Genomic DNA, 279,204 nt, shown 5'->3' on the forward strand with positions numbered 1-279,204 from the left:
ACTCACTGAGAATGGAGACAGGTGATGGTGAAAAATATAGTACACTTTATTTAACTGTTGTTTTTTTAACAAATTAAAATAAATAACTCTTTGATTCAGAGAAAAAATAAATAAATGTTTGTTTTAGAAAATAAAGTGCTTAAAAATATGTGTCCCTCAGTTTGTGTCACTGGCAGGAAGTGGGAATATGAACTTGAAAGGGGGGAGAGAGAGACTCAAGGCTGAGGGGGCTGCCTGGAGGCCGAGCTCCTGCTGCTTTGGCTCTGGCGGCCTTGTCGCGCCCAGCTGCACATGCGGGATGCCACAGAAGGGGGCTGGGCAGGAGGTGGGGCTGGAGCTGGGGATGGGGCTGGGATGGCAGGGGCAGAGGAGGGGGCAGGCTGAGGAGGAGGGGCAGAAGCAGGCAAAGGACTGGGGAAGGCCATGGCCTCCCGGATCACTGCGCAGATGTCCCTGCGCTGCTGGGTAAATTCAAACAGCAACTGCCGGCGCCACTCGGTCTCTGCCGCCAGCCTTCTTTCCATGGAGACCTTCATCTCTTGCAGGACTCCAACGTGCTGGCGCACCAGCTCTAAATAACTGTGCCAGTGCCTACGTCTGGGTGGTCGGGCAGGTGGGGCGCCCCCCTCCTGGTCAGCTGGTCCAGCTGTGGAGGACAAGAGGGAAAAGTCATCAGTCATGCATGCTCACCCTTTCCCTGAGAGGCCATGCCCTCCTTCTTCTCATCAGGCAGTGCCTGTGTTAGGGTCAGAGGCTGCTCATGTGTGTCTCAGTAAGGCATGGTGTGGCCTGGCCCGCAGCCACGGCCTCCCTGGAGCCCAGGCAGTGTACAGGGCACTGTCGTACCCCCCACTCCACGCATCCCCCATGGCTGAGCAGCACGGATGAGTGTCGGGCCACGGTCGGGGTTCCCACAGAGTGCTGAGAGGCCTGCAGCTGTGAGGCAGTCCCAGTGTCTCCAGCCCATGCCTGCATGTGGCATCCCTGCCTGCAGGAACAAGCGGTGCCTAGCAGCCGTGTGGGTGCAAGGGGGTAGCACAGTCCTCCCTGAGGGCAGCCATGGGTGTGCCTCCTCCCTCCCCCCGGGCCTTGCTCAGCATGACATGTCACAGCACTGCACCATCCCCTTTGCTCCCGCCTGCCCTGCCCTGCCCTGTGTGTGTTGGACCCTCACAGCACTCACCTGATGTTTCCTCCCCAGGGTCCGAGGTGGTCTGGGAGGCCTCCTGTGTCTCGGTGCCTGGCTCCCAGGTGCTCTGGGTGCCGTCCTTCTCCTCTTCTTCCTCCTCCTGGAGCTCCTGGTCCCCCAGCAGATGTTCCGGCCGCTGTATAACCGGGGTCTCCAGCCGGACTCCACGAGCCTCTCAGGAGGCAGAGGATCCCTTGCCCCCAGGATCCTGTCTAGGTCCTCGTAGTGCTCGCAGGAATGCGGCCTTTGCCCAGAGCGGGAGCTATACTCACGGTCCCGGACATACCCCTGCCTCAGCTCCTTCACTTTGGCTCTGACCTACTTCAGTGTGTGGGGATGGTGGCCTTGTTTGGCCAGCTCTTCTGCCATTCGGGCAAAGGTCTCTGCATTCCTCCTCTTTGTGGAGTGCATGGCCTGGAGGGAGTCCTCCTCAGCCCAGAGGCCCAGGAGGGCTTTTATCTCTGGCAATGACCAGGAGGGTGCCTGGCACTTGGTGCCCCAAGGTTCCCGGGGGGATGATTCCCTGGAAGGGCCAGAGGGGTCTTGGGGGGCTTGTCCTTCTGACATAGCTCAACCAGAACTGAGCAGTACAGTTCTGATCTGCTCTGGAGCTCGCTTGCTGCCAGAGTGCTGCTCCTGGGTGCCTGTGCCTTTTAAAAATGACTACAGGCAGGAACAATAGAGTTGCAAGCTATGGCAGGAGTGTCCACCAGGGGTTCTCCCTGGAGGCCTTTTATGTCGACATAACTTTTCCCCTGCGTCCACACTGCTGTTTTGTCGACAGAACTACGTCGACAAAGGAGTTATTCCTCGTAGAATGAGGTTTACATACGTCGACAAAACTGCTGAGTTTTGTCAACGTTATGTCGACATAACTCAAAGGCAGTGTGGACGCAGGTATAGTTTTGTCGACAAAAGTCCACTCTTGTCGACAAAACCCTGTAGTCTAGACAAACCCCTAGCATCCAAACCGCTTTTTTCCGTTTAGCCTGCTTTTGCACAAAAGTCTTAGCTAGCTGTCTACACTGGCCCTTTTGCGCAACAGTTTTGTGCAAAAAGGACTTTTGCCCGAACGGGCACGTCAACGCTTTACCGGAAAAAGCACTGATTTTGGACTGTAGATCGTCAGTGCTTTTGTGGAAAATCAAGCAGCCAGTGTAGACAGCTGGCAAGTTTTTGCACAAAAGCAGCTGCTTTTGTGGAAAATGTGGCCAGTCTAGACACAGCCAATGGGTTTTCACAAGTCTCTCTCATTCATCTATTAGTTCCTTTTGAGCAGGCAGTCTAACATGAACTGTTCAGGCAGAAATTCTTGAACACTAGGAGGGAGATGTGCTGTATGTGTCTGAGTAGATAATATATGTGCAGATGAATTTGTGCCCTATCTCATAAGCGTGCATATGCTTCTATGCTCTGCCAGTCAACTAATAACCATTCTGTATGATTTCAATATGAAATTGAAGTCATTAAGGGCACATCTACACAGCAGGGCTAAGGACAAAATAAGCTACGCAACTTGAGCTACGTCAATTGTGTAGTTTAAGTCGAAATACCATATTTTCCGGCGTATAAGACGACTTTTTATACTAAAAAACATCCCCCAAAAATTGGGGGTTGTCTTATACACTGGGTATAAACATACTGTAGCTTCGGCTACATACAGAACGTCCCTGTGCTGATACTGTATGTACCGCGCTGAACCAATCACGGCAAGCAGTGTCATCTATTAATGCATACAAAGCCTGCTCGGATTGGCTGAGTCAGAGAGGCGGGCTATTACAATCTTTGCCAATCCGAGCAGGCTTTGTATGAACATGATGAGGATTTTGAAGGATTTTAGGTACCGGTAAGTCAAAACCATTTTAATTAAAATTATTTAAATCAAATCTGATGTTATTAAATGGTGTTGCCTCGGAAGGGGAGGTAGTCTTATACGGCGAGTATAGGCCAAAACCTATGTTTTAACTGGAAAATTAGGGGGTCGTCTTATACGCCCAGTCGCCTTATACGCCGGAAAATACGGTAGCTTATTTTGGCTTTTGGCGCTGTCTACACAGCAGGAAGTCTGAGAAAGAGCACTTTCCTCCGACTTCCCTTACTCCTCATAAAATGAAGTTTGCAGGAGTTAGAGCAAGAAGTCCTCCAGCTTGACATTATTTTGACATTATGCCAAAGTAACTGCTTGTAGTATAGACACAGACTATGTTATTTCGGAATAATGTCAGTTATTCCAAAATAACACTGCTGTTTAGATGAACCCTAAATTATTTAATGCCAACCTTTTATAAATCAATATTAAAACGCTGCCTACTTATTTGACTGATACACTAACACGCTCCTTGTGATTATTTTACTCTTTTAATTTGTTTAACCATGTAAAATTAAATTCAGATGGGATCATCCGTTGTGTGAATGATTTTGGAATCTTATCAAAATAGTCCATGTGTTCCTCTGGTAATCTCTAATGCGCTTGCCTTGCTTGTTTTGGAATGTGGTTAATAACTATAATAAACCATCTTACTGTTAATACTTTTCTCTTTTGTTGTTGTATTCTGTTAGAAGAATCATTCCTCTTCTTGTGGCAGATGATTACCTCCCCTTTTAGGCATATTTTATTAATGGAACAATGACTCTTACTCCTGCGTTCCAAAATTACTCTCTACTTTCTTTGCCCTTTTCATATATTGCACTAGAGTTGAGAGATTATGCCACACACGCTCAAAGAAACAGAGGAACCATCTAATCAGCAAAACATCCTCCACAAGTTTTGAACACTATTTTCTCTGTAGACCAGACCTGAGGCCTAATTGAATAAAGTAGGTGAGAGTCTGTACAGCATCTCTTAGATCCTCAGCACAAGACTTGCAGCACAGGAAAAAGAGTTGAACCCTTCAATTCTGGGCTGCTCCCTGGGCTATAGTGTGCCCCACCCTAATTTACATTGGCCTGGGAGCCTTGATAGTAGTGAAGCTCAGAATTTCTGCATAGAAGCCTGCTTTGGGGTTTCCCACCCCTGGCACCAGGGCTTGTGAGTGGTTCTGCAGAGGCAGCCTTTCTTGGGCAGCTCCTGTCCCAAGGAAATTCTCTTCCAGCGAGGACTAGGGTTTGTAGGGTACTATTACACCACACTGGTCTGTATCTTAAAGGGGCTAGAGTAGGGGGTAATTGTCTTACCCATGTAAGCTGTGTTTACACAGCTAGAAATTCAGTGTGAAATTTTAAAAATGTGTTATTTAGGTGAAAGCCCCTTTCCAAAAAGGAACTTAAGAACCTAACTCTCATTGCAAGTCCATAGGACTTCAAAAGTAAGTCACTTTTGAAAATGGGATTTAACTGTCTCACTTAGGCTGTGTCCAGACTCAGGGTTTTTTTTTGAAAAAAGTAGCCTTTTTTCTAAAAAACTTCACCTGCGTCTAGACTGCAGCCCCGTTCTTTCAAAATTAAATTGAAAGAACGCAGCTTTTCTTTTGACGGCGGTAAACCTAATTCCACGAGGAAGAACGCCTTTTTTCAAAAGTGCTCTTTCGAAAAAAGGCATTCTTGAAAGCAAACAGGGCTTTTTAGAAAGAGAGCATCCAGACTCACTTGCTGCTTTCTTTCGAAAAAGCAGCTTTCTTTTTCGAAAGTTCCGCGTGCAGTCTAGACGCTCTCTTTCGAAAGAGGCTTTTTCGAAAGTATCTTTCGAAAAAGCCTCTTTCAAAAGAGGCTTGCAGTCTAGACATAGCCTTAGGCTTTGTAACACTGTGCCTCAATGCCCGTGTCACTTTGGAAAACACCACCTTCTGCTAGCATTTACCTTGCCTAGCTAATGTGTTAAAACTGCAACAGCCCTGTGTGCACAAGGATTGTAATGTATTTGCTAACATGTGTTGTCTAGCACATTTTCAAAAGAAATTTTTTTCATAGTGGCCTCACAGAGAAAGTCTTGGTCTCTTCTTGGACATGCTGATGCTTGGACCAAGATAAAAGCAAGCTGTGTAGCTGAGTGAAAGGGGGCATGGACTCCCAATGCTTGGAATATTCCTCAACTGCTATATTGATAGCTCTCACAAATTAAAATAGCCTTTAGGAGTTACACTCAGTTAAAAACATATAATTGAAGCTATTGCTAGTAGAACACTAGAACTCCCATTTCCTGAGCCAAAAGCACAACATCCAGTTGAGACAAATGGCAAGAGATGGCAATGCTGAATCCCCCAAGCCTTCATCTTCCTCAGAACATAATCACCTAAACCAGGGTTGATCAATTTTGGAAGCCCCTAGGGCCACAATGATACAGCACATGCTGAGGGGCTTAAGTGTGGTTGCATATATATGCAAATAGCTTCTTTCATACACACAGGCATGAATACAAAGATTAAACCTTAAGCTGTGGCGCCAGACCCAAACGTGGCCAGTGTGAGCCAGTCAGCACCTCTCAGGCTCTGCCCACAATGCCCCAGTGCTCCTGGCATCTGCCCCCTGGGGCCTAGAAATGCTGACACCCTGTACCTGTCTGTTCTAGCCGGCCCATCCACTTGCATCTTTCAATGCTCTCCCTTCCTGGGAGACACCTTGCCATTGTGGAGCTTGTTCCTAGTGGAGGCCATGTTTAAAGGAACCCACCCGCAGATCGCATGTTGTGCGTAAACCCAAACCCTGCCACGCACCACAAACAAATGGGCTGTGGGTTGCATGTGAGGTCTTTAATCTATGCCAGTTCTTTAATCTTCCCCATTAGCACAGTCTCCATAGCTCTTTATTACTATCTTTGCCATTTAAATTGGAGTTAATTATTTCTCCCAGTTGGTCAGCAAGGGCAAATCAAAGCAAGACTTTGGCATCTGAATATCAGTCCAATGGATTCTGGCTGGATTAGTGACTTAGTAGACCTTGCACTTTCAAAAGCTTCAGAGGGTAGCCGAGTTAGTCTGTAACAAGAAAAACTTAAAAAACAATAGTCTGGTAACATTTTAAAGACTAACAAAATATATAGCTGGTATCATGAGCATTGGGCTGGGCTGCACATATTAATTTGCATGGGAGATCAAGGCCTCACAAGTACAAGAGTCCATCATTATGAAGAAAAGCATGGGGAAGATGACTATTTGGTAGCATTGCCAGGTGTCCAGTTTTGAACCAGACAGTCCAGTATTTGAGCTTTCTGTTCGGGAAACAAATTGAGAAAATATAAATGTCCAGTATTTTCTAAATAAGATGTAATGTAGATTGTGATGTAATGTCAAGTGTGTCCTTCATTTTTGTTGAAACCATCTGGCAACCTACTATTTGGAGGAGAAGACACCTTATAGTTTTGGTGGTTTTTTGGGTTCCATTTAATTCATATGGAACATTCCTCTCAAACCTCCCCTTGCCCTCCTATTTAGAATTATTAGAAAGTCTACAGTAGGGGTGAGGAACCTTTCTTGCGTCAGAGGTGCTAAACCACAGAAAAATCAGTTGGGTGGGGGGCAGCACAGCTTCCCCAGTGTTGGGAGGGAGGAGCCGAGCCCCAGGAGCCAGATCCAAGCAAGCCAGAGACCGCATCTGGCCTTTGGGTCTAAAGTTCCCCACCCCTGGTCTACAGGATCCTTTTATTTCTTAACATGAAAGCATCTCAGTATGACAATTTGTTCTGCTCTGCCTCTCGGTCACATGACCCAAATCTTTGTTAATGGGATGCAAAAGTTGCACAGGGGGATGAGAGGACTCTGTTGCTCCCAGCAATTATGGAACATCCAGTGCCGCACCAAAAAAAGCAAGTGTTTGACAAAGCATCCTTTAGAAATTAGATTTTTCTGAATCATTCGGCAGGATGGAGGAATGAACATCCTGCGTATTTCCCTTCTGAGAAATACTTCTACATAGTTCAGAAATAAAGGTTAAAGGAGGACAAAAATGAGCTACTGCGTCAACAGGGAAACTATTGTGTGGTCCAGACTGGCTTTTCAGAGCGACATCTGGCGGGGGTTTCTAGACAGTGCTATTTGTTTGAAATGTATGTATTTCCCTGCTAAATCATTGACAACAAAGTGCTCTTTATACAGTCAACATTCAAGCGTCAAAGGGCATTGAGGATGGACAAATGAGTTGCCAGCGGGGTTTGTTCTTTGTGAGTCTCGCCAGAGTGTGTTGTTATCAGTGTTTTTATATTGAAACAGCAAAATGAATAACAAGCAAACAAAAATTGCATTTGGAAGTACGGCCTCCTGTGAACTCTGCCAGTTACACAGGCTGCTAGTAAAGTCACATAGGACTGATTTCTCGCTGGCTTGCTGTAACAATAACAGACACGTGGCATTTCCCTTTGGACGCTGCACAAGGTCACCCATCACAATGTGACGCGCTTGAGCCCTCTGATGCAGGGGGCCTGAATGGCGACAGGTTTACCAGCAGTAAAAGTGCTTCATTGATTAAACCCACTGGTAGGCTGGGCAAGGAACTACAATTGGTGATTTAAACACAGCCTGCCCCCGCCCCCGCCCCCTCGCATGCACAGCTGCAACTGGGCGTGGGAAATAGGCCTGCCTGCTTTGGGGTCGCTAACCCGGCAGAGGCGAGGGCTTAGCGCTGGAAACCAAACTCGCCATCGCGTGTTTCATTCAGCGAGCAATGCTCAATGCCACAGGAGAGAAACAGAGTCACGTGGCTGCCTGCAGTTTGCACGTGAGTCTCCGGCTCCCGGGAAATGGGGGAGGACTGGGGGAGCCGGGCGGCACGTGAGCGTTTTCTCAAGCGAGAGGCAGGAGCTGAGCTAGGAGGCGAGGGAAAGGAAAGGCTGGGGCCGAGGCAGAGCTCCGAACGGGGGGGGGAGGAGGGCAGACTACCCCCAGCCGCTGAAGCTCGTCGTTCAATCAGCTGCTTTTTCTAGCCTGCGGTGCAGGCGCCAGAAATGAGGACAGAGGGGGAGGGAAAATCGGGAGCCCTGAATGTGAAGCCTGAGTTAATAAGCAGGGAACAGGGATGCGGCCGTTCCTTCCTCCGCTGTGAGAGACTGTGCAAAGGGAGACAGGCACGCGGGCCTCCCAAGCACAAGAGCTGACTTCTGGTTTTGCCAGTGGTGCACCGCTGTCTCCCCATAGGCGCGGCAGGCAGAGCCTCCCGGCAGGGAAGAGCTGCGGGGGGGGATCCAGGGCCCACAAAAGATTAATTTGGTTTTACCGGTGATGAGCACCCTGTTTTTTTCCAGTGGGTGCCTGAATCCCAGAGCACCCATTGTCCCAGTCCAGATTCCAAGATTAAATGAAAAGTTCTGTGGAACTGCACCCCCTGTTACAGCAGAGATACAGTGCACTGATTTGCAGAAGAGAGGGTTTGTGTTAAAATAGCCACCTCCCGCCCCCTCATAAAAAGCCCATGGTGTATTGAAAAAATGAGGCTAGATGCTAGTGTTTCTGCTATTCCAGGAACAGGCTGTCCATGAGAGCTATTTAGCTGATAATGGAGGAAGGCAAAAAAGAGAGAATCCTTTTCCACACAGGTGGCACTTTGGTATTTTATGCCACATCTGCAAACCTTTGCAATCAACTGCACCCTTACTCTCTCACTGCCCTCTGCCTCCACACTGAACTAATTACTGATCTCTCCTCAACCCACAAAACTGTCTCTTACCCGCCATGCTCACATTCCATTGTGTGTTAAAGTGAATGAGCTAAACAACCGTTTTCTTTTTTTTATAAACAGGGCATCAACATGTCTCTGAAAACTAGGAGTATCCATGGCAACTCAAATAATGAGTCAGGCTCCTCAAAATCATGAGATTGGGAGATGTGATTTTTTTTTTAAAGTCAAAGTGGTTTTTTTTAATAAGAAACTGGTATTTGTCTGCCTTGTGGTATCGCCTTTAGAGCTAATGTTCTCAAGCTTTTCTCTCTGACCTATTAGAGGTTTTGTTTTTTGGGGGGGAGAGGGGAGAGGAATAGGGAGGTAATGAAAGCTGAGAATCTGGGCTTTAAAGAAAGCACCATATATCACAAGTGATTAAAATCATGTGAGTTGGAACCAGTTCATATGGGTTTCACAGAAAATAGCATCTTTGCTTCTGCAGCATTTCCATATGCTACTGAGATCCCTAAAAAGCACAAATAGAAAGGGGTCATTAGTGGAAGAATACACAGGAAGGTTCCCAGGGTCCCACTAAATGGGTAGGGGTTGGTATGTGCAGGGGATGGAATTCAGTAGGCCACAAAAAAGTCCTGAATGAGCATCCTCCCTCTCTGTGTTTGGACTATCTCTAGCACCAACAGAGAAACACAAGAGAAAAGGAAAGTTAGTTTATCTATAAAATCAGGAAAGGGGGTAGGTGGGAATTTTAACATATACAATTACTGAATAAAGGAAAACAAGTCAATATCCTTACATTATTGAGCATCACCATCCAGAGAGGATGGTGCTCACTGGAATAGAGCTGGGCCTCCAAGAAGGATCTAAGGAGGAGGAACTACCCACAAGAATCCCCAGGCAGAGTTGTTCCTGAACTAGTTCCATTGAAGGCAGGGGGACGGTTACGTTTGTCCCACACTGGTCCACCTCCCAGTTTCATAGTCTTCCATGTCTGTGTGGTTCCTGAGGATCCACAGAAGAACAGGGCTCTGTGAAGACTTCTGTTCCTTGTACTGATGCTATGGTCCTGGCATTCCATCTCCCATTTCAACAGAGTGCTTCAAAGGGAGCTGTTGTGTGAAGAAGGTTTCTCTGTCTGCAAGCAGCCTTCAAAGGAAGGATTCCTCTTTCCTCACCATGGCCGTAGGATGTGGAAAAATAATTAAGACTGGGCTAATGACAAAACAATGTGTGCTTTTCCTGGTCCTAACACTGCTTTGCTGATCCAGATCCTGTTTCCTCATCCTAGCCAGATCTCTGCACTCTCAGGCTATATGTACACTACCAAATTATTTCAAAGTAAGTGGTTTTCAAAATAATAACTCCTGAAATAACTATTTCAAAATAAGCTTACTCCTCTTCATGAGCAGGAGTTACTGTTTTGAAATAACAAGCCCATTATTTTGAAATAACAGGCTTGGTAGTGTGAATGCTCTCCTTGTTATTTCAAAATAACTCCCCAATGTAGACATGCCCTCAGAAGTGAAGGGGGGGAGGAGGTGTCTGGAGAAGGAGGCAGAAAAAGATGCTGTAGAAGGATGTGAACCCATTCTTGTAGAAGGAGTAATAAGGTTTATACATGAAGGTGTACCTCTGTAAATGTAAAGCTGGGAGCAGCCAGTCCATCCAATGACTCCACCACCTAAGAAATATCCAGTGTACAAGGTAGGAGATGAGGCTGAGGCCTTTTTAGAGAATTTTGAAAGGGCTTGCCTTGGGTAGAGCATCGCCACAGATCAGTACATGGTAGAGCTAAGACCACAGCTCAGTGGACTCTTAGTGGAAGTGGCAGCTGAAATACCTAAAGAAAACATGATCAATTATGAACTTTTTAAATAAAAGGCCAGAAATAGGATATGGCTCACCTAGAAACATGCCCAATGCCATTTCAAAGCTCAAAGGTGGAAACCAGATATGGCATTCACCCAACATGCCTACCAAATCGCCTTTGCTCCAGATATCTATGCATTCCATTTTTTGGCAAAGATTATGGAATAACTCTCTCCTAATGAGAATGGAACAGTTCCTGGATGATGTTCCGGAAGAGATACAAAGATACATCCTAGATGGGAAGGCCAAAACCATACCAGAGGCAGGGGAAATTGAAGCCAGATGAGTGGGGGTGATAAAGAGGAACAAAACTAATAGTTGGTGGGAATACCAAAACTGGTGCCCAGAAATGCTTTGCCATCACTGGGGGCAGTCCAAGGGCCTATCTGACAGTGAGGCACCTTCACCACAAGGGAAGCCCCAGACACCCTCTTGTCCCACAACCCCATTATCTAGCAACCTACCTCTTCAAAGCAGACTCCTTTTACCTGTCCACAGCCAAGTTGCCTGTTAAGTACAAGAGCTGGCTAGGAATTTGAACTTTTGTAGTCTTTGATTATCCCATTCCAATGCTGGTGGGAGAGGACTTAGCCAACCATGTGAGACAAGCCAAGATGGTGGGAATGGTCACTCACAGCAGGGCTAAACATACCTCCACACCTGTCCCCATTACTGAGGCTTCTACAAGAGCCCAGTCTGTGTCCTCAGATACCCCATGGCCATAGATCCAGATGGAGGCAGCAGAATTAGACCCCAGACAAGCATTCCAGTCCCTGGAATCCAGACAGAACCAGCTCCGAGCCAGCACCAGAGAGCCCCATAGAGCTGGCAGCAGCAACTGAACCTGCTCAAGAGGCTCTGTGACAGCCTGCTACACAACCCAGCACATCAGCAGAAATCTAGTCTCAGTGAACAGACACACTCGTATCACCTGTATCACTTCTAAAGCAGTGTTTCTTAAACTTTTTGAGACCAGGAACACCAAACAATATTTTTTTTATGCGGAACATCTATGAAAATTTTTTAAAAAAATTGTCAAAACAAAAACAAAGAAGAGGTCACAGTACACCTGCAAGTTGTTCATAGAACACCAGTGTTCCACGGAACATAGTTTAAGAAACACTGCTTCAAGAGGGACCAGACCTAAGTCCACAACCCAGTGGGGAGCTGAGGTCTCCAGCATAAAGGGAACAGTTCCAGGCAGAACAGGAAGTAGATAAGAGCCTCGAGAGCTTGGATGGCAGCGTGGAGCAAACCACCGCCTCTCAGTTCTTCTAACATGATGGTCACCAGCCAGTTGATCGTGATTGAGTGGTCGATTGCAGAGGCATGGCCAGTCAATCGCGAGGTGTTCTCAGCCCCCTCCTTACTCCCCTACCTTCAAACCCCCAACAAGGAGCCCATGCTGGTGCTACAACTTCTGCAAAAATGGAGCTAGCTCCAGCTTCCTGTGACATGGGAGGGAGAAGGGGGGGGGGGGAAGCCCTATGGCTGTATGCCAGATCTGACTTCTCAGGAAGTGCGCTCGCTGTTCTGAGGAGGGGAGGAGTGGCAGGCATGCTTCCTGAGAAGCCAGATCTGGTGCACAGTCACAGGACTCCCTCCCCTTCCTGCCCCCGCTGCCCCAGTGCTGCAGGAAGGAAGGCAAGGCAGCATGGGGAAGGAAGGGAAGACAAGAAAGTGCACACTCTCTCCCTACCCACAATAGTGCACATGCTTTCTTGTCTTCCCTTCCTTCTCCTTACTCTGGAGAAGCGGGGGAGGGAGGGATTTAAAATGGTGGTACAGGCTCTGGAGCAGCTGGATTAAGGAGCTGCAAGTGTGCTTCATACAGTGCTACCCACAGATCCTGCCACAGAGATCCTTATCTCTGGAGACCCCCAGGTATTGGCCTAGCTGCCCCTTCACCCTGTCCACTGGCCAGACCCCCACCAGCACCCTGGCTCATCCCCCTGGCCAGACCCCCACGAGCACCCTGCTCCTACCCCCTGGCCAGACCCCCACCAGCACCCTAGCTCCTGCCCCGTGGCCTGACCCCCACCAGGAGCCTGCCCCCTGGCCAGACCCCTACCAGCACCAAGCCCTCTGGTCAGACCCCAACACTATCCTGCTCCCAGCCAGATATCCTCAAGCGCCCTCCACCTTCCCTTTGCCAGGCCCCCACCAGCACCCAGCCCCCTGGCCAGACCCCCACCAGCACCCAGCACCCTGGCCAGACCCCCAACACATCCTGCCCCTTGGCCAGACTTCCACCAGCACCCTGGCCAGACCCCCACAAGCAACCTGCCGCCTGGCCAGCCCCCCACCAGCACTCTGGCCCCTTGCCTGACACCATATAACACCCTGTACCCTCCTATGGCTAGACCCTTCTGAACCTTGGCCCCTGGCCTGACTTCCACCAGCACCCTGCCCACTGTCTTCAGGCCACAGTCCCACCAGTACACTAGCACCTTGCCAGACACTATTCAGCACCCTGTCCCCTCCCATGGCTAGATCCACCTCCAGAACCCTGCCCCCTGGCCAGACCCCCACCAGCACCCTGGCCTCAGGCCTGACCTCCACCAGCACCCTGGCCAGACACCATCCAGCACTCTGCCCCCTCTACCTGGCCAAATCCCCACCAGCACCCTGCTCCTCCCCATTGTATAGATCACCAGCACCCTGGCCCCTGGCCAGAACCCCTCCAGAAACTTGCCCACTGGTCAGATCCCCACCAGCATCCTGGCTCCTGGTCAGACCCACACCAATACCCTGCCCCCTGGCCAGACGCACCCAACACCCTTCCCACTCCCTGTGGCCAGACCCTGTAGCCAGACACAAAACTCCATCTTGTTTTTCCACGAGCCCCATCTTGTTTTCTCCCCCCCCCCCCCCCCCAGAGAGCAAGAGAAAGGCAGTCAGCCTTTGATGCCCTGGGAACGCAGGTGTGGTGCCTGTCCCTTATTCTACCATAAACAGAAACCAGACAGTAAATGGGCTAGCTGACGACTGGGAGGCCTCCCGTCGCCGTGATGGCTAGTATCAGTAATTGACACGCCTGCACTGTCTCGGGAGAGGAATCTTCGCCCATCACATACCAGAGGTGCCCATTGTCTGCATCTTCCCAGGTGTGAATTATGCTTTGCACCCTTCGTGGGAAACTTGGCATTCAAAGCCATTTTTCCTGATTGGCCACTTGAGACCAGGAAGAAGCCCATGTGACCCAAGGGGTATAAAGAGGGTTGAGTTGCCCACCCAATTTGAGCTCCAATCACCTACACCTGCTGGCAGGTATTGATTGTCTCCCGAGGTCCGTGGGACGCCCAACCTCGCCCTACTTCTTCCCGAGGGATTGAGAGAAAGACGCTGGCCACGCCAAGTCTGGAACGCAGGGGTGAGAATTGTACCTGCAATGTGTTTTCTTTATGTGTACACTCTAATTGTCCCTCTGTTGTAAGTTAGTTACTTTATTATAGTTTTCTTAAAGTCAAACTGCTTCATTTCTATTGTAAATCACCGTTGGTAAGGTGATTTAGCTATAAACTTTGGGGACAAGTGGGGTGCCCTCATTCACTTATAAAATATATATATCTATATACACTGAACCAAGTTTCTTTATTTCTTTTCTCTTTCTTTCTCCTATAAATAAGCCAGTGCGTGTCAAGCTTCTGACTTGAACCCGTGCTGCTGTACCCGAACCGAACACAAACAAAAGAACTTCAGCCGGTCATAAAGGGACAGATATAGGGAGAGCTTGGGCGTTTGAATTTGTGTCACACCCAGGTGGCAAAATTCAGTTGGGGCGCTTCTCAGTCTCCCCGAGGCTGCCCGCTGCGAAGGAATTATGAAATTCTAGCAGCTAAAATCTGAAGCGTAATAAGCTCTTCCTGTACACACTGGGGCGTCTGTTAGCCTGTTTGGCTACCCTCTGCGACGGGACCTCGGTCCTAGCAGTAAAGTCACAGACGTTAAACTACTTTTCAGGGTGCCCTCCAGCCTCCTAGGCTGCCCGCTGCAACGAGACTCTGTGTCTCAGCAGTTGAAGACTTGGGTGTAACACACACGCACACACTGCCCTGACCGTCGGCTGACAGACCCCCATCAGCACTCTGGCCCCGGCTAGATCCCCAGCAGCACCCTGGCCCTGGCTCCCAGGCCAGATCCCCACCAGCACTCTGGCCCCTAGCCCCTGGTCAGACACCATCCAGCACCCTGCCCCCTCTTCTTAGCCATACTCCCACCAGTATCCTGGCCTTTGCCCCCTGGCCACACTCCCAGCAGCATTCTGCTCCCTGCCTGTAGCTAGACCCCCTGGTCAGACTAGCACCGGCAAATTGCCCTTGGCAAGACCCTCACTAGCACCCTTGCCAGACCCCCAAGAACAGCCTGCCCAGATATCATTCAGCACCCTGGCCAGACCCCCACCAGCACCTTGCCCCCGGGCCAGACCCTCACTAACACCCTGGCCCCTGGCCTGGCCCCTGGCCAGACCCCATCCAGCAACCTGTCCCCTGGCCAGACCCCCATCAGCACTCTGCCCATAGCCAGAACTCCCCTCCAGTATCTTGCCTCCTCCCCCTGGCCAAATCCCCACTAGCACCCTGCTCCTCCACACTGGACAGATCCTCACCAGCACACCGGACAGATCCTCACCAGCACCCTGGCCCAACCCTCACCAACACCCTGGCCAGACCCCCACCAGCACCCTGCCCCCTGGCAAGACACCATCCATCACTCTGCCCACACCTCCACCAGCTCTTGGCCCCTGTCCAGACTCCCACCAATACCCTGGCCCCTGCCCTCTGGCCAGACCCTCACCAGCACCCTGCCCCTAGCCAGGCCTCCACCAGCACCCTACTCCTGCCCTGGCCAGACTGCCATGAACACCCTGCCCCTGGTCAGATCCCCACTAGCACCCTGGCCCTTTGCTAGACACCATCCAACACCCTGCCATCTGCCCAGACACCTACCAGCACCCTGCCTAGGCACCATCCAGCACCTTTCCCTGTCCCCCTGGCCAGACCCCCACCAGCACCCTGCCCCCTCACCAGATCCCCACTAGCACCCTGCTCCTGCTCCCTCACCAGATTCCCACCAACACCAGGGGGTGGGTTTTTTTGCATCTCACTTATGTGGTCCCTGACTCATGTTTCTGTGGGTCAGTGGCCCCGACCCAAAACTGGTTCCCGACCCCTCGCATAAATAAAGACAATGCTAAAATGTTTTGTGTTGGACAAAATCTTTTTATTTAAAAATGAAGCCTGGCAACAAGCCCCCAGTTGAGGCCAAGCCCCCATCTGGCCGCAGCATCATTACACTCCTGCACCCCTCCACAGACCCGAACTTTGAGTCCATCATACACCGGAACTCCCTGCCCTGAGCCCTTCACATCCCCAAACTCTTGCACCATCCACATCCCCAGTGTTGTACCACAACACTCCTGCACCATCCACAAACTGCAAACCTGTGCCCTGAGCCCATCATACACCTAACCCCCTCCTGCCCTGAGTCCCTCATACACCGCAGCTCAGACTCTTGCACCCTCACATCCACAAGCCTGTGGCTGGCTCAGCAACCCAACCCTCCACCAGACCCCAAAGCTCTTCAGCCTGGAGCCTCATCCCTGAGCCAGAATCCCCTTCTCCACCTCCTCCTGCACCCAAATTCCCTCCCAGAGCTTGCACCTCTCATACCTCCCCACACCCAAATCCCTCATTCCCACCCCAGAGCCCGCACATCCTGTCTCAACCCAGGGAGAATGAGTGAGGGCTGGGGACAGCAAATGATGGAGAGAAGGGGAAAAGAGAGGGTGAGGCCTCAAGGAAGGAGTGGGGTAGATCTTGGCTTGCCCTGACATTTAAAAAGTGATCTTGTGTGTAAAAAGGTTGGAGACCACTGTTCTAACAGGTCCAGGTTTGTTGTAGAAAGACTTCTATACAAAGTAGTATGCAGTAGTGCCTATGTTCTAGTCATGGATTAGGACTCCCATTGTCTTCTCCTCAAATGGGAATAATGTTACCTACTGAACTCTGGAAGGCATTGTGCGGACACTGCATGACAGGGTAAAAGAAATAGGCAAAGCTTCTATATACCTTGATGAATTTCCTTTTCTCACTGTGACCATGTGTGCATTTGATTTCCTTCTGAGTTGCAGCTGTTGAAGTTTTATACAACTGCTCCCTCTGGTGTTTAGTTCATGCATTTTCTTCAACCTAAAAGGGCTTTTTTCTTTTGTTTTCTATTCTGATATATTGAAAACCTGGATGGGCTTTGTGCATTAAGAATATTCAACATTCTACATTATAAATATTAAAAAATGAAGGTCAAAAATACATTTATCCAAACACATGCGGCATAGCTTTAAAACTGCTACATTCCCTGAGGGATGGAGTCAGAGGTGTGAGAAATTCTTACCAACAGCGGGGCTGTGTCTAGACTGCATTCCTTTCCGTAAAACGGATGCAAATTAGACATACCGCAATTGCAAATAAAGTGGGGATTTAAATCTCCCCCACTTCATTAGCATAAAAATGGCTGCCACTTTTTTCCGGCTCGGAGCTTTGCCAGAAAAAAGCGCCAGTCTAGACGCAGATGTTTCGGAAAATAAAGCCTTTTCCGAAAGATCCCTTATCCCTTAAAATGAGCTTTATTTTCCGAAAGATCTGCGTCTAGACTGGCGCTTTTTTCCGGCAAAGCTCCGAGCCAGAAATAAGCGGCAGCCATTTTTATGCTAACGAAGCGGGGGAGATTTAAATCCCCGCTTCATTTGCAATTGCGGTATGTCTAATGTGCATCCCTTTTACGGAAAATGGGTGCAGTCTAGACACAGCCCGTATGTGCTACTGCAGTGGACACCAAGACTTTAAAATATGGCACAGGGAGGAGAGCTAAAATTATGCCAAATGGCTGTTGAGTCTGGTAAATGGATTAGATGCTGACCGAATCAATATTTCAGCCCTTGCCATTGTTGTGTTTGTATTGTTGCTCTTTGGTTAGCTTTTCATTGCCTAAACATGGGATCAGTTAGACTGAAACATGCGTGTAGCTTTTTTTGAAATATGTGATCATAGGGTCAGTTAGAGCCCAGTACAATTACTGGATAGTGTGCTCTGAATCTAAGAAAGTGGGTCTTTTAAAAAAAATGTTCATAGTTTCTGGTAACAATAAAGTCACTTTTAAAGGCATTCTCGCTCCGCTCAATTTTGATAATACCATGAGTTTCCAAGGCCAGTACAGAACTAGTTGACTATCTTTTTGCGTGGGTAGAGTGGCAGCAGTATGAGAGTTAAGAAGATGTGTTCACATTTGAATCTAGGTAGGCATCTGTGCAAGGGATTCTGAGATTTGTAGTACCAGCAGGCAAAACTAATAGTAGGAAGAAGACTGTGCCTGGACAGAGGGAAGGAGGAAGCAAATTTTCAAGAGCCTTGTTGGCTTAGCTGCAGTGCATGATTTAGAACAGTGGTTATTAAACTTTTTGACCCGTGGCCCACCGGGCTCAATGAAAACCTTTCCGTGGACCACCAGTTGCTAATGCAAACTTGCCATTAATTACATAACTACGATAGGGCCATTAAACTAGTGCTGCAGCTAGGGAGAATGGTTTAATTTAAATCAGTAAGAACTCAAAAGGTTTCAGTATTTTCTTTATTTATGGTGGGGGTGGAGAACCTTTTTTGGGCCGGAGGCCATCGACCCTCAAAAAAAATCAGTTGGGACCATACAAGTGAGAAGCAAAAAACCCCTCCCAAAATCCCCAACCCTCACTGATGTGGCCCCCTACTGAGACACCTCATTCCTCTGGTGCTCCAGCCTTATGGGGAGGAGGGACAGGGAGGACTGAGGACTGTTCATATAGGCCAGATTTACTCTTTTGGTGTTCTGGGGTTAGTGGATTTTGTGGATCCCCCAAGCTCTGGGATGGAGACAAAAATGAGGAGTTCAGTGTGCAGGTCAGGCCTGCCAGAGAGTGGAATAGGGATGGGGGTGCAGGATCTGGATGGGAGGTGGGATGTAGGAGGGGGTGAGGGTGGGAGGTAGGGTGCAGGAGCAAGCTTGGGAATAGTGTGTCTGGCTGGGGAGAGTGGGGAAGAGGAAGGGTGGGTGCAGGAGCAGGGAGGGGGTAGGGTGTCTGACTGCGGGCCAGGTGCAGAAGCAGGCTATGGGTGTGAATTCTCAGCAGGGGGATGCATGAGGGGCAGGGTCTGGGCATGAGGGGTTGGGGAAGGACATGCCTTCCTTTGTGCCCTGTGTTGTTCCCAGGCACCATGTCCTAAGCATGGCCTCCTGCTGCTCCCATTTGTCCGAGACAGAACATCAGAAATGACTGCCCGTCGCAGGGAGCCATAGCCTGTAATACCTCTGAGGCTGGTATAGGGGGCTCTGTCTGTGAGGTGGAGTGTTTTCCATATAAGGGCATGTAAATTAATAATCTTCCCCTGCTCGCTCCACCCATTGCAGTAACAGATCAGCCAGTGGGCTGACTGGTGCTCAGGCCTGCTACTCCACCCACTGCAGCAAAAACCAACCTATGGGGTGATAAGTTCACAGGCAATAAAACAGGCAGGCAGCCCCTCTCTCACTGGGGATTCGCATTGAGTGAACGCCTGGCCTGATCACCCAGACGCCTTGCACCCCCCGCTCTTGAGTCTTACTGAGCGTACTCCGAGTTGGTCGACCCGAGTGGAGACAGTTTATGAGCGTGTGACCGGTACTTGTGTTCCTGCTGTCTCCAGAACTGGTATAACACCCTCCCTCCCCCCCCCCATCATCCCTATCCTAATTGATTTTTTAGTTGTCCTTATTGCTTGCCAAGTGACAGTGGCTAAAAAGTTACTAAGTTAGTTTATAAATAGTTGTGGTTTAGGTTTTTTACTGTTTCCTTGTATAAAGTTGTGTAAATAGTCAGCCCTATGGATAATACCAGTGTTAATTCAACTGTTCCTAACCCCTGGGCAGTTATTGGGAATTATTGTGATTTAGAAAAGCCTCAGGGAATTGTTTTGTGTTGTCTGGCAATCTGTTTAATTTTTGTTCTGATGATTGTCTGGCGCCATCAAAATAAAATCAGTTTGTACTTTTTGAAACCCCCAGTTGTGGTCTCATCCTTTCCGGCATCCCTTCGAACCTCGTGTATTACGGGGACTGACACCATTGGCTGGATTCTGGCCAACGGGAGCAGTGGGGAAAGCCTCCAGGCAGCATGTCCCAGCGCTGCTGTTCCCTCAGTTGTGGGAGGGGGAGCAGCAGCACGTGGAGCTGATTGTGACTTCACTTTTTCCTCCATGAGCGAGATCTGGCAGGGAGACTCAGGGCTTTCTCTTCCCGCCCCTCCTCAGGAAGCTAGTGTTGGAGCGCCAACCTAACTCAGGGGCGGGAAGGGAGAGCGCAAGACTAGAGCACCAGTGCAGGCTCCCTGCTGTGGGGCAAGAGAGGGGGAGGGGGACTGAGCTTGAGCAATGAACCACCTGGAAGGTAGCTGGTCCATGAATCACAGTTTGAGAACCACTGGCCCAAGGCAGCAGGATTCATAGGATGGTGTCTCATTGATTAGTTAGGGAAGGAGGCTCCCAAAAGACAGGAGCAGTGAGTGGGGATCCAGGGGGAATGATGCTAGGAAAGAAGATAAAAAAAGCTTTTTCTCCTAAGATTCTTTCCAGGTTAGTACAGTTGCCAGATGCAAATAGGGATCAGGCCTGCTGCTGCAGTTTGGGTCAAAATCCAAGCAGCACAGATTTCTAACTTGGTTGCCATTCCGATCTGTATTTGTCATCTTACTTCTACAGGTTTGCAGTCAGGTGGATAACAAGTTACCAAGAAAGGTGACTGGATACTCTGATGACCACAGCAATGCCTATAAAAACCACAAAACAAACAACCACACCCTGCTCAAAATGTTGAACTCCTCAGTGTGTCATAAAAGTGCAAATGTTTATCTTTCAGTCGTGACAGGACATTTTCCCCCTAGATTCATGAAACCTATATTAAAAGGTTTCCATTCTCCCTTCAGTATGCACATATAGCTCCTTTTACTATTATTGGCATATATATAGGGGCATATCCAGGAGAGTGCAGAGTCTTTTGCTATGGGTGCAAACTCTCTGTAAGTATGTTTAATAGGCTACCATGTTTAAATAAGGTGTGTATGCAGCACATATACTTAAGGGGTCCATCTAATACAATGATAAATCACACTTGAGTTAAACTGCTTCTTTTCTTCTCTTCTAGGTGGCCAGAAAGCCAAAAGGCTTAAGAGCTTGACTACATGGTTTCCATTACATAGATTTTTACAGCACCACAGAGCAAAGAGGAACAATACAGGCACCCATTGGCTTTGAAATGAAAGAAGATTTTCTAGTTTAGGTTATTCCATTTATGAAAGGGAGCTAGAAAGATTCTTATCATCAAATGAAAAAGTGGCGGTAGATCAAAAGAAGCAACTGGCACCATCAAGAAGTAAGACAAGACAACTTGGAAGGGAGCTACTGATGCCTAGAGGTGTCGTATTGTATGGTGGTACTAGATATGCTCAACAGCTATTTCTAAAGCTTTGCAGGAAGCAGGGGCAGCAGAAGCTTCCTAACAATGGGGGGCCACTCGCACCTGAATCATAGCCCCATCCCTGATATCACCTCTTCCCCTAAGCCTTGCCCTCATGTCACCCTTTCTCCAGGGTTCCTGCTCCCACACAGCCTTTTCCACCCAAGCCCTGTCCCGCTCCCCTATCACTCATCCTTAGGGTGATAAAACATGGAAAGGCATAGCCCTCCTTCTCTTAAAAGTGGAGGGCAAGCGCCCTTGTCCTCACCTGATCGAGCATTCCTGACAGGAAGCTTTGATTGCGGGCAAGCAGTCTGCAGATTCCACGCATTCAGGTACCTGAGCATTTAGTGAGGTGGAGCTCGGGGCAGTGTTTCCTCTAATTTGTTTCCATCTATGTGTAAAATAAATGTTCTTATGTGCACCACCAGTAGAAACACATACTGCTAGCTGGGGGCACTCTGTTCATCAAGTGGGCAGCATTTCAGTCTCTACTAGGTGGCCACCCAAGCAGTTAGCCTACAGGGAACATTGCTCAGCCCTGTGGAGAGTCAGCTGATAAGTCAGAGCCAAGAGATGTGTCTGCAGTGAAGGCTGCTTGTATGGGTAGTGGGTGAAGTTGTGCTTGCAGAGGCAAACTCCTCAGCCTATGGTCCTGCCCATGTTCCACTCCTGCTTTGCCCAGGCTCTGCCCCTCCCCACTGCCCCACTTCCTCCTGGCCAACCAGAGCTGCGATCCTCTGATACCTGTGGAGGCGCAAGTAAACACAGCTGCCGCAGTCGCTAGGGACTAACCATGTGGGCTGCCATTTTTTTATTGCCCACCCTTGGCATATATGATGCAATTCTTCTCTATTTTACATTTTCTTCATCAGTATTTCTAAGCTGATTTTATGTTTTAAATATACTCTTAAGCCTTCATAAAGTAACCATTCTAGATTACTGCATATTTAATGCACTGAAACAAAGATCATTACTTTTAAATTACTCAGAGCAGTTTAGTTCTTCCAGTAAGAAAATGGGACTTGGGACTCCATAGTTCTATACATAACTTCTAACACTGTCTTGAGAGTCACAGGTGAAAGCTGGCATGGTATTACAATTAATACTTATAGTAATAGCATACTATAGAAATAGCAACACCATGCAGAGATGAATGACAAGAAATTTCGATACATAGATACATTCAGTTAAAAGTTACGGTATTTTAGTTTCATGAAAGATGACACAAGGATCTATCATTGGCCATTCAATAATACTAATGCAGTACTATTGCAATAATACTAATGCAGGGAGAATTAACAATAGCTGTTGCACAGTGGACCTAGCTTTAAAACTCATGTTCTTCTGTTTTGCTTAGTAGCATGTAGATAATGTATGTGCATTCATCCAGTACAGATGTCAGGAAATCCCTCTTTCACTCATTAATTACTGGACACATGAAACAAACTAATTTGAAATGGGCTGTAATTACTATATAGGCGGAATTTTTGATGTTATTCTTTTATGGGAATGAGAGATGACCTCTAGGAAAATTCCACATGCCAGATTTTTTCTGAGTTAATCACTCCTTTTCTGCTCCAAGGACAACTTTTCTTTAGAAATATGTGGAACATTACACACTCCTGCTTGCTCTTTATGTTTTTATATTATAGAGCGTCCTGTAGTCCAGGGGATGTTGTAGTATTGTCCTTTTTTTCCTGCCAAATATAAACACAAATAATGCAGGCAAAAACAAGCTGTTAACATGCATCTGCCTTAGAACGTAACTTCATGAAAAAAGGTAGGGCAAGATTGTATAAATGAGTGTTTAAAGTTAACCTCCTTAATACTTAAATAAAGATTTTGAATGCTAATTTGAGAGGCACTCATTTGAAATCTAAGCTTAAATCCCATGCAACACCTCCAAGTTATTCTATATTTAATTTTAAAAAATAATGCTTTGAAACAAATATACATATGATGCTTGGATCCTCAGCAAACCCAATAGGGGCCATTGAACATAATTGCTCTAGCCTGACTATACCACTGTAATCACTCAGGAGTTCCTGCCCCTTTTTTTATGTTCTTGAGTGCATAGCTCATAATTCCTTTTTTAAAATTACATTGCAGGCTCATCTTCTTATTTGTATTCTAGTATGAACCCTTTGGGGGCATTGGATCATGTTTTTCTGCTTAGGAGTTAGGAATCAGTTCTGCAGCCTTATAAAGCCCAAAGCAATGTTGCCACTCTCAATTTGATCACAGGTTTTACAGTATTTTAGGTTTTGTTTCTATCTATAATCTTCCTGTAAAAACCTTCTATCTTGTGAAATAGCCACCATTTCCCTACACATCTGTGCATGAAGTGAATCTGCCTCTGAAAAGATGGCCCAGCAGCAAAGCCCTCTCTGTGTGTACACAGGTACACACACAGCTGTGATCAAAACTACATCTACACAGCTTCCCTCTTCTGCAAAAGCCTATGCAAATGAAGTGCAGATTAGCATATTGCTGTGCTTCATTTGCATAATTAATTAGGAACCATTTTGTGAAAAACAGCTCCTGATTAATTATGCAAATGAAGCATAGCAATATGCTAATCCACACTTTATTTGCATAGGCTTTTGCGGAAGAGAGAAGCTGTGTAGACGTAGCCTTGGATCTCAGGCAGTTTGATGGCCACCTGGGATGAATTGTTAGAGCTTGGCCACATCAGCCTTGCTGTGTGTCTGTGTGCATCTCCCACCCCTTCGTAATTCCTTTGTGGCAAGTTTGCCTTGCTTTACTTTGCACCACCTGGCTCTACTTGTTTAAGTCAGAGAAGTCAAACACACAAATATGAGTCTCTCATTAACAAAGTCTGTGAACAACACTAAAAGCCCTTACCTTGGAGACCAGGTTCAGACTACCCAAAACTTAGTTTAGAACAGTAAAAAAATTCTCTGGGTCTCCCTTCCGGGAGCTGGCCAGAGCTCACCATCATTTGTCAGTTTCCACTGCATGCTCAGACCCACTCAGCTTCCTTTTCTAGTTTTAAATGGGGCAGTCCTCAGGTGGGGCAGAGAGCTGCTGTGATTTTAAGTACGGCTGGTTCTTAGTCCAGCTCCTGGGGGAGTCATTAAAAAGTTGACATGATGAGCTATTTGTGTGCCCCAGAAGCTCTGGGAGGGTGCGGGAGGAGTTGCTGAATGCAGGGGCCAATTTTTCCCCAGGAGTGCTCCAGCCTGGGAGCACCAATGGGGATTCTGGACCACAGATGTTGCCAGAGTATGGAACTCTGGATTATAGAGGTCCAACCTTTATAGGGTTTATAGGTTGATTCAGTGGCTTCCCACTAGCCAAATTGTTTCAGCATCTCTGAACTAGTGCGTCCCATTGAGGTAGGAACATGAAAATTATAAGGGTTGATTAAGACATTCTGGGAGCTGTGTGTTTTAAACTGGGATTTTTTTTGGGGGGGGTGGTTTACTGGAAGAAAACTAGGTCAGATAGTGGCATGGGCACTGTTGAATGGCCACAAGAGAAGCCACTGAATCAGGAGTTGATGGGATGAGTGAGTCTGGAAAGTAATATTGAGACCAGAACTTGTATGGGAGGAAGATTCCGGGGTAGGCCATACTATGGTACATCTTCGAGCAAGGGTATTTGTGGCTTTAGAAAGAAGCAATGAGTGGAAAGCATATAAAATACCTTAACAAAAGAAGGGGTCTTATACAGACTAAGTTGTTCTTTTTAGTAAGACACACATAGTACATTAAATTATAGCAATGATAGAAGCTTATTTCTGAAGAATTAGAAGCAGGTTGTGTGAAGCTGGTGTGTCACTTATGGTCTGTTTTGTGTCATGTATAGACCTTGTCCTGGCCCTCTTCTGAGGGGTGAACTCCACCTATAATGTACATGGGCTTTCCAAGCTGTGCACAAATGCAAAGGTGAGTTATACTGTGCCAATCCATGCTGGTGTGTACAAGTCTCAAGTATTGAGAACAAGACAGTTTGGCTCTACGGCTTTAGAAATATTAATGCCAGGCAACCCATTACCCACCAGCTCCTCCCCCCCGCCCCCCCAAAAAAACCCTGCAAAATTCAAGAGGCTAATGGGAGATGAAACATTATTTCCATTTTGTTTCTAAGCTATCATTAGTAGAAACATGAAATTACTATGTAAAAACACTACTTTAAAGCTTATTTCTTATTCTGCACCCATCTGCATGGTATCTAAGGCCTGGTCTACACTAGACCAGGAAGGTTGGTTTAAGGTACGCAATTCCACCATGCAAAATGCATAGCTGGAGTCAGCTTACCTTAAGCCGAGCTTGGTAGAATCCACACAGCGTCCAAATGCTACCATCTACTTCTCATCAACTTTTCACAAAAGGAGGACTATTGGTTACCAGCAGGAGCTACCCTCAGCATTATGGGTCTTTACTGGACCTGCTAAATCAAACACCAGAAGATCTACCACTGGTACATCTATTTTTCTGGTAATTATGGATGTGCTCTAAGCAGCTGATCGTTACTCTGCAAATTCTGGGAAGATGAGCAACAAACAGGTACAACACCTACTGCCTTTCCCAGAAAAGTTTAATAGGTACCCAGTGCTTGGTTTGCACTAAAGGGCAATTTTTTATTTTGTCTGTGTCTTTGCCACCAACCTTGTCCTTCTTTGGCTTGAGTATTTCTCAAAGGCTTAATGCTAAGATAGCAACTTTGTCTCACCAATGTACCTTATTGTGCTTGTTTTCTGTACTGCCATTAAGGAAGTGGCCAAATCCTGCTCCTGCTGAGAGCAAAAAGTCTATTGAATTCAGTAAGAGTAATACCAGGCCCATAGTTTGTGAAGCTCACCCTTCAGAGTGAAGATGTTTACTTGTGGGAGGGACACTCAGCTACTGTAGGTGTCACATTACTACATACAGTAGGTCAAATCTGAAGTAATTTTTAGACCACTTTAATAACTGCAACAAATTAAACAAGCACTGCTGGGTGGGGGAAGGCACCTCACCACAACAGAAAATTTCATGAATATAGTCTCTTGAATATTTATTGTAATCTCAAAATTAATACCCCAAACAAAAATAAACAAAACAAAAGCCACTTGTTATACAGAAGTCACATACAAAAAGAATATCCAAATGGAATACACACAATCTTTACTTCCACATAGAAACTCTGCACATGGATAAAACTTCACATCCTGACAAGTGCTCCTGTGGACATATGCAGAAGTCAAAACATCTGTCACCCAGCAGCATTTTAAACTTACATTGTTAGAACCACAGTCACTATATTGTAGTAGTAGTTAGAGTCAGAGGGAAAGTTGAATCCAAACCACCTCTCAAATATATTCTAAGCAGATACGCCAACATCTCTTCAAGAACAGTTCAGCATGTACAATTAGTATGGGGAGTTAGAACAGTTACATGTTTTCAAAGTAGGCGTTTGGGATTTTTTTTAATGTACTTGTACATGTAGAGGATAGTAAAAATACCAGGTAAGATTACTTGTCATGGTGATAAAAATTTTGTCAGCCCCTTGGGCAGTCAGGTCACTTAAGAGCGGTAAAACATAGGCAATGCATCCTCCATCTGTGTGTTTGCATTTCAGTAGTATCTTAGCCTGGCTGTGTTTTTTGCCTTGGAAATGGGGATGTTTATATTTGTTTCTTTCATTCTGCAGTTTTCAAATTTCCCTCATCACAAGCTTTCAGTTTCATGCAATTGTGCATAATTTGGCAGATGGTTTTGCAACAGAAGTATAAACCACAGGGAAGCATTTGGACAGATGCTTAGGCCTTCGCTAGGATTGTCCTGTACTGTTTAATATAAGCTGACTATTTTGCTTGTTTTCTAGCACTATTAAGTGAGATGGCAAAGGCAAAAGAAAGCAGAGCTATTGGTTTCCTGTGTTGTCGCTTTCTGAGAGCTAGCTTTTCTAAAATACCTGCAACAGAACCTGAAATAGCCTTGTAATATTGTCATAACAAGATATCAGATTTAGGCACAAAATCTACTCGTGCCTTTCACTATGATACCAATGGCGAAAAAATGAATATGATATTAGTAACCCATCAAAATTTTACTCACCTTGGCCCTGATTCATCAGTTCACACTTATTCAGTAACATCCCACTAAAGTGGGGTTCATGTTCCTCTAGACAACCAGCAAATTGTACAAGCAGGAATGCAACATAAGTCAATTAACAGCTTTAATTTCTGCACAGAGGTTTTCAATCACAACAGGGGAACCACTGGCAATACAGTAACCACATGCCTCCTGTTAAGCATGTGGTGAAATATTTTACTGATTAAGGATGAACGTAAGCTGGTGCTGCCTCACTTGAGGCCCTTGAGTGAATGTACGAGTACAACAATGCCAGGCTCAAGTAAAAGGAGAAGAAGATTTGATGTCTCATTCTAATTTCTAGTCAAGATATTATGCCAAATTCTGTTCTCACACTGCTGAGAGGAACGCTATGGGTCCCAAGGGAGTTACTCAAAATTTATAGCAGTCTAAGCATATGTCTACACAACAGCGTTATTTTGGAATATCTGACATTATTCTGAAATAACAAAGAGCACATCTACAATACAAGCCTGCTGGAGGACTTCTTACTCTGACTCCTGTAACCCTCATTTCACAAGGAGTTAGGGAAATCAAAGGAAGAGTGTTCTTCCTTCGACTTCCTGCTGTATAGACAGTGCCAAAAGCTGAAATAAGCTATTTCGACTTAAGCTACGCAATTGACGTAGCTGAAGTTGCATAGCTTATTTCAGCTTTAGCTCTGCTGTGTAGACGTGCCCTAAGAGAGTAGAATTTGGCCTAGAATGTATCTTCTAATCTTCCTTTAGTAACTGATTAAAAGTTAGGGATGGAAGCAGCAGAATTGGGGTCAGTAAGGGTTAGTATTTTGCACTGGATTTGAGATGAGAGCTCCTTCAAAAAAAACCATTGTGAACTCAAGACACCAAGCAAAAGATGCCAAATAAACAATGTTGAAGACTCCTATTTAATATGGTAGACTGAGTGTAATCAAGAACAAATCATAGAATTCTATATATTTTTTAAAAAGCAGCCACATGATATTATGCTGTAGTCACACACAGCATGTAATTGACTAGTCAGAGAAAAAAATGAAGGCTTTTCCTTAGGAGCTGAGTTCCAAGACAATCTCTTTTTCTGTTTCCAGAGAACATGCTTTAAAATATTATGTGGGTTTTTTGCTTTTGTTATTAGAAATGGCTAAGCATATATTTTAACCAAGAAAAGGTCTCCCCCCTACTATTGATATAACACAACCATTTTTTGGAAAGGACACACACAATTCTAAAAAGTAAAATTGACATGCACTTGCAGTAAAGATACAGACTTCTGTTACCATTGTCCCATATGAAAAATAGTTTAAAGAATTAAGAATAGATTATTCTTACACTACACTAATAAAGTATTTACTGTATAAATTTCACTACTAGACACAGCTACTAGACATCGTTTAAATAAGCCACACAGTCATCATCAACACCATATCACACGTACATGACACTTCTCCCTTTCATAACATTTTATATACACTGAGTAAGTCATTAAATATTGCACTTATTGGCCCATGTTCCCTCAGTTCAGAGGTGTTCAAAAATAGAAAACAAATCTATTTTTATAACATTTTTCATGCAACATTTAAGACATTTCAGTTCCACAAACACTAGTAAATAGGTTATACATTCTGACAGTCCAATTGAACCACGACACAGCTGACATTATCAACAATATATTAAACGGGAAATACAGCACAAACAGTTTTCATTTAACACTAATTTGCAGGTACATGTCAGGATTACTCAAGTAAATTCATTACTGGAAGTGGTGAGCAATCCCTAGCTTTTGTTTCCACATGTTATGCAAGAGCATAAAATTGTCAGACGATTAGGACATGGTCTCTCCCCTCCCCCCATAACAGGTGTACAAGTGATGTGCCATCTGCTCCTGCCATCACCATGAACAGTAATTCTATGGCCTGTGGATTTAACCCAAGCACTTTCTAGTGACAATGAGAATTCATGGATAAGTTCCACTGCAATAATAATAATAAAAACCACTGCACTGAAAACAAATAGCTGTGCAAACTGAACCAGAGTTCAGGATATATTTGTGTGTGAGAATTCTACATGTACAGTAAAAATCTTTGCTTGGATGAATATTGAAGAAAAGATAAAGTAAATAAATAAGTAAATAAATAAATGTAACAGACACAATGAAATGAATTTACCTGTCCCATTTAATGACATAAAATCTATTACATACTCAGACTATTCAGATGAGTTGCCTTTAGAATGGAGACTTTACAAGTATTGAACCTTGAAAAATCTAATTTCCAATTGCTATTAAAAACACTCCACACACCAGAACCTCAGCTGGAATACACATAGCATAATTCTATTGGTTTAATCAGAACCATGCTGGTCTATACAAGCTGAGGATTGGGCCCCATAGATTCAAAGCATTAATGGTGCAATTCCACTTGAGTTACGCCCAAGGGGAATCTGGTCCATTTGCAGTGTAAATCAAGTCTGCCTTGCAATGGATCAAGGAAACATTCATAACATTCAAACAATGGAACAGCCATTTAGTTGTTGCCATTGAAAAGTGACAATGACAAACCATGCTACTGAAAAATGAAGCCCGTAATTTTTTTTTAATAGAAAGCATCATTGGCTTCTCTGCTATTGAAGAAACAATGGCAGCAATAAGCATAACATTTAGTATGCCAAGCATGTCCCAGGAAAAGACAATTAAAATTCAGGCAATTCTGAACATTAGGATCAAGCTCCAGCAGAGTTTTTGCACCATGAAATAGCACTTCATTCAGTCCTAAAATAAAAAAATGTGCAGGCAGCACAGCTGGACATACAGAGCTGAGCAGACTGGGAAGAAAACTTAATCTTTCAGACTGATGCTCTGGAAAGGCCACATAGATCTAGTTGCTCAGGTAGTTTCTCTCTGCATTACTTTAAATATAAGCACAAAGGAACAAACAGTTCCAGGTAACAGTCACGTACATTGCAATTCAGAGAAAGAATGAGTGGTTTTATATATCTATATCTATATATATATGTAGAGAGAGAGAGAGAAAGAAATTAAAAGACAGGCTAGCTTATATGCATTTCAGACACCAAACAAATTGGTCTAAACAAACAGGATGAAATACAAACACAGTTACAAAATAACTGATCTATAAGGACAGGCACATTTATCATATCTGAAAATGCACTTTTGTCAGAATTAAGACCATGCAGTTGCAGTTTCAACTCAAAAGGGCTTGCAAGCCATTGTGATCAATCCCATCCATTCATGCACTTGAATGCTGCAGGAGCCTGTCTCTTACATTTATTTGTGCCACTTGTTACTGTTTGGAATGCTGAGCGATAGCCTGCCCATGCACTGAGAAAGACACTTGTGACTCCATGACAAAGATGCATGCAATTACTGTAGCACTAATGTTGTTATTCTGGGTCAGCACTTTGGAAGTGTGGTGTCATGCAGTATTTTGGCTGGCACCATGGGGCTCAGACCCTAAGCAATGTGGCTTTTGTCCACTTCAAGGTCTAATCTCCCATTAAACTGTGATGGAGAAGGAGCCCCCTTCCCCACTTCTGGTAACAGCCATTAACTCAAGGCAATGCAATAGAGTAATAATAATATAGTATTTTCTCCAGATAACACCCCCTTGGAGCCCTCAATGAGAAATAAGACTGCAAAACAAATTTCCCCACCCTCCCTTTTACATGCAGACAGAGTAGTTCCATAGTCTGTGCCAGAGTGAACATAAAGTCAGTAGATGATAACATTTTCTTTAAAATTCAGTGTTGGTGATGGACTGAAAACCCTGGAGGCTGATGTACTCTCTGTATCCATCAAACAGACAGTACTGGCAGAGGCAGAGCAAACTACTTCTGCTTTGCTGTGTCTCACAAATGGCCTTAAAACCTGACCTCAGAGTGTGAAAGGGCCAGTGAGTCACCACGGGCCATTCAGTTCCCTACTTCTTCCTGAAACTAGTATCAAAGCTACAAATTACGGTTGCTTGGTCCTGGATTTTATGATGTGGCCACCAGGAACTGGACCGAGATGAGGAAACTAGTGTTTCAAAATCTGGCCCCAAGTAGCCGGTTTAACAATGCTGCCAATTAAAAGTTTTGAAATATTTTGTGATTATTTTAAGTCTTGACCCTCACGTTGGCTTTGTGTGGCTGGACCTCTGTACTTATGCAACACTCTCCTGACCCTCACAAACGTATGGGTCACACACATGGATCTGATTCCTGCTCTTATCTTCTCCATCACATACATCCAATGACTGTGTGTGGTGGGAAACCATATGTGGTGGGATTTTCCAAGGCATTCATTGTTGCCCTAACTCTGCTCCCATTGAAGTCAATGAGGGCACGTCTACACAGCAACATTATTTTGAAATAACTAGCATTATTTCAAAATAACTTAGTCCGAGTCTACACAGCAGGCAGTTATTTCGAAATAATGTTGAAATGCTATCAAGTTGGAGGACTTCTTACTCGGACTCCTGTAACCCTCATTGTACGAGGAGTAAGGGAAGTGAGAGGAAGAGTGCTCTAGTTCAAAATAAGTGCTGTGTAGACACTCCCAGTTTCAAAATAAGCTACTCAATTGATGTAGCTCTGTTTGTGTAGCTTATTTCAAGTTAAGCCCTGCTATGTTGATGCACTCTTACAGTTTTACCAGTGAAGTCAATGGAAACAGAATTAGCTTGTCACTGTTTCCCAAAATCCCAAGAATTAAATAGGTTGAGACAACTCAAAGGAAAATTAAAAGCCACAATTCTGATGCTTCCCCCTTTTGGAAAAGGATGGTAAGATTTGAAAAGATTACTTTTCTTGTGTGTATCTCTGTAATGGCGTTGATTCCAGCCAAGAATGGAAAGACCAAGTAATGAAGCTACTATGCTAAAAATGGTTTTCATGATGTTTCCCAGCCTGAAATCTTGCAGGACTGCTAGCCCAAGGCCACAGTCACAAGATTTGTGAGTGCAAGGGTCTACCTACTCCCATCTGCTAAAAGGATCATGATGTTTGCAGGACTCCGGCCCTCTGGACTAAGCTAAAGTCTGGCTAAGAATTTAGACTTTTGGAATGTGATTGGAATTGAATCTAAGAATCCTTTAAAGGTCATCCAAAACTAATTCTAAACACTGTTTGGTGAGGGGAATATAATGAAAAGTTTCCATATAGCTACAAATCAAGTGGGAAGTCCTATAAAGGAATAAGGGGTGTTTTTTTTTTGCATCATCTCTGATACTAGTTTTCCTGTATGCATGTGTCTTCCTTAAAAGCATGTCTGACATCATAAGAAGTTTGTTCTTTCAGCCTGCTATCTTCCCTTCGCTTGTAATGTATTAAACAGGGTCGAGGCAGGACAAGCTTTTCTTTTGAGAAGAGGAAGGAGAGGAGAATACCTCCTACAATCCTCTCCCTTTCTATTTAAGTTTTTTTATTAAAATTGATAAAAACATTATCGTTCATCCTACCTGCTTCATACTTCTTAATAAGTTAGCTAGTATTGCCAGCTGTTCTTCCAGTCCCAGCATGACAGAGTGCCTACATTGTCATCGGAGGAACACTGGACTGGAAGTAAAACAGAGTGAGATGACTGTGATGGTTCTTTCTGACCTTAAATTCTATGAGAGCAAATCCAGGCATGCACTGGATGCGTTAGATGGCAAACAGTCTCTTCTCCTCATGTTGCTGCACAAGATGCAGCTCTGCTGCAGCCAGTGTCCCAGAGCAAAAATTGTGGGAGCACTAGGACTTGTGGTTTACAAACATTCCAGAGTGTGTGTCTGAACTAGTGTGAGATGTGGTAACATCCTCTGTCCCAGCTGCCATCTACCAAGAAATACCAGGAGGGGATTGATGGTGGGAGGCCAAGCAAAATGTACTGGAAGAGCTACAGCCCACACTAGAGGCATTACAGCACACATCATCCTGGAGACTGGCAGCAAGCCCTGTTTTACAGCAGTGCTTGGAACTCTTCACAATTACAAGGGACCTGGCTCACTGCAATGGAAGGCATGCTTCCCTAGAGAAACATACGGTACAAAGGGAAACACAGTGGAAGTTAGCGAACAGCATTAAAAGTATAACATGGTCCAAGGGCTAGAAGCTGAAGGTAGACAAATTCAGACAGAAAATAACACAGACATTTTTAACAGAGAGTGTAATTAAGCACCAGGCCATTTTACCAAGGGCCATGGTGGAGTATCCATCAGTGGCAATTTTAAAATTCAAGTTTGGGGTGTTTTTTCTAATAGCTATGCTCTAGAAACTATTTTTGGGAAGTTCTACAGCCTGTATTATAGAGGAGCTCAGACTAAATGAGCACAGTGGTTCTTTCCGGCATTTCAAATCTATGAATTAATGTTTTGTTCTACAGCTGCTATTCTCTACCCTTCTAGCAAGTCATAATTAAATATGCATAGTCTACTGAGCACCATGGTGCCTGCCAGAGGGACCATTGTTGACGGCATCACACCAGGAATCATGGAGAGAAGTTCTCCAGGGCTAGTTGGACTGGTTGCAAATTTTCCTTCAGGAGTATTTTCCATTTAAAAAAAAAGTGAGATGAAGGGGACATTGGTTCAATAACATTTTTTCCCCTGAAAAGCATCTGCTTTCCTTAAAACATTTAATTTTTTTATTGGAAAAATAAAATCTTTGGCCATGAAACTTCTACCTCAGAGGACAGCAACAGCTAGAGGAGTGCAGCTATCAAACTGATGGCCTAAAAGTGGGAGGGAAAGTCAGGGAGAGTAGTAACTAGAATGCCATAGGATTGTCAAGAGCTAGGTAAATGGGCTGAGCTCAATTTCACTTCCTTTTCCTCTTCCCCTTCCTTACTAATCTGCCCATAACAGAGCAGTGAGCAGCCAACCTTTCTCTTTCCTCTGGTTTTTCATGGAATTAAATGATATGGCTCATTTTTCACACAAAAAAAAAAAAAGTGTGGGAGTTAGCTAGCATGTTAAATGATACGTTTAAGATCCAGTGTAGCCATGCCAAGTTATAGTTATGATACAAGTTTACACTTGGGTTTACCTCAGCCAACTGTGTTACTTTTATCTGCACTAGCATTTTAATACAGTAGTTACAATGTTAGGTAAAATGACACCTTTTTTCCTTGTGGTGACATGGCCTTAGTGTGTTTGATGACATTATATAAATTACCTTAGGGAAAAAAAAACAATGTGTTTTATGGGGATTTCCTTGCAGTCAGGTATGGTGTGAGCAGCTGCTCTGACTCATTTTCCTGTTTTCTTCCCTTTTTTCTGTTATGTCTGGCTTGAGAAATGTCATTCTGGTACTAAAGCTGATGTCATAAAGAACAATAAGAAGTGAATGTTGCCTCAATGATGTAATTAATGGAGGAATATTGCTGTAACCCAGATAAGGCAATAGTACAATGTGCTACCAATTAGCAGACCAAGAGCTTATTAACATAATGAGAGCATTTTTTAAAATGCTTTAAAAAAAACAAAACAAAACAAAACAAAAAAAAAACAGACTCCAAACCTGCAGTTATTCAGTTATTTTCACAGCACTTCATAGATTTTCTGACTAATATGGTCTAGTGGAAGAACTCCTTAGAAAACTTTTTATTTCTCTATGAATTTTCAAAAAACATTGCCAATTTCTGACTGTCCTGTTACAAGATATGTCTAGACCAAACTATTTTTCAAATTGAATGGATCCATTCCTGTCCTCACAAATAAGTCTTGCTGTCTTTAATAGGAATAGCACTGCTGAAGAGAGAGATGGGCTTTTATAATCAATAGAGAGAAGATTCTCTCAGACTATAAAATTAATATATAGACATTCTTTTCAAGAATGAAACATGAAATTCCTAAAGGCCAAATTACGCAGCCTCCAGAACAATATGAGTAGATTATTTTTGCTTATGAATAATTGTACACAACAGATTTGGGTCTGGTAGGGTAATATCAAGAGTTGTAGCATATACCTTCTGTAAAGCATGTATCTGTAAGATGGACATTTCACAACTTTTTTCTGTATCAGTATTATAGTGAATTGGCTCGTGGATGGAACTGGAACAGAGCCAGCCCCTATCCTGCCAGCAGGTAGCAGATAAGGATTTCTCCTTATATAAAGGGATAGGAGCCTGGGTTTGGGGTTAGGCAGCTGTTGTCACTCTGAATTTCCTAGTGGCATAGAGATAACTGAATTTCATTGGTGGTCATGGATTGCCATAGCATTGCCCTCAGAGAAGTGTGCATCAGACAAATTATCTGGGAATAGACAGTATATTCAGGTAGTACTTTAAAATTGATTTTTCAGTCAAGGGAAATTTAAATGGCATTAGAAAGCTTATTCCCAAATGCTGTGGTGATTACACCAAGCAGTAAATGGTATAATTTGAAACTGATGAGGTTAAAGTCAGTTATAAACAACCTGTGCCCTGGGGTCACCGAACCAGCTGAAGTAAGTACAATGTACACAGGATAAAAAGAAAAGACAAACAGCCATCCACATGCAAAGGCCAGATGCTGAGAAATGGGCAGTCCTTACAAACTGTTTGCACATATTGTACCAGCCACTGACATAAACATATTGTCTCCAAATAAATTAAAAAGACAGTATAAATAAAGGCTTATAGACCATCTGTAAATACTCTGTTGGCAATAGAACACACTGGAGCTGCCTCTGCTTATAGCTGTATTAACAGCCACAGTTGGGTTGCTGTGGAGGAGGGGTGTCCTTTAGTCTTGTGTTCTGTTTCCCAGCAGTGATAGCAGGATCCGTCTCCAGACTTTCTGACATTTTGTCGCAGATGATATCCACAAGCTGCTCGAATGTCTGCTTGACATTTACGTTGTCCTTGGCACTTGTTTCAAAAAATTCAAAACCTGGTAAAATGAAGAAAACACATGTTGGTTGTTGCACATTCTTAGAGCCCTTGGTAACTATTAACCCCTCTTTAGGAAGGGAAAAAGCAGAGAGAGAGAGAGAATGGTGGGCTAATTTTTGACCACTGTGGTACTGCTATCAATCCAGAGTAACTACACAAAAGTCATTTGATTTACACCAAGGTAGCTGAAATCATCATTTGACCCAATGTCATGGGTGGTTGGTGCAGCTGGGGCTCGGGGAGACAGGCGGGGCAGTGCGTCAACTGCACTCCCCAACCCCAGAGGAGAAGACGGGACAGTGAGCCAAGAATGTCCCAGCCTCCCAGGAGGGGCAGAGAAGCGGGGCAGTGTGCTGAGTGCTCCCCAACCGTCCCAGAGCACCAGGAAGGGGCAGAGAGGTGAGGGGAGTATGCATGCAGGGCAGCTTCCAGAGTACCAGGGGAGGGGAGGTGGTTGCATGGTTCCAGCCTCCCCGGCCAGGAGCACAGGAAGGTCAGGTGCTCGGTGGCAGCAACATTTCGCTCCCAGAACACCTACAGTGAGTATTCTCAGGGTGGAGTATGGGAGGGACCAGGCTGGTGGTTTGGGAAAGCCAAATCTGATCTCTTACATAAATCACAATCAAAGGTGATTTCATCATGGTTGATTTTGTGTTATGCTAAATTGAGAGCAGTATCATAATAATATCCCATATCATAGGCCTACATCTGGCTCTTGTGAAGGGGATAACTCAGTTTCTCTATTGGTCTTTTTGCAGCTCTAATTACTATTTTCCCAAAAGCATTGCTCCATTGGTAATGTGTGTTACCGTTGTGACACTGCTGCCACTGTCAGAAGAGATGTCTGAAATTGGAAGGTATCAAGAAGAAATAAGACAAATCAAGGAGGTCTTATTTTCTAATCTGTTATATAATCTGGGGGATAGAAAACAAGTTTTGATGCAAACATTTTTCTAAATTTAAGTCATTTTCCTTCAAAAAAATCTGGTTTATACCAAGGGTCTCACACTCCCGACCCACAAGCTAGTCCCAACCAGCTTGTGTGCAATCCAGCCTGGGATTCCTGGTGGACCAGTGGGGTGTCCATTACCAGCTCGAACTCCTGCCTCTTCCTATCATCACTTTGCCCTCTCCTCACAGGGGACCCCCTCACCAGTATTCTCGCTAAGCTGCAGGGCAGCACGGCTTCACAGATCATTAATCAGCCCTGCCCAGTCGGAGACTGAGGGCTCCCTGCACAGAGCTGACTGAATGGGCGGGGCTGATTAAGCTGTATGGACACACAGCTTCACGGGGATTACAGGGAACACTGCTGCTCCTGAGGTTGAGGCTTCAGGAATCTTGTGGCGGCTGTGATCACCCCTCACACCGTACTCCCCGCAGCGGCAGGAGCCGGGGGTGGGGCAGTGGAGTGAACTGGCGAGTGCACTTGCTCTGCTGCATTCCACTGCTCTGTGACTCCTGCTCCTGTGGGGTGTGCAGGAAGGGGGGCATGACTGCTGCCGCCACACACCCAAGTCCCCTCCCCTTCTGGGAGCGCGAAGCCATCCCCCCTCTTGCCCTGGGGCCCGGCACTTATGTTGTCCCCCCCGACAACACTAAATACAATGGGAGTGCTCAGCAAATTATTTTTACTAATCATGGCCATGACCTTTCAATGCTTAGATTTGTGAACCACTTCTTTCCTCCCCCCACACCTACCTCAGTGAGAGTGGGGATGCTGCTGGAAGAATCTGAAGGGGCTAGTATCTGTACCATTCTTTAAAGAAGTTCACAATTGAGGGTGCATTTGAATTCACACTTTGATTTGCAGGCAGAGGAGCCAACAGCCATGCTGGACCCCTGCGAAAGTGGGCTTGGGGGAAGACTTGTTCTGCACTCCCAGAAGAGGTGGGGCCTTGGGCAAAAGGGGTGGAGCCAGAGGCAGCCAGAATTTAGCACTGCCCAGAGTGTACCTCAACTGCGCTGCCTGGAACATGCGGCACAGCACCTGGCAATGATTTAATGGGCCTGGAATTCTGGGTGCCGCTGCCACTGCAGTAGTGGTGCCAGAGGTAGGAAGCTCCAGGCTGTTTAGAATCATCAGGCCTCAGGGCAACTACTTTCTTTGGCCTTCCATCAGTGGCCCTGTTTGCAGTTTTTTTCCATCTGGAAAGATGTAGTGACCATTTCCTCTATGCAGACGCTGCCGCTGCTCTCCATGCTCTGCCTGGGGCTAGCTCTGAAAGTCAGTTGGCTGGTAATGTGAATCACAAAGAACATGTTAATTTGCTTCTGGATGCAATTATGGTGCTGGTCTTTGTACAGCTAACAGTCTGGTTTGCTTTGGTGGTGGGTGGATCTGCTACTTGGGGGGGCAAACTCTCCATTCTATGGTTCCACCCATAGTCCACTCCTCACTACCGGGGTCTTGCCACTGTTTCCCTCTTCTCTTCCCTACTCATCCCTTCCAATCAAATCCCTAAAGCCAAATGTAGCAAATGACATTTGAAAAAACCCCACTCTTCTAAAAAACATTTCTAAAGAAAATGGATCATGTTTTTCACTACATGCCAGATTGCGAAGGCTGGACATGCAGAAGGCACCTAATTAAAAGCACTGCATTTGGGAATAAAAAATGTCAGTCACAGGTTTTTTGATATACCCAGAGAGATTTATTTGCAAAAACACTGTAGTATGAGCAAGTCAGCTGTCCTGCTGAATACAACATTAAAGACAACGGAACACACGATGCAGGTCTTCTCTGTTTTACATTTTCTTAATCAGTATTTCTAAGATGATTTTATATTTTAATGTACTCTTAAGTCTTCATAAAGAATCCATACCAGATTACTAAATATTTAATGCACTGAAACAAATACATTTTAAATTAATCAGTCAGAGTGTTTTAGTGCGTTCATAACAAAGTTCATTGATTTTAGAAAAAGGGAACACTAATTTATTTTGTGTGATCTCTATAACAATAGACTCATTTATTAAATTTCACCATATGTTATGTTTCCAAAGATTTTAAACATGACAAAGAATTTTATATCTTATTAATGACTGATTTTAGTGGAGGGTTCTCTTAAAACTAGTTCATTAAACAGTCTGAAGTAGAGAAAGGGAAACTCATTTGTCCAGATAGCTGGAAGAAAAAGGACATTGTCCCTTTAAGGCAGTGTTTCCCAATTTTATCTGGCCAAGGAGCCCTTTTAAACTCGGAAGAATTTTGAGGAACCCCCTACAGCCAGGGTGGAAATTTGTCAAGAAAAAAAAAACACAAAACACCCCACCACCCAGGAGTGCACGCTGGCTCCTTTCTGTCTCTTTAAGGGGAAGGAGTGATCGAGCTCTGCGAGAACCATTTGGAAAACACTGCTTTAAGGGCTCTCTTCAACAGGGGGGTGAATGTAGAGCAGGGATGGATAGAAACAACAGGAAGACATTGGAAGCAAGTTTTTAAAGTATAGTAACTAAAATGTGTATTTTAGATAAGGGTGGAATTTTGAAGAATTTATTTAAAAACTATATGTATGACGATCCAAGCATTGAACGCTAAAGCTGAACACAGATTGTACTTCTAAAATCTATGCAAAGATTTTTTAGAGATGTGATTTTATAATCTTCAGCAACAAGCTAATGAAATATTTAATGTAGATTTTAAACTAAAGTCCTGTAGATATATTACAGTAATTCACAACTAATTTTGTCAGTAAATTGAGAAACAGCATATAACTCTGGGCTGGCACATGCCTGTTAAATGGCTCTTTACCACTTAATGACAGGTTCAATGTTATACAAATAGGTCTGGCAAGCGGGAAGACTTTTCACTTTTAAATTACTAGCTCCACCCCAGAGGAAGACTCAGCAGACTGCAACAGCCTGCAGTGGGAGCTTGCACGAAGGACCAGAATAGAGATAGGAAGAGGGGAAAGGTTGAACAGTAATAGCCAGAAAAGTCACTGTCTCATACTTGCTACTCCTACTGGTTTGGATTCTGGCTATTGAAGAATCTGCCCCTCTCTCCATGGACTACCATATAGCCAAAATCAGATGGCCCATATTTACTGATGGTCCCTAGACCTGAGGCTGAACTCAGGATGTTTCCAGCGGTGGGCCCTTCACTCTATCCTTCACTTTGCCTGCTGGATTATCAGAGCCCAAGCCTGAATATGTCATCCTCAGGTCACAAAGACTGTCCCCGCTGCAATTAGATGCTGGGGGCTTCCTCCCCATCTGTTCTGGGAACACAGGGCTCAGGCTAAAGAGCTGTTTGACTGTGGTGTAGATGTTGAGGCTCAGGCTGGAGCCTGGGCTCTAGATCACTGTGAGGTGTGATGGTCTCAGAGCTCAGGCTGCAGTCCAAGCCCATCTCTAGGCTTTTGCCTGAGGCAAAAGGGGAGTTAACGACAGGGCAATTCAAGAGGTCTGTAATTTAAAGGAGGATGCAAATCTTAAATTACTGATATTGGACAACAAGCTGTCCCATGCCCAGAGACTGGCTTTATAGTCAGATAAAAAAATTAATTAGGAATAAGCAGATTTCAGCCAGTACTTCACTGATATTATTCTTGTTTCTTCTTTTTATAAAAGCAACTTTCCACCATCAGTGTTTTCCTCCCATTTATGGTGAACAGCTTCGTCAGTTCTGGGATCTATTTACAAATATTGGCCAGCTTAACTTCTGCTTTCCTGCTCCTTCTACTAATTTTGGGTTTGTTATTTATCCTGTCTTCCAGACTCAGTGCTGTTCCTTTTAGTCCCTTGTCTGCATGTTGGCCTGCTTTCCATGTTGCAGAATATGCTGTTTTATTTCTTCTGGGTTCTGGCAGCTGAAGCTGGTTCTCTTTGCAACCATGTGAGCAGATCACTTTACAAGACAATTCAGGCTGTTGGAGGAGGCCTATCTGCATCTGAAATTTTTGTTTCACAAATGGCCACTTATGCTGGGCTGCTTAATACAACAGAGATAGGAAACCTTGATGGGGCTGGGATTTTGTTTCAACTAACAGGCATGCTAGAGTTCAGGGTTCATTGGACAATTTTTCAAATATTTAAGATATGTAACAAACTATCAGTGTAGACTTTTTCAGTAAGCCAAGAAACCTGCTCAGGGTCTTATTTGGCTGGAAGCAAACATCCGATGTCTCTTAGACTCTATCAGCCATAAAAAAGTAACTGCAAGTAAATATTTTAGGATACTAATCACAGCTGAAAATATCATGATAATGGTAAAAAAAAACTTGTTTGCAAAATCAGCTATGGATGCTGTGGGGTCATGTTCAAGGAAATAAAGGGTTTGTAGCAAGTTACTTAGCTTCAGTACTATAACTTCATTAGTGCTCTGGCCCATTAATCTAAGACAGTGGTTTTGAAACATGACGGGATCCGTAAAAAGTGACTGAAAATAAAATTTCAGATCCCAGAAAAAGCATTCTGTTCTTCTGGTCAAAGTATGTGATTATCCCCACCTTTTATCCTTCTGTGTCAAATGCCATGCCAAGCACATGCAGCATTTATTACTGAATTCTGTTCAGTCAGTTTTCAGTCTAAAACCTCTATGGTGGGGGTCTATGGACTACAGATTGAATTTCCAAGGGATCCTCACCTCCTTTCAAAATTTTTAGGGATCCACCAATGGAAAAAAATGTTGAAAACCACTGATCTAAGACAGCTAATTCCCAGCAACTTTGAGCCAACAAAGGGGAGACAATAAGCAAGGAAAAGATTTTAATTAAATAACACTGTAGTGAACACCATTTCGTTTGACCTGTCTTTCAAGACTTAACATAAAATATCACCTCAATATGGCAAGTACAGTTGTTGACTCAGCTAATGCATTACATTAGGAGGTTTAGAATGTCTTCAGTACATCCTGCTCTCTGCTTCACTGGCTACATCTATTGGAACAAGTGCTTAACCACAACGACACAATGATTAACACAATATGGCCTCATCTACAAATTGCAAAGTCATGGTCTATATCACATTTAGTTGACAGTACAACTCACACCTTGGATCTAACACAGTATTATTCTGTAGTGACAAATGGTCTCCATTTAATACTCCTGCCATTTCAATCTGTTCTGTGCTCTGCATGAGTTAGAGCACGTTATAGTTAGTCTTGTCTCAAGGTGACAAAGGCACTGCATGGACAACCGAGGCAGGGCCCACTATCAAAAGAAAATGCCATGCTCTTTAGCCAAATGCGGATAAAAAAGCCTGTCACCTGAGCATCCAGAAGTAGACCATGTACTAATATGACAGAATTCTGTAATGAAGACAAGACTTCCCCTCCCTCCACCACTTACCTGATGAGCTGCCTCCGCAAGGCCAGTCTCCTGCTGGGTGCAGGGCAAAGGCAGTAGGGCCAGCACCTGGGAACGCACTGGCCAGCATGGGCAGGGAGCACAGCACTAACCAGGCAGGCACAGCGAGAAGTGCAGCCCTGCATGGGCTGAAAACAGTGAGGCTGGTGTGCAAGAGCACATCTCTGTCCAGACTGGAACAGAAGTAAATGGAGTCCCAGCCTGGCTGGAAGCAGCAAGGCCAGTGTGACCCTGCCAGGAGTGGAGGCAGCAGGGCTGGTGGCGAGGAGCGGAGCCAGAGGGGAGCCTTGACCTCCCCTGATCCAGCACACTGCATGGTTTGGGGTCACTCAGGTCCCAAGGATGTCCCACCTGTACTATAATATTTCACAGATCCATTTTACATGCACCCATCACAGGTGAAAGTAAACGGGTGCGTAGTGGCCACAGGGAGGCAGGGTTGGCTTGCATAGCAGCAAGAGGGGAGGGGGGCTGGCATGCATTGCAGCCGGGGGTGGAGGGGAGTTGGTGCGCATTGAGGCCAGGGGGGACAGGGATTGGCGCGCATAGTGGCCAAGGGGAGGGGGATTTACTCTTGTAGTGAGCAGGGAGCGCAGCCCCCTAGTCTCTTTTTGATTAAATCAACTTGTTTTACTTTTTTATTTGAAACAACACAGTGCACTCATTCAAAGGAAGGATGACTCGAACCCAGATAAGATAACAGGCTTCTGTGTATTGTCTCTTTAAAAGAGCATCACATTCAATAACCTCCTTAAATATTCCAGGAGCAAGCTTAACATCCCAGGGCAAATGGCTTAGGGAAAATTCATGACTGGGAGGTTGTAGGCGTCATCCCACAAAGAGTGGAAGCCAGGATATGACTTGCCTATTTGTATGGTGTCCGGGCTCTGAGTCATAGCAACATAGTATTGCTGTTGGCACCCAGAGTTACAGGGCTGGTGGGGACACAGCCCCTTACTGGTCTGGGCTGAATACCAAACATCACAGTGTATTTCTTCTCTTGCGGGAAGCTTTTAATGTTCTATGGCAATCTCAGGCTGGGAACGACTGTTCAGCTCAGTTGGGTAGAGAGTGGAAAGGAAGAACCTCCCCAGTTTTAGTATTGTGTGCTGGAATGTAGCTGTAAGTTTTGCAGAACAACTCTGAGCCCTCCAGATCAGTGGGCAATGGGAATTACATTAAAATAATTTATTTTTACACACTTATGACTGACTGCCTTGTAGGAAGCTAGAAGAAGGAAGCCATTCCAAAAAGGCTGGTCTGTTTGGAGGCCAGAATCGGATTTCAGCTATACTGGTGTAAAATCAAGAGCCACGCCACTGATTTCAGGGGAGTTTACTCCATGGTTTACATTGGTGTAAAAAAGACTGCAATGGTATAGAATAGCAGCAGACCACTTTTTTTTGGGGGGGGGGGAAGCAACCAAGTGGTTTGTCCCACTCCCAAACAAGCTTTGCCACCTCTCATGATCCCTTGGGTAATGCGGGAGCACTGCTTGTGTTGCTCCAGTCCACCTTTTGCTCTTTTCTCCAGAGGCAAATAGACAAAGCTGACAGCTGAGTTCCAGTCACAGGGCTGCCACATGCTCTGCTTAGCACACAAGCAAAGTGTTCTTTTGCTAGCTGCTCCCTTCCCTGCTATGTCCATGTACCTCAGACAGAAGGAGAGAGGGTGCTGATGAAAGGGAGGAGAGTTGAAGTGTGGTCAAGAAGCAAGATGAGGATGAGAAGAGGAAAGCAGACCAGACCGTGAAGGGCTGGGCAAGGACAGAACCTGGAAGAATGAAGCTTAAAGACATGGACAGTTGAGGCAGAGTGGGGTTCAGAGAAAGGAGGGAGGAAGATTAGGTGGATCAGATATAGGAAAGGAAAATTAGTAATGGAAATGTATAGCAAGCAAAAAAAGAAGTGTATAAGCAGTAGCGTGTAAAGGAAGAGGCAATGACGTGAGTGGACAAAATACCTTAAACAAGAAGAGCAGCAATGGGAGGGGAAAGTGTTCACACAACAGAAAAGGACAAAAGGCAGGGCAGAAAGCATCAGAGCTGGGGATGAGAGAACAGAGTGACTGGACCAAATTACACTCTTTTGCGCTCTGCAATAAGACTGTCAAAGACAAAGTGGCTGCCTTATTTTTACTGATGAGGGTTTTTAAGGCAGACACCATCTTTATATAAAAATGGCCAACTTACATTTGCCTTACATTTGTCCACTTACCTATTTTTGCTAGAAAAGTGCAGGGAGGTACCCTAATAAAAGGTTTCTCTGTGTTAACAAGCAGCAGTGGAAAGACACTAACCAGGGCATCAAAACATATAGGAGCGCAAACAAAAGTGCAAATTCCTCAGTTCCATTTCTTTCATTTTGTTATGAATATTTTGCAGACATCTGTGCCACAGACCTCTCCATCCCTGCTGATCCCTGCTTAAAATATTTTATTAGGTGAGCCCTGAGATACTGCACTTCTGTGCTTCAGATCTATCTAATCTGATGCTTTGGTTGGTATCTTTCCATTGCTGCTTGTTAACACAGAGAAAAAAAAATCTCTATGAGCAGGTGTCTGAGGTGAGACAGCTCCCTTGTGATCATAAGCAGCAGAGGTTCCTGGAACACCGTGTTCCCTCCACCTGTAATGTTTGCACAGCAGATGTGGCGGAGACAATGCAGAGTAGAGACTGACATGGCAAGACCCCAGAGCAAGCAGGGCAGATGAAGCTGAAGGGAACAGAAGCTGATACAGCTGAGGAAACCTGTCATGTCAAAGGGGCTGCCTGGGTGTGACTACTTGAATGATATATCAGGCTGCTCTTTCTCTTGTCCCCATCCACTATTTCTCTTGTCTCCTTTCCCTTTGCTGTCCCTCTGACTCCTCTCCATGACTCTCCCTGTCCCCTTCCAAGGCTACTAAATCTGCAGCTGCAAAAAGGTCCCCCAATCCTGTGGACCCCACCAGGTGCACATGCTAGTGTGATGTTTGTTACTCCTCTCCAGGGCATTGTGTTGTGAAATATGAGCTGCTTAGTATTGAGGGAGCGCTGGCATGGTAATTACTAGAGGTGCTAGTAGGACTGGTCTCTCCTGCCCCTTTATTATATCCTGGGGCAAAAGGGCAATCTTCAGGGTCTCCCCTCTTCTTGTTTAAAAGGAAACCTTCATGAACAATTTGCATACTGTGTTCAACAAATGCATCAACCAGCTCTGCACACAACCCCCCTAGGATGAGGGTTGGAAAAGGAAATAACTTCCCACCTCACAGCTGACATGACACAGCTCTTCTGGAGGGAGGTGGTAGTGGTGAGAAGGAAAAGCCACACACATCGGCCCATAGATCTTGCGGCATTGGGGACCCAAAGTCCAGTTGTACTGGTCCTTTTACCCTTTAGTTTCCCTGGAAATTTAATACAGTCAGGATCTTGTGACTCAATCTCTGCACTGATGGTTCCAATCAGCAACATGCTTATTTTTCATTATATTTAAAACTAGATATGATCAGCTGAATCCTCATAAAAAATATGGGACTCAGGAGCTGCGAGAACATTGTGTGATTATTGGCAAGCGTAGATTCACCACGATTATAAAGCCCTGCAAATGCCGCTCATGAGATTTATAAACAACCAACACTGCTGCCTTCTCTTCCTTATCCCCCTTATATCTTTATTGGTTTTGCCGAAACTCACGGGGACACTCATTAACTTGTTTACCTGTGCTTCCCAAAGAATAAAAAGGAGGGAGGAGGAAATGGAAAGTAAAGAATTTATAGATAGAGGCAGGACAATCTTCAGGGGTTTGTCTTTGTGAGAAAATAAATTCAGCCCTGTGTGGATACAAAATTTGTATCTGTTATGCACAAACATGATCCAAGGATAGAAAGCGAGTATCCGTAGATTTGCAGGGCTCTTAAAATAAGATTGTGTTAGAATATAAATAAGGTTGTGTTAGAATATGACCTAGGGAAGTCACATTGACTATTATAAGGTTGAAATCTGCAGTCACTGTAGACAGGAGCAAGTGGTGTTTAATAGGTCAGCTCATCATGGTTTCAGCAGTGTTTGCCTACAACAAGCTGACATGATGTTAAACACAGCTCAAACCCTGTCTACACTGGCTGCTTGCTGTGTTTTAGTTAAAATGATTACCCATGGTTGTGTTCTAGCTCAAGATAACTTGCTAGTGAAGACAAGGAGTAGCATGGGCTTGGAGAGGCAGGTCTGTGAGAGGCTTGCTTGCTCTCTTATGAAGCAGCGCATGAAAGACAAAGCTTTAGAGCCAGTGGGTCAAAATCATTTGAAAGTGGTGGAGTAATTATTATCACCCCTCACAGAGTCATCAACCCTGCAACTGGATCTGGGAAGCAGATTACAATGGGTTTCTGCTTTATAGTGTACATGGGGCCTACATTAGCTGAACCATGATAAAGCCTTACTCAGGTCCAAAGGTTTAGATAAATTTAGAGACAAAAGTTAAAATTCCATTAGGTCCCCTATGCATGTATATTTACACTGCACTGTTACTGAGTCACAGAACAGCTCTGCTATAAGCAGCACCCCTCACATGCTAATATACCAGCACACACACATTTGGGGTGCATTATCTGAAATAATCTTGTGAAGCTCTTCTTTTCTTCCCTCTCACCCCAGATGCTTTCTATAGATGTTCTGGTTGCCCTGATTTTGGTTGTGACTTTTGACTATATTTGGAAAGTTTAAATACATTAAGAGAGCACCTCAGTATTGTCCTCTGCTTATTAGAGACATGCAGCAAACAAAGCCCCAGGTTCTGCTCTTTATCAAATGGCTTCCATACAACACAGGCCTTGGAATCCCTAAAAGTAATCACAGTCTGGCAAGTCTCTGCCTCAGAAAAGTATCACGTGGACAGGCGCTTCAGAGTTTTTTAGTCATGCTGTCCCGTATGTGTTGTAACTAAATGGTGTGACTAAAGAGGACTTTAGCATGCTCCAGAGCTAGCAATCTGGCTCATTTCACACACATAATATTAACATTTAAAAATCACTAACAGAAGCATGTATGGATATATCTACACAGTAGTATTATTCAGAATAACAGATGTTATTCCAAAATAACACAGTCCACATCTACACTATAAGCAGTTATTTCGACATAATGTCGAAATAATGTCGAGCCAAAGGACTTCTTACTCCAACTCCAGTAACCCTCATTTTATAAGCAGTAAGAAGGAAAAGTGCTTATAAAAAGAGGGTTACTGATATTCCATATACAATAGAGAAAAGAGCAGTTAAACATCATGTAATATGTTTTTGTTGAAAAAGCAGACAATAAATTGATGTTTATTATTTTTCTTGTACTCAAAGTTTTATATTAACTAACTTTTTTGGATTAAATAGCTATTTTTATCACATCAATATTATCACGATATAAATTGGCTCCCTCTACTGGCCAATTTGCCACATTTCTACATATATATATAGTTTCTTCCAAAGGGGGGAAGTATTTGTTGCATACCCAGTTTCTGTTCATTTCAGCATGCTAAAAAAATTTCAATTTCTATTTTGAAATAGCTTATTTTGAAATTTGGTGTGTCTACACTGCACCAAATTTCAAAATGATACACTATTTCGAGACATCCCTTAACTCTCATGGAACAAGGGTTACAGGGATGCCGAAATAGCATGCCCATTATTTCGAAAAATATTTCAAAATAATGGTCGGCTTGTTAAGATGCAGGGTAGTTATTTCGGGATACTGGAGGTATCCCAAAATGGCCACACAGTATAGACCAGTGGTCCCCAACCTTTTCAGGTTGTCGGGCGCCAAGGGGCGTGGCCGTTCGCCCGCCGGGCGCCAGGGGGCGGGGAAACTTGCACGCCCGAGGGCGGCCCCCCCCATGCGCCGCGCGCCCGGGGGCGGCACTCCCTCCCCCCCGCAAGCGCCGCGCGCCATGTGCCCGGGGCCAGGCCAGCCCCGAGCACCTGGCGGGCACATGAAAATGCCCCCGCGGGCACCGTGTTGGGGACCACGGGTATAGACATACATAGAGGAGAAAAAAGTGGTGTTTGGATGGGGAGCATAGTTCCAACAATGTCAAAAACTCCCTTTCTGTATTTTTGTAACAGATTGTTTTGACTTTTCCCTTCAAAACACTGTTTTTCATTTTGAATTTAAAAAAATATAAATTAAAAAAATACAATTAAAATGTCAAAATAGAAATAGAAAGTTAATGTTGTTGAAAAAATGTTTGGGGTAGAGTGAATCTATTTTTTTCGTGGAATTTTCCTTTGTGGTAATTTTGAGGTTTGACATCTTCCACGAAGTGGAACTTTCATTTCCACATAGCTGTACTTCAGATACATGCAGGAGCAGGACTGGCCTCATATAAGCAGTGGGCAAGTTACAAATCTATTAAGTTTTTTTAAAACCAGATATAAAGCTCTGAGTAGAACAGAGGGCACATCTATACTGCAGCTGACAGATGCAATTCCCAGCTTGGAGAGATATACACATGCTAGCACCTAAAAAAAATCAGCGTGATTATCGTGTATATAGATTATAAAGTATAATCCTTAGCAACCCGCTGAATATGTACTTGGGCTCTTAGCCTGAGCCACTACAGGCTCGCTGCTGTTTTTAAGCACCAGCTTGAACAGAGCTATCACATGTACATTTATCCTGGATAGGAACTACCCTCCCAGCTATTGTGGAGACATACCCTTGGCAAGGGAAGTGACTGTGGTCAGCGAGGATGTGGACTGAATCATATAGAAATTGTATTGGATTAAACCCAAGGTCCATCTACTAGTGTAAGTGGTGCGGATGAGATGCTTTCGTGAAAGATGCATATAATCCCTTAGCAGGCAAATATGGGATAATCATGTCAATCCTGTCAACCCTTAGACTTAAAAAAAAATAAACTAGAACATACATTGCATCTTTTTAACACTGTTCATTCATCTTTAAGATTTAGGAAAAATACATGTTCGTTAAATACATCAGTCTTGGGTCTCCTGCTCCCTTCAATACACTTTCATTCATAGGGATGGGGATTATGAGCATGCACAGAGGAAATAATAAAGTCATGCTGATGAGGGTGTGTTTCTATAAGGAAAAATAGCATGCCAAAGTAGGTGCTATGGAAACAGTGTTTATAGAAAATAGAGGCATTAAAAATCAGTTCTAAGCAGTTGGGGGCAATTGCTGGGGCATATATTGTTCTGCCAGATGGCGACACACTTGGATGAACACTCCTTTCTGCCAGCTTTTAAGGCTGGTTTATGATTCTTGCTTTCTTGGCTATTTTGTAGAGGTGTCTTTTGAGTGGCTTGTGGTCCACAGAAGGTGGGTGTGATTGGACGGAATGTCTCAGCAGACAAAGAGTTTGCAGCCAACAGGGTGCTCTCCAAAAGGGAGAGAGGCTATGACAAATATTTAAAGTAAGGTAACATATGCAGAAAAGTGAACAGATTCCCTAGCTTGGAGAATGGCCCAGGCCTATGACCAAAGATATGAAAGACTCTCTCCTCCATCTGTTTCCTACGTAGCTGTTCTTATGATAGCATTTCTCCTGTGCATGGAAAGGATGAAGATGAACCAAAGTTTATCACTTGCTCACCAGGAATCAAAAAGTGCTCTGCCACAGTGAGTTTTAATGAATGGGAAAATATATATCTCTTTGTAGAAGTGACTAGTGAACTCCAAAGGGGCACAGGTTGGGTTTTGGTAGCCCCTTGAACATCTGGATGCTTATCCAAAATGCTGGGATCTGTAGAGTCTGTTAAATTGGATAGGATATCTTAAGAATATCAAGTTCCTGTGAGATTCTGGCATTTCCTGATTCTAGTTGAATCAAAATATCAGAGCTAGCTTTTCTTGTGAAATGAAAGCACTCCCGCAATTTGGCAGAACAAAGAAGGAAAGAGGTGCTCAAAACTTCATAATAATTATCCCGGTGGTTAAGACTGTGCCACCTACAATCAGACTCAGGCTCACAGATCCTGCCTCATTTATACCAGTGTTAATGTAGGATAACATTATTGATTTCCATGGGAGTTGAATGTCTTTCTGGATGTGTGTCTCTACATTGTAAATAATAATCCAAGCTTTCTGAACTAGCAAAGTTTCAGTTCATATTTTAGCTAAAGGGTTGACTTGTTTTTAACTAGTTAAACTATTCTTTTTTGTACTCGTAAACAATGAGTTTTTCACTTTTACTAAACAATATAATGTTGGATTTTGGAAAGTGGGTCAGATGGCTGTATGAAACAAACAATATTAGCAGGGCTCCAATTGGAAGGACAAGGAAACTACCAACTTATACACCCTAAACCCAGACAAATTACTGGTTGCTGGCTTGCAAGTCCCTTATAGTGGTGTTTCGGGCAAGTATAATTAGGTGGTTGGTGGTAGCACATCAATTTCAAAGGAACATACATGTGGTTTCCAATTGCTATGCTGACAATTCAGCAAGGAAGTAAAAGGCAGATGACCTCTGTCCTTACCATAAGCCTGAGTGGGAGCTTTAGAAAATTAGAACACCTCATAGTTAGAGCCCTGCGTGCATTCAAAATTTGTATCTGCACCTATATCTACAAAAATGAGCTGCATATATCTGCATCCACATCCACAGATGTGGATACTCATAGATATAAAGCAGATATTCTCAAATTTGCAAGGTTCTAGGTTCAAAATTTGTATCCACATCCACATCTGTATTTGCAGATATAAAGCGAGTATCTGAGGATTTACATGTCTCTACTACATGTTAATTCAGGCTGGAGAAGCTAAATTTGCAGTGTTACTCTAACTCACTGACCATTTTCTCATAACTAATTCATGTTTCTTAGTTTGAGTTTGTTTGTGTGTGTATAATAAGCTGTTATAGTTTTCTGCATTTAGTAACTTTTACCATACTCTCAGTCTAAAGGATGGAAGAAAGAACTGGTTATGACACTATACCAAACAAGTCTTGAGTCTAAACCAACTTGGGGGCAACTTCAGGACACTGTATGGGTAGCAGTGTCATGTCACATCTCTGAATAAGCTCACCACCAGATGCAACATTAGTTATTCTAATGACATAACAGTTCTAATGATTCCAACACAAGTTGTTCACATTTCAGTCAACGAAAGCAGAAGGAAGATGCTGCATATAATTTGCTATTCATATATTTCTTGTGGATGAATTTTGTTAAAACTGTTGCCTGCATTAATGATAGTACTCAATACAATGTTAGAAGCAATCACAGAACTCTCTTATAATTTCTCTTCTTACCAAGTTGCTCTGCTAAATGTTTGCCTCTCTCAGTGGAGATTACACGCTCGTCCTCCATGTCACATTTATTCCCGACCAAAATAACCTGGGCATTATCCCACGAGTATGTTTTGATTTGAGTTGACCTTAAAGAGAGAGAGAGAGAGTCAAAACAAAGAAAACTGCTCCAAAAATCAAATTCACCAGAATCATAGTAAGATAAATGAAAACAAAACTGACATCTGTACTAAAATGATTCTTTGCTATTCTGTCCTTCAAATAAGCATAGGATTGCACAACGCAAAACATAAGAGCAATATTAGTATAGTCTACAGTCCCCCTGAGTCAGGGGACAGACTCCTTTTAGGATTTCTTCTGCCAGAAGCCTTTCTTCCTTTATTACTGAAAAGTAGCTGCTTGCAAGTCCCGTATAGTGGTGTTTTGGGAAAGTATAAATAGGTGGTTAGTAGTAGCATGTCAATTACAAATGGACACAGATGTCATTTTCTCCCTTCCTCCCAGAACAAAAGGGATGAATTTTCACATTTCAACAAAAGATCTTCTAGCGGAACCAGAGTGGTTTTTACAAAAGACTAAAAGTTTATTCATATCTTATCTTCCACCTTTCAAAATCAGGATCTAAGGATGCACCTACACAGCATCCTAAACTTGAAATAAGATACGCAATTTGCGATTCTATTTTAATTTTATTGCAAAATAGCTTATTTTGAAATTTGGCACATCTACACAGCTCCAAATATCAAAATAACACCCTATTTTGAGACATTCCTTAACCCTCGTGGAACAAGAGTTACAGGGATGCCGAAATAGCACACCCGTTACTTAGAAAAATATTTCAAAATAATGGGTGGCTTGTTAAGACATAAGGTAGCTATTATGGGATACCTCTAGTATCCTGAAATAGTCACGCATTATAGATGTACCCTAAATTTAACCACAAAACTTCAAAGGCATTCTGGCTCTCTCCTGGTATTCCTTTCCAGCATATTCTCTTGGGGTGTGTTTAGACTACAGGGTTTTGTTGACAAAAGTGGACTTTTGTCGACAAAACTATACCTGCGTCTACACTGCCACTGAGTTCTGTTGACATACCGTCGACAGAACTTGGAAGTTTTGTCAATGGCTGTAAACCTCATTCTACGAGGAATATCGCCTTTTGTCAACAGAGTTCTCTCAACAGAAGGCGTTATTGCATCTACACTGTCCTTTGCGTCCACACTGTCATGTTGACAAAGCGGATTGCTTTATCAACAGATCTGAATGTAGTCTAGACGCTCTTTGTCAATAGAAGCCTTGTCGACAGTATCTGTCGACAAAACTTCCGTTGACAAAAGCCTGCAGTCTAGACGTACCCTAGGAGTCTTTTGTTCTATCAGGGCTATGTTATCCCCAAAACCTTCCCTTTGCTTTTAAAATAATATGTGTCAGCACAATATTGTTTTAGATAATTTTGACACAGTATCACAGTCTTGTTCCTGACTTTAGGCAACATCAAGCCAGTCTTACCAGAGTTCTGTTTCTTTTTTTAAAACATTTTTTTCTTTATGATAAATCCACAGAATTAAGTAGCTGCTGCTGCAGAATTTGGTTCCATTATACAGAGGGCATAAGAGAGGCTTAAATGGCAACATAATGCTGTTGCTCAGTTACTTTTGATACTAGCAAGTGAAAGTTGTACACCCAGTAGTGGCAATTTTCCATCACGTATCGCCATAAGTATACACTAACTTTATCCAGGTAGTATGGTAGAGAGACCATGTGGGAAATCCTCTACTCTGGTTGCACCCAGTGCAAGATCACAGAATGGACTTGTGCAAAAATGTCTGCAGGCCACCTTTGCAACCCTTATGGCCAATCTGCCTATGTCCATACACTGGGCACTAATTAGAGCAGCCTGTTGTAGCTTAAAATGCCAACCCCAAGACCTTAAATGTTCATTCCAGTAGCTGGATATGTCTGGACCATGAAGGGACTCTGCCACTCACTGGTCTCAGAATGACGTCACCTGCACTGAGGCCATAGGCTGAATGGTATAGAATTTTTTACTGCAACTCTGCATCACCAAAGGTTTCTCTACTGCGTAGAAATTAGCCAGAGGGCTATTTAGGCTGGCTCACGGTTACTTTGCTCTACCATTGTAAGCAAAAAGCAGATGAAATGGGACTGAAGGTCTAGACCTATATGTTCATCATTTACATAGTTAATGATGATATGTGATCTGAAGCATTTGTTTATACACTGTTCTTCTAGGCTTTTTCTTACATTAATATGTAGCATATCATAAGGTAACTCAATTAAAGCAGTCTACAGAGGTCAGAATTTTAATACTTTTAATACTATTTATTTTATATTATACTTAAAGATACTATGGCTTTGAAAATAGAATGCCATAAATTAATTGTGTAAAAATGTACTTTTGGAACCACACTGAGTTCTTATAGAATGTGTTGTTAATCAGAAGAGGATTAATAGTTGTCACCAGTCCTACACTGTCAAATCTATTACACAACTGAAAGGGGCTGGGCCTTGGGCAGAAGGGCCTCCTCATCACTGCCCCAAGTGTGCTATATGGGCTCCTGTGGCAATGTAAAGGGTCTGGGGCTCCAAGTGCCAGCGACCAGGAGCCTCCTGGCCCTTTTGAATTGCCAGGCCCCGAGACAGTTGCCCTATTTACACCCCCTGCCCCCATCATGAGGCCTGATTTCAGCTGCAAGTTAAGAGATATTGTCCTTGATAATTATCATGACAATACAGGGTCAGAGAAAGAAAATTTGACCTTAAGTTCTCATTAGTTCTACATGGTTTGCTTCTGTTCAGAGATGACTTTGCAGTGCAGAAATGCAAATGACATTCTGTGGTAGTATTCAGAGCAATTTCTTCCCTCACTCCTTTCCATTACACTGTCACATCAAAAGCAGAATGGATTCAAAAGTATTTAATAAGGTTGCCACCATTATGTTTTCCTCTGACATTTATTACAACTAATGGCTTCTATAGATTTTTTTCATCCACAAGTCACCACAAAAGCCAACACAAAGGTCTATTAAAACACATTTTTCCCCCTTAGCTGCATATATGACCTTTCAAATAGCAAAGCCTTTTGACAAACTCAAACTATGTAGTTTTGTCCTCGCAAAGAACTTTAGCCTCAGGAAAACACAAAAAGGCAAAGCTGTAATTTGCAGCAAGCTGAATGCAGCAATTATGGTTCAGTCTAACTGACGTACTGTACAGCAATAGTAAAATTTACCTTGCTTTCATACGCTAGTTGCATTGTAAGCATGCAATCTGAAACACCCTAGTTTCTAAAATATATGGGCACTATAGACACATGCTCATACAGCAGCTCAATGATCAATTCTTTTTCAGTGATCAGCTAAAGCCTTGTATTGCAATTCAGCTACATTGCTTATAGATCAAGAGGGTTGCTGCAATGCTGATTAAAGCAACACTGTTTCCCCTTCTAAGTATAATACAGTATTCTACAGTAATACTGTGATGGGGTGCAGTCAAAGAAGACCCCTTGGGGTGCTTCCCAGGGTGCTGACAAGGCCACTGCCACACACCTCCCTGCTCTCTGGGGCTTCTCACCGCTATGTCCTGCTGGGCCAGCTCCCTGGTCTCCCTTGGCCAAGGATCAGAGCTGAAATCACTCTCCCCTCTCCTCCTCCCCTCCCCGAGAAATGATACAGACACTGAAACTCTTCAGGTCCAAGGAAAATACAGTTTTGGGCCCAGTTTCCCAAGATACTCCTCAAATGGAATCAGAACCCCAAATAAATTATTTAGGTAAGCCCACTTTAAAAATGAAAGGGGGAATGTACACACTGGTTGCTCCCCCAGGTAACAATTATATATACTGGGCTTGATAGTAAGTAAAAGTGATTTTATTAAGTATGAGCAGTAGGGTTTAAGTGGCAATAAGTGAGAACAGGCAGAGCAAAGTAGATTATAAACTTAAAATAACAGAAAACGCTTAGCTAAGTCTAACACTGAAATCTCATTACAAACTCATTACAAACTCACCCTAAAACTTTTCATTTTCCAGCTAAGCTTTCAAAACCAGGGCAGCAGCTCCTCACCCTGGGGTCTTTGGTTCACTCTCTTGGGTGTGTTATACCAGCCAAAGACAAAGATCTGCTAGTCTCCTATTGTTTTTAAAGATTCCACTTTAGATTGGAATTCTGTTTCTACATTCTACCCTTCCACTGCTTGGTCAGCTTCCAGCTGTTGGGGTGGACATGTGACTTCCTCAGGCCAACCATTGCTAAGACTTAGAGGACAAAGGAGATTGTTTACAGTTGGTCATCTTCCAGAAACTGAGGGTTAACACCCTTGATGGCTTTCATTTGCACATTTAAAATCATAAACCATTCCCATACTCCATATACCTAACTTTATACACAAGAATGATACATACACCAAAGTAAGATACACAGACCCAGCAAATTAAGACATTACAATTGATAAGTTACATGAAGCAACTTGTCCAAAGCATCTTTAAGTTATACATATTTGTGTTCATAAGTCCATTTCATAAAGCATGGGGAGGGAGTCCGTCACAAATGCCTCAAAGCACTACAATTCACACAAATGTTACTGTCGTGTTTTGGACTGTTACGTTAGAATACTGTCAAGATTACTGTCTTTTTTTCATTAGCTTTGGTGGTGTCAATCATTTATGTGGAAGCTACTAAAACAGCCTTTAAATTCTCCTTTGTGTACAATAAACTATAAACAATTAGGTAAAGAAATAGGCCAGAAAGGCTCCATGTGCATGTGCATGCACATGCTAATTTTGCTCACAGGCGCAAATCCTTTTAATTCTTATTACCTATCAAAATATGCTTCTGAAAACAAGCAAGCTCTTTAGATTAATGGGTGTGGCATGTTTTTATATATTTCCTTCAAGAATCACTTACAGAACCAGAGAGTAATATCACAATATCGTTGAGATAGCCATATGGATTAGGACCCCAAAGTGCATCACAACCATATTTTAATGGGCTCACCAGGGCTGGTTTAGAGTTGTTGGGCCCAAGGCCAGAGCCGAAGCCTGAGACCCACTGCCCAGGGCTGAAGCCAAAACCCAAAACTTACTGCCTGAGAGCAAAGCCTGAGGACTTCAGCCCTGTGTGGCAGGAATCAGGTTATAGGTTTCCTATAGGGGCTGAATCCCTTTGGCTTGGGCTTCGACCTCTAGGCCCAGGGCAGTAAGGCTTAGGCTTTGTCATTGGCCCCCATACTCAGGGCAGTGGGGCTCGGGCTTTGTCCCTCCCCCGTCCTCCCCCTTGTACCCCCAGAGTGAGAAGCAGATCATGGTGCAATGAAGTTTGAGAATCTCTGACCTAGATAGAGTCATTTTCCTTCACCTCATCTCTTACAAACGTGCAGCTTTCAAAGGGGGAATTAGCATGTTGTTTATGAACATACCATTTCAGAGCTCGAATCAGAACACTATGGGACACTGGCACCCGGCATTCTGAACAAAAACATGGAACAAACAAAATGTACAAAACAAAGTATCTGCCAACAATGACAAACTCCTTCTATAGACAAGTATAATCCATGCCCTGTTTTATGACTCCAAAGTCCCCCAATATCTGGTAGATAATATGCACTGTCAGCAATCAGTCCTACTGACTATGCTCCAGAGAGGGTCATGCACATAGCTTTGTTTTAGCAAGTTCAGGGAAATCGTAATGGGGTCCTGATGAGCTAGTTTTAGATAGACACCTGTAATTAACTTAAAGAAACAGTTAGGGCTGAGGTTGTGTTGACTTGCTAACAAAGCTTTTCCTTGCCCCAGGAATAGTTCTTCAAAAAGCCAGTAGTTTGGCTGTACTGCCAGTGGCTGCAAAGTTAATATATGAATTAAAATGGATTCCCAGCTGCCTTTACTATAACCCTACCAATTATTGAAATCTTGGCATTCTGCATCTGCAAGTTTGGATGTTTATCTGAACCTGTGGAGGCCCTGCTCAACTTCTGTGTCCCCAGATAAACTCCCTCCACTTATTTGCAATAACATTGTCGGGGGGAGAAGGCTAAGTAGGCTCATAACCCCATGTCTTCAAGGAAGGACAGAAGGTCTGGTCCTCTTGCAACATGTTCAGAAGCTATCACTCTCCATTAGAGACTGGGCAGACATGGGGTGCCTCCCCTACTTTCTCTTCAGTGAGAAATGTTTCCTACTCTCTTTTCCTTACAGGGTGGGTCCTAGCATTCTTCTCAGTTCACTCAGTTGGACATGGGGTAGCTTTGGGATTTTTGCCACTTCACTCCATTCTCTAGTGAGTACTCCCAGGTACCCTGACTCCCCCTATGTGTCCTCCTTTCAGACCTTTGCGATTCCCCACATCCTTCTGGGTTTTTCCACATCTCTCTTTGATCCCATGCATCCACCAGGCCTTTATGTCTACCTTTCGGTTTCATCTCTCCCACTCAGCCCCTGGAACGGGATAGAGATGGGGACAGTACAGAAATATTCCAGTCCCATCACTTCAGTGCTCAGGTTAAGTGGTCATTTGGATGCTGCCCAATCTCTGGCTACTCTATGTTTAGCTGGCAGACCATGTAGAAAGCAGAGCAGCTGAGTAAAGAGACAGAAAGCTGAGTAGCTTCAAGCCTTCCACCTGTTTTCCATGGCAACCCATTCTGGCAGGAGGCTATCCATTTAAAATAAATCAGTTAGATGAGCTGCTTGGGACTACAAAAACCTAGGATGAAGGTTAAAAACTTGTCCAGTCTGGTCCAAAATGGCTTTGTTGGCAAGCTCAATCATCATTTGCAGACTCAGACAAACACCCAACATTTGTGGCAATATCAGAGGGGTAGCCGCATTAGTCTGTATCTTCAAAAACAAGGAGTCCTGTGATACCTTAAAGACTGACAACTTTATTTGGGCATAAGTTTTCACAGGCAAAGACTCACTTTGAAATCTGACAGAGCGGATCTTTGTCCACAAAAGCTTAGGCCCAAATAAAGCTGTTAGTCTTTAAGGTGCCACAGGACTCCTTAGTGTTTATTCAACATTTGGATGCTTATGTGAACCCCAAATGTCTGATCTGATCATCAGCATATTCTTATTTAAAATATCAATTCACCAGAATGTACCCAACCCTATGGCTGCTGGGGACTGTAACATAGCTCCAAGAAACACAATTAGTGTGGAGCATTATCCTTGGAAAAATATTTCCAACTACTGACCAACATAGAAAACCTTAGAAGTTTTGAACCACTGAAACCAGTCAGTATGCCTACACCCAAACATTCTATTTCTCCTGCCCTGGGCTGAGCTAATAAAAACCCATGTATCTCTGAAAATAAAGGCTCGTACAAATGCTCCATGGTTTTAATAGTCATCACTACGGGCACATCTACACAACAGGGCTAAAACCGAATTAAGCTATGCAACTTCAGTTATGTCAATTGCGTAGATTAAGTTGAAATAGCTTATTTTGGCTTTTGGCGCTGTCTTCACAGCAGGAAGTCTGAGTTAGAGCACTCTTCCTCCGACTTCTCTTGCTCCTCATAAAATGAGGATTACAGGAGTGAAAGTAAGAAGTCCTCCAGCTCGACGTTATTTTGACATTATGTCGAAATAACTGCTTGTAATGTAGACGTTATTCTATGTTATTTCAGAATAATGACAGTTATTCCAAAATAACACTGCTATGTAGATGCACCCAAAGAGAAAATTAAATGACTTTGAGCATGCCCTGTTCATAAAAAATTCAAAAGGCAGAGAGCATATTAGTATCTCTTAACATATTCTCTACAGGTCTCTTCATTGTTAGCTGCATGGTCACTTCATTGGCTGCTGTATGTAGTGCTGAGATATCCATCTGTTTATAGACAGCAACTGAAGGCCCCCTCAGTGGGACAATGAACCAGCATGGACAGGAGTAGGGGGGTCTGAGGAGTAGCAAGAACCAAAACCATTAAAAAAAAAACCTTTTTCTTCACTATCACCCAGTGAGAGGAAATGGGAGCCAACTGAGAAGTGAAGGCAGTAATGGATATGGGATATACTTAACTTTCTGTTGTTGGTAAACTGATTTTGACCGCAACAGGCCTTGGTTAATAAATATTGACCAGGCTGGTCAAACAGCATCCCACAAACTCAATTGTGTCTGAATTAAAGGACAAATGTAGTTTAAAATGCGCTCTAGTTGTGAAATAAACCTACACTGAAGGAAGCTGAAGAATATCAATGACTCAATACCTCCTACTTACAGACTTTATCTTCCTTGTGCAAGGCCCTGCTGTGTGAATCTCCCAACTACAGGCTACATTTTTAACCTTCCCTGGGAGGAAGATAAATTGAAAATGCAGAAGCTGTGTGACAGGTGTGACACTGACAAAGTTCTGGTTCATTTACTGCCAGCAGGCTAGTTAAAAGAATATGAATATTACACAGAACACCACAGCTTTTCCTTACTGCAGTAGAAAGTGGATACACTGCAAATCAAATTCCTTTATTTTTACCAGTGAATAAGAACATTTATCAGTAAAATCTTTCATATGTCTCTACAGCAGCAGCTTCATTCATAAACACTACGAGCCACATTTCAGTCCTGAGATAACAAGAATAAAAAGGTATGTATAAGCCTCTCAGCTGGTAGCAGTAAGCCAACTTCTCCTGCCCCCTCCCGCCAATCTTAAGCATTTATTTTGTTTTGGTAATAACATGCTCAGAAATGTGACCCTTGCTTCTACCCCCTCAATTCACAGAGTTTAGTTCCTTCAGAAAAAATAAAGTGCTAAACATTAAAGTAAAAAGCTTACACCCTACATGACCTCTCTTTTCACACAAGTTTTAACAGCTCTCTATTAACACAATATGGGAGGTGTACATGCTAGCCCAGTAATGTCAGCTATTGCAAATAATCAGGGTGTGCAATTAACATCCCACACAAGAACAGACATTTCAGTGGTTTGGATATAGAATATAGTTCTGTATAGCACCCAGGGGCGGCCCGTGAGCCTAGACAAGTTAGGCAGCTGCCTAGAGCTCCATTGGCCTGGGTGCCCTATGATGATGTCATGGGGCACCGGGGCTCCCCGTGATGACATCACGGTCATTGATGGCCATTCAGGCAGGGGCAGTGATTGTGCCACCCCGCCTAGGGCACCAGCTGCTGCAGCCGGCCTCGGGCCACTCCTGATGATACCTTGGATCTTGGGGATAGGATCTGCAGGTCTCCACACAGTGTTCCCTATAAGCTGTGCACTTGTGCAGCGGCTCAGGAGAGAGTCAAATATTGTCTAGCTGATTAGCAGAGTGCCCACAGCTAGGTTTTGTTTCTGCTAGTGGTGCACATTCACACATGCCTCGGTGCACATAAAAATATTCCACACATATACAGAAAAAATCCACACATGGATGGAAAAGATTAGAGGGGACATTTGTTCAGTGAGTCCTAAGCACAGAGCTACTTCTTGTGTTTCAGCCTCCTCTTCAATATGACCTTTTCTATTGTTCTTCCCCTTTTCTCTGGCCTCCATATTTCCCTTTCCTGGGCTTCTTTCTTCCCCATCACCTGCTTTCTGGTTTCTCTTTTGATTCTTTGTGTTCTTTTTTAATACATTTTCTCCTCCACCTCTGGCCCTACCCTATGCGTCTTCAAACCCCCTTCTCTCTTCCTCTCAGCTTCCCTTTCCCTTCTTTCATTGCATTATTTTCATGTGCCCAACTTTTGTCTGAAGCAAAAGAAGCAGGACCTCTGTGCCCCACACCTGGACCTAAGGGTTCTGCAGTCTGGGCTTTTTTCTCTCAAACGTCACAAAAACTAAACCTATCTGTGTGAAATCTTCATAGATAGGATCTTATGAATCTACAGGCAGTCCCCGAGTTACGCGGATCCGACTTATGTCGGATCCGCAGTTACGAACGGGGCACTTCCTCTCCCTGGTCTGCTCGAGACCAGGGAGAGGAAGCAAAGCGGCGGCGGACCGCATCTGGGCTGTCAGCTGGCTGCGTGCTCCGCTCTGCTCCCCCCCCCCTGCAGATCAGGGGGAGGGGGAGCAGAGCGGAGCACAGCAGAGCGGCGGAACGCGCGGCCAGCTGACAGCCCAGACGCGTCTGGGCTGTCAGCTGGCCGCGCGTTCTGCCGCTCTGCTCTGCTCTGCTCTGCTCTGCTCCGCTCCGCTCTGCTCTGCTCCCCCTCCCCCTGGTCTGCAGACCAGGGGGAGGGGGAGCAGAGCGGAGCACGCGGCCAGCTGACAGCCCAGACGCTTCTGGGCTGTCAGCTGGCCGCGCGTTCCGCCGCTCTGCTGTGCTCCGCTCTGCTCCCCCTCCCCCTGATCTGCAGGGGGGGGGGGAGCAGAGCGGAGCACGCGGCCAGCTGACAGCCCAGATGCGTCTGGGCTGTCAGCTGGCCGCGGGTTCTGCCGCTCTGCTCTGCTCCGCTCTGCTCCCCCTCCCCCTGGTCTGCAAACCATGGGGGGGGGAGGGAAGCAGAGCGGAGCACGCGGCCAGCTGACAGCCCAGACGCGTCTGGGCTGTCAGCTGGCCGCGCGTTCCGCCGCTCTGCTCTACTCTGCTCCCCCTCCCCCTGGTCTGCAGACCTGGGGGACGGGGAGCAGAGCAGAGCAAAGCCCCGGAGCCTGAGGGCAGCAGGATAGCCACGGCGCGTCTGGGCTGTCCCGCTGCCCGCGTGTTCCGCCACTTTGCTCCCCGTCCCCCTGGTCTGCAGACCTGGGGGACGGGGAGCAGAGCAGAGCAAAGCCGCGGAGCCTGAGGGCAGCAGGATAGCCACGGCGCGTCTGGGCTGTCCCACTGCCCGCGTGTTCCGCCACTTTGCTCCCCGTCCCCCTGGTCTGCAGACCAGGGGGACGGGGAGCAAAGCAGAGCAAAGCCACGGAGCCCGAGGGCAGCAGGATAGCCACGGCGCGTCTGGGCTGTCCCGCTGCCCCCGTGCTCCGCGGCTTTGCTCCGGACGCCTGTGGTACAGCAGCTGGGGCGCTGCCGGTTGGTCCCGTAGCGCCGCTCTGGGTGCCACTGGACCAACCCAGCAGCACCCCAGCTGCTCTGCCCCAGGTGTCCCCTAGTCAGCAGCTGCTGAAAATGACCAGTGGCTGACTACAGGAAGCCCCTGCCCCGAGCTTTCTGGAATCAGCCGCTGATCAGTTTCAGCAGCAGCTGACTTGGGGATGCCTGGGGTTCTTAAGTTGAATCTGTATGTAAGTCAGAACTGGCGTCCAGATTCAGCCACTGTTGAAACTGATCAGTTTCAGCAGCGGCTGAATCTTGACGCCAGTTCCGACTTACATACAGATTCAACTTAAGAACAAACCTACAGTCCCTATCTTGTACGTAACCCGGGGACTGCCTGTAACTAGAAAACTATTTTAACTAATAGGCACATTGATGCATCGTTTTCAATGAGGTTAAACTCAGCCCTTAACAAGCCTTTAACCCATCTCCTAACAATACAGTTTCATAGAATAATAGGACTGGAAGGGACCTCAAGAGGTCATCGAGTCCAGATCTCTCAACTATTTTAACTAATAGGCACATTGATGCATCGTTTTCAATGAGGTTAAACTCAGCCCTTAACAAGCCTTTAACCCATCTCCTAACAATACAGTTTCATAGAATAATAGGACTGCAAGGGACCTCAAGAGGTCATTGAGTCCAGCAAGTCTAGCAAGAGCCACATTTCTTTAAGCAAAGAGCCACGGGTTGGCTACTCCTGCTCTATCCTCTACTTCTGGCTGGGACCCTACTCACAAGAGATTGTTCAAACAAGAAATGGTCTTCCTCCTACACTGGACTCGATGACCTCTTGAGGTCCCTTCCAGTCCTATTATTCTATGAAACTGTATTGTTAGGAGATGGGTTAAAGGCTTGTTAAGGGCTGAGTTTAACCTCATTGAAAACGATGCATCAATGTGCCTATTAGTTAAAATAGTTGACAGATCAGTAAAAGGCCATATCTAAAACAAGGACTTATAGAGCCTAGTGAAGAAGTTTGGATTATGTAGACGGGACATGTTTTTTCTGTTTGTTTTGGGATTTTTGCTGAATAATGTTGTGTGTGAATAGGGGCTGTAGAACTCACAGAAACTGAGAACAGAAAGATAGGTACATGCAAAAAAGCCAAGCAGTAGAATGGTAAGCATAACATGCCCTGGAAAAAGTAAGAAAGTGAGCTTTGACGAAAGAGGCATGGAGCTTTTAGTTAAGAAATGTCTCATTTTGTCCTTGATTCCTGCTGCATACAGAGAAGCAGGACTTTATACATTCCTTGTCAATAAAGAAAATTGCATCAAAAGAAAATACCAGACTCCATCAATTTCTAGTCAGCAGATCTGCAGGTCCTGGAACTTTAACTAGCTGTCTGGGTCAAAAAAGCAGCAAGAGTGTATATATTTCACCATAGCTGTGCAGGACTGAAAAAGGAATGGAAGTGTAACCTCTAAATGTTTGGGTAACATTAACAGGGATTTTCCTTGTGATCAAATGTTTTTAAGCACAATCTTTCCTAGGAATGTCAAGTCCTTAAATTTTAAAAACAACTACACTATGTTAAGACAGTTCCCTCCCAAGTAGCATGTGCAATACGGGTAAAAGTCCACTATGCTGAAAAACGTAATAAATATGTATGTCTTATAGTTGGAATTAGGACTAACTATTCAGCAGCCTGCAGGCATACCTAATTTGCATAAAATAGATCATGCTGCAGGTGCTCTCATCTTCTGTATACTTTGAACACACTTGTGCTTCCTGTCTTCTTCCCTGCTTTCACTTACATGAAAAACCCTTTCCCTTTTCAAGTATAGCACTAACAAGATCCCTGTTGTGCACCACCAATACTAAACTTCCACTCAAAATGCTGTCACCATGCCTTACATTAGAATAGTGCCTATGCTCTGTGATAGGCCTATACTCTGTTCTCTGTGTCCCACTGTGCATTCTGTGTCTGATTTGTGGTATCCATTTGTTTAGACTGGAAGACCAACAAGACAGGGACAGGACTGTGTTCTTCATCTTGCACTGTCAGCACTCTACAGTTGACACTTAAATAAGACTAATACAGAGGCATGTAACTACAGGTCACAGCATACAGCACATCTGTGTGCTCTGAGCTTTCTGTTTGTGGACTCTATAAGTTGCTTCTCTATAACACAAAGGAGGTGCCTATGAACTGTAGAACTCTGTGGTCCCCTCCTGGTTATGTGAGCCTTGAATTCAGATGATAATATAATTCATAATAGTAAATTTTCTGCCAAAATCAACAGCATTTCTTTCCTTTTCTATTTTGTATTATTGTCATCTTTTTTTGTCTTTTAATCTCATTGGTTGGTGGACTTCCACTATTTACATAGGCATTTTTGGGAAAACAGAGTATTTTGTTCAATATCAATGAGTAGGTGACAGATGTCAAATATAGTTCACAGATTCATTTTATATGTGATTAAAATGTATCAATTACAGTTATAAATAGAAACACAAAGCAGAAAGACAAAATTCTGACTTGGAGCAAGGTAATGCAGTGATCAAAGCAGGATTACTTTTGTATAGTCCAACTAATTTAACACATTTTTCACAGTGGGGAATAGTAACAATACATATTAATGGAGTTTTTATGTCAAGCACAAGGCTGTGAACTGCATCGTACTGTGCACAGTGATTTAGAAACTCACTATACAGCCAAAAGACTGTACATTTTAATCTTCACCCAACTGAGAAACTTGCTATTAAATTATGATCCTTCCAAGCTATTACTGTACATGCAGAGCATGCACAATCATCAAAGATTAGGGTTTGGAAGGAGAGGGACAAGAAGGCTATGTCTACAGTGTTATTTTGGAATAACTCACCTTATTCCAAAATAACATAATCCATGTCTACACAGCAAGCAGTTATTTTGACATAACTAAATAATGTCAAGCTGGAAGACTTCTTACTCCAACTCTTGTAACCCTCATTTTATAAGGAGTAAGGAGAAAGAGTGCTTTTACTCAGACTTCCTGCTGTGTAGACATTGCCAATAGCTGAAATAAGCTATTTCGATTTAAGCTATGCAATTTATGTAGCTCAAGTTGCGTAGCTTATTTCGGCTTTAGTCCTGCTGTGTAGACATGCCCAAAGTGGTTATGATTAAAATAATATTTATAAGAAACATTGAGGACTAAAGTACAGTTTATTCTTTCATATCTTTTGAATATTCATGTTGTTTAATTCTCCAGATGCCCCAACATAAAAGAACATGTTAGTAATCAATTTACATTAATTGCAGAAACTGTCTGTGGAAGTCTGAACAAGACAACTGGGGAAAAAAAAGTAGTAAGTAATGTGAGAAGGAGCCCTCATTGTATTTACCTAAACAGATGTATCTGTTTTCAATATTCAACTTTAAATATGAAGTATATACTATGTTCTATAGCAGATAACAAAAATACAAACACATATACTCATTTTGTGCACTCTTGTGAAGACCTTACTTTTGTTCTTTCATGATGTGTTATTCTCTCGACATATATGAAAATAAAACAAAGGTAATTCTGCCTGAAAGTATATGGTACCTCTCTCTATAAGGAAAACATATACTAGAATCAAAGGGTACATCTAAACTGCATGGCTATTTTGGAATACTGGAGGTATCCCGAAATAGCTACCCCGCATCTACACAAGCCGCCCGTTATTTCAAAATATTTTTTGAAATAACGGGTGTGCTATTTTGCCATCTCTGTAAACCTTGTTGCACAGGGGTTAAGGAATGGCCCAAAATAGCGCGTTATTTGAAAATTTGGCACTGTGTAGACATGCCAAATTTCAAAATAAGTTATTTCAAAATAGAATCAAAATAGGACACGCAATTTGTGTAGCATAAATTGTGTATCTTATTTTGAGTTTAGGGTGCTGTGTAGACGCACCCAAAGAGTTTTGAGCATGAAGAGGTTGACTATCACACAGATCTGAGATTCAAGACTGGTTCACAATAGTTAATTATATAAAAGCCATGATTTGGTTATTTAAAGCATATAAGTGTTTTGCATGTATAGTTTAAAAATGGTCAAATCACAGGATGCATTCTTGCAATCAAACTGTCCTTTATTTTGAAATAAAACCTGTTTAAAACCACTGAATGTCTGTACACTACAGACATGTCTACATTAGGAAAATATTTTGAAATAACTAAATTCGAAACAATAACTCCCAAAATAACAAAATTGAAATAGCGTGTCCCCACAACGGGGAAGTTCTGAAATTAGTCCGAGGCAGACTCTGTTATTGTGGATGTGCTACCTCAACTTAGAGTCCCAGGAAGCACTGGATAGTAATTACTTCGAATTATTCTGAGGAGTAGTTATTTCAAAATAGCAGCAGCGGAGTGTCCACACTAATGCTATTGAAAAATAATTATTTTGAAATAAGCGTTATTCCCCAAGGAAAGCAGGAGTACAGATTTCGAAATAACCAGGCCCTTATTTCAAAATAATGGGCTCGGTAGTGTGGAAGCTCCACATTATTTCAAAATAAGGGGGGTTATTTCGAAATAACTCCCTAGTGTAGACCAGGGCTAATTGTTTAAAGACACTGTTCCAGTGTTACTAGATGATCTCTGCATCCCAGGAACACAGGAATTGTCATAGCAGACGTGACCAGTTGTCCATCAAGTCCAAAATCCTGTGTGACCATGGCCTGTTCCAGACACTTCAGAAGAAGGTGCAAGAAACCCCAGAACAGAGAAATATGGGGCAATTTGCCATTATGGGAAATTTCTCACTAACATATTAGTCAGTATTATCACCTGATGCATGAAGGTTTATATAATTTAACATACATTTTATTTAATCCAGTGTTCACATTGTCCATAGTAGATGAAAATTTTCTAACTTGGATGCCTACCATAAAACATCTAAATATGCAGTCTGATTCTGAGTTGCTAAATGCACTGGGATGGGGGTCCATTTTTGTGGTTCTGGTTCAACCGTGGCCGAGATCACATGAAAACAGCTGACCTTGTGAGATGTTTGCCATTTGAGACTGAAATCTCATAAGAATAACATTTACCTTTTGGTGCCATAAAACTGGAACCTTAGCATTAATTTCTAATCTAAATCTGAACAGTGTCACTTTGTCTCTTCTCTGCTTCAAACATGTTTCCAGAGTAAAATTCACTCTGCCCTTCACAAAGCCCAAAGACGTAGGATTTCTGCAGAGAGTTAAGAAGGGGAGCAGAAATCCAGCTATATATGTGTCCCTGGTCATACAAAATTAGATTCAGCAATTTCCTCTCTTTGCCCACTACCAATGGCCCCCACTTCCTTAGTTTTGGCCTATTTTTCCCTAATGAACAGCCCCTCCACTATGTGCAGTGAGCGGTACACAGAGGCTCTACTTCTAGCCCCCGCACAGACATGCAACACTGATTTAAGGGCTTGAAGTGGCTTTAATAGGTCCCTTACAATGAACTTATTTTCACCTATAACAGCCCCCACTCTGTAACTGTGATTTAACCAAGTAATACAGAATTAGTGTATAGTCTTTTTAAATAAAGTCAGTTTGTCCAAATATTTAATTGTTATTTGCTGATCAGCTCTATGTACTTTCTCCTTTGCCAATAATTGTCTGGCAATGGGGTTTTCAAAATGGAATGCAATATTCTAGGAAGCACCTAATCAAAGGACTGCAGATTCTCTAGGATTTATGCTTTTTACTGCCATTTCTCATTACAAAATTCATCTCAAATTTGCCACCTCATTATTCTCATTAGGCCTGTTTTGCCAGGAATGCTTTCCCAAACTCCCCAACTTCTAGTATATCTGTGTTTTGGATTATATTTCCCCACATGTTTTAGCTTTCTTTTTTTCAGGTTTAACCTAATATTGCTATCTTCTTTGCTCTTTCTGATCTTACCAGTTCCTTCTGTATGATTTCCCTATCACTTCTCTTCATCACCCCTCCCAATTTAGGTTCATCTGCAAATTTAACACATTCTCTAACTCCTTTTCCAGTTCATTAACAAAGATGTTATCAAATTATATCTAAGTCAATCTCTGCAGAAGCCTACTAGTACAACTGTTTTAGAGTACAATTTCCCCATCTGGCTGTGCACTTTTTGCTGGAACAAACGAAGGGCCTAAAATTTGAAATTTTGAGCCTAGATGTTTATGGATATTTCTTCTCTGCACAGTCATGCCATTGCTTTGAGAGATCTGTAATTAGATTTGCCAGATGGTGTTTGCCCTGATTGTACTGTTAACTGAAATAGGCAATGGTTGTATAAATTAGTATCAGCCAGCAAAATAAGAGTTCAGCAATAAACGGTAATGTATTTTGTTTGGGGTCTCTCCAGACAAACAGTAAGCTACTACTATAGCAATACTTTGCTGTGTGGGAAATGGTTGGAATTGGCTCCCTTTTGAACACTAGGTATCTGAAGCAGGAAAGAGGGGAGTCAGACCAGCTCTTTTACTGTCATCTTATTGCACGTCACAGGGTGGCAGCATTGTCCTGTTACCTCAGACTGCAGGCAGAAGGTGAAATTCTGCAGGAAGTTGCAAGTTAATTTCTGCTGACGGACTGAGCCAGATGTTATTTATTAAACATCCTGAATATAAACAGTAATGTCAACTCTTGGATGCATTAAGATCTGGCCCTATGAACTTGTGCATGCCCAGCATTCCAAGTAATCCTTAATCTATTATTTCAGCACTGAGGTCTGCTCACCTCATCCCCATACTGTGCTGCTTAGTGCAGCAGTCTGGGAGCTGAACATGTCTGTGAAAACGGAGGAGCTTTTTACACATCATCTGTCACTAGAGTGCCTTCCCTATTCAGTAATGCTCCCACATGTTCTTTGACCTTCTTCATGTTGCTAATATACCTGTAAAAACCCTTCTTGTTATCCTTGCTCACTTCAATTCCAACTGCGCTTTGGCTTCCTGATCACACCCCTGCATGTTTAAGCTCACCAAGGATTTCTCTGTTGAGCAAAGCAGGTCGGCTGTCATATTTGCTATTCTTTCTGTACATTGGGATGGTTTGCTCCTGCGCCCTCAATAAGGCGTCTTTAAAATACAGCCAGTTCTCCTAGATGCCTTTCCCCCTCATATTAGCCTCCCAGTGGATCCTGCCTATTAGTACCCTGAGTCAAAGTTTGGTTTTCTGAAATCCACTGTTCATATTCTGCTGCCCTTCTTTCTTCCTTTTGTCAGAATCCTGAACTCGACCATCTCATGGTCACTGCTGCTCAGGTTGCCACCTACTTCTACTTCCCCTACCAATTCTTTCTCTGTTTGTGAGAAGGAGCATGCCCATCACTGGTTTATTCCCCTCCATGTGAGTTGCCCCACCAAATCTATGTGATTCCTTCATGGTGTCAGGACTTCCAATTCTTTCTATTTGATTCATATATTTTGAGAAATCAAGATTCATGTTTTCAAGCTTTTTTCTTTCTTTCTACAGTCCTGAGGGCTAAAAATGTGTCTGTGTGTTTTGTTTAAGAAAACTGTAAGGGATCAGGAAGTAACATTATAGGAGCTGAGTGGCTAGTTGGACCTTTTGCTCTGTTTTGTAGCTGGCACAATCGCTAGACATCGCTGTTCCCTGGCCCCGATGAGCTCCTCAAAAGCCTGTCCTAATTCTTAGATGGGTGCTTCATATAAAGCAACCAATCTGAACAATTATTTAAAACAGAGGAATTCACACAGCAATGAGAATGCAGAGCAAGGTGAGATGGAAAAATCGAAGAGAGCAAGTCCTTCTGGAGAAGAAGAAAGCAGGAGAGTGGGGTCCCAGTCACTAAAGAAGATTTTGGTGAGCTAATTTCAAATATCAGATCCCTAAAATCCTCCCAAGCTTCCATAGATAATGGAAATTAAGACTGATTTTGTCAAAACAGATGGGAGGTCTGGTCTGGAAACAGGCATGGGGGAGAAACTGGAGGCAATGGCTCTGCTGCAGAATGGAATTTGGATCGGGGGTGGAGAAGAGAGATTGGGCAGAGAATGTGGGAGACCTGGAGAAATGTGAGAGGAGAAGACCTAAGGAGTAGGGGTAAATTTGAAGGAGTGAAGAAAGAAGATCCAGTGTAATTTCTAAACCAAGCAGCAGGTATCATCTTATACACAATAGAAGACAGAGACTGAGGCAGACTGAACTCACAGAGCACTGTGCATTCTCCCCTTGAATTCCAACAGACCCAAGAAACACATTTTTGTGATTTCATTATTTTGTGTGACAAGTAGAGTCCTGAGCGGATACAAAATGTGAATCTGCACCTGCATCCATATCTGCAAAAATGAGATGCGGATATCTGCATCCATATCCACAGAAGTGGATAGCCACAGAAATAAAGCAGATATCCATGGATTTGCAGGATTTAGTGACGAGAGCAAATTTTAGGAGGAGCCAGAGATCTTCTGTCAGTAATACTAGGGCAGTGTTTCTCAAAGTGATCTGCGAAACCTGCTAGCTGGATGCTCCAGTGTGTTTATTTTCCAGTTCTGCCGCTATGGAGCCTTGCAGCCGTCCTTGGCTCCTGTTCTCTGTTTGCAACCAAGGGGAGCTGCAGGAAGTGGCATGAGACAGACCACCACTTCCCGCTGCTCCCCTTTGCTGCAAACGGCAAATCGGAGCCAATGGGAGCCATGAAGCTCAGTAATAGAGATGTAGCCGTGTTAGTCTAGTCCAGCTGAAACAAAAAACAGGACTATGTAGCACTTTAAAGACTAACAAGATCGTTTATTAGGTGATGAGCTTTCGTGGGCCAGACCCACTTCCTCAGATCAAATTGTGGAAGAAAATAGGCATGAGCATATATATACCAAAGGGATACAATCAAAAAAAGTGAACACATATAAAAAGGACAAATCAAATTTCAGAACAGATGGGGGATGAGAGGGAGGGAGGTAAATGTCTGTTAGCTAATGATATTAGAGGTGATAATTGGGGAAGCTATCTTTGTAATGGGTAAGGTAATTAGCATCTTTGTTAAGACCCCGGCGTAAAGTGTCAAATTTAAGCATGAATGACAGTTCAGAGGTTTCTCTTTCAAGTCTGGTGTGAAAATGCTTTTGAAGCAGGATGCAGGTAATCAAGTCATTGAGACAATGCCCTTTCTGGTTGAAATGGCAAGAAACTGTTTTTTCTTTGTGATACTGTCTGATATCCATTTTGTGTGCATTGATTCTTTGGCGAAGCGTCTGAGACGTTTGTCCAATGTACATAGCAGACAGACACTGTCAGCACATGATGACATAAATTATATTTCTGGATGAGCGGGAATATGTGTTCTTGATCTTATAACTGAATTGGTTAAGTCCAATAATGGTGTCAGCAGAGTAAATATGTGGACAAAGCTGGCAACGGGGTTTGTTGCAAGGAAAAGTTCCAGGGTTGGTATTACTGTGGTATGTCCTGTGGTTGTTGGTAAGAATCATCCTGAGGTTAGGTGGTTGTCTGTAGGAGACTATGGGTCTGTCTCCCAGAGCCTCTCGGAGTGTAGTATCCTGTTCTAGTATAGGTTGTAGTTTATTGATAATGTGTGGGACGGGTTTAAGTTGGGGGCTATAGGTGATGACAAGTGGTGTTCTACTGTTAGTTTTCTTGGGTCTGTCTTGAAGTAGATGGTTTCTGGGTATTCGTCTGGCTCTTTCAATTTGTTTTTTTTATTTCTCCAGGTGAGTAATTGAGGTTTATAAATGCTTGGTAGAGATCCTGAAGTTTCTGGTCTCTGTCAGTGGGATTAGAGCAGATGCGGTTGTATCAAAGGGCTTGACTATAGATGATGGATCGTATGGTGTGTTCTGGATGGGAGCTGGAGGCATGAAGGAAGTAACTGTATGAGTCAGTGGGTTTTCTGTAGAGAATGGTGTCTAATTTACCATTGGTAAATTAGAAAACCCACTGACTCATACAGTTACCTGCATGCCTCCAACTCCCATCCAGAACACACCATACATCTTTAGTCAAGCCCTTCGATACAACCACATCTGCTCTAATCCCACTGACAGAGACCAGAAACTCATCCCCTGTCTGTTCTGAAATTTGATTTGTCCTTTTTATATGTGTTCATTTTTTTTGATTGTATCCCTTTGGTATATATGGTCATGCCTATTTTCTTCCACAATTTGATCTGAGGAAGTGGGTCTGGCCCACAAAAGTTCATCACCTAATAAACCATCTTGTTAGTCTTTAAAGTGCTACATAGTCCTGTTTTTTGTTTCACGAAGCTCAGTGGCTGCGGAGCTGGTAAATAAATACAACCAGTTAGCAGGTTTCTCCAAGTGGTTTTGCAAACCACTTTGAGAAACACTGTGCTAGGGAGTAATACAGTATTGATTTCCCAGGACTTGGCAACCACTGCTCTAACAAAAGAAGAGAGCTAGCTGAAGTCATAGCTGCATTAAGGGAAGTTAATATAATACAGATTGGGTTCACTTTTAAGCACTTCTTCACACGAAGGGACAGACATATGTTGTAAGAAGCGGGAAAAGAGAGGGAATAAGGAACTTTGGAAAAATAAAACTAACAAAAGGCAGCCCAGAGAAGACACAGACATTAAATCAACATGCCAAAAAGTGCATTTTACTATTAGTCAAACCCACAATGATATCACCAAAAAATAGGAACAATAAAGTCAAGAAAAGGATTAGTCAGGAGATGGACATCCAAAATTAATCTGAAGAAAAGGTAGGGAAGTAACGAGAGAGTGAGAAACCAAGTAGATTGTCCACTTGGTTTATGAAGAATTCTGAACCACCCTAAAAGGATATTATTGAAACATCAGAATATAATGGGGAATGGAAACAAGGATTACAAATATGTGCTAGCTGTATGCTTTAGGCAGGGGGGAAGGATGGGGAGTGACTTCATGTTAAAATAGGACTTAAAAGGGGAAAGGGCTGATTTAGGGCTCAGGTAGTGTCTCCTTCAAAAAGACAAGCTCCTGCTGCAGTGGATGTCTTGGTATCCCCAGCAAGAGTTCACTGTACCAGAGGACTGGCCAGGTTAATCAAAATCATCTAGGACTTCAGTGAATCTCCACATTTTAAAGGGGAAAGCGGTTTTTTTTCTTGTTTCCTGATTTCTGGAGGCTTAAGGTACTTGGAAGAGGGGAGTAGCGTGAGATGGGAAAGGGATTAGGGAAACTAAGAAGAATGTTCTAATGTTTAACTTGATATTTTTACAAAGCGTGTTTCACATGGCTGTTGAAGAGAGGGAGGAATGGACAGGCTCATTGGTGGTACCTAGTCTTAAAGGAAAAGGTGGATGTGAGAGTAAATTGAAAAAGTTATCAATGGAGAGGAAAGTTTGGCAAAACTTATTACAATACAAATCTTCTGATCCATACAAAGTTTTATATTAGCAAATGAAAATGGATATTTCATGCTTAATAATATTTTTGGCATAAGAGTAGAGAGACCTTCCAGTGTCACACATACACTTTCAGTTAAAAAATATTATTCTAAAAGATCAGATGGATAAAAAAAATCCTATAATTAGAATAAGGGCTTCATAGGATATTTGACTTTACTTTTTCTTTATACAATTTTATCTACCCGCTAACAATTTCTTTTAATAAGGCTAATGCAATTAATTTCTATGTAATAAATGTAACTGGTCTTAACAGTGGTTTAAAAAGAAAAAAAGGTTTCAACCTACCAATGCTGAAGCCGCAGATTAAGAAATGCACATTAAGGAGGAACGTAATAAATACAAGAGGGAACTGATTTCACAACTCTTATATTTCTTCAGTAACAGCAAATAACGGAGGAGTAACAATGATTATTGACTTTTTTTTTTTCTAATTCAAGGATAAATACATAGATAATGAAGGCAGACGTCTACAGCAGTGGTCCCCAACGTGGTGCCCGCGGGTGCCATGGCGCCCGCCAGGGCATTTGTGTGCATCCGCTGACAACCTGGGCTGGCCCCGCCCCCGGCGCGCGGTGCACTGGAGGCACCGGTGCCTGGTTCGCGGCGCTCGGGCGGCCCCAGCCCCGGGGCACATGCGGGCGCGCGGTGCCGGTGCCGGCCCCAGGCGCGCGGCTCGGGCAGCAGCACTGGCCCATGGCACAAGGCGCTCGGGCGGCCCCGGCCCCTGGTGTGCAAAGGCATCCCCACCACTGGTGTGCCCCAGGACGCGTGGCCCCGCCCCCGGGCACCTGGCGCGCGAGTGGCCCCACCCCCAGGTGCTCGGTGCGCGAGTGGCCCCGCCCCTGGGCGCCCAGGAGCCTCTAAAGGTTGGGGACCACTGGTCTACAGGATGGACTGCCCTGGTCTGGCACCCTTGGGACCTGACTGGTTCCGAAAGAGAGAGTTTCCTGGACCAATTCCACCCCGCTGCTGACAGACTCTGGGCTCTCCCGTCTCTCAGCAGACCCAGCAGGGCTCCCTTCCACAATATGGAGCTCCTCTGCCCCCAGGCTGCTGGCTCGCAGCCCTGCTGGCCAGCCCTGGCTGCTGCTACTCGCCTGTCCCAGGGCCACCAGGCATGCCGCAGCTCCACTCTCTAGGGAGCAAAGCTTTGTGGCTCTGTTCCTGGAGGTTGCCAGGGCTGCCAGGGAACCATGGGGGCTCCACTTCCTGGGGTTTCTGGAGCTTCGTGGCTCTAAGCCACCAAGGTTCTGTGGCTCCCGGGCTGCCAGGCCTCTGCTCCTCAGGTCCTCTGAGGATGCCGTGACTGCAATCCTCAGTGTGCCCAGACTTCTGTGGCTCCACCATCCCGAGGCACTGAGACTGCAGAGCTTTGTGGTTCCACAGCACCTGGGCACTGGGGCACCACAGCTTTGGGGCTTTGCTTCTCCCTAGGCTGCCACAGCTCCCCTTCCTCAGGGCTGCCTCAACCAACCCTGTGGCTCCTGGCTCTCTGGTGCTGGACCATGGATGCTGCTGGACCAGTGAGTTCTGGATGAGAGAGGTTTAACCTGTACTAGTTAGAAGCACGAATGGTGACAGAATGCTAACGTTAGGAAGAATTTATCTGTAAACACTTGGAAGGTGGCAAGGTGATAGGGAACAGCTAGCATGGATTTGTAAAGAACAAATCCTGTCAAACCAATCTGATAGCTTTCTTTGATAGGATAACGAGTCTTGTGGATAAGGGAGAAGCGATGAATGTGGTATACCTAGACTGTAGTAAGGTGTTTGATACTATCTCGCATGATATTCTTATTAATAAACTAGGCAAATACAACTTAGATGGGGCTACTATAAGGTGAGTGCATAACTGGCTGGATAAGCATACTCAGAGAGTAGTTATTAACGATTCACAATCCTGCTGGAAAGGTATAATAAGTGGGGTTCCGCAGGGGTCTGTTTTGGGACCGGCTCTCTTCAGTATCTTCATCAACGATTTAGATATTGGCATAGAAAGTACAATTATTAAGTTTGCAGATGAAACCAAGCTGGGAGGGGTTGCGACTAATCTGGAGGACAGGGACACAATTCAAAATGATATGGACAAATTGGAGAAATGGTCTGAAGTAAACAGGATGAAGTTTAATAAAGACAAATGCAAAGTGCTCCACTTAGGAAGGAACAATCAGTTTCACACATACACAATGGGAAGCGACTGTCTAGGAAGAGCGACGAGGATAATAATGTGTCTTAGGGAACCATCTCCTTATTAAATCAAATGCAAAACTTTATGCTGTAGCCATGGCAAATAGCCTGAAAAAATCACCTATATATGCCAAAGAGAAGAAAAAAGGATTGTATTATACAGGCTAATGGATAATGTTCAAAGTTTTAGGCCTCATCTATTTGCAGACTCCACCAATCAGCCTCATCTATCACTAGATGCAGAAAAACCTTTTGACAGAATGAACGGGCAGTTCTTAAAAGATACTCTATATGCCTTCAGTTAGGCCCAAAATTTCAAAATTGGATTTATATTTTATATTCCACTCCATATGCTACTAGGAGAATATATGGATATGTATCAGAAAACCCTGCCCTTTTAGAGGCATATATTAAGGATACCCATTACTGAATCTTCATGGAGGACAGGTTATTCAATGGCTATTAACCAAGATAGTCAGGGATGCAATTCTGCATTCTGTGTATCCCTAAGCCTCTGACTATGAGAAGATGAAAGTTGATGACAGGGAATGGATCACTTGATAATTGTTCTTTTCTACATATTTCCTTTGAAGAATCTGGCATTGGACACTGTCTGAAGACAGGATACTGGGCTCAATGAATCACTGGCTTGAGCGAGTATCACCATTCTAATGTTCTCTTCTTTTTGCCATGGTAATGGAGCCATTTCGCCAATCACAGAGAAATAACCCAAATATAACTGGAATTACAATAGGAAAGAGGGAACGCAAATTAGCCTTATGTACAGATAATAGCAAACGGAGCTCATATATTATTAGAATTGCAAGAGGAAATATTAAATTTGTCAAAAATATCAGCATTTAAAATAAACTATGACAAGAGACTCAGGTATGTAGGGATGGTCTCTGAAGTACAGAAAAATATGAGACAAACATAAATGGGTAACTACTTCAGGCATGTCTAGACTACAGACTTAAGTCAATTTGTATTAGGTCAACATATAGCCACAGTAGTTTTTACGTCTACACTACCTCCTTCTGTTGGTAGCATGCGTCCTCAGCAGCACTTCACCCTCACTGGACACACAGTTACAGACTTGAAAGTTACCATACTTGAGTTAATTCCTTTTTTCAAAAACAGACTGAAGCATGGATCTGCTGAGCTAAATCTCACATTCAAATTTGACACTATCAGAATGGGACTGGCTCACTCATTACAAGAAGTAATTTTGCCCTTAGGTCTTCTCACCTTCTAATCACTGTTAGAAGTGAGCCACATCCACTCTGAGGGTATTGTCTACACTGCCACCCTAGTTTGAACTAGGGTGGCTAATGTAGGCATTTAAACTTGCAAATGAAGACCGGGATTTAAATATCCCGGGCTTCATTTGCATGTTCCTGGGCGCCTCCCTTTTTAAACACCCGATAGTTCGAACTACCTGCCCGCGGCTACACACAGCACGGGCTAGGTAGTTCGAATTAAAGCTCCTAATTCGAACTACCGTTACTCCTCATTGCATTTAAAATGAATATCTTACTCCAAATTAACTTTCTTTTCCAAGCACTTTTGGTTCTAGTCCAAGGAAGTTTCTTAGATCAGTGATGATTCATGATGAACAAATTTATTGGAAAAATAAGAAACTCAGGGTTAAGTAATCTACTTTACAAAGGCCATGGCAAAAGAGAGTGTTGGCTTTAGCAAACATTAAGCACTATTGTTAAACTAGTCAGTTTAGAAACCTATTGTACTCGATAACATGAAACATTATTAAGCTCTGAATAAAGATAGAACAAGCTCATTGTTGTGAAATCAAACTCTACATGATCCCCAGGATAAAGAAACCTACAGGCAAAAAAATCAATAGATAATCACCCTTTTATGAAAGCAAGAATAGACACTTGGGATACTTTATTTAGAATGCTAAACCCATATTCATCTTTTCCAATGCCCATAGAAGAAACAGAACAGAAGGAAAATTTGATTTGTCCTTTTCATATGTGTTCATTTTTTTAAATTGTATCCTTTGTTATATATGGTTGTGATAATTTTCTTTCACTATTTGATCTGAGGAAGTGGGTCTGGCCCACGAAAGCTCATCACCTAATAAACCATCTTGTTAGTCTTTAAAGTGCTACATAGTCCTGTTTTTTATGTCACACAGGCGTGTGAAAAAAACAACTATATCTGAGCAATTCAGTTAAAGTGACTGTGACTCCCATATAGACAGCACTATGTCAGGAGGAAGAGCTTTTCCTGCTGATTCAGCTACTGCCTCTCTTGGAGGTGGCATTAATATGATGAGAGGTTTTTTCCAGCAGCTTAGAGCATTGGCACTAGCCTATTAATTCTGTAATGTAGACCTGCCAACAAGGGCTCCCAGGCTTGCTGGAAGTATGTAAATTGGCCCTATTTTGTTTGTTAGGGTGCGTGTACACTGCATCTGTAGCTTGAAATAAGCTATGCAGTTTGAGCTATGCAAATTGCTTAGCTTATTTTGAATCCATTTTGAAATAGCTTATTTTGTAATTTGACACTGTCTACAGAGCGCCAAAATTTGAAATAACCTGCTATTCTGAAACATCCCTTACTCCTTGTGGAATGAGGTTTACAGGGATGTCAGAGCAGTGAACTCATTATATTTAGAAATAACAGGCTTGCTGTTATGACACGGGATAGCTATTTAATAGTGCTGCAGTGTAGACGTAGCCTAACATAGCAGTGAAACTCATCCAACTTATCTTGCAGTGAAGTATAACATCAGATGATTAAAACCATATGCAGGATGTTTGTTTTAAAATAATTTTCTCTTGTGCTTTGCCCATTTGCTAAGTAAAGCCTATGTAGTTTAAGACGACTATCCATCTATGCCAGTGGTCCCCAACCTTTAGAGGCTCCCGGGCACCCGGGAGGTGGGGCCACTCACGTGCTGGGTGCCTGGGAGGTGGGGGCCACTCATGCGCCGGGCGCTCGGGGGCGGGGCCGCGCGTCCGGGGGCACGCCAGGGGACTGGGATGCCCTTGCACCCGGCGCGTGCCCTAGGGCCGGGGCTGGAGCCGCCCGAGCGCCTTGTGCCGTGGGCCCGGGGCTGGCGCTGCCACCCGAGCTGCGCGCCTGGGGCCGGCACCGGCACTGCTAGAGGACCGCGTGCCCAGGCGCCCGCATGTGCCCCGGGGCTGAGGCCGCCTGAGCGCCACACACCCAGCGCCGGTGCGTGTCGCGTGCCTGGGGCTGGCGCCCATGAATGCCCCGGCGGGCACCGCATTGGGGACCACTGATCTATGCAGAACAATAGTCACGGGCTCCTGAATGGTAATTAGTGATTGGCAGAATGGGTATTGTGCCTATGCTCCCAGTCTAAGAACAGAGAATTGCAAACTTCTACCCCAAGACAGGCTGAAATAATTTTTTATATAGAAATTTTAAGCTAAAATGATTAAGGTTAGAGAGCGAGAAAGAGGTCAGATTCAAAACAAAAGTTTTGAAATTCATTAAACCAAAATGTTTCAGTTAAAAACATTTTGATTTTTTCATTAGCAACTTTTTTTGAGATTTTGATTTTTCATCCCAATTGAAGGTGGGGAGGAAAAATCAAACTCTCAAAAATATTTTCAGGACAGGACCATAGTTTCCTGCCCAACACAGCTTCTAGGCAGGGGAGAAGGGTGCTTCCCAATTCCATAGCATTTAAGCTCAGACCTACAGATTCAGTCTCCCTTCCATGCACATAAGCACAAAAGAGCTTTTGGCCCTTAAGGGTAAAAACTACAGTATCTGTTCAATGCACAAGTGAAAAAAAAATCAGGAAATAAACCATTTATGCAATGTTGTAGCTGTGTCAGTTCCAGGATATTACAGAGACAGCTGGGTGACATAGCATCTTTCATTGGACCAACCTTCTCTCTTACCAGAAAAAGTTATTCCAATGAAAGATATTATGTCACCTACCTTGTCTCTCTCATGTCCTGGGACTGCCTGGCTACACCACCATTGCATACATCATTTCTTTCCTGATTTTTTTCAACAGTGCATCAAACAGATTATCTGGTATAAGACATTAAAAAGCCCAAAACTACTGTCAGGGCAGTGGGCAGGGGAAAGACTGAGGGTGGGAATATAGGAGTAGGAGGAAATGTGGCTGGGGAGACACTAGTAATGAGTTTTCCTAAACCAGTCCAGTCCCTGGTGGTTAAGGAGATAGGGGATAATACTGTGCCAGTTCCTAACCTTCCTGGCAGATAATCTCCTCATGGTGAGGTGTTACATTGTTCTTCACCAGTTTAAAATCGTGAGGTAAATCAGATAAAACACACAGAGCATCAGACTTGAACAGAAGGTGACACAGAAGGTGCCATTAATATATTGTTTATTATGCTGCATATTTATACACAGTATAGGAGAGTGTGTGGGTAGAAAAAACAAACATCTGTAACCTCAATAAAAATGACAAAAAATGGGCAGCATTTTTGATTAATTTATAATGATGCTAAATCGGAAAAGCATTTCTCCCCCTCATCAATGTTAGTATTCTTTAGCCTATGACAGATTCACTAAAATGCCTGAGCAGCACTGAGAAGCCCTCAGTGGATGCTGAACAATGGCTATCTGAACAGAAATCTGACCAGCATTTTCACAAAGAGGGAAATCCAAAGGCAAAAATGTATCTGTCTCCAATATAAATCTCTAATATAATCAGAACTCAGTTTGCTGATTCACTTCTTATTCATTCATTCAATCACAGCAAAAAATACATATATATCTATATAGAAAAAACAAATTAAGAACATCCTTCTAATTAGTGTGAAATGGATTATAGATAACTCACCTGGGCAGAAGAGATATGCGAGAAGGAAGTAGCTGCTATAATACAAACCAAAAAGGAGTTGGGCCTACAGCATATATATGCAATAAGCACAAAGCCATCTTTGGCTGTTTCAGGAGAGAGGCAGGGTGCTGCAGGAAGATACCACAGAATCCTTATATGGAAAGAAGACAGTGTGGAGCAGCATGCAAAGCAGGGTGAATTAAATGTGCAGATTAAATGAACAGCTTGCTTTTTGTACTTCAGTTAAGTTCAAAGCTTTTTGACCAACCACTTTGAACAGACTTGGCAATGAAATAAATGACAGCCTAACTCATAAAACCCTCATGCAGTGAAGCAGCATGCAAAGTAAAATCAATCTCTTTATATACCTCCCTCCTTCAATTTTGTTCAGGGCATGAAAAAAAATTACTGGATGCTCTATTATGTAGAGGCAGATGCTAAAGATGTAAGGACCAGTACTGGTAATTTAGGGAAGCTCAAGGCACCCCACTGGACTAGAAGAGACCACAAATGGGATTTCCTAACAGATCTACACCTGAGATATGTGGAGAAAGTCTTGTTTTTTGTGTCGGTCTCACTGAATTAGTGATGATACACAAAAGGGGGAAAGCAGAGCTTGACTTGCACATCCCAGACTAATATTGCAAAGCAGGGAGACATTTTTATTTACTTATACTTTATGTATATCATTGGGAAACAATAATGGAATCCTAGAGGTTAGTTTTGTGGAGTCACTATGCCCTGCAATAGCCAAAAAGTTAACCCTTTCAAAATGATACACACATGGAAAGGTTGAAACTACCATTTTCAAAGAAAGGGTGCCTGCAGGTAGGACCTCAATCTATAATCAGACTCCTAAATAAGAGGTCTGATTTCAAAGGTTCTGAGTACTCACTGAAGTCACTGGGAATAGGCTGGTGTTCCAGCATAGCCAGTCTCAACGGTTCAAAAATCATGTGTGAGTCCCCCAAATCATAAAATAGGTCCCCAAACCAAGAGATTTCAAAATACACATATCATATTTTTGCTTTGATTTTTGAACTCTCTTGGCCCACCCTCATGACAATTAGTGCTGTTCACATCCCTGCATCAGGAGCTCTCACCCTGATGTTTGCTTTGTCCTGTACTTGTCCCCAAAAATTCATCAGTCATATATTCCCAGCCCCTATCCATTCTCTCCCCTCATCTGCCCTGCCCCAGCCCACTGCCTCTACTCCATCTGAAGCACCAGGGCCTCTTCACACCCCATCTCCAAAACCTGGGAAAGCTGCAGGAGGGTCTCTTCTCCCCTTCTCAGCCTGCATGATGTAGAAAGGTGGAGGAGGGGTTAGCTCTCCAGAGAGAGAGAAGAGCTCAGCTTGCTCCCTGTAATAGTCCTCATTGGCTGCTCTTCCCCAGGCAGCAAGCAAACAGGAAAGGCAGCCAACCTTAGGGTGTTAACACCTTACCTGCCACACAGGACAGACATCTGTAAGGGGGTTGGAGCTTCTCTCCCATTGTAGGACTTTGGCTGAAATCCTATCACTTGTGAAGAAATCGTCAGATTTGGTACATGGTTTCTGTACCTTTGAAAACCAGAGCAGTTAAGTGCATAAAGACTAGCTTCAGTTGTCCAATTCTGAAAATCATGGAGCAGGCAAAGAAATATCAGCAAAGGCAAGGCCAGTCTCTGCTTGTGCCTTGTGGAAGTGAGCAAAAGGTGTTTGTGGAGGAATGCTGATTGAGTGTTTCTCTGCTGTGTGCCCTTTCACAGGCACTAACAACTGCAGGCTGTACACTGCCCTAGTGTCTTTTGCAGCTCTCCTGGGCAAGGTGACTCTGCAACACTCCAGCAATATAGGCATCTTGTTTATTGGAAATTTCTGATGAATCCCTTTTTGTGCAAACAACTACTGCTTCTCTGATGCTGCTCTGCAATCATCTCCCACCTCTGAACTTGCATTGCCTCTCTGTCCAACTCCCCAGTGAGCACTTTTGCATTCTCCCCCATGCTGACCTTCTGAATCGGAAGAACTCCTTGTTAGGGTTGCCAGATATCCGGTTTTTGCCAGACAGTCTGTTATTTCTGGCCCCTGTCCAGTAAAAAAAAAAAAACCAGAAAATACCAGACACATAAAATGTCTGGTATTTTTCTATTTCTCTCGGACAGAAGGCTGGCAGGGACATTCTTCCCCTGCCCCATCTGGCAAGGGCGGAGGGAGCGAGGGGATATTTAAAGTCACAGCCCCGGCCATGTTCTGGATTTTTTCTGAAAGTATCTGGCAACCCTACTCTTTGTAGAAATCAGGAAGGCAACTAGTTTCCTTTAAATATCTACTTTAAAAGCAGCTTTGTAGCGATGCATACACTTAATAATTAAATGACTGGGGTGGCATAAGTACTGCTTATTACTCTAATTGTAAGTGTCTCACAGTTAGCTTGTTCTTGCTTTAGCCACTTGATGTCTTCACTTCTATTCTTAGATTCTAAGCGCTTTGAGGCAGAGACTGTCTTTTTGTTATATACACGTATGGATCCTAGCACAGAGGACTCCTGATCTTTGATTGTGGCCCGTAGGTTCTAGAGCAGTGGTGGGCAACCAGCTGCCCAAGAGCCACATGTGATCCATTGGGGTTCTATGTATGGTGCACAACATATTTTGTTTATCGCTGCCTACATGCAGGGTTGTCCGATTTCACTGCATTTTTGCTCATGTAGATTTTTTTCCCTTCAGTATTACTAAAGTGACATGCATGAAAAGCAAGAACACATGAAGTGAGGTGTGTGCTAATTGCGCACAACACTGACTGTGAGAGCGGTGCACATCTTCTGCAGCCGATCAAAGTGCTGCTACGGTTCAATCAGTACACCCTGCAAATTCTTTGTCATTAAGCGCAATTAGCAAAACCACCCTATCCTGGGAGACCATCTTGGTTACAACAATCTTGCAGCCCACTGAGATGAAGGGCCACTCATGCGGCCCACTCACTAGCCTAGGTTGCCCCTTGCTGGTTTAGACCCAGTATGGAGTAAATACAATTGCAAATGAAGGAGACTCCAACTCATGGCTTAGGGCTCATAGTAAGTCAGAGGTAAGTATGAGGAATAAGGAGTTTCCTTGTCACAGACACAGAGGTTAGGATGTTGGTTTGCAGCCTGTGTGTGTTGGAGGCAAAAAGCCTGGAGGAGGAGATATGAGCAAGACCCATAGAAGAAGTACAGAGACAGAGCTCATTGGGCAAGGAGCTTGCATAAGAACGCATGTGGGGGCTTCTGAGCAGTGAAACTGCTTAATGTTTGTTCCTACTGTGTTCAAGGAACAGGACTTTATGTAAATTCATTGTGACCAAACAAAATTACACTAAGATCATACATGATTTGGAGAATCTAATTGAATCCTAACAAATAGAAACAACTTGCAAGGGCAAGAGAAATAATAATTATTCTGCTTTTGTATGTATCATTTATATGTAAAATTGTTCTTGTTATTTTCAATTATATAGTGCCATATGGATGAAGGACAATTTACTAACATGATTCCCCCTCCACCCTCACCCTCAGACTCATTCCTTAAAGGACTGACAATAAACAGTATTCTGATGTTTTGGCAATAAAATAAAAAACAGAATGCTACATGTCAGACGGAGGCATTACTGTTTACTGTATTTTGAAGGCAGCCTGAATATTCCTACAAGGTCAAAGAAAATACAATTTCCTATTCAAATAATAAAAATAACAAGTATATTCAGTCTAAACTTTGAAATTAAAATATTTGCTGAAGAAGGGTTTTCTGTAATGGCCAAGAACTGGTTTCTTTAACTGCAAATCAAGAAGCTAATATAATTTATTTGGACTATCAAAAAGCCTTTGACAAGTTCTTTGCAAAAGGCTATTAAGGAAATGAAGTAATTATATGGTGAGATTTTAAGTATTGTCATGGATCAGAAACTGGCTTAGAGATTCAAAGCAGAGAGTGGGAACAAACAATTAAATATTTAACAGAGCAAAAATGCAAGACATCCCAGCATTGCATACTAGGACCAGTGTTGCATACTAGGACCATTATAATTGAACTGAAAAATGGTGAATAATGAGGTGACAACATTCGTAGATAACAAATTACTTAGTGATAGAAATGTAGCTGTGTTAGTCTGGTGTAGCTGAAACAAAATACAGGACTATGTAGCACTTTAAAGACTAACAAGATGGTTTATTAGATGATGAGCTTTTGTGGGCCAAGGCTAAAGTTCATGGAGGTACTTAAGTGGGATCTAACATAGGAATGGGGAGTAGAGTGTCTGATGAAATTCAGCATTGATAAATGCAATGTAGACACAGAGTTTTATAATGTTTTATGTAATGTGCTTAACGGGTAGTGTGAGAATAAATGTTAAACAACTATAACTCTGTTATAGTTCTTCTCTGGTTAGCAGGAAGGAACTGTCTTTCAGGCCATTGGCAGAGATGCAGACTGTTTGTGTCTGTATCTGATGTCAAAGCACAAAGAGATCAGAAAGATCCCTGTGATTCAGTATGATCACACTGTTGCTCCTAAGAATAAACAGAATATAGGTTGTGGTGTAAAAGAAATATAATAAATAACTAAAGTTCTGTACCAACAAGAGTTGGTATTAGAATTAGATTGCATACCTTACAAGAGAGAGGGAGGGAGCGTGAAGGAGTGAATGGGCAAGGAATGTGAGTGTTTGAAGAGAAAGATAAAACTTGATTACCTCAATATCCAGATGGCCAATGGAGGAGTTAAAGGCTCAAGAGCACCAAGACACTATCTAATGGGCCCTGGGTAAAAGAGAGACAGGTACAGGACAGATAGCTGGCCTTGGAGTTAAAGGCAAGCACCCTTAACTAAAACAGATAACACAACATGCTGCCAATGAAAAACAACCTCCAGATACACAGATGTTACGTGAACTGATTATGACTGATTAGGAGCTGACAGTGCACAATGCATAGAACTGAATGGAAGAAAAGTCCTCTAAAAGATTAGATGTCTTGCATGAAGCTTTGGCTCTCATCTTGTCAAGCTTGGAGCATCAGTCTGGACTGGCAGAAGTCCTGCTCCCCATTTCCTCACATCAAATCACCTTGCCAGTAACTAGATGTGAGCAACAGACTGGTAACTATAACATTGACAAGGCTCTTTGTGAGTGTGAGTGAGAGAGAGAGTGGTTAAAGTGAACTATATGCATATGCTAGAATACTGTTACATTATCAATAAATGTGGCGCTTTGCCTTATCCCCCTGAAAAAGATCCTGTGTAATTAAAGTATAGCAGCAAGATATTGAAGATTTGAAAGAATAATCTGAACTACTCCTGCATCTTGATAGGCTCTAAATTAACTATAACCACTCAGGATTGTCGCTGAAGATAACTCAATATGAAGTGACAGCCAAATAAGCAAATGTTGGATACACGTAGAAAGGTATTGTAAGTAATATGGAAACCCCTGTTACCTTCTTTTGGCCTAAGTAGTTAGGTAATATTTGGGATTGCAGAATGTTTCTGATAGGAGGAAAAACTGATAGTACTCAAAATAATGAGCAGTCCTGTGGCATCTTAAAGACTACAAAATGTATGAGGGAATAAGCTTTCATGGGTAAAACCCACTTCATCAGATGAGTTGGAGTGGAAATTACAGATTTTCCACACATAATAAAACAAGTTACTTGTCAATTGTAGGACCAGCATTAATAAAGCTAATTAAGTCAGGGTGGGTGTATCTCATTCATAGTATTGATGTGGAGATGCAAATATCAAAGATGGGGAAATCGCCTTTGTAGTGTGTTAAACATTTAAGATCTTTATTTAAGCCTAAATTGATAGTATTGAACTTGAAAATTTAGCTGTCTCTCTCTGTAATTGGGTAATACAATTATTTTGTAGAAGGATGGCTACTTTAAAATCCATTACTGACTGTCCAGGGAGGTTAAAATGTTCCCCTACAGGTTTGTGCGTGTTACTATTCCTGATGTCTGATATGTACCCATTTATCTTTTGTCATCGAGTCTGATTTGGCTAATATACATGGCACAGGAGCATTGCTAGCAGTTGATGCCATATATCACATTAATGGATGTGCAGATGTATGAGCCCCTGATGTTATGGCTTATGTGGTTAGTTCCTGTGATGGTGTTGCTGGTATAAATATGTGGACAGAGTTGACAGTGGGGTTTGTTGCAGGGACAGGTTTGCCCACAAAAGCTCATGTCTTAATAAATTTATTAGTCTCTAAGGTGCCACAGGACTGCTCATTGTTTTCACAGTTACTCTAAATTGATAAACTATCTTATCTTATTGATAAACTAGGCAAATATAACTTAGTTAGGGCCACAATAAGGTGGGTGCATAATTGGCTGGATAACCGTAGTCAGAGAGTTGTTGTTAATGGTTCTAAATCCTGCTGGAAAGGGATAACAAGTGGAGTTCCTCAAGGGTCTGTTTTGGGACCCGTACTGTTCAATATCTTCATCAATGATGTAGATATTGGGATAGAGAGTACGCTTATTAAGTTTGCAGATGATACCAAACTGGGTGGGGTTGCGACTTCTTCGGAGGATAGGGACATAATTCAAAATGACCTTAGCAAGTTAGAGAAATGGTCAGAGGTAAACAGGATGAGGTTTAATAAAGAGAAATGCAAAGTGCTCCACTTAGGAAGGAACAATCAGTTCCATACATTCAAGATGGGAAGCGACTGTCTAGGAAGGAGCATGGCGGAAAGGGATCTAGGGGTCATAGTAGACCACAAGTTGAATATGAGCCAACAGTGTGATGCTGTTGCAAAAAAAGCAAATATGATTCTAGGTTGTATCAACAGGTGTGTTGTAAGCAAAACTCGTGAAGTAATTCTGCCGCTCTACTCTGCACTAGTTAGGCCTCAGCTGGAGTACTGTGTCCAGTTCTGGGCGCCACATTTCAAGAAAGATGTGGAGAAATTGGAAAGGGTACAGAGAAGAGCGACAAGAATGATTAAAGGTTTAGAGAACATGACCTATGAAGCCAGGCTTCATGAACTGGGCTTGTTTAGTTTGGAAAAAAGAAGATTAAGGGGGGACATGATAGCGGTTTTCAAATATCTAAAAGGGTGTCACAAGGAGGAAGGAGAAAATTTGTTCCTCTTGGTTTCTGAGGACAGGACAAGGAGTAATGGGCTTGAAGTGCAGCAGGGGAGGTTTAGATTGGACATTAGGAAAAAATTCCTAACTGTCAGGGTGGTCAAATATTGGAATAAATTGCCAAGGGAGGTGGTGGAATCTCCCTCTCTGGAGATATTTAAGAACAGGTTAGATAGACATCTGTCAGGGATGGTGTAGACGGAGCTTGATCCTGCCTTGAGGGCGGGGGGCTGGACTCGATGACCTCTCGAGGTCCCTTCCAGTCCTATTATTCTATGATTCTATGATTCTAACTCGGCTATCCCTGTGAGACTGACAGTAGTCAAGGATTTCTTTGTCAATAAATAGGACTGCATCAAAGAACACACAAGGTTCTGTTTCCAATTTCACAGTAGGAATCAAACAGCAGGAGGCAGATTCTTTGCTCACAATTCCAAGATTTTTCTAGCCAGTACTCTGCCTTAAAAGCACTATTTGCTTTGTCACAGGATCACATTTCTAGTGCGTCTCTAGATGTCTAGTTGACTTTTTGACTATTTCTGTTTGCCTCTTCTTTGGCTGCTTCTGCCTCCCAACTCCCACTCCTTCACCTAACGATACCCATTGAAACCGCTCACAAATAGTGTAGTTTCTGGCCCGTTTTGCATGTACCAGTGTTGTGGATGGCTGCTCATATTGTTTCACTCTACCAAAATGGAGCTTATCTGCTTCTTACATTTATTGTACATGATGGGTGGTTGCCACACTCACCAGATTCAACAAGATTTCACCCAGCCTCCAGCATGACAATCCTATAATGCTAGTCTACAAAGCACTGGTATATGCTTACTCAGTGTACAGTATTGCGTTCTGGTCACTTTTTTCAAGGAAGGCACAGCAGAAAGAGAGGGGTTCAAAGAAAAGTTACAAAAACTGTATGAGAGAATGAAGGGGCTTCCATATAAGGAGATGTTGAAAACACTGCAGATCTTTATTCTAGAGGAGATGAATAAAATGTGGCATGAGGGTGTATGCAAACCAATATATGGCATAGAGAAGGCAAACTAGGTGCTCCTATTTATTCTTTCAGAAAATGCATATACAAATCTTTTTGTGTTATGTGGCAGAGCACAATCGCCCCACACTCCAAGCGCCCCCATTGCCACGCTCTGTGGGGAGCGTGTAGCCCATCTTGCTGTTTGTGCTGCGTGTTCGCGTGCCGTGGCACAGCTGGGCGGAGCTGCGAACTGGATTGGGACACCTTGGGTGCGTTACGAGTGCGCCAGGAATGATGCGAGAGGGGCGGGGCAGCAGGGGTGCCTACTGGTGATGTCACATGGAGGGGTGGGGCAGGAGAGACAAGGAGGGAGTTATAAAAAGGAAATGGACACAGGGGAAAAGGATAGACAAAGGAGGAGAGAGTTGACAGGTGCCACGAGCGAGTGGGAGGGAGAGTGGCAGGGCTTGGCCAGCTTCGGTGAACCATCTGCTCTAGTCGACGAGATAGCTGGAAGGGGTGCAGACCTCCCCCAGCTGTAGCTGGGGAAGGAAGTAGCCCAGGGCAGGGCTTCCCTGTTAAAGCCCGCAGGCTAATGAGTTACGGCAGGAATCCCGGTCAGCCAGACAGGAACTTGTCTGTGCCTGTCCTTAAGGCCCTGGGCTGGGACCGTTGAGAAAGGGTGGGTCTAGGTCCCCCGACCCCGATTACCAAGTACGGGTGCCAGAGTAAGAGCTATTGGAAGCCGAGACTAACAGACTGCTGCAGAGGCAGTTTGGCCTGTGAAAAACTCTGAGCAGAGGGCCAATTAGGAACGTGAGTGGGACCCCATGAAAGAGGGGTACTAGCCCGCTTGTTCACAGTGTATAAGAGAAACCTCCTCAGTTACATCAGATAGAGTTAGAAGTATATATTTTAAAAAGGGATGTAAGCCTTCAAACTTCAGAGTCAATCAACAGACAGCTCTGAGGACATTTATTCATAGTGTTGACTATGGGGCTCCTTGCACCTTCTGATGCACCTGGAACACTTGCCTGACCTGTAAAGCAATTTGTAATTTTCTCAGCACAAGTTCATTTATTTAAGAAAGATATTATTGTTCTCATTCCTGTCACCAGCTATTTTGGTTTATTATTTTTGTACGGTGTGATCAGAAATATCTTGGCTATAGGACAACCCCATGCTTTTGGGTCACCCTTGCTTCAGAAGAATGCACAAGCATGAGGCTAAGGATGGCCCAAGGAATTAGAGGGGGCCTGGTGCCAGCAGCAGGGAACAGACCTGCCTTTGTGCTTACCAGCAGCATAGGGAATTGAAGCTTGTGGGAAAGCGTGGACTGGAGGGGGGGGGGGGGGGGGGATGGAGCACAACCAGGAAGAGGCAGGCAGGAGCAGGCCTGGGGTGGAGGGAGGAGTTGTTTCAGGCCCCACACTCTCCTAGACATGGCCCTATGTGTGATGTTATGGTTAATTAACATGTCATAATCATACGTTAAATAGAGTAAAACTGAAGGATTATAGACTGAACAGTAACGAATAATCATGTATTAGCTATCTGAGTAAGGAGGGTTAAAAAAGAAGGCTTGCAGGTTGAGGCCTGCAAGATTTTAGCTTGACTATTTTAGGCCTCAGAGATAAGAAATGCTGACATAAATAAGTAATTGAGGAATAACCAAATACCCTAATATTACGGGAAAAGTAGTAACAAGTGGTACTATTCCAAAAAGTAGCTGGAAGATTAATTTTAAATCATAAAAATGTTGTAGAGGCACATCTAACATGTATCTTAAACACAGGATACAAGTTGTACATCAGTACTAATGAGAATAAAGATAATCTACACAAACTATAGAAATGGAGGTTCCTTAAATTTCTATTGAACAGCAGACCAGTAAGAAAAAAAGAGGGCTGACACCTGCATGTACATGTGCAGAATGTAGCTATAGGGACAATCCCATTACAAAAAGGAGGCACCTAGTATGAGATTATTGAGCTTCCTGTGGGAGAACTCTAACAATGTTCAAGAGAACTGACGGGCAATCCATGAGGGATCCCAAGATTCAAACACTATCTAGGAGGATGTGTGTATGTCTCTAATGATAATTTTTGCATTGATATATTTACAGTTTGTATATGCTGTGATATTCATAACTGTGCTAGTAAATTTAATAAACTATAAAAGCTATTGGATCTGGTTCTCGTGGTTGTGTTATTTGCCTTGGCCTTTGTGTGTTCGTGTGATCTCTACATCTACAAAGAGAAAACTCTGCTGAACTTGAGACTATAGCACTAAAGCTAAAGTAATATAAACATCACTAAAATGAACATTACATGAAAATAAAGACTAAGTCCCTAACAAATATAAATAAATATACTTTATCTATGCTTTTGTGAGTTCAGTCCACTTTTCTAAGGTCTGCATAAGATGTATATGTTGCATGAATCACACCAAGAAAGAGTCTCTCAGGAAAAAAAAACCATCATAACTTTCATAGAAGAAGAAATATGAGCACATTTAATTGCTTGTTCCTGAACTCAATACCAGCTGGGAGGGACTATGAAGAACTTCCAGAATAAGTGAAAGACCCTTCAAATACATTTCTGGAAGGACACAGCAAGAAGATCAACCATGTGTGGGCACTGACTGATTATAATAAGAGAACTTTGTGACATTAGAACAGTAATTACAATGTCATCTTGAACTGAACAAATGTTCCACCGCAACCTTGGATGGCAGTTCTAGACATGAAATATAACTAGAGTGGAGGCATAGACACCTGAATACCACTTCGGTTTCACTGGTACATCATTGAACAAACGATTGCACAATCTTATCAATTGATCCACTTACTCCTTTGAACTGTTCAACCACTTTTTAGAAAGTATACAAATCAATTAGGCATTGAAATTATTCAATTTTATAATTAATATTTGTGAGAATTATGATTAACAAATTGTTAGCTTAGAGTTATCTTTCCTTGGACTGTTATGCTGATGATCACAGAGGTATGAATGCCATTGATAAGGTCCTCTATTAAAGTGATGTATAGTTTCAATGCAGTATAAAACTGAACAATGGTCTTCTCAAAGGAGTCACTATTCAGTTCAGCTTTTATTTTCTTGTTTTATATTCTGTCATTTTATTTGTACTGATAGTACCATATAGAAAATTGAAAAAGAGCTTTTAATATAAACATTTTAGTAAAATAGACCAAACGTATAAAGGAAACAATTACTATGAAAGATTGATGAAATATGAAATATTACATTAAAATTATCACTCCCATACTCTTTATTTACCAGTTAAAGAAGAAAGAATCATTTAAGACTTTTCAGTGGTCACCACAGTAAGCCTTGTTTTCTACCTGTCCCATGGAGGACAGGTAGAAAACAAGGAATAGGAACAATCATAAAAGAGAAAAACAATGAGCTTTTAACCATTTCTAGGAAACAATGTACAACTGCATGCAAATGGTCAGCATATACAGGAGAAAGGCTCTAAAATAAAAATATGTCCTGCTTTTATGAGTAATTAGCAGAATGGCAGAACAATCAGCTAATACAAACAGGAAAGATGGCAATCTACTTTGGAACTTACACACTAATCGGTGTTATTGAACACCATTCACCTGGTATCGACAGAGCTTTGTTACTCTTCCTAGAATCCAGTACCCCTTCTATCTACATAAAAACAACAAGAGTATAAAAGAAACTATTGTGAACTGAAGAGCAGATACCCAGGAATCCATCCAATATTAATCTACTTTTCCTGTAAGAACAATTTGTTCAAGTATAGGTTGCCATCATTCACAATAATTCTAAAAACATGCTACCAAGACAGCTGCATTAAGCAGTTTAAATATTAACCATCTTATATTTACTTTTATTGCCTCTTTGTCCTGATACAGGGCAAGCAATGTGTAAGTTCAGAGTTTACAGCAGAAAATGAAAAGAGGCATTCTGCTAAAGTGAAACAGGTGGACGCATGATAGAGATTTCTAAAGAATGGGATTAGTTACCTTGGCAACAGGTTTGAATTGTTTCATCAAACAACAAGATGCTGAATGTTGACCTATTTTCCACCACAGTACATAGATTTTAAGGTGGAACTTTGTGCAAAGTTTATTAAAAAGGTTTCAATGTTTATTTTTTAATCTTTTGTACTACTTAAGCTGCATGCTTCATTACTTGTGGTGCTTTGGTGCTTTAAAATGAAGGGAAAAAAACCAACTTTAAAATATTAAGGTAAAAGTGCAGATATGAGATAAATATGTTCTCTACAGGGATCCACATTCAATATAGCATTTTAAATATTTTTGAACATTCACAGCCCTTTGGCCCACATTTTATTTTCTCAAAAGAAATCATTTAATAAATGTAGTAACCACTGATCTATACAAAGCAACCAATATACCTGAATATATAATCAGAAGCAACCCTCAATCCATATCATAGTCCTTACTAACCTGAAATTAAATTCTAGCTGAGATCTAACCTACACCTGCCCTCCCTCTGCCTCATATCACAAACATGTGAAAAACAGATCACAGCTGGGATCCTTCCTTTCTTTTTTTCCTCTGTATGTGTGCGTGCACACATATTGCCTGATTGCAGCCCTTTGCTGCTATTGCAATAAAAATATTTAATAGACTAATAATAAGTAAAATAATAATAATGTGATAACTGCATTTGAGTATAGTAATCTATGTTGTTTTTAAGCCCATTCCATTAGACATTGGCACATAGAAAAAAATATAGGAAGAATAATTGATATAGCAGATACACATGCACACACATACATACACTCACACAGAATCCAGGAAGACTTAGATAAACTAGTAAAATGGGAAAATGTAAGGGAAAGTCCCCCTTAAGTGGGTTTCAATTGGACATGCCTAATGAAGAAAATGACTGAACAGTGATAGGGAGCACTACTATAAAAGTAAGTTTGCACTGCATGTCTATAATAACACTGGTCCCAACACTAAAGCAACAATTATTTTTATAGGGATTCATAAGGTAAAATATGTAGATTATTCTCTGCAGTATGGCGAGCAGCTACATTAAATTGATACGAGCAGCTTTTGGGTGGTAATCATATAGGTTTTAGAGGCTGTTTAGATGAAGTGTTAGAGATGACTTGGAAATTGATTCTCTTCCCTCTTAATAAATAAGGCACCAGTACTCCAGTTTAGAGATAGAAGGCACGGTGTGCTGTTAGAGGTGTCTCCTTTCAGAAAAGATTTTAAAACCCATGTCCTGCCCACCTGTCAGCAATAAAAAGGTACGTTGGCCTCTTCCCAGCACTGTACATTCATGTAAGTGGCAGGAACAGCCTGCTGCTTACACTGTAAGCTCCATGGGACAAAGACAGGGCATTTTTTATTATTCTTAAAATTCCAAGCACATATCTGGAAGCATATATTAAAATTATCTTCTGGGATTTTGTTTTTATTTTCTTTTTCAGTGTACATAGGCACCTATCAGACAATTATAAGGTGTATCTACTCTGAAAATAAAGGATATGTTCTTAACTCAGGTTAAACTTGTAGCAAAGAAATGGCATCTCAACGTTTAACTCAGGTTAGCAGTTCCAATTCAAGGTCTCCTCTAGGCTTTAACTCAAGATACTAACAAAAATAAAAAACTCGGTTACCATGTTTTCATTTCTAGTTAGCTAATTTGGGTAAAAAATAGCAAGCATACTTTTTTTTCTATGCAGATGTATTTACAACAGCAATTCTAAAACACATTGCCTATATCATTTATACGAATACAATGTCAATGAGGCCAGGAGCTGCAAAATAGATTATAATACGGTACCCAAAAATACAATTTTCCTCTTTTCTTGTTATACCATCTATTGACATCTGGGAGCAGTAATACATTTTACAGTCCTAATGTTCATGCTCTTTCATTAGTCTAATTAGTTATTTCTATCAAGCTAAATATTGTTTTTAACATATCCTTGGATGAATGATTTGTTAACTGTGCAAGATGCAAATTTCCTCAAGCAGAAATTTTTAACATTCACTGAAATGGCTCCTTTCCCCTTTTGGTTATAGATCAGTACAGAACAGCAGCATAAAAATCAGATTCAAATATATATAGTAAGATTAATACTGAATAGTCTGTGGCAGAGGTGCTTATTTTTTCAATATATTAGCTGAACCCCAGGATTTCTTGTTATCTTCAGTCTGGAAAATTGTATCATACTGGTAGCTTCACTATGAGCTCTGTTAACAGCCCCATCCTTTTGAAAAGATGGAAAATAACTCAATGTAGCATTTATGTGAGGTACAGTTGGAATAGTTATATATCAGCACCTTTGATTTATAAATGACATGCTTTGAGTCATATTTTGCTCCTCTAAGAAAAGCCATGTTCAGTTAGTCCTCATCACAAGTGACAGGGAGGCTGAAGACTTTAGAGATTACTTAGCACCAAACATTGTTGCCTTGTTTAATGTGCCATAGAACCTCTATCTTCAGATATTTCCTCTTTTATGCAACAGTAATTTTGTACGGCTGATCTGAATTGTATTTGACATGTAGCCACCTAGTTAATTAAATACTATCAAGCATTTTCAAAACATTACATTAAAATAAACAAGATGGTATGAGTTAACTGCTGAAATTAACTTAGCCACTCAACAAACCAAGATCTGTCTGAAGAAAGAAAAAAGCTCTATTTTATCCACTTTTGTTTTCATTTTTACCTGCCCACTGTTACCATAGAATTCCTAAATGAATATGGATATTAGAAAATTCAAATGCACCATAACATAATCTGTTTAAAAACTGCCTGTAAAGCCATGGTTAATTTCCTGTGCTCTGTCTCTTTAAGGAATTGAGCTTTTCTGAAGTCAAAGAGGACACAGCTGTGGGTGGAGAGTGGCATGTGGTCCACACAGAGTTTGGTGGTGTGCTCCCATAAGAATCTCCAGCAATGTGGGGTGCAGCAATGTGGGGTGCCAAGTTTGTGGGTTTGTGAGTTCTAAATACAATAAAATGCTCCTGTTTTATGGAGTACTTGGTTTATGTCATGGGGCAACTATCCCACACTGGATGGAAGGGATTAAAGCAAGCAAGAGGTAGACTGTGCAGAGCTCTGGCCAATTAGTCCTTAAATGCTCCTCTCTAATCAGGATGTAGATTGCTGGGGCAGCTCTGTATAAAAGGAGCTGCTCGGCAGAGAGTAGACAGTTAAGCCCTAACCAGGGAAGGTGCATCACCTGGTTCCCAGAAAAGCATCTATGGTAGAACAGTGCTGGTCAGGCTAATGGGAGGAAGGGGGGCTAGAGAGGAAGGCTTCAGCCTGATCCCTGCTAGGCTGCTGGCCTGGCTACAAAGACCAGGAGGGTGAAAAGTATCATAGGGGAAGTGGCCCAGGGAACAAGAGGCAGTGGAGGGAGAGTGCAAGAGGGCAGGATAAGGATGCTGTCAGAGGGTCCCTGGGTTGGGATCCAGAGTAGTGGGTAGGCTTGGGTCCTCCTTTGCCCCTCCTTGCACCACATCTAGCCACCACTGATGTGTGGCCTGGAAGGACTGTGGCTTTCATTTGGCCACAGTGGCAGATGCTAGGCCAAGGGCTGCCAATACAACCTTTGGAAGGTGGATGAGAGACCATTTTAGTGGGCAATGCCAGAGGGTAGGGTTCCTAGATGGTTTAACCAAAAATACCGAACAACCCCTACCCTCCCCCCCTCCCCCCCCCCCCAAAAAAAAAGACACTGGGTAAAAAATTCTGTTGAGGGGGAAAAAAAGGGGAAGACCAAAGTTGTTGAGAAAAAAAAAACCCAACAGCAGTTATTAAGCAAAATAAATAATAATAATAATAATAATAAATTAAAAAATCAGCATGGCTCCTTTAAGAAGAGGCTTTTTTGCCAGTGGCCATTTTGTTTTTCTGTTCCAGCCACAAGACAAGCCCCTGCGAAATCAGGTAAGCAGGGGGGGTAAGGAGACATCCGGCGGGGAGGGGGAGAACCAGGCCCTGGCAGATGGTCTGGGGGCTAGGCCCGGTTGCTGAGTGTGTCATAGGGTTGCCTACGACATATTTTCACCTCCTGGCAGGGGAAAAAAAAAATCAGAAAATACCGGACATTTTAGGTGTCCAGTATTTTCTGAATTTTTTTTACCAGGCAGGAGGTGAAAATACCAGACTGTCCAGGTCAATACTGGACTCCTGGCAACCCTACAAAGGCAGTGTCCCGAAGAGGACATTGTGGTCCGGGAGCAACACAGGTCCAGAGTCCAAGTGTGGACAGCCTGCAGTGGCGGGTGAGACACCAACCAGAGAAAGGTACCCAGCTGACAACAGAGCTAATTCGTGATTGGTACCAGCAGGATATGTCACAGTGCTAAGTTGATCCGTGACAGTCTGATAGTATTTCTCTAACATTGCTTGGGATTCACTCCATATTACTGGTGTCTGTACTTGCTCAGAGTATGCATTCCCAAAGACTGAGATAATGGAGGGAGTGGGTATGCACAAAGCAAGGTTAGCAGTGCCATTTCTTTCTTCCCCACTTTTCCTTTAACAAAATGAAATCCAAGACATGTAAGCAGAAATTGTTTATATTTACTCCTATCTTTCTTAACAAGTGCACATCATTTTCAACTTTAAAAACTCTAAGCAGGGAAATAATGGATTTTTAATCATTTAGTAGGCAGATTCTGACACCTGTTTTCTCTAATAGTAAAAAAGACCCAAAACTGGCTCTTGGCCACTACCACCGCTACTACAGGAGATCTGGGTCCTTTAAATTGCTTCCGGAGGACTTACTTTCTCTTCAGAGACTAAGAGTTCATCAGAACATGAGGCCATACTGAGTTAAACCAATGACCCGTCTAGCCCAGTATCTTGTCTTCTGACTGGTCAATACCAGGTGCCCCAGAGGGAATGAACAAAACAGGTACTGTAACTATCAAGCGATCCATCCTCTTTGACCCAGCTTCTGACATTGCCCACTGTTATAGGTACCACACAAGACTAGTTATGCAAGCCTGTGTTATTTTTAAGATAAAGGGAATACAGTGTGAACATCTAACAACAATTAAAAAATGTACATACATAATAAGCTTACCAGAGATCAACCCAGTCCTAATATGGACTCTGTCAGGAGCAGTCCTGCAAAACCACAACAAAAAGGAGGTCTTTTGTGGGCACAAGTACATCATAGCTTCAACTCAGAACTAGCAACCTCATAACATGTTTAGTCCACCCTTCATACAGTTCAGGAGTCTTTGATCTGCAGTTGTCCAGGAGCTCATAATTAGCAGACAATTGATATCTGTCTTCAGGTCATAGCTTTAAAAGGATGGATTCAAAGTGGGTCATCTGCATTCTGCACATCCCCAGGTATTTCCTAGGAAATCCACTTTCTATGAATTGTTCCAAAAAGTCCTTTGAAGCTCCTTTTATCTCCCTGAGATTGCATTAATCCTGCCTTCCTGATAAAGTAATTCCATACAATTGCACTGTAGTACACACATTTGCATTTTTAATATGACAGACCCAAAATGTATTAAACTTAATTCAATAAGGTTTAACTTAATTCGATAAAGTTTATCTTAATACTATAAGATTTGTCAAACCTCCTTCCAAATACAGTACTGCCTTTCCTTTCCCCTCAGTTTCCTAGTTTATTTTTATAACAATGTAAATCCAAAGACTGGGGAGAAAATCAGGAATGCCTAATCAAAATAATTGCCATAAAATGCTAGTTAATTATGGAATGTTAAATAGGCTACATTTCAAACATTCACATGTCTCAGATGCTTAATTAGACCAGTCACTGAAGCCATCCTTGCTGAATTTGGCGTACTTAACCATATTGGAAAAGAGGAAGCAAAAGCCATCTAGGGCTCTATTTTCAGAGGGTCTGAGCATCTCAACCCTCTTTGACTTTGACAGGCTCTTAACATCAATAAGCTACAAAAAGGAAGAATTCTGATTGATGGGAGCAGGGAATCAATTCACCAATGCAATGAATCCATAGTTTTCAATTGAATATACCCACAAAGATGAGAACAAAAGTGATAGGATTTAAAAAGTCACAATAAAAATATGCTAAGGAAATCTACTGGTGAAATAATGCTTACAAGTGAATCAAAATGCTGTGCTTAAAAGAATATTTTATTTGCCTAGGTTTCATATATAGAATATTGGTCTTACTATTGTATTCAAGCCTCATCATATGAGAAAGGAGTGCTCAACTTCCTGAGGTTTTTAATTAATGCTCTTATCAATGATCTCTAATAAAAACAGCTTTTAACAAACATATTCAAATATCTTACTAAATTATTTTTTAACAATGTTTTCTTCCACCTGATTTTCATTCTCCCATTATTAATTCATTTTTCATTGTAATCTTGATTTCCAGTCAATCAAAACTCAAAGACTGGGAGAGACAGACTGATATCTGCTCTTAAATAGCAAAATGAAATGTAGAAGTGAATTGACATCATGATTTGCATCCTAATATACTATATGGTTCAGCTATACTACTAAATACAGTGCAACTTCCCATAAATTCTCCCAAAACTGTACAGGGTGTAAAGCATTCATTTGCTCTAACATCTGAATTTGAAAAAAAGTCAAGAAACAAGTGTCAGTATACCTGATGGTTTGTCATGATGGTTTCATTTCGTATATATATTGTTATTTGGAATATATAGAACAACAGAAGTACATGACAGTGAATGAAAACAAACAGAGAGGGTGTAATATTGGCCCCACTGAAGCTAATTGGGATTTTGCCATTGACTTCAATGAATTTAAAATATGTTTTAAATGAAAACATCAGGATAGGCACAATATAGGGATACAATAAACCAGAGAGAGAACAGGCCCCCACATGATAACATCTGATGCTTAAGCAAGATCTCTGTGCAAAAATGGGAAAGAAATGAGGCCCATATGCAGAAATATCGGGGGGGGGGGGGGGGGAGAGCTTTTTTAAATAAATGTAGACCACAATTTTTTAAAAAATAAACAAGTTCAAAATAGTCATGAAGTGAGGGTGCATAAGAGAGGTTAATGAAAAATTGTAAACAGTGATTGGTAAAATGATTTTATTATAACACACTAAAAATGTTTACAGTAATAAAGGTTTTATAGAAATTACTTTCTTGGATCTTGCTGTAATATCATAAGTGAAAAACAATATTCCAAAATATTCCAGCCTTTGTCTTCAGTTTTTCAGTTAAAACTATAGCTAGGCTAGTTAGTGAAATCAGCCTCTGTTTGGTTGGGACGCAGCTATGGCAGCCTGTCCTGAGCTGTGGGAGGGGCTGGTGGATGCCCTACTCCTGTCATGGTGGCCCAGCACTGGCCTCATTCCTGGGGGGAGGGAGGATGGAATCAGCCTCAGCCTTCCCCCATCTGGCTGCAGCATGGGGGAGAGAGGCTCGGGCAGCATGCTGCTTACTCAGGGGATTCTGTGGGGGTGTGTTTGCCCCTTTTGCACCCTTCACACACACCCTGCGTACAGGCCTGGAAATATTGACAAGTGTCACTACAGACTATGATACTCAAAATGAGGTCACAGAACCATTAGGGAAAGCAAAACAGTGGTACTATGTCCATGCAGGAAGCATTACAATGGGACATCCAGTTTAAATGAACAAACACCACTACTGAATTAATGAAACAGTGGGTTGGGACTCAGTTGCCTGTGATACTATACCAGTGAAAGACGGGATGTGATAAAAGTATTTTAATGTCACATGTCCTCTTAAGTAATAGCTGCATTATGGACCAATCCTGCAATACTTTCCTCTCCTTTGAGTAGCCCCACTCAAGTCAATATACCTACTCTTGTACAAAAGGCCAGAAAAAGGCCTATGCATTACTTAAGGTGCCTGCAAAAAAGGACTTCAGGCTTCCATGAAGAGTGACTTGCTCACGGGGGGAAATTTCACCCCACGTAAATATTCATTTCCGCCTAGTAACTTAGATTAAACTTTACCCTCAAAATCTCTCTGAAATCCACTGCATGAACTCCGGGCATGGGGAAAGTTTGTTTACATGACACTGAGTGCTGCTGCCTGTACAATTTCCTCCTTCAAAAGAGCTAAGGGTGGGACTGTGCCTCTACAACCCATCCCAATACCTTGCTAAGACAGTGAGGCTCAGTGTCATCCTTTAAAAAGGCATGATCTAGCCTGTAGGCATCAGGAAATGATTCTCTGCAGATATGGTTGTCATTGTCAGCTTCAGCTGTGTGCTCTGAATGTTGAAGGTCAATATTAAAACAGCCTTGTTTGGATTTTCCATACTGAATTCTCAAGATGACTCCTTTGAAACAAAGGTTATCTTCAGCAGTCTTTATATAAACTCAAATTGAAAGAGAAGAAATGTTGCAGTGAGGTTTACTTTCTGTCAACGGTTATCAACTAATAGGCTGTTACTGCACTTAAGTGAGCATGAAACCTTTGCAAACTATGCTCAAATACACTCAAAATATGATTCCTACATAATTCCAAAACATAATTCCTAGTGTCCCTGGTCTGCTACCCCTCAGCACAGAAGTAAGGGCCTACTCTTCCCTCTTCCATACACGCTCCTTATTATGCTGCCTTACCTCAGTGTTAACATCACTTAATGGGGTAACAAGGACAATCTCATCTTTCAGAGAGAGAGAGAGAGAGAGAGAGAGAGAGAGGAAAACATAGGGGAAAGGATGGAATCCACTTCTTCAAACAGACAGGCGACCAGATAGAGAACACCATTGAAGACAAAGGTGTTAGTAAATGTGAAAGATAGCTAAGGTGCGACACAATGCAGTGGAAAGTGATTTCTTTTGAAGGAGATGAGGCAGTGATTAGAGAGAGGAAACTCAACCACACACAGATCAATAATAGAAGTTCTAGGTAAAGACAAAGTAAATAACTTTTCAGTTGATGCTGGAGATAACCTAGGGCACTTTTTTGGGAAATCCAGAGACCATTTGGACTTCCTCCACTACAAGTTCTTCCTCCACTACAAGTTCTTTACATTCCGCATAGCCATCGTTCTTGCCAAAAAACGTTGCTTCTCCTTGGCTAACTCTCACTCCTACAACTTTCATCCGGGGCCAGTTTTTCAGGCAGAGAAGCAGGGCAATCATACTGGGTGCCTTCTTCCAAAGGGCACAGTACTGATGTTCCACTCAGATTATTTTTTTCCTTCACTGATTGCCCAGCTGTTTCTCTTTCATCCTTGTGCATGTGGGTGTAAAGTGTTTTCGACCGTGGCTGGCAAGATGACGAGGCTGCTTCTGCCTTCACTGTTTCTTTCTTTCAACTCCCTACTTGAAACCCTTCCTTAGGCTAACCTCTTTAAAAGCAAATGTGTCCCTCAGTCATATTCTAGATTGTTCAGCACTCGCTAAGGGAGGCCATATTTTGTTTCTCTGTGTAAGCCCTGTTACACTTTCTCTATAACCTCCTTCAAACACCTTTTTCTACACCAGCAAGATGAGCCTGGTGGTAAGAACAAATTCAATACTCTTTCTTCTCAGTGTGGCTCCAGTAGGTAAGGGAAGAGTTTAGGACAAGATTTAATAAAGTGACTAGTAATTTTAGGTGCCAACTTGACACCATTAAAGAGGCCGGAAGGTTGCTTGGCAGTTTCCAAAAAACAGCACAGCAAAATATTTCAAGTTGGGCTCCCAAAAATGGAGATTCCAAACCCATCATCATATCACTCCCAGCAGCTATTTTGTAGCTTTCCCTAAGATTTTATAACGAAGAAAAGAAATTGCTGCTGATTTTATTATATTTTTGCATTCTTTTTTTAAAAGACTACAAAAGCACTTGTGAAGATTACATAGAATCAGTGGCCATCCCCATGTAACTACTGAAAGTTTAGGCTTCAAACTACATTTTAATTGTGCTAATACACATAATAGATAAGCCTGAAGAGAGAGTCCTAGAGTCTTAACTAAATTTAAATTTATGTGCATAAAGAAACACATTTCAAGCATTTAAAATGCTTATTTCTCCTCAACATTTTTCTACAGATGAAATACATACCATTTCATATTTTTTCCATTAACTGGAGAAACTGGAACCCTGATTATCTTTTCTGTCATTCCACCTGCTCGGGGGCACTGCCTGATATTAAAGACTGCATCAGAAGTTTTCTTCGCCAGCCATTTTTATCTAGTATATGTTTTATTCTTTCCTTTCTCTCCCAGTCTGCCTCAGACCTCTATCTGGGTTGTTAAAATGGAGCCTCAATACTAATATCTGAGTGCCTTCTAACTTGCAACCAAAACTGCATAATTCAGTGTTCTTTCCTTCATCCTGTCATGAGGGAGTCAACTTCATTCTCAAGCTATGTCTAGACTATAAAGAAAAATCGGAAAAAGAAACAATTTGCCATACACAAATTGCATGTCTTTTTCCGATTTACTTCCAAAAGAGGCTTTTCCAAAATTTGGCTCATCTACCATGGGGCCAAATTTCAGAAAAAAAACATCTCTTTCAGAATATCCCTTCTTCCTCGTAAAATGAGGCTTACAGGGATGCTGACAAAACATGTCCACTTCTCTGACATTTTTTTCAGAAAAGCGGACACATTCTGGAGGTATCCCGGAAAAGCTCTGCAGTATAGACGTACCCTCACTCTCCTTCACTCCTTTATTCCTTCTTGTCTATGCTAATACAAACACAGACCAAAGCACATATTTAATTAAATAAAGTGCTCATATAATTTTATCCTGCAGGAAAGAAGGGAGTAAAAAAAGTGCTCATGTGACAGCTTTTAGTCAACTGCTTAGTGTAATTCTGGAAGGCATGGATTAGAAAAAGAGAGAAAAGATTGAAGACTGCCATCTAGATCTCAACCTCTTTCAAATATGGACCTGTCAGAGATGTCATGCTTGGCCTGAAATCAATTTTGTCAGCACTGTAGCACTCCATACCAATTTTCCTAATTGACATAACAGTCTTTTTTCCTTGCTGTGCACAGAGTACCATAAACAGAGATTTATTGTAAGTGTAGCAGTAGATATTTCATTTGATTTTGCTCCCCCACTTTGAAAGTTTCTCTCCTATGTAATGCTAACTATGGGCAAAGATGAGATGAGTGCAAGGGAGGGAGAACTTTCTATTCAGTAAAACAAAAAAAGCAGTCACGTAGCACTTTAAAGATTAACAAGATAGTTTATTAGGTGATGAGCTTTCATGGGGCAGACCAACTTCTACAGAACAACAGGTCTGCCCCATGAAAGCTCATCACCTAATAAACTATCTTGTTAGTCTTTAAAGTGCTACATGACTGCTTTTTTGTTTTACCAAGATCAGACTAACACAGCTACCTCTCTGTTACTCCTATTCAGTGTTCAGCCACATTTCCAGCCTTGTCCTCCAGGCTCTGAATCAAACACCAGCTCCACTTTTGCGAAACCCAAAGGACACCGCAAGAGATGAGGGTGGTGTTTACACCCCCCTCTACTACACCAGTGGGAAGAAATGGCATGGAGCAGTGTCTGCTTCAGGATGCATTCCTAGACAATGTTTCTGGAACAGCTATCAGGCCTTTTAACTCCACTCCCCATTCCTTACTCATCCTCCCACCCAACCACATGAGCAAACTTTAAATTTACAAGAGAAGCGAATATACTTGCATGACAGGCTTCGACTATACCACAGTAAGGTAGCACAGTTGAAACCCCTCATACTCATGAAATTACAAAGGAAATCACTGAACCCTTGGGGCTATATGTATGATTCACTGTGTAGCATGATGTAACCAGCCATAAGGCTGGTTCAAATTCTTCTCTAGGTATACCAGACTCTCTCGGGAGGGTCACTAAGGGCACATTTATACAGCATGGCTAAACTCGAAATAAGCTATGCAACTTGAGCTACGCTAATTTCATAGTTTATGTCGAAATAGCTTATTTCAACTTTTGGTGCTGTCTACACAGCAGTTATTTTAAAATAGAGCACTCTTCCCCCGACTTCCTTTACTCCTCACTCAATGAGAGTTACAGGAGTCGGAGTAAGAAGCCCATTATTTCAAATTTATTTCAAAATAATAGGCGTGCTGTGTAGATGCACACTACTTTATTTTGGAATAATGGATGTTATCCCAAAATAACGATGCTTTGTAGACATGGTCTAATAGAGAGAGGACAGGCTATGGTTCCAGGATCACCTTGATCCCTTTTAGGAGACTTATTCTTGGAGTGGGTAGAAGCAGCAGGGTCAGGTACTAGGGCCAAGGCCCACAACCCTATTTTCACTGTCAGGTCTGTAGGGATATGGAAAAAAAGGCTTAGAGGGATTAAGTTACTAACCAGCAGGTGCGGTTGAGGCACAGTTCACTACAGGGCCAGCTAACATGCATACAAAACACAAAACCGAAGAGGAAAGGGGTAGTTAATGATTGTGGGGGGAAGCTCAGGCAAAAGCAGAGAAGAGGCTGTCCTGCCATGTTTATGTTCCAAAGAGGAGAGCTAAGCTCTTTTTTTTATATCCCCCAAGGAGGAAAGATCAGCTTTGGTTTCTGTTTCAGTTTTTTGCCCTATGCATTATTCTCTCTGTTGTTACACTTACTCTAACGCAGGAGTGGGTAATAAGCAGCCTGCAGGCCAGACACTGTTAGCCAAGATTAACCTCTGGCTGGCTGACAGCACTTTACCTGTGCATACACAGGTACAGCCACTTGCAGCTCCTGTTGGCTGGGGATCGCCACTCCTGGCCAAAGGGAGTTGCATGTAGTTGTACTTGTGGATGTACAGGTAAAGTGCCGGTGGCCCACCCTGGGGAACTGCAGCCAGCTTATTGCCCACCCATGATCTAATGGCTTGTCTACCTGGGGCAATACCCCAGAAAAAATACTGCGGAAAAGATCTTCTGTGAAAAATCTGATTCTGCATTAAATGTGACTTTATGCCATTTAGCTCAATCCCCACAGGATTGCCATCTCTGACTAGCTATTCCGGTGGATTTTTTTCCAACATGATGTAATATCATTTTTTAAAAATACTCTATTAAAATCTGTAGGGTTGCTTTCAGTAGTCACTGGGAGACTGATGACAATTCTGGGAGACTTCAGGCCAATCCTGGAGCATTGGCAACCCTAAATCTACTCTTACTACAGAATGTGTCCACATGGAAAATTATTGCACTTGACATACTCCCTAGCTTATTCTGCCCTAACTCTACCATATACACAAGTCCTAACAGTTATTACAGAGCTCTCGAACTTTTGGATGAGTCTAGAAATGGAATATTTTGCTCTGTCTACAGTGGAGACAACGTGGATATAGATTTAAAGCTAAACCCCTCTAATGTCTTGAAGAAGTCTGAAACTGGGTTTCACTCAGGGACTTCCTATAATCCATACAGACATGAATATACCCTAGGTTATGATATCTGGGACTATTTCACAAACTTCCTAAATTAGAGGCATTTGTTTGCATCTTGCATTTCTACAAGAAACATAGATTTCTTAATTGAAATTATTTCTTTGAGACTAACTTTTTGTGACAATTAGAGCAAATACAGTGCTGTTTAGACAGTCTTCTAGTTTTGTACAAAACATAACTTGTCCAGAAAATATGCATGCCCTCAGATACCCTGAGCAACTGCAGCATTTGCAAGCATCTTGTAATCTGCTGTCTGTCAAGAAATATGTCACCATATCAAGGCTACTGTCACCGCTCATGAGTCCCTTAGGAGAAATAAATTCTGAAAGCCACATTTAGCTGTCAGTGCCAGGAAGTTCTTTGTGTGGATTTAGCAGGGGGGAAGAAAGGCATGGTATTGACAACATGAAACTCTTTTTTGTTGGCTGGAGCATCTTTGATTTTTACATTTTAAGTGTCCTTTACGAAGTGTCCAATATGAATTTACCATTTTAATTACGAGAGTCTTTTGGTGTAGCAGTAAGAGGCACTCCCCACATCACTGTACTAGTGTGTCCATCATAAAGTCAAGTTGTTCTTTAGAAATAAATAATGTGACTATACAGTATTAGATCGTATTGCTAAATTACTCTATAGTACATGTATAATAAGACTCCTTTGTCCACTCTTGTTTCTGGAGCAGAAGGCTATGAGTTTGACTAAATTCCTGGTCAATGTTCCCTCCAATTCTTTCCATTCATGTGTGGAATACATTTTGCTATGTGCACCAAGGCATGTGCAGCTATGCACCACCAATACAAACACATGCTGCAGGCTGTGGATTCTCTGCTAATCAGCAGGGTGGCATCTGAATCTCTTCTGGGTAGCTGTCCAAATGCACAGTTCAAATGGGACACTGGTCCTGGTGCCATATTTAATGCTGATGCTACACATCCCATTCTGTACAAGGCTATTACAGTTCTGAGACTGTGGTGGGAATGCCTTTTTTGCCAGTCCTCAGTACTTGGGCTTGATACAGGGGCTGTAATTTTCCTCTAAGCTTAAGAAATTCCAAGTTACAGTGTGAAAATAACTAAACCTTCTAAAGTTTTCATATTTCAATTGGCAGAATTTGTTTAGTAATACAGATCAGCCAACAGTTGAGATTTCATTTGGGAATGCTGAGTGACAATGTAATTTTGTCAGCACACACACTCATGAGCTGATAAGAAAGTGCATTTCTTATTGCTTGGCCAATAAAAGCTATCATTCTCACAAGACTTTTTTTCAGGTATTTTACTAACAAGAATAAATATTGAGGCTAGACAATAACATTTAGATTTTTTGCCATTGGCTGTGATCCGCAGCAGAATAAAACAGTGGATTAGATGGGCATATTAGAATCAATATTTCATATTCTTTGACTAGCAGATGTTGTTATGTTCAGTGCTAACATATTATGATTAAATGTATCTGTTCTAGTACAATCAGTCTATTATTAGTACCTACCAGTCATTTTGCCACTTCAACTTGTAGAAAAATAAAGGCCTAGATAGAAATCAAGAAAGAAATCCAATCACTCATATAAATCACAGTTTAATTTGGTTAATGAAGATCAATTTAACACAGCTGTATTTGGAAGTTAATTCAAACTACAGTCAGATTTTGATCTCATTTATACCACACATCTCAGGGAGAGCAGCACTGGACACAGGGTCTATAAATATCCCTATTTAACAAGAGGTATAAAGATATTGTCTCAGCAATGTTGTAACGAAAACCCAGTATTAAACTTTGGGGGTAATGGATCAGTGCTCTCACCGCGCCACTCATCAGTACCTGACAGAAGTCAGGGAAGCTAATGATCCAACCAGCGAGCTAAATTCCACGAGCACCAGCTCAATGAATCCTGGTACTGTCATCACTGACAATCCTAATGTGCAGCCATGTGACTTCTGTCATTGGACTAGTTCTATGCATGATACAACTTAATGTGGAGGGTTTGTCAGCTGACAAGCATGATTTCCTCAGAATTCTTGCTCATCAACATACTAGCTGAGCATACAGAGCATGAGCGCCCTATGATGAACCTGCCAGTTTGCTAAGAAGATAGCATCACAAGAAGCACCATGGTAGGTCTAATTTATCAAGATATGCTGGGCTAGTATTGTCATCACACTCTTCTCCAGCATTCCCCTCTATTTTTCCTGGTCAGTCTTTTGGAGGTTCCACTGCTGCTTTTTGAAACTTTTGAGAACTTGGAGCTATAGCCCAATATGGATCAGAAATGGTCTGTTCGCTGTTGGGAATTTATCCAAACCTACTCCCCAGCCATCAAGGAGTCAAAGAGCACATCTGGTCCACAGCAAAACCACCTGATTGAATACGGCATCTTTTTTGCCCAGTTTGATTTGTGGTCGCTTACCACCTAGGTACCAGAAATGGAAAGGCTGTTGCTCTGTCCTGAAAAGAATAGCATCATGAGCCTACCAGGAGAACTCCCTCCACAGTCTTCAAGGCATCCAACGTTGTGTATGGGACAGTAAAGAACAACATGATGTCTTCCAGGCTTTCCTTGCTACCCACGGATCTCTTTGCCACTCAGATCTGTGAGTCCCCTTGGGTGACACCGGTACCCAACTTGCAGCTGAGTTCAGGTTACAAGATGACATTCACTGTTACAAAGACTGTATGTCCTACAGGGATAGCCTCAGCCTCAAGTCCTCAAGCTCTGCCATGATCTCTCACTTGCTGGCCACTATTCAGCTATTTCGGGAGTTGGAATGTCATCACTGTTCCTGAAATAGAAGCTGCTCAATCTTCTCCAGCTCCTGCCCCATCTACCTCCTCTATAATCCACTGCGTTCAGGGATCTGTCATGTTCGGAAAGACTTGCAGTGATTTTAGTGGGGGTGGATCCGTTTACCAAAATGCCACATTTTGTCCCTGATCCTACCCACCATTACTGCGCCAGACACTCCCTGTCTTTTGCTGAAGAACTGTTTCAGTACTACATACTATCAACTGACATTGTGTCAGACCAAGATTCTCAGTTCAGTTCACATTTTTGGGCACAGAATCAGAGAACTGAAAGGAATCACAAGAGCTCATCAAATCCAGTCCCCTGCATTCATGGCATGACCAAGCACCATATATACCATCCCTGACAGGTGTTTGTCTCACCTGGTCTTAAATCTCCAATGATGGAGATGCCACAACCTTCCTAGGCAATTTATTCCAGTGCTTTATCTACTCTGACAGGAAGTTTTTCCTAATGTCCAACATTAACTTGCAGCAATTTTGTCCTATCATCTGAGGTTATGGGGAATAATTTTTCTCCCTTCTCCTTGTAATAGTCTTTTAGGTACTTGAAAGCTACAACCATGTGTCCTCTCAGTCTTCTCTTTTCCAGACTAAACAAATCCAATTCTTTCACTCTTCCCTTATAGGTCATGTTTTCTAGACCATACATTATTTTTTGTTGCTTTTCTCCAGACCTTCTCCAATTTGTCCCTATCTTTCCTGAAATGTGGTGCCCAGAACTGGACTCAGTACTTCAGCATAGAGTAGAGCAGAATAATTACTTTTCATGTCTTGCTTATAACACTCCTCTAATACAAAAAAAAGCAAACATTATTCTGGGATGTAACAGTGTCACACTGACTCATGTTTAGCTTGTGGTCTACTATGACCCCTAGATCTCTTTCTGCAGTGCTCCTTCTTATAATGTTATTTCCCATTTTGTATGTGTGTAAATGATTGCTCCTGCTTAAATGGAGCATTTTGCTTTTGTCCTTATTGAATTTCATCCTATTTACCTCTGATCATTTCTCCAGTTTGTTCAGATCATTCTGACTATAACCCTATCCTCAAACACTTAGAATACTCCCATCTCATCTGCTTGTCTCCCATGCACTCATGGGTAAAGTGGGTTAACCACCTCTTTCAGCAGTATCTTTGATGTTTCATGAACTACCACCAAAATGACTGGGTTCCTTGCTTCCCCATGTGGAATTGGCATATAATGACGACACCAATGCCTCTTCCTTTCAAAGTCCTTTTTTTTTCCAACTATGTGTTTCAATTAGACATTTCCATAGGGTCTCTGGGAGTCACTGTCAAGATTTAATTGCTCACCTCTCTCAAGTACATCTAGAACTAGAAGAACACAGTGTCCACCAAGGAGGCAAACAAGCATCACACTGATCAGGGCCATTGGGAACCAGGTCTGGGTGTCCACCTGGAATTGTCTGTGGTAGAACACAAATATCTGGTCCTACTTAGATTCTGGAATGGATCAGGTTAGCGGGGCTCAAGTTGCAGTTTCCTTATCCTATGTTCCATGTCTCCCTCCCAAAGCTGTTTACCAAAAGTCCATTCCCATCCTGCTCCACTCCACTGCTCAGGCCTATCACCCTTTGGGGACAAGAATTCTTGCTTTGATGATCCTAGACTCAGGATGTATTAGGGGGCAACTCCAGTACTTACTGAACTGGGAAGTTATAGCCTTGATGAAAAAGTCTTGAAAACCAGTGGAAAATAGCCACATCTCAGATCTGCTACAAAATGTTCATCAAAACTAACCTTGGAAATCAGGCCTTAGGGTACCTAAAAATGCCACCAAAAGGGTGAAGGGTATTGTCAGAATGAGTGCCTGCAGCCTAGACAGTCAATGAGATCAGTGGAACCACTGCAGTCAGGTGGCTTGTCCCTTAAGCCCAGCAGCTGCAGAAAATCATTGGCTTCTCAACACACACATCCATGGATTCTTTGCCTCCCAATGCTTGCCTCACACTAAGACCTGCCTCTGCCTTGGAACCAGTCCTGTTCCTACCTTCCCTGACTCCAGGCCATCTGGTTCTGATCCTTTGCTCTGGCATTCAGACTCCAATAAATAGGCCTGACTCCTGCTCCCACCACATGGCCTGTCTACCTATTATATGGTCTCCTGAGAGGGTGGAGTAAAGAAGAAGGTGGCATTGGGGGGAGAGGAAGAAGGTGGAGAGAAGGAGCGAGGAACATGGAAGAAGAGTCATTTTAAAAAAATTGTTCAGATATTTGGAGCTGGAGAAAAGATTAAGAAAAGAAAGGAGAAGACACCTTGATGAGATAGTAAAAAGTACAATCAAATGTTGAGATTGTCAACGTAGAACAGTGAAAATGGCAAATATAAACAAAGGAATGGCAGTATTGGAGAGAAAGAGAACACATTTATATTGGAGGCAGTTCAAGTATGACCAGCATTTTCTTCAGATGTGTCCTGGTGCTGGGAGAACATGAGTGGAAGGAGTGAGCTAAAGCTGAGGAAAAGTGGAATAGTTAAGAGAGGATCAAGAAAGTCAAAGTTGAAGGAGATTGTGGAATGGAGAAACCTGGGCCCGGTTTCCCTAAAAAAGATGGGGAATCAGAGCTGCAGAGAAGCCAGATATATCAGTAGACTACCAGTCATGAAAGGATCATTTTACATGCCAAGTTTTGGAAGGACTGGGGAGGGTGACAGGAGGCAGAGATGAATGGTTACAAGAATAAGTATAGTAGACTTTCGATAATCCGGAACCTTTGGGACCTAGGTGGTGCCTGATTATCGGATATGCTGGACTATCAGGAGGTACTATAAACTGGTTTTATATATATATATATATTACTGTATACAGTATATACTGTATATAGTGTTTTTAGCCCTTTTTATTGTGTACAGTATACTGTAATGTTTTAGCTTTTTTAACCCTTTTCGCTTGGTTCAGCTGCTGCCACTGCTTTGTGACTTGTTTTCGATGGAAGCTCACTCACTAGGCTCTTGCCATTTTGATGCCAGACTATCAGGAGTGCGGTGCAATTGGATGCTGGACTGTTGGAGTTTTACTGTATATAGATTCTTATCCCTCCCCAAACTCTGTGATTCTATGGTCTGAGAATTAAGTGTCACAGAAATAAGTAGTTCAAATTATAATGTACTATACATAAGCTTCTCATTGTTTGTATATCTAAATGGATGCAATGCCTCTGGACTAAGACTGATTTTGGACAATTTTAGTCCTACAAGTAACTTTTTCCCATAATTTATGTGCATAAAAACAGGAGATAATGAAAACTGTCTTGCAAAATTTAATAGCAATCACTACTAATAGACTGGTACAAAGCTTGAATAAGTTATATTGAGTGTAAATTATCTGAAAACATTTTTCTATGAAGTTCAAAACTTTTTATCAAAGCTTTATTATGTCCAAGACAAAAACAGTCAAATAAGGATTTGCATACATTTCCATTTGTAATATGCATATTTAAATTCAGGATTAACAAAAAGAAAAAGATAAGAAAATATATTCATCATAACAGTGCTGTTCAAGTTACTGTGTTGCTGAAGCTAAATATCAGATACAGCAACAAACAGAGGCCCTAGAAAGTTAACAGGCTTTTTCTTAACTCTGCGTTTCTCAAACTGTGGGTGTCCCCCCCCCCCCCCCCCCCGCGGGAGGTCACGAGCAATTTAGAGGGGGGTCATAGTATCACAAAGTTTGAGAAACCCTGCTTAAGAGTTACAGCAAAGCTACAAAATTTCAAAGTTGTGGCAGTGTATTATTTCACCTGGATGATCTTCCTGGCATAGCCGAGATTTTAAATTACATTGATTTAATTTTTCTGTGGTTACTAGTAACTGTTCTGTGTTAAAAATTATGAAAACCATCAATTAAATATGGAAATCAGTTTTCCTTGGCAACATTTACCTGTATTAACTGGACGTTAATGCTGGGAGGCAGTAACCCCACACATCTCTTTTAATATACCTCTACCTCACCCTTGTCTGGTAACATCCAGTTGTACCAGGCTCCATGGCGATTCTCTGAAACTGACAAACATGCCTGTTGTAGGGACTTGTAACCAACTCACCACTTCTGAAATAAGCAAAGCCAGGTCTATTGAGGGAAAGACTAATACATGAGCCCAGTGCATTGCATTTATTAATAAGCAATTCAACAGATTTGTTCCATCAAGTTATTAATTTCTGAAAAGCTTCCTTGTAATATTTTGTTTAGTTTGGATGAGAGAAAGTACACTTTTCAAAAAGTGGCGAGGAGTCCTGTGGCACTTTATAGACTAACTGAAGTGTAGGGTGCCACAGGACTCCTCGCCGCTTTTGCAAATTCAGACTAACATGGCTACCCCTCTGATACTTTTCAAAAAGTGCCACTCATTTACCAAGGAACTTTACTCTTCATTGCGTTCAGCAGAATGCTGTGCTCCAGTCTGGTTTCATTCATCTCATATCAAGTCAGTGGACACACAATTAAACTTAATCACGCACATTATAACTGGGACAATTTCACCAACACTAGCACCATAGCTCCCTATGTTAAGCAGCATCATTCATTCAGACATCCATTGTGAGGATGCTACAGCCAGAATGGTTGAGAAGATCATGGCAAAACTGAGCCTACCATGGTATGCAAAACTCTTTGAACATGTAAAAAGCAGGCTTGTCCCTGCGGCACCTATTGTGGGCTGACTTCTCTGCTTTGTCAGTATAGCATGAAGAATGGTCTGCATCTTACGTCAGAAACCAGTTTCTTATAACTAACCCGACCAGGATAGAGATGTTAAATATTGGTTAATTGAATAGTTGATTAACTTCATGAATTCTTATCTATAGTCTCGGAGTGGCTCTGGCAGCCAGTGCTCTCTGCACCCACTCCTGAGGAGCCCCCTGCCACTCCACACTGCTGCCTCTGTATCAGAGACAGCAGCATGGGGCAGCAGCAGCCCCTGTCCAGGGCAGGGGGGCCTGAGCTCCCAGACCCGGCACAAGCCGGAAATGATCCAGGCAGCCTGCCCACCAGGCTTTTAATACACTTTAAATGCAAAGCCTCAGCAGGGGTAGGTCCTGGACCCAGTATACGGTGGGACTGAGCCAGGCTACTGACCAGCCTGCTAAAAAAATTACTGTCGGGGGAAGGGGGGATGAGTGTAGTCTTTAGCATTAACTAATAAGCTTTTGCTTATTGGTTAATCAACTACACTATTAAATCCCTAGAGCAGGCACGTAGCCAGGTTTGATTTGATACTCTGCCCATAGGCCATTCTGGACTGATTTTGAAGGGGCCAGGTTCCCTGTCCAGCCAGCCTTCATACCTGGAGCCAACAAGACCCTGTATGCCACTGTGGCCCAAACCAGAAAGCATTACACATTAATGATGGACACTCTCTGACCAGATATGCTGGTGGACTGAGGCTCTGCACTTTTCTGATAAGGCTACAGGGCAAATTGGTTTGGCAAGCTTCAAATCCAATTACAAGGTGGTAGTAAGAAAAGTCCAATGGAACAAATGTTTTCACAGGTTTGTGAAGCAGCAGTGGCATCTTTAGGTTTGTGATAAAAAGCCACTTTAAAATAGTACAAATGCCTATGCAACATCTTCTGTACAAATGACACAGCCTGCAAAAATAGATACAGAATTGAAAAGCCTTTGAAAACTTAGCCCTAAATGTTTCTTTTTCCTTTTACAGTATATTAGCTGTTCAGTGAACCTCTGTCATTTTTTTATTTTAAAATAAAAAATAAATTTCAAACACACAGCTTACTGTGCCTGTTTGTCCTCAAATGGAACCATGCAGAGAAACTGAGGTGCCTATTTAAATCTGGTCTTCTGTATCAAGACCGGCACAGGTAGACAGCTATTGGACAGGCATGCTCCACAAAAGAAAGAATCTTCTCCCAGACTGCTGTACAGCTTCTGTTGCTCCCTCAAGCTTCAGTAGCCTTTGTGACAACTGCCCTATGCCTCATGGATGGGGTGGATATGTGCACTCAAATTGTCCATAGCTGAACTGAGCTCCAGCTCTCCTCCAGAACAACTCCTGGAGCTGCCCTGGATACAGCCCTACAGAGCACAGCTCCAAGTCACACTGGTACAACTAGAGCTCTTCTCTCTGCATTCACATCCCTTATGCTCAGCTAGAGCACACACCCAGCATGTCCAGATAGCAGATGCAGACTCTGAGCCTAACCCAGCTCTCACTAAAGTCGTGGAAGTCTTTCTATTAACATCACTTGGCATTCAATCAGGTCTACAGCTAAATTAAATTAGTTCACTCTGGTGTCTGCCTGTCAGTTGATGGAGTACAAGGATGTGTGACATCTAGGATACATCTACTCTGCAATTAAACAGCCAGGGCTTGCTTGTATCAGCTGACATGGGGCTTGGGCTACAGGCTGTTTAATTGCACTGCAGATGTTCAGGATTGGGCTGAAGACCAAGCTCCGGAACCCCATGAGAGGGAAGGATCTTTTTCAGCTTTTTTCTTTCAACTTTTTCAAACTTCTTTGCCAGTGGATTTGTAAAGGCAGAAACTATGAACAGGGTTTTAAAAGAAACTAGATATGTTCCTGGAAGGTAGGTCTAACAATGGCTATTAGCCAGGATTGGCAGGGATGAAGGGACAACTCGTGAGGAGGGACACTAGCTACATGACTATCCCCCACGTGACACCCTCCCCGTGCCACTCCTAGCTGGGAGAGAGTTGGGACAACCCCTCCCTCTGCCCCTGGCCATGCCCCTCCCCACGTCTTCCCCCAAGCTTCCTTCCCTGAGTGATGTGGCCTGGGAGACTAGAGAAAGCCTGCACCAGCAGCAAGGGTCGCCCCCACCCGCACTCATTAGTGGCAGCAGAAGGAAGTGGAGCGATGCAGCTTAGTCCACTCTGCTCCCCTGGCTCCCAGGTGCATTGCTTCCCACTGCCAGTGAGGGTGGGAAGGCAGTCCCGCCTCTCCCCCAAGCAATGCGGATGAGAACTGGGGGAGCAGAGCCAGATCACTATGCTCCACCCTGCAGTAGGGTTGCCAGATGGTCTCCCAAAAAATACCAAACACGCAGGCTAAAAATTGTCGACAAAACAAACAAACAAAAACACTGCCACGAACACATATGCTATGTTTAATACTTACCTTTATTATAAACAGTCTTCATCTGACACCATCTCTATATAAAGAAGCTTAGAAGTAATTGTGCAAATGTGCATGCTATTTTCTGACGCGCCTTGGCTTCTGATACGCCCAGAGTGGTAATCGCAGCCCCGTCTCCCAGCTGGGATTCCCAGGAGCTGGGAGCCTGTGATCGTGCAGAAGCCTGGAAACCCTACCCTGCAGATGCCAGTGAGTGCAGTGAGGCCTAACCTATTCTGTGGGCACCTGGCCCCCCTGCTAGTCTTCTGGGCTTCTGATAGGGTTGCCAGGTGTCCAGTATTGACCCAGACAGTCCAATATTTTCGCCTCCTGCCCGGTAAAAATATTCAGAAAATACCGGACACCTAAAATGTCCGGTATTTTCTGTTTTCTTTTCCCTGCGAGGACACGAAAATACGGGACACCTGGCAACCCTACAACACACTCAGCCACCCCTCACGCCCCTGCTTCCCCAGGGGCTTGTCTTGTGGCTAGAACAGAAAAACAAAATGGCCACCAGCAAAAAAGCCTCTGCTTAAAGGGGCCGTGCTGATTTTTTTCCCCTGTTTTTTTTGGGGGGGGAGGGTCAGTATTTTTGGTTAAGCCATCTGGCAACCCTAGCTTCTGGTCCCTTGTCCCTGCTGCCCACAGCATTTGGGGAGGTCACATGCCTCCTCCCATTTCCCCATGCTTTGCCCTGACAGGAATGCCACACCATGCTCCGAGTGTACCTAGCCTCTGTTTGCCAGAAGCTGGGAGTAGATGGCCACTGTTGGAAGAAAGGATACTGGGCTAGATGGACCACTGGTCTGACTATTCTTTTATTCTTATAATAAATGTAGGCTAAGAATATATATTGGTTGAGCTTTTACCAGATTCCCAGTGACCAAAGTTGGTAAACACTGGTTGAGGTCTGTTTTTAAGAAGCTTATTAATTATCTGCTTCAGACAGCAAGATAGCTTGTCAAGTAAAAAAACAACCTAATCATATCAAGTTTTATATTTTATCTTTTCCACCAATAATGGGCAAAAGATGTACTCTTACTCCTTTTAGCTCAGAGCCCTGTGGATGTTCCAGTTCAATGTAGAAACCAATGGAGTCTTATTTATTTACAACAAATGAAGTGACAGGCAATAGGGATAAGGGTAACTTAACCTAATGCTCAGAGCAGACATCAGGTCTAGTGCTTGGATCAGGCATCAGGGATCAAGTGTTGGAACCAGCAGTGAGGGTGAAGCAGAAATCAGTAGTCAGAAGCCAACACCACAAGTCAATGTGGAGGGCAGGAATTTGTGTGCGCAACGTAACAGGCAAGGAGGGGTTCATGGCAGGGGTGGGACTGAAGCAAGACTGGGTGCAAGGCAAGGGCAGCAGGAACAAAGTGTCACACAGGGGGTGTGTCTAGACTACATGCCTCCTTCGACGGAGGCATGTAGATTAGCCAGATCGGAAGAGGGAAATGAAGCCGCGATTAAAATAATCGCGGCTTCATTTAAATTTAAATGGCTGCCCCGATCTGCCGATCAGCTGTTTGTCGGCAGATCGGGGGAGTCTGGACGCGATGCCCCGACAAAGAAGCCTTTCTTCATCGACACAGGTAAGCCTCGTGAAACCAGGCTTACCTGTGTCGATGAAGAAAGGCTTCTTTGTCGGGGCATCGCGTCCAGACTCCCCCGATCTGCCGACAAACAGCTGATCGGCAGATCGGGGCAGCCATTTAAATTTAAATGAAGCCGCGATTATTTTAATCGCGGCTTCATTTCCCTCTTCCGATCTGGCTAATCTACATGCCTCCGTCAAAGGAGGCATGTAGTCTAGACACACCCAGGGAGACATGAGCATTAGGTAGTCAGCAAGCAGTTACTGCTGATGACTTAAGAGTTGGCCTGTTGGTTCCTGTAACCTGCAGTAGGTGTGGTCAATCAGGCAGCCTGCTGCAGGCCAGCTATATGATGAGATTTACAGAACCATAGCAATTTAGGACTAGAAGTGACCTCAAGAAGTCAGTGAGTCCCATCCCCTGGACTGAGACAAGACGAACTATTAAGACCATTCTTGATAGGTGTTTGTCTAATCTGTTCTTAAAAACCTCCAATGATGGAGATTCCACAACCACTCTAAATAATTTATTCCAGTGCTTACACTACCTTTACCTTACAGTTAGAAGTTTTTCCTAATGTCCAACCTAAATCTCTGTTGCTTCAATCTAAGCCCATTATTTCTTGTCCTATCATCAATGGCAAAAGAGAACAATTTATCACTGTCTTCTTTATAACAACCTTTTATGTATTTGAAGACTTATGTCCCCACTCAGTCTTCTTTTCTTCAGACTAAACAAACCCGATTTCTTCAATCTTTCCTTGTAGGTCCTGTTTTCTAGACCTTTAAACATGTTGTTGCTCTCCTATTGACTGTCTCGTCAAGAGCAGTGCCAAGAACTGGACAGTACTCCAGCTGAGGCCTTATTAGTGCAGAGTAGTGTGGAAGAAAGCTGCCTAGTGACTAGTCGTGCTGCAGACCCTGATTCCTGACACGTACAAAGTCCTGTGTCTCTGAATGCAGAAGAAGAGGACTCATTTCTTAGCTGCCTTCCCTGCCTCTTTAGCCAATAGTAGACCCAGAGGGTCTCATTAGCTTTTTTCCAGGGCCACATTGTGCTTCTGCCTACCTTTTTTACCCCTCTGTTTTTGTCTATTCTAAATTTGTGTGACCAGTCTTCCCACCTCATTCCCCCAGCCCACCCAAAACTGCACTTAGCCAAAATCTCTTGGGCAGGTTCTCACACATCTTTTGTTTTAAGAGGTGGCTTATGTTTACAGTTATATTAATTGATGAGTGAGTTCATACCTATCCATCTCAATGGGGGGCGGGCAACTCAATTCAAATTTTATCCAGGCAATAGCAGCACCGTAGCATCAGATAGACGCAACTGCGGGAGATGAGAACACATTGTTTTATAATCCAAAAATCCTTTAATCCAGCCTGAATTCTCTCACAGAAGTACCTGTTTCCCTCAAGATGGCTATAGGAAGAGCCACATCAACAATACTTACATTAATTATCCATTCCCACCAGCTTCTTTGAAACGCACACCTACAACCCAGCTAGTTGGAGAGGGGATGTAGAAAGATGTGGTAAGATACTTAGATTACATCTACACTGAAAAACAAACAAACAAAAACCCCTATGACAGCGAGTCTCAAAGCCCAGGGCAACTAACTCAAGCCCACAAGGCTTGTGCTGTAGGGCTAAAAATCGCATGGTAGGCATTTCTGCTCAGGCTCTGAAACCTGGCAGGATGGAGGGCCTGGCTCAGTTCTAGTCCCAGCAGGACCATCTACCCTGCTATTTTTAACCCTGCAGAGTGAGTCCCAGGAGCCTGAGTCAGTTGACCTAGGCTCTGAGATCCACAGCTGCACCTCTTTTATTTTTTGCAACGTAGACATACCCAGGGAGTCTAGGTACTTTTTAAACTTTTCATTAAAGAAGATAAAGAAAGGAGGAAAGAAATGTTAAATCCTGGTGAGACAAAAGTGTCTCACTCTAGAAATCCCTTTATATGGAACCCCCTCACAGTGAGCCCTACATACATTCAGAAAGTATCCATTTACAATGAAGTTTGTTTCATGCAGGAATGGGGAACCTAAGGCCTGGGGACTGGATGCAGCCCCCAGCTTGCCTGGATCTGGCCCCTGAGGCTCAGGTCACCCTCCCAGCATTGGGGAGCCCTCACTGGAACTCCAGTCTTCACTTCCTCCCCCTCCCCCGGGGTTACAGCACACAAAATCTACTAGCCTGGACCCCTCCGGGCTCTGGTATGTGAGGGGAATGTGGAGAGTGTCTTTCTCCTTGTCAGTCAGGAGCCACGTCAGTGAGGGTTTGGTTGGTTGGTTTCATGCTTCTCACTTGTGTGGCCCCTGACTGATTTTTGTGTGGGTCAGCAGCCCTCACCCCGAAAAAGGTCCCCCACCCCTGGTTTAGTGGTTTAACTTTAATATCTTTGCATGCACAGCAGTGATATATACACAGCCTGGCCTGATAAGACAACTGGAGTCTTATTTCTGTTGCCTTTGTCCAGCTCCTATTCTTAGTAACCATCTCCTGTGTTTCATGTACACAGATAAAAGGACACAGCAATTAGATATAGGCTGCCTTGACTTTGATTTGGCCTTAGCTGAGACTTCATCTGTGGGTAAGACTCCTTTGCTGTGTAGCATATTAGGCCTAAATTCTGCAGCAAGACTCATGGAAACATGCAATAAGAGAGTAAGACTCAGAATGGATCAGCAGCAACCTACTGTCACAAGCTTCCCACCTCTTCATAAACCAACCTAGGACATCTCTTAAGCCCCTCCCCAACCACTGCTTGCTGTTTTCTGCCTTTCCCGGGGTCAAGGGATAGCAGGTGGGAAGGTTTATTTGAGGGAGAGGGAGTCTCCTAAGAATCAGAACAGGAAGTGAGAGGCTTGAGAAGGTGGCTGAAGATTGAAAGCTGTTAAAACAGAGTGGGAAGAGGAGCTGGATCAAGAAGTGCTGTGTTTGCGAGAATTTCGGAACTGTTGTCTTTAGGGGCAATGCAGCAAGGGAGCGGCAGTGTAGAAGTATTCCATGCAATTATTAAACACACACAATGTTTCCATATAGTCAGATTTTAGTAGGAAGCTGTACGCTTAAAGAACACGAAGGGACAAAGCTTCACTGGTAAAGATACTACTAGTCCCCTTGCCAACTTGCACTCTCTTGTTCCACCTCTTCTGGAAACCAGGATAACTTCAGGAAACATGTCCCAGTCCCATAAACTTTAGTAGGCGCACAAGAGCAGGAAACTTCTTCTGAAGTAGGAGATTCAAAAAAACAGAGGCAAGGAATGCCCATTTGCTAAATAACCCCCAACATCCCAAGCTTCCTTAACCCTTTACGTCTCTAGATGCAGGGATCCCCCGTTTTGTGCCCTTCCGTCAGGATTTAAGAGCATCAGAACTCTCCTCCACAGGAGGGCATGAGGGTATTTTGATTACCCACAGACCAAGAGAGCATTCCCAGCTGCAATATGTAAACTGAAGTTAAGGTCACAAGTAGGTCTCAAAAGACAAGACTATGGAGCACTTTAAAGACTAACAAGATGGTTTATTAGGTGATGAGCTTCCGTGGGCCAGACTTTTGTTTCAGCTAGACCAGACTAGTATGGCTACATCTCTATTAGTAAGAACGTCTCAGTAACTTAAAGATAAAAATCCTTATATGTGTAATCTACATTACACAGTGTAGCTGTCTATTCTTGTCTAGTAGCTGGACCACAAAATGGTTTATAAATCATGCAAGAATTTTTTATGTCATGCAGATGCGCAGGCTTTTAGATGCTAGGCTTGACCCAACCAGGGCCACTGAATTAAATAAGAATAGTGTAGTAATGAACCATCACTCCCAATTACATCCATCCTCTAGCACCATCAGAAAAACCAATATCTTTGAAATGATATTAAGGATGATCTTGATTTGTCTGGCAGTGCTATAGGTCTCTACTAATACAGACCCCTTAATATTTCTTGAAGAGGATATCAACTATCCAGAAAATGGAATTTGTATGCTGTGGACATTTTCCAGGTTTTAGAAGAAGTTTTTTTCCAATTCAAGTCACAAATTTTAAAATATCATTTTTTCCCCAGAAATTCAAAAACATTCTATGCTGGAAAAATTGAAACAAAAATTTTCAGATTGCTGTTTGCCCTCAGGGGAGACCCATCAATTTCATTTTCATTGTGGATTTTTTTAAAAGGCATTATCCATAGAAAATTATTCCAGTGGAAAATTCCTGATCCAACTCTAGTGTTAACATGGTTTGGCAGAAATGTACAAACTGTGAAATGGGAGTTAAAATTAGATGACCAATATTTCCCTATGCTGAATATGGGACACCTGGTAAAATTACTTGTATTCAAGTAAGTGCAACAGCAATAAATCAGAACTATGCAGTACAAACATTCAAATTAATATCAGGTTGACTGAACCCCTGTTAAAAACAAATACTGCTTAGTTAGATTATTTTTATTTACCTTCTTATCTTTATGACATTAGGGTTTATACAGGGAGGGATGGCACACAAGCACAAAACACCACCACACACACGGAAAAGCATGCGTGTGCTCTCGCTCTCTCATGTGCACACACACACCCTGTATACTTCTTTCACAGGCTACGTTTCCACTGCAGGCTTCTCGTGCAAGAGCACATCCACACTACCATGTGCTTATGCACAAGAGATGTGCTTTTGAGCAATAGCATCCATGGCAGTATGGACGCTCTCTTGTGCAAGAAAGCTCTGACGGCCATTTTAGCCATTTTGTGCCAGAAACCCCTGTTGCCTGTCCAGACGTACCTTTTTTGCACAAGAGCTCTTGTGCAAAAAAGCTTATTCCTCATAGAAAGAGGAATAACTCTTGTGCAAAAAGCCTTGTGTTCTTACGATTTACTGTACTTTTTCTTGCTCAAGAATGTGCGTGTAGTGTGGACTCTCTGCAAGTTTTTGCGCCAAAAGGCTGCAGTGTAGACGTATCCTATGGGGGTGACTGAGGGTACGTCTACACAGCAGAGCTAAAGTCAACTTAAGCTACGCCACTTGAGCTACATCAATTGTGTAGCTCATCTCAAAATAGCTTAACTCGGCAGGACTCTCAGGCTATGTCTACACAGCAGGACATTGAAGGAAGAACACTCTTCCTTTCACTTCACTTACTCCTTGTGAAACGAGAGTTACCAAGAGTCCAAGTAAGAAGTCCTCCAGCTCAACATTATTTCAAAATAATGGCTTGTTGTGTAGACGCGCGCTTTGTTATTTCAGAACAATGTCAGTTATTCTGAAATAATGCTGCTATTTCAGAATAACTGAATATGTAGGCTGCTATGTAGACGTAGCCTGAGAGTCCTGTTTATCCCTGGCCCATACCCTCCATGCTTTGTTGGGCCCTCAGCAAGGACCTACCTCTCCTGGGAGCACTGGACCTGCTCTGTCAGTGGTGATATGGAGGAGTAGCAGGGCTAGAAGGATAAATGAGCAAAGCAAGGAGAGGACAGTGAAATGAGGATGATGTAAAGTGCCAGTTTGTGGGCAACAGAGGCTACATGTAATCAGCTGCTGCTTGGCACCTGCCTGCACTCACCAGTCACTGCAGCTCACAGCATACAGCCAGAAATGGGACAGAAGGTGGGGTCCTGCTCTAATGTATCAGCAGGGGAAGCAACTTTTCCCCCACCTCCAGCCTCGCATGTCTACCCGCACTATCTGCCACTGGAGTTCCCAACTCACTGCTGGGGAGCAGATGGCTGGCAAGCAGGGATTTGGCCAGCAGAAGGACCCGCCAGTACAGAAAATTTGGGACAATTTTCCCATTTTTAAGACAGTGGCAGGAGACCTACACGAGGACTTAAATACGAGACCTTCCCTTTAAAAATAAGACTTCTGGACACCTTAGTTAAAAGGCATGATTTGCCAATGTTATCTATGGAAGAAATTACTTCACATTGCTGCAAGCTGGTACAAAATAGCATGCAAATGTACATAATGTCTGATAACATAAAAGAGAGAATGAGTGCAACCACTTATATCTATTGTTCTACAATAGAACAACTTTTGGCAAAACTTGAAAGAGCACCTTGCTGAGAGACATAAATTTCATGGGCATAAGTGCTAGTGTGCACAACGCTGTGTTGGTGAGACACGCTCCCCCCTCTGCCCAACAAAGCTGATGTCACTCGTTGAGATGGTTTTATGTCACTGGGAGAGCTCAACATAATGCTGCTACATGTTCACTCTTAGAGTAGGTCTACACCGCATCTTCTGGGCACCGCATTTCAAGAAGGATGTGGAGAAATTGGGGAGGGTCCAGAGAAGAGCAACAAGAATGATTAAAGGTCTAGAGAACATGCCCTATGAAGGAAGGCTGAAAGAATTGGGTTTGTTTAGTTTATAAAAGAGAAGACTGAGGGGGGACATGATAGCCATTTTCAGATATCTAAAAGGGTGTCATAAGGAGGAGGAAGAAAACTTGTTCATCTTGGCCTCTGAGGATAGAACAAGAAGTAATGGGCTTAAACTGCAGCAAGGGAGGTTTAGGTTGGACATTAGGAAAAAGTTTCTAACTGTCAGGGTAGTCAAACACTGGAATAAATTGCCCAGGAAGGTTGTGGAATCCCCATCTCTGGAGATATTTAAGAGTATTTGGTCCTGCCATGAAGGCAGGGGACTGGACTCTATAACCTCTCGAGGTCCCTTCCAGTCCTAGTAGTCTATGATACACTGCAGCACTATTTTGAAATAACTAGCATTATTCTGAAATAACTTAGTCCACATCTACACAGCAGGCAGTTATTTTGAAATAGTGTCAAAATGCTGTCAAGCTGGAGGTCTTCTTATTCTGACTTCTGTAACCCTCATTGTACAGGAATAAGGGGAGTCAGAGGAAAAGTACTCCATTTCAAAATAAGTGCTGTGTAGACGCTCCCTATTTCAAAATTAGCTATTGCGAAATAAGATATGCAATTGATATAGCTCAATTTGCATAGCTTACTTCTGTCACATAAAAAGTCATATGTGGGTCCCGCAGCTTAGTAAGTTAGTATGGAAGTTTCCATCCTAGCTGTACACAGCCTGGTAAAATCTTGTACCCTGCAGTCGCAAACAGCAGCTGGGCTTTATCAGCTTTAATCCATGCCTTGAACTGGGATACTAAGCAGTAAAAAAGTTTGACCTCAGTTCCCAGCCCTATAGAAACATTGAGAGTAATGTTGGACCACCTCACAGACAGTCGGTAAATAACTGTAGTATAACTAGAGTAGGGAGTCCCGTGCACGGTGAGTCTCGTCAGGGACCGAAAACTCGGAGGGTGCCCTGGTTTCCTCCAGCTGGAGCCATGTCCACTGTGGACTGGTGCGAGGTAACAGGAATGGATTCCCCATAGACTGATGTGGCATAAGCATTTCTAAGTGCTTGTTGCTCTCTTTTATATTGCTCTACCTGTGCTTATTGATGTGTCACTTTGCAGTAGCTGTATAACCATCTGGCAGTATTAACCGTGTAATAACAGTGACGTAGTGAGATTATTAAAAGCAACTATCCCTAATCGACTCTGTTGTGAAGCAAATCCATAATCCTGTTTGGCCATGCCCCTGTGAGTTGACAATTTCGAGTAAAGCCCTGCTGTGTAGATGCACCCTAACAGTGGCTTAGCTGTGTCAGTAAACGTAGGCTGCTGTATGCTTGTAAGTGTAGCCGTGGCCTAAGATATTGAGACAACGTGCACGATGCTAATTAGGAGCATGATGCTAATTAGGTTGCCAGGTATGGTTTGTGACCAGAAAACCCAGTCAAAAACGGACCCTGGTTATTAAAAGTCCAGTGATAGATGCAGCCTGAGGTAAGTGCCATGAGAAGAACATACCCTGAACCCTCTCCAAACCCTCTATCCCGGTACAGAACCCTCTCATATATCCTGAACCCCTCATTTCTAATCCCCATCCCAGAGCCTGCATTTCTAGCCAGAGACTTATCACCTCCTGCATCCCCACCCTTTGTAAATTAGCAAGTGAGTGAGGGTGGGGGAGAGTAAGTGACAGACGAAAGGGGGATGGAGTGAGTGGGGTGGTGGTCTTGGGTAGGGTTCCCAGATGGTTTAACCAAAAATACCGAACGTCCCCCTCCGCCCCTCCACCCAAAAAAAACACTGGAAAAAAAATTCTTTTGAGAAGATAAAAGGGGGGGGGGGAGCCAAAGTTGTTGAGAAAAAAAAAGGACCCTGACAGCAGTTATTAAGAAAAAAAAATAGAAAAATAAAACATCAGCATGGCCCCTTTAAGAGGAGACTTTTTTGCCGGCGGCCATCTTGTTTTTGTGTTCTAGCCACAAGACAAGCCTCTGTGGAACCAGGTAAGCAGGCGGTGAGGGGGCGTCTGGGTGGGGAGGGCGCCTTCCAGTCCCAGCAAGGGGGGCCGGGGAGGGGGCCTGGGGTGGGGTCCGGTTGCTGAGTGTGTCCATAGGGTTGCCAGGTGTCTGGTATTTTCACTTCCTGGCAGGGAATAAAAAAACAGAAAATACTGGACATTTTACGTGTCTGGTATTTTCTGAATTTTTTTTACCGGACAAGAGGCGAAGAAAATGCCGGACTGCCCGGGTCAATTCCGGACACCTGGCAACCATAGAGCCTCGACAAGGGGAGGACAAAGGTGTTTGGTTTTGTGCAATTAGAAAGTTGGCAACACTAATTTTGCTCTCTACATTCACTTACATTTTGTTCTAATTTAGTAAAGTTAAAGAAAATTAAATTCCACTAAGTCAATTACTTCAATCACATGGACCCTGTCGAAAGAGTTCAGCTAAACAGTTTTTCATTTTAGATTGTAGCCCTGACACGGGCAAATTAAAATGACTTACAAGCTTTTTTTCCATTCACAGGAAATAGCCATGCTAATTGCACACCCTTTACAGAGAGGAGCATTTCCAGCTGGCCTGGCCCTGTTCCCTTTCCAGCAGGCTGGCTACTTCAGAAGAAAGGGAATCTACTTTCTGCAATTAGGAGCAGAAGTCAGGGAATCCATGTGCATTACTTTTGATGTGTAAGAGGGAAGTCAAATCCCCCGGAGCCATTGATTCCCCTATGAGGGGCACGTACAATATACATACATTGCTAATGCTTAGATATATTTGCTATTTGTATAGGAGTAAGACATGACAAAGGTCAAGGCCTGTCACAGGTAATAACTTATAATAAGGAGACGAGGGGAAGTGAAACCAGTCTTCTGTTAAGTAGAGATATGGATAGATTCCACATCCTTTAAACTTGTGACCGGCTCAAGCAGGAAAGGAAAAAGGGAAGTATGGCTTGCCCATTGTTCAGCAAAAGTGAATGAATGTAACACAGCTGTAACTGCAAAGTCAGCAAGTAGGCACTGTATTTAACCTCATTTGGAAAATTAACCTGACCTATAGGAATGCTAAATGTCAAAGATGAAGTAACCTATCATGTTAAGGCACCTAAACCAGGAAGGATGTGAACCCTATAAAAACCCCTGCCTATGAGATGTTGGGGGTCGGCTCTGCTTTGAACATTGAGTTCCTTAGCCGTACCTTGGTTGCAACCAATAAACTTGAGTTGGACCCAGCCTGAAAGTGTGACTCTCTTCTTGGGGTAAATCAGACTAGCCTCCAAGGGGATGAAACTAGCAATTTATGCAACAAATTGGCACCCCAGATGGGACCTCCCTTGGACTACTCCGGAGTCGGACGACAAGATTCGCCGTAGGTGACCGTGAAGTGCGCACCGGACTGTTTGAGTCCGTCACGGCACCGAAAGCGTGAGTCGGGACATCCGGAAAGTTAAAGGAGTCTCTATTGAATGAGTCAACTAGGCTGTGAGGTCCGAAGAGAAGGCGCCGGGGCAGAGACAGAGTGAGTATACCGATAATTCCCTGTGTTTTGGGTAGTGTTGGTAATTCGAGAACTGTCCTTCGAGGACAGTGGGAACTTCGAATAAACACGGTGTATCCGGTAGGAAAACACGTATAGGGTAGGCGGGTCGCACCCGAATGGTAAAAGCCTCTGTAAGCCCCAGAAGGAACACCATGAACCCGTGGGTTGCGTGGGGAAGTTATGAGGAGTTAGGAAAACTCCAGTGGATTGCTTTTGTTTTTAGTAGGAGTACTCTTGTTCTTTGTTTTAATGATTTGTTGGAAACCTAAATTGTGAAACCACAGGTTTGTGTGTAAGCATGACTGTCGCTGACCAGGTCTGAGACTTAAGCTGACTCCAGCCGCCCCAAGAATCCTGCAAGGGGAAACCCGATGACCAGGATTTCTTGATTGCAAGGGGGGTCAGCCGAACCTCGTGACCCAGCGAGTCTCCAAGCCCCCTGTTTGTCTATATTTGTTGCTGTCTAATAGACCTGTCTTAAGTGTCACGGTTCCACAAGGGCACACCGGTGTCTCTAGTGAGACAGCCAAGCGCTGGACCCTCTGGGTTCGGACGCTAAAAGCTGGTGTGGTGTCATTCCATCGACACACGGAGCCGTGGTGAAAGCTTGTTGCCTGCATGTGTGTGTGTATAATAAATATATAGACATGGGTTCGGGAAGTTCCCAGATAGAAAACTCCGCAACCCCATTGGGATGCATGTTACAGAATTTTAGTAATTTTAAAAGTGACTATAGAGTAAAAATGGCAAAAGATGAGTTAATTAAATTTTGTCAACTTGAGTGGCCTACTTTTGGTGTCGGATGGCCAGATACGGGCTCCTTTGATGTAAACCTGGTATCCCTAACACATAGCGTTGTGACGCGGGACGGACAGTGGGATCACTTCCCATATATTGATTGTTGGTTATTCCACGTCCAGGATCGACCAAAATGGATATTAAAATGTAGTATGGGTGTGTGTAAGGTCATGGCTGCAAAGGCAAAGACCTTGAGAGGTAAAAGCCCTGGAATACTGGCTCCCTCTAGTGATGAGGAATTTGAGCCCTATGGAAAGAAGAGGAAACCCCCTTCTTCTTCAGGAGGGTCTAGCCCTATTAGAGAGAATGAGAATTGTTCCTCTCCTGCCACTTCAGGAGGAAACAGTAACTCTGAAATCATAAGTGAACTTACATCTGAAAAGTTACCCCCCCTTATCAGACTCCTGCTGGTCCTGGATTCACATCAGCCCCCCCTGCAGAGGCTGAAGTGAGGGGGGCTGAGCCAACAGGGTGGACTACTCCATTCGGGCAAAAAAAAAAAAAGTACTTCTTGTGAAAAGGCCCATCAGATCCGGGATCATCATACCATCAGTACCCCCTTAGAGAAGTAATAGAGGAGGGAAGATAAGAGAGCGCAGAAGCAGATGGCAGTGCTGGCTGCAGCACTCTCCAGCAATCAGAGGCCGGACCATAAGGGGCCCCCTCAGAAAGGAAAGGGACGGGTAGCAGTTGATGAATGTGTGCACTGATGGGGAAAAAGGACATTGGAAGAGAGACTGCCCAAAAATTGAAGGCAAAGGGGAAGAAAAGACAACCGGAGAACTGCCAGATGCGGGCAGAATCCTCCGGAGAAGAATCTAGTTGAAGGGGACGGGAATCTAAGGCCACCACCCTACGAGCTAAAGCTCGAAAGGATCCCATGGTAAAAATAAGGGTGGGTGGCAGGGACTATGAGGCTCTGGTGGATATTGGAGCCACGTTTTCTATGATCCCCATAAAACCCCCTTCAGCTAAAGAAAGTGGAAAGCATGTGACGATAGAAGGAATTGAGGGAAAGAGAAGCAGGCTACCCGTATGTAGACCCCTCCTCACGAAGATTAGAAAAAAATTATGCTAGAGCATGCCTTTGTTGTTTCATCTGCATGCCCAGTTGCCCTGCTAGGGCGAGATATGCTAATTAAGCTGCAAGCTAAAATTTTCTTCCGTAGTGATCAGAATGTAGTGCAGCTGCCGGTGAAACAGGGCTCAAATTACCAGATGGCCCTCTGTGCAGCTGAGGTGCTGTTAGAGACAAAAGGGACTGAGGTCTTAGAAGGAGTCAATCCATGTGTTTGGGCAGATGAGACCCCTGCCCGAGCAAAGTTTGTGACTCCAGTAAGAATTCCTTTCATTGAAGGAGAAGGCTCTGTGGGTGTAAAGCCATATCCCCTGAGAGAGAAAAAAGAGCCACCTGGATAGGCTTAAAGCCATTAATCGAACAATTCAAAAGATATGGCTAGGTAGTAGAAAGTTCCTCTCCCTTCAACACCCCTATTTTAGGGATGCCAAAACCGGATAGCGTCTCATAGACTCGTGCAAGACTTACGGGCAATAAATAAGAAAGTTCTTGTAGACCATCCTATGGTCCCCAACCCACACACTATCTTAACACAAATTCCAGCAGACACAACAGTGTTTATGGTATTAGACTTGAAAGATGCTTTCTTTTCTATACCTTTACACAAAGATAGTTGGAAATTATTTGCTTTTGAATGGGAAGACCCGGACACCCATCACAAAACCCAGCTGTTGTGGACTGTGTTGCCCCAGGGTTTTGTGTCATCCCCCGATATTTTTGGGACGACATTGCAAAAAGACTTAGAAGACTGGAGGGGGCAGCACCCTGAGGTAGCTCTCCTCCAGTATATTGATGATTTGTTGATTACCAGTCCTGATATGCAAAAGGGAAAAAGGGCAACGGAGCCCCTGTTGAATGCCCTAGGGAAGAAGGGATATAAAGTTTCACAAGAGAAGGCCCAAATATGCACCTTCCTAAGCTATGAGATTGAAAAGGGAATGCGGGCTTTGAGCAAGGATCGAATCCAAGCAACTTCAGGAAATTCTCAAGCCCTTCTTAGCAAATAGATAATGACAGCCTCTACGGCTAGAAACGCAGGCAACCCAAAGATGTTTCACAACATATGAGTGGGGGCCATCCAGAGGAAAAAACATAACAAACAGTTAAAACCTTTCCCTCACACGCCGTTATAATTGGCTTGAGGGCGTGGGGGAAGGTAACTTAAAAGCCACCCAGATGTCAACCAGTAGAAATTGAATGTGAAGATGTAATCACTAAAAACTAAATCTGCCTTAACAAGGAGACACATTCTGCAACATAAATCTCCTTACAGAACATGAGCAAGTGATTCACCCCAGAGCCAGCAGCATAACTCAACTGCTGCAGCCTGGATGTTATGAAAATCATATACTGAAAAGAATTAGGAAGTGTGGGGGCTAATTAGAAAGCCCACTCTCCTTACCAAATTAATGCTAGACAAATCTGTGTAATTAAGAAAAGTAATTTAGCAGGATCAAGACAGATCATAAGAGAAAAAAAAAAAAAAAAGAGCCCGGTCTGCAATACGAGAGGGAAACTGAACCATGCCACTGTTGGGGAGGGCTAGCAACTCTAAGGTAATTCAAGGGAGTGGAAGGTCACGAGTACCGATGAAGCGCTCTTGTTCTCAGAAAATTGCAGCTCACTTGCACATGAAAATGGTAAGGAACTAGCTGTAACCCGGTCCCCTAACAGATCTTAGGCAGTATTTTAAGTTATAATAGGCCACCCCGATGGGGGGGGGAGAAATGTTTTCTTGTCTTTCAGATCATCAGAAAGCGCTGGTGCCAGTTGAAGAAAAACAACAACAAAATGCCATGGTTCTGTGTCATGACATGTGTTTGTGTTCTGTCCAAGTTTGTCTTGTGTGTCTTAATTGTAATACGTATTGCAAATGTTGTGAATAGAAAATTGTTTAGGCTAGGAGAATGTTAACAATGTCTCCACAGGTGAACAAAAAGAACTGGAAGGAAGCAAGGAGTACATCACGTGAACAGAAGGATGGGAGACAGGACTAGCTCCTTCCCACCAGACTAGTTTTGCTTTAATGGCCATTGCTAACTTGCCCTCATTTGGATATCATCAACCAGGACTTTAAGGACAAAATGGAGCCTCCCAGTTGTGCACCATGCCCTGAACAGGCCCCTGTTCCAGAACAAGGACAACTGTCACTGATCCTTACCTTGATGATGTTCCACACTGGTACAGACCAGCTGTGTGCTAGACTGGTTAATCAAATTGGCAAATGCCTGATTAGGCAATGACAAGGCTTAGCAGATACCATCGCAGATTGGTTTGAGCCTGGTAACCCTATCAGCAACACTTATGTCATAGCCCAGAAATTGTATGAGAATCCAGACTTGTAAATGCAGTAATATCCAGTGCCCGTAAAGGCCTACACACCAGCCAAGCTAATCAATTGATCCTAAATAGTTTGAAGGATCTGTCCAGCTCTGTAGACCTAACCTGATGTTTGGACCAGAAGCTAATTGGATTGGAAGTAAAATAAAGAAATTAGAAGGCCAGTATTGAAGAATAAGGTAAGCTTTAGCCACTACCACTTAGTTCTTATGGTGGTGAGTCCCCAATCTCCCCTGTGCCTACCCATGGGAGTAGGGAAAGAGAGAATCCATGAGGACCCAAAGGCCCACCTGGACAGGGCATAGTACAACCATTTGTTTTTGGTCCCTCTGAGGATTCCTCACTCAGATCAGATCAGAATGGTAACCTCCCTGCTTGTACCAAAGCAAGGGCATATAGATAGAATAGAAGGCATTGCTTATTCTGAAGGTGTGGGAGCCTCCCTATACCCAGGGATTGTTGCACCCACTTTGATAAGGAAATTTTATGTACCTGCCCATTTAACATCATGACGAATCTGCCTAGGCTTGATGTGGTTGTCATAGAAAAACAAATGAACATCGAGCTGGTCCAAATGAACGGTACCTACTGGTGTTTGACTACCCAGACAGATCACTCCATCCTGCCCCTCTGTATATCCGTCTGTGTGCATAACGGTCCCTCATCAAGCGGCCTAACCGTCAATAGAATGTGGACATATCACACTTTGGTAGTGGAGATAACTACACATGAGATGCTGAGTGGCATGGCGGAAGTAAGTACCAAGAGGAGGGTTTACTGGCCCTGCAGGCAAAGATCAAGAAGTTGGTGGCCAATGCCCAAAGATATATTGGGGCTGGCCGTCTGAGGTACACACAGATAGGGAAACACCGTGGACCATGCCAAACACCTATCTCTGCAGCACTCAACCAGGCAGTAGAGGTCAAACCTATAATCATGGGCAGTGCCAGTAAGGCGACGAAATATCTTGGGGATGGATTTGAATAGTGTTTGCCAAATTATGTAGAGAATTTTGATTTTAACATTTATAATAATGATAGTGCTGTACCAGCACTTCCAGAGTAAATTAAAATCCCTTAAATTGTTGTATTTAACCTAGTAGATTAAGAAGAACCCCAAAGTCAAGAGAAAAGAACTATAGGAGTAAACTGAGGCAGTCCATGGTATCTTGCTAAGGACTGACAAACTCAAATCATTAAGTCAGCCTGAGAAGCGTATGCTACAGCAGTAACTGCGACCCTGGTTCCCCTGGCAACCACATGCCAAAAAGGCCTCACTTTGATAAGGCCGGTATCAAGCAACCGCGTGGAATTGTTTTTATGGTTTGCTTTATTCCTAGGAAATAACCTTGGTTCCAAAAGAGCTAGCTGGCTTTTGGCTCAGAGAATAAAGACTCTTATGTCCATCAGCGCTGTGAAGTGCCAAGAACTGACTGTTAGCCAATGCTTCCCATTGCAAAATGATTCTACCCCGACTGCTGATAAGCCTCTCTCTTCTGGTCCTGCTTTCCCACCTGTTGGACACCAGAAGAATCGAAATATTACAGGGTGATGTGCTAGTAACCTCTCCCCTGCATGATGCTGAACCACGACTGTTTCAAAGAAAAAGAGGAAAACTCTTGTTGTGCTATGTTGGTACACATTCCTGTTTAGTTTTGTTTTGTTGTGATTATATTATGCTTAATGCCCTGTTTTATACCTTGTATAATTGCCTCTATATGTCGCACTGTATTGACTACTGTCAACCATGAAATGCTTGTACATTACCAAAGATTAGCCAAAGAAGAAACTGATGAGGTATAAGAAAGAGAAAGCCTCTTGAGGGGGGAATTGATGTGTAAGAGGGAAGTCAAATCCCCCGGAGCCATTGATTCCCCTATGAGGGGCACGTACAATATACATACATTGCTAATGCTTAGATATATTTGCTATTTGTATAGGAGTAAGACATGACAAAGGTCAAGGCCTGTCACAGGTAATAACTTATAATAAGGAGACGAGGGGAAGTGAAACCAGTCTTCTGTTAAGTAGAGATATGGATAGATTCCACATCCTTTAAACTTGTGACCAGCTCAAGCAGGAAAGGAAAAAGGGAAGTATGGCTTGCCCATTGTTCAGCAAAAGTGAATGAATGTAACACAGCTGTAACTGCAAAGTCAGCAAGTAGGCACTGTATTTAACCTCATTTGGAAAATTAACCTGACCTATAGGAATGCTAAATGTCAAAGATGAAGTAACCTATCATGTTAAGGCACCTAAACCAGGAAGGATGTGAACCCTATAAAAACCCCTGCCTATGAGATGTTGGGGGTCGGCTCTGCTTTGAACATTGAGTTCCTTAGCCGTACCTTGGTTGCAACCAATAAACTTGAGTTGGACCCAGCCTGAAAGTGTGACTCTCTTCTTGGGGTAAATCAGACTAGCCTCCAAGGGGACGAAACTAGCAATTTATGCAACACTTTTACCTGTGCAAAATGAGTGTTCCTTATTCTGTTCCAAGGACTGATATTCCAGACTGAGAAAGAAAAGTAGTAACCCCGTTTTGCTAAGGACCATGATAAATTTGGAATTTTACAGGTTATATGTTGATTTTTTCCCCTTTATGGAAAGTGTGAAAATATTGAATGCTTTTATCCAGAGCTGTCCTGACCATAGGCTGGTTTGGGGTGGTCAGGCCAGGCCCCACATTTTGGGGGCTCTGGGGTGGCTTCCTCGGCCGTCCTATGGATGGGACCTGTGGGGTGCAACCAAGGTGGCCTGGGGAATTACCTGGGGGACCTGACACAGGGCAGCAGCAGGGGTTGACAGTGGAACGCATCAGGCTGGGAGATGGGTGGCAGGGAGGAGGAGTCTGCTGGATAGATCTGGCTCTTGCTACTAGAGTGAGTGCGGGAGAAAGGAGATGGGAGCTGACTCCTGCTGCTGCTGCCTTGCACCAGGCCCCCCAGTAGAGTCTCAGGGAGGGAGCAAAGCAGAGTGGAGCGTGGTTGCTTTTACAAAATAAATGAATAAATAGCTACATCCTGCTTTCTATTACTGAAAGCCCCAAATATTTGAGAGTGTGAACAATAAAATCAACATTTTTACCTTCTCTTTCTTATTTTTATAAGCACTATATCCAGTCCCAAAAAGAACTGAAACAATATATTTTAAAAACAAGTCTACTAAGAGACTGGATATTGGAAGCATATGTAGTGGAGACAGTGTGCTAATTTCTTTGTGCGACACTTAGTTAGAGATTACAAATTATCCTTAAAAACCAATATATATAAATAAATACCACAGCACATATTACACGGAATAACAACTTGCTATGTGATTGAGCTAAAAAAGGAATTGGAAGTGGGGAATCATCAATGACAGTATTTCTTATGGAGTCCTGCATGGCCCAATGCTATTCAGTATCTTTATGCATGTTCTGGAAGAAATAAAATCACTGCAGATGATACAAAAACTGGAGGAGTGGTAAATAATGAAAAGGACAGATCAATTATATAGGCCAGTCTGTAACACTTGATAAAATGGGCTCAAGTGAACCATGTGTGTTTCCACTATAGCAAAAAGAAAAGCCATTCATGTAGAAACAAAGAATGGAAGTCACATATGCAGATAATGGAAAGCAATGACTCTGAGAAGGATTTAGGAGTTACTGTGAACAAACATCGGACCATGTATTCTCACTCAGGGTGATGCTTAGAAAGCTAATAAGATTACTGCTCTGCCAAAACAGAGGAATATTGGTAAGAGTAGGAAAATAGGATTACCTCTGTAAACTGTGCTTTAGTGAGACAATTACTGGAGTAATCTGTTCAGAAAAGCCTCAAAAATACGAACTAATTGGACAGGGTTCAGCTAAAAGCTGCAAATATTCAAGATCTGGAAGACCTAGAGTAGAGAGATTGAGCTGCTTTAGCCTATTAAGTTTACCAAAGAGTTGGGCCATAACAAGGGTGGGGCAAGCGGGGCACTCGTACCAGGTGCAACATAATCAGGGACACAAAGATGTAATAAGTAAAAATAATAAGCTGCAAAAGTAAAGAGTGGGACTAACCTAAGGAGAGGGAGGGCATAATTAATATTTTGCCCCGGCACAAAAATGCCTAGTTACAGCGCTGCCCAAGAGAAGATTAAGAAGTGAATTGATCATAGTCTATCACAAGTACCTGTCTGAAGAGGTTTCTGACAGAGCAGACAGAGGTACAACAAGAACCCATGGCTGGCAGCTGGAGCTCAATAAATGGAGTTTAGAAATGTTAGCAGTGTGGGTAATTAGCCATTGGAACAACTGACACAGGGATGTGGTAAGTTTTCCTATATTTGAAATCTTTAAATCAAGACTGCATTGAAAAACTTCTCTAGCAATTACTAAAGGAATTACTGGGTGACATTCTAAGGCCTGTGTTAGGCAGGAAGCTAGACTAGATAAACACAAGAGTTCCCCCCATCATTTTAAAAATAAAAGTATGAATATCAAAAAAGTCAAAACAAACACTTTTAATGGAAGATTTCTATTTGGTGGCTGTTACTTGTATGCAACAAGAATAATTTGACCATAGAGTTAGCCAATAGCTAAAATGCTAAAAATGGGAGGCAAACACAGAACAGCGAAGACATTCCAAGACCACGCAATGCGCATAGTATTATTACTAGTAGTAGACATTGTTATATACCACTATTAGTAGTAGTACATATATTCATGGATCAGGACCCATTGTGTTAGGTGCTGTACAAACACAGAACAAAAAGATGGTCCCTGCAACAAAGAACTTTCAATCTAAGTATAAAATAAGAAACAAATAATAGGTGTAAATGCCACCAGAGCTAAAAGAGGGATGGCTAATAAGTTGATTTCCATTTTTTTATGCAATTTGAAAGGATGTTCAGTTGTTTGGTTTCTGACTAGATGAACTAAAAATACTTTGACATACCGTATAATAGCTGAATCGAATTTATACCTAGGATACACTGGCTATCATTCAAACATTGACATTTACCAACAGCTTCAGTACCACATGATATATGAAATAAAGGTAGTAGCTTTTATATTATGGTTTTGTAGCTGTTCTCATTTGTTGAATTTTTAATGTCATCCATTGTATTTGTGCATCTCCAGATCCTCTTACATATCCTCCCATGTCTCTTTAAAAAAATAAAGTACTAACTACATAATTAAAAACAAAAAAAAAATTGTCAAAGCTTTTCTTAAGAATTAGAAGTGTGCGGAACTCTTTGAATAAAACAAGAATTGACCTAACCATCCTCTCAAACGTCTACCAAACTTTCTGGCTGTCTGAACAGATTCTAGTTATGTAAAACTTCTGATATTCTCAGTTTCCATGCACCTCTGTCAGATTTCAGTTTAGGAAAGAAGGGTACATAGGAATGGGCATACTGGGTCAGACCAAAGGTCCATCTAGACTAATATCCTGTCTTTTGACTGTCGCCAATACTAGAGAGAATGAACAGAACAAGTAATCAAGTGATCCGTCCCTGTTGCTCAGTCCCAATTACTGCAAAAAGAAACTAGGGAGTCCATCCCTACCCATCTTGGCTAATAGTCATTGATGCACCTATCCTCCATGAACTTATCAGTTCTTTTTTGAATCAAAGGGCAAATACATTTATTATTGGTGTGCTTGTGATCCAGTCGAATTTTACATTTCTTATGCGATTTCTAGCTAAATTCATAGTCCAAATATATTCCGTGTGTCGTAAGGTATTAGATTACAAGTTTTGTGCACATAAAATTTTAGATAAGTCTTGAAGAGGATTCCATCTATAAAAAAATACAAATCTCTGTCTTAGGGATTGTGTCTTTTGGGGTATGGCTGTTGATCTGTTGTTATAAGGGGAAAAAATCAAATAGATTTTTCAGGCACGAGAAAAAATATCATTTTATGGGACTACATCAGCCTTTGAACAGAGTGCTCATAAAAGAGCATCATCTAGGTCCAAATTTTACATTGAACTCCTTGATCAAATGCTGAAGAACTCAGACATATACACGGTCCTCAGTATATTGACTTTTCTAATTAAAATCAGTGAAGTCCATGGCATTGGTGTTTGAGCAAGGACCGTGAAGGGGCTGTAGTACTTGTACAGAGACGAAGTGGCAGTACCACCTCTGACGCCCATCCGTCTGACTGGAAAGCAATTTATAGGCTCAAAAAGCCTTTCAAACTTCTTTGTTTAGCTTTCTGCACTTAGTTACTACAGCATTGACTATCCTGACTTATAGGAGCAGGCTGTAGTTTTGTCGGTACAGGCTGGACCTCCCTGGTCCAGCACCCTCAGGACCTGAGCAGTCCTGGATAAAGGAATTTACCGGACCAGGAAAGGTCCCCTGCCACCAGTCCCCTCAGCATGAAGCCCCTCCCCATGAAGTCCCAGATGCTGTGCTGCTGCAGACTGCCTTACTGCCCGCCAGCCCGAGTGCCATGATTCTATTCCCACTGTTGGGACGGCTTGCAGCCCCAATCAGGCTGTTGTGGCCCCAGCTCCACTGCGGGGCTGGCATGCACAGACTGCTCCAGCCCCAGCCCCAGCTGGGTAGCTGGGCTGCCCCTACCCCATTTACCACAGCCCCACTATTGCTGCTGAGCTGCTGAGGCCCTGACCCCACTACCACCAGCCTTGTCCTGTGTGGGGATCTCAGCTGCTGGCCCTCCTGCCCCAGGACTCTCTCATTCAGCAACATCCAGGGTCTTGGTGACCACAGATGCTGCCAGACAAAAGAGTCCTGGTTTTGGGAGGTGCAACCTGCACTACCAGTGCGGGACCTTGGCTAATCAGCAATAATTATCAGCTGTGAAATGGAAGCAATCAAGCTGAGATCAGGGGCAGCAACCATGCTCATAAAAGACAAAAAAAAAAATTAAAAAAAGACAAATAAGCCCATTCCACCCCCTGACAAGGGAGAAGCTTTGGCAGTCTGCCATCCCAGTCATAGATCAGCCCCTCCAAGCTCCGAGTCATGCTCATCCCACATGCCCACTGTCTATGGTAGCTACCAACAGTCTGGAGAGAGACTGGCTAGGAAACAATGAAAAACACTGTATTCCACAAACACCTTAAACTCTGCATCTTTTTTTCATTCTGTGGTTCTTTATATTCCCTTTCAATTGAATGCTTGGATATTGCTAACTTAGAAGTGGCAGTGTGCCAAACACCAGAGGGTGGGAAAACATTCAGGCAGGGAAACGTATAAATAATTAACTCTGTGCATTTACTCTGTGTATAAATAGCTTTCTATTTGGGGAACTCAGATAAGTATTCTCTGCTAGCTTCTTTGAGTTGGAGAGGTACCCCTTCTGTCTGGGGACCTCAAAGTACTTTACACATATTAATGATTTAAGCTTCAAATCACCCCAAGAGAAAAGCAGACACCATATAGTCATGTAACATGTGATAAAACCAAACCACAGAAAAATAAGAGATCATATAATTAGCTGAGTAGACAGGTACAAGTCTTATTGTACCTGAACTTGTACCTTTCTGCAGGTATAAGTCTGCTTGTTATAAATGTGACCATTCCAGTTATTAACTGCAATTTTTCTGTAGGCACAAAAACAGACATAAATTTTATGTCTGCAAAATTACAGCTTCAGAAAGGGAGTTGGACCTTCAACTACCTGCACATATACTACAAAGTAACTAGTTCAAGGTCAACAGGAAGTGGTTGCAGACCTAGGAATAGGACCCAAATCCCCTGACTTTCAGTCTTAACCATAAGGCCAGGCTTCCCATCTTGACATGCAAGGCCATATGGAAACAGAAGGAGGCAGAGCTATGAGAAAGCATGAGGGATGTGGTCTAAAGGTAAAACAAGGTCTGAGTAATTGATAATATTACATTCTGTTACTTTCACAACATCATACTTGTGCATAGCACTTCACAGACAATTTAAAATGATAGATTCCTTAAGAGTCTGTAGAATAACATTTACAGAAAGTCGCAGAGTGTAAAATGATTCACCGTTTGCAGATAACACCCAGCACTACCTATCCCTCACCAAATACAATTATACCACTACCATCAAGATGGCTCAGTGCTTGGCTGAGAATCAGCTCATGGATGAAGGACAGATGGTTAAGGCTGAATCTGAGCAAAAGAGAAGTTATGTCGATTAGTAGAGGAAGGGGTGCGAAGGACTTTACAGTCACAGTGAGCTTCCTTTGGCTGAAAATACATACTCACAATTGGTCAATTCAATCCACAGTTTAGAAGCAATCCTAGATTTCTTGCTGAGGCTACGCTCTCACCTACCAGCATCTGTGTCTGAATATTTCTACCATTTCTGATTGGCTAAGAGACTCCATTCCATCTTGATTAACTGAGGCCAGGCCATTGTCCAACATTCCTCTCTCACTTCCCATCTGAACTACAGTAGTGCAGTACACATAGAGCCAAAACCCTCAGCCTTTAAGAACACTTAAGCACAGAACACTGTGGAGTGTCTGTTGCATGGATGTTGATCTCAAAGGCCTAAAGAGTTACAGGTGTTTAATGCTAAACAGTGAAAGAGTTTATAATGAGAGCTAGGTGCCAGATTCTCTTCAACAGAGGCCTTGGAAACATCCAAAAGCATTCATTCAAATGAAAAGTTCATGGTTTAAAAAAGAAAGAACAAGAAATCAAAACAGGCATTTATACTGAAACATACAAAACAAACCTAGTCATAATCTTTAAAGCCTTTCTCCCTTAGGAGGTAAAATATTAATCTAATTTTTCAGAATAACCTTTCTTTGATGAAAAGGAAAAGGTTAATTTTTTTTTTATGTATAGAGGCCACTTACTTAGCCTTTTCTTAAATGGACAGGCAAATAAGAAGTGGAGGAGAGAGAAAGGATAGAACAAATGGGTGAAATACGTCTTTTTGTTGATGTTTTTGGAACATTGGAATGCTAATTAGTTATAAGTGGTTGCTTTAGGCTAGCAAGTTCACCATGACACCTACTGTTTGGATCCTGGTTTACAGTCTGGTCAGGGATGTCATCTAATTGGATCTTTTCTTCTTATCGGTGATGTAGCCCTTCTGGTGAAGACACATTCATTGACGGAAAAGCGCTCTGCTGTCAACATAATTACTGTACCTCAAGGAGAGGCAGAAGCTGTGTTGGTGGGAGAGTGGCTCCTGACATCAGATCATAGAGTAGACCAGTGGTTTTCAAACTCTAGGTCACGACGTGTAAGGACAAGACACCAGTTGGCCTTGAGATGCTTTGTTTACCTGCGCCTCCTCAGGTATAGGCAATTGCAGCTCCTGTTGGCCACAAATCACCATTTCCAGCCAATGGGAGCTACCGGAAGTGGTGTCCCAGTCCATACCACTTGCCACAGCTTCCACTGGCCAGGAACGGCAATCCACCGCCAACAGGAATTACGATCACCCTTACTTGTGGAGGTGGAGGTAAACAAAGCGTCTCTCAGCCAGCTAGCCGCTTGCCCTTAAAAGCTGCGACCCAGAGTTTGAAAACCCCTGGTGCAGACACTGCTTTAAGTTAATGTAACTTGTCACTCAAAGAGAAGGTGGTTTCCACACTGCTGAACAAGATAACTTACATTCACTTAAGCGACAGTGTGGGTAAGCCCTTAGACAAAGCAGGAGTGGATGACTAAAGCATAGTTAACTTCAGGATTTGATCAAAATCAAGAGAGTGAGAGATAGGATGGAAGGAAAGAAAGTTGGAGGTGGGAAGGATATAACACAAGAAGGGAAGAGAAGACAATGAAGATTGTATGTGCCCTTCCAGTGCTGGCAGTTGAATAACCCCACTCAAGGGTTGAGGACTGGTTATTATAATAATGTGATGACTCTTTCATGAGTCTCAGGTAAACACAAAGTTCTCTGAACAAGATTAAGGGCTGCTGACCTTCCTCTCAAGTAGAAAGGTCTTTAGATGAGTTGAGGCAAGCCACAGTGCAGGCAATAGGGGGGACACAATGGGATGAGACATTAGAAAGAGAGCTGATCTGAATTAATCTGAACAGAATTGATTATATTCTTTTTCAAAGTAACTTTTTAAAGGAACTCCAAGTGGGGAAAAATAGACATACTACTTTACTTTGCTCATTATTTTGTTGCCAGTTAAGCCTAATATGCTTCAGACCAGTTCTGCTCTATTGACTTCAGGTTCCACACCTTCTGTTTTTACCAGCCATAATTTCAACAGTTTTTGGATTATATCGAAGTGGCATTTCTGGTTTAGAATAATCCAACTTTTTCTGTCTGTTCTCTTTGCATTTGTTTATGATATTCAATGTTGTAACAACATGATCCATTTTCCATAGTTATTGTAATAGATCACTGGCCTACCCCAAGCACCTCTAAAAATACAGACGAAAGCTCTGGGATAAAGACTGTGGCTGACAACTCCACTTTTCAGGCACTTTAGAACTTTCTGACAAAGGTAGCTTGGGGGAGTGGATGCCACATTCTGAGACCAGACTCTCACAAATCATACACTGCTTTCTGCTGCAAGTTCTAGACTTTCTTTGACCTTGACTTCTCTAATATAAACACATAGCAAGCAGACACATTAAACAATAACCTCTCACTCTATTGCATACATAATTGTCTTCCATGGCAGAAGATTAAGAGGGAGAGAATAAACCGTGGGTGACAGATACTAGTTGTGTAACTTAGTGCAATATTGGAAGCAGCCATATATTTGCATAAGAACCACAATAGATTCCCTTCTGGATCAGATTTATCTAAGAAATTCCTTAATTTGGATTCTTAGCTGCTTGCTGGGCAACAGAGATCTCACATAGTCCTTGCAACCTCTAGCATGAAAAAGATAATCTTTTATTAAAAATATGTACTGTTTGTACCCACTTCCTACATTAAAACCACAAAAGTGTTTGCTTAGTATTTGCACCCAGGAAACCAGAAATTTATGGACTACTGTTGGAGATCAAAGTCCCAAACAGACACCATCATCCAGGATGGAGAGCAGGTCTAGTTTTACACATTTGGCAGTGATCTACTATAAGATACAGGTAGAAACCTTATGTTGATAGAGCGAGGTGAAATTCACCTCTCAATGCAGTACACAGGTGAGCTGGGGGAGTGGCACTAGCCCTTGAGGCCAGGTGTGCAGGTTACTGAGGCCCTGTGTAAATGCAGAAGTGTAGCCCCTCCTGCCTGTACACGACCTTCTGAGCCAGCCCATACAAAGCTAGTGTTGAGAATTTTCACAAATAAAATCAGTGGTGCAGATGAAATAGAAGCGCTTTCCAACCTATTTGGAATGTCCCAGTGCTGCTCTTACCAACAAGCGTACTGACTAACAGGATTTAACTTAATTCTATAAATAAAACTATGGAAAGCAAAAGTGCAAGTCTTAAAATATTAATCAAACCCACAAAAAACATAGTGATTGTGATGAATTATATATAGGGCTCAATGTCTGTCATGGAGGTCACAGACCCCCATGACTTCTGAAGAGGCCAGTGTGGCTGACCCCTGCAAACAGCTGCTGGGACAGCCCAGGGGCAGCTACACGGGCACTGTTGGATCAGCCCTGCAGCTAGCCATACTGACCGCTGTTCAGGCAGCACTGGGCGGCTGTCCCTGGCACCCCCATTAGCAGTGTCCAAAGTGGCTGGTTATGGATACCGTTTGTACAGCAGTCCTGTGGGCACAAGGAGCAGTCACAGCTCAGAGTCCCCTGTCAGTGGTCCCAGGGGTGGCTGTTAGCAGCCACTGGTTGGCAGCTAGTTCCTCTCCCCACCCCCCCGCCTTAGCAGTTGTGCTGGAACAGTTTTTGGAGTGGGGATGCTGAGCTGCACCCCTCTCATCACCATCCATGTCCCTCACCACGCCCTCTACCTTTAATCACCCTGACATCTGTTGGGAGACCAATACAGCAGTACACAGACAACCCAGGAAGTTTTTGGAGAATGTTGGGGATAACTTCTTGGTACAAGTGCTGAAGGAACCGATCAGGCACCATGCGCAGCTTGACCTGCTGCTCACAAACAGGGAGGAGGAACTAGTAAGGGAAGTAGAGGTGGGTGACAACCTGGGAAGCAGTGATCATGAGACGGTAGATTTCAGGATCCTGACCAAAGGAAGAAAGGAGAATAGCAAAATACACACCCTGGACTTCAGAAGAGCAGACTTTGACTCCCTCAGAGAACTGATGGGCAGGATTCCCTGGGATACTTACATGAAGGGGAAAGGAGTCCAGGAGAGCTGGCAGTATTTTAAAGAAGCCTTATTGAAGGCACAGGAAGAAACCATCCCGATGCACAGCAAGAAAAGCAAATACGTTAGGTGACCAGATTGGCTTACCGGGGACATCCTTGGTGAGCTTAAACACAAAAAGGAAGCTTACAAGAAGTGGAAACTTGGACAGATGGCTAGGGAGGAGTATAAATATATTGCTCGAGAATGCAGGGGAGTTATCAGGAAGGTGAAAGCTCATCTGGAATTGCAGGTAGCAAGGGATGTGAAGGATAACAAGAAAGGTTTCTACAGGCATGTTAGCAATAAGAGGGTGATTAGAGATGGTGTGGGGCCATTATTGGATGAGGGAAGTAACCTAGTGACAGATGATGTGGGAAAAGTTCTCTTTGCCTCTGTTTTCACGGCCAAGGCCAGCTCCCAGACAAATGCACTAGGCAATACAGCATGGGAAGGAGGTGGACAGCCCTTGGTGGGGAAAGAACAAGTTAGTAACTATTTAGAAAAGCTAGACATACACAAATCTATGGGCCTGGATTTAATGCATCCGAGGGTACTGAGGGAGTTGGCAAGTGTCATAGCGGAGCCTTTGGCTATTATCTTTGAAAACTCATGGAGATCGGGAGAGATCCCGGATGATTGGAAAAAGGCAAATGTAGTGCCCATCTTTAAGAAAGGGAAGAAGAACAATCCAGGGAAATACAGACTGATCAGCCTTACCTCAGTCCCCGGAAAAATCATGGAGGGGATCCTCAAGGAATCCATTTTGAAGCACTTGGAAGAGGGGAAAGTGATCAGGAATAGTCAACATGGATTCACAAAGGGCAAGTTGTGCCTGACCAATCTGATTAGCTTCTATGATGAGGTAACTGACTCTGTGGATATGGAAAAGTCAGTGGATGTGATATACCTTGACTTTAGCAAAGCTTTTGATTCGGTCTCCTACAATATTCTTGCCAGCAAGTTAAGGGATTATGGATTGGATAAATGGACTATAAAATGGATAGAAAGCTAGCTAGACTGTTGGGCCCAATGGGTAGCGATCAATGGCTAGATGTCAGGTTGGCAGTCGGTTTCTAGCGGAGTACCCCAAGGATCTGTTCTTGGACCGGTTTTGTTCAACATCTTTATTAATGACCTGAATGAGGGGATGGATTGCACCCTCAGCATGTTCGCAGATGACCCTAAGCTAGGGGGAAAGGTAGATACCCTGGAGGGCAGGGATAGGGTCCAGAGTGACCTGGATAAATTAGAGGATTGGGCCAAAAGAAATCTGATGAGGTTCGACAAGGACAAGTGTAGAGTCCTGCACTTGGGACGGAAGAATCCCAAGTATTGTTACAGGCTGGGGACCAAATGGCTAAGTAGCAGTTCTGCAGAAAAGGACCTGGGGATTACAGTGGATGAGAAGTAGGATATGAGTCAACAGTGTGCCCTTGTAGCCAAGAAGGCTAATGGCATATTGGGGTGCATTAGGAGGAGCATTGCCAGCAGATCCAGAGAAGTGATTATTCCCCTTTATTCAGCTCTGGTGAGGCCACATCTAGAATATTGTGTCCAGTTCTGGGCCCCCCACTATAGAAAGGATGTGGAAGTATTGGAGAGGGTCCAGTGGAGAGTGACCAAAATGAATAGGGGGCTGGAGCACATGACCTATGAGGAGAGACTGAAGGATTTGGGTTTGCTTAGTCTGCAGAAGAGAAGAATGAGGGGGGATTTGATAACAACCTTCAACTTCCTGAAGGGAGGTTCCAAAGAGGATGGAGAGAGGCTGTTCTCAGTAGTGACGGATGGCAGAACAAAGAGCAATGGTCTCAAGTTACAGTGGGAAAGGTCTAGGTTGAACATTAGGGAAAACTATTTCACTCGGAGGGTAGTGAAGCACTTGAATGGGTTATCTAGGGAGGTGGTGGAATCTCCATCCCTAGAGGTATTTAAGGCTCAGCTTGACAAAGCCCTGGCTGGGTTGATTTAGTTAGGATTGGTCCTGCCTTGGCCAGGGGGCTGGACTTGATGACCTCCTGAGGTCTCTTCCAGCTCTATGATTCTGTAACCTCTTGCTGGGAGAGGGCTATAGCTCTAGGAAAGGGGGCTGTAGATAGGGGTAAGGTGGCAGAGGCTGGGGAGCCATGGGCATGAGGTTGGCAGCTTGGAGCCGCTACTCCACAAGAGACTGGCAGCTGGTGGTCGGGCAGATTCCTAGGGCCAGTGGTACAGCCTCAAGGTGCAGGGATGATGGCCGAGCAGGAACTCAAGCCAGAAGTGGGACCCTGGGGCCAGCAGCTGGGCAAGACCGTAGGGTCAACAACATGGACCTTGACAATGGGGTCAGCAACTAAGATGCTGGGTGGGAAATGGGGAGTGCTGCAGGACCCTCTACTCCTCCACACACACACCACTACTTCCCACATACTCACCATACACCCCATCCCCAGCTGTGGCTTCAAAGGAAGCTCCCAGATCAGTGGCCCCCCCACAGCTAAGTTTTAATCAGTAAATTCATTGTACAAGTCATAGACATGTCACAGGCCATGAATTTTTATTTATTGCCCATTGCCTGTCTATGTCTGTAGCTAAAATTATCCCTAAGTAAACCGTATTCTTAAATTATAAGCAGCAGATCCTAAAAGTTGTATTTATGTTCTCAAAACACAAAACTAAGAGACATGTTTTAGGCAAAGGACAATGACAAGTAATAACAGAACTTAAATAATAATGACACAACTTCTTCTCTCCCACCTCTCAAATTATTCATGGTCAGTTTCTGCAATGTGACTTGAAAAACCCTCAAAATCAAATTGACAAGATGTAAATCAGTATTTGACCTGTCTAGGCTTGGAGAATTGTTTCCTATAATGGCTCACATTATAACCTCAAGGAGAAGAAGGTAAGTGGTGATCAAGTAGTCTGTATCTCACCTCAGTTCTAGTGCCAAGTTTTACTTACCAATCTTGCACAGCATTGAAGGATTCTTCATTCGTGATGTCATACATTAAAATGAAGCCCATTGCGCCCCGGTAATATGCTGTGGTAATTGTCCTATATCTCTCCTGACCTGCCGTGTCCTAAAACAACAACAAAAATTCTTTTATATAAAAGTTTCCTTGTTAAGTGATTTCTATCTTTCTGAAACTCAGAAGTGAACTTGGTAAAACTCATCTTCACACTTTTGAAAATCCACTCGTGTCACTGGGCAGCTATTTGTTCTCTTTTTAAAAAAGTGATGAAGGACTGTCCTGTGGTTAAGCACTAGACTGAAACTTAGCAGATTTTGCTTTTTCTAGCTCTCCCACTCAATTCAAATCTGTCTCTCATTATCCCCATTTTACAAGTGGGAGAATAATTCTTCCATTCAGACATAGCCTTTGTCTGTTTACATTGTAAGCACTTTGGGACAGGAACTGCCACTTATATTAATATGGAATGCCCATATTCCATGGTTGAGGATTTATGGGTCTTCTTTTACAAAAATTCTAATAATAAAAATTAAAATATATTATAAGAAATAATATAATTATTCACTCTTCCAAAATAAAACTTTTGTATTTTTAAGACCCCAATCTCTTAAATTTTGCAGAAATAGAATATTTCAGTGAAATGCCATCAAACAATGTGCGGTATGAATTTTATACAGCTAGTGCATCATTGACTGAAGAAGATTATGGTTTGTTTTTTAAACAAATGCTAGAAGGTAATTATATCATCTCAAAATATTAATAGTTCAAAAAATCATTTGTGCTAAAATATGGACAGGACACCTTCAGCTGTCTCCCTAGTAAAAAAAATAAAACAATGACAAATATTGTGTTAATTAAGAATATTTTCTAAAATAGTTCCTGTGGTGCAAATGTCACCTCATTAGAGAAAATATATTAAATGCGTGCACTTTTCTACATGTACATCAATGATCCTACAAATAAAGAAGAAATTAGATTTCCCCCCATTTCATAAAGCAATTATTAGAAGATCATTTTAAAAAATGTGACAGAAGCAATTGCTTAGGCAGAACAGTAGGATATTCAGGTCAGATTAAAATTAAACCTAGGCTAGTGTTCATAATGGTCTTGCATTGAAAACAAGCATACAAAGAGAGAGCTTGAAACATCCTTTATTTATCCTAAACGTACTCCCAGGCTACGTCTGCATTGGCATGATCTTGCGCAACGAGTTCTTGCGTTAAAGTATTTGCGCAAGAGAGCGTCTACACTGGCATGTGCCTTTGCGCAAGAGCATCTGTGCCAGTGTAGATGCTCTCTTGTGCAAGAAAGCTCCGATGGCCATTTTAGCCATCGGGCTTTCTTGAGCAAGAAATTCATGTTGCCTGTCTACACTGGCCTCTTGCTCAAGAACAGTTGCGCAAGAGGGCTTATTCCTGAGCAGGAGCATCATAGTTCTTGCGCAAGAAGCACTGATTTCACACATTAGAACGTCAGTGTTCTTGCGCAAGAACTCCCCGCCAGTGTAGACAGGCAACATGTTTTTGCACAAAAGTGGCCGCTTTGGCGCAAGATCGCGCCAATGTAGGCACAGCCCCAGAGTAACCACAACTTCAGTAGAGTTACTCCTCATTTACACCAGCATGAGAGGAAATCAGGACTTCAATGTAGAAATACAATTTCCCATGAGACTTCATTGTTCAAGATATACCAGCTAGCTTCATGCATTAGAACCTATCTATAATAGGCTAGCATTGCCCATAGAGCACAGTCTTCAATAGCTTCCACAGGATGTGTCTACACAGCAAAGTTATTTTGGAATAATGGCAGTTATTCTGAAATAACTATGCGAACATCTACACAGCAATTCCGTTATTTCAAAATAATGGATGGCTTATTCCGACGTCTGTAAACCTCATTCTATGAAAAATAACGCCTATTCTGAAATAGCTATTTCAAAATAAGTCATGTGTAGACGCTCTACTTCTGCTATTTCAAAATAGCACTTCACCAGGGCCATTCTAAGTTATTCCTCCTGGGGCTATAAATCAAGACAGCACATCTACATTAGGGAAGCCTGCCTCAGACTAATTTTGAGACTTCCCTGCAGTATAGATGTTCTATTTCAAAATAAGCTATTTTGGAATAACAATTCTGGAATATCTTATTCTGAAATAACTCGGCAGTATACACATTCCCATGGTGTAGTTTACAAAAGGGAAAGTACCCAACTGAGAAGCACACCAGCATGGAGCATCTCTGGCAAGGTCTAAATGTGAAAATTGCAATGCCTCTAGTTTGGGGTTAGTTCTAAAAGTTTAGAGATGAACTCATGGGATTGGGACCTCATGAGAACTGAATTTAATAAAAGATTTAACGAAACAAAAGCCACAGAGTTTCATAGAGTTCTATTTTATAGTTCTACTGATATTTGTGTTCATGTGTCAGTCACATAGTGAAACACAATGCTGTGCCATCCCCAAATGGGCCCAATGAAACTATTAAGGTTTACTAAAGTGTTGTAAGACGACAGAAATGAGAATACTATTGAGAGTTTCACATTATAGGCATCTGAAAACTAGAAAAATCAGGCTTATTTATGGATACCCATCTATATCATATGTTGAAAACTCATTTTAGAAAGACTGCTTTTCTAAACACTTCCATGTAAAACCAGAAATGGGTTCATGCCAAAGACTAAGATCTGACAACCCCCAAACATTGACCCAGTGCTGATCTTCATGAACTTTGTCCATAAATGACTGAACAAAAAATCTATGTCCAAGACAGCATCCTCTACCTTAAACCTGGGAAAGCTTCTAAATCCAGATCAGCAACTGAGGCCCATCTTTATATAAAATTAATTATCTGAAACCTTTAGTCCCTTTGTTTCCAGCTTTTTCTTTTATGCATATTTCAAGTTTGACAAAGCTGAGAAAGCTTAGGCCTATATACAGAAGGTCCCTAAAATACTGTCTATGAAGTTATCAAAATCTTTGATATAGAGCTTACTGTCTTGATGTCTTATTAGAATTTTTTACCGTATGTTTGTATACAGGTATTTGTGTGATTTGTCTTCAACAAAATAATATTTACTTCTGTTTGTCAAACTAAAATATTTCCCACACACAAATTTCAGATTTACAGACAGGTAGTCAGTCACTGTCAAAGTAACTGGATTCCATACCTATTCTGGACAGTAATAGTGTAAAACTTATGCAGGATAGACTTTTACTGTAATAGTAATAAAGAGAATTAAGCCAATAAAACTATGGCAAAATTAAAGCTTTTCTTTTGAAAGAAATATAAGGAAACTTTTTAAACACGAAGGAAATAAGGTGATAGTCCTTTCTCTAATATTGAGGGATACCTTGGCTTTCTTGTCTGGGTGAGGAGATAAATAAGAAATATGAAGGCATAACTGTAACAGAAACATATTGAGAAATGCACCTGGCTTATGAGATCTTTAGAAAATACAAGAGCCCAGCACAATTGACTCCCACTCCAAAGGGGATTTTCAAATCGATAGTAGATGATAACTGGTACTGTTAAGTACCTCATGTTACAGCATTCTTCCACCTGATTATTCTGCAATCAAGATAATTTAAACAAATAACTCATTTAAAACTAGAAGAACGTCATTGCTCATTTCCAAATCAGCAATGTACAGTATTTGTACATACACTATTTACACTGGAGAATTTTTTGAATATGCTATTAACTTTAGCCATTATGTAAATCCTGCAAAACAGGAAGATTTATATTTGACCTTTATACACTTTTAAAACTACTGAAAATCTGCTTCATACTTAATTTGTTTCATATAGTTCCTTGAAATATAAAAATCAAGCCAATTATTACTGCCATAATTTTACTGCATGTTAAGTTGAAAATTAATTTCCAGTTTACATAATGGTACATTATATGCTTTCTTACATGCCAAATAATTTATGATCTTAGAAAGAGGTCACATTTTAAAGGACTACATGTGAGGAGGCAGAATTAAGGTTCAGTCAGGACTCTTAATTCTGTATTAGCTTACTTTTAAGAGTTTGTCTAAATCTTGACATTTAATTAAGAGTGGAATATACATTAAAGTTAATTAAATAACCCCTTTATTAAGAGTACACTAAAGTTGTAAAGTCAAGCACTCAAAAGTTAGAAAACGCCAGAATTAAGGTTGTCAATGCAACCTTTATACATATGGGGGATGCATATGCATTATGAGCTGTGCTATTAATTCCATAATCACTTTCTATTGTTTTCCACAGGATCCATTCAGTGCTCATGATGGACATCGCTCAGGGAATGAATCAGGGGTGACTAGTGAATGAGACTGTTGTCTGCAGGGCCCATCCCAAGCAGAACTGACAGCATAACAGCGTGACAATTTCCTTCTTCTCTGTTCTGGTGTCGCAGTGGCCTACATTGCCAAGAGGAGCAAATGCTCTTGTTCAGCCCAGAAAGCAAAATGTTCATTCTCTGTGTGGGATGATGCATGTGCATTCCAGCCAATACAAAATGCTGCAAGATGGAGCAAGCTCATTGCAGACAGAATCTTCAGAAAATGATGCTGCCAGCCTCTAACGAAACTCTGGTGAGCAGGTGCAAACTGCAATTCTCAGAGGGTCATAATCTGAGTGGAATTTCCCAAGGACAGAAGAGGTATCCCTCAAATCATGGTGACCCTACCCCCCACCCACCACCTCCACTTCCAAAGTGTCAAGCCTCTGTTTGAAAATGCTATGACACTACAGTGTCACAATGCAATGGACATACTTTTTTTTTTTTTTAAACTTGGACAAAATACTGAATGTTTCCTTAACCTCATTCTAGGAAATGGCTGAACTGTTTTTGGTGAAGTTTTCAAAAATATTCAGCTTAAGATAGACATCAGGCATGGAAAACGGAATTTTAGCCCACATGGTTTAAGTCTAGCAAGGTTAAGCACAAGTGAAAATAGGGTCTTATAACAGAAAGCGGTAGGCAACCTTAGCAATAGGCCAGCCCCATCACTAATACAATCAACAAATATATCAATATGAAAACCAGTCAGATATGTTACCAAAAAAAATGGTCATATGGAATGGTTATGACATTTACAGAGATAGAGAGAGGTTACAAAGAATTTGTCATTCAAATAGAATAGTTAAACATACCACAATTTGTGTTACTGTGGGTCCAACACATTCAGAAATTACTCATTTGTACTCTGCCTAAAATTTAGGCTCTTTATGAGTATATAGAAGAAAGGTACAGTTGTGTGCTTGTTAAAATACTCAATATAATCAACGACAAATGGGATATTTGAAGCATGAAATACAGTATTTTAATGTAAAATGTTATACTTTAGTACAGTTTGCTATGATTTAATTTATTTGGAACAGTTAATCCAGCAACACAATAAGCCTTTCCAGCCCTTGTTTTTATTATGCTTTGCATTTAATACTGAGTAAAGGGTATTTATTTCCATATTTCATCACATCCATATCTAAAAAAAAAAAACAAAAAACAGTCCCATTTTTTATCCTAAGGTACTAATGTGCATCTGTACCAGAAGACAATCCTTCAATTCAAACATGGCTACTCACTGCTGTTACTTTGTCTTTTTCCTTCATGCACTGCATTGTTCAGATGTTCATCTTTTTCTCTTTTTTTTTTAAACTCTGAAATGCAGAAGTCTGCATTTTCTACTGGTGTCGATGTCTAAGCAAAAATCTAATAAAATAAGCCAGAGGGGAAAAAATTATAAAACTTGACCTATTATTCCATGCCAGTGTTACCATGGCAATTCATCTTCCTGGGAGAGCAGAGAAACTAGATGTATAGATCTTCTATGGGGCCATTACAGTTCTCTTGTGATAGGCTATAAAAGTAATGTCTGTTGTATCTTACCACATCTGACAATGAAGTTCATTAAAGAACAACAGCAGGGAATGAATGACTGAGTGAGCGCTAAGTCAAAAGTTCAATATAGTGAAAACTAATAAAAAGGGCACTTCAAAAATATTTAAACAAAAGATCGTAACTGCGAACTGACCAAAGATGTTGTCAATGCAAAACTCACATTTCCAAATTCTACTCTCACACTTATGTAACCACCCCATTGGCTTTAGTCTGACTGGCTTACTGGTCCAACCATACTTAATCTGTTGTACTGGGAATATATTTAAGCCATTTTAAATCTGCAAACTCTGAGCCTACGAAAGCAGGGAGTCAAGTAATCACCCAGCTCCTGTGCATTGCACCTTAACTGGCAGAACCTCTGCTGACAGACCAAATCAAGATCAATGGGATTTTTGACACAAAGGAGGGCAAATGTGTTAATTCTTTTAGATTACCCTCCACCCCAAAAAGTGAATCCCCTCTCAAATATGGACCAAAACATATGCAATCAGTAATCCAAACAGGCTTGATGCTGTTGTATATGTTTGCATATTTTAGAGGTTCTTTTAGCCAAGTACCAGGTAGACAGTGTATCCACCCTTCCCATTAAGAGCTCATGATTTGTGTATGTACATATGTTGATGCATGTGGGCTGAGAAGAGGGGCAGTGGAAACACACAAGTATAACAAATCACCTGTTCCCATGTCTAGGCAAAAGGAAGTATTTTAGTTCCCATTTTTTAGGTTAGTTGACCTTCCTCATCTACCCATCTACTTTGGGTTAGCAATTTCCCCTCAACTCACTCAACCTTTTCAGCTATCCTCTTGTGAAAACCTGGCCAAATAGAGTAGTCTTGCATTGAGACTTGAGCTCCAACAAAGGCTCTTTTTAACCAAAGAGGAGACAAAATTCCAGTGCTGAGGGTACCTCACTGAAAAGACCGTGAAATAACCATTGACATTTTCTTCAAGTTGGCTATAACAATAATCTCCCTTCAAAATACTTCCCTCTAAAATACCACATTTCAGCATGCAACATAATTTTCAATAAGCTACAAACCTATGAAAATTAAATTTTATAGTGAAAATCCTCACAGATGTTTAACAAATACAATGCAATCAAGAATCATATTGCAATATTACTGCTTTTGAAAACAACAAAGACTAGCATAGGTAATGAAAATATATTAAAACTAAAAAAGATATTAAAAACCCTGTAACACAGCAAAAAATCTCCAATATGAGATTTTGATTTTTTACAGATTATGAGTACCCACCCTCTGCAAATAACTTGCTTTTAGATTCAGACCAGATGCATGAGAAATAAAAGCTAAAACATTTCATTACTCACCCCATGTAAGGAAAAAGGGGGAGGATGATATGGATGGTTAAATGCAAAGGAAGAAAAAGGAGGTCGAAGAGGAAAAAATACAGAAGTGCTCTTGGAAGGCATTTGGAAACCCAGGAACATCAAGCAGGGTAGAAAAAATTCTACACAGCATTGTCAGCCTCAAGGCCCAAATAACTGAAGCTTGAGCCTGGAGCCCTTTAAATCTCCACCTGAGTGCTACCATGGCTCTCTGCACAGCTTTTAGAGCTGCCTGGGGAGGCAGGGTGCCCGGTGGTGCGCTCCAGGCAACATGGGCAGGGGGACAGATGGCATTCAGATGCAGTCCAGATGACACTGAGGACTGGCTGCCTCTGGCCATGTGCCTTCAACTCAGTCCTACCCATTCTGGGAGTGTGGAGCCGCCCTCCGCACACCTTGCCCAAGGGCTCAGTATGGCTGTCGACTCCCCTGAGCAAACATGCAGGGACAAAAATCAGACAGGCAAAAATACAAAATGAGTTACATCTAGGCAGGGGCACCACAGGCATGAAGGGTAAGTTATTTACATACATTAGAAGCATGAGAAAGAGGAAGGAAGGTGCAGATTTTTTACTTAGTGGAGAAGGAGAACTAATAATTGATAACATCAAGAAGGCTGAGGTTTTAATGCCTTATTTTGCTTCAGTCTTCATTAAAGTGGTGGTGACTTTACACAATATTAGCAACAAGGGGGAAGGAATACAGGCCAACATAGGAAAGGAACAGGCTAAGGAATATTCAGATAACTTAGATGTATTCAGTTCGGTACAGCCAGATGAAATTTGTCCTAGAGTACTTAATGAACTAGCTGAAGCAATTTCAGAATCATTAGCAATTACCTTTGAGAACTTAGGGAGGATGAGCGATGTCTGAGAGGACTGGAAAAGAGAAAGCACTTGCCATTAAAAAGGGAAACAGAGTACCCAGGGAATAGTACACCAGTCAGTCTAATATAGGTACCTGGAAAGATACTGGAGAGAGCAATTAAACAATCATTTATAAACAGCTAAAGAATAACAGAGTTATAAATAATCATCATCATGGATTTACCAAGAACTATTCATGCCAAACCAATCTAATTTTCCTCTGTGACTGGTTACTGGCCTAGGGCAATGGTTCCCACCAGTCAGCAGACCGGTGCCGGGCTGCAAACAACTGGCTGCTGGGTTGCTGCACACTGTCTGAGCGTAGGGGCGGCTGTTGCGCTCGGACCAAGCAGCAGTAGACAGGGACTCTGAGAGGGAGTTTAAGTGCAGTGGTATAGCGCTAGAACCCACCGTCAACTGCAGGCAAGGAGAAAGCCATCACTGAACTCGGCCCCGCAGCAGGGAGCAGGGACTCTGGGGCTTAGTCTACACTGTAGGGTTTTTGCATAAGAAGCCTTTTGCAGAAGAGTTCTTGTGCAAAAGTGCGTCCAGACCTCAAAGTACATCACAAAAGCGATGTGCTTTTGCACAAGAGTGTGTCCACACTGCATGGATGCTCTTGCACAAGAAAGCCCTGATGGCCATTCGTAGAATGGCCATCAGGGCACCTGTGTTTTTTCCCATAGGGGTTTTTTGTGCAAAAAACCCTCTGGAGCATTCACACTTGCCTTTTGGCGCAAGAGCTGTAGTGCAAAAAGGAGTTATTCCTCGTGGGGAGAGGAATAACTCTACCGGCAAAAGACTTCTGTTCTGTCGATTTTCTTGCGCAAAAATGTGCTTGAGGTGTGGACGCTCCGCCGGTTTTTGCTCAAAAACCTTGTAGTGTAGACGTAACCTGGGGCAGGTTCTGGGTTTAATCCCTGAGCCCTGGCAGAGGGATGAGGGTGCTGCTGGGCCCCCCCAAAGCCCAGGCTGCAGCCAGAAGGGGGAATCTCTATCAGGGAATCTCTATCAGGTCTGGGAATCTCTATCTGGGAATCTCTGAGCTGGTCCCACTGCTCCCCAGGAGCCACTCCAAGGCAGCACACTCAGACTGGCCAGCCTCTGCCCGACCCAGCCCAGAGTGGGGGGCAGGTAGGAGAGACTCTCCCGCTCGTCCCTGGGAATGGTGCCCCAGGGCTGAAGGGGGAGGGGTTTGGCCCTGGACTGCTCCCGGTGGAGCTGGCTGTGATCTCTGCCCAGGCCCAGGCAAGCTGCTGCCAGCTCCCAGCATGTGCAGAGTGAAGGGAGCCAGCCCTGAGGGTGGGGGGCATGTCAGGACAGTTCTGAAAAGGGGTGAGGGCAGATAAGAGGGGTGGGGAGGAACAGGGATGTGTGAGGCAGCAGCAGGAGGAGGATGTGGGAGGCTCTGAAGGGAGGTTGGGGAGATTCAGGGGAGACTTATGGGGCAGAGGGGTGCAATGGAGGGAAACTCTGAGGGGGGGTCACAGGGAAGGAAAGGGGGGATGCAGGAAGAGGAGGCTGGCAAGAGACTCTGGGAGCAAGAGCAGCCTGGCTGACAAAGGGAGAGACACAGGGCGGGGGTTGTACAGAAAAAGACGGGGAGATACAATGGCAGCTCCCCCACCCAATGGGGCAAGAGGAGAGAGGGCAGAGGTGACTGGTGGTAGCACCCTGGGGCAACAGCTTCTATGCCCCTGACAACATTTCTAAAGTTGCTAAATAGGATGCCCCACATGCCCCCTGCCCCTGTGGGTGCCCCTCCCTTCACCGCTTCCTCTGCAAGCACCAGTCAGCCCTGGGGGAGGAGCTGTTCCACCCAGCAGCCAGAGGGGAATTCTGTGATTTTTTTTATTTGATTTTTTTTAGTGTTGTAGATAACTGCAAACTCTGATCCATTACAGACAGGTAACATTTTATTTGAAGAGTCATTATTTGCATAATACATATGCAAATAAAATGTTGCCAGTCCATCAAAAGTTTGTGAATTGGTTTGCCAGTCTGTGGTATAAAAAAGGTTGAGAACCACTAGCCTGGGGATATGGGGAAAGCAGCTGACCGGACATATCTTGATGCTAGTAAGGCTTTTGACAAAGTCCCATATAACCGTCTCATAAGCAAATAGGGAAATGTGGTCCAGATTAAATTACCATCAAGGTGGTGCACAACTGCTTGCAAGACCGTACTCAAAATAGTAATGATCAATTCTTTGTTGTCAAACTGAGAGGGTGTATCTAGCAGGGCCCTGTTAGAGTCAATCGTGCATGCAGTATGGACAGTTCTTTAATGACCCTGATAATGGAGTGAAGAGAATACTTATAAAATAAACAAATTATAGCAAGCTTGGAAGGGTTGCTAGTACTTTAGAGAACAGTTTTGGAAGTCAAAATGACCTTGACAAATTAGATAATTAGTCTGAAATCAATAAGATGAAATTTCATAAAAACAAGTGAAAAGAACTTTACATACAAATAAAAAAAAATCTAATGCACACTTACAAAATGGGCAATTACTGGCTAGGTGAAAGTACTGCTTAAATGGACCAGGGAGATATAATGGATTACAAACTGAATACGAGCCAACAACACGATCCAACTGCAATAAAAAGGCTAATATTCTAGGATACGTTATAGTATGTAATAGTATGAGAGGCAATTGTCCCATTCTGCTCAGCACTAGTGAGGACTCACAGCTGGAGTACTGTGTCTATTTCTGGGTGCCACACTTTAGGAAAGATATGGATAAATTGGAGAGAACCAGAGGAGAACAACAACAATTAAACAGATTTAGAAACCCTGACTCATGAGGAAAGGCTAAAAAAAATCAGCCTCATTTAGTCCCAATAAAAGATGACTGAGGGGGAAACCTGATAATAGTCTTTGAGTGTGTTAAAGGGTGATATAAAGAGGACAGTGATCAATTTTTCTGTTTTCACAGATGGTAGATCAAGTAGTAATGAGTTTTATCTGCAGCAAGAGAGATTTAGATTAGATCTCTGGAATTTTTCTAACTATGGCTAGGCTTATAGTACTGTATATGTCAGCAAAATTTATCTTGCTGAGGGGTGTGACTTTTCCGCTTCTCTGAGCAACCGAAGCACCACTGTGCGTAGCACTACATTGGCAAGAAAAGCTTCTCCCTTCAACAGTATTCATGGAGATGGGTTTTTGGTGGGGTTTGTATATGTGTGTGCGTGTTTGTTTGTTTGGGTGGGGTGTTTCTTTTTGCTGACATGGGAGCTCTCTCCTGTCAGCATAGTGTGTCTTCACCAGATGCATGACAGGTGCAGCTGTACAAGTACAGCTGAGCTGCTCCAGCTCTGTACATGTAGACATGACCTACAAGAGTAGTTAAGCTCAGGAACAGGCTTCCAAGGGAGACTATGGAATTCCCATTACTGCAGATTTTTAATAATAGATTAGATAAACTCCTGTCAGAGATAGTCTAAGTTTTCTTGGGCCTGCCTCAACACAGGGGGATGGACTTGATGACCTTAGATTCTTTTCAGACCTACATTTCTATGATCCTATTAGAAAAATGAGAGGCAGAATGATTCCTGTTAGTCTAGTTAGTGGAACCAGACTTTAAACTATGCAGTTTCTTGCACTTGGCTCTGATGACCTCTAAGAGTATTTGCAATCTAATGGAATTTCAAAGACTGGCTGTTCTGTCCACAGAGCAATTTATAACCTAAAAATAGATGTGTTCTTGCTCTATGTCAGACCTTTATTTGCTTTACAGTTGTGCTAAACCTTTCACTTCTTTGACTGACTTCTCACCTTCCCCTCAAAGGCTTCTGCCTTTCATTTGACAGATTTGGCTGCTTATGCCATGAAAAATACGAACACAAGGATGGAGGTCTGCTGACAGGCCAGTTAATTAGATGAGAACTTGAAGCTGCTTCCTGTTTGTAAGATAACAGAAACACATTGGTCTAAAGTATCAAACCAGACTGAAAGTCAAGGTCATAATACCAAATAAAATGACAGAACAACCTCATGGTATTATAAAGGTTGAAATATCCTGTCCTCTCACTTGTGATTAGCTATAAATCTTTAACTATTTTTCTCCAGTACTCCTTATTTATATCCTCGTAATATAGGACTAAGTTTTCTGAATCTTTCCTTACTTTGACATCCAACTTTACCTCATTCTTTTCAATGCCTCTTCCTCTCCTGCTTCTTGACATCAGATTCCCCCACTAATATTAATTTCTTTTTCGATTAACATGTCATATTTCGGAGGCTGATAATATGATGAGAAATTAAGACTCCCATGCTAATGAAGAGTTGTATGGTAGTAGTCTACTAGACTGAATGGCTTTGCATTATATTACATGGATTAATGAAAAATTACTATGCAGTCATTAGGCAAATCAGAAGTTGCAGCCAGTTACACAATCCCTTCATTTTGAAAAACAATAAACGTACAGTTATAGACTTGTTTGGGATACTAGGACTGAGTGGTTAAGATAATTCCATTTAAGTCTAACTTTATTTGTAATACACCCTTCCCCTTTCCTGTAACAAAAGTGAAGAGGGCATGACACCTGGATTCTATTTCTGGCTCTGCTTCTGACTGGGTGTGTATGATTTTAAGCAGATAATTTCACCTGTATTAAAAGTGACAATTAAAAAATGAAGAAGGTGGCCTATGAAGGAGAGTAAGGGGGCATGAGGACCATTCCCAGAAACCATTACAGAAATAACATCTACAGATGGTTTCAGGTGTGACCATGAGCTCATTTGCAAGTAGATCATGTCTCAAAAGCCTAATTCAAAAAATGATCCAACCCCCATTCAAGGCAGTGGAACTAGTTCCAATGTTTCCATTGACTTCAGTGGGATCAGGCTCTCAAAGAGTCTTTAATGTAATCAGACCTATGCTGAAAAGTACAACAGTTGCTCTAAAAAATAATGGTCAATCTGCCATTTTTCAGAAGTCAGCTGCAAGAAGGCCAGAAGAGCGTAGTTATGTCCAGCTGCTAAAAATCAGTGAGCAAATAGACTCCTGAATTATGAACCAGCTGTAAGTATCAGGAAAGTCTGGATAGAAGCCTTCAGTGAAAAGGAAGCCTTCAAGACAGATGCACTAATAATCACATACTAATGAAACTTTAGATAGCGTGTATTAGATGGGTTATTGCTAACCTACTGTTATTTTTAATAAATGACTAGGCTAGGAGACACAAATTGCACATTTTTATTACCACTTACAGATTATATTAGCCGATATTCTCCTTTCAGTTCTTTAAACTTCATAAAAAATATATAAATCCTTAGGAATCTGCTAGGCCATTATTTTAAGGGTTATACTAGGCTTTAGAAATTTTTTAAATTGCTCTATTTCATGTACTGATGGCTTATGGGAAACACATACTATACTTATAATTTCATATTCAGATTTTATCTGTATTTTAACAAACTGGCTTAAGCACAAAAAAAAAAAGTCTTTTCTCAACAGCTAAGATCTCATCAGCCACAGGCACAAAACTGTAACATAACTCATCTCAAGTGATAAAAGAAAGTGAGATTTGGTTAAGAACAAAGAAGATTTGATAAAGATGCTAAGTTTAAGAAAAAAGTGTAAACTGGTACATGTACCGCTTTGCTTGGTTTATGACTTAAAACAGATAACAAGTCATTCCCACCTCTGTACAAAAACCTCTATTTTTAAACCCCAACTAAGTTTCTCCCATGTGGAACAAAGTCTAGGAATCAAGTATCAGAGGGGTAGCCGTGTTAGTCTGAATCTGCAAAAGAGGCAAGGAGTCCTGTGGTACCTTATAGACTAACTGAAGTGTTGGAGCATAAGCTTTCGTGGGCAAAGACCCACTTCGTCAGATGCTCATGCATGTGACGAAGTGGGTCTTTGCCCACGAAAGATTATGCTCCAACACTTCGGCTAGTCTATAAGGTGCCACAGGACTCCTTGCCGCTTTTGCAAAGTCTAGGAATGTTCATATCAAATACCAATTATTGTTACAAACACTTGAAGAATTAACAAAATAATTAAGTGTTCTTCACCAGAACACTGGCCTTAGAAAATATTTTTGAAAGTTCAAATATCTAGTCAACTCCCTGCTTTCAATTTAAAGATGAAAACTTGTTTCTGTTGCCAGTTATTTAAATAGCCATGTGGCCTGAAGTCTTAAAGAGAAGGAAGCTCTCTCTCTCCTTTCCTTAGCTCTGTCTAGGCTCCCTTACACGACTGTACTTGACAACAGTCTCAGTCAGGGTGACTTCAAGCACATTCATTGTCTTGTCCTTGTATTTTCCAACAATGCCATTGCTTTACATTGTCCGTAACTGCTGCAAACAGCAGCTGACTGTCTTCCAGTTGTTTTGGAGTCCTTTGATGTGAAAGTTAATAAATACTTACATAGTTACACTTTGCTGAAGAAGGGAAAGACTTCTGCCAGTTTGTTGATGCTGAGTATTTTAAATAGCTAGAGCAAGGCAGCACACAATTCCTTTCTCTTTGACCATCACGAGAGAGAATGTTGTTGATTTTTGATGCTCATGAGGCATATTTTTCTCTCAAGACACATACCCAACACTGTTCAAGAAAGTCTTCAATGACCCTTGCACAAAACTGTGGTTTGCCATGTTGAGTAGCCCGATGTAGTGGATTAGAGTGGCCACCCACTGACCCCGAGGGGGACACCCCAACAGGCTATATTTGGTGAAGAATGTGGGCATAAGACCCCAACTCCTGATGAAAGGGGCCTTGTGATTGTCCTTTGGAGAAAAAAAAAAAACAGAAAGACAGAGAAGCCATGGATCTGGAAAAAAAATTTCAGTATCTAGCTGAGAACCAGCAGAAACAGCATGAGCAATAGGTCCGGCAGATGAGCATCCAGCACGAGCAGCAACAGGAGCTGCTGCAGCAAATAGCCACTTAACACCGGGAGCTACAAATGCAGAGATTTCAGCAGTTGACTTCCCTCTGGGGCCGGACAGACGGGCAACCCTCAGGAGCCACTGGGGGTCCCGCAGACCCTACTGCCCCAGTTCACCTTGCCAAAATGGGAGCTGACGAGGACCCTGAGGTGTTTTTAGAGATCTTTGAGCATGTGGCGATGGTGACGGGCTCGCCCAGGGAACAATGGGTGATGCTTTTAGCCCCCTACCTATCCAGACCAGCTCAGATGGCCTACCGTGGGCTCCCTATTGAGGAAGCTAAAGATTACAGGCCAGTAAAAGCTACAATTCTAGATGCCCTGGACATTACGCCAGAGACCTTTCGGCGCTGGCTTCGAATTGTGAGTTCCCCCCCCAGGGCTTGGCCCCGAACAGTGGCGCATGAAATTAAGAATCTGTGCTGGTGATGGTTGTGTCCAGAGCAGAGTTCCCTGGATGAAATTGTGGAACAGATAGCCGTGAAACAATTTGTCCAGGTTCTGCCCCCTCGAGGTCACACCTCGGTCCTCCCACATCGCCCAGGGACTCTCAATGCTGTAATCACTCTCATGGAGGATTTTTTGGCAGCTGAGTCCCCGGGCACTCCCAGTGCCCGGACCCCGGTTGTGATGTCTAGACCGGTGAACTCTGGACCGCCACCGATGGACACCTTGACTAGTCCGGCAAGCTCCAGACAACTGCCGAGGGCCACCATTAAGCCAGGTCTGTCACCACAGAGTTCGGGCCTGAAAGCTCCATTCCAAGGGGCTTATTGTCCCCCATGCAGTCATGAGCGGGGGAGAACTGATAGCCCCAAGCCAGAAGGCATTGGAGGACAACGGACCCAGACATCGGAGGAACCAGGTCAGCTTGCCCAACTTGAATTGGGGCCTTGTTTCGTATATGGCCACATGGGACATCTGCAGAGAGATTGTCCCATTATAGACTGCAGTTTTGGCCAGGTGTGTACAGCCGAACTACGTGCCCGCTGCCCAGGCTCACCCAGGCTCACACCCAGCCCCCAGGAAGAGATTGCATTCTTAGATTCAGGGTGTGGACAGACTCTGGTCCGCAAGGACCTCATTATTCCCCTGATGAAGATGGAGGGGGAATTGCGCCTCCAATGTGTCCATGGAGATGTAAAAGGGTACCCATGTGCCCGAGTACTCCTTACCATAAATGGGAGAACTGAGGAAATGGTGGTGGGGGTGGCCAACACTTTGGCATACCTGATTATTCTTGGGCGAGATTGGCCCGGGTTTACAGACTTTCTCCGGGGGGCTAGTTTTCAGACACCTCCGGCCCCAGCGGTATGTGAAGTGGATCCGGTTAGCATGGACCCCCCAAGAATGTACTATGGGGAACCCGCGGATGGCCAGGGAGGAGAGCTGGGCAGAAGGAGCAACTCTGAAGAGCTAACCCAGGCCGAGGAACCTGCTGAACTGGATCTAGGAAACCCTCACGTGGCAGACTTCCCTCGAGATCAGCAAGAAGACGTGACCTTCAAATTTGCCTTCGAGTGGCCCATGTTGACGGAGTGGTGATGGACCCCCAGCAAGCAGATCAGTGGCCACACTTTGAGTTAAGGGCAGATCACCTTTATCGTGTAGAGTGGGACCCCCCAGACTCAAGAGATACAGTCCCAGTTGGTGGTACCACGCTGCCATCAGAGGGCAATGCTCCAGTTGAGCATGACATCCTGGCTGCCGGCCACCTGGGCCAAGACAAAACTCTAACACGAATGCTCTCTCACTTTTTCTGGCTAGGGGTATACGAGGTGGTCAAGGACTACTGCTGCTCTTGCCCCAGGTGTCAGCTGGCTGCCGACCCTAGAGTCCTGAAGGCCCCGCTGATACCCAGGCCCATCATCGGGACCCCCTTTGAATGGGTGGCTCTTGATCTAGTCGGACCACTCTAGTCAGAGCAAAACGGGGTTCCGGTATATTTCAGTTTTGGTGAAATACGCCACCCACTTTCCCAAAGCAATCCACTTGCGAAATACCAGTGCCCGGACTATTGCTTCTGAGCTAGTGAAAGTCTTTGCGAGAGTGGGGCTCCCTTGAGAACTACTCATGGACCAAGGAACGAATTTTGTCTCCCGGTTGCTTCGGAGGTCTGCGCTCTCCTGGAGATCCGCAAGTTCCAGACTTCAGTGTATCACTTACAGATGGATGGCCTCATCAAATGGTTTAATAGAACGCTGAAGGGGATGCTGAAGAAGTTCCCCTCGTCAGACCTGCAGGGGTGGGACTAGCCGCCCTTGTTGCTAGCCGTCGGAGAAGTTCCCCAGCTTCTCTCTCTTTGAACTCCTCTATGGGCGAAAACTGAGGGGAATGCTGGACCTAATGAGAGAAACCTAGGAGAGCTCCCCCTCTACATCTCAAGGGCTCCTCCAATATGTTATGCAATTGCAAGAGAGGCTCACCAAGGTGGGGGTCCTAGCACAAGAGAATCTCCAAACAGCTCAGAGGGCCCAGAAGCAGGGGTACAATCAGGGGACGAGAGAGAGAGAGTGTTTCAACCTGGGGATCAGGTGCTCTTACTCCTGCCCTCAGAGCAGTCCAAACTACTGTCCCGTTGGCAGGGCCCGAATGAGGTGATCTGTTGGGTAGGTCCAGTAACCTATGAAATATACCAGCCTAACCAGAGGGCCAAGAAATAAGTCTACCATAAGTCTTGAAGCCCTGGTGAGATCATGAGGGTCTAATGATAACACCATACCCCCGGGAACCAGCTCTCGGACCCCAGGTATCCAACTTAGGGACAAAGGAGAGCCCTCTGCTAGAAGACTCCTTGACAGGGGCCCAGTGAAAGCAGGCCCAATGTCTTCTAGAAGCATTTCAGAAAAATTTCACCGTGATCCCGGGGCGGATGACCATGGTGTCACATGTGATATTCACAACACCAGACCAGGTGATCTGTGAAGGGAACCGACCCCTCCCCTGGAAAATGAGACACACAGTAGAAAAAGAAGTCTGCATGATGTTAGAGCTTAGGGTTGTTGAAAGATCAAAAAGTGAGTGGCGAAGCCCTGTTGTGCTCGTACCAAACCCAATGGGACTGTGCAATTCTGCATAGACTTTAGGAAGGTGAATGCCATCTCAAAATTTGACACCTATCCACTACACCAAACCAAAGAACTTCTGGATCACCTAGGAACGGCTAATTATATTACAACCCTGGACTTAACCAAGGAGTATTGGCAAATCCCCCTGGATCCAGAATCCCGCAAGATGACAGCCTTTACCACCATGTGAGGACTCTTCCATTTCGTCTGAAAGCCCTTTGGCCTCCATGAAGCTCCAGCCACGTTTCAGTGGATGATGGACCACCTCCTAAGTCCTCACACGAGCTATGCCACGGCTTACTTTTGATGACGTGGTTATATATAGCCAACGGTGGGAAGACCACCTTCTCCAGGTGGCAGCCGTGCTTTGCATGCTGCGGGACACAGGTCTCACAGTCAACCCCAAAAATGCCATATTGGGTGGCAAGAGACAACATACTTGGGATATTGGTTGGGGCAGGGCCCGGTGTGCCCACCTATAGAAAAAGTTCAAGCCATCCACGAAAACCCCGCACCCACGACCAAGTGAAAGGTCTGCCAATTACTGGGGTTGATTGGACATTATCGCCACTTCATCCCACATTTTGCAACAATGGCTGCACCACTCACTGGCCTTTTAACTAAGGATGGCCCACAAAGAGTATGGTGGTCCACAGAATGCGAAGAGGTGTTCCAAGCCCTTAAAGATTGCCTGTGTCGAGAGCCGGTGCTATTTAGCCCGGATTTTGACCGTCCATTTATAATTCAAGCCGATGCCTCAGGCAGTGGCTTAGGGGCCGGCCTCTCCCAAAATGTAGATGGGGAGGAACACCCGGTTGGATATATTAGCAGGAAATTTTTTCCCTAGGAGCAGCACTATGCAATCATTGAAAAGGAGGCCCTGACTCTCAAATGGGCCATTGCCGCTTTGAGGTATTACCTTCTGGGCAATACGTTTGTAGTCATAACAGACCATGAACCACTTAAATGGTTGCACAAGATGAAGGACACAAACACCAGAATAATGAGGTGGTCCCTTATCCTACAACCATATTCATTTACAATCCAACACCACCCGGGGAAGGAAAATGCTAATGCGGACGGTTTGTCTCATGAGGCGAGGATCAAGAATCCAGCTCAGAGGAACGGGTGTTGTACCAAATAAAAGCAAGCAGGATCTTATGAGGGGGATAAGGCAAAAAGCCACATTTATTGTAAAGATGATAATAAAAAATAAAGAAAAGATAGAAGCAAACAACATTGTTTAACTACTTATTCCTATCACTACTTTACCCTTATACACTTATATATATATATATATATATATATATATATATATATATATATATATATATATATATATATATAACCATTCATTCATACATCCATTCATTCAAGTTCTGTGTATAGTTACCAGCCTGGAAGTTGCTTGTGACAGAATACTGGCCAGGTACTCTGTACACAAGTGATGGTAGTGGGGAGCGAAGTCCTGATCAGATGCGCATCTGAAGCTCCTGGTAGGCTGGCAGCAGAACCTTGGACTCTGATTCCATAGTTTTTTAGTCCAGTTCTTATAGGAATTTCTTCCTATGCCAGTCTATGGAAATTGCTGTATCATGCTGATGTCTCCAGGGTGGCTGCTAGGTGCTCATCAGTGATCTCATCGGGTGGACCTCCAGTTTCTCCACTTGACACCTTTTGGTTGCACTGGCACCTGACGCCTTCTTCAGCCCTTTGTTGCTGTATTCTCAGGCTGGCACCTCTCAGAGCCATTCATTCATCATCCAAGCACTCTCTCATACATTCATACAGTATTTTGTATAATAATAAAAGTTGTAGTTACAGAAAGTTTCTGGGTGGTATTGCTTAAAACATTCTCTGACTGCTAAGTAAAGTTAACAATGCCCTTAGACAATTACAGGGCTTGGCTCCCATAGCAGAGTTAGTGGTTTGACAATGCATTGTTACAATGTATCTCTGCAATGTCAATTTCAAGCAGCCCCTTGCACAAGCTTGCGCATGCCCTGGAGCACGGGGGGGGGGGGGGGGGGGGGGGGCTGTTTCTGGCTACATAGGATTATATTCTTAACAGTTAGGATTATATTTTTAACAGTTCTAAGTTACATGACCTAATATATTATATTCTAAAGGGGCAATAATAATCATAAATCTAAACATTTAACAATCTTAACAAATAATAATAATAAGAAGAAGAATCCTAATAAATCTAAGTTGTGGGGAACAAATTATGGGGAGTTGCTTCCATTTGGGGGAATCACATTTTTAATACATTAATGTTATCCCTACACGGGGGCTGGAGTTAAGGGGGGGGCATGGATTTAGTGGGTTGCAGTGGCCACCTACTGACCCCGAGGGGAACACCCCACATTCCTCGGGTAGCAGTCCAACAGGCTACACTCTGATATAAGCCATTCATCATCTTCTTCTTACTATATATTTTAGATATGTGCATCTATCTGTTTATCCCTGAATCTGTTTGTTCAAGAACTCCTCCTATATGGTAAGAACTAAGACTGTCAAATTTGGTATGCAGCTCTCTTATCATAACAAAGCAAGATCAGGGTTTGGTTGTGCCAGGACAATAGGATATGCCTGGAATTAGATTGTTTCTCATTAAATGGAAAGGGTGGGGTCTTACCTTGCTTTAAGTTTGACAAGAGGAAGTTGCATACCAAATTTGGTGGCCCTAGCTCTTACCATTTAGGAGGAGTTATTGAACAGACTTAAGAAAGCAGGTCCTTTACTTCAAAATTTCTGTAAAGAACTGGAGCATTGTGAGGACCTAAGATCTTTATCAAAGGAAAAATGATCATCTTTCAAGAGGGCACATGCCTTCTCTAGATTATTTATACAGCAGTTGTCTAGTGAAACATGTCAGACTGCTATCTAGTAGTGAATGAAACAGGGATGTAATAGTATAGTCAATTAACCGATTAACTGATTAGTAAAAGCTTATAGATTAATGCTATAGACTACACACATTTCCCCCCTCCCCTGCCAGTAAAATTTTCATCAGGATGGCCAGCAGCCCAGCTCAGTCCCAGCTTGCACTGGGTTCAGGACCTACTCCCGCTGCAGCTCTCATGTGTCACTGCACCTCACTCCCATTCAGTCCCTACCCCAGTCTGTCCCCCCATTAGCCTTCTGAAACTCAGCCTATGATCCCCAGCAGTCCCCATAGCCACTTCTTTGTGACCTGGCCCCGTGGGCAGGACATTGTGAGGAAGGCAGCCTCTCTCACTTCCCTATTTGCAACTGGGATCTCTTCTACCCAGGAATGACTGCTCTGTTCGGACATCATAGCAGCCCCCGGTGGGAAAAAGGCAAAACTGCAGCACCTTTTCAGCAAAAAGTATTTTCTGTGGGGTGGGGCCAAATCTGTGCAGTCCATGAATTCTGTGCATATAGTGTGGTGCAAAATTCCCCCAGGAGAAGTATCTAACTGGTTTATGTTAAAGTGGCAAAAAACATCCATTGTAGAAGCATGTGTAGAGACACTGACAAAAATCATGGTGTATGGTCATGATCATGCCAAGTGGTCAGCCTGGTGACTTAAATGTGTTTAATTTAAAGCACTGACTTCTGCTGCAATTTTTTTGCTGGATCACAGCCAAAGTGCTCAGCATCTCGGAGGATTGAGCTCTCAATGAACAAAAACCTTTCTATACCTGTAGGAAAACTACTCATGTAGACTTTAGATCGGGTTCCTCAAATGTCATTGCACCGTGACCCCCTTCACAACAAAAATGATTACTTAGCCCCATGAAGGGGGACTGAATCCTGAGCCTGCATGAGCCCCTTTGCCCTGGGCAGGACGATACAAAAAGCCAAAGCCCACAAGGTTCAGCACCAGGCAGGGAGCATGTAACCTGAGCCATACTGCACAGGGCTTCAGCTTTGTACCCAGGTAGTGGGGAGCTGGCTTTGGCCCTGGGTCTCAGCAAGTCTAATGCCTGCCCTGGCAACCCCATTAAAATGGGGGTGCAACCCACTTTAGGGTCCCAATGCACATTTTGAGAACCTTTAATTTAGATGACAAAGCACTTTGAGCTAGAAGAGCACAAGATGAGCATGTAAAACTGCAAAAAACCTAACATGTATAAATGCCACCATTTTAAAAGGCATGTTTTCTGACTGACCAACAGTTTTCTGACTACTCATTATTATGATTTCAGGAATTGTATCAAAATAAACTCATTGCTTTTTATCCACTAACATATTCATAGATTTTGTTTTTCCTTTTTACTACTGAATCAGCTCTAGATGCAAGAAAAAAAAAACATGTGCCAGTATGGATTAGAAAATTAGAAACCTGGAATTTAGCAAAGGGGATTGTATATGCAGTGCTAACCCTGTGCCACTCCAACATAACATCAGGATTGAATATTCTCCACTTGTGAGAATGGCTGTACTTTCTGTCCTCTTACTATCCATGTTGCTCTATGGGTTTTATGCAACAAGTGTCATTTTCACCTTACCATTGCTAGTTCCCTTTAGTTCCCTAAAGATTCAAGATCTTTCTATTCAGCTCTGCTGAACTATAGGGCACAGCACTCTTTCCTGCTGATTTAGCACTAAAAAGATGTTATTGTACTCCGTTTTGAAGATTTTCACCCTTTATCCAACTACAAAAGACCCTTTTTGAGAAACCAAACAGGAACATCTCAGTCCCTGTTTCCTCTTATCAAAGACCTTAATTTTACAGTACAGGCAGTCCCCGGGTTACATGGATCCGACTTACATCAGATCCCTACTTACAAACGGGGTGAGGCAACCACACACTAGCTACTTCCCCCGAGCAGACTAGGGAGATGCGAAGCTAGCGCCACCCCCCCCCCCCCCCCCAGCAGACCAGGGAGATGCGGAGCGGCTTTTCTCAGCAGACTCCTCAGCTTGAGAATAAAGGACTGAGGGAAGTCAGGTGTGGGAGAATAAAACTGAGCTCTGGAGAAATGTTTGGCTAGAGTTTCCCCTACAATATGTACCAGTTCCGACTTACATACAAATTCAACTTAAGAACAAACCTACAGTCCCTATCTTGTACGTAACCCGGGGACTGCCTGTATAGCTGTGTTTCTTAGACTAAATCAGCAGGTAGACCAGTAGTTTATGGGTAGGATGACCATATTTCCCTATGTCAAACATGGGATACCTGGTAAAATTGCTGTGATTTCAGTGAGTTCAACAGTACGAGGAGGAGAGAGAGAGAGACGGAGCGAGAGACCAGAGGCTCAGGAGAGAAGACTTATGGAGGAGAGACCTGAAAATCCCGTCTTATGACGGGCTAATTGGCTAGTAACTAATAATGGGCAAAAAACTGAAAGTTTATATTTACAATTAAATGGTTACTGCTGTTTAGAAGTGCTGCCTTGTCCTCATCTTGCGGTCCTCCACAGTGTGACGCTTGTGGACTATCTTTCAAGTAAATCAATTTTTTGAAGGATCCACTTGGTTTTTTAGCAAATTGACATAACACAGCACAGTGACAGTCAAGGGCAATATTCACTCATACAAAGTAGCTTTCATGGTAGAGACACTGAGATGTGAATTTTTAGGTAACCAAACTGCATTCATTACTGTAACGACACGATCAACAGAGCTGTGGTGCCTGACAAACACAAAATGCTTTCAACTGCCTTTGCCAGGTCCATGTGTTCCACTGCCTTATTGTCTATCTCTTGAAAAACGTTCCACCCTGAGATGGATAGGAGGAGTCCTGCCTGGATTTAAAGACTCATATCCCCTCAGTTTCTAGTTTAAAAAACTCAAAGAAAAAATGGCAGCAGGTATAGATTTACTATTTAAAATTTCAGCACTGTATCCCATTGGTTCTTCTGGACCCCTGCCATCACCTTTAGCTGCCTGAGTTTAACCCTTTAGTCATCTAGTGGTGGCCAGCACTCCTATCCCTCACACACACCCTTTCAGAAATGGGAGTTTTCTGAGTGTTCCGGCCACTATGCATTTGTCAAAAATCGTTTCTCATCTATTTCCATCTGGAATGGGAATTTTTGTATGGCAAAGGCAAAACTGCTTTGTACATTATCCCACATAAGCATTCTTGTCAACAAGAACCATTCAAGTTGTCTGGGCACTCAAAGTCAGGTTTCCAGTGTACAAAGCACTTCAGAAATGTTGAATAAAAAAAAAAAATCTTGACCGCCTTGCAAAATTCCTTAATTTCCCCACCCTCAACCAAGGACTGCATCAGGGTCTTTGCGTTTGATGTGATAAACCTTTCTTGGAGCCTCATGCTAAATTATATTGAAGGGTTGGGATACGCAGTACAACTTATATCACCGATGAATCGTTTTTCTCAGATTGCCTCTACCTGCTTTGGAGGCTGTCTGCTCGCTTCCCAGACAAAGTAAACTACAGTTTTATGCAACAGTCACTGAAGGCTTTCTTGAACAGTGTTGGGTAGGTGTCTTGAGAGAAAAATATGCCTTGTGCATCAAAAATCAACAACATTCTCTCTCGCAATGGTCAAAGAGAAAGGAATTGTGCGCTACCTTGCTCCAGCAATTTAAAATACTCAACATCAACAAACTGGCAGAAGTCTTTCACTTCTTCAGCAAAGTGTAACTATGAAAGTATTTATCAACTTTCATAGCAAAGGACACCAAAACAACTGGAAGACAGACAGCTGCTGTTTGCAGCAACTATAGACCATGTGCGCACCACAGCCAAAACCAAAGATCTCTTCCCGGAGTTTGACATACAGTTCATCACACATTGTTTTCCCCAGCACTTTTAGCACCATCAGTATTTCCATTGGTACTGTCTGCCCACAGCCCAACAAGCTTTCCCTAAGGCTACATCTATACTACAATCATCTTCCGCAAGAGGAAATACATATGGAGTGCTCATTTGCATATGTCGTGCTCTCATTTGCATTGTGAAATGTAGGTGATCAGGGCATCTGCTCAGTTGGAGGTACATGCTGAGAATCAGGGCTTCAGCCTGTGTAGTACTGGAAATTCAGGAGTGCACCTGAAGGTGCTGGGGATTCAGTGTGGGAAGAGACACTGGGGATCAAGATTTCCACTCTGCAGCAGGTGCTGGGGACCATGGTTTCTCTCTGAAAGGGCAGACAGACACACACACCCCTTTGGGAAACCCTGCTTTAGGGGGCACATGGGGAGGGGTGACACACCCCTCACTCGTCCCCACAGCTTTGCTCACCTATTGCAAACAGGCTGCCTCTCCTCCTACTAGCTGTCTGTCTTTCTGCCTCTGAACCCTGCTTGAGCACCACCTGCTGGCCACCACCTGCCACCTTCCCCCTCTAGTCACAGACAAGAGGCTGCCATAGCTGGACTGACTGACTGACCAGCAGTGGGAGTGCCAGAACTGAAAATACAGGACAATTCGTCCTCTTTTTTAAAAAAAGTCAGGACAGCTTCAAGAGAGCTTAAATACAGGACTGTCCTGTTAAAAATGGGACAGATGGTCACCCTAATTATGGGACACAAATCACAAGGAAACTTGAAGCAGAAGACAATTAGAGAAAAAGGATTTCACAGCTCTGTAGCTCTGATAATTGTGTTATATCGAGGCCTGTTTTCCTATTATCCCAAAATGTATTTTAGCAAACAACTGAGTCCCAGGATTTATAATTAAAAAAAAAAAATAAGTCAAACTTTTACTAAGATCCAAAAGCACAAATATTAATCATATTAATATTTAGACTCCCTACTGTCCTTTATCATGACATATTAATAGAAAAAAATTACATTGATTCTGTAACAAAGAAATGCTATGACAAGATTTTTGACAAATCGGACAGTCCGATTTATAGCCCTTTTTGGAGCCAAGATAACACTCATATTTTATACATTATTCAAAGATTACAGGAATTCCTTAATTTTAAACAAAGGAGAGAAATTTCAAATGATATTTATTGGTTGCAGTTTGATTTATAAACAATTTTTGAAGATAGGTTTTAGATGTATGATGTGTCTGTCATAATTTCTGTTGTCCAATAGCTGTGATTTTGAAACTACAGGTATTTTCCAGTAATCAGACTTTCCCATTACTTTATGATGTGACAAACTGTAATCTAATGGAAAGAGAAAAATGACCAACTGTGAGCTCCAACAGAAGCAAGACTGTAATCAGCGTTTTTAAGTGGCGCAGTTTCTGGCTGAGATCAAAATCTCAGCTTTCGATGGTTTTTATTTTAAAATCTGTTTCCAGCCCTCATGTATCAAAGAAAAGCTTGAAAACATTAACTGAATGTAAGTAATAGCTGTCTGAGGGCTTGTTACTCTACACATGAGCTATGTCTACCCTACCAGGTTATTTAAAAAATAACTTATTTTGAAATAACTCCTGAAATAACTATTTCAAAATATGCTTATTCCTCTTCATAAACAGGAGTTATTTTGAAACAACAAGCCTATTACTTTGAAATAACAAGTGAAACATCCATACTACCAAGCCTGCTATTTTGAAATAAGAGGAGTTATTCTGAAATAACTCTCCATTGTAGACATGCTCATAGAGTTGCACTGGTTTAACCAACTTTAAACAGAGTTAATTGACATAAAAGGCTGTGTACCTCTCTTTTACAGGTTAAACCATTATTTCATTTTATGATAAATTGATTAAGAACATATTTAAACTGAAGTGGAATATGTTACCCTTATTTCAATTTAAGAGTATCTACACAGAGGGTTTTATGGTTTAAGTAAACTAGTTTAATTAATCCAACCTAACTTTATAGAGACAAGGCTTTAGCTTTCAGGCACCATTAAACAACAGCTCTAAGAGATATAAACTGCCCAGTAGCCTGAACTTTGAAATATGAGGCCATCTAGGGTTGCCAACTTTCCAACTGCACAACCCAAACATCCTTACCCCGTTCCCACCCCTGGGACCTCCCCCCTGTCCTGCCCTGAGGTCCTGCCCGCCACCCAGTCTCCCCCTTCTCCCTCCATCACTTGCTCTCCTCCACTCTCTCTTACTGTCACTGGGCTGAAGCAGGTGACTGGAATGTGTGAAGGCTGAAGTTGTTGGCTCTAGAGTGGGACCACAATGAGAGGTTCAGGATGTGGAAGGGGGCTCATGGCTGGAACAGAGGGTTGGAGTGCAGGGTACAGTCTCCAGCTGTTAGGGTTTTCCCAGCCTAGGGCTGGGGATTCGGGTGCAGCAGGGGGGTTTGGATGCAGGATCCAGGGCGGTGACACTTAACCTCAGGCACCTCCTGGTTTGCAGTGCAGGTAACTGCCTGAGGTAAGTGCCTCCCCGCCTGCCCTAGCTCCACGTGGCTCCTGGAAGCAGTCCACATGTCTAGCCCCTAGGCAGAGGAGCTAGAGAGCCCTGCAGACACTACCCCTACTGCTCCCATTCACCATGATTCTCAGCCAATGGGAACTCTGGACTTGGTGCTCAGGGCAGGGACAACATGCAGAGTCCCTATGGCCACCCTTGCACCTTGTAGCCAGACATGACAGCCACTTCCAGGAGTTGTGTGGAGCCAGGAGGTGGCAGAGAGACTGCCTCAGGCCTACTGCACTGCCGATCCAACTTTTAGTAACCCTCTCAGGGGTGGATGGGTATTCCAGTCGAAAACCTGGTAAACCTAACACCACCCCATCATGAGTCAAGACAGCAGACAGACAGGTGCATGACAGAAGGTGGATGTATATGGGTGCTATGCGTAGGGCACTAAAATACTTTAATCAGACCCTAATTGTAATAGACGTTTTAATACTTTGGCTAATTTTTAATACTTGATATAGGAAGTTTAAACAAGTATCAAAATCATTGCCGTATAAGTATCCAAAACAAAGTGATAACCAGATAACTGTGAGTTGTTTGTTTTAGAGAAACATACTTAGTTTTATATTGCTTTAAAGTTTCTTTCTAACCTGGAAATGTAGTTTCACTAAAACTAAATACAGTATACACTCTTGCAAGCCTCCATGTTCCATTGCTAATACTGCCTGTGGGAACTCCTCTCCTTGACCCCAGCTTTATATATATGAGAGAGAGAGAGAGAGAGAGAGAGAGAGAGAGAGAGATTAGTCCTGAGTAAAATAAATTACTCTCAGATATGTGATTTTATATAAAGATCACTTCCCTCATATTGCTAGTGTTCTGCTTACAGGAATAGTTCATGTTATATTCCTTTTATCTTGAAAGCATTTTCTTCTGAGAATGTTTCTCTATCTACCTCATTAGATCAAAGAAAGAGATAGTATCATTTACAAGATCTGTGCACATAATCTCAGAGCACTGACTGATCTCTTCACAGAATTTGAGGAGCAAAGTATATACCAGTTCATACACATTTCCATTTTAACATTTTATAAATAAACAGGACAAATAGCTCCATTAAACTTGCGAATATGTATCACAAATTTAAGGGGGAAATTATAAGGATATCCTAAATATCAGCAAACCAAGCATTATAAATCCAGGACATTGAGCACTAAAGAAAAATCCAACCATGTTAAGGCACAAGGCAGCATGCACCATTAATGCTTCCAGAGCAGATTAAACTAAAGTTGAAGAGCACAGGGGTGAATCTGAAAGCAGGGGGAGAGGGGCACTGATATGGGCTGTGGGAGAACTAAAAAGAGCAGTTAAGGTTGTTTGCTCTAGATTTCCATTGCTTCACTTTAACATGGGACAAAGGTGTTATTGTAGAAGTGTGTGTATGTCATGTCTCTTGCATGACTTTAGTTTCAAGACACTGAATAGGATCCCACCTTGGTTTTTTTTTCCATTGGGTATAACAGACATCAGCATATTAACAAGGAATTGCATTATCTGACACACAGCCATGTGTTCTTTGATCGTAGATAAAAATTAAGGACCATTTCAACCATGATCTGATTAAAGGGTGGGACAGTTCTTTTGTTTGGTAAACGTAACTACATCACTATCCTCTTGCCCACAAACTGTGGCTGTCTAAGAAAGACCAATATCCAAAGAGAAATCTTGAACAGAACATCATAATCAGGATTTAGCTTGACAGGAAGCTCTATATAACGTGCTTTCTGGAAATAGTGAATTTTAATCACTACACATAACCCCCACTAACTGCTCTAGAGAAAAGAAAGTAGGAGAATGTGTCAAATTTATGGACAGCTCCACAGAGTTCAGTGATGCTTCACACAGCAGTGTTAAGTACAGATCACATATTTCTAAATCCTCCTTTCTTTAATCAAACAATCCCTTTTTTCAGAGACCTGACATCACAAACATGAAGGTAATGCAGGGTCTGAGGATGCATACATTTTGGAGGATGCCAGAATACTAGCAATTCAAAAGTTAAGCCTGGAGACGTTTAATCTAATTCTATCCTAATTTTCAGACTTTTAATATTGACCTAAGAGGACAGATTAACTTTAAATGTGGGCCATTTGATTAACAAGCCAATTTCTTTCTTTGTTCTAGACCACTTTAGACCAAATTCTAGGCTAATGAAAAATAGTGTGTAATGTATAATTATAGGCAACATTTCCTGAAGTGATGCTAATGGGTTGCTTTGTTAGTACCAAATAAGTATTGGTGTAAGTACACGAAGCTCTCATTAACTTCAGAAGAAGCTATAGGTTCTCAAATTTTAGGGAAAAAAAATCAGCCCCTTTCTATTTAGGTGCATATACATAAATTTAGAAGCGCAATCTTAGGTACCCAGATTTGAAAATTTTGCATGTAGACGATAAACTCTTCAGAACAGGGTCTGAATTTATGTCTGCACATCATCTGGTGCTGAATATAGTGTTGGTACTAAGCAAATTATGATTAGTGAAACATTACAGATAAAGTGCATAGGGCTAAATCATGACTCTGCACTTTATCTGTAATGTTGCACTAGGGCTAAATCACATCTGTAACAGCAGAAGTATAGCTAAAAACTGAACATTTTGTCTCAAGAAATCTACACTTATGCCAGCAATGAGATCCAAGCACTAACCTACCAAAAGAAAGTGCTCAATGTTTTATCGCTGATAGTATCAGTCTCACCATAATACTTGCATTCATAAGAAAACAGCCATTTTGTTTGTCAAATCACAACATATGCCTATTTCTGTGTTTCTCATCTTAGCTTTATTACATTTTACAAAAAGAAAAAAAATCAATACCAGGTTTTAAACAGCCTGAAGTCATAACAATTTAAAGGATTTACAAAAAGATTACACAAACAAAATTACTGTTAACACAACAGTAGATACTGTCACTGCATTAGAGATTTAAGTGAATTGAATTTGGGAGCCTTAAAATCCTCACAGAATTCAACATAATTACTAATGTAATTAAAATATGCCATACATACACTACATTCAATTCACAGTCTTTCCAAACATCCACACACTAGCACCCATTTCTCTGAAGAGTTTAATTTAACTTTGACCAAAATCACTAACTTCAGAATGATTGTGGATTCTATTGCTTCTTTCATTAAGACTTTACATATGCTTATCTAAAATGGAACAACTGGAAATTCATGGTTACCCACTATTTTCATACAGTACTGTAATTGAACAAATATTTTGCTGGGAACATGAGATGTCCATTTCAATAATAAACTAGAGATAATAGTTCTTCTGAAGAAGAATTGCTTCTGCAGATAGTATTAGGAGATGACAGTATTATTTGAATAGGCTCAAGCACAAAAACTGGCACCCCAGTTTTAATATCTGAACATTAAAACAAAACCAAGCCCCCCAAAAAAGGGTGGTGAGGTGGTTCTGCAGCTCTAATAGATATAATACAGTATATAATCCTTGTCCTGACTGATTGTGCAAAATGCCTTCACAATAGTGGTCTATGCAAATATTTCAATGTACAATTCATAAGATTTGGAATTTTAAAATATATTTAAGAAAATGTCAAAGAAGATAAAATGTAAAAGAATATTGCAGGAGCAACCCAAATAGGCACAGAGTGAAATTCACCGCAGTATAGAATATCACTTAAATCCTTAAAAGAAACATGACTTATTAGCTCCATGATGTTGTTTTAGCCTTAGGCTACATATACTACATTTCTTTTCTTCATTCTCACAAATTGGAATTTTTTTGGATGCATAGAAATGCAGGCCTTACTCTTTGATAAAAGGTACCAATACAAAGTCTTATTCTTTGCTTCTCAGAAATGAATAATAAAATAATTAACATCAATTCAATACTTTCCAGTATAAGTTTGATACAAAGCCCAGGAGAATCAATGAGAATTTCTTACTCCTCCCTCTCTAATTCTTCAACCACTATCATTAATGAACCAAACCCTGTTAAGTAGCCAGCTGCTGTGATTCCCATCTCACAGATGTGACAACTAAGAGAAATTAAGTGATGTGCTCACATATAGTGAGACAGAAGGAAATTAGATTCTGATTTCCTGAATTCTAGGCCTATATTTTAACAAGACCACCCTTCTCTTTTGTTTCAAACTCAGTCAACATCTCATTTACATAGCATGTTGGGATTATACAGGAGGTTCATAAAATCAAACAGAATTCACAATTTATACATAGTAGGATCCCCCAAATCACCACAGTATTTTTTCTGGATGAGGATAGGAATTAGTCTTGTCACATATTTGAATTCCATCATCTGATAGCTGAAAGACACAATCTACTAAAAGTCTTGAAAATATAAGGACATCCCATTTAGTAAAACTATCAGGTTTCAGGTGGCATGCTTGTAACACACTAGTGACAATATGCTGCAAGTCCCTTCCATGCACATCTACAGAAGAGGTGAATTTGCTAGACTCCTAGCTAGAGAGCTTTTGCTCAAGTTGTAAAAGCTCATGCTTTTAGCTCAGAAGTCCTCAGTTCCATCCCCAGTGCACCAGCCAAGATGGCTGCAAGCCTATCCTCATTAACATATAAATAAATTCTTAAGATCATCTGACACTTTGACAGTCAGAATCTTCCCAACATTATTAGCACAACACTGCAACTATGAGCCACCCAGCCCATCAGATGGGACTGCACTGGGAAGACAGGTGCTTCTGTGCACCAAGGGATACTGACACAAGAAGCAGACTGGGGTCAGCAGCAACCAAGGACATATCAGGGTGAGAATTTGTGTTGCCTCCCATCACCTTTCCTCCACCAAAGCTACCCATCTCACTCCCACAATCAGCTCTATGCAGTCCTCTAATACATGAGAGCACCTGCAAGGCCATGCCCTCTTCACAAGTCTATATGAGCAATCTACTTCTGCCACATTGCCTATAGTGAATCTTACTGATTTATATATACTTTGCATGGATTGTTATTCCCATTCCCTCGCCACTGATCACAGACTGCATGTTTCTGAGAACAGGTATTGTTTAAATGTTTGAAAAGCACCAAAAACAAAGTAGTGCGGCAAGGTCCTTGCTCAGGCCCCTCACCCTGGGGCACCTTCTTTGTCCACAAATCAGCCCTAGACCCTTTTTGGTGCAGTCACCCATGCCTTTTATTGTCCATTTCCCACTAGCTTCTATTTACAGAGTTTTGGATTACAGCAAACTCAGCCAGCCCCTCCTTCTGCCTAGGGAGCACACTTAGCTCCTGCTCTACTGCAGGGGAAGCACACAACCACACCCTTACTCTTCCCCCTTTCTTTTCCCCCTCTGACTGCCTTATATAGTCCTCTAGCTAATAAGACCCACAGCTGCTTCCATTAGCCCATCAGGTCTGGGCTTGCTCAGCTGTCTGCAATTGGCTTTTTCAGCCAGGCTGTAGTGGCAGAGATCTGGCTTAGCCAGCAGTCTGCCATAGTGGGCACTACTTCAAATAAAGAACACCACTATTACTGTGATTTTGTCTGTTTACAGAAATTAACATGAGTAGCATAAGGCAGTGCTCCGGTAACAAATATAACTGCAGAACTATATAACAACATTCCTGACCTCTTCAGAGCTCTCTCAGGAGCCAATCTGTAAATTACATTAACATAGAAAGGCCATTTGAACCAGTGGCAGTTTGACTGAATATAGAAAACAAGACCTCATATGATGCAGGGAACTCAGTTTAGACTCAATTTTCTCTTCCACATATTTAATATGACCAGGCTCCTTAGATCATAAATGTTTGGCTGACTTCTTTTTCTTCTGATAAATAATAAAACAATTACTTATTAATACTTAGTTCTAATATAGTATTTGGTACAGTATCTTCAAAGCACTGTATAAATACATAATGTGGGACAGAGTTTTTTCTACTTCAAAAGAGGTGTCTGATAGCTAGTCTCCTGGGCAAAGTGTTAGTATTCACATTAAGCATTCAGTCCGACAAGATACTGAACACTCTACTCCAATATAACAAAATACTTAAGCATACACTTAAAGCTAAGCACCTGAATAGTCCTAATGAAGCCAATAGAACTAAAGCTAAGCACTCCATTCCATGCAGAGTAGAACCAAGCGCCTTAATTATTTCTGCCACCCACAAATCATGAATTTAGGGTTACAGAGGTGAAAGTCATTCAATCCAAAAGAAATTTTCACTATTGGTAACTATATACTTGTCAGATGATGCCTGAGCATTGAAACAATACAGAATCTATTGCTATATTAATATTTCTCATTTATAAATTTGGCATTTGTAATACTTATCTTGGACTGTGGGATTGAACCAACACCCACTAAGGACAGTGAGATGTTTCTGTTCACTTCACTGTGGTTTGGATCAGATGTTTTATTGTTGTTATAATATAATTCATACTGACTATTAAAATCCACCCAGCAGAATCTGGAATGTGAGCAAAAGCACCATAAATCAGATATCAGCTCTTCTGCAGTAACATAACGAGAGTACCATAATTAACCAAATGACAGTATCAGATGATCCTGTTTAAAAAAATATTTGAATGCGGCAGTTTTTATGTCTGCTATAAGATCATGCTATGAAATAACAAGCTCACTGTTTTATACACAAATGAGCAATAGAATTTTTGTTTGTTTGTTTTGTTAAGGGGAGACATTGCATTTCACAAAAGTGTCACATTCCAGTCTCTCGGCACAAAAAAATGTGTCTGAACCAAAACCTATATCAAACCCTTGAAATTCGAATGAATTCAGATCCACATTCAGGTCCAAATTTACTAGCTACACACAGGCCATCTCAGAGGAGGACAGAGCTCTGGGCCACTTTGAGTTTAGAGGTCCCAACCCACTCCCAGGCCCCAGGCATATCTAGCATCTCATCCACAGGGTCATACTAAAACCAAAAGAATATGTAAAAATGAACACTTGAGACATTTATTTAGTAACAAATAAGTCATTATATCAATAGCCTGTATATTTAAAATACAGTAGACTTCCGATAATCCGGCACCTTTGGGACCTAAGTGGTGCCGGATTATCGGATATGCCGGACTATCAGGAGGTCCTCTGGCGGGGGGCTGTGACGAGTCTGCCGGGACCCGCACTGCATCCGGGGGGGTGGGTGGGGAATGGTGCGGTGAGGGGTGAACCCTCCACCGTTTTGCAGGAAGGCGGGGGAAGCCCCGCACCACCAAGCGTTTCTGGGAGGAGAGCGGGCTCCCCACCTCCCAGACTGCAGTAGTTATCACCGAGCAGGGGGGTGAGGGGTGGTACTGCGGGACCAACCCGACAGCACCCCAGCTGCTCTGCTCCACCGCTTGTCCGCCGCTCATCAGTTTCAGCAGCAGCAGCGGCGGACTCAGGGAAGCTGCAGAGTACAGCAGCTGGAGTGCTGCCAGGTTGGTCCCGCAGCGCCGCCCCTCACTCCCCTGCTCGGCACCTGGCAGCACCCCAGCTGCTCTGCTCCGCCCCGCCACTTCCCCAAGTCCGTCACTAGTCAGTTTCAGCAGCGGCAGACTTGGGGAAGCGGCGGGGCGGAGCAGAGCAGCTGGTGTGCACCCCGAGTCCACCACTGCCGCTTCTGAAACTGACGAGCGGCAGACAAGCGGCGGAGCAGAGCAGTTGGGGTGCTGCCGGGTTGGTCCCGCAGCGCTGCCCCTCACCCCCCTGCTCGGCGATAACTACTGCAATCTGGGGGGTGGGGAGCCCGCTCCCCTCCTGGAAACTCTTCTGCAAAACGGTGGAGGGTTCGCCTCTCGCCACACCGTTCCTGCCAGCAGCTCCAATCGTCCAGCTGGGCAGAGCACTTCCGGGTTCCAGTTGGTGCTGGACTATCGGGAGTGCCGGACCACTGGATGCTGGACAATTGGAGTTTTATTTTATAACTTTAATTGTGAGTTTCCACTGCAAGCAAAACTCTTCATTTCAGGAATGCTTTTCTGGTTTTGCTGTGCGCAAGCTTGTTTATAATTGAAGAAAATCTAATTTACGTGCAACATCACTGTTAAATATTAAGCATCGTGAACCCATTCAAATACTCTTGTCCCACTGTAGAATGACAGCAGTTCTTTACTTGTTTTAATACGTTGACTGTGCATTCACCTGAAGGCACTGATGCAGGGAGAGTGACAAAAATATATAATTACAATTGTGATGTTAGGAAATACAGCTGACAGACTGAGATCAAATATTTCTTGAAGCAGTTCTTTTGGCTTACAGTCCAATTTAAAGTTGGTGGAATGTATATGTTTCAGGAAGAAGATCTCGTCACAGAGATCTCTTGAAATGTCATTGTTGTACCTTCGTTGAAACTGTTCAGTCGCTGAATATAGGTCTGCATCACTTAGTTCTCTGAACTCCCAAAGGAATCCAAAAAGGGTACAAATTTGTCGCAGTCACTCAAACTGACGTGTGAGACCAGATTTGATGGAGTCAATGGTAACAAAAAAAACCATGACTTGATAGTGCCTTTCTTCATCAGAGATGTTAGGCTGTGAATAGTGGAAAACTCACATGAAACGTCAATACCCCGTGCTTCTGATTTTGACTCAGAAAGGATCGTGTCCCTTTGATCACAAATCTTTTGAATAACTTTAAGAAGTCGTTCAATGTTATCCTTCTCAATATCCAATGTAGCATTGAATGCTTCAATTACAAGATTAATTTCCTGGATCATTTTTAGCAACTTCATCCACATGGATGACATTAAAATGCATTCAAATTTGGATGACTACTTCTGAATTGACATAAGCTCAGTGCGAGCCTGTGCTGTGACAATAAGAGATTCAAGCTCACTTAAAGCCTCTCTCACGAATTCCAAACGCTGTGCAACTGGTTTAATGCCATCAATTTGTGCTGACCATCTCGTCAACATTCCGTGAAAGGAAACAGGCAGATACTGCTTCAGAATTTCTCTCTTTTGAGGACTGCTACTGAAGAGATTGTACAATTGCTAGATTGTTCCAAAGTATGTGATTGCTTCCTTGCATGATTCAGCACAATCAATGCTGCCAAGATTTAGTGTGTGGTTACCACAACGGGAGAAAATACAGTTTGGATTTTGCTCCAGATGGATTGCTTCTACTCCGTTGTACTTCCCAGCCATATTAGATCCATTGTCAAAGGCTTGGCCAATGCCGACTTGAAAATTTAATTTGAAGCCTCCTAGAATTTTTAGTGCACGAATGGCGATTTCTTTTCCATTTTTTTCATGAAATTATCGAACAAAATGAATCACTCTTCAATTGAAACCTTTGAACTTCCTGCAATGTCAACATATCAAACAACCAAGGTCATCTGTTCTTTATGAGAATAGTCTGGAGTTGCATCAATAATAGTTGAAAAGTACTCTGCATGTTGTATCTCCTCAAGAATTGTTGTTTGCACAAATGTCCCAAACAACTCAATAAACTCACTTTGTATTCTGGTAGACAGACTTGCATACATTTTCTGCTCTCTTACGATTTACGAATATGCTTAACATGGCCTGATAAAAGTGGGTCATACTTGCTAAGAAGTTCAAGTATACCAAGAAAGTTTCTGTTTGTAGGGTCACCGATACGTTGACTGCAACCAAAGCCAATCCCTGTTCAGAAACAAAAAGAATGATATTCAATATGCACTCAAGGAGCTTTTTTCCAGTTATCAGTTTCTGTGTTTATTTCACTCAGGAGTAAGTTTTCAATTGAACTGTGAGCTGGTGCTGCTCTACTAGCTGATTTCCATGTAACATAGTTATCTTTATGCGATACTGAAGTTTCATGTGCAGATATTCAGTCTTTCAACTTCCTCCATCTCCTACTGATGCTCCAACCGGATGGATCAGACTGTACTGTTGCATTTGAAGTATTTCTGTTAAAAATGAAACAGGGTGCACAATACAGAGCCTGCTTTTCCATGCTCCAGCAGTGTCAGTCTCTTGTGTATCTCTCTCCATTTGGAAGAGTTTTTGTCAGCAGACAGTTAGGAAAAGCATGATTTTCAGCATATGATTTTCGGTATATTACTTGGAATCTGAAAACAACTAACTTTGAGAAATGACTGCATTTGAATATTATTCTTATCAAGAAGAATATCAGGTTCTGATACCACTGTTACACTGTGTCCTGTGATAGTCATAAGTCCTTGATCTTGATGTGAACCATCTCTCAGGTCTTCATTTTCTGCTTGCACAGTCTCTAAATTGAGCATAGATTCTGCATCTGTCGCTAGTGTTGGCATTTCTGTGTCTTGATTAATACCTTCTCCTTTTGAGGCAGTGGCATTGAAATGTCATTTGTGGGTACAAAGGTTTCATCATCAGAACTGGAAGTGTCACTATCAGTATGGTCACCATCTAATGACATTCAATGTGCCTCTGGGAGAGGCATAAGGATCTTGAGCAAAAAGGGGGCTTTGCGCAAAACTGAAAAGTCCACACTGCATGTTTTGGCACAAAAACCTCTTGCACAAAAACAAATGGGAAGAGACTATGCAGATGAAAATGCTAATCAGTGCTTCATTTGCATTGCCCTTCCGCAAAAAAAACCCTAGTGTAGACATAGCCTTAGAGACTAAAAAAATATATACAATCATGAGCTTTCATGGGTAAAACCCACTTCATCAGATGAAGTGGAGTGAATACTTAAACTGTAAGCAGCAAATATCTCTTTCTCCACAGATACCATTTGTTGCTGTGTATTTGTTTTTTGAACTTACCATGGATGGGATATGATCAAGTCCTTGACTTAAATCTGTGGATAGAAAAAAAAATCTAGATCCTGAAATCGTTACTCAGGCAAAACTGCCATTTAAATCAATTGCTGACTTTTTCTCTGAATAAAGATTATGGAAAGGACTTTACCTGACCCCTGTAGGGGCATGGTGTAGGGAAGGGTGGAACAGAACAAAGACCATGGCAAGAGCCGCTAGGAAGAGCTACCAGCAGTGTGGTAGAGCACTGCTGCTGAATGGTTCTGTCCCCAGACCTGAGTAACTCAGCAGGAGCATTCCTACCACTGCAGCAGGTCATTCTTCCTCCTCTGTGCAACCAAAGATCTCTGCTTTGCCATGCCAGCCCTGCAGCCTTCCCCACACCTGCAAGGATTGTGCATCACTGGCCCAATGACAGCTCCATGGCTTGGCTATCATGTATTTAATTCATAATGAAAGAGGTGCCAGGGCTCAAGTAATTTTTTAATTTCTAAGACTGATTCAGCAAGCCCAGAGGTGCCGGGGCCAGGAATTTCCAAGCCTAGAAGTGCCAGGCCTCAACCCTGGCAGAAAATTAAGCATTGCTGCTGTCAGAAATGGGGCAGGGACAACAAGACTTCAGAGGATTCCCTGTGCTGCCACAGGGCTGGTAATACCTGAACCCTGCAAGCATACAGTGGGCAGGCACCACTCCCACCAACTGTTTCTCTCCTGTGGTACTCACTTGTTCTCTCATCTCCAGGTTTGGCTGAATTCAGTCGTAAATCAATAGATGCAGGTTACAGCACACTTGCGGCCTCAACTTTGACAAAGCTCATACTTTGGCTTCCTTAAAAGTAACATCAGCTAAAAACACCATTTAAGGAAAGGCTATTTGTGAGTGGCAAATATATACTATGAAACATAAAATACAGAGGAAAAGAAAGAAAAGGTACTACAACAGCCACACTCTGAATAAAAATATATAGCAATGGCTACACAATATACGTACAATTAATGCCTGAGTTGTGCAGAATTTATATTTTATATCCAATATAATACAATATTCTTTTTCAAATGCCTTTGGCAAGTTTGCCTATCATGTTTGTATCCCAGTGTCAGGCATTCCTGACTCTCAGGGTCACTAGTTCACAAATCATTAATTTATAGTAATAGATCTATATAATTGGACAACATAAATATAAGGATGGGCAGGCCTGCCAACAGGGTGCGGAGAGGCAAAGAGGGCAGTTGAACCCGGGCCCCAGAGATTCCAAGGGGCCTGGGGCTCCCAGCTGTTGCTGCCACTACTGCAGTGGTGACTGGAGCTCTGTGTCCTTTACATTGCTGCCAGAGGGTATGTCTACACTACCACCCTAGTTCGAACTAGGGTGATTAATGTAGTCATACGAACTTGCAAATGAAGCCCGGGATTTGAATTTCCCGGGCTTCATTTGCATGTTGCTGGGCGCCACCATTTTTAAATGTCCGCTAGTTCGGACTCCGTGCCTGCAGCTACACACGGCACGAACTAGGTAGTTCGGATTAGGCTTCCTATTCCGAACTACCTGTACTCCTCGTGGAACTCCAGGTGGCTCTGAGGGCTGAGTGAAGCATGTTGTGGCCCAGGCAGCTAGACAAGTAGTAATGGATTTAATCTGCAGGAAAGAAGATTCGGATTTGATATTAGGAAATACTTTCTAACTATCAGGTTAATTATGTAGCAGAAAAGGTTAGCAAGAAATGTCGTGGAATCCTCACCAGCTGAGGATTTTAAGAACACAAACACAACTGCGATGGTCTAGGTATATTTGGCCCTACCTCAGCATAGGAAGAGGACCCAGATGATCCCCTGAAATCCTTTTCAGACTATATTTCTATGATTCTATAAAAAAGAAACACTTGATACACTGTTTTATTTATAGTGCATTTGTTTCCTGGGGGTTGGGGGAGAGGAGAGGAAGGCTAAAGGAAAAATTATGCATCAGACTCACAAAAATCAGTAAATATTAGGGAATTAATACAGAATACACACTGGGCCATTTCCAGGCTGTTTTTCTATATTTTAAATGAAACAGGTGTCATTATCCATCATTCATGTATGAATGTATTTTATTCTTCCTTTGCGTAGATTTGAAAGTGGAACCAACATATACTTTTAATTCTCAAATGATAAGGCTGCAATTCAGCTGAGATGATATTCTATTGACACTGTGAGCTCCTAAAGCAATGAACTCAGAATGCCATATAACATTGCTTAAAAAAATCATCTAAATGTTCTCTCCAGGAAACTGTTCTCTCCTCTAGTGAAGTGGTAAAAATTTCTCTAGAGTTAAACTGAGCAGGACTGATGCACATTTGATAGATACACATTTAACTTTAGAGGTTCTGATAATATTTATAGCATAGTCAATCAGGGTGCATCTACGCTGAGGCACTAGCTTGAAATAAGTTATGCAATTTGAGCTATGCAAATTGCGTACCTTATTTTGAGCTTATTTCAAGATAGTCTATTTTGAAATTTGGCACTGTCTGTACACGATCCCCGCTTCATTTGCGCTTTTGATCAGGCTCATTTACATCCCTCTTCCTAAAGAGGGATGTAGTCTAGACGAGCCCGCAATGTACAGCTCTCTTGATATTAAGCTGTTTAGAGATTGATAGCCTTTTGTAGGACAGTAAAGGACTGATTTCTTGGCATTACAACATACCTAGCTACAGCTTGTTACTGCCAGAGGTGGGAAAGTCTAAGGTTGCCAGACATCCATTTTTTACCATAATGCCCAGTTGAAAAGGAACCCTGGTGGATCCAGTTGGCACTGCCAGGATTCAGGACTAAAAGTTAATTCAGTGGCCAGCAGGGGGGCCTGGGCTAGGACAGCCTCCCTACCTGTGTTAGTTCTGCATGGCTTCCAGAAGAAGCTGCCAGGTCCCTATGCTAAGTATGCTGCCTTCTCACCTACAGATACCATCCCTGCAGCTCCCAATGGTTGCAGTTCTCAGCTAATGAGAGCTGTGGAGCTGCCATTCAGGGACAGGAGCAGCACATGGAATGTCCACTCCATAGCTCTCGTTGGCCAGGAACCATCACTTGAGACACAGTAAGTGTCTCCAGAATCCTAAAACCCCAAATACCTCCTGCACGCCAACCTCTTGCACCAGCCCAGAGTCCCCTCCCCCACCCAAACTCCCTCCTGGAGCCCACATCCTGTACTCCTCCCAATACCCCAACCCTCTTCCCCAGCCCTCTTCCATACCTTAAAAACTACTCATTCCCTCTCCCACCTCAGAGTCTCCCCCCCTCTTTCCCACATCCTGATCCCTGCCATAGCCCTGTGAAAATAAGGGCGGGATGGAGCAAGTGGAGGGTGGGGACTTGAGAAGGGGAAGGGCAATGGTGCACTGGCAACCGTAAAAATGGGAAGTGTCCTAGATTGCCTCCATTGAATGTTAACTGATTTATTCCAAATTAGTACCGCCACAAAAATGCATAATTAAAAACCTAGGAGGCATTTCCATTTCCTAGAAAAATCATCTATATATTTTCAGCTTAAAAGTCATGTTTATTGCATTAAAAATTAGGATGCTGGGCTGATGGTGATTTCCAATCTGCATATGACTCATGAGAGAGTAGATCAGAAGTAGATAATTTATTTTGGAGAGACACCGCAGGTAAGAATGCTCCTGAAAAAATGCTCCTGAAGCAAGTTTGTGCAAATCCTGTTGCGTCTAAAACATGAGATTTTCATGGAAAAAAAACCCTAGACAACTCTAAAGGCTCCCTACAATTCACACAGAAAAGGCTTAAAGAGGGCGTGTGAATAATTCATAACTGCATAAATTGAAATGAGGGTTTCTGCAACAGATTTGCTCTGCTTTCTTCTTGCTCTGTTTTTACTTGTTTTAACTTCTTTTGACTTCTAATTCAATCACTTAGTGCCTGCTGGAGTTGGGAATGGGCTTTCCTAACACTAACAAGCAACAACAAAAAAAGTATTAGCATCTGTAGATGGGAAATCCTGAACTGTAATGGGGAGAAGCATATTTTGCCACCTGCAAAGAATCTGGATTTGATCTTGAGAGAGGTTCTTTTTTTATTATAGGCACAAAAATAACCACATTTTGAAAGAGAACACATCACTTCCCATTATTAACTGATAATTATGCAGTCGTCCTACAGGGCCATTTGGAATGCCACATATTGTTGTCCTAAAAACTTCTAAGATGATTACTCTTTAAAAATAAAGTCAAACAGTAGTGCCCATTCATAGGTCTCAAGTTTAAAGGAAAAGATGCAACATGCTCCCTTGTGCACTTATGCAGGAAGAAACTAAATTTTTTTCTGGGGTGAAATTCTGTTCAGAGTAAAATCAATGTCACATTTCTCATCAGCTTGAACAGGAACAGCATTTCCCTCCTATTACTTGTATTCACCAAGAACACATAAGTGTGTGGGCAAGTGAGAATAGTCAAGTATGAACAAATATATTTATGCCAGCATATTTACTATTACAGCATATTTTCTTTTACAAAGAAATTTCAAAAACCAGCTGGAGAGAGAAGCTGCAGAACTTGCCTTCATTTGCAAATTTGACATTTTTAATCAAGGTTTAAACAAAGACATGAACTGGATGAGTCGCCACATTCAACACCCTACTGACATCAAAAGCTAACTTTCCGGCTATGTCTAGACTACAGGCTTCTAGCACAAGAAGTTTTTTCAGAAGAGATCTTCTGAAAAAACTTCTTGCACAAGAGAGCATCCACACTGCAAAAGCACATCGAAAAAGCAATGCGCTTTTTCAAAAGATAGCATCCCGACTCCCTGGACACTCTCTTGCATGTAAGCAGTGATTGCTATGGACAGAATGGCCACCAGGGCACCTGTACTTTTTCCTCTTCCCTCTTCTTCCGAAAAAACTCCCTCTTCCCCATCCACACACACCTTTTTGCAAAAGAGCTCTTTTGCAAAAAGGCTTCTTCCTCATAGAATGAGGATTACCAATTGCACAAAAAGCCCTCTGTTCTTTTGATTTACTGTTGAAAGAACGCACTTGCAGTGTGGATGTAACTCAAGTTTTGTCGGAAAAGCGGCCATTTTTCTGACAAAACTCTGTAGTCTAGACATAGCCCCTATTAGCCTCATTTAACATGTCAATTAGATTGTCCAAGATATTTTTTCCTTCTCCTTGCCTCCCCATCCCTTCCTTTTCTGATATTTATTTGTACCTCTGGGCCCCTTGCTCCATTCATCTGAAGAAGTGGGATGTGCCCATGAAAGCTCATGATACTATTTTCTGTTAGTCTCTAAGATGCTGTAGGACCATCCTTTATTTTATTTTATTTTTTAATTTCAGACTAACATGGCTACCCCTCTGAGATTTTTATTCCAGAAATGTTTGCTGAGCCTCATATAAACTAACTGGTCTGTCCTAGAAAAATGACCTATTATCAACACGTGTCAATAAAATGTGTAGCTGAACCACTGTGGACCACAGACAAAGGCAAACCATGTTGAACAATGTTTCGCAAACATAGATTAAAAACTCCTTATAGTGCTTCACTGAAAAAAGGGGAATGTGTGCCCTCCCCACTCGAGCACCCCGGTGACGCTGCTGGAAAGGAAACAAACTGGGAGAGGCAGCCGTGGAAGTGATTTTCCCCCCTCACCCAAACCCACCCCCCCAACCTGGAACTGCCCTGGGTCTCACCGGAGCTGCCGCACCATGTCATGTGCTTTTCCTGCCAGTGCTGGGGGAGGGGGGGGGGGGCGTGCACAGAGCAGCTGTTAACATCCAGGTGCGCGGCTCTGAACGTTACATTTGATAGGCACGTGCTGCCGCCGCTCCCTCCCCAATCCCGTTTGCAGAGCAAAATCCTAGACATTTTTTGCCAAATTTCACTTGTGTTGACGTACCCCCCAGACTTTTCTCACATACCCCTAAGGGTACGTGTACCACTCAACAGTGGTTGAGAAACACTATTCTAGACCAGTCCTCAGAACTCAAGGCAGGACAATCGGTACAGGCTGCCAAAAAGAAGAAGTCTCCTGTCACTGGCCCCCAACTCTCCAATGGATCAGCGCTGCCAGGTCACTACCATCCAAACTGGCACCCTGCCTCTGGTCCCCCTTACTGCTAGCCCAGCCAGGCTGTCACTGCGGATCCCTGATCCCATGCTGCTGCAGGCTACCACCAACCCTGCTGCTGCGGCCTTCCTGACATTAGGCTCCTAGGCTCTCTGGTCCGGCAACATCCGGATGTTCCCAGACCAGAGAGTGCCGGTTTTTGGAGGTGCAACCTGTATTACCTAGAGCAATAGTCTTAAACTTTTTTATGCCCTAGATCACTTTTTAAAATGTCAGAGCAACCCAGGATCTATCCTACCCATTCCCTAAGGCCCCAACACTTTCCTAGGACCCCACTCCTTCCATTCCCCCCTAGCTTCATCACTCACTCTCCCCCACCCTCACTCACTTTCACTGGTCTGGGGCAGGAGGGTGTGGACTCTAGGCCAGGAGCAAGGAATTTGGGAGCAGGAAGGGGTGAGAGGTGCAAGCTTTATGGGGTGCTCTGAATGGCGGCAGAGTGTTGAGGTGCAGGTGAGATGCTTAACAAGCTTCCAGACGAAGAAGATCTTTGCCTTTCCCCATTCAGTGCCTCCTAGCATTTAGGATAGCCCCCAGGCTGGAGGCCCATGGGTAAAGCCTATGTGGGTGGGCACACTATCGGGATTGGTGGAGTTTGCTTAATCACAAACCCTGTAATGGGGTGGTCTTCGCTGTTGCCTAACTCCAGCTGCGTTCCTAGCCTTCTCCTCAATGCTCACAGGCGCCAGCTCCAACTCTCCTTGGCAGCTGGTTAGCCAATTTCTTATCATTCTCCCCCTCCCCCACCCATATGCTTCAGAACTCCCTGCTGAATGCATAGGGGCAATCCATGCAAGCAACTTCACCTCTCCTCCTGAGGCTGTGAGGGTCATAGTCAATGCCTTTTTGATGGCTAGATCCATCTTACCACCCTCAACTAGGGTCCTTTCTCAAGGCACCCTGCCAGTTACACACAGCACTTCAGCTGCCAACCCAGCCAGCAGGAAGTCTCACCAGCAAAATCCCTTGGATACCCAGGCTGCTGGCCATCTCTCATGATCATGAAAGTGCCCTTCCAGCTTCCTTGTAAACCCACTGATTATTTTGTAGGAACAGTTTTCCCATTGTGTTTCTAGGAACAGTTAACCCACTATAATATGGGTTATTCACCCATATTATAGTAGCACCATCTAGGCAGAGGTGGGCAATAAAAGACCTGCAGGGTGGACCCTGTTTGCCAGGGTTAGCCTCTAATGAGTTGCGACACACTTTCTTTACCTGTGCACCTGGCCATTAGGAGCTTCAGGAAGTGGTGTCCCAGTCCACATTGCTTCCCATAGCCTCTCTGGCGGAGAATGGCAAACCGGGGCTACCGCGGGCTGCTTATTGCCCATCCCAATTGAGTATGCATTTCCCTATTTTGTTGATGAGACAGTTATGCAAGACAGTATCAAAAGTCTGAAGTCAAGATATAACACCTTTACTGCTTCGCCCTTATCCACAAGGCTTGTTACCCTGCCAAAGAAAGCTATTAGGTTGGTTTGACACAATTTGTTCTTGAGAAATCCATGCTGTTCCTTATCTGATCTTCTATGCACTTGCTAACCGATAGGTTGATTATTTGCTCCATTATCTTTCTAGATACTCAAGTTAAACTGACTAATCTGCAATACCCCAGACTGTCCTTACTCCCTTTTTATAGATGGGCACTATTCATGCCATTTTCCAGTCCTCTGGAATCTCTCCTACCATGACTTTTTCAAGATAATTATTAATGGCTCAGATATAGCCTCAATCAGCTATCCTTGAGTATTCTAGGATGCATTTCATCAGAACCTGGCAACTAGAAGGCATCTTAACTTGTCTACGTAATTTTGATCCTGTTCTTTTCCTATTTTAGCCTCAGATCTACCTTATTTCACTGCCATTATGTTAAATGCTCAATTGCTATTAAACTTTTTGGTGAAAACTGGAACAAAAGGTTATTTAGTACTTCTTCCATTTCCACATTTTCCTCTATTTTTGTTTGTTAAGTTGCATAAAAATGAAAACCAGTCTCACATGTATACCAGATCTCCCAAAAAAACCCAGACACAAAATGAATGCATACTAGAACAAAGGCAAGAGAAAACACATTTCTACATTACTTTCTAACTGATTAAAGTGTTCAAGTAACATCAATATAGAACAGTTTTTTTCCTCCAAGAATGAAAATGCCCTTGCTTCAGGGACACTCACGTAATCAAAGATTTTGAATATAATTTTGTCTGATTGCATTTGTCTGCCTGCCCTAAACATAATGGCTCACTACAGTCCTATCCTATTGTGATTTTCCTTGCAAACATTTTAAATCGGTGGATAGATTTATTCTACAGATGAAAAATAAATTAAGATTGATTAATAATATCACTCTGTCGCACATGTTGTTTCACAAAGAAAGTATAAAATAAAAAGCACACCACAAAGGAGCATTATGAAATATTTGTGTTTGTGTAACATGTTTGGAGGGGAATGTCAGTTACATCAAACGTAAAAGAAACCTAATTGAAAAACCATCCACAAAGCCAAACCTAGTGAAAATGACAAGTTTTCTATTTCAAACTTCGAACAAGAATCCAATTGTACTCTAAGCAACAACTCTCGCTCTTTTATTCTGGGTGAAAAGCATTATTCTATTAATTTAATATCAATATTTCACCCTTCTTTGATCATAAGATTAATTACAACCTTCCTGTATTTGCCATTTTTAGGGAGATTGAAACTTCAGTTAACATAATAAAAGAGTCGATCTCCACACTGAAAGAGATCCCACTAGCATGAGCCTACCTGGAGAAGTCAGTGGGACTTCCTGTGGAGTTAAGATATCCTGTTAGCATATTATAATCAAAGTCTTAATTAACTGGAGAATGGTACATCATCCACAGATCTTAAAGTGCTTTCCAATAACATATGTATATTTAAGTAGTATACAGAAACAGAGGCTGGGGAGAAGGAACTTCCCCAGGAAGATAAGTGGTATAGCTGGAAACAGACCTCATAGGCTTTGTCTGTACTGCAGGGTTTTTGTGAAAAAAGCTTTTTGCAGAAGAGATCTTCCATAAAACTTCTTGTACAAAAGCGTGTTCATACCTCGAAAGTACATCGTAACATTGGGCTCACATGTTACTACCTCAGAAGCTAGCAGGGGAATCAAAACTCACCCTCTATTCTGGCTTCCAACTAGTGTTCCCTGTAAGCTGGGCACTTGTGAGACTGCTCAGGAGGGATCAAAACGCTGCCCAGTTGATTAGCAGAACGGCCACAGCTAGGTTTTGCTTCTACTGATGGGCTGTGTCTAGACTGGCAAGTTTTTCCGCAAAAGCAGCTGCTTTTGCGGAAAAACTTGCCAGCTGTCTACACTGGCCGTTTGAATTTCCGCAAGAACACTGATGATCTCATGTAAGATTGTCAGTGTTCTTGCGGAAATGCTATGCTGTTCCCATTTGGGCAAAAGCCCTCTTTCGCAAATGCTTTTGCGCAAAAGGGCCAGTGTAGACAACGTGGTATTGTTTTGTGCAAAAAAGCCCCGATCTCGAAAATGGCGATCGGGGCTTTCCTGCGCAAAACCGCGTCTAGATTGGTACGGACACTTTTCCGCAAAAGTGCTTTTGCAGAAAAGCGTCTGTCCCAATCTAGACGCTCTTTTCCGCAAATGCTTTTAATGGAAAAACTTTTCCGTTAAAAGCATTTGCGGAAAATCATGCCAGTCTAGACGTAGCCATGGTGTTGCTTGGATGTACATAAAAAAATATTCTGCACGTGGATGGAAAAAAATCCACCCACGGATGGAAAATTAGAGGGAACATTGGTTCCAACCTAAGCACCCTGTATTAAGCAGCTAGATCTGCTCTGCTGTTCCCCAGGGCCTCTTCCTAAGCTTCCTCTTCCAAGCTCCCTTGTGCAGCCACCTTTTGGTTATCAGACCTTTGGCTTCTCCTTTGGCTTCCATCGCCCCTGGGTTTTATGATCCTTAGCTCCATATCCTCTAGCCAGGAGGCATGGGTGGACAGTGCAAATGGGGTTGGGGGTGGCAGGTCCCCAGACCATCCCAGTCTGGACTGAATTCACGTTAGATCTTGTTTGGCATCATATTTATCCCATACAACTACCAGTGTCCCCCAACTGGAATCTCAGAATGAAGCAGGAGTGAAGGAGCGAGGAAACAGTGAGAGGAAATAGACAGTAATCTCATTTGCCTCAGGCTGCAGCATCAGACCCGTCCTGTGTCCTGGATTCCACAGTGCTCAGAGTGTGTGATATGAAAACAGGATCACTAGGAGTGGAGATAAAGGACTCAGGAGAGTGAAACTACCAGAGCTGGGAGGGAGGAGACAGTGGTGCTAGATACATCCAAAGATTGGGGAAAGGGGGAGAAAGAGAGAAGAAATCCTAAAACAAGAAAGAGACTTTGAGGAGGGAGAAAGGACTGCAGCAGACACGGAGAGAGATGGGATGGGAATCCCAAAAAATGAGCGGAAGTGTCTTTAGAACAGAACAGAATACATACTCACTCCTTTCAACAAGCTCACTCGAAGAGCCGCAGAAATTCAAATCTCATCTGGCTGACCATTTTGCAAACAAACAAACAAACAAACAAACAAACAAACACCCCATGGCTGCAACAGTACATACTTGACCATTTGTTGCCTACTTTGATTTAACCTCTGAGAAGCAGACTTTTTGGCAGTTGCTACCACCCTCTGCTCCAAATGCAATCATGCCCTCTGGACACCCTTTCTGAAATGAGAACCAGCCTCAGGTATCCTCAGCACTGCACTTCTCCTCTGGTTTCACCCTCTTTTCACAGTCCACTGTTTGCATGGTAGAGGTCAATTAGTCCCATCGCCACTAGTCTGACTGGCAGCTCAGCTCATTGTTCTATTCAACCTGCCCTCTTGCTTCCACTCATGAAGCAGCTAGGTTGTCTTTGCCCTTATTCCCACCAGCTAGCTTCCCCCAACCCCGAAGTGGCAGAACAGTAGTGCTGTGCCCACTATCACTCATCCTTTCCCCACTTACCCCATTGTCCTAGTCTAGCATGCAGGAAACCTGATACAAGCAGTCCCCGGGTTACGTACAAGATAGGGACTGTAGGTTTGTTCTTAAGTTGAATCTGTATGTAAGTCGGAACTGGCGTCAGCAGCTGCTGAAACTGATCAGTTTCAACCGCGGCTGAATCTGGACGCCAGTTCTGACTTACATACAGATTCAACTTAAGAAACCCAGGCGTCCCCAAGTCAGCTGCTGCTGAAACTGATCAGCGGCTGATTCCAGGAAGCCTGGGGCAGAGCAACTCTGCCTCGGGCTTCCTGTAGTCAGCTTCTGGTCAGTTTCAGCAGTGGCTGACTTGGGGACGCCTGGGGCAGGGCAGAGCAGCTGGGGTGCTGCTGGGTTGCTCCAGTAGCGCGGCTCCTGCGGGACCAACCCGGCAGCCCCCAGCTGCTCTACCCCAGGGGTAGGCAAGAAAAGCCTGGTATGCTGGGGGGGAGGGGGGTACTAGCTGCACCCCCCCCCCCCAGCAGACCAGGGAGACGGGGGTGGCGGGACCGCCCAAGTCCTCCACGGCTTTGCTCCGTCTCCCTGGTCTGCTGACCTGGGAGATGGGGAGCAAAGCCTCGGAGCACGCCAGCAGTGGGACAGCCGCGGCGCGCCTGGACTGTCCTGCTGCCCGCGTGCTCTGCGGCTTTGCTCCCCATCTCCCTGGTCTGCTGGTCGGGAGACAGAGAGCAAAGCCCCAGAGCACGCCCGCAGGGGGACAGCTCAAGCTTGCCCGGGCTGTCCCGCTGCGGGCGTGCTCCAAGGCTTTGCTCCCCGTCTCCCTGCAGACCAGGGAGACGGGGAGCAGCTTTTCTCGCCCCGGAGGACGGGGGCGGCGGACCGCGGTGCATCTGGGCGTCCCGCTGCTCCCGTCCTCCGGGGCGAGAAAAGCCCCGTTCGTAACTGCGGATCTGACATAAGTCGGATCCACGTAACTCGGGGACTGCCTGTACTTTTATTTGCTCAAATAGCACTTCTATTTGCTCCAGACTTCTGGGCCTGATGGTCCCAGCAGGGATTTTAGGCTCCCATGGGTGTAGAGCTCTAGGGAACCCTCTGAATGCAACATTATTAATATTATTATGTTAGGTGCCATACGAACATACAACAAAACAGAGTCCTGTCCCCAAACAACTTGCAATAAACACGAATCAAAAGAGCTCAGTACCTCACAGGATTATACCAAGATGATTACTAACCTCACTCATGTAAACTAATTCCCACAATTATAATTCATTTAGAACACACATAGTAATGAAGACTAGGAAACAACATAAAATGTACATTTTCCCATAAACTTCATATAGAATGCCTTGTTTTTAGTCAATAACTCTATGTCTTTTCCAGTTTCCCTATAAGCAATATTTTATCAATGTTTTTAAATAAATTAAGGTATGATCTGCCTACTTTTATCTCTCATCACCTGAGAAGCCAAGCCCTTTCCAATAAATCTTAATTACTTTCTCATACTGCTGACAGTGATTAAATAGGAAATGTTCTTCTTCTTCCAATATACTTATATTTAAGTGGACACTTTTATGCACAGTTATGCTGAAAAAGCCAAATTTATTATTGTTAAGAGGCAAGATTTTGCAACAAAGCAGTATTGATCCATCACCCTATATATGTACATTATAGAAAAAAATCTGAAAAAATACTCAAATGGAGCCACTAACTGTGTTTAAGAAAGATCCAAAGTGCATCTGTAGCATGTGCTGGACAGGCTCTGGCTTCATGTTATGCATATATCTTATTCTTACTATATATTTTAGAAATGTATCTGTCTGTCCTTCCATCTATGAATCTGTTTGTTCAAGAATTCCTAAACAGTAAGAGCTAGGACCACCAAATATGGTACACAGCTTCCTCTTATAACTTAAAGCATGGCCAGGGGTTGATTGTGCCAGGGCAATAGGATGTGCGTAGAACACAACTGTTTTGTATCAAATGGAAAAGGAAGAGGTGTGAGAATAGGGGCAATTATACCCAAGAATGACCATAGGTGGGCAGCAAGCACCCCAGTGAGCAATCGCTGGTGAACAGCACGGCCCCCATCATGGGAAGCAGCTGCCGGCCACTATGTGGTGCCCCAGGGAGAAGCTGGTGGCAGCCTTTACGGCCCCCCACCACCCATAGGAACAAACTGGAAGGCAAGATGCCCTGCTCCTGCCCTGGGCCAGACTCAGGCAACACCAGTCTTCCAATTATACAAACAATATGTGCACTCTTTAAAGGTGAGACTTTTCATTGAGACTTCTATACCAATACAATTAAATTATTTTAGTTTTTGCTAGAACAGTACATTTAGCATTCCACCTAGCCAAAGTTTCATAAACGATCAGTTTCACTCCTCCTTTCCTTTCCTTCTGCCCCAGCTCCCTAGGATTGCCAATTTTCCCAACCAGATTGTCCAGTCAGGAAAGCTGGCTAACCTACTCCCTCTCCCACTATACAGCATTCCCTTGCATGACTTCTGGATCTTCATCTCTTATCATAAAGCTAACAGATCTGCCAAATTTCAGCCTTTTGGATTTGAGGATTTCTCAGCTCTAAGACCATCCTCCAAGAAGGGTTTGAACTGCTGCAGCTGTGAAAGTGAAGACATTAAGAACACTAGCTGAAAGAGAAACCAAGAAAAATGTTAACAGCAAATCAGGAAGGACTAGTGTCATCAAGCTACGAGTTGTTGTCCTCAATTATAGGGTTGCAACTGTTACAGACATCAGTGGAAGCTTCATCTATGTATCAATGGGCAAAAGTGGACTCTGAATGTTTCCTTGCCTGGCTTCTATTTCCTACACAAAATTGTGGCTCTGAATGAATCACTAATATACTGAAAAAAGACAGCTTCTAAGAGGAAAGGCAGCTGTGGTTCATTTGCTACTTTCAAATAGGAATAGATTTTAATGAGTCAGAGTGTATGAACAGTGTCAGGAAACAGGCAAATTAATAATGTTCAGGGTTTCCAAAGTTAGCCTGCTCCTGTGACTGCACTTACAGCGTAGCAGCAAAGCAACTGATTGTCCATGGCAGCACATGCCAGATCATCCAATTAGTGTGATTCATCCTAAAGTGTCTCTTGGCATAGTGCTGTAGCATACTAAAACATACTGAATCAAGCATGAAGAATGATGGCCACAAACTATGTTGCTAATATATACAATATGGCTACGTCTACATTGGCATGATCTTGCGCAAATACTCTTTAACACAAGAGTTCTTGCGTTAAAGTATTTTGCGCAAGAGAGCATCTACGCTGGCATGTGCCTTTGCACAAGAGATGTGCTTTTGCGCAAGAGCATCCGTGCCAGTGTAGACGCTCTCTTGCGCAAGAAAGCTCTGATGGCCATTTTAACCATAGGGCTTTCTTGCACAGGAAATTCATGTTGCCTGTCTATACTGGCTTCTTGCGCAATAACAGTTGTGCAAGAAGGCTTATTCCTGAGTGGGAGCTTCATCGTTCGTGTGCAAGAAGCACTGATTTCACACATTAGAACGTCAGTATTCTTGCGCAAGAACTCGTGGCCAGTGTAGACAGGCAGCAAGTTTTGGCGCAAAAGTGGCTGCTTTTGCGCAAGATCGCACCAATATAAACACAGCCTATATGTCATCCCATCTTACTATATCAGGTAAGGCCTTTGACTTGGAACAGATGTGCTCAAATTACATAGTTGATCCCTTTTAGGAAATTCAGACTTGGGATTTGAAGGCTGCAGGCACGTGTACTGATATTATGAAGTTAGTCACCTGCACTTGACCTTATGAATGAAGGCATTAATAGATGGTGATCTCCTTCAGGATGGACAATGTGAAAGGATGTGCATGAAGGGATATTGTTCAATAAGTCATAACGAGGTACATTTATTACATTTTTGGACTGCTGTTTTAGCAAATAAGTTATTTGAAGTGTTAGGCAATTGTTTTCATTCCATACCCAATTACTCCCTTTTCTCATGTTCATTTACTGTTTCCAAAATTGAGTCAGACCTTGGGAAATTCCATTTGGCTACATGATAAAACTATACCTGTTAAATGGCTATTGTATCAACCTTCTGAGGAAAGCTGTTGTACCAGATAAAAGTGACAACTTTTATGTTCATTCTTATGTTCATTCTTATGGGGCTTCTCTAGGATGAGCAGAGATATGTTCCAAACTTGTTAGCTAGTTTACTAACAGGTACCAGGCTGGATCCCCTACTAGTGTCAATAGAGTAACCTCGCTGCTGCCAATGGAGCACCACAGATTTATACCAGCTGAAACCCTAGGTCACTGTTCAACAAGCATGTGCTGAACTGACTCAGCTGTGAATAGCAAAGTACCACAAATCTGCTTTATAGAGTAGATGACACTGTACTCTGCTACTTGATAGAGAAACTTGCTAACATAAAGAGAAAATTGGCATAGTTACGCAATGACAAAATGCCTCTCCTAAAGAGATCTATTGTGGCTTGGCAAAGTTATGCTTTGGAGCTTTTACAGAAATTACTCCCAAACTGTTTTCATCACAGTTTACAGCTCTGAACTGAAACAGAATCCAAGCATATACAATGATCTGTTTTGACAGAAATGCATCAATACCCTATTCTGTTGCAAAGAACTTGTAAATTTAAACTTATTCTGTCAAAGGAAATTTACATCACTGATTATACTGCACCAAGGGACCAACTAAAACTTAATTGGCAACATTTCAAGGACCCTTGATATTTTTATTATTCCCGCTACAGCTCTAGGGAATAATCTAGCTGATTTGGTGATGTAGTTGCATTTCTTCTCACATGCCAGTGGATTCCATTCTGAGTCTTATAACTTAGTTAAGCATCTCTGTACTGCTGCTTGGTAAGGGGCTACATTAAACATGAGATTTCCATGTGCAGCTTGCTGCTAACCCTTTCCTTTCCTATAGTAATCCCTTCTACAGTTATTTCCTATAGTCAGTTCAGCAGACAGATCCTTTTGAGCTTCCCAGTTCAAACCCAGCTATTAACATATAGCCTTTGTCTACACTTAACAGTTTAAAGTGCAGCCACGGCAGCGCTTTAAAAGGAAGGTGTGGCCATGGCACGAGTGCTGGGAGAGATCTCTCAGCGCTCTATGTAAACCACCTCCATGAGGGGAGTAGTGCTGTAGCCTGGTTCAAACTTTACAGTGCTGTAACTTGCTACACTCAGGGAGTGGAGGAGAGGGTGTTTTTTCATACCCTATGCCAGAAAGTTTCAGTGTTGTAAAGTGCTAGTGTAGACTTGGCCTTAGAGGCAAGTATCCTTGACCAGGTCCCAAGTCCCCAGGAAAACATCCCAGAGCAAGGTACTTAAGAATGCATGTAAGTACTCTGCTGAAAGTTCCTTCTGTTAATTATATTTTCTGGCTGATATCATGCACCTTCCCTAAACACAGGTTTTTTAAATTATTATTATTATTTTAAAAGAGGGATTGTGACCAGTATTATGTTCTGTAAGTCTTTAAAAATGCATGCAGATCTTTGTCTATAAAAGTGCCTCAGACTGGGGCCAGGGAAGATAGTAGTAGCCAGTACAGTACTTGGACAAAACAAAGACACTGATAATCTTGGTTAGTTCTTGCTTTCATTGTAAACATCTTTCTGTCCAGTTTCTTTTTGTATTACAAATCTTGTCTCTGTTTTGTTGATGATATATTTAGACTGCCATCAATCATTCCAATAAACTTATTTATTTCAATTCTAACCTGACTTTAAGGGCTATATTCAGGTCTGAGGTAAGAGGATAGCATTCCCCTTAAGACAGTGGAGTTATACCTGACTACAACAGTGCTGCATCTACCCCTACATGTCAATTCACTTAATTTTCTCCCATGTTAATTGCTCTGCTTGTTATCTCCACATTGCAGAGTCTACAATATGAAGTATATAGAATACTTTAGCACCACGGGTCATTGCTGTCATTGTTTTCTCTGCCTAAATTGCAAAGTGCCAACCCTTGCATTAAGAAACAAGAATGCTGAAGGTTCAAAATAAAACCAGTGGTATGTCCGTTCCAATGATATATGGCTATGGCCTTTAGTGATCCTGGCATTTTAAAATTTTAATTAAAAAAAATTAGAAGTTATCCTGATACTAAACTAGAAATACTTCATTCTACTTTCCCACCAGAGTAAGAAGGATTTCTTTGGAGTTTTGGTTGCATTTGGACTGGACTCCTGGGTACTCTCAAATCCCTGTAATTGAGCCCTCTCAGAGCTGAGCTGTTTTAGTGCCTATGTTGCTCTGTCATGGGGCTGTTACCCCAAATCTGTGCCTTTGCTGAGGGAGACCAGAACTTCTGATTCAGCACGACAGGATGGTGGGGCACTCCAATGGACTGGTAGGGAGGCTCAGGGGTATGATCAGAGGTATGATCAGCCCGTCAGGTGATAGTTTCAAGGGGATCTCTGTGACCCAACCCATCACAGCACCTCTACAATAACAATTTTCAATTCAGGCTGGAAAGTTTTCACATTGCAAAAGTTATTAGGCTGCAGTATTTTATGAAATGCTTGCAGCTAAATGAAAGCCCTGCCTAAAGTAAATCGAAATCACACGGAACTGTAATTTTGTCCTGTAATTTTTAATAAGCTCATTAGCAATCACACAGGAAAGCCATATGGTGATTACTTCACAGATTCATAGTGCTACGTTGTCGCCTTTCATTGCCATTAATTTCACAGCATGAGAAGAAGAGGGTAGGCTGAAAAGTGACTGAGTTTCTTTGTAATCTTAGGCCAACCATTCAGTCTTTTTGTACCCCAATCTGCTCATATGTATAGTGAGGAAGATTCATTGATTTCAAGGTCACTGTGATCAATGGGTCTGACCTCTTCTCTAAGGGTATGGCTACACTACAGCATTATTTCAAAATGGTTAATTTGAAATAGCTTATTTTGAAATAACGCATCTACACACAAAATGCATTTTGAAATAGCATTTTGCTATTTCGAAATAGCGCGTCCACACTGAGTGGACACTGAATCGCATTTAAGGCCAGCCGGAACCAGGTCTGGCAGGGCATCAGGTCAGGATTTACTTTGTGTGGCTGATGCCTGAGGCTATCTGAGGCCAGTACTTAAAGGGACCCCATGGACAGCCGGTTCTCAGGTTTCCCTGCTTGCTTGTCTACCTCGATGAGGGACAGCAAAGCATTTTGTCTCTGCGTGCTCTGCTTGCCCTCACTCGGGACACCACAGCACTCTGCAACATGGAGCTGGAGCTGCCCCTAGGCACTCTGGTGCTGCTCTTGGACCCGTTGCTGCGAGCCTGGCTGCACTTTCTGCAGGCAGCCATCTGGGAGGTCCATTGCAGGGCTGTTTGTATCCAGGAGGCCTTGCGGGAGAGCTTCCACCCTGAGGAGCACTGAGAGCCTCCCTGGTCTGCCCCACTGGGGGCTTGTGCCCCATTCCTCCTTTACATCCTTCCACTTACCCCCCCCCCAGCTCCCCTTCCTGATGTAAAATAAAATATACATTTTTTCATAAACACAAACTGTCTTTATTTAACAAAACTGGGTGCGGGGGGGGGGGGAATGAAACTCTAGTGAGACTGGGGAAAGGAGGTGGGAGAGGGGAGGAAAGAGTGGGAGAGGGGAGGGGGAAACCTGGGAGGAGGGAGCTGGAAGGGGGAAGCAAAGGGAAGAAGGGGGAGGGGAAGCTTAGGGCTCAGGGGCGAGGGTCTCACTGTACCAACTTGATTTTCATGCAAACCTGCTCCTGGGTTCTCATGTAGCCTTTGGTGGCTGGACTGGCAGCTATCCTGCCATAGACAGCCGCGTTCTTCCATCTAGTGCGGAGTTCATGGACATTGGGGGCACCCTCCCCAAACCTGAGTAAGGTCCAAGATCTCCACCCTGGACCAGGAAGGTGCCTGCCTTCTCCAGGCCCTGGCAGGCTCCTGGGAGCTGGCAGACTGCTCCTGGGGAGTGGTAGAGGGCTGGCTGCCAGTGGCTTGCTGGCTTATGTTTTGGGGCCACTGGGTCAGGGGCAGTGACTACTGTGTCTTGGCTAAAAGGCTTGGAGCTGGCACAAGCACTGTGGCCAGAGTCTACCCCTTTAAGGGTTCTGGGGAGGGGAAAAGGGAGAAGAGTGTTCTTGTTCGAGGCTGGAGTGGCCACCAGGGCACCCTGGGAAGGCTGGAGGCCCCCTATTTCAAAATAAATGTCTATACAGCACTTATTTTGAAATAGCTATTTCGAATTTGGCATTATTCCTCGTAGAATGAGGTTTACCAAATTCGAAATAAGTGCTCCGCTATTTCGAATTTATTTCAAAATAGAGGTTTGGCTGTGTAGATACTAGGAAAGTTATTTCGAAATAAGGGCTGTTATTTTGAAATAACTTTGCTGTGTAGACATACCCTCTCACAGGCTAAGAACAATTCCTTTTGAACTAGTGCATATCTCAAAAACCATCCAACCTAGATTTAAAACCTGTCAGTGATGGAAAATCCACTACAACCCTTGGTAAGTTGTCAGAATAGTTAATTACCTTCACTATTAATACTTTGTCTTATTCCCACTCTGAATTTGTCTACCTTCAACTTCCAGCCATTGGATTATGTTAGATCTTTGTGTGCTAGACTGAAAAGCCCATTATCAAGTACTGCAGGATTTACCCAGCATTGCTCGGTATTTGTGCATGCTCAGAGTAGAAGGGGGTGCAGGAGTCAGGGCTGGAAGACTAGGGGGGCCAACACCATGGGCCCACATGGCTGCCTGGGTGGTGCTGATGTGGTGGTAGCAGACTCCCTTGGTCATCCAGGGCCATACTGCCTGGCTGGCAGCTCTTTCCTGGAGGAGCCTGTGCTATGCTGCCCGGCCTGGGTCTGTAGCAACTCGGGGGGGGAGGGGGCAGGGCAGGGGGCCCACCTACCTCCTGGACCCATGGCCAGCAATATGATGAGCCCTAGCCCCAGCCAGCCACTCTCTTCCTTGTTTGGCCACCCCCTTGTGGTCACTCTGCAGTATAACTGTCCTCTGCGCTTGCTCCCCCCGGTGGTCTTTGTAGAGCATGAATGCGTCTGCTCTCAGACTCCTCCCTTTCCTTGTTATGAACAACAATCCCATTCCAGGCACATAGGCTACGTCTACACTGGCCCCTTTTCCGGAAGGGGCATGTAAATTTCAGCAGTCGTCGTAGGGAAATCCGCGGGGGATTTAAATATCCCCGCGGCATTTAAATAAAAATGTCCGCCGCTTTTTTCCGGCTTTTAAAAAAGCCGGAAAAGAGCGTCTAGACTGGCCCCGATCCTCCGGAAAAAGTGCCCTTTTCCGGAGGCTCTTATTCCTACTTCAAAGTAGCCATGTAGGGATGTAGACGTAGCCCATGGGTTTTCCTGGCACAGCCAAACCCTTACCTTGCTATAAGTTAGTATAGGAGAAAACTGCATAACAAATTTGGTAGCCCTAGCTCTTATTGTTTAGGAGGAGTTCTTGAACAAATGGATTTACAGATGTACAGACTCAGACACGGACACACAAGTTCTCTAAAATATACAGAGAGATGTTCCCTGGGTAGATACCTTCAGACTATAGTAAGTCAGCCCTTATCCTTCTGTTGTTAAGTCTGATGTTTTGAGGATCGCCTAGAGCAGTAAGAGATTCTCTCACCACATGCTCTGAAACCTTGAAAGCCTTTATGCTATGCAGCTGTGGCTCAGAGCTCTGACTCCAGTAGCCAGCCCAAGAGCAAATAGATCCCATCTAGCTTCCATCAGCCTACTTTCTTGTTCCAGTGTGACCCCAGTGTCATGGCTCCTTCCCAGACTGATGAGCTGCAGCCTGTTGGTGCTCTTGGGACAGTCTGCCTTTACATGCCCCGTTTTATTACATTTAAAGCATCGCATAACGGGCGTATCACTGTGGGGGGACTCCCAGCAGAAGGATGCAGGGACGAGGAAAGATCTGGGGTCTCCCTGGAGGTGTATAGGGCCCATCTCTGTGAGGTGGGGATCGGGAGGATCCCCAGTTGTTGATGGTCCCCCTCATACTGTTCTCCGGGTTGCTTTGGCCCCTCAGTTCCATCCATCTGGCCCCAAGCACTCCTGCCTCTCTTAGGTTTTTTGGTTTTCCATCCAGGATGTACCCTCTAAACTCTCCCAGAACACCCTCAAGGAACTGTTCTATCTGCATCAGGAGAGAGATTTTTTCCCGGGTGTGGGCCTTCTCTCCAGAGAGCCATGTTTCCCAGCTTTTGAGTATACGACTAGCATGTTCGGGGAATGGTGTGGTTGGGATCCACTTGGAGGCCCTAAAGCGACACCGAGCCTGTTCAGGAGTGAGTCCCATCCTGAGTCTGGCCTCTTGCTTAAACAGTTCATAATCATTTACCCTGTCCCCTGACAGGTCAGCTGCTACCCCCAGTAAGGGACCAGTGATTTGTGATCTTAAGCCCATCATGTACTGACCAGGAGGAATATTGTACCCCTGGCAGGCCCTCTCAGAATTGAGGAAAAAGTCCTCGACATTATCCCCTACTTGGTACATGGGGAGCCTCCTGGGGTTGAATGGTGATGGAGATGGGGTTGTTGGGTGAGGTTCCTGAAATGGCCGGCTGTTTAGCTTTCTCCAGTACAACTTGGGCCTCTAGTTCTGCTCACCTCGTCTCTGCCGCTATCTCTGTCAGCTTCACCTCCCATTGTATATGCCTGTCCTCGGCTTTGTCCTTGGCTTCTCGTTGTGCACACTTGTCCTCCATCCATAGGAGAAACTCCAACTCCTTTTCAGTTAGGGGCTTGCCTGCCCTTACGGTATAATCCCACATAGAAGGTGCTGGTGAGGGGAAAGTAGGGCAGCTGCCAGCTGCTCCTGCCCCCTCAAGGTTACTTCTCCCTAGACTCACAGGGGCAGGCTTCTGTTTCCCCTCTCCAGGGGTTGAATCTTCCCCAGAGCTGGACATCTTGCCTTGCTCTGAGGCTGTTTCTGCCTCAGGATGGTGCTTAGGAAGGGTTGGTTTATCTAGGGCTACTTTGCCCGATCCCAAAAGCACGTACTGGGCTCCTTCCCTGCCCTATTCTAGCCTAGCTATTCAGTTGTCCTGAAAGCTGTTTAAAAAAAAAAAAAAAAAAAATTCACACAATTTGGGTAGGATAACAAGAGGAAAAAAACTGCAAAGCTTGCAACTCAAAAGAAAAACCTGTGTCCTTTTAAAAATCCTGGGTTCTCAAAATAATCCCACCTCTATGCCACCATGCCATGGCTCCTTCCCCACTCTTGCACGATAAATACAGAAGTGCGGGCCAGCAAATTACCCCAAAACCTTATCTACCAGGCTTTGGCATAAAACTTCCCCCCCAAAATCTTAACAACCTAGATTTTGGGAATAAAATCTCCACTGCCACCACCCAAGTATTGATACAAAAATCAGAGGAAAGATCACTTGGGAAATCTTACCCCTAAAGGACAAACCAGGACACAACCATTAACCAATACCAGATTAATAAAAGGGAAAGAGAAAGAACTTTTATTATCACCACAATATTCCTGTTGCAAGCATAATGACTAGATGGAAAAGTAACAAAATAATATACTCATGGAGGAGAAATATACCATGGGCCAGGAACTTAGTTACAAAGGAGAGCAAACCCATTTTTAAATGCATAGACATCAGATCCCATTTCCCAAACCATAAAACAATAAAACCTAATGGATTTATCCAAACTTTATCCTACTTACAGACTGTGAAGAGTATTTTCTTATAGGGAGACATCCTGTCCCCTTCAATAGCTGGAGAGAAATCTACCCAGGACAAAGAAGGGAAAAACCCAAAAATTCCTTTGTCCCAATTTGAAATTCCTACCTACATTTCTATTGGCTGCCTGCCACCTGGTTTAGGTAAGGGACATATTTAACCCCTTTGTCCCCAGGATGCTGGGTAACCCTCATGATCATGACACCAACAATCTTTCCGGTCTTGATTCTCCCCAAATCAGTCTACTCCAAGTTCTTAACTACCAACACATGGATGTTCCCCCTTTGGACTGACACCACTGAAGGTGTGAAACTAACCCCACCCCCCTCCAATCTGCTTTCTTTGGCACATACACTGCTCACACTTTGCATGCCAGAGAACTGCTATATAAAATATGCCTTTTTAAACTCTTGGCTGCTGTTTCTTCCAGCCCCTGTATCCCTCTTCCTGTCTGACACAGTCCTTCCTTATTCTGCCTCACATCATTGCTCAGATGACATCCTAACAACCTAACCTGTCATTCCTCTTTACCTCAGTCAACCTGAGGTAACTCAGAGAATCATTAACCAATTTTATAAAACAACATCATTTCGGCTATAAATTAAGGGTGTGTGTGAAAAACCATTATCTATAGAACTCCAAATAAGTTGGTCTGCATAGGGCCCAAATGGGCTGGAACCAGCTTTGCTTGTATGAGAGGAGAGATGGTCTTGTAGTTGAGTCCATGGGCCAAATTCTTCATTGGCAGAAGTGGACTAGCTCTATTGACTTAATTTAATCTCATGAGTAGAAGTCAATAGTAGCACAAATTAAAAGTTTCCATTCCATATGAAAATCTAATATTTTCACATTTGTCTAGGTACCACCAAATCAGACTGCAAAGTCAAAACACTGATTTTTGTGTGTGAAAAATTCAGAAAATTATAGATTAAAAAATGTTGAAGTGCTTCATTTTGTCATTCCCTAATCAAAACACTTCATTTCACAGTAGAAAAATGGTAATCTCTGGAAATGCTGGAGCCAGCTTAGTATCTCATGGAAGTCATAGTTCCAAGTTTGAGGTACCCCCATTCTCTGTGACTGGACTACATTTCCCATGATACACATCTATGTCTCCTTAGGGCTTAGCTACCACAGTGTATTGGTCTGCTTTTGAAAAATGAAAACAAGTTTAGAAAATTCCAAGAATCTATCCCCTCTCTCTGCTCCCAATTTTTCAAACCAGGTATATAGCTAGAAGGAAACATGTGATGATAATAAAATTGAGGAAAAGATAAGAACAAAGATACTGAGAATTATCTTTTTTCCAAACCGGCCGTACTCACAAACTCTTTTCAGTTTCAAAACCCTTAGTCTTCTGTCATATTTTCTGTACATAGCCAGACATTCCAGGTTTATAGTGCTAATGATTTAAAAAACAAATGCATATTATATAAAAAGAGAGGACCGTAGGAATGAAGTTCAAGAGAACAATCATATTTCACACAAAGCATAATAATATCACACATTTTTTTTAGAGAAGATCACCGTAAGTAATGCATGTAAGCAAGTAAAATAGACATTTAGGTTTGTTTCTGCAGAAAGGGAAAAACCTATATAGTGCAGAAAAAACGGGATTCCAATATAAAAGAGGAAAAGTCCTGCTTATGAGATTCCTTGTGTTCTCTGGTTCTTTATATTAATGAAAACTGGCTCTTTGTCAAAAACAATGAGGAGTCCTGTGGCACCTTAGGGTATGTCTACACTACAAAGTTAATTCGAACTAACAGATGTTAGTTCGAATTAACTTTGATAGGTGCTACACATGCAAACTGCTAGTTCGAACTTAATTTGAACTAGTGGAGTGCTTAATTCAAACTAAGTAAACCTCATTCCACGAGGACTAACGCCTAGTTCGAATTAAGGGCTGTGTAGCAAGTAAGCAAGTAAAATAGACATTTAGGTTTGTTTAAGGGCTGTGTAGCCACTTAATTCGAACTAGTGGGAGGCTAGCCCTCCCCAGCTTTCCCTGGTGGCTACTCTGGGCACCACCAGGGAAACTCTTCTGCCCCCCTCCCGGCCCCGGAGCCCTTAAAGGCACGAACCAGCCACCCGCAAAATGCTAATTCGAACTAGTTTTTAGGTCTAGATGCACTAGTTTGAATTAGCTTAGTTCGAATTAACTAATTCGAATTAAGTTAGTTCAAATTAGTGCTGTAGTGTAGAAATACCCTTAGAGACTAACAGATTTATTAGGGCATAAGCTTTTGTGGTTAAAACCCATTTCATCAGATGAATTGGTATGGAAAGTACAGAAGCAGGAGTATATATAAGGAAGAAGTTGCTTCTGTACCTTCCACCGCAATCCAGCTGATGAAGTGGGTTTTACCCACAAAAGCTTATGCCCTAAGAAATCTGTTAGTCTTTAAGCTGCCACAGGACTTCTCATTGTTTTTGCAGATACAGGCTAACACGGCTATTCCTCTGAGTCTTTGTCAAGAGTTCATCTGCTCCCGCTGATTATTCCCCACATGAAATCAGTCCTGTAAGTAACATCAGAGCACATGCAAACTAAACATTGTAATTGATCATAGGCAGCACTCTATGAAACTAGAGAAGGATTCTGTGCTACCGTTACTGGTAATAACATTGCCAAGTCCCGTGTTATAATTAATTGCATGTATTATAGTCACACGTGTACATACTGTTATTTGAGAAAGGCAGCTGCCATAGGTAATTAATTGTTGAAGAGGTAGTAATGCAGTTAGCTCTAATGAGATACATCGATGGCAAAATCTGGATTTGTAATACTAATTTGCAGCTGACTGACTATAGATGCCATGCTGATAGATTCAAGGCCAGCAGGGACCACATGATCATCTGGTCTGACCTCTCATATAACATATTGAACTTCCCCACAATAATTCTAAATGTGTGTATATTGAGCCATCTATCCTCTAACCCATACTCATGTAACTGTCATGGAAACAGTCTGGGGGCACGTCTAGATTACATGGCTCCGTCGATGGAGACATGTAGATTAGGGTTGTAGGCAAAGGGAAATGAAGCGGCAATTTAAATAATCGCCGCTTCATTTAAATTTAAATGGCTGCTGCGCTGTGCCGATCAGCTGTTTGGCGGCACAGCGCTGTAGTCTGGACGCTCTGCGGTCGACAAAGGTCGTGGGATGAGGTTTACCAGGGAGGTCGACAAATGCCTTTGTCGACCGCGGAGCGTCCAGACTACAGCGCTGTGCCGACAAACAACTGATCAGCACAGCGTGGCAGCCATTTTAATTTAAATGAAGCGGCGATTATTTAAATCGCCGCTTTATTTCCCTTTGCCGAGTAAACAAATCTACATGTAGTCTAGATGTGCCCTAGTCTAGTGTCTACAATGTGATGATTCACATGACTGAGGATAACACGTGTAAAGGTCACAGAATTGTGACCCAGGTACATAAATTAGGACTTTCACTTGCCACGGATTTTTACTGGTAGAAACATCTAATGCAAAAACTGAAGATCTAGCTGTAAATATTATCATAACACAGAAAACTCGAAGCCGTTTAATATAGCTCCTAACATCTGTCCCCACGGATGTCAGGGTTATGACTGTTAGTTTTTCAGTGGTAAAAGCTTGTTGGGAGTCAGGACAAAAGCCTTCTTTGTGAGGAAAAATAAAATATGTTATTTCAAATTTCAAATAGCCTTTTTAAGCATTTAGGAAAATGACAACAAAAAAGGCTAACCAAGATTTGTTAAACAATGAAAAGGAGAAACATTAAATAATTAGTATCATATGCAGATCATCTAATGAAGTCTTAAATTATGTGGGATATCAAGTTGTCATACGATCCTGGCTAGCTCTCAAGAAAAATGCCTGGCTTTTAGGGGAAAAAAATACTGTTTAAGATTTATGAATGTAAAAAATAAAACAGACAATTGAATTACAGGTCATGTAATTAACAGAGAAAAGAACAGCAGCAGGCATTATACAGTGTTCTCTGAGAAAAATAAACAAATGAGACAGAAAACAGATTGGTGAGCAGAATTCACCACTGAGTGCGTTAATTACATATCTTTTTCCTAAGCCATGGTTATAAAATAGACTCCTATTTACTTCCAGAGAAAACAAGGAAACTCTTGCCAGTTCGTTGCACAGTTTCCTCTTCCAGTTATTGCATGGAGAGACTTTAGGCAGATGTGATAAGTGATTTTCATACCTCACTTAAAAATTCCAAATTCCATTTGGTCCTTTATCAACCATAATCTAAACACATTTCCAAAAGGCCGAGGTGGCAGGAGACATCCCTTCATCAAAACCTTGTAAATGTTTTACACCATTTAAAAACAAGCAAAAAAAACCTATGAAAAAAAGCTTAAATTTAATCCCAATTGCCAGTATCTTAACAAATATTAGGTTCTTGAGGTACCAAAAGCAGACTCTGATTCTACTTCTGGGGAAAAAAAACTTGATAATCTAGCAAGTTTATAGAGAATACAAGAAGGAGCCAATTCTTCCCATTAATATTTTTGACACACAAATATTGGGAAGCAAACTACTTACATAACATCTTTGGGCATGATTAATAACCTAAATGTCATCTTAAAATGTATCAGCTCACAATAGAAAATTAATAATAATGACATGACCATAATGGAGAATGTACTCTCCACTCAAAACCAATCTTTGCCAGGCCCATTCAGATTTCTCTTTCAGAATGTATGTATATATATGTATGTATATAAACTTTCTGGGAAAGTGCCAGTAATAATTCATTTATAGGGTTCACTAGACTAAAATTATGAAGGCTCCCTTAAGAATTCTGTTCAACAAACCCTGCCATAAAAGGACTACTCATATTTTTATTTGTATACAGCAACACTGAATTTACAATCTGATTCCTGTGAATGGCTCCTTGTACCTGTGTAGACACAAAGATTCCTGTGGGTCTCAATATGGGTATACCACAGCAGGGCATTCTTTTTAAGCAAAGGGTGTCCAAGCACCTACAGGAAACTATCCACATCAGGGTCTGTATCTAGATAAGGTTCTATTAAGCTCCCTCTCCCCACTTCATCCCAATAGGAGCATCTTGAAACAATCTATATTTACAATGTTGGTTTGAGGCTGTTTTAGTTAGCACGATCATGATATTTAGGGAGGGATCTGACCCATCACTGAACTGCTTTGACAGAGACCTTTTCCTTGAGAGGATGGAAATCAGAGTTAGAACACAGGAGCCTGGCTCTAATTTAAAAAAATCACCATAATGTTATTAGCGATTGACGTCATCTCAATAGTGGCACCAAGCAATACAAGGCTTCTGCACAGATGATACTGTTCCGTCATGGGGCACCTGCCATTTAATATCATTTGTGCTACTTCAGCCTTGGTCCAAGTGCTCTGATGGCCATTAATTCTAGAGTCTATAGATTTTTCAGACAAGTGATGAAAGAAAATAGAAAACATTCAGCCCTTGTTAAAAGCAACAGCTGTCTCTGGTCTTCTCACCCCTGTGTATATCAGTCACGTGGACTTCTTATTTGCTCTGAGGCAGGGGGAGAAGTGTCCCCTCCCCAACCTTGGTCTTCTCCCATTCCCAGATTTTTCATACATCTCTATGCTCTATTATGTTTTCCACTCTTTCTTCCCCTGCTTCTCAGATTTTGATACAGTCAATAGGGAAGCAAACTTTGCGCTCCCATGCTGCCAGTTATTTTAAAATGGCAACCTCGGTCTATTTGCTCCCCACTCACTTAATTTATGGTCCGCCTCAATTATACTCTCCCCCCTCTTTCCCAATTGAGAGATCCAGATCTATAGCTGGTGTAAATAAGAATAGTCCCCCTGGCAATGAATGACACAGATTTTCACCAGCTGAGGCTCTGGCCCTGAATATTAGTTATTTACCATTTTACTAATGCAGAAATTAATATAATGATTATATATTTTTCTGATGTCCCTTTCATGAATGATTAATGACTAAAAATCACAGGTCTAGATGTTCAGTTTGAATGAGGAATCATAATCCCTTGCATTTAGAAAACCAGGCTCAAAATCTGGTTAGGACATGATCAGAATATATCCCTTTGTTTAATCATATAGGAGAGAAGGAAATGTCTCCTACTGTAGTACTCCAAGCTTGTTTTCCTATTAGCGTGGCTGCTGACTAGAAATGATGCCTGATAAAATGGAAGGCTTTTCACATTATGCAGTGTTGTCCAACTCATGTTACACTGGGAGTTAAATCTAACATTTCTCCTAAGTTTACACACTTCTTACTTATTTTTACAATTTCTGGTGTTATTTCTGTGCAAGACATGAGCATGACAAAGTGATTGAATTTCCTGTGCATCCAGACAAATAAGATCACTGCCAATCCAATTCACCTTAAGCTAAGCTGTTCTGGAAGTGAATGATGTTCAAAGTGAAATACAGAAAAGAAAACTGCATATGCAAACTCAAACCCACTCTTCCAGGAAAAAAAAAAAAAAGGCTCCAACATGCCAAAAGTCTGGACCCTCTGGAAATAGTATTATATTATTTGAGTTATCAGGAAGAGGAGTCACTGAGAGTCAGAATCTGTTCTTTTATCCTTTTAGGTTGTTTCTAATGGTTCAGGTACAAAGAAGAATTAAATGTTAATGAAAACAAGGAGTCAGTTACTGTCAGTAGCTGTTTAGGCACCACTGATCAAACCTATAATATGGGCATGAAGTGTCAGACTGCCCATAAAAATCCCAGATTAGCCAAGTTTTATAGAACTAGCACCACTGTTATCTTTAACGATAAAAAAGAAGCGGAAGATCTTGTTCCTGAAGAACTTTTCAAAATTGCTATATGTGATTGGTTTTTAATTGCTGTATGTAGCAAGATAAAAGTAATGTCCGACATTTTAAAAGGTAAGCAACATATGCTGTACGGTCCACATTCACCAATATGTTAAACCAGATTTCCTTGTTCTTCTGAAGACTACTAGCAAATTTGGCCCATATTATATATTCCATACAAGGAAACTCCATTAAAAGAACATTGCTAAGGCTGAAATGCTTAGCAAAGCTCTCAAAAGTAGAAAGTGCCACAATTACAGTTTTTTAATTCAACGTCCTTATGTGCAAGCATAGACTAACTGCCTCTTGTGAGATCAGGAAGATACAGCTAAGTGTAAAACGTCTGTGCAGTCACCCTAAGTTCTTCCACCCACATCTCCTTGCACAGTAGAACTGCACTATTTCACAGCCTGAAAGCCCTCCTTGTTCAAAAGGAGTTAAAAGCAGAGTTTGGTTAGAAATGTTTGAGTATTAACAATGAATGAAAATATTTATTTTTACTCACCTCTCTCTGAATCAGGCATACCTGGTGTGGTATGGACTTAATGCAAGACAGGGAAATAAATGGGGGAGGGAGGAGAATTAAAACACTTGACACTAAAAAATGAATCTCTGAAAAGAAAAAGAGAAACAAGGTTTCTCTCTGCTGTGCTGTAACTGTCATGTCACGCTCATGTGTCTTTGCCTTGAGTTTGTACCTACATTCATGGTGGTTCACTTTGTGCTACAACCTCCGTTTTGCACAGGAACTTTGTTGCTTGGGGTGAAGGCCAGAAGAGTATTTGATAACCTTACAAAATGATAGTCTCTAGATAGTTCTAAACATCATCCTTTACCACAGGCAACAGACTCTCCAACATCTTCTCAGTATGTCCAAAATAGAACACACTTCCCTACCCAAAACCAACCCAAACAGATGTTCTCCAAGATTATCTGCCACCATTTATTCATCACAAAGTTAGACCACACCCAGATATGTAATTCCTCATTTTTAATTAGTCATTCATCTTTGATATTAAAAAGGTCTCTGTGTTATTTAGTACTTATGTAGAGCAAGTGGAAAAACATTTCCGCTGTGATTTGTAAATGGCTAAACGAGGTGATAGGCAAGTGGAGAATCAAATCCCGAGGGCTCTAGTCTCTTGACTGCTGACATGCCTTTTCGGAACACTATATTCAGAAAGAAAGAAAAAACAAAGCAGCCTTTGTGGAGAAGGGTCTTTGCTGAGGAGAGCAGCCATCAGATTGGGACCATGTTTCCTTCAGGCCTGACTCTGCCATCACCTCGAGTTAGCTTTCAAAAAGATGTGGTTGTGAGGAGTCATGCAGTTAATATGGTCTTATTTCCTGTGATCCTACTGTTTTTTGCTACTAAAGATTATGGCTCATTTCCAGCTTCCTATGGGCCTGACTGAACTACTGTGATCTCATTTCCTCAGTCCTACTGTAGACACTGAATAGAACGCATAGCTCCAAAAGGAGGAAGGAACTTTTTCCCAGAAGGCGGCAATGACATCTATTTGACTAGTGAAAAAATAATTCAGGTATTAGCAGGAAGTCAATTAAAAGACAGCATTACAGATATCAAGTACCAAATCTGTTTCTGACAAAGTGTCTTTTTTTCTGCATTTCCACACTAGGTCAGCACTTGGTTTGACCAGGTCCTGGGGCATCATGTTTTGTCATTATGCAATAATGCACTTCCTAAATCCTGTATGATTTTTCCCATGGCACAAAATAAAGTAAAACTCCAAGTATCTAATTCAAGAGCACCTAAGACAAGCAAAGAGCTATAGGTGAGAACTCAGCTGCTATACATTAACACTGACTGCAACAGACCTGTCTGGCACTCTCTCTATTATTTTCCTCCCCTCAATTTTCTTTACCATAAAAAAAAAAATCTAAATTCACAGATACGTCATGGAAATGTTGTCCCTATACTCTCCTGTGCTGATTAAACAAAAGCAACTCAGTTTAACAACTATATGTAGATGTCAGCAACAAGTCATGGCAGAGGATGAGTTGTACTGTATTCATTCTTGCTCAGTGTATTGCTAAAGAATAAAATACAGCAGTGTAGACTTTTCCTCTAATCTTTATTAGAATCTCTGATGTGCTCCAAGTTACTGCCCATTTAATTTTCAAATAAAAGTCTGGCTGACTGAGACCTTTCTTCCCCATCCACTATATAGATCTTCCCTTAACCTGATGGTGTCTGATTGACTTGTATGCTACCTAACACTCTCCCATTTGCTGCATGGTTAGGAAGTAAATGGATGGACCTTACTCTCAGCCTCTCCTTGAGGCTGGCAAGTTGACCCCACTCTGCCTCCTTTCAATAATATCTTGGAGGCAGTGATAGCTTGCCAACCCCAGTCCCTAAGGACTGGGACGGAGTCCCAGCTCCAGTTGGTGGGGGTTCCAACCCGTAACTCACCAACCCCCCAGGTTGCATACCTTGCCCTGGGTCGCTTCCTACCTCCCTTGCTCTCTCGCTGTGCTTCAGGGTCGCCCCTCCGCTCTCTTCCTGGCGACCTCTTATCCTGGCGTTGGCGCCTCTTTTAAGCATCCCACCGCCGGTGCGTCCGACATGAAGGGAAGGGGGGGCCACACCGGTGTCCTTGGCCACTCCCCCTCTCTCGTCCCTTGCAGGCTCTTGCCCAAGCCGGAATTGCTGGCCATCTCGAGCATGCGCAGTTCCGGGACGCCCCTGCCACTTCTTCCCCACACCCTGGGGCTGGCAGGACTCTGGCGTGGGGCGCCAGGCCACCAACGCCAGCACCCCCGGCTGCGGCAGAGCAGGCGCGGAGAGGCCGCTTCTCCCCAGCACGCCAGGGACAGCGTGGCAGCAGTGCGGGGATATGGAATGGCCCTGTCACACATTGCTATAGTAGTGACAGCGCCTGGAGCTCTGGGCCTTTAAATCACCACCGGAGCATCGCACAGCATGCTTCAGGTAGCTCAGAGGGTCAGGGGTTACCCCTGATTCCCAGAAATCCAAGTGACTGAGTTACATTACAGCATGGACCCATTTAGCCCTACAGTTAGAGGCACTGACTTTCCACTCCCCCTGGGGATGCTCAACCCCCACACCACCCAGACCTCACCCCCACTCCACCTCTTCCCCAAAGGCCCCACAGTGCCCTGCCTCTTCCCCCTTGTCTTTTTGTCAATGATGAAGGGCTCTATCATGGAACCTAAAAAATACAGCCATGATACATAACATGATGTGATCACAAGAGAGATGAAACAATGCCTACTCTGCTCTTAGAAGGGCAATTTTTTTTTTGCTCAACAACCTTTTCCCCTCGTTCTTTGCACTATATCCACCACTATTTTGGCTCTTTATCTGTAACGGGTTGGCCACCCCTGATTTAATACTTGTTAAAGCTGCTGGATTAATGTTTACCTACAGAATGGGTGGCAACAGTAGTTTCCTCATACTTCTACTTCTGCTAACTGTTCTTAGGCGACAATCCTACAAATGCTTATGCACATGCTTAACTTTAAGCACATGGCTAACACTAACAAAACCAGTGGCCTGCTTACATGATTAAAGCTAAGCGTGTGCATAAGTATTTGCAAGATCAGGGCTTTAGTTCCAGTTGTAGAAGCCGGTGTTTGCAGTGTGAGCACATGATGACTGGATTGAGGCTACACTAATTTCATGGTGGTAAAAAAAAAAAAAAAAAAAAAAAAAATCTATCAGGTGGACACCGCTATTAATTGCTACTAGCCTGGGCTGATTTTAACCGATACCTTAAAACTGAGTCGGTCTGTACTTATTAACAATCCCTGAAACCACACAACTCCTGCGCAACACAAATTCAGCTGAAGAACCAGATGGCCCAGCAGGGAAACTATTGACAGTTTCAGCATGTATCTATCAAAGTAAGAATATTCTGAAGGTAAAGTTGGAGGAATGGAAAGTTCTAAAAAGAAACAAACAAAGCACCCAGAGTCATGCTTCTTATAGCTACATAAAGCAGAAATATAAACATTCTGAAGCTTGTCTCTCAATACACTTTAGACAACCAAGTAGCTTTACATATCTTGACATTTTGTGCATCATACTGGCTCTCTCTCAGGAGAGTCAATGTGTCTCAATCTCAGTAAAAGTTGACAGTAAGATAGAAGAAATGCCATGAAATGTAAATATAGCCAGAATCATTCTTAAATTCAGATCGATAATTTGTGTATCCTGTGTAGGTGCAGACTTTGAAAGATTCTAAGGCTCCACTACTAGGGCCATGAATTCTCTCTTCCCACTAAAGTCCTCACCAGTTGAGAGTGTCCTGCACCTCACCCAGGATTGCTCATCACCTAGCAGGATCAGACCCTGGATCTATAAATGTAAAACACTAGCCTTGTGTTCTTGGATACAACATATGGTCTGTGGATAGTGGATTTGTGTATACTTTACCACCAGGGTAAAGGGCCCAATCTGGTATTTCTTGCACTGGCAAACTGTACAGACTTCTGTTTTTTCTCTACCAGAATTGCAGGGGCACTCTCATAATCCCTTCTGCAGTGAGATTTGCACAGAGTCAGTAATGAATAATACAGATTACTTGTTGCCAAAAGAAAAATGTAGTTTATGCATGCCCCTATATTTGCATAGCTAATAGGGTCAGCTCTCATCCCGGCTTGTCCTTTTCCCCCCTCAAACCACTATGTTCTGTCTCCCATGCCATCCCCGTGCCTGAGCAAAACCCTATCCTCCATTTTCTTTTAAATACACATTTACACCTACCTCTGCTGGAATGCCTGTCAATCACTACCACATGATGTTGAATCATTAGCTACAGTTTCTATGTTACTGATAAACTCTTCATTTGTTACCTCATCTTCTCACTCTCTCCCAGGTGACTGTCTCTTTCCCACAGATTGCTCCCCTTTCCAGAGGTGAAAGTAACTTAAATTTCTTACAGAAACTGTTATATTGCACCCCTTTTGACGGGGGAGAGTCAAGGCAGAGGAATGAGGGGGAGTTGTGGTATGACAGTACCTGTAAGAAATTTAAGTGTGGGATGGACTGTGATGGGCCCAGGGTAGGGGGTGAGGATGTGGGAGCTGCAGGAGTTAGGGCAGGAGTTTGAGGATGAGAGGGCTCAGGGCAGAGGGCTGGGGGTGTGAGGAGGGGTTCAAGGCAGAGGATTGGGGTATGTGTGGAGAGGGGAAGTGCAGGGGGGCAATAATGCTATGGGGGGGGCTGAAGTCCCTCCTCTCAAAGAGTCATACCAGGAGGCTGCTTGCTGTTCCCCTTAATCACTCTCAGGGAGTGACAGGAAAGCACAAAGCATGGGTCACTCACAGGAATGTCAACGTGTAGATGACTACACGATTAACCAATAAGCCTAGGCTTACCAGTTAATCCTGTTGACCACACGCATCTCACCCCATTTGCTGCAGCTGTATCAGAGGCAGCCGGTTGGGGTGGAGGGCAGGAGCCGGAGCCCATGAAGAGCCGGCTTTTAAGTTGGCTTCTCACGTTCACTGGATCCCATGGAATCTGCTGGCTCCTTTCTCCACCCCGACCATGCTATTGCCTCAGAGAAGCAGCAGCAAGGGGTGGGAGAGCAGGCAGGAGCCAGTACATGTGGAAAGCTCTCCACATGGGTCAGCTCTGCGGACCCCTCTGGCCCACCCTTGCTGCCTCCTACAGAAGCAGGGGTGGGGGAGCAGGTGAGGGGCAGGAGTTGGTGATCGGGGGAGCCGGTTTAAAAGTCGGCTCTCCCTGAGCACCAGTTCCACAGAACTGCCTGCCCTCCTCCATCATAGAATCATAGAGCTGGAAGAGACCTTAGAAGGTCATCAAGTCCATCCCCCTGCCCCAGGCAGAACCAATCCCAACTAAATCAACCCAGCCAGGGCTTTGTCAAGCTGAGACTTAAAAATCTCTAGGGATGGAGACTCCACTACTTCCCTAGGTAACCCATTCCAGTGCTTCACCACTTTCCTAGTGAAATAGTTTTTCCTAATATCCAACCTGGACCTCTCCCGCTACAACTTGAGACCATTGCTCCTTGTTCTGCCATCCATCACTATCAGAGGCAGCAACACGGGGAGAAAGGAGGCTACCACAAAGCAGCTCTGTCCACTGCAGGCCCATGCTCAACGTAGGGGGGCAGCAGCCTCTGTCCATGGGGAGCTTGGACCCACCATGGACTGGGGCTCCTGCCATAGGGCAACCTCTGTCTGCAGGGAGCTTGGACACCCTGAGGACAGGGACTACTGCCGCCCCGCACTGCTGCTTCTGTATCAGAGACAGCAGTGTGGGGCAGCAAATACGAGCCAGTTTGCGTGGGGAGCTGTTTTTTAAACTGGCTCCCCTCACGGACTGGTTCCCAGCCGCCACCCAGTGGGATGGCAGGGGGCTCCCCAGGAGTGGGGCTAGGAGCACGCTGTCTGCCAGTCCCGCCCCCGGGGACTGTTGAATAGTCGTGAATCCACTAACATTTTATGCAGTTAATGTGTAATTGAATAGTCATGTATCTAATATCCCTAGTCACTCAATCCTCTGACTCCTCCCCTCACCAGCCAGGAGGCAGAGGCATGCATGCATGCTGTGTGCTTTCCTCTCACCCCCTCATGGCAAGGGAAACAGCAAGCAGTGTCCCAGTTCAAATCTTGGGGGGTGGGTGGGAGCCCTTTAACCTACCAGCCTGCTTGTCTGCTGCTTAGCACAGCAGCCTAGAGGAAGCTCCAGAAGCCCAGCCGGTAGTGCACCACACTTACTCTTGCAGCTGAGTGCCCAAGCCTGCTGGCTCCTTCTTGTTGGAGCAGTACCCTGGGGTGCACCCGTTTACTTTCACCTCTGCTCCTCTCTGGCATGTCGATGGTGAGTGCCCTAGGAGAAGGGCTAAGTTCTTTGCTCTTTCTCTGAACAGACTCTAGCACAGTGGGATCATGAGTTTGATTGGTGTTTTAGGTGCTACTGTATTAGAAATAAAATAACAGAATAGGGACAGGGGATAGAGTCTGCAACAGGCAGGTGGAGGAAAAAGAAAATGCAAGTATTTGTCTTAATTAAATGAAGCAGACAGTTTCTGGAAGTTACTCAAGTCCCTTGAGATTATAATGGCAATTCTCTGTGTAACATAACAGCATAATATTTATCTGTTTAGGGATATCTTATTAGCATGCTATGTGCAAGCTAATGGACTTTCCTTCTCTGTGTGAATCCTTAACATCTGTTGTTTGAAACCCCCAAACATCTCAAACATGCTCCATGAAAACAGCTTGAAAAAATAATGATTCATGAACACAAATATTGCTGAGAAATATAGTATGCCAAAATGAAAGACTTTATGTGACTTGCACTTAGATAGAAGAACACAGGACAATGGCCTAGAGCAGGGGTGGCCAACCCATTCTGGACAAAGAGCCAAGATAGCAGTAGATCCAGTGCAAAGAGCCGGGACAAAGTTGTTGAGAAAAAAAAAGTACTGCCCCTTTTGCCCCTTTAAAAGGAGCCCTTGGTCGCATTTGGGGTTGAGGGGGAAAAAAGGGCTCTGCCCCTTTAAGAAAATGCATTTAAAGGCTTTTGGGCCACATTAGGCTCCTCCTGGCCGATGCCATCTTTAATTCTCCATCTTTCATGGCCGTGCCAGATGGCTCCCCTGTCCAGGTCAGCACAGGGAGCCGGGAGGAGAGGGCCATTTTGGGGGGAGCGGGGGCGGCTTACGAGCCATGGGAGGAAGGGGGGGGGGCTTCGCGAGCTGCATCCGGGGAGGAGGGGGAGGGAGAGCCGCATGCAGCTTGCGAGCCTCGGGTTGGCCACAGCTGGCCTAGAGAGTGCTACATGGAATGGAATGCCATATACACTACTGCTAGCAAAGTATTTCAGTTTCCATCGCATTGTTCAGAATGGATAGTTTTAATTTTAATGCTTTTAATTGCTAATTTGGTTTGGATGGTCATAACAAGCAAGATTTGCCAGCATACTTTGATTTCATATATGTTAAAGTCACAGTCTTTTGCCATTGATTTCCAAGGGAGCATTAGTAGACAAATACATGTATCTATCTACAAAGAACATCTGATCATATTTGCTCTGATTCACCCAGTCAATGCAATATTACTAACATGCAGTTTGAAAACTGAACTGAATGGCACAGGAATACCATTCATTTCAAAAAGACATTGTGTAGTCAAATAAAAGTAACGAAGTACTTACTATACAGTATGATTCCACAGATCTAGATACTACATACCAAGAACAGTATATAAGCTGTCAGTATAGTTTATGAGACGAGGTAAAAATAATCAATTTATTTAAAATTTTGCTCACTGGAATAGCTTCCTAGTAGATATAGGCAGATAGCTAGATCTAGCTCTAGATCTTATTCAGGAGGGTTTTGGGGGTTCAGCAGCCATACAGTTTTACTCTAGCATACCTTAGGGAAATACAGATGACAATAATGCAAAACACTAATACTAAAACAGCAAACAGTCCCTGTATCAGTTCAATTTTCAGTGACAAAGTTTTCTAAGATATGACATTAAAGTTTTGTACAATTAAAGGATGAGAGGCAGCATCGTCTAACAAAATAAATCTGAGAGAAGGCATCAAAAAGATCTAAATTCTATGATTCTGCCACTGCTAATGGATGACCCTGAGCAGACCATTTCCCTCGGTTTCCTCTCCCACCCTTTGTGTGGCTTGTTCATTTAGATTATAACCTTTTGGGACATGGGCTGTCCACATACTGTGTATTCACAGATTGCTTAGCACAAAGGAGATCTCATTTCAGTACAGTGCAAACCACCACAACAATGGAGGTGCCTGTTTGGATAGAACAGAAGGCTTATTCTAGGTGGCTAGAGTGCAACTCCAAAAGCCAGCTTCTGTCACTTTGTAACTCATTTAGATTAATACACTCCTTCAAGCCAATTACAAGTATGATGAGAAATATGATGTCAAACTATATACATTACTATAATGCTGTAAATGAATGTTGCTGCTTTTGTTAGGAGACACATGACCAATTAATTCAATTGTAGAGGCCACTTCGTGATTTGAAATAAATGAAGGAGAACTGTATAAAGATTATAATGGAAATGCAATTTTACTGCTCCATTATCAGGAGATAATGAGTTGGTGTCAACATGAATTACCATATCATCACCATAGTTTCCAAAGGTGCTGCCGTGAGCTTTGCCATATCATTGCTGAGAAAGACCATGCTCTGGAAGCAATTAACTAATGTCAGCATTGTATGTATTAATCATGTTATGGATATGACCTAAACGGATAAAAGAAAAGTAGAGAAATTAAGGAGACAAAGATGATGCGGTCCTGCCTCAGGGGAACCACAGAACAATGGGTGACTTCATTTACTCTGGGAAATTCATCATGTTAAAAAAATTAACACTTTTTCTATAGTTATGTAAAAAACATGTTAGCTGGTCAGGTCAAAGCTAATCCTAGGGCACTGCAGAGATAACAATGATCAGCTCACATGATTTCAGACATTACTTGTCCATACTAAGGGTGAATCAAGTTTAATACCATGTGTTGTTACACAAGGCACTTCTCTTGTATACACCAGGCCTCAATGCTCTTCTTAATAAGGGACTGACTTGCTAGGGAGAAGACCTGAGACACAGTTTTAAACCTCTCAGATCCCCAGGAACTACATGGAAAGGAAGCATTAATGCTAAGTGGGTGTCTAGTCTTTTCCCTCCCATCTTGGCAATGTGGATTCTGTAGGATCTCTGCTAACATTAACTCCTGTGTTTGGGCAATGCCAATCTCTGCAAAGAGGTTGGAGCAGGACTTAATGTTACTTCTACATACATATCCACGGGAATATCCTTGGGGGTCTGTGGGAATCTTGCCACAGAGAACAGATGTCCCTGGCATCAGACTTTTCTATTTCTGACATGTTCCCATTCCTTCCATTCCTGAGCTGCACAGTCCCATCGATAAGTGGTTTCTGCAAGCTCCCAAACAGCAGAACTCTCAAATATTCCCTTCTGTTTTTCCACGTTTGCTCCTTTCTGGCATGTAAGTGAAAGGAAAAGTCTTTCCATAGACCCTCTACTGTAGCTCCTAAATTCAAAATTTTCATTTTGAGAGACAGAGAAAGACCTTTACTGGTATTTCAGGATAGTCCTCAGTATTTACTGAACATCTAATATGTGAACGTGGCCCAAAATATGAAACCTAAGCCATGAATGTCTCCTGTTGTATTTCTCAGAGAATCTACTACAGAATGTGAATTCTTCTGCATTTGAGCAAAAAATACTGTACACCTTTTAATATATTAGACAATTGGATAGTGCAGAAGAGAGCTCTAGGGCCAGATTAGTAAAGGAATCTAGGTTTAAATTATAGTAGAGTTATTCTTTATAAATCTGGCTCTGAGTGCTTTTCAGTACTGTGCTATGTGTATTAATATTACTATACAGAGTACTAGACATACTCTACATCAGAGACCATGGAAAGAAGCATCCTCTCAGGCAGAACAATACCTATGTACTGTGTCAGGACAACACCCAACATTCAGACAACATAAGTGTTTTTCAGCTTACCCAAATCTGTAACTTAATCCTTTTTTCATTTTTGAAAACTGTTTTGACTTTGAAATCAATCCCGACCGTGCTTACGAATGCAGATGTAAAGGAATCATCAGCATAGCGGAACAAAAAGGAGGTTTTCCCGACACTGCTGTTACCAATGATGAGCAATTTGAACATGTAATCAAAGTTCTGATCAGACGTGTCTTTCTGGCCATATCTGGAATCTTGAGCAGATGCCATCTGTAAATCAAAATAAAAAGGAATTTTTAGGGTCTGTTTTACTTAATAAATCAGAGACATTTATATTTTATTGGACTCCTCGGCAATAGATATCAATAAATTCAAGGACAAGATCACAGAGACCCTAAGTCTCTTACGATACTTGTATCCATGGTAATGATTCCCACTGCAAAAGAAAATGGCAAAACACTTACAGTATTAAGGCTAACTATCACTGTTAATCAGTATAAACAACAACAAACACATCAAAAGACCAGATCAATTTCTGAATATAGTATAAAAAAAAAATCTTTCTTCACAAAATGTAACAGCATACTCACATAAAAGTACTATATGATACTACTGAAAGATTTACCCAGCATTGCTCGGATCCTTAACTAATTTAAATGAAGAAAAACAAAATTAATTCCTTGCTCTGCAGTTGGGCTGAGGCTGAGGGGTTCAGTAGGTAGGCTGCCCCAGGGAAAGAGGACAACTCCAGCCCTCTCCCATCACAGTAGCTTGAGGCCTCTCCATGGGTATGTCTACACAGCAAAGTTATTTCGAAATAACAGCCCTTATTTCAAAATAACTTTCCTAGTGTCTTCACAGCCAAACCTCTATTTTGAAATTAATTCGAAATAGCAGAGTGCTTATTTCGAATTTGGTAAACCTCATTCTACGAGGAATAACACCAAATTTGAAATAGCTATTTCGAAATAAGTGCTGTGTCGACACTTATTTTGAAACAGGGGGCCTCCAGCCTTCCCAGGGTGCCCTTGTGGCTACTCCAGCCTCAACCAAGAACACTTCTCTCACTCCCCCCTTCCCCGGAGTCCTTAAAGGGGTAGACTCTGGCCAGTGCCTGTGCCAGCTCCAAGCCTGCCAGCCCAAAGCCAACAGTCACTGCCCCTAACCCAGTGTCCCCAAAACATGAGCCAGCAAGCCACTGGCAGCCAGCCCTCCACCGCTCCCCAAGAGCAGTCTGCCAGTTACCAGGAGCCTGCCAGGGCCCAGAGAAGGCAGACGTCTTCCTGGTCCAGGGTGGAGATCAACGACCTTATTCAGGTTTGGGGGGGATGCCCCCAATGTCCATGATCTCTGCACTAGACGGAGGAACGCAGCTGTCTATGGCAGGATAGCAGCCAGCCTGGCCACCAAAGGCTACATGCGAACCCAGGAGCCAATTAAGTTGGTCCGGCAAGATCCCCCGCCCCTGAGCTTCCCCTCCCCCTTCTTCCCCTTGATTCCCCCTCCCAGGTTTCCCCCTCCCCACTCCCTTCCCACCTTCTTTCCCCAGTCTCACTAGAGTTTCATTCCCCCCTTCCCCCCTGAGTTTTGTTAAATAGAGAAAGTTTGTGTTTATGAAAAAACATGTATTTTATTTTACATCAGGAAGGGAGGCTGGGGGAGGTAAGTGGAAGGATGTGAGGGAGGAATGAGGCACAAGCCCCCAGTGGGGCAGACCAGGGAGGCTCTCAGTGCTCCTCAGGGTGGAAGCTCTCCCGCAGGGCCTCCTGGATACAAACAGCCCCCCAATGGACCTCCCAGATGGCTGCCTGCAGAAAGTGCAGCCAGGCTCGCAGCAACGGGTCCAAGAGAAGCACCAGAGTGCCCAGAGGCAGCTCTGGCTCCATGTTGCAGAGTGCTGCTGTATCCCAAGTGAGGGCAAGCAGAGCACGCAGGGACAAAATGCTTTGCTGTCCCTCATCGAGGTAGACAAGCAAGCAGGGAAACCTGAGAACTGGCTGTCCATGGGGGTCCCTTTAAGCACTGGCCTCAGATAGCCTCAGGCATCAGCCACACAAAGTAACTCCTGACCTGAGGCCCTGCCAGACCTGGTTCTGGCTGGCCTTAAATGCGATTCAGCGTCCACTATTTCGAAATAGCAAACTGTTATTTCAAAACAAGACGTGTTATTTTGAAATAAGCTATTTCGAATTAACTATTTCAAAATAGCTTATTTCGAAATGACGCTGTAGTGTAGACATACCCTATGACAGTTGCAGCTCCGGTGTGTGCAGCTGGGGGGGAGGTGCACGTCCCCCAGCTGGAGCAGGTCCAGGTTTGTGTGCCCACTGCGCTCCCCAGCCATAGTGAGGAATGCAGCAAACCGTGCATTTTCCCCTTGCTCTGTGATGAAGGAGAATAGCCAGCAATGTGAATGGAGGGCGGGGAGGCAGAGCTGCAGCCTTCCCCACCAGCTCTCAAGGAGATGTGGGGGGTTGGGAGGCTCGGGGCTGAGGCAGTGCCTAGGTTGGCCAGCCAGGCCCTTTTATCTGCCTGATGATTCTGCCTGGTTTTATGCTTCTGAGTATGCAAAGCTTCCCCTTACCCCCACACAACCGAACCCTGACCTTGCTTTAAGTTTTGATAAGAGGACGCTGTGTACCAAATTTGGTGATCCTGGCTCTGTTTAGGAGGAGTTCTTCAACAAATGGAGAGACAGACTCGGTCAAAACAAACTCTCCCAAATATAAGTTAGACTAGAAGACTTACTTGGCATTGCTCCAGTCCTTTAGGGCATGTATGGAGGGGTGCAGGAGTCAGGGCAGGGGGATTGGGTGTGGGGCAGCTTAGGAGAGTGGGTCTGGGTGCATGAGTCAGAGGGATGGAAGGGGTGGGAATTTCAAAGCAGGGGGCTGGAAGGTCTGGGGGGCTCACAGTGGCAAGGATGGTGCTACAGCTGTTGCTCCCGCCCCCAGCTCCTCTTAGAGGGGGCCAGTCCTGTGGTGGCTAGCTCCAGTTGCTGGCAGGACTATTCCATGAAGGAGGGCCAGGGTTGGTGCTTTGTGGGGGAGAGGGCTGTGTGGCCCAGCCCTGGCCCCAGCTCCCAGTGGTGCTCCTGGAGGGTGGGGGCTGCACCGCCAGTGGTGTTCATGGGAGCAGCAGGGCTGCACAGCTCAGCCCTCGCTCCCAGTGGTGCTCCTGGAAAGGAGGGACCAGGGCTGCATGGCCCAGCCCCAGCATGGCTGCTGGCTGGTGGGTACTGCAGGCGAGGGCTGGGGGAGGGGTTTAGGGCAGGAAGCCACTTACCTGGACCAGTGGCCAGCAACATGGAAAACCCTGACCCCAGCTGGCCATTCTCCACCTGGTATGGCCGCCCCGCTGTGGTCACTCCACAGTATACCTGTCCCTCATGCTTGCGGCCTCCTGCGGTCACTCTGCAATATAATCAGCCCTCTCCTTTTCTGTGTTATGGGAAACAATCTTATTCCAGGCACATCCCATTTTCCTAGTGTAACCCACACACTGAATGTGCTTCACTGTCCCACGTAGTGACACTTAGAGCACAGAGAAAGATACGAACAAGGGAGCTCTACAACCTAAGCTGAGAAACAGCTGGCTTTATAGGTCATGCTTTAGAGGCTACTACAGGAAGATCCAGAAGTCCTAGGTTCAAATCCATCTGGTGGCAGTTACACTAGCACAAATAAACCCTCATCTTGCTTTAAGTTAGGATAAGAGGAAGCTGTGTACCAAATTTAGGTTTTACCGTTTAGGAGGAGTTTTTGAAAAAACTGACTCACAGACAGACACACAGATTCTCTAAAATACATATAAAGATGATATATTAGATGGTAAAATAAGGAGGCAATGTGAGGTGTAACTGTGCAGTGTAGACACAGGGGTATATTCACTCAACTTTGCAATCCTTGCCTTTGTCAACTTGTGCCACAATCTTTATCTATTTTAGATCCAATGAAACTGCAGGACCCATTTGATGTGGCAAGGTCACAGTTTTCATAATAGCTAGAGCCTCACCCAAAGCATTTTGCCACTACTCTTTTCATTATCACATACCCTCTTGGTAAAGTCATTTTGCCAAAAATATCTTCCTTTTGTTCTCTTTCAGTCTCTTCTTCTATGTGCAGCAGTAGAATTTTGAACACAATGTTCAAATGCAATACAGTTAATGCATGAATACAGTGTTCATGCAGTACAATATTACAGATGATAGGGGCCTATATTTTTAAAGAGCCCTATGTTTTAAATTAGGCTAATAAATCTACATTTAGACAACTAAATAAATGGGAGTTCCAGATGATCAGCCCTGAAAATTTCGGCCTACATTACCATTCGGACACTCAAAATCATAAATATTTAGTTAAGAATGTGAATGATTCATTTATACAAGCAAAAACACCTACATAGTCCATTGCATCGTCAGCAAAAAGTCTAAACTGTGTATTTTCAGCCCCTTTTATAAAAAATATTACAGCATTCACATTAATAGTTCAGTACTCTACAGTTAGGCTACAGTAGAACTCTGGAAATGTTCTGTAAAATTAATGAAGCAAATAGTATTTCTTTCAACAGAGCATTCAAAAGATATTTCAGATATTATTGTCCTGACCTTCTAAGGGTTACTGTCAGGCTTCTTGACTTCCAAACTACTTGCTTGAAACGTTGTTTTAAATCTACTGGTTTGAATATGACAGGACTGCTAATTGCTGCAGAACAGACTTTCAATCATCATTACTGTGATGTCTTGCATCATCCTCCCACTGACACCCCTCTGCCTATATTCTAGGACACAAGTAACATACATAGTCACATGTTCACATGTGCGCTATGTAAGACATCCGAATTATTATTATTTCTGTTCTTAACGTATCACTGAAGCAACTAACTGGAAAAAGGAAAAACCCTCCTCTTGCGTAATGTATCAGCCTAAATGTGTGTTTACACCAGTACCCTCTACTGGACAGAAGCAGAACTCAAAAGCTTGTACCTGTATTTGCACTCCTTTGGTTTTTGGCCCAAAGAGAGGATATATAAAACCTAACATGGCTCATGGTGATCCTCCTTTCTCTCAATCTTAAGGGGAGGTCTGGGAAATGCTCTGAGAATTTAAGTCAATGATTTAGAGAATCTGATGAGTTTAAAGCCAATCACATTATTCTTGGCCTGACATGATCTTTGAATGTTTGGATTTGGCAATACAAATTACAGTGCACATACATTCCAGTTTCAGACAGGGACAGAGAGAAAACCTTGATATTGACTGTATATAGCAAAAATTGCAAACAGGTGTGCCTATAGTTAGGCAAATGAATCCACATATAGATACTTCCACAGGGTAGCTGGATCCATGACCTTGCCTATAGAGTCAGGGCTCTCTGCTGACCACCCTGTTAGCAGGAGCCGATGCCTACAAAAAGATCCTGAGAAAATTCTGTTACCTTGCTTTGAATATATGCCTTGTCAACTTCACCAGGGTATTAAAGATGCAACTCATGTAGATATGTTAGGGCTTCCTGTAGGATCTCGTACTAACCAGGCTTTGGGAGTAAACGGAACATGAAGCTCAGCCTACATTATCACTAAAGATAAACTCCAGCAAAGGGACCTTATGTAGCATGTGCCAATCTGCAGCATGCTGGGAATGCCTCAGGCTCATCAGAAGTACCTAACTGCCTCATCTTCAGAACAGCTTAGCACAGTCACAGACAGCTTCAATTTACCAAGGTTCTTGACTAAATGTAAATGTCAGCACCTAACTTTAGGCATGGAAGTTTGAAAACACTGGCTTTAATACTTATAAAACTTATTTTGCATGTGTGTGCAAAATGTGAGTGTCATTGTGTGTCATGATGAGATTTAATTAGGTAATATTTAATGAAGTTAAGATGAAAATCAGTAATCATGACTAACTGAACATGTCAATAATCTTTCATCTTTCTGATTTCTTTAATAAATACAAACAAAACCGTTCTACTTTCATGCCTCCAACTCAGTCTTGAATGACTAGATTTCTTAGTAAACATATACCAAAAAAAGAAAATAAAATGTTAATTATAGCTTTATGCTCATTTATAGCTTTTAGCTGTACATTGTTTACAAAAACACCAAGCCATCATCACTGAAAAAAAAAAATCTGGCAAAGCATAATATGACAAAGCACCTGTGTGATGTCAACACACCATAGATACACCCTGTTCTGTTCCACTCTACATCTGGTTCCATCTATTGCTGGAATATATCTGAACCCAGTGGTCACTAATTCTAGATCCACAGCTACAGCAAGAGGCCAGGAGAAGACACCTTTTTTCTTGACTGTCACCTGAGAGTTGTCATCCTCATGCCCACACACACATTTATAGGTATACAAAATCAAGGGGTGCTGGGCTGCACAGTAACAGGGTCAAAGACCAGAGACCAATCTGAGACAAGGTCAAGTCAAAACTGCAAAGTCAGAGTCAATTACCAAATTAAGAGCATAGGTGAGAACAGGGACCAAGCTGGGCCAATGGTGTTTCACTGGGATCAGCAATGGTCTTCAGCCAGAGTCAGTAAATATGGATCTGGAGCACGAAGCTGAGATTGAGAGTCATGAGTCTGGGATCAAGGCAAGTTGCAACAAGGAGCAGCAAGCAGGGTGTAAGGCAGAGGCGCACCACCAGTGGTCTGCATTGCTGAGACAACTCCCATAAATGGCTTGCTGTTTTATAGAGGATGTGTCAGCCAGTCAGGGAATCATGGAAGGCTGGTGCTCATGCCCCTTCCATGGGACTTCCTGAAAAGCTGTGTCACCAAGAGGAATTGAGAGACTTACACCTGGGCCCTGATGGAAACAAGGAAGCAGAGCCCCCATCAAACCCGACAGACTCCAGCTCTCAGCCCATGGGTTCTTGCAGAAACTGAGTCATAAAAATCCTGGAAGAGTGACATTCTACTAGAAAATCAGAAGACTGGAGTACAGGTACGGTACAACAGACAGATGTGGCAGGGTGTTGCCCTGCCCTGGACCTTTCAGGGGCCAAGGAGCTGGAGGGAGGAGAGCCCAGCTGTGGGCAATTAGGAGGGCCCAGCTGAGGGCTATAAGAACAGCTCCTGGGAGCAGAGTCAAGGACTGGCCTGCTGCTCTGGAAGAGAGAGCAGTTAAGACCTGATGGCCAGGGAAGAAGATGGCTCCCTGGAGAGGGAAGGACTGGGATGGCTCAGGCAGGCGGAACCCAGGCTACACGGCCTGAGGCCCAGTGCTGCATAGGAGGCCAGGGTGAGCAATGGAGGCAGCCCTAAAGGGGCTGGGCCACATAGGAGGTGGTCACAGCTAGCAAGGAGGTAGCTGTGGTAGTCAGGGGGAGACTGAGCCAGGGAAGTCCCAGCCCATAAGTCCAGGAGGCAACCATGCAGGCAAAGGTGTGCCTGTTACCAGGGAGCAGAGGCCTGGAGATCCTGCAGCCTGCCTAGAGGAGCTGTTAAGGGGCCTGAGGTCACGATGGCGTGAGGGGAGTTAGGAGTCCCCAAGGAGAAGAACGGGGGGTCCCCGAGCCTCAGGAGGACCCTGGAGGCAAAGTGAACCATAACAACGTGGACTCTCCCCCAGAAGAGGGGTGTGGAGAAACCGAGGAGTGGTCACTGCCCGAGGGCAGTGCCCTGAAGCCACCACCACACCCAAATGGGGCATCTGAGCAGCCAGCTACTTGCCCCAACTGGCCACTCTGGAGGGAAGAGCCAGGCCAAAAAAAAAAAAAGTGAGTGAACCCGCTACACAGAGTATTGGGAAAGTTGGATATATCCATACTAGAATTTTATTTTGGGAGACTAAGGGTGCATCTACACTGCACTGTAGCTTGAAATAAGATCTGAAATTTAAATAGCTCAAATTGTGTATATTATTTCAAAATAACCCACTATTCCAAAGCATCCCTTCCTCCTCATGGAATGAGGTTTACAGGGACATCAGAGTAGCGAGCCCAAAATAATGGGCTTGCTGTTAAGATGTGGGATAGCTATTTTGGGATAAGACTGTACCCCAAAATAATGTAGTGTAGCTGCAGCTTAATAGTATACACACTTATAGCTATGGAAGTGGAAGGCAAAAGATTTAAATAAGTTCATACTTCTGAACTGGGCAAATGTGTGCGAAGCATAGGAGGATTACTGAGAATTTTACACAGTGTTCCCCTTTATTAATTGCAAACTACTGGGAATGTATGCTCTCAAAAAGCTCTGGAGGACAATATATCTCTTTCTAGAAGTACAACTACACCCCAGGATATATACTTTATCATTCCTAGCAGTGGTTCCCTCACTGTAAGGGCTGAGGAACATTAGCAGAGGAGTATGAGGCGCTGCTGCCTGCGTTGCTCATGGGGACACTGTTCTGTGGATAATCAAAGAACTTCTATTTCTCAGAATGTTTATTCAGTAGTAAATATACCAATAGAAGGAAAAAAAGACAGTCGACAGTGGCTGTAACAAATGTGTCAAATTCAACATTCCAAACAGGCTAGTGTCATTATGTTCCTGCTCTAGAACAGTGCAAACCCTGCCATTACTTTGCCATTTTACTATTATATAGGCTGAATTTTACTTTCAGCAAAACACAAAGAACTTTCTCAGAATCACAAGTCGGCACTTGTCTATTCACAATAACTGAGTATAAAATAGGGTATTTATTATAGGGTCCCATTCACATCTGGCAGGGCAACACTAACAAACTTGTTCTTTCACTGAACATTCAGCAGGTACTCTTAAATCCACCAAAGAAAGAAGCATGTGGCTTGGCTACAAATGGTGAACTGCAGCCAATGGGAGCTGTGAGGCTGCTATGCCGCGGTGCCGGTAAGTAAACAAAGCATCACAGACAGTTAGCAGATTTCTCAAAGTGGTTTCATGAACCACTTTGAGAAACATTGCTCTAGGAGAAAGCTGATGAATGCAGGCCTTTGGGCCTGGCAAGGGGAGGCTGCCACCCCAGAGATGGGGTGGCAGGTGAGATCCAGGCCCACCCCTACCACCTGGCTCCAAACAAGGGCCTTAACTGTGGCAGTGGTTTGCCACTGCATTGGTGGGGATTTAGCTGCAATACACCGATGATTCCTAGGTAGAGCTACTGCCTAACTAAGGTCAGCTCTTTCCTTCCCTTTGGCATGTCCCTGGAACCATGGGGCATCTTCATCTCCTCCCCTCAGGTAGGTGGCCAGCAGCAGGCATGGGGGGTAGATACTGGTTCTCTGGTGGGCAGGGCATCACTGGGCTCAGTAGCTGAGTGTGAGCAGGATCTGTCTGCCTCCCTTGGAGCCTTAGCCCCAATTTGAGCTGGAGGCTCTCCCCTTTATGCTTCTGGTTCCTGTTACTTGCTTCTGGTGGAAGAGGGGAGGCAGATCTGGCTCTGCCCACATGGGCGAGAGGGTAGTTTTTTACTCTCTGGCCACACCACGTCACTCCACAGGGCACAAACAAGCATAAACAGTAGGCATGATCCTTTGTATTGCATGAAAATAAGTCTCAGGTCATATGGGCATCTCTTTTCTTATTTCCACAATACAAAGTAAAAACGTGTGATGGCAAAGGATGAGAACAGAGTCATATTCCAAGGCTAGAAGGGACCATTGTGATCATTCAGTCCCAGGATAGGCAATAAGTGGCCCACAAGCCAAACACTGTTCACCAGCGTTAGCCCCTATCAGGCCAACAGATGCATTGTTTACCTGAACATCCAGTGGTACAGCTGCTCACAACTCCCATTGGCCACAGTTCACCATTGCTGGCCAGTGAGAATTGCAGGAAGTGGCTCATGCACAGCCACCACTTCCCACAGTGAGCTGTAGTGGCTCATTTTTGCACTGGGACTGAGGTAGCAGCAGGAGCAGGAGGAGCAAGAGGCACCACCCTCTCTCCTCCCGTGGGCCCCCCCCCCCCCCCCATAAGATGGTACCTCAGATGGGGCACCATACTCTCCCCTCACCGATGTAAACCGGGACTGAATTATGGCTTATCAGCCAGCTAAAAGAGCTGCCCTGGGAGCTCATTCCAGTTGCTTAGCTCTGCAAGATAATTAACTGTTGATATGTAAATACAGCTCATGCCAGAAGGGTGAAGGAATCTGAGGTGTGGCTACGTAAATCCAATTCAGCCAGGGCTGATGGAGGATCAGTGTTGGAATGGAGTCATCCTTGATGGACTGGTGAGCCTGAGGGGCAAAAGACATTGCTCAATCCTTTTGAGCTGGGACAGTTACTTGTGGGGGAGGGGGCTATGAACTCTGTTTGTGGTATTTTCCTAAGATAATGCCATGTGATTTCTCTTTCATAAAATGTTTCTTTTCGACACTCAGACTCTGTGCTTGCGAGTGGGGAAGCATTGCCTCTCAGAAGCGCCCGGGGTGTGTGAATTTCCCAAGCTACTGGGTGGTGGCTTGAGCCAGTTCTGTGAAAGATGGACCCTAGATATTGAACCCGGCCCTGGTTGCTGCCGGGCCTACCCAGTGGAAGGGTTACACCCACATGGCCAATTTTGCTGGTGGCAGCACTAGGCCTGATGCAGTGGGAGAAGGAGGCAAAGCAGGGGACACCCTCCTCCCACCTCAGTATTGGCAGCCTGGCAGGGGCTCTGGGCCACCCCCGCCCTCCTTGACTTGCAGGGCTGATTTTTGCTAGCAGCGGCGCTGGCACTGAAGAAGCAGCAGCAGGCGGCAGAGCAGGAGGCGATTCCCTCCCTTCTCAGTAATGGTGACCCAGCTGGGGCTCCACACTCACCCCCCCCCATGGGGGCACAAGACACTTAGGGAGGGAGGGGACACACCACCAATAGCTGCTCCCCCTGCCCATGTGACCATAACTGTCATGCTCACTAGAGTATCAGCCTCACTCTGGGGAGTCTGGGGGCAAAGGTGTGTTGAGTGAGGGAGTGGTGGGATCATGGGGCAAAGGGTGCTGGCATGGGCTACAGGGTTCAGAAGTTAAAGGGTCAAATGGCACAGGATGCGAGGGTGGCAGTTAAAGAGTGTTAGACACTGTGGAGCAAGGGGCTGGGTTGAGGCTAGGTGGACAGCTATCATTTTATTTGTATATTTTCATATTTATTTGCATAATGAATATCTAAATATGTGAATAAAATATTATTGGTCCACCAAAAGTTTGTGAATAGGTTTGCCAATCCACAGTATAAAACAGGCTGCAAACCACTGCACTAGACAATATTCCAGTAGGCAATTGCACCAGTGCCACATTAGGTGAAATAACCTCTCTGTTCCAATCAAGATTCTGTTTAGGCATCCAAAGATTGCATTAACTCTTTTAGCCACATCGTTGCACTGGGAGCTCATGTTTAGCAGATTATCTTCCAGGACCCACAAATCTTTTAGTCACTGCCTCCCAGAATAGTCCCTGATTCTGCTAGCATAGCTTACGTTGTTTGTTCCTTGATTTCCACATTTACATTTTGTCTCCATTAAAAGTTCAGTTTGCTTGTATCAACTCACCAAGCAATCCAGATCACCCCGTACAAATGACCGCGGCCCTTCATACTTACAACTTCCCAAATTTTTGTCACTTGCAAACTTTACCATTGACAATTTTATGTTCTTTTGCAGGTCACTGATAAAAATCTTAAATTATGTAGGGCAAGAACTGATCCCTGAATGAGGATGTCTGAAGAGTTATGAGTTTATGTGCAACACACACCATGCTAAATGAGGCATTTAGTCATGTTCCTTCGTATGGCCTTACAGGACCTACTCCTAGACAGAATTGATGTCTGTGCAACAATATTCTTTATCAAGGCAGGATTGAGTTCCCTGAACTCTGTGATGCCTATCAAGTCATCTTGCCTTTATATGCACAGAACATGCTGCACTTGTGCCATACAAAATGAAGCCCCTGCACTGATACAAAATAGGATGAAAAGGGAAATGCTCCTGTTTGGCCAAGACATGCCCAGGCTTATTCCTTTGTTTTACAATATTCTGTGTTAAGATATTTTTATAATTATGTAAGGGAAAAAAACAAGTAAAGTCTACTGTTGTGAGTGGGAAGAATTCTGTTTCTCCCCCTCACAAGGACAGTCAGTGGTTGATTTCTCCAGTGATAATGATTTATAGGGATGTTTCAAAGAACAGCATTGCCTTTCTATTTATGACGATGCCCTCTAAGTCACAATTATTACTACTATTTACTACAAAGAAATAGACTCCCACTCACTCCAGTGATATAATTCCTCACACCTGAAGGCATGCTGTGTTACCTTTACTTTGTCTATGAATAATCAAACATATGTATTTAGAACAATATAGAAATACAGTAATGGGCCAAATTCAAAATTGACTGATAGTGCAGATGATCCTGTGGACTCCAATGGGACTGTACTGAATGCAAATCACTACTCAATTTGGCCTTGATGTTCAAGTTCAATCTCTTTTCTAAAATGGTTAAAATGTGACAAGGAGCCTCATACACAAGATCCCTTCATGTCCTCCGTGGTTGGCTGGCATAAGCATGAAGAGAAAGTCAGTCTTGTGTTTAAAGCACAGCCCTGGATATCAGGATTTTGTGTTCTATACCTCACTCTTCTACAGCCTGCCTTTGTGATCGTACCCTCCTTGTGGCTTGGCTTCCTGAAGGGTCAAATGAAGATAACAATACTTAGCAATATCAGAGGATGCCCACCTGCCTCTGAGATGTTTTGAGGTTTCAGTCATTAATGTAGTCACAGCACCATAATCACAACAGATGAAAGGTGCTATTAGAACAGCAAAGTACTGTTGGAATGGTGATCTTAATACATGTTTTCCCCAGCACAGCAGCAAAGTTTGCAAGTATCTGCCTCCCTTTGCTCCACTTGTCACCAAGTTATGGGAGCAGTTTAACAATGTTTGTAAGAGACGTCACTAATGTTGTTTAAGACAGACACATTCTGAGGAGCAGTCTAGTTCACAGCATATAAATATATGCATACTACTTCAGCAAGAAACCCACCTTACAACCAAATATTCTGTGTACAATATGTGACTATAACCCTAGCCAGTCAGAGAATCAAGACTCTACAACATCATTTAAAAAGTGTGGAATTTTTTATGCACATCCTCCAGGAACAGCAATGTACTATGTTGGTAACAGAAAGTTAAACAAATTGGGAAGGAGCAGATAGTTTTATTGAATGCTAAGAGACATGTGGTTATGTTAACTGATGTTCTTGTATAGCTTTTATTTGGCTTTATTCATCAGTTTGATATTAGCATCAAAAGAGCTTGGAAATAGCATTTCCTTTTCCCTTCTGCTGTTGTCAGTCTCCATTTTGTTTTGACATATTTTCTAATACATTAGAAACCAGCATAGCTTTGTTTTGTTTACTGTTGTACAAGCACAACCATCACTGGTGACAGCAGAATGTGAAAAGTTCTGAGGAAAATATGCTTATTTCCTTCCTTGGTAGAGAGAAAGTCACACATTGCTTTTTCTGACTCCTTATACCCTCTTCACTCTCCAGATCAGCCAGATTCAATAGGTCCATGGTTCTAATCTGATGCCCTGCCAAGTTCATGGTAGGGACTCAGCAGATCTGGATTTCCCTGCTAAGCCAACTGCCATCTCGTGTGCTCTGAAGCCTCCTGAGATTGTGTGCCCCAGAATGCATTGCATGCCTATAATTCCACCAGAGTGTAGCAGACAGCCCCAGGGAGAAAAAAAAATCCCTGAAAGACCGTCCAGTTGAATTTGCAGAATATCAGGCAAAATTATTGGGTGATACAAAGAAAATATGTCTACCAATTCAAAAAAAAGTCTTTACAAAAAGGTTCCAGATGAGTCTATTGTGATATTTAAAAAAGGTCAGTACTTCTATTTGTTCCAAATCAGTTTACTCGATGTTAATATAACATCCCTGACCATCAAAGTCCCATATCTCAGCCAAAATTATTGCAACACTCCTTTCCAAGCAAGCTTTATTGCCACTCCTCACTCAACTGTAAAAGCCAGGATTGAATAATTCACCTCCTACAACCCATGGCTGCATACACACAGCTACCTCACATGCCAGTCACATTGCTTTTATGTGGCACAGTGAACAGAATTCAGCACTGTTACTTCCAAAACCACAATCTTCCTGTTAGTAATATTAAGATATCAATCGGTCTTATTTTTCAACTTGTGACCAGACTGGCAGTAGAAAATTTCACAGTCCTGAAAAGAATTAAAAAACAACAAATGGTCCTGTAGCATCTTTGAGACTAACAAAACATGTAGATAGTGTGATCTCTAAGGTGCTGCAAGACCATTTGTTGGTTTTAAAGTTTTTTTTCCAGTTACAGACTAACATGGCTACCCCTCACACTTTTAAACATAATCCTGAGCACATCTGATTCCATCCAGCAGAGGGCAGTGATATACATGCACATGGGTATATTATTGCATATAGTTGCACCCTCCCTTGATAGACTTTCCTCCTCAGGTATCTTGGACCTCATTGGCCCAAACATAAATAGATTGTTTGGGTATAAACAAGGATCTTGTGGATGCAAAAAAGATCAGTGCCATTGAGATTTCCCATAATTTCTTCTAATATTTTCTGAGATTATGTATTTAACTATTAGTTGACTTGTAAAGGAAACACTAGTTCTGGTTTTCTTCTTGATCAAAAGAATTAATGATTCTTCCTCTTTCTTTGCAATTCAGAAAGATTTTAGCAACAGAGAATACACATTTTCTCTATAACAGGCTATTCAATAAAACCATGGAACTTAAGAAAAAATATACATCATGTGCTTTATACAGGAAACCAGGTAACCAAAAGTCTTCCTTTACAGATAAAATAAGTAAATTGGACAATTAGTTCAGTCAATCAAAACCCCCATTTGGACAAAGACTGTGAACTGTACTTAGAGATAGAAAAAGAAATGTATCCTTAGAAGAACAACCCACAGCAGAATAGTGATTTGCCAGAAGATTTAATAAGAATAGTTTTTAGACATGCTGGGTGGTGGAAGGAAGTATTTGAACTGCAGCCTCTAAATGAAAATGACAACTAATTTGAATTAATCTGCCTGATTGCATTTTCATATCTTGGAGAAACCCAGATGCTGTGCAATCATAGTTTTGGATGAGACGTGCTGAAACATACATTATTTGTCCTTTCACCAACCTTTTTGGAAAAAAATGCACTCCTGTTTATAGCCCCCCCCCCCTTTTTTTTTTTACTTTTATACTAAGGAACTGTTTTCTGCTGTTTTTTTATAACAATGAACAATGTTACTACACATATAAATATCATATTTGATATGATTTTAACATGACAACTAGTTTTACAAATCTTGGATTTTTCTGTTTATGATTCTCTCTAGTTTTGTGCAATCATCTTGTTTCTATGGCTATTTAACAAGATTTTGCTCAATAAACTTAATACATGTGATACACAACTAAACCTACCGTACACTTTCCTCCACACACAAGCAAAATCTTCTATTTTCTTTGTAATTATACAAACCTATTTTTCTGCAGAACAAACTCCAAAGCCATTTACTTCAAAATATTATCCTAATATTTAAATAAAATTAAGTGTAAAACACAGAAAATGCTTTCTAAATATTCACACTACATGTATTAACCATACAGAACAGTATATTTTTAACAGCATCTAAACTAACTCTACTGTCTAGGCAGAAAACTGATAGAAATGCTTGGCTTATTTCTAATATTCCTCTTTGGCTGAAAGATGTCAGCATGTGTCAAATAAACAATTGATCTGATAAAGGATGTATGGGTTTATCATTCACTTTTCAAAGTCAAATAGATCCAGCTTCAACTGTGGTAATCAGAGCAATGTTACCCAAGATTTTAAGCTGTCTTTTTGTACAGTTATATTAAAAGGGATGCATATTTCACCCTTTCATGTTGAAGTTCTATTACTAGTACAGTAGCTACACCAGATAATAGCAACAATACTGTAAATACGGAAAGAGAAAACATGGCTGTTCTTCAAAACTTAAACTCACAGCATAACTGTAAAAAGGTTAGTTAAATTATATAACCTCCATATGATCGATTGCTACTAACATAAACATGATTGATTTTCCATTCAAAATCCTGTGTTCAAATGCACACTGTGGATGGAGCTTTGGTCCATGACTTGAGCTCCTATGAGCTATGGAAGTACAAATTAATGAATAATACAAATCACTAAAATAAATTAAGTCATGTATTGTAAATGGTTTTGAAACAACAGCTAGCTTGAGGCTATCAAAACAATAGCGCAGGACAATGAATAATATCGAAATATCCATCTCTTTCGCCAGTGTAAAGAGTTAGATTCTTCCCTACACAAAAACAATTAAGAAAGAGCTACCCTGTTCTTATCTCAAATTCTATCCTTTGATGCAAATGGACAACTGTCCAGTTAATTAACAGCCTTTTCTACTTAACTTTGAGATAAGAACTCACTGCATATAACACCCCCTCCCCCCCAAAAAAACTTTGAATTAATTCACTTACTGAGGAGCTTAGATTCATTCACAATGGAGCTTAATATGGGAAGAGATTGAAGCACTTCCTAATGCAGCACACATAACGGACCATACCCCTTAAAAGGCAACCCAGCCAGAAGGACATGTGGATGGAAAACGAAGCCCTGGCAGCCGCTCAGTAGCGAGGGCTTTCCCGTGTGCGTGGCACAAAAGGACAACATTGCCCACGGGGCTAGAACGCGCACAGCTGCCCGCTGCTCTGCTCCGCCAGCAGCGAGCGCCGTCTGGGCCCGGGAACGGCTCTGGCAGCAAGACGGCGTGTGCCCTGGGGTTGTGGTGCATCTCCGGGAATGGGAATTAGCCCGGCAGCTGGCCCAAGCCTGGCAAGCGGGCAGGCGGGGATCGCCCTTAGGCGAGCGTGCCCCGGTGCAAGGCGGCGGCCAAGCACGGGGCAGGTAGGACAGGGGAGAGCCTCGGGAGAAGGCGAGTCGGGCTGCGCCTCCTGCCCGCCGCAGAAGCGACACTCGCTTGCTCCCAGCCCCGGGCTCGGTGCCTGCTGTGCGCAGCAGCGCAAGGTCTGCCAACGCCACCGCACTTCCTCGGCTGCGGCCGGCCCCAGCGACCCCCCCGCCCCGAGCGCCGCCGGGGAAGCAGCTGCTCATTAGCCACTCGCGTCCCTTCGGCGAGCTACCTGCATGGGAGCCTCGTGGCGCATCCTCGGCCGCGCGTCCTGCCGCTGGCTCCCGGCGCCGGGTGGGTCCAGCCGAGCAGCGAGTGCGGCCACAGCCCGCCCCGCGCGCTCCGCCGGCGTTGGCTAACAAACCGGCGGCGGGATCAGCACCGGAGCTGTCCCCCCGGCCGCTCCCACGGATGGCCGGGCGCCCCGGTGGCCGCCCATGGGAACTGTAGTCCTCCCTGCTCCCTCCGCGGCTGCGAGCCCGGGCAAGCCGGGAAGGGTACGAACTACAGCTCCCAAGAAGCTCCTCGCGGCCCTTGCCTCCCTCCCCGTGTCCCCGGCTCCGCCTACCTCCTCCTCCCCCTGCCCCGCGTGCAGAAGCGCTGGGGAAGGCAGAGCAGGAGCAGCCTGGTGCAGCAGGAGGCCGTGCCCAGCCAAGGGGAGCGCTGCAAACTCCTCTCCCAGCTGGACGCTGGAAGTGACAGAGTGGGATGAGAAACCCAGTAGCAGGGCAGCAAGGGGTCCAGCCGTGCTAGGGAGCCAGCGCTACACGTGACACTTTAGTCTCCCCCCACCATAATCCTCTCCCTACAAGGCACCGTGGTTACCACTCTCAGCCTGGAGAGTTTATACGTTGCTTCCCAAGGTGATCGGATTTCAGCCGGCCAAGGGGATTCGGGTCTGCCCCCTCTCGCCCCAGCTTCTTAAACAAAACTCAGTTATTTGGCTGGATACTTTGGCAAGACAACAGAGGGCCCCACTGGTTAAGGAGACGCTGAATTGTTTGGGAAGGGCTGCCCCTCTGCCTTACCTTTCCGTACAGCTCCATTGGTAATGCTAGGAGATGGTGGCTCCGAAGTACAGCCCGAAAGGGATAACCCGCAGAACGGGCGAGGAGTGGGACAGGCGAGCCTCGGTGGAGAAAACGTGCTGCCGGGGGCGGGGCTGAGGCCAGGGCGTAGAAGGATGGATAACTTTGCACCCATGCAGGCAGCAGCGATCAATTAAAAGAAGTGGTGGCAGCAGCAGCAGCAGCAGGAGCAGGCATCTCAATAGAAAAATTAGCATTAGCCCAGACCCCCAGGTCCACTGTCCAGACACCTCTTCCATTCATTAGCTCAGAGCCACCAACCAGCAAGGCAAAGGAAAGGCCACAGGGTTATTTACACAACACAAGTTATATAAAATGCAGGCATTAATCAGCATAAGAAAATACAGCCAGAGGATGGCAGAAGTAATTATATCTGATCCTCACGCTCTGGCTCTGCAAATATTCTCCAGTTCAATTACCAGCTGGTATATGGATGCCTCAGGTGTTGGGGTTGGTGGGTGGAATTTGAAAAGGGAATATGAAAATGTTTCCTTGGTTCCCCCCAGCTTAGCACAAAGTGTATCCAATTTGTTTAATTAATAAGGTACTGACTTTATATAGCAACTGTTGCACTTAAAACTCCACTACTTTTGTAATGTCTAACTTTTGGAATCATGCCTCCCAATTTTGCCATTTGCATTTGGTATATTTTCTATAAGCAAGTACCTATGTGTTTGTAAGTCAGAAGAGAAATAGATGAACAATTCAAGTGGTGTTTTTTTCCCTTTTCTGCTTTGTTTTCAAGTGCTTTATATATTGAGCTCCACCATATTTCTCTATTGTTATTCTCTTGTGGAAGATAGATATTTCTCAACCACCAACTCTTGAACAATAAGATACTCTTGTGGCTTCTGACAATCATTGTTACTGTTTGTAAATAAGTCTCACAGTCCTGTAAGTTGTGTGTGCATAGGGCCTTGTAGGCCTGTTGTCAGTAAGGCATACAACTTTAAACATACTGAAAACCATAGTGACTTCAGTGGGACTACTCTCTTTCTGCATTATGGCCTTAGTCTGGAAAATGTATATAAATACTTTAAATGTCCTGGCATCACTGTCTGAATACTCTAGCCTAGAGCAAGATCATTTCTAGAAGCCTATCGGATCTTGAGTGGAATTTAACATTAAAGGTCTGATAATATGCATTTACAGTGAATAAGATTCTATATACCCACCTCTGTTACTGACCTGCTGGAGCAGTTCTTCTGTGTCTTCCACTCCAATCCTTTTTCTGTTGTCTGTTTTAAGCTACTTGGGATAGGGCCTATTTCTTACCATCTATTAGTACAATGGGCTGATCCCAGTTGGACCTTGTGGCACTACTGTAGACAAATAATAAAAATGCAGTCTTCCCTAAATTTTCCAGCAGATAGCTTTCTTTACTCTTCTCCTTTTATTTAGAGTCCATTGCTTTAACCTCTTTATCCATTTTTTTCCCCATTGTAAAATGCCGACATTCAAGCAGAGTGAACGAGAGAGACAAGACAGTGGGCTATAAAGGTCTTTACAGTATGTGTTTGGAATTACTCATGAGTGGTGAAACTCATAGTCACAAATGATTTATGTGGGTTATCCCACATGAAGAACAATACATGATGTATGTTACACAAACCATCATGTGTTTTGCATATGCCATGTGTTATAGGGAAAAAAATCTTAAAAGAGAATTTAAAACATTTTATAGGCATTGTTTTTCATACTCCTCTACCGCTTAAGCCCATAACCCTTAATTATCTTGGGTCTGAAAATATACTTAATTTTAGAAATTTCAGCTTCTCTATACATAATATCAGGAAATTATATCAGGAAATAATATCTGGAAAAGGCAACAGCATGAAGGTGCTCAAAAGTCTGGAAAGCTAGATGTCCCACAGAGATGGAGACGCTGTATGAATATACCACTTTATCACAAAGATATCACCATCTACAAATAAGGTATATTATATACACTACAGATATAGGCAAATAGCTTAAAACAGAATGGGTGACCAACATATCTGGGCCTAAGAGATTTTGTTTTAACACTGTGCAGATCCTTTAAAAGTCATCCCTGACTGACCAAAGCAGCTTCTCTATGTTGGTATATAAATAGGGTGAAGTGTTCTTTTCAAGGGCACAACTGAGCTGTGTATTTATGCATTTGATTATCTGTTTCTTCATGAACCACTTCACATTTGTCTTTCCGTCACTGGAGGCACGAGGAGAACAAATGCAATCTGTCATAGTGCAATATTGGCTCCATTCAGTACTTACATTTATAAGTGTGTGTGTGTTTACATAAAAATCTAAGTTTGTGATTTAAATTCTGTACTGATTTAAAATTAACTACCTAACAGGAAACCAGAGAAGAGCAAGCAACTTCTCTGTCAAAGCAAGCTATATTATATTTGTTCTCAACTGCAACTGGAGAAAACAGATTGAACATAGATTATTTAAGATTCTTTTACATGTGTCTTTGGAAAAGAACATAAAAACAGCCATACGGGGTCAGACCAAAGGTCCATCAGCCCAGTATCCTGTCTTCTGTCAGTGCCCCATGCCAAGTGCCCCAGAGTGAATGAATAGAACAGGTAATCATTAAGCAGTCCCTCTCCTATCGCCCATTCCCAGCCTTGGGCAAACAGAAGCTAGAGATGCTATCGGGGCCCATCCTGGCTAATAGCCATTGATGGACCTATCATCATGAATTTCTCTCTTTTTAACCCTGTTACCATCTTGGCCTTCACAATATCCTCTGGCAAAGAGTTCCACAGGTTTACTGTGCACTGTGTGAAGACATCATGAGGATCTTAAATTGATTGCACTTTTGAAAAAAAAATATTGCTCATTTCAGCCTGGTTATACTTTTAAGTGGGGTGGTCAATTAATCACAGCTAACTTATAATTCATTCAAACTAATCACTATTTTAAAAATTAATCATGATTACTTAGTTTTAATTGCAGTGTTTAATAGAGTAGCAATTGAAATTTATTATATTTTTGGGTGGTTTTCTACATCTTGAAATGTATTGATTTCAATTACAACACAATACAAAATATACAGTGCTCACTTTATATTTAACTACAATAAAAATATTTGCACCATAAAATGATAAACAAAAGAAATAGTGTTTTTCAATACACCTTATACAAGTACCATTGTGCATTCTTTATTGTGAAAGTGCAACTTACAAATGTAGAAATTTGGTACATAACTGCACTTAAAAACAACACAATGTCCCCAAGTCCACTCCGTCCTAATTCTTGTTCAGCCAATCACTAAGAGAAGCAAGTTAATTTACGCTTATGGGAGATAATTCTGCATACTTCATATTTACAATGTTATCTGAATATAAGAACAGGTGTTTGCATGTCACTTTTGTAGCCAGCATTCCAAGGTATGTATGTACAAGATACTCTACACATTCACACCCCTTCATGCTTTAGACACCATTCCAAAGGATATGCTTTCATGCTGATGATGCTTCCTTGAAAAAATAATGCATTAATTAAATTGGTGACTGAATTCATTGAGAGAATTGTATGTCTCCTGCTATGTTTTACCCATATTTTGCCATACATTTCAGATGATGACCCAGAACATTTCACTGCAGTTTTGACAAAATGCAAAGAAGGGACCAATGTGAAATGTCTAAAGAGATCTACAGCTCTCGACCCAAGGGTTAAGAATCTGAAGTGCCTTTCAAAGACTGAGAGGCATGAGGTGTGGGGTATACCTTCAGAAGTCTTAAAAGAGCAACACTCTGGTATGGAAACTAAAGACTCTAAACCACCAAAACAGAAAATCAGCCTTCTGCTGGTGGCATCTGACTCAGATGATGAAAATGAGCATGTGTCAATCCACACTGCTTTGAATTGTTATCGAGCAGAGCCCATCATTAGCATGAACAAATTTGAGCCACATGTTTGCACTAGTTAGCACGTTCTTAGAAATTCAAACATGTTTGTGAACAGATAAAAATAGACTAAATTTGGCAAATAAAATAGTAATGACAAATTGCATAAGCACAGGTCTTTTCATCTGGAAATGAGTATCTGTCGTTTTAGTGACAAAGGCTACAGCCTGCATTGCTGTGGAACAGCTGTTTGAAAGCAATCCAGAAGCAGAAATGGTCAGCCACAGGGTTAATTACTGATCTCACCGATAACTATTGTCATACAAGAAACAGTAAAAAGAGCTCAGCTTTCAGAGTCTACCAAAATCTGGAGAAGGAAGTAATCTGTGGGTTGGGAAGAGAGGCAGAGATATGATAATTGCCACAGATAGATCTCTCAGCTAAAGAGGGAGGCGGCTGGAAGTGGAAAGCATATTACAAGCATATTTTGGGCTACACTGTACAACCCTTGCTCACTTGATTAAGAACAAAGAAACTGACTTTTGGCTTTGGGGCTACTCCTGTATGCCACTATCAAGTCCAGATCTCAATGACTATATCACCACCAAAGCTAAACCAATGTATGCATTTTATCCTTCAGACAGAATTGTAAGTTCTGATCCTCTGAATGTATAGCAGTTAGATCTTAGGAAAATAAATTTTCACCCTCTATAACACAGTTTATTTGCATACATGAGTTGTCCAAGGTGACACAGAATCAGCAGCAAGGGTGGGAATAGAACCCCAGCTTCTTGACTATTTTCTGATTTATCCATTGGGCATATTTTCCAAGACTACTTTTTGAACACATCACAGAATTAGGAGGGGGGACTTTTAACAGTGAATAGTTCTGCAGCACCTTAGAGACTAACAAAACATATAGATGGTATCATGTGCTTTCATGGCACAGCAAACTTCTTAATATGAAGTGGGTTGTGCCCACAAAAGCTCATGATACCATCTACATTTTTGGTTAGTCTCTAAGGTGCTCCAGGACTATTCACAGTTTATGTTTTTTCAGTTACAAAGTAACATGGCTACCCCTCTGAATCTCACAAAATTAGAGAGCGCCTCTCTCCTGATTTATTGATTGCTGCTGGTAATAAATCATAATAAATATATACGAATCTGATGATGTTTTATTCCATGGGCTAAATGGAAGCACTCAAGAACCAATAAGAAAACATTAACATAAAGATCACCCTCTAAAAGCAACAAATAAGGGAGGACCACAAAGTCGAGGAAAGCAAAAGTCAAATGCAGATGGAAGACAAATACATTTAAATAAAGATCATTATTCCCTCCCTCTCTCCCTCAGAATATAGTTTGAGCAACATATGCATCCTTTCCACTTTGCAGTTTTAGGAAAAAGTAAACAGTCTCCTGTTGCGTAGACAATAACAGTAGCTATTTTGAAATACGTGTGTAATGTTTTCTCCAGTGCAATCTTCCTTATTGTTATTTTGTGACCTTTTAGAACACAGTATTTTCTCTTTTCTCTCTCATTTTGTTTGCCATTTGACTCATTCTGGAATTGGGCTTTGGATAGAAAATAATAAGATATAAAGGTCTTTCACCTAGATATGATATTTATCTTTTTGTTTTACCTGTATATCTCTGTTTATTTATTAAGTCATGCTTCATTTGACTTTATTTTTAAAAATATTTTTGTTTAATTATGGTAGGTAACACAAACACTTAGGAAACAAAGTTCCAGCAAACTGTGACATTATTGCTGGTCTAATAAAATAGCAGAAAAATATGTCAAGGATGGTTTCTTTCTAGTGACCAGTCTTTTGGTATATAATCACTAGACCCATCAAGAAAAAACCTCCAGTTGACAGACATAGCTCTGAAATACAGTCGTTGCCTCTTCTAACAATGGACCTGGAATGGAAACTGAAGAAAACTTAGGTTGTCTCAAGGATGTTTCCCAGCATGCCAGACACACACCCACTGAGAAGGACCCTGAGACTATACAGAGAACTACCCAAACTAGAGAACCCAGAAGCCAACAGAGGCAAACTGAACAAAATCCTGGCCCTGATATTAGCCAATTGATGCATTCTTATCAATGGTCTATCTATGCAGGAGCTGGATCATCTTGTGGGAGTTGTAAAGAACCTTGACCACATTCAGGACCTATTGAGCTCAATAACTAACCATCCAGCATCTGATTTCTCCGTGAGGAATGCTATCCTCAAGCAAGAGGTGGAAACCTTCCAGCAAAATCTGGGAAAGCCAGTGAACATATGGAGCACATTAAAGAACAGGCTTAGCCCTGCTGTGTTATAATAAAGAGGTGGGGAAGATAGTGCAGGGAGGTAGAAGATGGAAATTGCTTTGTTATGTATAACATGTTAAAATGCTTCATAGCCTGCCTGGAAATGGATTAAATGACACTACAATAGAGGCCAATTGAAGGAGCCATGCCAGTGTATAGATCTTTCTTGAATAAAAGATACACCGGGCCTTTAATTTTTGTGCCTGTTTAACTGAGGAGCCAATAGAGCAGTACTGCAGCACAATGCTCTGGATTCCATGGGCAGGGAGGGACAGTGTAAATTATTGGAGTCCTGCTTCTGACTGAAACAAGCATTGGAGTAATCTATCATAACACTGTAGTTGCCATGGCTACTGGGTCACAGCACTTAGTGATGCAGCTACATTTCCTGGCTGCTCCAGTGTGTGAGGAAAAAGGAACAGCTGGACATTGATTTTTACTATTTGGGTATGTGCACCCAAGCCCAGGCGTGCTATAATAATTTGTGTAGTGGGTGTGCTGAGAGCTATTAAACCGAGCTGTAAACCCTGTATATGTCGGAAGTCTCTTCAAGCTGGGGGTTGCAGTAGCACCCCGCTCAGCACCTATGTCTGAGCTATGCAGCAATGGCTGTGCCTTATGTCATGGAGCTGGATGGAGACGTTCACAGGTGCATTGACATTTTCACTGTCATGCACTGGGATTGTTGAGGCCTGTTATTAGTTACCAGTTTCACCCACAGCAATTCTTGAGTACTCCCACCATCTTGTATTTCAGATCTTCTTTGTCTGAAAATGGATGTGGAGAATGGGGTGCACTTGGCTTCCTCCTTCACGTCAAGGGTCTTTCATCATCCTGGCTCATGGGTACTTTGCAAATCTAATCTAGTATAAATGGCAGATTCTCTGTCACTTCAAGTCTTTAAGGTATGATGTGAGGACTTCAGCAACTCAGCCAGAGGTTATGGGTCTATTACAGTCCTGGGTGTGTGAGAGTTTGTGACCTGCAACATGCAGGAGGTCAGACTAGATTATCATGATCCCATCTGACCTTAAAGTCTGAAACTATTCTGAGGAAGGATATGATCCCCAATTCAACAATGTAGTTACACTCAGAACCAATGGGACTGCTCCCATGCTTAATGTTAGGCAAATACTTAATCCTGCAAGTAGCTTAAAAGGGATTTATGACATTTTATTAGAGTTACAAAATGACCTTGGTGAATAGGCAGTTTGGTAATTAAATTTCCATACATTTTGGGACTGGGACCTAGGTAGTGTCAGCAGCAGCACCTTCAACCAGGGCAAGGTGGTTTTCCTCAAAAATGGATGTTCCCTCTTTGACAAGTCTTTACCAGTTACATGTATCCTGGGCTGCCGGCTCCCAGTGTGTGGTGTCAATGCCACATCTCTTGATGTTTATCTTGACAGTGTCTTTAAAGTGTTTCTTTTGGCTTCCCCATTTCTTTTCTCCTTTTGGAAAATGGCCATACAGTAGTTGTTTTGGTAAGTGTATATCAGCCATGTGCATAAAGCATCCGCTCCACCTCTGCTGGTCCTGGATAATCAGGGCCTCAGCACTGAAGATGCTGGTTTCCCTGATGACACTGACATCAGTGTAATGATCCTCCCACTTTATGTTGAGGCTCTTCCAAAGCAAGTGCAGGTGTTCTAGGTTTTTTGAGTATTTTCTATAGGTCACCCAAGTTTCCCAGCAGTAGAGGAGAGTTGAGATGACCATGGCTTTGTAAACCAAAAGTCTAGTGTGTGTTCTGATGTTGCAATCATTGAACACCCAGTGTGACAGTCTGCCAAAGGCAAGGCTGACATAGTAAGTTGTATGGTGAATCTTGACAACTATGTTTGTCCTGCATGAGAGAGAGCTGCCAAGATAGGCAAAATATTCTACATTTTCCAGTTCTTGTCAATGCACATCTTCCTTGCTGGGTCTAATGATCGACCGAGGACTGGCTGGAGGAGAACTTTCATTTTACTGATGTTCAAAGATTGCCAGAGGCTTTTGTAAGCTTCAAAGAAGCAATTAAATAATGTTTGTAAATCCTCCTTTGAGAGTGCAACTACAGCACAATCATCTACATACTGGAGTTTGGTTATTGCTGCTGATATTACTTTAGCTCTGGCACAAAGATGAGCAAATTGAAGAGGTTGCTGTCAGTCCAATATTGGATACCAATGCCCCATGGCAGACAGTCTTAGATTGATGTTTTAATAGCTGCTAAGAAAATGCAGAAAAAGGCAGGTGCCAGTACACAGCTTTGTGTTACACCAGTTTGGATGATAAAAGGTTCAGAGGCAGAGCCACTGGACAGGATAGAGGCAGTCATCTCATCGTGGAGGAGTCTTACAATGGTGATAAATTTGCTTGGGCATCCAAACTTTTACATGATTTTCCTCGCAGTGGACTGGATCGAAGCCAGATCGATAAAGGCCTTATGCAGCTCCTGGTGGCATTCTTGACTTTCTTCCGGGATCTGCTTGGCTACAAATCATGCTGGTGGTGCCTTGTGATGGTCTGAAGCCACAAAGACTTTGAAAATACTTCCTCTGCAAGAGGGAACCAGTGATTCAGTAAGATTCTAGCAAGGATCTTCCCAGCAATGAAAAGGAGGGAAATGCCTCCATAGTTGCCTCATTTGACCCTGCCTCCCTTTGTAAAAATGATGATTATGTTAGCATTATTGTTCTTCATTTGTTTAATTGCTTTGCACGCCTCCTCAAGTGTCAGAGGGTTGGCAAGAATTTCCCAGATTGGGTGCTCAGGTATGGAATCAATGGTGTTGTCAATCAGTCATTTCTCAATATAGCAGCTTATAAGAATTTCCTTCCAGTGCTCTTTGATGGATCCATTATCTTTAAGAAGGATACTACCATTTTTGTATTTCAGAGGTGTGAGGCCACATGAGGTTGGCCCGTACAAGATCTTTCTCTCACAAAAAATCTCTGCATATCATATGTATCAACAAATATTTGCATTTCTTTTGCTTTGTTCTCCCACCATTTGTTTTTGGTTTCTCTGATCCTCTTTTGAATTTCAGCTTTGAGTTTATGGAAAGAGCTCTGCTTCCGTACAGTGGTTGGTTTTGCCAGTTGCAGAAAGCTTTTCTCTTCTGATCCAAAAGGGCTGTAATCTCAATGTTGTTGTTAAACCAGTTCTGATGGTGGCAAGATAGTAAGGCCAATGGATTCCTTGTAAGTCTCATGGATGGTGCATTTCAGGGCTTTTCAGTCTTCTTCAACACTTGTGTTACCATTTTCAGGTATTGCTGTACTTCACTTAACAATAAACCTGGCCTGGCACCTTCAATCCTTATCTTATTTGCAGTCTTTGGGGGCTCTCCTGTGGAGACTAAGTACACAAGTCGACTTGGCACACATCATTGAGCACACACTCAAGCAGCCTTCTTGTTATCATCAACAGAGCAGGAACCCATTGGGACGACCCCACCTGACTAACTGCAAGTAGTTTCCCCACTACGAGTTCAATTTCCAGCTCCAGAAGCGATACTGAGGTAAAGAAGGAAAAAGAGTTAGAAAAATAAAACAAAGTAAAAAATATAAAATAAAATGGTGGTTTTAAACAAAAATGCACTTGATCAGACAGCAGATTTCAGTTAAAAAATGAATGACAAGGAAAGAGGCGTTCAGTGCTAATATAATTTAATTCTGTTTGCTGTGTTTCATTTAATACTCACTTTTAAGACTGAAATATTGTTACTCTAGCGGAGTGATGTTACCAAGCACATCCAGATGAATGCTGTGCAACTGTTAGAAGAGGCTGTTGTGGCAGGAAGCAACCTAATAGCTATTTTAGGGACCCTCACCTATGGAGGACTCAGGAAGGGAAAAAAAGGCAAGCATCACTCCTTGGTTTCCTATTCTGTCTAGATATTTACAAACAAATCATCATGGCTTCTTAGAGGTTAGTCCTTTTCCATTAAAGACATCAAGAGTAGGCTTTTTGGTGCTCAAATTTAAGGGTTCAATTCTGTGAAATGCTGAGCCCCTTAAATTTCATTAACTTTTGCCTGGAATCTTAGGTTGAAATTCAGACTCAAGCAGAGGACTCAAACCTGGACTTATGTATCATGTAAGACCAATGGTAATGAGATATTGTCTTTTAAAAGCCCACCCTATTTTTCACAATAGTAGAGATGGTATACATACTTTAAATGCTTGCTCAAATCTCAATTTGATTAATTACCTGTGGTCAACTTTAAGTTTGCTCCATAATTTCAACTATAACACACACATAAAGACACAAACACACACTGTCATGAGGAGCTGGTAATGGCCCCTAATGTCAGGTTGTCCACATTTCTTCTATTACAAAAAGAGAGCCTTTTACAAAATCTAGAACTCCTCCAATCTTTGCAACAAGTCTTTGAAATTTGGCAGGGAAAAAACAGCGGAGACATAAAAATGCGTTTTTGTGTCCCAAGAAATTCCATTCAGATTTGACTGAGCTATGAATCAGAAAGTCCCCTTTTCCCTTCTGTTGCTTTTGGTGACAACAACATTTTGGTAAAGTGTCAAAATAAACTCTTCTAAGGATGGGTCCACACCACACTCAAGAGAGTGGACAGGGAAGAGGTGGGATGGGGGTCAGAAAGGGAGGGGTGGGAGTAGGCAGAGGCAGGATGGAGCAGCAGTGGGAAGAAGCAGGGTGGGAGTGGGACTGGGGCCTAGCTCCCCCCAGCAGATTAGAAATTTAGGTTCAGGTGCTGACTCTGTAGGTGCTCCAGGGCTAGAGCACCCAAGGAGAAAAATTAGTGGGTGCTCAGCACTCACCAGCAGCCAAACTTCCTGCTCTCTCCAGTGTCTCTCACCCACTAGCAGCCCCACTCATCTCCTCCCTCTCCCTCCCAGCACTTCCCACTCCCCTATAAATAGCTGTTTTGTGGCATTCATGAGGCTCTGGAAGGAAGGGAGTAAGGTGGGGACAGGGCGCCCTCTGTAAAGGGAGTGGGAAGAGTTAGGGCAGGGACAAGGACTTGGGGGAAAGGGTCAAATGGGGGTATGGTGGGTGCATAATGGAAGCAGAGGCTTGTGGAGAGGGGTAGAGAGGGCAGCACCTAGCATGGAGCAAGCATCCCCTCACCAGTTATAGGGGAAGTCAGTGCCTATACATCTGCCTGGTTTACAGAAATACTGAGCACTCACAGTGGTAACTGAAGCATCAAGCGGTGTGTTTTGGAAGAATGAGCATGGGATTTGGAAGTTAGATTGAGTAACACTCTGGCTGTGCTAGTGATAGCCTCCAGGAAGTCTGCGTCTCAGCTTCCCCTGTTGTAAATGAGGGATCATAAAATTATCTCACAGGAGAGAACTGATGGATGTCATTGAGGCACTCCTATTACAGTGAAGAGTTTTCTAGAAACAGACCATGAGGAAATTAATAATTCGACATTCATTGAAGAGGCAGTGAGTGGTGTGCACTAAATGAGACTAAGGGGAACTGATCAAGTGATAAGGATAAAATATTGAACAGTTACCTCCTTTTCTGTATCCAGTGTGCACTTCATGAAGCAGAAATAGTGGAAAATATAGCATTTGATCATGTATTAAAGACTGCATGATAATGCATAGGAATAAGGGGACAGAATTAAGGTTGCATGGAAAAGGGTGCATACTTTCTAATGTATGACTTTGCAAACTAATTAATATTCTAATATTCTGTAGATAATGTACAAATCATGGTGTTAGTTTAAATTACTAATTGCTTCAAAGCATATTTGCTCATGGAAATTCAAGAAAACATTTTTATGTTACATTATTTTCTTTAATACATATTAAGGCATTGCTATTAATCTTTCATAACAAAGGCAAAGCAAAGCCATCCATGATACACTCAGATATGACATTGACTAGAATATTCTGTTCTTTTCCTTGAATCACAAGTGTGTTGATTTATATTAAAACCTTTTTTCCAGATTACAATTTATTTGTTATGTCCACATGAGACAGAACTTGCTTTAAGCAATATCAGTTTCCTCAAATTTTAGTATACAGTATTGCTATTCATATCTGGTTGTAAATGCAAAGTAAGAGGATACAGATCTAATTTCAAAAACAGGAAATATAGTTTTGTGATAGTTAATTTCATTTGTCAGTAAGATTTCCTTCACAATTATTCACCAGTCAGACATGAACATTTAAAAAATATGTTTTGAACTTAATATGCTCTAAGTCAGGGGCTCACCCAAATTCTACCTTGCTTGGTATGTGGGGGGTAGTATTGTCAGTTCTAAATGAAGGACAAGCGGGTGGGGATAGTTGTTCCGAGCTGGTGGTGTGGACTTTGTTTAAAGAAACTAAATTCCATTTGACCCTCTTCGTGCCCTGTGTTCCCTGATGCACCCTGCATTCTGGACTCCACTGACCTTGAGCAACCAGCAATGAAAGGGGGGCAGCAGAGGGAAAGTTTAGTTATATGTTAGAGACACTCATCCATCAGACTTCCACACTGCTGGGGGAAAGTAAGACAAAGGACTACTGCCCAAGATAGTGCAAAGTGGGTGTTTACTTTTGAATACTTGTTCAGTATTTTCCCTGCTTAATGCTGGGTTCCCGCCTCTTTTAATCAGTTTTTCCTGTTACGCACAGAGATTATGGGTCTGTTTCGGAAATGGGTGGACAAGATTCTTTGGCCAGTCTGTGCCACTTCCTGCAGGCTCCCCTGGCTGAGAACAGCAAACTACAGCCACTGGGAGCTGTGATCAGCCTTACCCCAGAAGTGCAGGTAACCAAAAGTCTAGTGGCTCACCAGGGGCTAAACCTGATGAACTGTGTCTGGCCTGTGGGCTGCTTATTGCCCCTCCTGATTTAGGGTATGTCCTCACAGCCAACAAAAACTGATAGCTGGCCTCAGGCTTGTAGAATTCAGACTGCAGGGCTGTTTCATTACCATGTAGATTTCCAGGCATGGGTTGAAGCCCAAAATGTGGAATCCTCACATCTTCTAGGATCCTAATGCCTCCTCTCCAGTCTGAGCCTGGAAACGTATACAGCACTTAAACAGCCCTGCACCCCCCCTTCTTCCTTGTGAGCATGAGTTGTATGGCATAGGCCTGCTGTGCAGGCCCAGCCTTAGGGCAAGACAAGCAAGGTGGTTGCCTTGGGCCCCATGTCTTCAGGGCCCCGCACTGCCCGGCACCTGCCCACCTGGCTGCTCGCTCGCTGCCCTGACTGGGAGCCACTTGGCCACATGGTGCAGCCAACCATAACATGCCACCTTGGGCCCCGCAAACTCTTTGGCCAGGCCAGCAGCTGTGGGCTTTTCTTTGTTGTGTAGACAAGTCCTAGAAGGACCCAGTGCTTGTGAATGGGGAAGTATGGCCTCTTGGAGTCATCCAGGTGGGGGGTCTGTAGTGGGGCTTGAGTGGCTCCTATTCTGCACATTAACAGGAAACACTAGGTTTTGAACCCAGCCTTTGTTGCTGCCTAGCAGGAGGGTTGTGTTTTGGATACTCTAGAATGTAGCCCTTATTTTCATTATTTGCTCGTTGTCAGCCCTTTTCCTGGAATCTTTGTAAGGGCTGATGTCACACTGGGGCTGACTAATGTAATGATGCATCTCTTCAATGTCATCTTAATGTAATTTGAGATACTTCCCCCAGCATTGCTTTCAGAAAACACTGCAATCAGATGAGTTAAAGTTGAGTTTGCTTACTTTGCAGTGGGGATTGGAAAAGCCAGGAAGCATAATCTTTCAATGCTTTTCCTGGAAATGAAGTGACGCAGTAGCGGTGCACAGTTTGTCATGCACCTAGGAAAGGGGCAGTGTGCCTCAGCTGTACAGCTGCACCCTAAAAGGCTTTCTGTCAGCCGGAAGTGAAAAGCAGCAGCTTTTTATTGTGGTGCCTGAGCATTGTGAGACTTGCACTGCACTAAACTTCACCAAGCTAAGGGGCCAGAATGTTGTCATCTCTCTCCCAACAGGTATTCTGAGAACACATCTTATGGGTCACTTTTCTCAGTGTATGTTTTGAAACAGAGCTCTTTGTATGGAGCATGTCCTCAGTTCAGCCTCTTTTAGGTGGCCTTGTGGTGGTAATTTGAGGGTAATTAATTGGCTCATGCAACAGGAAAATAAGAGCAGCTGAGGGGCTTAATTGTTGGTGGATGTAAATTGAATCAGCTCCACTGAAGTCAGCTGAATTTGGCCTGCTACATATTCTTGCTAGAATTTGCCTTTATAAATGTAAGCAAGTTCCATCTTACCACTAGTTAATGGCTGTCTCCCCTCTGTTGGCTAAGATGATGAGTTGCCTCTTAAGCTGCTGTACATGGCTTACCTCCAGTGCTGATTTGGGCACTTTATTCCTCTGAGTAAAGGCAATCTGCCTGGACTGCTTAAAAACTAACCCATTCTTCATTTTCAGTGTATTTTCTTTTTTTCAAGTTAGTATGTTGCACTAGCTGTCATCAGCAATCTGGACCTTTCTTCTTTTAAGACCTTGTATCCTATCTTGTACTTCCAGAAGATCAACATCTTTGTGTTTTATGGCATAAGCCAAACGGACCAAGTCTTTTTAAAAATGCCTTCCCCAAACTCACACTAAGTGAAGGCTTCTCTGGGCAAGCAGGATAGAAATTGGTCTGAATCAGATAGATTATGATCTTTAACTTAGTTGAAAATCGTCTGAGAGGTTGTGTGTCTTTTTTGCCTTGATAATGTGCTTTTGGATATCATGAGCTTTAACTGCCTTTGACATTCTTCTTCGAGCTCATAAAGGTCATTCCCACCATATGGTGAATTAAACAGTACATGGAATTTTGAAAATCATTTTACTAATGCTTGCAACAATGAGAAAGGTACTTCTGTTGGGCAACAATGTGCAACAAAACCTCTATGGTCTCAGGGTGAAATCCTGGGTCACTAAAGTCAATAGGAGATTTATCATTGACTTCAACTGTCTCAGGGTTTCACCCCCAACTGTAGAGAGCCTCCACATACACCTGTGACTTGTTTCTCTCTCACTTCTGAGCAACATGGTGAAAAAGATTTTAGTGTTAGTCTTTACCCTTACATTGTTTGTCCTTCCAAACTAGAGAGAACTGTTTATAAGGGATTTGTTCTACATGTTTAACTCTTACAATGGTTCAGTGGGAGTTAACTACTCCATATAAATCCCTGTATACATAGAAGGGAGAATAAGCATTCCCCATAGTCTGACTATATTTGGCTCATAGTCTCATTACCTAACTTGTTTACATTGCACTGAATCGATCATTTATTAAACCAGAAGCCTAATCTCGCCAAAACAATTGTAATGTATTTGCTCTGTATATTCCTAACTAATTAGCAAATGTATTTTTTGACAGTATAGCATCTTCAAAGTTATTCTGTTTCAAAGTAAGTTAAACAGATCAATTTTTATACCTTTCTACTTGTTTTCTGCATTTTTACACCCAGATATGTTCCTTTTTTGATGGCCATAATTTTAATGCTAATTCTGAATAATTTGTACTTATCTCCTGCAGACTATTTCAGAACAACATCAGTGTGTTGCCCAACAAACAGTTTGAACTCTGAATATTCTGGACCAAATGTGTTCATTTTTTTAAATTGTATCCTTTGGTATATATGGCTGTGACTATTTTCTTCCACTATTTGATCTGAGGAAGTGGGTCTGGCCCACGAAAGCTCATCATCTAATAAACCATCTTGTTAGTCTTTAAAGTGCTACATAGTCCTGTATTTTGTTTCAGCTAGAGAAGAAAGACACTCCAACATTAGTAAGGTGCTGACATACAAGTAAGGACAAAGAGAAATATCGCTACTGAATGTGCATTGAGCACAATGGTGTTGGCATATCACAGCTCTGGGGCAGTTGGAGGAGACACCAAGTTCTTGGGAAATGCCAGAGTGATGGCTGGGAAGATGATGACTAACCCTTGAGAGAGTGCTATAAGGAATGGTGAGAGTATATGGATGTGCAGACATCCATTCTGTAGTATTTCTAGCTACCTTACTGAGTTGAGGTTTGGGACTAAGCAAAATATATGGACAAACTTTTGTAAATATAGAAGAGTTCTTATAGTGTGCATTAGTGCAACTGTGCACATCTGAGTTCCCAACTAGGGGCATCAGAACAGTAGGGGAGCCAGGAGGCCATGTCTCTGCACTTTTTACTAGCCATAAAGAGTGAGTGATTGGGGAAGGAGCCAGAGAGGAACAAGAGGGGTAGGACCTTTGGGGTCTTGAGGGTAGGGGCAGGGCCATGTGTCATGATTATGAGGGTTAGCCAGCAGCCTGGGGATTAAGGGGTTAACTACACCTAGCCAGGTGGAGTGACCAATAGGAATGTAGGTGGGACTTTTCAAACTGGGACAAAGGAATTTGGGTTTTTTCTTTTCTCCCTTTTGTCTCTCTGAGAGTTCTCTGCAGCTACAGAGAGGGACAAGCATGTCTCTCTCTCCAAGACACCATTCTTCATTTTCTGTAAGTAGGGTAAAGTTTGGGTAGTTTCGTTAGGTTTTATTGTTTTATGGATTGGGTATGGGATCTGAGATCTGGCACTGTTTAAAAGATGTTTTGGCTTTTCTTTGTAACTAAGTTCTAGGCCCATGGAGTTTCTCCATGAGTATATTTTGTTACCTCCCTATCTAGTCATTATGTTTGCAACAGGAATATTGTTGTAATAATAAAAGTTCTTTCTTTTCTTTTTATTAACCTGGCAGTGGTTAATTGTGTGCCTTGATTTTTATTTTAGGGGTAAGATTTCCCAAATGATCTTTCCCCTGATTTCTTTATCAACATTTGGGTGGTGGCAGCGGAATTTTTATTCCCAAGATCTAGGTTTTTAAGATTTTGGGGGGAGTTTGATACCAAAGCCTGGTAGATAAGGCTTTGGGGTACACTTGCTGGCCCCCACTTCTGCATTTATCATGCCAGAGTGGGGAAGGAGCTATGACACCATGGTTCAAGTACTTGTGTCCCTGCCACTTTTAAGGCAGTTCCATGATTTCTGTTTCCAACTATATAATAATTTGAATAATACTAGACCTTGCCTTGGGACAAGAACCTGTCAACACTAAGTATTAATTCGGAATTCTTAAGCAATCAGCATAATTAATTATGAACCAGGCTATAGCATATACAATCATTTTCTTCCATTCCCCTTGACTGTTTTAACTTACTCAGGTTAAAGTGTGTTTTACTTTTCTCTTTTAGCTTCCATTTTTATATTAATCCTAAATACAAAAAGATGGTGATTACAAATTTCCAGAATCTTCTACCTTTGTAAGGTATATTCAGCCATATAATTTTGTGGGATCATGTGTTATCTAGCTTTTTTTGCACCCTCAGCAATTGGTGCACATCTTCAATTTAAAGGAAACCCTCTACTCAATTGACAAGCATAGTTCTGACCTATTTTGTTTACATGATTATTTCGTGGCCTAGTTCCTTCTGATCATGTGGCCAATACATCGTTTTGACTATGAAATTTCACCATAAAGTATGACTGATCCTTGTCAAGGCCTAGTAAATTTCTGATAAATCACTTTTTGTATAGTGTAAAGAATCCAATTTCAGTAACCGGATATTCTATTGATAGAAGACATTACTATTTACAGGGTCAAATCTGACTATAGTATTTCAAATCGTTTCAGGGTACACTGAAAGCTCTTCTCTTTATGGGGGTTTTAGGGAAGAGAGATGGTGTAGAGGGGCACTACTTAGGGAGGGTAGGTGTATCATTTACACTCACTGATTATGGTCTGTAAGGTTTAATTGGTTACTCCCATTTGTCTTTGTTTTATTTTATTTTTAATTAACTACAAAGGGAGTCTACAGTTGTAAGAGGTACTTTATTTATCCATCTGTTCTTAGAACACCAAATAAGTAATGATCATTTCTAGCTGAATTTTAGTGGTCATTAATCACGCTTTACTTTCATTGATCTTGTTTAAACAAAAGTTTGCTGCTTTTTTGGTATTTATCTAATTTATTTGAATAGCCTTGTCTGCCCCTTCCCCCAAGGAATAATAGAAATTAGAGAGATCTAGTATGACCATTTTTCTTCCTGTGGAGGGTTTCTCCCTACCTTGAATTCACTAACAACAATTCTTCCACTACCTCCTTTGGCCCTAGTAGTTCTCTTACTATCGAAGCCCTCACCATTAGGAAATATTTCTGAATATTCTTAAAAGTGCCTAAGTGAGGTTGAAGCCAATAGGACCCGTGTGCCTTAATCATATAGGAAATGGGATCAAGGCACCTAACTCATGTAAGTGTATTTAAATATCCTTCCCCGAGACTTCTTTTTTTCAATCTCTTCTGATTACTTCATTTTTGATGACCTTACTGCAACCTAAAAATATCCCCCTTTCTCCCCCCTGCTTTGTTTTCAAAATTTTGCTTTTTTTTTTTTTAAGTGTTTCTAGCCCTTAGTACGGAGGGGGCGGGCACTCCAAGATTTTGGAAAGTAGTCAAGAGCCACACTTTTCTGGGTGGAGATGTGGGGTCTAGGGTGGAAGTTGGGTGCAAAAGAGCGCATGGGGTAAGGGATTAGAGCATAGGAGATGGTGTGAGGTCTGAGTGGGAGCTTGGGTGAAGGAGGGGGTTGTGACCTGGGCAGGAGATTGGAGTGTAGAGTAAGGGAGGGAGTATGGGTGCAGGAAAGGATTCTGGCCTGGGGAAGGGACTCTAGGGGGAGTTGCAAAGTTTGGGAGGGAATTGTGACCTGGGACAAGAGGAAAAGTGGGGGCAGATTGTAGAGGGTTTGGGTGGAGATCACACAGGGGAATGGAGTGCAGGATCTGGAAGGGTGTTTAGGTACAGGAGAGAATTCTGGCTTGGGGGAGGGGCATGAGGGGTATAGGATCTACAAGGGAGTTGTGACCTGGGACAAGGGAGTGCAGAGGGTTTAGATGGTGACCGGGGGAGGGAGGTGAGGTGCAGGAGAGGCTGGGGTGCCAGAGTCGGGTTGTGGCTGGAAGGCGCTTACCTAAGTGTCTCCTGGCCAGCAGCCCTGCAGCACCCCCAAAGCAGGCAGGACTCCCTGTCTGCTACAGCCCCAGATCACTTAGGGTATGTCTAGACTACATGGCTTTGTTGACAGAGCCATGTAAAGTAGCTTACCTGACATAGTCAATGAAGTGGGGATTTAAATAATCCCCGCTTCATTAAAATAAAAATGGCCGCTGTGCTGTGCCCACAATCAGCTGATCCGGCACAGCGTGCGAGTCTAGACACAGATCAGTCGACAAAGGAAGCCTTTGTCGACCGCTCCTGTAAACCTTGTTTCACAAGGCATAAGGGAGCGGTCGACAAAGGCTTCCCTTGTTGACTGATCCGCATCTAGACTCCCGCGCTGTGCCGGATCAGCTGATTGTTGGCACAGTGCGGCGGCCATTTTTATTTTAATGAAGCGGGGATTATTTAAATCACCGCTTCATTGACTCTGTCGGGTAAGCTAGTTTACATGGCTCTGTCGACAGAGCCATGTAGTCTAAACATACCCTTAGAGCTGCCGTCTATCCCCTCCAGGTGGCGCTCAGCTTCAGGAAGAGGGAGAGGCTTATATTGCCACCATCCCCCAGGCCAATCTTTCAGCTCCTATTGGCTGGTTGTTTCCAGCCAATAGGAGCTGAGGATTGGGCTGGGAATGGGGAGATCACACAAAGCCTCCTCTTCCCTGCAGACTAGAGAGCGCATGGACTGCGTTTTAAACTGCGGCAGCTGTGTGCCTGAGGGTCCTGGCAGGTTGGTCCACAGACCAGATCTGGTGGCTTGGTGGGCTGGAACCGGCCCCTAGGCCGTATTTTGCCCATCCCTGGCTTAGTGCCTTACAAAAGACACAAACAACCTCCCTGCCCCCATCAATAATCCCTTTCCCAACCCCCTACAATGTGACCTAATGCACAACTGTCTGAGCTTGTATTAGACTGATGCAATGATTCTGATAGCATAAAATGCTATCAAATCAAAGGTTGTGGGGTTTACACAGTCATATCCCACTGGAGCTGCCAAGATCTCAGGCAGATGTGAGGTGCCTCAAATCACTTTATTAAATTATGAAACTTAATCTCTTTATTTTAGTGAGGCCCATTTTCTTGCATGCCCCAACTAAAATGCTTTGACTCTATAGTTTGTAGTAGTGGTGTAGTTGTGTCAGTCCTCACGATATTAGAGAGACAAGATGGCTGAAGGAATAGCTTGTAAAAAGTTAAAAAACAATGAATAGTCTAGTTACTAGCACCTTAAAGACTAACAAAACATGTAGATGGAATCATGAGCTTTCATGGGCACAACCCACTTCTTCAGATGAACGGAGTATTAAAAGTCCAGTTCCAAAATAAATAGAGGATGGGAAAGGGAGAGAAAGGAGAAAAAATAGTGAATTCAAGTGTTTATGTGACAAGAAGCTGATAGAGAAGGTGCTAGATGATAGAGAATATCTTGTATTAGACCAACTTCTCTTGGTAAGACACAAGCTTTCAAACTGAATTGAAAGTACTCTTTCACAGCTAAGTACAGATTACTTAGCATCAGTAGTTAACACATTTCAAGGGATCAATCAAGGTGAAGTGGCCTGTTAACAGGCCTCCAGGCACAAGGGTAAAGGAAGAGGACAGGGGAAGCCAACTGGATGGCAGGTTATAGATGGTTGTGATAAGCCATAAATCCAGTATCTTCTCTTCAGTCCATGATTTTTAGTGTCTAACAGACTAAGGGTACGTCTAAACTACATGCCTCCGTCGACGGAGGCATGTAGATTAGCCAGATCGGCAGAGGGAAATGAAGCCGCGATTAAAATAATCGTGGCTTCATTTAAATTTAAATGGCTGCCCCGCTCTGCCAATCAGCTGTTTGTCGGCAGATCGGGGCAGTCTGGACGCGACGCGCCGACAAAGAAGCCTTTCTTGATCGGCACAGGTAAACCTGGTTTCACGAGGCATACCTGTGCCGATCAAGAAAGGCTTCTTTGTCGGTGCGTCGCGTCCAGACTGCCCCGATCTGCCGACAAACAGCTGATCGGCAGAGCGGGGCAGCCATTTAAATTTAAATGAAGCCGCGATTATTTTAATCGCGGCTTCATTTCCTTCTGTCGATCTGGCTAATCTACATGCCTCTGTCGACGGAGGCATGTAGTTTAGACACACCCTTATACATTTAAGTTCCAGGGTCATTTTGTAAATGTTGATTTGTCTGGCCCAGTTTTGGGTGACTCAGAGGATAAGCCTTCTACTTCCCCCTTTGGGAAACACCTCAGATTCTAAGAATATACTGGTCTCGATAGTGCCTTATTGTTTTGTTCATAACTGATCAACATCTGGACCAAAGCCTCCTTAGATCATCAGTGCTTTCCCCCTGTGCCTGTAACATATGACTTCATTCTCACCATCCAAAAGATTTCTTCATTCCATGTAACTGAATTTGCTCAGAGTGGAAAAAGAAGTGGAACATAGACCAGGCCCTAATACCCAGTTCTCAGAAGATTCAGATATTCCATCCAAGTCAGAAATCCCCCCTTTTTCTCCCATCTGTTTCCTGGCAACAGCAAACACCACTTCATTTACTTAACAGGTACTGTTGATCATTAGGGACTTAGTCCTCAAGTGCTCTTTCACTGTTCATTAAATATAACTCTTAAAAGGACCATTCAATTCAAATGGGTACAGATTAATCAGGGCATTATTATTATGAGTGCAAGAATACGGCATTTGTCAAAGCTCTGTTCTAATTAGAATAGCTTTATACAGAGGTGGAGGAAAAGATAAACAAAAAGCCACAAATTAGTGGCAAAAAGATGCTTTAAAAAAACTGGTAGAGAAGAGACCTTTACAAGCAAGTTTTGAGGTTGGAAGGTTGAAATAAAACCTTTCCCTTCATGAACAACCAAGGATTTCACAAATGGCATCCCGGATAAAAGGTCTTCCAATTATTCAGAAAGCATATTGCAGCTCATGATAAAAAGTAAAATAAACCTTTTAAGATCAGACTCTAGATATTTCAATATATTGATATTAAAAAAAAAGAGTGTCTAAAATCCTTCATTCACTTTTTTGGAAAGTTCTGGTAACTTATTGAAGTTGGACAACATTTTCTAGGGCAAGACCCTGTTATTGGTGGCTTATAACTTCGCTGAATTTTAACCATTTGAGCTGAAGTTTTCCATATCAGACATCTGCCTCAGGCTGAAATTTGTTTTAAATCCAAAACTTTTCATCTGTTTGAAAACAGGGTTAGAATAAAATATAATTTTGTCCTTAGTTAAAAATTCTGGTGACCTTTTCTTTGGAGATGCTCTAGCACCCCATTCTTTGGGGGCAGCAACTGAAATTTAATAGAAGAGAAGCCTTTATTTCAGGGATGTGTCTTTTGCCATCCTGATGATAGTTTGGCCAAATAATTTTTTAAAAAAAATCCCAGTCTGCACATGCTCAGTAGACACTTGCTAGATCATCACAGCTAAATTTCTCAAAGCTTCTATCTTCCGGGGGCATGGTCCAGCATGACACTGATCAGGACTTTCCCTGCAATTGTAGCTGTAGGCTGTACCAGTTCCACGTATTAGAACTGAAAGCAAGGACCCAGTCTATATGCTCCCACAGCAGAACAGAGGAGGAAGGTGCCCAATTCAAATGCAGAGGGGATGGGAGTCTAGGCCAGTGGTGGGGAGAGGGAAACAGGGACTGGTATATGGGATGGGCAAGGAGATTGTGGGATTGAGACTGACTGGTTGGACAAAAAGAATGGGACTGGGAGACAGGTGAGAGGAAGACTAGGACACAATAGGTGTGAGGATAAATTGGGACTGGGCTAAGAAGCTTGAGGACTGGAGCCTGTGACTGGCCAGGTGAGGAGTATGGAACAAGGACAAGGGAAAGAAGCAGAATTGAAATAGGGACATGTTGGTGGGGACAGTGTAGAGGGGTCAAGGTTTGGGGAAATAGGCAAAAGGTTGGTGACCATTGGAGTACACTGTGCTCTAGAGCCTGGAAGGGAACTGAAAAATCCTGATTTTCTCAATTTCTGTGCTGTCAGCAAATACCTATGAAGCTGGCAACAGAAATATCCCCCATAGTATTAATCTACATTGAAAACAACCTGCAACTATCAGCTACTCTGAAGAGGTCTATGTAGTGGATTTAATAATGATGACCCACATGAATGTCAATAGCTTCAGGGGGTAGCTGAGTTAGTCTGTACAGGATAATCTTAAAACACAAAAACTGGTCTGGTAGCACTTTATAGACTAACAAAACATATGGGGCACAGAAAGCTCATGATACCATCTATATATTTTGTTAGCTAATAAAGTGCTACCAGACCAGGGTTGTTGTTGGTTTTTTTTGTTTGTTTTTTTTTTTTTTAAAGTTTATGAATGTAAATTTGATTCTACATGCTGGAATTTGTTTTCCTTGCTTAAAAAAAATAAAAACATTTATTTTTTGCTTATTTTTTATTTTAAAATATTAAATATAAAAACAAATCACAGACAATATTAAAAGACAATTAAGTCTGCAAAGTCAAACACTCACAAGTTGGAAAGTACTAGAATTAAGGTTGCCCGTAAAAAAAAAAAAATCTTTAATTTTTCCCTCTTAGGCATTTGGTGCAGCCATATCATTAAAGACAATCATAATGCAAACACAATGGCACTAAATTATGATTGCATAATCAAGCTTAATTATGGCATTTCCTAATTTGAGTGTTTGACTTTAACCTCAATACTATTCTTTTAACTCAACTGTGCACTTAGCTTACATGTGATTATCGATTATTATAGAAAAATCCAAAACAGCAGCACGATAACCCAGAATATCACTAGAATAGCATAATGCACTGTTTCTGTTATGAGGGTTAACAATGCACAACCTTAAACACAAAAGCAGCACAAAATTCATACATACTAGATACACAGCCGAATTACTGGCTGAGATTCTCTGCTGTGCTGAGCTTATGCTCATCATAGCATGGGTTAGACATTTCTGGAAATGGACTTTGCCTTCTCGATTCTCAGGTTGTATCTCCACCATTTTGGGCCCCAGCATAAGTGAGAAATGTGGATTGATGGTCCCCTGGATGCATCTACACAGCACCCTTATCTCAAAATAAGCTACGCAATTTGCACCATGCAAATTGCGTAGCTTATTTTGAGCTTATTTCAAAATTTGGCGCGGTGTACTTTGAAATAAAGTGCTATTCCAACAAGTCCCTGAACCCTCATGGAACAAGAGTTACAGGGATGCCGAAATAGCATGCCCATTATTTTGAAACATATTTTGAAATAACGGGCACGTTTAAAGACGTGGAATTTCTATTTCAGGATACTTCTGGTATCCTGAAATGGCCCCACTGTCTAGACATAGGAACTACATGCCTGATGGGCAGAGCCAGAGCATAACCACAACCGACCCATGCACTTTGCTTTCCCAGGGCTGAGATGGGGATGCAGGGAGTAGCTTTGCCACCTCTGAGTAGTGGCAGATTCCCCATACTGGCAGATCTAGCTGTTTTCTGTCCTATCCAGAGCAATGATTTAAATGAAGAATGTACATTTTCATTTTATTTTCCAAAGAAAAACAAAATTTACTTGTAAATCTTCTAGTAGCAAATATTTGCAGTATTTAGATTGGTTTTCGTTACAAAATTGTCTTGGAGAGTTACAAAGTATGAAAATGCTAGAGCTTCCGAACTGTGTGTTGGTGAACAGAAGTGAATGCTGGGCACTATTGTAGTCTCCATAGGAAAGTATTCTTGACCAAATATTGTTTGAGGTACCTGTTAAAGAAAAGAAACTGCCCCCCCAGTAAAAATGTTTGGCCAGGCCGCTCTTGTTCTGCAGTACTCCTTGAGAGAAACCGGCCGCACCCTTCCTGCATACCATTGCCTTTAGAAAAAGGAAAGGTGTGAAAAGGGGAAAATAGCCACAGACTCTCCCACCCGTCACCTTGGCGTGAGAACTGCAGGGCTTACCTGGTTGCATGAAACCTGTACAGTTTCGGCCCAACCCCTGGGACACCGACCCCCTCACTTGGTGACCATTGGGCCATATATGGTAATATGCAAGCGCGGGAAAGCGATGTGCAGATTTGGGGATAAATACCCATCGCACAGTTCGCTCTAGGAGGTCTTCGCAACACACGTACCACCGTGCGTGTGCCTTCTCGTATACTTCAAAGCGCTGCCGGCCAGATCAATCAACCAGCCACCTCCCCTGACTCTCAGGCATAACCAAGGCCTTCCCAACCGAACCGATACCTGTGAAATGTTCCGTGTGCTGTGTAAGTTGGTATGTATGATTTGATTTTTCTTGTTGTATAAGCTTAGTGTTGTAGTTGTTTTGGGTAGTACATAGAGTTTGTAGTTATCACTGTTATTTTATTACTATAGCTGGATATTTTAAGATTAGAGACTATTCCCCTTGCCATTCCCATCCCTATATCTCTGACACGTTTTACTAGAAACCATAGAATATAATAAATACTGTAAATTCATTATTAACACGGTCTATTAAAAATCTTAGAATAATACTATAAATTCACCACTGTCATAAATAAATATTTTTTATTTGATAAAACTGTCCACCTGGTTCTGTCCTTCCCCCCTTGGCTATTCATTATCGGACCTGTGATTCTCGCGACAGTACCTGTAGACTTTCCTAGGAGCACGCCTTCTCAAAGACAGGCCATGTAATTTTTCCTGGACTTCTCATTAGCTACTTCCTCCTCTTTGATTATGATTGTCAAGATACCCAAGGCACTTCTGAGTAAGAAGAGAAGTATGAAGTATGAAGAGAAATTAGGCTAAGGTGGAAGGGCATAGTCTATGCTCCCCCACACAGCAATACTGGTGTTTAAGGAAGAAAAAAAGAGGGGGAACCCCCCATAAATGATCTTGAAACAACCATTCATTCATCTCCTTGAATATGGCAAGCTTCTTCAGGGAAACTGTGTACAGATAGTTGGAAAATGCTGCTGGACAGTGAAAAAAAATCTCAGGTAAATTCTCTCCCCTAAAAGAGGTGAGCATTTTGTTTTTACGGTAAGATAGTTAATGCACTTTAATTAGGTCACTGTAAAATGCTAGTAGAGATAAGACAGGTAGTAAACCACAAAGTAGGCAAGCAGGATCAGTACTGTATATCCAATTTGCATCACAGCAAGGCCAAGGGCACTTTACACTCAGGCTGCGTCTACACTGGCATGATTTTGCGCAAAAGCGGCCGCCTGTCTACACTGGCCACAAGTATTTGCGCAAGAACACTGACTTTGTAATGTACAAAATCAGTGGTTCTTGCACAAATACTCTGATGCTCCCACTCAGGGATAAGCCCTCTTGCGCAAGTATTCTTGCGCAAAATGGCCAGTGTAGACAGCAGCGTTAACTTCTTGTGCAAGAAAGCCCGATTGCTAAAATGGCCATCGGAGCTTTCTTGCGCAAGAGAGCGTCTACACTGGCACGGATGCTTTTGCGCAAAGGCACATGCCAGTATAGACGCTCTCTTGCGCAAATACTTTTAATGGAAAAACTTTTCAGTTAAAAGTATTTGCGCAAAATCATGCCAGTGTAGATGCAGCCCCCGGTATAGAACTCATTTGGAGGGAGTTAAAATAAGACCTGTGCCATTCCACACAGTGACATTTTTAGTGCCCATACTTCCCTGTATAACATCAACCAACCATGCTGTATCTAAAGATTGAGGACTCATGGTGACAGCATGAACTTCTATCCATCAGTCTGGTATCCTCTGAGGAAGCCACAATCATTGTCTGCTTTTATAAGCGGATAAATGTCTCTGGGCAAATCATGGTCTTCCCAGCTTTCTCTTACTCCTTCAGGGTAAAGATTATTTCATCTTCCACGCCATTCTGCCAGCACATATACACCATGTTAATGCTCAAATTCACTTTTCATTAAAACACATTGATTACCTAAAAAAGAGCATACATATAACAGAGAAAAAGCTTTTAATTTAATGTTTCCTTCACAGGAGACACAAAGCTGAGCTAGTATGAGCTAGTGACACACAGGTTATCATTAAAGGTTATCATTCAAATACTGCCTCACTGTTGTGCTGTCTCTTCAGAAGCATTCATAACTTGGCACAAATTTCCTAGGGTGCAAGTGAGCAATGTATTTCTTGCCCCCGCCCCAAACTTTAGTGTCTTGACTTTAAACAAACACTGTTTTCCTTTTTCTAAGCCAAGGAAGATGTCAGCATTTTTCATTAGCATGTGGAGACAGTCTTTCATCCTTGAGGTGTTATGACGTTTCTGTGAATGCACAACCATTCTATTTCTTTCTAGCTCGCATGGCTACATCAAGGCCTCTTCTCTCACAGCTTTCATGGGCATTTCAGAGTTCATCTGAGCCATTACAAGGGGTTAAGCACAAGCCATTTGGAAGAATACCTCTCTCCCACAATGCCTGAGAAAGATCAATTAATTTCCATTTTGGAACCAACCTTAGGCTCCTGACACAATTTATTACAATGTTGGCTCATATAGTAGAAACAATTGTCACAGTATGTCTGGAAAGACATCATTGGTGGGGGGGGGGGGGGGGGAGAGCTAGCCACTTTCCTTTCTTGGAAAAGCATAGACAAGGACAAGTTGTCTATGAAACACAAACATTTTGGGGTTCCATTGCCTTCATGAACAGCCAGCCCAGCCTTTCTGAATCCCTAACCAGATTTGCAACATGCTCATTTTTTTAAATAGTTAGGGATCACTTTTCTTCTGGAAGCACAGCTAGCTCATTGGATTCTCCCCCGCCCCCATAGCTTTGCACCTCAACCTTACCTCTATAGGGTTAATGCTAGAGTGAGATACTTAGTGCTGCTTGACCAGCATCAATCTGTGGCTGTATCCAGTGTCCTTACAGCACCCAGCACAAATAGGCCCCAATTCTGTCAGAGCCTCTTGGAAATACTAATATGGAAGAACAATAATCATTTGATGAGACATTTCCGCATCTTTCCCATGGGAACATTCTAAAGTGGCTGCTTCCTAACTCCATCCCACTCAGGCTAATCAAGGGGTTTACTCTCCTGCTTAAAGAAAGAGACTGATGGTGGTAAGTGTTTGCCAGTTTGTAGCAAACTCTCCAGCCCTATTTCCCAGATTTGCTTTGTATGTTTTCACAGTAGCTGCTGCCAGCTTGGAAGCATGCAGTACAGATGCTTCTCTCCTCCAGTCCTTTGAAGCATAGAAGGGATCAAGAGAAACATCAAGACCTAAGTGACTGTGCATTGATGCATAAAAAGCCCACAGAGCAAAAGCAGTATAATTGGCTAGCAGCTTCCATATTGTAATGCTACAGCAAGAAAAGGTGGATCAAAATTGGGGGAAGGGAGAAAAATAAATGCAGCAGATAGGAAGTTTGGTTTTGAATAAACTATGATAATTTAAGAAAGCAAACCCTATATGCAGCCCATCAGAAGTGTTTGGCATGTGCATTTTGAATATTGCTTTTGTGTCTTAAAAATCACTTAATTTAAATGATTTATCATCATTTCCTTATTGAGTGCACTGAATCAAACTACCAGGACATTCGGTCTCCTAGACTTGAAGGGCCTCTAGTGGCTGATAGACTAGCTGTCCTGTCAATGTTTCACATTCAGAATAGGTGGCATTCAAAACTGTTAACTTCCCTACAGTCATACAACACCAAGAGGAAATCAGCATGATGCATAGTGCTGGCCTTATACTGCATTTGATCCTATGAGATGGTGCTTTGCCGGAAGAAATTACTGATCTGATAATTGCATTCTTTTACCACCAATGGATTCCAAGCATGCAGCTTCCCTGAGGCATCATCACCACCAGCCCATGCTGGAGTAAGGCTCCCCTAACATTCTTCAATTTTCTAAATCTTTGTCATAGCCTAACCCTAAATGGATTTATTCTTAGCTTATCAGAGAGACAGTTAAAAGCACAGGGCTGACAGCCTTCATGGGCCTCTGGATAAGATGTGGGGGGGGTCAGCTCTGCACTCCCAGAAGGAGCAGAGCTTCAGGTGAAAGGAGCAGCCAGCCTTCAACGCTGCCCACAGCACAGTCCTGAGCCCCCTCCCGACCCTTCAGAGCTGTGCAGCTCATGCTGCACGGTGCTCTTGCAGCAATTTAGTGGGAACCCCAGGAACCTATGAATTGCTGGGCCCCAGGGCAGTTGTTCCTTTGCTTCCCTGTTGGCTAAATATATGCACAGGATATAAATGTCTGATGCATACGGGCTCTTCAGTCTAGCAGACAAAGGCCTAACAGGCTCTAGTAACTCCAAGTTGAAGTCAATCAAGTCAAAACTGAAATAAGACAGAAACTATAACAGTGAGGAGAAATAAGCACTGGAAGAGATTAAGGGGACCTGGGGACCTCTCCATTACTTGAAGGAGTCTTTAAAACACCATTGGATTTCTTTCTAAAAGGAATTATACACACTCTATTCAGCCACAAGATGCTGATTTAAATGAAGGAATCTCTAGGTTAAATTCTGTGGCTATGTTATGTAGGTGGTGAGACAAGAGCATACTGGTCCTCGTCTGCCCTAAAAAGCCCTCTGAATATTTAATCTTGTATCCCACATGATAAAGAGCAAGAATATTGGGGGAGGGAGGCGGAGGAATGGACTACTGTAAAACACATAAACGGCAAACAAAATATACCGGCCAGATTGGTATGATACTTCCTTACTCTATTTAAGAAGATGACACCAGTATGAAGGGATAGGTATTCTGTCATCATCAGATTACTAAGTATGCTAAGTGCATACTAGATATCAAATGGAGGGGCAACAGAGGTCACAGGGAGGAACAGAGGGAGAAGGGGAGGACTGGGAAGAGCTACATATCAAATTGAAAATAACTCCCTTTGGTATTCAATACATCTTGCTGATTTGAACACCGACATTCTAAAGCTTTTTCAGGTTAAAAAATAAAATTTAGATAACAATGGTCATCAAGTATTAAAGGTTAAGATAAATTTCTAACTATGACTCAGTTTAGAGTAGCAAAGTACATAGCATCTTTCAGATAAATAATGGAAAGCTATTAGCAAATGTTGACTTTGAAGTGGCAAGCAACCAACCTGAAGGAACAACAGGTAATCAAAACCATACAGAAAAAACTAATAATTTCTCAACTCCCAAGCTCCTTCAGACTTTCCTTTTATTGGTATTAATAGAAGCTAGGAGAAAGTTTCCATGTGTATGTAACTCAGACTCTACCATAGCAAAGGTGAAGCTATAAAAGTGATCATGAGAACATGTCATGGCATTAGTAGAAAAGCTACATTTCACTGATGCTAGAAAGAAAGTTCCTAAACATTGCTCCTGTAAGTTGCTATAGCCTCAGGATACCTGCAGGAATATTTTTGAAGCTCCCAGAGTTTTCCGTGTGTGTTTGAGGAATGCCACCACGTATGCACGCAGAAAGCATGGTATTTCTGCCCCCTTAGGAATTAGGTTAAGTGGTTCTGGACTGACATTAGTATTTTCTTTTGCTCTTTATATAGACATTATTTGCAGGAGCCACATGGAGGTCCAAGCATCAAATTATTTACTGACACAGGTCCTTGCTACACACTTTTGCTTGGCTTGGGTTCTGGCAGCTTCTAACACAAAATAAAAAAAAAACCAGTGAGCCCCACAAAGTATTTAATGGGATACTTTCCTATTCCTATACATTATGCATAGGAATCTCAGATTCTATTGACAAAATATAGACATTCTTCCAGTCTGTCTTGTTGATGAGATTCATCCATATTTTTCTGCTGGATTAGATAATGCTCAGGACTGTTTGAAATAACTATTTCTTCCAGACTTACCTCTGAGCAAAGAGAAAAGTCAGTTCTGTCCTTGCTAAAGGGTGAATCTGGGAGTCCTGCCTTCAGTGTCCAAAATATGAAGCCATACTGTGGAGCAGTAACAGAGTTTTAGGGTTCACAGCAAAATCTTTTTAAAGAGGATTATGTTGAACGATTGCCAGTTACCATTACTCGTGATACTGTATCCATGTTTGTTTAGCGGCATGAAAGGGCTAGAATCCCGGTGACAATGGCTCCAAGGGACAATCCCTAGTGCAATGCAAGAGCTGGCAGTATGTGCCCATATAATCCCCTTGTGATTCTAGTGTAAGGCTCGTGCTAGAAGCATGTTAGGGATGGGAGATGTAAGAAAGCCTTACTGCTATGCTCTCTGTTGAGAAATTATGTATAGGGTAGTGGCTAAGAAAATAGAAAACTCAGGTAGTGCTTGAGACGAGAGAAGACATGTGGAAGAAGAAATGAAGCGGGAATGCCACGCTGCTACGTCTCAACTCCTTATGATTGAACACTACGCAGGAGAGAGTGTGGCTGAAGAGCACCACACCCTGGTAACCCTCTGCCAGCATAACATGCACACAAGTAGCCATTGCAGCTGAGTGCAAATTAGAGACTCTTACTTGAGGGCTGGTAGGGTCCTGGCTGCGGCTAGAATGTGGGAGTGTAACTCTCAGCAAGAATGGAGAATCTGGTCCAATATGGCCACCACTTCCCTACCAATGTGCTTCAGCTCTGAGCAGGAACACTCACTGTGAGAGGTAAAAAGGACAATCTTGCTAAGACGGCTAACTGTACCAGTTTTCACAATGCAGAATTCTCTGTGCTGGGAGCTTGCACAATGCTGATGTGTGTGTGTGACTGATGTTGCACTGCTGGGTGAAAATTAAGGGGGGAGAAGCAGAGGTTTTTTATAGTTGTTTTTAGCACCTTATCTTATAGCACCAGTCTCATGTCAGACCAACCTTTATTTTGCCAGGCCAGCTCGCTCCCTGGGGTATCCCCCAGTCGTGCTGCTCAAGGAATCCATTGATGCAACTTTTAGATGGGGTTAGGCTGACTGGCAGCAATTCCAGCCCCCAGGCTGAACAGTCAATGGGACTTCATGCACACACAAGCCACACCCATATGGACGCGGTCTGCCTGACATGTGGGATGGTGCTATGCCTATGCTGGCTGATGCCCAGTGAGTTTGTGGCTGCACTACTGGGCTAGCCCTTCTGGAATGACTGGGGCTTCCACATCCCTACCTGGCAGGGTTGCCAACCATCTAATCATGCAGACTCTTGCCCTGTCCCTCCCCCAACAATCTTTTCCCTGAGGCCACACCCATATTCTGCCCCTTCTCTGAGGCTCTGCCCTCCAGTCACTCCATCCACCTTCCCTCCATTGCTTGCTCTCCCCAACTCTTATGCCCTCTTACCAGGATGAGGCAGAGAGGCAGAGTCTGGGCACAGGCTCTGAGGGTGGGCTCCAGGCAAGGGCCAATGGAAGCTACAGGGTTAGCACCTGAGGCAGGTGCAGTGTGCAGAGAACCAAGGGCCGCAGGGACATGCCACCGTCTTTCAGGATCATGTGGAGCAAAGGCGGGCAGGAAGCCTGCATTAGCCCTGTTGTGCTGCCAGTGGCAGCAGCTGTGGGCCATTTTAAATTGTCTGGACCCCTGAGATACTGGCCCTTTTGTCCCCCGTCAGCAGGCCTGGTTGGGTAGTTTTTTTAATTGAAACTTCTTCACCACAATCCCACCCATCAGATTTCTACATCAATCAGTGCATGTCCCAGAATATGATCTGAAGAAGTGGATCTGCCCCACAAAAGCTCATCACCTAATAAACCATCTTGTTAGTCTTTAAAATGATACATGACTGCTTTTTTTGTTTTACTTCTCACATCAGTACTTCCCATAGCAAGATTTTCCTGGCTCTTGTCATAGGGTATGTCTACACTACCACCTTAGTTCGAACTAGGGTGGTAATGTAGGCAACCGGAGTTGCAAATGAAGCCCAGGATTTGAATTTCCCAGGCTTCATTTGCATCTCGCCAGGTGCCGCCATTTTTAAATGTCCGCTAGCGCGGACTCCGTGCCGCGTGGCTACACGCGGCACGGACTAGGTACTTCGGACTAGGCTTCCTATTCCTACGAGGAGTAATGGTAGTTCGGAATAGGAAGCCTAGTCCGAACTACCTAGTCCGTGCCGCGTGTAGCCGCGTGGCGTGGACATTTAAAAATGGCGGTGCCCGGCGAGATGCAAATGAAGCCTAGGAAATTCAAATCCCGGGCTTCATTTGCAACTCCGGTTGCCTACATTACCACCCTAGTTCGAACGAAGGTGGTAGTGTAGACATACCCATAGGGACTTAGCCTCCCAAAGTTCCCCAACAGGGCCAGATTAAGGGGGGGGGGCTAGCCAGGCAGCTGCCTGGGGCGCCAACCTATGGCGGGGGGGCTCCTGATGGCAGCTGTAATAGGCTCCACGCACCCGGCCACGCGGCACCCCTTAGTGCTGCCATCAGGCACCGCGCACCCGGGGCTGGAGGCCGTGCAGCACCTCTTTGAGTTGCAATCAGGCGCCACGCACCCAATTGCAGCTGTAAGGTGCATAGTGTGCCGGGGGGCGTGGCTACACATGCGCCATGTGCGGAGCCGCACATGTGTCGCACCCCACTGCCCGGGGCGCAGGAATGGCTCTAGCTGGCCCTCCTTCCCAAATAGTTCCTTTCTTGATCATTTGGTTTTCTGAAGTAGTTTCTTTTAGCAGTAACCATCCAAGCACTTCTACTTCCTAAAGGATTTCACAGTTCTATAGAAGAAGGCAGCAGGCATGAATAGGAGAGCAGTCAGCTAATTAAGGTGCAGAGAATGGGCTAATCAAGTGACTAGGTCAGCTCCATATCTCTGAGCCCAGAGGATTGTTATCCCTTATTCCCTCACAGAACAATCAGCTAATTTTCCCCATTATTCCCCCTCCCTCACCAATCACTTTAAGCTTCAGCACATAGCACTATAATCCCTAGATGAAATCCCTTACTACTGTTTGATTCTGGAGCCCAGTGGCTTGGATAACTCTACTTATTTAACAGAGTTTTTAATCACTGTCTAAGTCTTTGGAGCTTGATGAAACTCAATTCATCTTTCCCTCACCAAAAAGTAACAGACTCTGGGCTTTTAGACCAGAACAGCAATGGAAACTAAAACAAGTGCCCCAAAATGAGCACAAACACATAATATCAGCAAGACAGTTTATCACAGTTACAATTTAGAGAGCTAGTATGTCCTTTAACTGCCCCAGCCCAGCCAATATGGAAGTGTGAAAGTATGCAAATACGTTTTCTGTTCAGTCACCATTTGCACATTTCTATAAAAGATAAACACTCATTTATGTCCTTCAGCTGAATACTGAAAAAAGTACCATCTATATAGGCAAATATACAGAAACTTGGGGAATGTGTAAATTTCAATATGGGTGAATTATACGGGAGTTTGTTGTAATATTATTGTCTGTCTATAGACTGAATAATAAAGGACAACTTAATGGCACTGATCTTGCTTAGTGCTAATAAACCTCTTCCATAAAGTATCAAAAGGCATAGGGCATGGGGCTTATACCACACAGCAGCAATTTTACTCCAGGGTAAAAGGAGCAAAACTAAATCTGGTGAGGAATCTGGGTCATTACTGGGCTTAGTATGAAATCCCAAAGGAAATATCAGAAATAAATGTTTAATATTCTCCTCTGAGCTTATTCATAATCACTGATCACTTCAAAGCAATCTGAGACTTGGAATTTACCCCTGAATAAACAGCTGAGCCACCACAAGTCACATAGCTCTATAATCAAGAATCTGTCTTATAGCATTATAGCCATTGATTTCTGTTGGTGTTACGGTCCACTACATATAGTTTTCTTCTTGTAACCAGCTCTTAGACATTGACATTTTTACATCATTTGGTGGTTGTCTTTAAGAAAGCCTTTTTTTGTACAAGAATAATGAGGCTTTCTTGTAAGCCAACATACAGTAGCAGTTTAAAATCACAATTTTGGGGGGAACCTCCAGTGCCCCAAGAATTCAGTGGTCCATTTTGGTCAATTTCACAGTCATAGGATTTTAAAAATAATACATGACATGTTTTCAGCAATTTAAATCTGAAATTTCATGGTGGTATAACCAAAGGGGTCCTGACCTGAGTTATGGAGGACTTGCGAGATTAAAGTAAGGGAGGTTGAGTTATTGCTATCCTCGCTTCTGCACGTCTGCTGCTGGTGGCACTCCCTTCAGAGCTGGGCAGCTAGAGAGTCACCAGCACAGGAGCACAGGAGCAGCCTGAGGTGGGCTGCGGCAGCTGGCGCCCCAGGCAGAATGCACGATCGGCGCCCCCGCCTGCAGGGCTCTCAATGGACTGACGTCATCATCGGGCGCCCAGTGACATCATCATCGGGCACCCCGGGCACCCCATTGAAGGCGACACCCTAGGCGACAGCCGAGTCTGCCTATCTTCATGGGCCGCCCCTGCACTAGCAGCTGTGAAGAAGTAAGGATGCCATGTTATGGTATTGTCTCCCTTACTTCTGTCTGCAGAGCTGGGCCCTTAATCAGAAACCAGCACGCTCCATCCACCCAGCTCTGAAGGCAGTAATGCAGAAGTCAGAGTGGTATGATAGGTCACTGCCACCCTTACTTCCATGCTGCTGCTGGGGAGGCAGACTTCAGAGCTGGGCACTCAGCCTACAGCCACCACTCTCCTAGTACCCAGATCTGAAGGTGACAATGCAGAAGTGACCCTGGCGTGACTTAACTGAAGGCCACAGAGAAAGCATATAATAGAGCTGGGAGCAGAACACAACTCACCAGAGTCAGGTGTGTGCTAACAGGGAGTTTAGAGAGGGAGTTCTCCAGGTAAAGGAGAAGCAGATACAGGACTCTTGAGGGAAGTGTCTGTTGTTATTGGGACTTTCT

The 279,204-nt window shown here is 43.1% G+C and overlaps 1 protein-coding gene and 1 long non-coding RNA gene across 3 annotated transcripts; one reads left to right on the top strand and one right to left on the bottom strand.

Annotated features, from left to right (window-relative positions):
• The first annotated feature begins 7,109 nt into the window (after positions 1 to 7,109).
• On the top strand, positions 7,110 to 11,622 carry LOC142829945 (uncharacterized). The gene is made up of 2 exons (XR_012904893.1): positions 7,110 to 7,834; positions 8,852 to 11,622. It is a non-coding gene; the product is annotated as an uncharacterized LOC142829945 (long non-coding RNA).
• Positions 11,623 to 26,126: 14,504 nt separating this feature from the next.
• RAB3C (RAB3C, member RAS oncogene family) lies at positions 26,127 to 243,559 on the bottom strand. 2 transcript variants are annotated; one of them, XM_075932411.1, is made up of 5 exons: positions 243,258 to 243,559; positions 225,378 to 225,605; positions 147,141 to 147,259; positions 51,608 to 51,732; positions 26,127 to 36,049 (listed from the first exon to the last, which is right to left on the bottom strand). In XM_075932411.1, the coding sequence occupies exons 1-5, from the start codon at positions 243,273 to 243,275 to the stop codon at positions 35,862 to 35,864; spliced, it is 678 nt and encodes a 225-aa protein (XP_075788526.1). In that variant the 5' UTR covers positions 243,276 to 243,559; the 3' UTR covers positions 26,127 to 35,861. The 2 variants fall into 2 exon arrangements, with proteins under 2 accessions (XP_075788526.1, XP_006112725.2); XM_006112663.4 differs by lacking the exon at positions 243,258 to 243,559 and adding an exon at positions 242,462 to 242,684.
• Positions 243,560 to 279,204: the final 35,645 nt, after the last annotated feature.

This window comes from Pelodiscus sinensis, chromosome 6 (assembly GCF_049634645.1).
Source record: "Pelodiscus sinensis isolate JC-2024 chromosome 6, ASM4963464v1, whole genome shotgun sequence".
Lineage (NCBI taxonomy): Eukaryota > Metazoa > Chordata > Testudines > Trionychidae > Pelodiscus > Pelodiscus sinensis.

What these genes read in the sequence shown, in the direction of transcription:
- RAB3C (XM_006112663.4), bottom strand. Translation starts at nt 242,485, where the DNA reads ATGCGCCACGAGGCTCCCATGCAG. An exon ending in TTCAATGCTGTGCAAGATTG is followed by an intron (nt 51,733 to 147,140) that starts GTAAGTAAAACT and finishes TCTCTCTTTAAG; the next exon opens with GTCAACTCAAATCAAAACAT. An exon ending in ACATTTAGCAGAGCAACTTG is followed by an intron (nt 36,050 to 51,607) that starts GTAAGAAGAGAA and finishes TCATTTTACCAG; the next exon opens with GTTTTGAATTTTTTGAAACA.